Source organism: Oryctolagus cuniculus, chromosome X (genome assembly GCF_964237555.1).
Source record: "Oryctolagus cuniculus chromosome X, mOryCun1.1, whole genome shotgun sequence".
Lineage (NCBI taxonomy): Eukaryota > Metazoa > Chordata > Mammalia > Lagomorpha > Leporidae > Oryctolagus > Oryctolagus cuniculus.
Window position 1 is genome coordinate 23,307,855 of NC_091453.1, and position 208,256 is coordinate 23,516,110.

The 208,256-nt window shown below is 40.5% G+C and overlaps 1 protein-coding gene and 3 pseudogenes across 9 annotated transcripts; all 4 read left to right on the plus strand.

Moving 5' to 3' along the window:
* The first annotated feature begins 32,885 nt into the window (after positions 1-32,885).
* On the plus strand, positions 32,886-43,360 carry LOC138847508 (EEF1A lysine methyltransferase 1 pseudogene; annotated as a pseudogene).
* A 4,520-nt stretch (positions 43,361-47,880) lies between these two features.
* PRRG1 (proline rich and Gla domain 1) lies at positions 47,881-160,000 on the plus strand. Of its 9 annotated transcripts, XR_011385350.1 has the most exons (5): positions 48,274-48,414; positions 97,813-97,863; positions 119,525-119,685; positions 155,622-157,176; positions 157,290-160,000. XR_011385350.1 is itself a non-coding variant. In XM_008272494.4 (4 exons), exons 2-4 carry the CDS (start codon positions 97,854-97,856, stop codon positions 156,105-156,107), a joined length of 657 nt encoding a protein of 218 aa, XP_008270716.1. In that variant the 5' UTR covers positions 47,881-48,102; positions 97,813-97,853; the 3' UTR covers positions 156,108-160,000. The 9 variants fall into 9 exon arrangements, 7 of the variants coding, with proteins under 7 accessions (XP_008270716.1, XP_017205406.1, XP_069922628.1 ...); XM_008272494.4 differs by lacking the exon at positions 48,274-48,414 and adding an exon at positions 47,881-48,102 and having other exon boundaries at positions 155,622-160,000; XM_017349917.3 differs by having other exon boundaries at positions 48,145-48,414; positions 155,622-160,000.
* On the plus strand, positions 123,038-124,160 carry LOC138847509 (heterogeneous nuclear ribonucleoproteins C1/C2-like; annotated as a pseudogene).
* A 5,695-nt stretch (positions 160,001-165,695) lies between the features above and the next one.
* LOC100338346 (ferritin heavy chain pseudogene) lies at positions 165,696-167,332 on the plus strand (annotated as a pseudogene).
* Positions 167,333-208,256: the final 40,924 nt, after the last annotated feature.

A 208,256-nucleotide genomic window follows, 5' to 3' on the forward strand; every position in this document is an offset into this window, starting at 1 on the left:
TGTGTTTTCACTTGGCTTCCTGGTGCTTCAAGCAACTTCTGTCATTATGTGAAAGGCTGGTTGAGAGGTCATGTTTTTCTTTTTGTTGAAATAAAATATTCAGGCACAATGTGAACATACTGTACTTTAATAAACATTTGAGCCTCATACCACGTCACCAGTCAATGCCCCTTGTACTTTAGGGATAAAAGTCCCAAACTAGGAAGAAAGGGTGTCATGTGCTCTCTACCGGCCCCTCTCCATTGGAATATACTGTACTTTAATAAACTTTGTTTTATTATCCTTACAGGGAGCCATGTGCTCTCTCCGCTGGCCCATTCCTGCCTTGGGACATATTTCAACAAACTTTGGCCTTACTATTCCTACATTTGTCTCTCTGAACTATAATTTATTACTCCATTGGCAAAAAGGAACTAAGGCAAGCTGGCCACAGTCAGTGACATTAATAGTTCTAGAACACTTCACCACTGACACCGTACTCAACAGACAACATTTCTGAGACCCCCAATGTGTTAGTTTTCCCCCATACTACCCAATTCTCTAACAGTATTGGGTAGCACATTTTAACTCAATTCTGACACTATGTACTTGGATAGTATTCAGATCTCACAGATTAAGGGCTCAATCCCACAATTTTGCTTTCTACTTCACACACCAATTGCCAGGTTACCTTGGCTACAAATTATTCCCACAACCCTCATCTCAAGTTCAATCATTTGCTAGATTTGTTTACAGAAATCAAGAAAACACTTTTATTTACATTTACTGGTTCATCATAAAGGATATTATAAAGAACACACATGCACGTCTGGATGAAGTGGTAAATACAGCCGAGTTTTGGGAACAGGGCATGGAGTAGCCATGCCTTCATCACCCTCCTAGCACCTTCATGTATTCATCAACCTGGAAGCTCTCCAAACCTAATAGCTCAGGGATTTGTGGTAAGCTTCATCCCATCAGCATAATCAATTATGAACTCAATCTCCAGTCCTTCTCCCCTTCCTAGAGGACCAAAAGTTGGGGTGAAAATTCCAAGTGTCTAATTATGACTTGATATTTCTGGTAACCAGCCCTCATCCAGGAACCCACCAAAAGTCACCTTATTAGAATGAAAGATACTCCAATAAAGCCAGGAAATTCAAAGGTATTAGAACCTCTGGGCTAGGAACTAGGGTCCAAGACTAAATATCAGAAGAAAAAAATGTACCTATCACTCTTTTCAGTCAGGAAATTACAAGGGTTTTTATGAGCTTTGTGCCAGGAACTGGGACACAGACAAAATATATATTTCTTATTATATCACAACATCACAAAATCCCTGCAAGGATCACTTGTAGTCGAGAATGTGGGAGTCAGCATGGTAAGCTATTTTACTCTTCATTTATAATACCAACCTATTTTTAGCTTTGATTCATGTTTCATCTTGACTCTTGACAATTGTCAGTGAGCTTTAGCTGTCTATTCACAGCATGGCACAGTGGACAACAGGGGACCTTCACATATGGGATAAAAGAGGAGATACATGTGTCAGGGCCGGTGAGGCTAGTACCTCTGTTTTATCCATGTGCACAAGACACTGGTCTCACTGCTTCCACCCTGGCCCCCACAGTCTAGTCTCAATACAAGAGCCACAGGGATCCTGGTGAAACCATTATCAGACATTATCACTCCATTGATTCACACCTTCTCTTGGGTTCTCATTTCACTCAGAGCAAAGGAAAAAGTCTTCACAGTGGCCTACAAAGCCACCCTTGATCTAACTCACACCTTCCTCTTACCTATAACACACCAGACACATTCCCTCCTCAGGTCTTTTGAATTTGCTCTACCTCAGCCTGTAACTCTCTTCCTCCAGATTTCTTTAGGTTGTTCCCCCTCATTCTCTACAAGCCTCTGCTCAAAAGTGATCATCTCACTGAGCCTTCCCCTGACGACCACATTTTGATTTGCAGCCCCTCATAAATATAGTTATATTCTTTTTTCCCCTTCATAATTATATAACTGTATAACATTATATACTGTTTTATTTTTCATTAGTTGGGTATTGCTTTTCTTCCCGAGTAGAATGTAACTACCAACAGAGCACTGATTTTTGCCTTATCTGTGCTGTCCACTGGTCAAACCCAAGCCCCTAGATTATCAATATAGAATATAGCCAAGATAAGAACTCTTACTGGTATGCCAGGACAATTCCAGTTATTCCTGTTGTCCTGGCATGCTTATTAATGGCACACCTTTCACTATCCACGGTGTTGGATGATAATTTATAGACACCGTACACAAAAGGAATGCTCTGTAAATATTTTTAACTTGAGAAGCTATTCCTTCAGGGGTAGAATCTTCTCCAGCATGGGTCAAGATAAGAGTTAGTCCTGGGACAGAGACAGAAAACTCACCTATATGAAACAGACAAAGGTAAGAGATGATAGTAAGAAAAAGCAGTAGATGTCTGGAAGGTCCATCACTCTCTAATATTCAGGATCAGAGTTCCAATTCTCAACAAAGAGCACAGTAGAGTCACACTGTTCCTAAAAAAGACTTGAGAACTAGAAGGTTGCCCAGAGCAGAAATAAAGATAGCATCCAAATCAGAAATCCAAATTATAAAACTGGGGCTAAAGAGGGCAGCAGACAGATAATCACAAGTTCAGTTAAATGCCCAATACAAAAGGGATTCTTAGTGCTTTCTTATCTTGAACAAACACTCCAAACTCTTTATATACTCAAAATCATCCTCTTATTAACAAATATTGTGGCTCTTGGTGAGGTTCAAGATATGTCACCCCAAAGTAAATCACCCTGGCATATGAGGAAACAGCAGAAGCAGGTCACAAAAACCTGAAAGAATTTTCTTCGCCCTTGTCCTCTGGATTGGGCCATAAGACCTGGTGGACTGTTCCCAGAAAATAAGTCATATGGCTCATTCCAGAGAGGCCTTGCCCTATGCTAAGAGGAAAGGAATATCACATAGGAATGCCAAAAAAAAAAAATCTGAACAAACAGGTTTTGCTAGCTTGTCCCCCAACCACAACATACACACCCAGTTTTTTGAATAATTCTTATTTATATAAGGGGAACAAATTTCATGTATTTAATATATACAGATTTAGGAACATAATGATAATTTCCATCTTACCCTCTCTCCCACCTATGCTCACATCCCCCCTCCTCCTTCCTTTCTTATTCTTTCTTTTAATTTTTACAGTGATATACTTTCAGTTTATTTTAAAATCATAAGCTTAACACTTCACTAAGTAAAGAATTCAACAAATAATAAGAAAAAAGAAAACACTGTTCCTCAACAAGAGAGACAAGGGCTGTAGAAAATTATCACATCTCAAAATGTCAATTTCACTCACACATATTACGTTTTTTAAGGTTTATTTATTTATTTACTTGAAAGGCAGAGTTACAGAAAGAGAGAGGGAGAGACACAGAGAGAGACCTTCTATCTGCTGGTTGACTCCCCAGATGGCCACAATGGCTAGGGCTGGGCCAGGCCAAAGCAAGAGCTTCTTTTGAGTCTGCTATGTGGGTACAGGGGCCCAAACACTTGGGCTATCCTCTGCTGCTTTCCAGTGCCATTAGCAGGGAGCTGGATTGGAAGTAGAGTGACTGAGAGTCTCGAACCGGTGCCCATATGGGATGCCAGTGCTGCAGGCAGCAGTTTAACCTGCTACGTACGCCACAACACCAGCCCCTACTTTGGTTTCTGTTCACCCCTCTGTCAGTTTTCTTCTGCTAACCTAGCAAATTACCACAAACATGACAGGTTTATATAACACAAATTTGCCATCTCACAGTTCTTTTTTTAAAAAAAAGATTTATTTATTTATTTATTCGGGAGGTAGAGTTACAGACAGTGAGAGGGAGAGACAGAGAGAGAGGTCTTCCTTCCGTTTGTTCACCCCCCAAATGGCCAATACTGCCAGAGTTGCGCCGATCGGAAGCCAGGAGCCTCTTCCTGGTCTTCCACGTGGATGCAGGGGCCCAAGCACTTGGGCCATCTTCTACTGCTTTCTCAGGCCACAGCAGAGAGCTGGACTGGAAGAGGAGCAGCCGGGACTAGAACCCGGAGCCCATATGGGATGCCGGCACCGTAGGAGGAGAATTAACCTACTGTGCCATGGCACCGGCCCCATCTCACAGTTCTTTAAGTCAAAAGTATGGGTTGCTCATTACTGGACTTCATTTCATACTTGTCTGTCCTTCATAGTGCCCTCTACTTTTAAAGGGTTTATATGTTGAAAAACTGCTGTGGCCTTTTATGAACTGTATATAATGTAGAATAAAAAAAAAAAAAAGTATGGGTTGGAGACCGACATTGTGGTGTAGTAGGTTAAGCCGCCACTTGCAATGCTGCCATCCCATTTCAGTGCCAGTTTGAGGACAGCTCTGGGTTCTGATCCAGCTCCCTGCTGATGTGCCTGGTCCCTGCCACTCAAGCAGGAAACCCAGATGGAGTTCCTGGCTTTGGCCTGGCCCAGTCTCAGCCTTGTGGTCATTTGGGGAGTGAATCAGCAGAAGGAATAGTTTCTCTCTCTCTCTCTCTCCCCTCTCCGCACCCCCCCCATCTTCCTCTGTTCCCCCTCTCTTTTTAAAAGATATATTTATGTATTTACTTTTATTTGAAAGACAGACTCACAGAGAGAGGTAGAGAGAGAGGTCGGTCTTCCATCTGCTGGTTCACTCTCCAGATGACTGTAACAGCCAGAGCTGAGCCGATCTGAAGCCAGGAGCCAGGAGCTTCTTCTGAGTCTCCCACGTGGGTGCAGGGGCCCAAGCACTTGGGCCATTCTCTGCTGTTTTCCCAGGTGCATTAGCAGAGTGCGGGATCAGAAGTGGAGCTAGCACCCATGTGGGATGCCAGCATTGCAGGCCAGGGCTTTAACCTGCTGCACCACAGCGCCGGCTCCCCCGTCTCCTTTCTCCCTCTCTTCTTCTCCGTTGCTTTGCCTTTCAACCAAATCAATAGATCTTTTTTTTTTTTTTTTTTTAAGTATGGCTTGGATTAGCCTATTTTTCTGCTCTGGGTCCCAGAAGGCTGAAATCAAGGTATTGGCAGTTTGGATGCTTACCTGGAGGCTCTGGGATTTATTCTCCTGCTGGGTCATTCAGCCTGTCAGCAGAATTCAGTTCCGTGTTGTTGTAGGACTGAGGGCCCTGTTCTCAGGGACTGGCTCCCAGCTTCTAGTGACTGCCCACATTCCTGGGCTCGTGACCCCCTTCGTCTTCAAACCGGCAACAAGGAGTCATGTACCTCCTAAGGTTTTGACTCTCCCGGGCCCTCTTCTGTCACATCTCTCCTCAGCTCTCCCTTTCTACTGCATTTCTTTAATTTTCTGCCTCCTCTTTGGCTTTTCCAGGTTCATTTAATTACCTGGAACCCACACAGTTAATCCAGAATATGCTCCCTATTTTAAAGTTACCTTGATTCGTGTTTGATTGAATAATCAGAAAAAGGGATCTGCAGAGGAGGAAACATTCGAAATTCTGTGTACCACACTTACCCTGGTTTTGAAAGTATATGATTTTCAGAATGTTTATTATTAGCCACTTGAAATTTCTTTGCTTGTGAGTATGCAGGCTTCCCTGCTTGTAGCTCTCAGATTATGCCTGCAAAGGTGGTAAAATGGATGGAGAGAATCTTGAGTTACAACTAAAGAATAAAAAGAACCAGTAAGATCCATATGATAGAACTGAGGTGTGAGAGTTCCCAGCTTTTGGCTGGTTATCACTTCCATCATTCCTTCCTATTAGCAGGATATTAGTAAACAGTAAAATCATACAAGTAAAAATAAATGTCCAAGTTTCTTATTTCCAAGGCAGGGTGGATACATATGAAGATACACACCATACTCAGGAAATCCCAGGCAAGAGCATAATATCAAAATGGTGTACCTTGGAAATGGAAGTGGGAAGATTCTAAAAAACAGACCTAATGAATGTGAACTACAACAAGATACATATGGGTGATGATGCTGAAACTGGTACAGTAACTCTTGCCTGGAGCTAGGCTAGGTCAAAGGCAGCAGTTCTGGTTCTCCAACTGTGGTGGCTGAACCACCATTACCAGCATCACCTGGGAACTTGTTAGAACTTCTAAGGCACTATCCCAGACCTGTTGAATGAGAAACCCCGGGGATAACCCCACCCCCACCCCTGCCATACAGTGTGCATTTTATCTGCCCTCTAGATGAGTCTAATGCAGGCTAAAGGGATACAAAAAGTGAATTCAAAGTAATTTCCCTTTTTAAAAAAAGCTACCCTCAAGATAGTGAAGAGAAAGGAAACACAAGTTTGATCTCTGGTGGGGTACCCTCTGTTAGGCCACCACATTACACAATAAACTAAAAGAGACATTGTATCTGAATGAGGGAATGGTGTAGATTCTGAATCTGTAACACCATGTTAATGATTTTCTAAGAGCTGAGCACAGAATTTTAAAGACACAGTAAAAACAATAAAAAGAAGGAAAAAAAAGAGACACAGTTCCCCAACACTAAATTTGACCATTTCTCCTAGAATAGAAAATCTTACAGCCTGGAATCTCTGGGGACATTTTTAAACTACAACAATTTAGGTTTATACTTAGTGCCCTTAGGCAGGAGTATTTATATCTTGAAAAATATCTCTGAAGACGTTCTGATTGATTTCATCATTTCTATTACCTTGCTGAATGCCACTGAGGAACAAATGTTAACTTCAGCATTGCACCCAAACTTCCAAATTGATTTGAATGTATCCCTAAAACATTTAACTGAAGCCCTTCAGATTCGTCAGTGTTTGGGTGCTAAATGACAAATGCATAATCAAATTGAGGCTCCAAAGAGCAACAGCAAACCCTGTTCCTCGAAACAGTGAACTTCTCCTTTGACTAAATTTGGATGTGAGGCTGGCAAGCTGCCCTCCAGCCCATCAGAGAGTGAACGGATTTATTGTGAGTGCAGCAAACAGAAGGAGTAAAAGGGGTCAACTCATATGTCAGCCAGGCCTCTAAAAAGACGAATGTAACATGTCTGAAGGAATTGAGGTTTTGTTCTCTTCACCCTTACTTGTTAAATAACGATCCATTCCTTTTTCACTGAGACTATGCTTTTGTGGGTTTTTATGTTTGTTTATAGGGGGCTAAGGGTTTGGGTTTTTTTTTTTTAAGTTAGTCTGGAAGTTCTAAGACCGCATGAATTGGCTTTCCTTCATGTTTTTACATGTAACTTTTGATTTGCTGAAGTAGCAACTCTTTGAGAGCTGCTTGCACCCAAACTCTGCCATTTCCAAGCTCTTTAAGCTTCGATAAGTCACTTAACATCTCAGTTCCTCATCTGAAAATGTAAATATAGTAGTTCTTACCTCACAGGGTTATCTTAAGGATTAAATTAGTTCACTAATGTCAAGCTCTTAGAACCTTGCTCTGTATAGTATAGGCCTATAAAATTAAAAAAGAAATTAGTGTTGCTGTTGTGATTGTTTTCCTTGCCTGGATCTTCCACTTGCTACATTTTCCACCCCTCACCCATACATACCACATGCCTGGTGAAGCTTGACCAGAGGAGAATGCAGAGGCTTTTGATTGATGGTGAAATAAATCCTGAGATGCCTCGGAATGCTGCACCCCGTCTGCATGCACATCACCTCCTGTCTTCTCTTGCACACCATAAGCTCATTAATGAAATTGTAGGAAAGTGAAGGCATCTTAAAAGTTACTTTACTGATCTGGAAATTTTCCCTTGGTCTCATTTAGAAACACAAATGGTAAAAACTAACAAAAACATATTTTAAGTCATTGCAAAATAAGGTACAGATGGTATCAGTCAAAATGGGAAAATTCTTGTGTAGTAATATGCCCAGCATTGTAACAGCATCTAATAAAAAGAATGTCTTTTTTAAAAATATACATTTACTTATTTAAAAGCAGAGTTACTGAGAGAAGAAGAGAGAGAGAGAGAAAGAGATCTTCCATCTACTGGTATACTCCCCAAGTGGCCACAACAGTCCAGTCAGGACTGGACCAGGCCAAAGCTAGGGTCCAGGAACTCCAATCGGGTCTCCCATGCGGGTGGCAGGAGCCCAAGCCCTGAAGCTATCTTCTACTGCTCTCCTAGGTGCATCAGCATGGAACTAGATCAGAAGTGGGCCAGCCGGAACTTAAAGCAGTACCCATACGTGATGCTGAGGTCATAGGTGGCAGCCCAACCTGCTGCACTACAACACCAGCCACTGAGCTTCCTTGCTTTCCTTCCTTATATGCAATTTGTATTTTCGATTAAGCATTGTAAGATTTTAAAAAAAGCTTAAAAACAAATTAACGAAACAAAGAGCAAATGGAAAACCACAAATATTATCTCAATATAGACAAACAAAATTATTTGACAATATGCAATGACCATTCATAATAGCAACTCTCAGAAAACTATGAACAAATGGAAAATTTCTCAATATGATAAAAGGCATCTTTGAAAAACCTAAAGCCAATATCATACTTAAGGATGAAAGTCTAAATGCTTCCCTCCTAAGTTTAAGAACAAAGCAAGAATATCCTCTCTCACCGGTTTTATTCAATGTTATGCTGCAAATGCGAATCAGTGCAATATGGCAATTAAGAGAAATAAAAGTATTCATATTGAAAAGAAAGACATAAAGCACTGGAATATTTATAAACTATTCTAACAACTACATGGATGGATTTATATTACTCCTGTTTGTATTCTGGCAGGGAAAGGTACCACCAGTGGGCAAACACCTACTGTCACGAATAGAGAAGTGACTCAATGACATCTAGCTTTAAAATTTCTTAGTTGATTGTGGGGAGCAACTCGGACTAGACTAAGTTACTGGAATTAAGACTTATTCTATGCATCTGCTCTCCCACAATATGGCGCTGGGAGAGGAGCAAACAGCTTCTACACAGCTGCCTCCAGTTCAACCAATAAGCAGCAGGACCTGCTCCTGATTGGAGGAGAGCAGCGTACTCAGCGTGTGGGTAGCAGAATTGGGATTGGTGGAAGAGGACTATAAAGGAGGAGAGAGACAACATGCACCAGGAACATCTAAGAGGAACACCTGGGCAGCCCCCGAGAGAGCCGACCGGCGGTGTGCCGCTCCCCCGCGGAAGTGGGGAAAGTGGCAGGGGGAACCGCCCTTCCACGGAGGTGGAAGGGACGGTAGCCAACCCAGGAAGAACCAGCAGCAAACCCGGGGAGGGCCGAGCAGACGAAAGAACAACGCAGAATCCTGTGTCGTTCCTCCACGAAGACGGGGAGCGACAGTTGATCTTTCTTCATTTGTGCAGTGCTTGTCACTACTGTGTGTTTGTTACGTGCTATTGAGTGTGTTCTTGATATTAATGGTCAGTACTCACAAGGAAATAACTATAAGGTTTGGATAATTTCATGCATCCTTGTCCTTTAGAGTCATGCAATTATCGCCACAATTTCTGTTAATTGTGCTATGGACAATTTGCTCATGGTGAGATTAAATTCTTTTATCATATGACTTTGAGGCCTTTTTTATTGCCTGCAAGTTCATGAACAGAGGAAAACTGAGAAGAGATCAGAGACACAGCACAGCAAAAGCCAAGATGAGTGCCAGTTCGAGTCCCGGCTGCTCCACTTCCAACACAGCTCCCTGGCTAAAGGCATTGGATGATGGCCCAAGTGATTGAACAGCTGGAGACCCAGATGGAATTCCAGGCTCCTGGCTTTGGCCTGGCCTAGCCCTGGCTATTGTGGCCATTTGCGGAGTGAACTAGTTGATGGAAATATAGAGGGGGAGGGCATTTTTTTTTACATCTTAAATCCAGAAGAAAAATATTTCCTTATATCTTTTTTTTAAGTTAAAGATATGTTTATTTATTTGGGAAGGCAAGGTTATAGAGAGAGAGGGAGAGACAGAGAAAGAGGATCCTCCATCTGCTGGTTCACTCCCCAGATGGCCACAATGATCAAGCCGAAGCCAGGAGCCAAGAGCCAGGAGCTCTGGGTCTCCCACATGGGTGGCAGTGGCCCAAACACATGGGCCATCTTCTGCTGCTTTTCCCAGGCCACTATCAGGGAGCTGGATTGGAATTGGAGCAGCTGGGACTCAAACCAGCATCCACATGGGATGCTTGCATCACAGGCAGCAGCTTTACCCTCCATGCCACAATGCCAGCCCCTCCTTAAGCCTTGAAAATGGCCTTTTTCTGTGTAAAAACATCCCAGTATTCTTGCCTATATAGTTAGTAAACTTTGTTTCATGCCTTTAATTAAAACTGTTGCAAGTTGAAATAATTAAGATAAGTAAATTACATCAGTGCTATGTTATCCTAACTTAATTTTGTGTTTTGGTGGTAGAAAATATTTGTGGTGGGAATGGTACTGTAGGCCTCTGCCTGAGGTGCTGGCATCCCATATGAGCACCAGTTCATGTCCTGGCTGCACCTCTTATGTCCAGCTCTCTGCTTATGGCCTGGGAAAGCAGTAGAATATGGCCCAAGTGCTTGGGCCCCTGCACTCACTTTGGAGACCCAGAAGAAGCTCTTGGCTCCTGGCTCCTGACTCCTGGCTTCGGATTGGCCCAGTTTGGGCTGTTGCGGCCATTTGGGGAGTGAACCAGTGGCTGGAAGACCTTTTTCTGTCTTTCCCTCTCTCTGTCTGTAACTCTGCTTCTCAAGTAAATAAATGAATATTTTTAAAAAGACAAGAAAATATTCATGGTGAAAATTAAGTTCTTGATTATGCAGTGTCCTTTTATCTCAATATTATACATTCAGCCTGGGCCCTACTGTGGGGACAAAATGGAAAACAACACCAATCTTCTCACATTTACTTTATGTACCAATTTTTTTGTAAATTCAAATGATATTTTCATTTAATAAGTTGGCTTTTTTATTTATTTATTTATTTATTTATTGACAGGCAGAGTAGACAGTGAGAGAGACAGAGAGAAAGGTCTTCCTTTTCCGTTGGTTCACCCCCCCAAGTAGCTGCTATGGCCGGCGCGTCATGGCCCTCGCACTGCGCTGATCTGAAGCCAGGAGCCAGGTGCTTCTCCTGGTCTCCCATGCGGGTGCAGGGCCCAAGCACTTGGGCCATCCTCCACTACATTCCTGGGCCACAGCAGAGAGCTGGACAGGAAGAGGAGCAACCAGACAGAACCGGCGCCCTGACTGGGACTAGAACCCATTGTGCCGGTGCCCCAGGTGGAGGATTAGCCTATTGAGCCGCGGCGCTGGCCAATAAGTTTGCTTTTAAAAGAAATCCAGTGAAAAATATTAATGCTATCTATAGTCTACTTAATTTATATTTTGGAAAAAAGCAATTCATAAATTAGATATGATTAAACTACAGTGTGCCTGTTGCACAGGCAGAAAAGGGAAATATCACTTTCCTGCCCATCACAAAAGATCACTGCTGACCCCCTTGTAATGAAAGCTACATAAAGAGAAAAGTGTGACAGATTTATCTGATATGGTTTTACTTGACACAGTATTGAAGGCACAAACATTCAGGATGCAATATCTATTTTTATATTTAGGTTTAATGAAGCAGGGACAGCCATGTGGAAATACAATTGGACAAAAACTGTATGATCTAATAGCAGACTGGGGGAAAATCCAGCACGGCCTGTTGATTCAGAATCTTCTTGGTTCCTTAGTTGTAGCATTTTTCTCCAGCCTATGAGACAAAACCCCTTTGGAATAAGGGTCTCAATTTCTTATGGCCTACTGTTACGGGGGGGGGGGGGGGAGTTCCACTTTATGTATTATATAACTTCACATTTTTCAGTCTTTATTATTTATGACTAATATAGTTTACCAAAACCATAATCACAAGAGAATGATCTAATACTTAGATATTTCAGTTGTCTAAGAGAGAGCTGCATAAAAAGATCTAGCTCGTTCCCTCTTTCGGACATTAGAAAGATAAAGAGAATTTTGTTCTGAGTTATTTGTGTTATCTTAAATTCATAGACACATACTTCCTAAAGTATATTTTTCTATAATGTCTTTGTCTCTGGTGTTCAATGTGTGCGATATTGCTTTAATCAAAAACAACTACTCAGAAATGTACTTTCACTAGAAAGACTATTTTTGAGAAAGCATATCAAGATTACTAGGTTGTAAACATGGACTATAGGTTTTTTTAAAAAAATTAACATCACCAATACCAGCTAAACAATACAATGTTTGCATTTAAAGCCAACTCTGAATCGTGTACGTTCATATGAAAAAACAATGACCAGGGGCTGGCGCTATAGTACAGTGGGTTAACGCACTGGCCTGAAGCACTGGCATCCCATATGGGCACTGGTTCGAGACCCGGCTGCTCCACTTCCCATCCAGCTCTCTGCTATGGCCTGGGAAAGCAGTAGAAGATGGCCCAAGTCCTTGGGCCCCTGCACCCATGTGGGAGACTTGAAAGAAGCTCCTGGCTCCTGGCTTTGGATTGGTCCAGCTCTGGCCATTGCAGCCAATTGGGGAGTGAACCAGCGGATGGAAGACTCTCTCTCTCTCTTTCTCTCTCTCTCTCTCTCTTTCTCTCTCTCCTCTCTCTGTGTAACTCTGATTTTCAAATAAATAAATACATCTTTTTAAAAAAAAAGGCACTTGGATTTAGTAAATTTACTAGAGTCTAGTAAAAGACAAAATGTAAACACTTGTTTGTGTCATGAGCTGTAACATGAGTTCTTCATAAAAAATGATCATTAAAGTAATATTACCTCAAATTCACCGTGCAGAGGCTGCACTGTGCACTTTATCTAATTTCATAATGCTTGCAATGTTCAGAAGGGAGAGCTACTGTTTCCCTTCATTTTACATACTTGGAGGTTGAGAATGGGTTAACTGACATCCAGGGTGACAGGTACAAAGTGGCTTGGGGAGCACTCAGTTTCCCTGGCACCAAGATATGTGCTTCCTGATACTACAATGTGCCCAGTCTCTGATCAAGCCCCACAGGGTGAAATAGGACAATTTTCCTTATCCAACTGAACTCATCCACATGGAAACCTTAAATAAATGAAATGAAGGAGGGCTACTTAGGGCCATAAAAATACATCCCAATGAAGTAAGAGTAGGTATAACTTGCCTAAAAGGGTCACTTATCATTTACTCACTAGAATGAGGCCTGTCCAGATTCATTTTGACTCCTTGGTTGTAGCATTTTCCTCCTCTAATAAGGGTCTTGATTTCTTTATGTTCAGCTATTAGAGAGGTAGGAGAAAGAGCAATACTTAAAAAAAAAAAGATTTATTTTTTTATTTGAAAGGCAGAGTTACAGAGAAGCAGAGAGAGAGAGAGAGAGAGAGAGAGAGGTCTTCCATCTGATTGTTCATTCCCCAGATGTCTGCAATGGCCAGAGCTGGGCCAATCCGAAGCCAGAAGCTTCTTCTGGGTCTCCCATGTGGGTGCAGGGGCCCAAGGACTTGGGCCATCCTCCACTACTTTCCCAGGCCACAGCAGAGAGCTGGCTCAGAAGTGGAGCAGCTGGAACTCAAACTGGCGCCCATATGGGATGCCAGCACTGCAGCCGACAGCTTTACCCACTTGGCCATAGCACCAGCCCCCAAGAGGAATACTTTAAATAACTTCACTGACAGCATTTAAGTAGTGAGTAACAGGCTTTCATAGTTTAAAAGAATGAGGAATGGCTGTGTTTAAAGATAAATTGCTTAGTTTTTTTAATTTTTTTTTTTACTAGCAGTTAACATTTACTAGAGCAAAAGGATGGGATGCAAAATTAGTAAAGGAAAAAGGCTCATGGGGCAAAGTTCAAAGGAAATTAGATACAGGCATCGAAGAGTCATTCAGCAACAAATTGTGACAACTCAAGAGAAGCGTTCTACTAGGAAAACTCATTAGTAACTCAGTATCCAAGGTTACTGTTGGGGTTGGTCATATAGACACCCTCCACCTGTCACGTACCACAGTTCCAGATTCCCAGAAGTAGGTATTCAGCAAAAATACCATTTGTGCAAAGCTTTTAAGTATAGTAAAGCCACTCTTATCATTTGTGGAAAGTTTTATACCAATGTAGGCAACCAGCCAAGTTACCAGATATAATTCTCACTAAGAATAGTAGACTCGGGCCTACTGTATTAATTCTTTTCTGCACAGATATATTCCTAGATGTAACTATGTATGGAATCCTTATTTTTCCTCTCTTATATTGGATTTTTTATGGGGAATCAAAATACATTACCTTTTAAAAATTGATTTGATACTAGCAACTTTTAAACAATTTTATATATTTATTTATATAAATAACAGATTTCATGTATTGGATTTATATAATTTTAAGCCCATAACTATACTTCCATCCACTCTCCCTCCTTCCTCCTCCCCTCCTTTCTTTCTTTTTTTCCTTTTAATTTTTTTAACATACTTTCAATTTACTTTTTTTTTGACAGGCAGAGTTAGACAGTGAGAGAGAGAGACAGAGAGAAAGGTCTTCCTTTTTCCATTGGTTCACCCCCCAAACGGCCGCTGTGGCTGACACACTGCACCGATCCGAAGCCAGGAGCCAGGTGCTTCCTCCTGGTCTCCCATGCGGGTGCAGGGCCCAAGCACTTGGGTCATCCTTCACTACCTTCTGGGGCCACAGCAGAGAGCTGGACTGGAAGAGGGGTAACCAGGACAGAATCTGATGCCTCAACTGGGACTAGAACCCGGGGTGCTGCCGCCACAGGCGGAGGATTAGACTAGTGAGCCGTGGCGCCGGCCCTCAATTTACTTTATAATCATCATAGGCTTAATTTTCCACTAAATACAGAATTCAACAAATCGAAGGTAGAAAGAACACTGTTCCACAGGAATATAGACAGGGGCTGCAAACAATAATCAAATATCAAAATGTCAATTTCATTCATATGTTACCTTTTTTGTACTCTATGTATTAGCTACAAATCAAAGAAAACAGATTATATTTATTTTGAGGACTGGCTTATTTCACTAAGCATAATGGTCTCCAGTTGCCTCCATTTTGTTGCAAAAGAAAAAGGATTTCATTCTTTTTATGGCTGAGTAATTTTCCATTGTGTATCTGTACCACATTTTCATTATCCAGTCATCAGGTGATGACATCTGGGTTGATTCTGTATCTTAGCTGTTGTGAATTGAGCTGCTGTAAACATGGGGGGTATAGATACTTTTTCATATGATGGTTTCATTTCCTTTGGGTAAATTCCCAGGAGTGGTATGGCTGAGTCATATGGTATATCTATTTTCAGATTTCTGAGGTGTCTCCATACTGCCTTCCATATTGATTGTACCAGTTTACATTTCCACCAACAGTGTGGTGGGGTACCTTTCTCCACATCTTCACCAGCATTTGTTATGTTTTGATTTTTGGATGATAACCACTCTAACAGGAATGAGGTAAAACCTCATTGTGGGTTTGATGTGCATTTCTCTGACAGATAGTGATCCTGAGCAGTTTTTCATATGTTCTCACATTCTATTGATTTCCTCTTCACTTTGTTGAGTGTCTCCTTTGCTGTGCAGAATCTTCTTAGCTTGATGTAATCCCATTTGTCTGTTTTTGCTTTTTTTTGCCTGAGTTCCTGGGATCTTATCCAAGAAGTCATTGCCTCGGACAATATCTTGTAGTGTTTTCCCATGTTTTCATCTAGTAACTGAATAGCTTCAGGTCATAGGTTTAGATCCCTGATCCCTTGTAAGTTGATTTTTGTATGGAGTGTCAGGTAGGGGTCTTGTTTCATATGTCTGCATGCAGAGATCCAATTTTCCCAACACAGATTGTTGAAAAGACTGTTCTTTCTCCAGGGAGTAATTTTTAAATTGTTTATCAAAGATTAGTTGGTTGTAGATGCATGGATTAATTTTGAGGGTTTCTAATCTGTTCCTTTGTTCTACATGTCTATTTTTGTGCCAATACCAGGCTGTTTTGATTATAAATGCCCTGTAATATCTGGTATTGTGATGCCTCCAACTTTGTTTTTATTGCTTAAGATTGCTTTAGCTATTTATGGTCTCTTGTGTTTCCATATGAAATTTTGGGTCATTTTTTCTAGATCTGGGAAGACTCTCCATGTATATTCATTGAGATTGCATTGAATCTGTAAATTATTTTGGATAAAATGCACATTTTGATATTAATTCTTCTCAATCCATGAACATAATAGCCTTTTCCATTTTTTGTTTTTTGGTGACTTCTTTTTTTCTTTAATATTTTTAAATTTTCATTGTAGAGAAACTTTCATGTCCTTGGTTAAATTTATCCTAAGGTACTTAAATTTTTTGTAGCTATTGTGAATGGGACTGGTCTTACAGGTGCTTCCTCAGCTGTGGCATTGTACATGTATACAAATGCTATTGATTCTTGTATAGTAATTTTATATCCTGCCACTTTGCCAAACTCTCTTGTGGATTCCAGTAGTCTCTTAGTGGAGAGTTTTGGTTTGCTTATATATAGGATCATGTCATCTTCAAACAGGTATAATTTGACTTCCTCTTTTCCAATCTATATCCCTTCAATTTCTTTTTCTTGCCTAATGCCTTGGGTTTAAAGTTTCAGAACTGTACTGAATAGTAATGGTGAGAATAGGATCCTTGTCTGGTTCTGTTTAGTGGGATGCATCTAGCTTTTTCTCATTCAATATGATGCTGCTGTAGGGTTGTCATATGTTGCCTTGATTGTATTGAAGTACGTTCCTTCTATAACCATTTTGCTTAAGGGTTTGTCATTAAAAGATGTTGTATTTTAACAAATGCTGTCTCTGCATCTATTGAGATAATCATATGGCTTTTATTCTTCAATTTGTTAATGTGATGTATCACATTTGTTGATCTGCACATATTGAACCAACCCTACATCCCTGGGATGAATCCCTCTTGGTCAAAGTGAATTACCTTTTTGATGTATTGTTCAACTCAATTACCTAGTATTTTCTTGAGAAATTTTGCATCCATTTTCATCAGGGATATTGGTCTATAGTTCTCATTCTTTGTTGTGTCTTTCCCTGGTTTTGGAATTAAGGTGATGTTAGCCTCAAAAAACTAAATTTTAAGAACTTGCCCATATATTTCTCTTAGATAGTCCAAATAAATAAAATAATCATTATCTACAAATACAGTTTCATTTCTTCATTTCAATTATTTCACCACACTTTTATATATCTTATAAGTAGCTGAATTATTTTTGTGTGTGTCTGTGTTTGTGTGTAATTTTTATTTTTGTGGCAATCCTCTAGCGCTTTAAAATTTTTTACTTTCAATTAGTTTTTAATGGAGTCAATGTACTTTGTAGATACTATTCTAAGAACATAATGATATTCCCCTCCTCTCCCCCTCCCTCCATCCTTCTCTCTCCCTCCCATCCTGCTTCCTTCTACCTTTTGTATTTTCGTTAGTTTTTGAGATATTTTAATTTTTTTAAGATTTATTTACTTTTTTGTTTGAGCTAGAGAGAGAGAATCTTCCATCCACTGGTTCACACCCCAAATGGCTGTGACAGTCAGAGATGGGCCAGTCCAAAGCCAGGAACCAGGAGCTTCTTTTCAGATTTCCCACATGGGTGCATGTGCCCAAGCACTAGCTCATCCTCTGCTGTTTCCCAAGGCACGTTATCAGGGAGGTGGAGCAGAAATGGAGCAGCCAGGACATGAACTGGCACCCATATGGGATGCCGATGCCCCAGACAGTGGCTTTATCTGCTATGCCACAGTGCCAGCCCCATCATATTTTAAAATTACATTACAATAAAAAGGCTTAATACTCCACCAAATAAGAAATTTAACAAATAAAAAGCAAAAAGACCCTAACTTAGTGGGAATATAAACAACAGCTATAAATACTAATTAAATGAAAAGATAGCCATTTCATCCACATACAGTAAATTTTAAGGTAATCACACATCATTAAAACAATAGTAGTATAATACTCTTGCCCATTGATCTGAAAGAATTATAAAGCAAAGGTTTTTTGTTTGTTGGTTTTTTTTAAGATTTATTTATTTATTTGAAAGGCAGAGCTACAGAGAGGCAGAGGCAGAGAGAGAGAGCATTCTTTCATCTGCTGGTTCACTCCCCAGATGGCCACAATGGCTGCAGCTGTGCCAATCCAAAGTCAGGAGCCAGGAACAACTCTGAGTCTCCCATGTGGATGCAGGGGCCCAAGCAGTTGGGCCGTCATCTGCTGCTTTCCCAGGTGCATTAGCAAGGAGCTGGATTACAAGTAGAACAGCCGGGACTCGAACTGGCACCCATACGGGATGCTGGCACTGCAGATGGTGGCTTTACCTGCTACACCACAGCGCTGGCCCCAAAGCAACGTTTTATAGAACTATATTTGCTTCAATACTGATACACACAGACATTTCTTTCTTTTTTCTTTTTTGCAGTTTTGTTTTAAATTTTAGCTCCCACATATAAGGGAGAACATACAGTATTCATCTTTCTGGGTCCGCCTTATTTCTCTCAAACTGATGTCCTCCAGTTGCATCCATTTTGATGTAAATGGTAAATTTCAGTCTTTTATATAGCTGAATAATATTCCATTTGTGTGTGTGTGTGTGTGTGTGTGTGGCACATTTTCTTCATTCATTCATCTTATGATGTACACTTTGATTGATTCCAAATTTTGACTATCATGAACAGTGCTGCTATGAACATGGTGGTGAAGATATCTCTTTGACACATTATGTTCAAGTCTTTTGGGTATACAGCCAGTAATGGGATTGCTGGATCATATGACAAGTCTATTTCTAGTTTTTTTTAAAGAAATCCCTACACTATCTTCCACAGTGGCTGCAGTAATTTATATTCCCACCAACAATGTAGAAGCATTCCCTTTTGTCCACATCCTCGCCAGAATTTGTTACTCTCTGTGGTTTGGATTTTTTAGCCATTCTGTCAGAGTTGAGGTGATATCTCATTGTGGTTTTCATTTGCATATCCCTGATGGCTAGTGATTTTTTCATATATTTGTTGGCCATTTGTATTTCTTCTTTTGAGAACTGTCTATTGAAGTTCTTTACCGTCCAGGAGACATTACAACTGACACCACTGAAATACAAAGAATCCTAAGAAACTACTCTGAAGATCTATGTGCTAATAAACTGGAAAACCTCAAAGAAATGGATAAATTCCTGGATTCATATAGCATACCGAGATTAACTCAGAAGGTATAGATAACCTAAACAGACAAATAATAAGCAATGCGATTGAAGTAGTAATCCAAGGTCTTCCATCAAGTAGAAGTCCAGGACTTGATGGCTTTACTACTGAATTCTACAAAACATTCAAAGAGGAATTAACTCCAATATTCTGCAAACTATTCCAAAATAGTGAACAGGATGAAATTCTGCCAAACTCTTTTTATGAGGCTAGCATTTCTTTGATACCAAAAGCAAAGGCACACATGAAAAAGAAAAAGAAAAAAAACTTACAAACCTATATCCTTAATGAACATAGATGCAAAGATTCTCAACAAAATACTAGCAAATCAAATCTAAAACCACATCAAAAATCATACATCACAATCAAGTGGGATTTCTTCCAGAAATGCACGGATGGTTTAACACTTGCAAATCAATTAAAGTCATAAGTCACATCAATAGAATGAAGAACAAAAAATGGAAATCTCAATAAATGCAGAGAAAGTATTTGTAAGATTCAATACCCTTTCAGCCCCTGAATCGTTAATGTTAAATTAGAAATATGAAAAAGAATAATCAAGTTAAACTACTATGTGTATCAAAGGATTCTTTGCTAAAAATAGAGGTGAGCAACAAAGATTATTTAGAAGCTTTAATTCCACTATTAAAAAGTGAACTTCTGAGCCTGTCATAATATTTACAGTAGCCAAAGTATCAAAATAAGCTTTTAGTTTTCACTACAGTCAGAGAATAATTACATTTTAACTCCAAATAATTCTAACATCTTGTTAATTGAATACCATGACAAGCTGGCTGATGAGACCATTGACAGTGGAATGTAAGATCAATGGCCTTTCAGTTATGTTAACTTTATAAAGAAAGGCTGATAAATTACAAGGGAAAATTGATGTGCATAACCAGAAGGAGAAATTGTTGTCACAATAAATTTGTTGAAGTAGGTAGCCTACAGTATAAAAGTCATTTATTTGTAGGTAAACTGTGAGCATTCAAGAACTTTATATTTGCAAAATCTTGGTTAGCCAGCCACTGTGTAGAAGAGTTAAGATACCAAGCCCGAAAGTGTTATTCTGAAAGCTGCCTGGGAAATTGGATTTCAGGAAGGTTCCTACCATTCCCAGAACAGATTGAAGTGACTCAAGGTGCCTAAACTGTCATGTACATGTGGTTTAGGTTGAATTCCTGTTTTCCTTCTGGGAGTATGGAATTTTGGTACTTGGTAGGCAGAAGATTCCTACATGAGCAGCCTCCCCCTACCTCCCCGTAACCCGCCCCCCCAACAAAAACCTTGTGTACTTAGTCTCCAATGGGCTTCCATGGGCAGAAACACCTCACACATGTTGCTGCAATTTGAGTACATTCTGTATGACTTCACAGGGGAGGAAGTTCGTATAAAGAGACCTACACATGCATTCCTCTAGTCTACCTGTGTCTTTTCCCCCTTGTGATCTGGCTGTTTGTACTTACTACATCTCTGTAATAAATCTTAGCCATATGTCCCATGAGTCCTCCTGAATCTCTGAATGTGGGGGAGGGCCTGGAGACTCTCAACAAGTCACTTTCCTTAGGCATAGTTCTTCCGCAGACTTCAATTTAAAAAGCAGTGCAGATTTAATTGTGTTTCATTAGAAAGTTGGCCAAGTTCACACTTGACGCACCTGTACTGGTAAGATAAATAAAACTCGAAATAAATTTGCAACCTGTGATTTCAGTACATTAGTTTGCAGCAAACAATTTACACAGTGAGAAACTCTGGAAGGAAATCAGGAATGCAGTGAATGCACACAGCAGAAACAATAGTGCACTTTTAAAGAAAAATAAGCACAAGTGTCATTGTTGCTTTAGCCTCAGGGCACAATTATTCTTTGTTATGAGAATTGTGAGGGGGAAAAATGCTAAAACGCTGTGCAAAGCTCTCCTGTGGACTTTGAAAAATATCAGCTGAGGAAAGACGTGAGCATAACTACTGAGGGACCTTGTAATTAATGAATGCCATATTCCAAACTTACAAAAACATTACCTTTGCTACCATGTCAGTGTGTATTCTGTCTGCTCTTATTTTTAGCTGCTGGAGAGCTATTGAATATTTGTGGACAATGGAAGGAAAAACATTCACACCATGTGTTTTGAAATGGAATTGAAAACAACAGAAAAGAAAAAAGTAGGTTATTTATAGAGATCATCACCTTAAAAGGAATTATCCCTGCCATCAGACTGAATTAAAATGTCAGTTCCATAATAAATATGTCACCAGCAGCTATTGTAACACAATATGTTTTGGAATACAGTAACATCATGTACATCATTCTAAACATCATTGCAATTTTTTCTCATCATTTTAAAGCAAACTTATTTTTATAATGAATAAAATGCAAAGCTGTAACACTCTTGAACACATTTCATGTAGTTTCAGAGTGTTTCCAAAAAATTAGTAGTGACTTTTAAGAAAGGGATTTGATTGAGAGTATTGCTCCAAATTCTCTAAGATTCCCATGGCATTTGTGCATCCTTGGCATATGTCACCCTTATCTTTCCATTTACCACCCACTCTTTTATAATTACCCTTATTTTTTCTTTTAAATTGGGTATCTATTTATTTACTTATTTGAAAAGCAGAAAGACAGGGATCTCCCATCCACTGATTCACTCCCCAGATCTCTCAACATCTAGGGCTGAGACAGGCTCTAATTAATCTCCTCACCAGAAGCCAGGAACTCCATCCAGGTCTCCCAAGTGGCTGACTGGAACTCAAGTATCTGAGCCATCATCTGCTGCCTGAGTATCCATTAGCAGGAAGCTGGAGTCTGTAGCAGACTTAGGGCTCAAACTCTGGCAGATAAATATGATGTGGGCATTCAAGGCTGTATCAACCTTTGCACCAAACACCTGCCTCTTAATCTTAATTTTTTTCCCTACAAGCGAAATGGTTCTAAATAGAAAAGATTGACCTTAAGGGGTACTGGGTTTTGAAAGAATGTTGCAAGAAGATAGGATTCAAAGAAGAAAAATACTGAGAAGGATGAATGGTTTAAGGACTATAGATTTTTACCACTAGCATAATGTTACTGTAATTGTAATGGTAAGCTCACCAAAATATTTCATTAGAGCAAAAGTTATCTAGTGGATAATTATGTGTACAAAATAATTTTAGCATTGTCATAAAATGATTTTTTCTTATATTCTCAGTCCCTTTAGAATATATAAATCACTTATAACACAGATATTTTCTTTTCTGCTTCACTCCTCATAGTAAAAATGGGTGGGTTTGGTACCACAAAATTCATTCTAAAACTTTAACTTCTTTAGGGAAGATAACTGAATCAATCACTCCTTACTTTTACTTTTTTTGTATAACCTGAGATTCTTCTAATAATTTGAAATGTTATAAAAGTACCTGTTAGGAAACTGGGGCAGTTTTAGCCAGGTGGCTGCATGGCCCAGCTACCTGAGCTAGGCTCCACCCCCATCCTAATGGGACTCGCTGCTCCTGCTTCCCTGCCTGCCCTCAGGCAAAGTTTTAAAAGGGCCTGTCCCTGCACTGGTGCTCTCTTGGCCCTTCTCCCTTGGTTCTTCTCTCTTGGCTTTCTTAGCTCTCCCCTCCTGCTCTCTGCTCTCCTCTCCTCTCCTCCTCTCTTCTCTGCTCTATCTTCTCTCCTCACTAGCTCCTCTCCTCTCTGTTTCTCTCTTATATTCTCTTTCTCTCTCTTTCCCTTCGCCGCCCCTTCACTCCGGTCTGTTGGGTGTTCCCCAATAAACCCTTTCCCTTACTCCAGTGTTCGCTGTGTTTTGCGACAGCTAACATTAATTTATAACAATACCTTCACTCAATTCCAAGGGAATGTGTTGTATTTTCCATTTTTATTGTAAGTCTAACAAGTATATCCCCCAACAATACAATCTTTCATTAAAGTAGAAATTATGTAGCTACATCATGATATTTTACTTTTTAATTAAAAGTTGAAAGGTAGTCTACTACATTGTATTTTCAATGCTGGAATTTCCATTGTTCTTTTGTATAGTCCCCATTTCTTCACTGAGATTCCCTCTCCTTATACTCATTGTGAGGGCAGTTTTATTTACTCCCCTGAGCTTAGACAAAATAGCTCCTTCAATAACTCTGCTTAATAATGTAGGCAATTGTATCATCTTAGGGCTGATCTCTGTTGATTGTGTTTTTACCTCAAGAGAGGCCCATATTTTCCTGTTTTCTTGAGGAATTTTCTATTTTAACCTGAATATTGTAAAAGAGAACTCATTATGTTGTGGGGACTCGGGATTCTTTTTATGTTTTCTAAAAGAGTCCATTTTGAGTTTTGAGTGTTGTTTCCTTGTTGGTTAGCCAGGTCAATCGGTTGCTAGATCTCCAACTGAACAGTGTGAATATTCTGAGGTGGTAATATTTCAAGTTTTACTTCTTTTAGAATTAGGTGTGCTAATTTGAGCCAACCTGGCAATCTGTGTGTTAGGGAGCAACCACAGAATTGAAGGAATTCTTGCTAGAAATTTCACACTCCTTTTCAGTGTCACTCCTTATGTTCCACTCTTGCAGTTCCTTTGGACTCTGTCCTCTAAGTCTTCAGGCCAGGATTACTACAGGTTTTCCATCTAAGTGTTAGCCATTCTGTGTAAGCCTTTTTTTAGTCTGTCCTCTGGCTCAAAGTGACCCTGTGCCCTTTGGCTTTTTCCAAGTTTCAAGTCTCCTCCAGAATCTACCTGTTTTTATTTATTCTCCACACCTCCAAGTCACTGTTTTGGATTTTTTTTTAGAAATTGAATTGTTTTCTGTTATATTTGTATCTGATAGAGCTATTTGGCTATAATAATAACCAAATTTTAGAGCTGTATATGATTTAAATTATTACAATTGTAAAAGACATTTTGGGACCAAGAAAGTGACTAGGTTTTTTTTTTTGTTGGTTTTTTTTTTTTTTTTTTTTGCTAGGAGTATAACAAAAATTTCATATAATATAGCTGACAAAAGTGAGCCTATCAAAGATAGCCTTTCTTGAAGCTATCTCTTAAAAGATCATAAAATAAAACAGGGGCAAATAAAAACATAATTACCTGGCAATTTGTATTACAAATAATGGATATTTGAAAGAATAAGTGACAATAAACCATAAAAAGCCTGTGACCTTGATGCTAAATCATTATAACTGAACACATTAGATATCAGTACACATTTTCTCCCTCCAAGTCTTACATGGGTTGGCTGGGGTCTCCTCCATTTGATGATTCAGAGATCCAGCCACTCACCACCTTGGTATGTTGCCATGTAAATGTGTAGTTGCAAAACTTTTGCTACAGGGAAATCAAGAACAAAAGAGTTTCAGGCAGCTTTGCTATAGCCACACCTGGAAATGGCATGCAAACTTTGCCTACTTCTCATTGGCTAGAACTCAGTGCAATGGTCCTAAGCCATTTGTAAGGGAGGTCAGGAATGTTATCTTTCTCTGTGTCCAGGAAAAGAAAACAATGGGGTGAATACATGGTGTTGGATGTTTCTCATTCTCCTTTTAATCAATGATAGCAGAAGAAAAAAAGACATTTTACTCCACATTTTTTCTTCTAAAAGGAGAGATATTACTTTCTTTCTGCAGTTGCTACTTTTTATGTAACATTACCAAGAATATTGACAGGACAAAGATTATCTCAGAAAGTACTTATAGAGTTGGTCCAAATGGAGCAAACAAATGAAAAGTACTAATTTTTTTAAACGAAAATAATATCCGAGTAGTTCTTATGGTTTTAGAAATGTCATTTGGGGAGCTGTAATTGTGGCACAGAGCATTAAGCTGCCAGCTGCAATGCCATCATTCATATGAGTGCTGGTTTGAGTCTTTGTTGCTTTGTTTCTGACCCAGCTCCCAGCTAATGCACCTGGGAAAGCAGTGGAAGATGCCCCAAGTGCTTGGGCCCCTGCCACCCATGTGGGAGACCCGGATGGAATTCCTGGCTCCTGGCCTCAGCCTGATTCAGTCTTGACTGTTGTTGTCATTTGGGAAGTAAACCAGAGAATGCAAGATTATATTATTCATATTCATTCTCTCTCTCTCTCTCTGCCTTTCAAATAAATCCTTTTTTAAAATATGCATATATAATTTCTAGTCTCTTAGTATTCTTCTCAGCAATCTGTTCTGTATTATAACAGCACTATATAGCATTGTGGTTGCGGTATAATAATGTTATGGGAAAATAGTGGCAGAGAAATTCTTATTACCTCAATTCTTTGTCTCACATGGAAGAAGAATTTACAAGCAGACAAGGCAAAGAAAAAAAGCTAGACTTAAAGGTTAAAAAGCAAGACTTATTAGAGTCAAAGACCTCCAGCCAGAGTGGCTTGGAGGGATCTGTAAGAGAAGCAAAACCCAAAGGACCCTGTGGCACTGGGGCTTTTAAGTGCAATTTTGATTGACATTCAGTTACAAGGAGGGGACAAAACCCATCAAAAGACCTGATTTACAATCCTTTATCCTATCTGCCTTGCTCAAGATAAAACAAAAAGCCATCCAGAAGGATGGGATAGGTAACTTGTTTTCCCAATAAACTGTGAGCTTAGGAGGATGAAATCACTCCCTTGCTATTCTCATGGTAAATTTGGAGATTCCTAAGGTAGGCGGGTGGACACTTTGTTCTTGCTAAAGATAACTTTTGGGGGGTGAGGGAGCAAGCACTCCACATCCTGAATTCCACTGGGACCACCCTGTCTGCCTATTAACCCATAAGAGTTACAGCAGCTGCAGTTTCTGTATAAAAGAAAATAATCTATAGCCTATGTGGAATGGAAGAGTAATGGGGACCAGCCACTGAGAGTTGATGCAGCTGGGTTGTCTTCATACTGAATGGCCTTTATCTCCGGGAACTCCTTGGATGAGCTTCTACCTTTCTTAGCACTCTGTCTACTATCATGTGGGAGAGACTTACATGTATATATCCAGAAACCTTAAAACCTGCAAAGTTCTCCACTGATTACTGTTTATTCCTTTAAAAGTATTCCATTCAATCAATTTTGGGTTGTTTTATTGTTATAGTTGGGCTTAAATAATTTTTTAAAGATTGTATTTATTTATTTGAGAGGTAAAGTTACAGACAGTGAGTGGGAAAGACAGAGAGAAAGGTCTTCTTTCCGTTGGTTCACCCCCCAAATGGCCACAACAGCGGGAGCTGCACCAATCCAAAGCCAGGAGCCAGGTGCCTCTTCCCAGTTCCCATGCAGGTGCAGGGGCCCAAGTACTTGGGCCATCTTGTATGCTTTCCCAGGCCATAGCAGAGAACTGGATTGGAAGAGGAGCAACTGGGATTCGAACTGGCACCCATATGGGATGCCGGCACCACAGGCGGAGGATTAACCCACTGCACCAGGGCACCAGCCCCTTAAATAATTTTAAACCTGGAATATATTAGCTGATCTTTCACAGAGGTTTATCTAGTGAGTTTGGTTTTTGTAACTATCTAATTTAAACTTGTTCTTCAATTTTATTTATAAATCCTTAATATATTTAGTTTTCAAAAAGCTCCTCTAGTATACATATAGAGGGAAGGAAAAAAGTAGAGAAAGAAGCTGAAAGATATAGGCAATATAGCATGTTTGTGCATAGATTATGAAAGAGTATTTTATTATTTCAAGTATAGTATAGTCTTTTCTACTATAGAATTTATGTCATCTAAATACATTAAAATATCTCAAAACATCAAAAGTGAAGCAAAAATAACTCACTGTCCCATTGAAATCAGAAAGGGCCCCCTAAAATCTACACTAAAATGTGGCCCCTTAAGTTTCCCAGAAGTGCCATCTGGGGTGCCACATGTGCTACCGGAATTTGGGGTGCCATACGATTTCACCACGGGCTTATTACAAAATCCCCAATATTAATAAGCCTGAGAGGGTTCTGGCCTAGTATTTAGAGAAGAATTCTAAATACTGGCACAGATAAACGAGGCAGCATGGTACATTTTAAGCTTTTATTTTTTTTTTCTTTTTCCACATCTTTTTTTTTTTTTTTACAGACAGAGTGGACAGTGAGAGAGAGTGTCGCTCCCCCTCTTCGTGGAGGAGCAACACAGGACCCTGCGCTGTTCTTTCTTCTGCTGCTCGGCCCTCCCCGGGTTTGCTGCTGGTTCTTCCTGGGTTGGCTACTATCCCTCCCACCTCCGTGGAAGGGCAGTTCCCCCTGGCCACATTCCCCACTTCCGCAGGGGAGCGGCACACCGCCGGCCGGCTCTCTCGGGGGCTGCACAGGTGTTCCTTCAGATGTTCCCCTTAGATGTTCCTGGTGCATGTTGTCTCTCTCCTCCTTTATAGTCCTCTCCACCAATCCCAACTCGGCTGCCCACACGCCGAGCACGCCGCTCTCCTCCAATCAGGAGCAGCTCCTGCAGCTTGTCAAGTTGGTGAGAGGCAGCTGGGTAGAAGCTGTTTACTTCTCTCCCAGCGCCATATTGTGGGAGAGCAGATGCATAGAATAAGTCTTAATTCCAGTAACTCAGTCTAGTCCGGGCTGCTCCCCACAGAGAGAGACAGAGAGAAAGGTCTTCCTTTGCCGTTGGTTCACCCTCCAATGGCCGCCACAGCCGGCGCGCTGCGGCCGGCGCACTGCGCTGATCAGAAGGCAGGAGCCAGGAGCCAGGTGCTTTTCCTGGTCTGGCCCAAGCACCTGGGCCATCCTCCACTGCACTCCTGGGCCACATCAGAGAGCTGGCCTGGAAGAGGGGCAACCGGGACAGAATCCAGCGCCCCAACCGGGACTAGAACCCCGTGTGCCGGCGCCGCTAGGCGGAGGATTAGCCTAGTGAGCCACGGCGCCGGCCATTTTAAGCTTTTATTTAGTGAGAAATATGCATAGGAGAGTGAGAGCTTTATTTAAGAGAGAGGTAAACAGGGGTTCATACAGAGCACCAGGAACCAGCCATGTGGAAGAGCATCTAGGCCTGTATCTGGACCAGGAAGCCTAGAGCCCATGGCCCAAAGGCCATGCGCCCTGGAGGCACAGGGCTACAGCAAGCCCCCTCCTGATAAGAGGCCAAGGAAGAGGGTCGGGCCACACCTGTGTCCTGGCTTTTAACCCACTTCCAAAGGGGAGTAGTTAATTAACCTGATTGGCTGGTGGGCACCCAGGTATGGCCAGGTAGGGGGATGAGGCCACACAGGGGCGTGGTAAAGGTATTAGGGCGTGAAGTCACACAGGGGCGTGGCAAAGGCGTGGTCTTCCAGTTCACAAATCTAACAATTTTAGCCTGTATGTCTGCCTACTTCACCATCATTCAATCACTGTTTTAAATTTAGAAAATAAATGATGTTTCTATATGGGCAGAGAGCAAATCCACTAAAAATGAGCTGGTTAGCTGAGAAGGTGGAGAGTATAAATAGAGTGGGAGATTTGAGACATTGGCATTAGAAGAACATAAAGCTACTAAATGACTTAGGGTAAAAATGTTATGAAGGCAAAGTTTTAAAAATTTTAATGAGAAATAATAAGTACCAAACCACAAGCAAAATTTTTTAGATCAACAAAAACTCATCCTGTTAATACTCAACAGAAAAGCTTAGAGATAGTTTACTGGCTTCCAATATAGAATAAATGATGCCACCCCAAAACCAGATAACATTAGCCCTAAGAGCCCTGAGAGATTTCAGAGTAGCCAAAGTGAGTCAGAGAATTCTTCCTAACAGAAATAAATAGCATGAGGAAAAAGTAATCTAATTTTTTGGTTCAAATTGGGGAAGTTTCCTCACTGGATGCAAGAAAAATGAATGAATGAACAGATTATTCTGTTTGTTTTGATAACATATATGTACATCTAATTATTTTCAAATAAGTACTACTCTTCTAATTAAGATTGATAATAGAGAAAAATGCACATTCAGTGTCTGTTTTATTATTGAGTTCAAACTTGAATAAGAAATGACTGTAAAAGCCCAACAGTTTACGTAGAATCATTAATTCATTTTTTAGGATTTTTTTTTTTGAAGGGGAGAGAGAGAGAGAGAAAGAGAACTTCAATCTGCTCCTTCACTCCCCCAAATACCTACACCAAGCAGACTGGGCCAGGTGGAAGCCAGAAGCTAGCAACTCAATGTTTTTCTCCAACGTGGGTGGCAGGGATCAAAGTACAAAAGCTACCACTTGCTGCCTCAGTAGCTGGGCACTGAACAGTGAAGCAGGGACTGGAACCTAAGGCCTCTGATATGGGATGTGGGCATCCCATGGGTGGGTTCCACAATGCCTACCTGGAATAGGTAACTTACAGGAGTGCATTCTTGAGAGAAGGAAAGGAAGGATGCAAAAGCAAAGGAGGAAAAGAGGAAAGGGTATTCTTTTGGTTAAGTTTTAAATTGTTTTTCAAATAAAATGAGCAATGTAGGCTATAAGTTCACAAATTCAATTTGAAAATCTCCATTACTAAAGTTCTTAAATTGCTTTCAAAAGAAATTACTGTTGAATGTTTTACAGTTTAGCATTCTAGGAATTCCTGCTTAAAATAGCAACCTGATTAGTTTTTCAGTTTACTTGGATGGAAACTAGGTCGGGGGCTGGCTCTGTGGTGCAGCAGGTTAAAGTCTTGGCCTGAGGCTCCAGCATCCCATATGGGTGCCAGTTCTAGTCCCAGCTGCTCCTCTTCCGATCCGGCTCTCTGCTATAGCCTGGGAAGGTGGTGGAGGATGGCCCGAGTGCTTGGGCCCCTGCACCCATGTGGGAGACCCGGAGGAGGCTCCTGGCTCCTGGCTCCTGGCTCCTGGCTCCTGGCTTCAGATGGGCTCAGCTCTTGCCAATGTGGCCATCTGGGGAGTAAACCAACGGGTGGAAGACCTCTCTGTCTCTTCCTCTCTCTGTAACTCTGTCTAGTCCCTCAAATTTATTAATAAATGATCTAAAATGATAAAAGGAATTCTGCAGATATGATTAAGTATCATGAGATGGGAATATTGTTCTGGATTATTCCCAGTGGACCTCAAATATAATCATAAGGATTCAAATAAGAGGGGAAAATATTGGGATTTGTCAATAGAAAACGTGACAATGGAAGCAAGGAGTTGGAGTTGTAAAGCCGCCACAAAACACACCAGGAAAGGTTTATTGTTGGGTGGGGGAAGCCGGACAGGTCCTGGGGAGAGGGCAAGAGAGTAAAAGCGGGTAAGAGAGAGAGATCAAGAAAGCACGTGTTCAGGAACAGCTCCTGTTAAACCTTTGCCAGGGTGGGCATGGGAGACAGGGAAGTAGGAGCAGCGAATCCCATTAGAGTAGGGGTGGAACTGACACCTGTGGTTGGGCCATGTGGTCACCTGGCTTCCAGTAATGACGGGGTGGGGGGAGGGTTGGCAGGGGCTAGAGGCTAGGATGGTGTCGGGGGCATAGATCGCACCACAGATAAGACTGCGATATTTTACTACAGAGGAGTGATGTGAGAAAAAGTATGAAGGAAACCATTAGCCAATTAATAGGGGTGACCTCCAGAAGTAGGAAAAGGCAATGAAACAGATTCCCTGGAGAAGCCTCCAGAAAGAACACAACTTTGCCAATTGGTAAAGTTAGACATTTTGGGGATTTTAGATAATTCTAACCTCCAGAACTTTAAGAGAGTAAATATATGTTTTAAGTCACTAAGTTTGCAGCAATTTATAATAGCAACAATGGTAAAATAATGAAGCAGATCAGTTTGAATAGATCTGAAAGGTAAAATAGGCCGTATATGTACTCTGTAGATTCACTGTGTGTGTGTGTGTGTGTGTGAAATGTTCCACTTTTAATAAAAATGGAAAATGAAACACATTGCCCTGGAATCATGTTCTGAGGAGTCAAAGGGGTTTAATAAGGCAGTTTGGAAATTGAGGGTGGAAAATGTTCCCCCAAAAAATTATCCTTAGCAAGGTCAGAAGTGCCTGCCTGCCCACTCCTTGGGAGCTTCCAAGGGAGTGGTGACTCTATCCTTCTGAGCTCCCAGTTTATTGTGAAAACAAATTAGGTATATCCCATTCTGTGGTGGCTCCTTTGTTTTATCATGAGCAAGCCAGGCAGGGTAAAGAATTGTAAATCAGGTCTTTCCTTGGAGTTGTCACACCTTATTGATTGGCAGTTTTGTCCACAAAATTGCACTTAAAAGCCCCAGTGCCACAGGGCCCTTTGGGTTTTGCTTCTCTTGCAGCCCATCCATGCCACTCTGGTTGAAGTCTCTGACTCTTATAAATCTTGCTTTTAAACCTTTAAATCTCGCTTTTTCCTTTACCTTGTCTGCTTGGAAATTCTTCTTCCATGTGAGACAAAGAACCAAGATAATGTTAATAATTTCTCTGCTGCTGTTTTCTCTAACAATCTGAAGATACTTTTTGCAATATTCACCATCACTGTACCCATTTGTGATAGTGGTAAAACACCAATGAAATTTAGATATGGCAGAGGCACACTTAATTGACTCTTCTTAAAGGAGGTGTGAATTAATTGATGACCTCCATTTTGACTGTACAACACAGTGACTGATGTCCACAGCACATTGAATACGCTTTGGCAATAAAACTCATGCCTACTTCTGATTCCACCAATTAAGCGCCCTGCTCTGAAAATGGGTTATATTTGTTCCCAAATCTATTTATTTCAACTGTACATCAGTAATTTGATCAAATACTTCAATTTGGCTTCAATTTACATAAATTGTAGTATTTCACAAAGTGCAGAAACATAAATGGGAAAGAAATCTGTGGTTTGCATGAAAACTCTTTGGAAATAATTTTTTAAGATTTATTTTTTGAAAGGCAGTTATAGGCCAGTGCCACGGCTCAATAGGCTAATCTTCTGCCTGCGGCGCCAGCACACCAGGTTCTAGTCCCAGTCCGGGTGCCGGATTCTGTCCTGGTTGCCCCTCTTCCAGTCCAGCTCTCTGCTGTGGCCCGGGAGTGCAGTGGAGGATGGCCCAGGTGCTTGGGCCCTGCACCCGCATGGGAGACCAGGAGAAGCACCTGGCTCCTGGCTTCGGATCAGCGCATGGTGCTGGCCGCAGCGACCATTGGAGGGTGAACCAACGGTAAATGAAGACCTTTCTCTCTGTTTCTCTGTCTCTCTCACTGTCCACTCTGCCTATAAAAAAAAAAAAAAAAAAAAAAAGAAAGAAAGGCAGTTACAGTGAGACAGAGAAAGATTCAATGCTAATGAATAGCTAATAGAAATTGTTATTAAAGCAGGTATGTGGGAGAAAAGGTATAAGTTAAAAAAATCTAACAGAATTCTATACTTAAGTTGTTTCATGGATGTCTTTAGCTTCTTAAAAGCCCTTCTCTAAAGCCATCCAGAAATGAAAATCAGAGATGATTTTGTTCTGGTTAAGAAAGTAAACTTGGGGGCCAGACAATCTATACTTTATCCTTATCTGCCATTTACTAAATGTATGATCTTACATGAGTTTCTTAACTTCATATGTAAAATGAGGAATAATAACAGTTGCTACCTCCATGAGATATTGGGAGAATTAACATTAGCTGGTGCATAGTAAGTGCTTAGCTATTATTATTAATACTATTACTGTTACTAATTATGTGGTTTATTCCAAGAATGACTACTTGGAAAACTCATTGGTGGAGCCATATTCAAAGAAGGGGCTGGGTTTTTATGTCAAAATATTTATAAATAATTAGGCATGTTGCTTAATGTTAAAATAATTTCCCCCTCCCACTGCCACAGGCTCACCAGGGCAACTTGTGCACACATGGCTGATTCTAGAACACAATTTGTGAAACGAGTGGCTTGGAAATGATCATGCTCCTCAATTTTCTTCCCACAGCTGAACAGCACTCCAGGAATTTTATGCAGAGAGGAAGCCACGAGCTGACCCAGGTGCGGATGATAAATATAACATTGGAATAAGAAAAGAATGGCAAGTAAGTCAGTTTGGTTATAGTTAGGAAGCTGTTTCATCACTCTCACAGGAAGCAACTATAGCTGCTGGAAAAGTCTGTGTGAGTCACCCAGTGTTTACCAGAAACTCAGGGAGCTGTACAGAGAATATTTTTCTATATACATCTTGCAGTATGACGAACAATTTACACATATGCAGAGGAATTTATCATCCATGATTACAATAACCCGTTGAATTTATGCCCCCAAAATTGATGCACAGTTTTAACATCATAATAGCAAATCCTCCCTTTCTTTCCGAGAAATGTCTCAAAAAATCAGAAACCATCAAATACCTGACTTAGGGCTAGAGTCTACTGTGCATAGGTGTCACCATGAAAGACCAGGCAGCAAAACTCATGGGAGTGAAGACGTACAAGTTGAATCCACAATGCACCTGAAAGTTCAAAAAATGGTGTCACTGTTATGTGAATTATGATTCTGGGCTGAACTGTGGAATCTAACCATAGATTGTTACATAATAAAGCAATAGGCCCTTGGTGACATTAGTGTTTTCCCCTTTTTATTTTGTTAGTTAATTCTACAATTATAACCTCCTCTTTTTTCCCCAAACTGAGGCTATCTCATGCCTAAGTTTCAAAATAGAAGATACAATCTTTCATAATTTTTCCTTTATGAGGGCATGTCTGGAGTTCAGGATTCTTTAGCCAACTTGAATCCATGGAATGAAGACTGGAAAGAAATCTTAGAACTTGTGTAACCCACTCTCCTCATTTAACAGATGTAAAAAACAGAAGAAACAGTGACCTGCCGAAGGCCTCCTGAATTAGACAGAAACCTGGCCTCTGCCTTGAGCCAAAAATACCCTTAAAACAGGCTCCTTCCCACTGCGAGCTTCCCAGCAGCTGTCTTTGAGCATCCTGTGACTTGGACTTGTGAGGGGCCCTGTCCTGCTCCAGCCCCCCAACCCCAAGGAGACATGACTTGCCTCTATGAAATAAATTGTTAATCTAAGGAACCAGTGTTGAGTGCCTCTTGGTTTTCTTCTCTTCCCAGTGCTGGGAAGGATAACAGGAATGGAGCCAAGGATAACAGGAATGGAGCCATTCCCAACCACCTGAGAAAAAGTAAGCACCACCTGTGAAACAATCACCATGGCCAAAAAAGAGCTGGGGAGTGTGCTCCAGTCTCTGTTCAAAAAATATTCATCATGCACCTGTACAACAGACAACTACACAGCAATCAAAAGGAACAAACTATTTATACATGTAACTTGTATGGATCTCAATGGTATCATACTCAGTTTAAAAAAAAAGCCAACCCTCAGAGGTCACATACTGTATGTTTCTAGTTATATAATAACATTCTCCAGAGGAGAACAAATTGGGTCAAGATAGGGGCAGGATAAAACGGGATCAGTGTGGCCACAAAGATGAGTTTTCTGTAGTGCTATGATCCTCTGTCTTGCCTGTGGGTTGAATGGGGTCTGGTTTGCAAAAATGTCAGTTTTCTTATTTTACATGTATTGATATTCATTTTTAAATGATTATTTATTTATTTATTTATTCATTCATTCATTTATTTGAAAGGCAGAGTGATAGAGAGAGAGAGCGCTTTCATCAGCTTGTTCATTCCCCCAAATGGCCACAACAGCCAGGGCTGGGCCAGGCTAAAGCCAGGAGCCAGAAATTCTATCTGAGTCTGCCACTTGGGTGGCAGGAGCCCAAATACTTGGGCCATCATTCACTGTATCATTCACAGATACATTAGCAGGGAGCTGGATCAGAAGTGGAGCAGCTGGACCTCAAACCGATATGGGATGCTGGTGTCGCAAGGTCACAAGCAGCAGGTTAACCCACTACCACAATGACAGCCCCACAGTGTCAGTTTTCTGCTTGTGACATTGTACTATGATTGCATACATGTTACCATCAGGGACTACTGGGCAAAGGGTGCACAGACCTCTTGTAGTATTTTTTGCTATTTCTTTAGAATTTATAATCATTTCAAAATAATAACTTCCAAAAAAGTAATGCCCTCTTTCTGGGAAAGAATTATACTTCCCCACCTCATATGACTCTTTGGCTAACAAAATGTGAAAGGAAGTGACACATGTCACTTACAATCAGAGCTTTATTTCCCTCTGACACAGTGAGCGGCACTACTCCAGATACAAGCTGTTCTGGCTGTGCAGTCCTTGAGTGTGGCAGGGCCACAGCTGTGCTGCAGAGGACACAGGGGAAGTGAAAAATGAATTTTTGTGGTTGAACATCAGAAATTGTGGGCTTGTTGCTCACTGGAGCCAAACACAGCCTAGCCTTATTTATTCAGAGAGCAGGGGCCACGCACACAGAGGCCCATGCTCAGGAAATCCAAGGAAGACCTACTCTTTTCATGTGTCACATCCCCGCTGTCATACTTCTGGGCAGTTTTTAATTTACTTCAAAGTCACTATGAAATTTTATGAGACATTGATATTTTTGTCAGTGTGTCAGCACTCAACACAGGTTAAGTATTCCATAATAATTTTTCATTTAAAATAGTAGTTTTAAATTCTCCATTTTAGACAACTTTACCAATTAACAGGCCAATTCCAATCTTAATTGCTTGAGATGAAAGATTCTTCTATAGGTTGGTTTAAATTTCTATAAATTACTGGCTGAAAAATAAATATATAAGACCCAGTTTCTATGAAAATTCAAAGTTCCTGTGACATACTCTACCAAGTCTTTTCTTCTTGATCACAAATTTTAAAAGATGAAGAGTCTAAAATAATGGAATAATCTGCCTGTAGCCAATGAAATGATAGCCTGTTCTACTCTCACTCTGCTCTTCTCAGTGTACCACTCACCTTATTTAAGGGTCAAGGTCCTCTCAAGCTGACACTGCCTTCTGTAGCTGTTCAGAAGGATTCCCTTTGTGTCTGCCATCAAACAGTTCAATGTCCTTGTATCTCTGTTATTAATCTCTGTTATTAATCTACCTTTCAAACGCATATTGAAGTAGCTGGAGTTAGAACTCTCCTGAGACCTAGCCTATTGTATTGCCCTGGGTTATCCAGAGGGGCCTACTGACCAAAAGTGAGGAAAATGAATCACTAGCTCCCAACAAAATAAGCAGAAATTCCACTTTCTTCCTCAGAATCATAATAACTACTTTGAGTTCAATGCTAAAAAGCAGAAGTAAAAAAAGGTAGTGGGATCCCAGACTGCTGCTGATAGAAATGTCTCAAAGTTTTATTCGTTAGGAATTAATGTTTTATTTTGGAAATTTGTAATTATTTGGTGACACAATGTTTCCCCAGTTTTTGTATTGTGTTGGGGAAAAATAGCATAATGTCTATAGCCATTTATAAAAAGGGAAAACTGATACAAAGGAAGAAAATATTAGCCAAAAACATTTGTTAAGTTTAGATATCAAAAGGCTTCTTTCCAGGGATAACAGGAGACTTGACGCCCCTTCTCCCAGAGCTTATAGATTTAAGGAAATCAGTTCTGATTGTGAGGAAATGAAAGATACATTAGAAATAAAGACATAATGACCAACATTCATTCATATTAAGTAGATAACAAATAAAAAATTACTAAATGTTGCTCATATTTATTTTTCTGCTCTGAAAATTAGATGTTTGACTAAAAAATAGGATTAAGAAACATGGGAGGGAGAGGGTAGGAGGGAGGAAGGGAATATCATTATGTTCTTAGAATTGTGTCGACAAATCACATTGAATCTGTTAAAAACTAATTTAATATGAAAAGAAAAAAGCATAGCTTTTAGCACTAAAAGGCATACTGATGGTTTAGAAACAAAAGCACAAAGTGAGATGTCAGAAAGCCTAGATTATAGTAGCAGCCTCTCATGTATTAAGGTGAGACTGGTGAAGACTAAGCCTCTCAGAGATGAGTGAATTGGGACCACTTACTGGGTTCTGATTTATAACCTTGTGCACAGTGCTTGACCTTTCCTATCCTTGGAGTCACTATTTGTAAAATAGGGATAGTAATAGAGTAAAATGATTAGGAAGTGAGGATTAGAATATTAGATAGTAATAGAGTAAAATGATTAGAAGTGAGGATTTTACAGAATAATTATGTTTTATAATTATATAAAATAGAAGTTACCAACATTTGACTAGTAATGGAATAATTAATGAATATTTAATAGATTATAAGAATATAAAGCACATACTACTCTACCTGCCATAAAATAGCTCAACAAATATTAGCTATAATTTATTCATTTGTTAGTGAGGTGGTTAGAGAGACTGGCAGGAAGAAATAAGTGTCAGATTGCTAGTGTTAGTTGATTAAAGGGGAGCTGCTTTAAAAAGTGATTACCTACCATAATTTCAGTCTCTAAAGAAATGTTAGTACCTTAGGGAAAATCCCCAGGTGATCATGCTCTAGTCAATTATATTTCTGTTCACATATCTTGCTCTTCTATATGAAGGACCTGTATTTGTGAATAGTTTTTGTGTACTATGCGATCTAATTTTAAATTAAGCAATTAACCTTGGAATAAAAGAATATACATAAACACAATTTATATTTGTGGTAATTATTTTAGTTTTGTTACAATATTATGAATACTGGGGCTGGCACTGTGGTGCAGCGGGTTAACGCCCTGGCATGAAATGCCGGCATTCCGTATGGACGCCGGTTTGAGACCTGGCTGCTCCACTTCCAATCCAGCTCTCTGCTATGGCCTGGGAAAGCGGTAGAAGATGGCCCAAGTCCTTGGGCCCCTGCACCCATGTGGGAGACCCGGAAGAAGCTCCTGGCTCCTGACTTTGGATCGGCATGGCTCCGGCCATGGTGGCCATCTGGGGAGTAAATCATTAGATGGAAGACCTCTCTCTCTCTCTCTCTCTCTCTCTCTCTGCCTCTCCTCTCTCTGTGTAACTCTGATTTTCAAAGAAATAAATCTTTAAAAAATATTATGAATACTGTGATATTGTAATATTAATATTGGATACTTTTCCCAACCATTCGAAACTCTTTAGCACCAAGAGGTTCACCCAAATTCAGTAAGATTAGTATTTAGTGTGCCATTCTGGATCCTTTAGGAAGCAAACACAGAGACTGTTAGAATTAGGAGAGGTTTGGGGGAAAAGTGGAGAAATAACATCTGTGAACGGTAAATTGGAGAGGAAGCAGAGAACTGGACAGAGAACGCCTAAGATACTGATTTGACACCTTTGAAAGGAATGTGATAAGTAAGACCAGTGAGTGCAAATAATAATTGATAGAATTAAAAAGGAGACAATGATCCTACATGGGAAGCAGGATACACAGCAGACTCATAGAATGGCAAATGTCCTAAACAGCACTCTGGCCTCAGAATCAGCCCTTAAGGCATTTGGATCTGGCTAAAAAGCCCATGAGAGTTTCGCAGGCATGGCAAGTCAAGACACTGTGGCCAAAAAAAGAAAAAATGACCTAAATGAAAGATCTCTGTGAGTGGTCCCAGCGGAAAGAAAGGGCCATCAAAGAAGGAGGTACCTTTCTCTGAAGGGAGGAAAGAACTTCCACTTTGACTATGGCCTTATTGGTGAACTAAAGAGGTTTCCATAGCCTTGGCAGCTCATGACAAGAGCCTCGGGTGATTACTGACATCATAAATAAGAGTGTCAATTATTAAATCAACAACAGGAGTCACTGTGCATCTGCTCCCCATGTAGGATCATTGTCCTTAATGTGTTGTACTATGCGAATTAACGGCAAAACTACTACTCAAACAGTACTCCATACTTTGTGTGTCTATGTGGGTGCAGTCTGTTGAAATCTTAGTATATACTAAATTGATCTTCTGTTTATAAAGCTAATCCTCTGCCTGCAGCGCCGGTACTCTGGGTTCTAGTCCCGGTTGGGGTGCCGGATTCTGTCCCGGTTGCTCCCCTTCCAGTCCAGCTCTCTCTGCTGTGGCCCAGGAAGGCAGTGGAGGATGGCCCAAGTGTTGGGGCCCTGCACCCACGTGGGAGATCAGGAAGAAGCACCTGGTTCCTGGCTTCAGATAGACGCAGCACGCTGGCTGTAGCAGCCATTTCGGGGGTGAATCAATGGAAGAAAGACCTTTCTCTCTGTCTCTCTCTCTCAATGTCTGACTCTGCCTGTCAAAAAAGAAAAAAGAAAATGAATCTTGATATGAATGAGATGGGAGAGGGAGTGGGAGATGGGATGGTTGCAGGTGGAAGGGAGGTTATGGGGGGGAAAGCTGCTATAATTCAAAAGTTTTAGTTTCAAAATTTCTATTTATTAAATAAAAGTTGAAAAAAGGAGAAAGGAATATGAGAAGGGCCAGCATGTGGATAAAGCAGGCATCCCATATTGGCGTGCTTCAAGTCCTGACTGCTCCATTTCCAATCCAGCTCCCTGCTAATGGCCTTGAAAAAATAACGAGGAATGTCCTGAGCATTTGGGTATCTACTACCCATGTGGGAGACAGGGATGAAGCTTCTGGCTCCTGGCTGCAGCCTGGCTCAGCACTGGCCATTACAGCCACCTGGGGAGTGAACCAGTGGATGAAAGATCGCTCTTTCTCTCCCACTCCCTCCATCTCTAGTTGTAACTCTGCCTTTCAAATAAAATAAATAAATCTTTTAAAAAGGAATTTATTTATTTATTTTTAAAAAGATTTATTTATTTATTTGAAAGGCAGGGTTACATAGAGAGAGAAGGAGGCAGAGAGAGAGAGAGAGAGGGAGAGGTCTTCCATTCGACAGTTCACTCCCCAGATGGCCACTATGGCTGGAGCTGCGCCAATCCAAAGCCAGGAGCCAGGAGCCAGGAGCTTCTTCCGGGTCTCCCACATGGGTGCAGGGGCCCAAGGACTTGGGCCATCTTCTACTGCCTTCCCAGGCCATAGCAGAGAGCTGGGTCAGAAGTGGAGCAACTGGGAGTTGAACCACATCCATAGGGGATGCCAGCACTGCAGGTGGCGGCTTTGCCTGCTAAGCCACAGCGTCAGCCCCAATAAATAAATCTTCTAGAAAAAGAAACAAAGGAAAGTGGGGAAGAAACACATCCAAGGGGATGGGAGAAACTTCAAACCAAGATGTAGATCTGATAGTCTCAGTCAACCCAAAAGGGATCTCTAGAGCAAAGATTGTTCTTATAAGAGAAGTGCAATGGGCAGAAATGGCCAGGCGTGAGTTCCCCATGGTGCCCAATCACTTTGTGAGGGTTGCCCATGAAGTATGCCATCATTCTAAAAGTGATATATTTGGAGGCTGCTAGCTCATTCTACTCCTTGTAGCGGAACAATTTTTCTTTCTTTAAAGAAGATCTGAGTGGTACATGTAAATAGGTATGAAAGAGAGTTTCACATAATACACACACTGAAGATATTAGGATTTTACTAAGATAAGAGTTTTTCCAGTTTCATGCCTGACATAATTTAAAATTTTCTAATTTAAAGCTTTCATCTTTTCTGGTATATGTTTCACCAAATTCTTGAGTTGTTAATTTTCAATAACAAATTACAAACAGAAAGTTTTCAAATACATTTTTAAAAATTTGATTTACTTTATTTTTAAGGCAACTAAGTAAAAAATTTATTCCTAGATTCCCAAACATGACAGTAAAATTGACATTTAAAATGCTGGCCCATTATATGTTAAGTTAACAGTAACATTTCACTTATATTTTGCATTTAATTATTATTTTAGAACCATATTATTGTTATTTTAAGCACATATTAGATGCAAAAACTACATTCTGTATTAGTTTTCCAGTTCTTTGAGGATAGAATTTGTAACTGTATTGACAAGTATGTTCCAAAAGTTTCTTCCCTAATTGTAATGAACAAAGAATCACTTCACATTTCCAGAAGTGATGAAGGATTATTTTAAATGTACCTTTCACACCAGTGAAATATGTAAATAATTTATTTAAATTATTTTCCCAAGTTAAGCATGTAACCTATGGCTTTGGAATACTCTGAGATATAATGAAAGTTGTAATCAAAATGAGCCAGCTATGAGCAGTAAAAACGAAAAGCCATGCTCCAATTATTCATCATAGCAGCAAACCAGGGATATTTTCTCATGTATATTTTTACAGAGACATATGGACAGACAGATTGAACGCTATAGATATGTACTGGAATTTCAAATTCACTTTAAGACATTTAAGAAATGTGAATATTGGTTGCCTGAATAATCTAACTGTTGAAGAAATGTAAGCTCTACATAAATGATAATAATATTTCTTATGCAACTTCTGTATTTTGTAGACAAAAGAAATTCTCTATATTCTGATAAGACTCAGTAAATATGGATAGCAAAAAACTCATTCATTTAGCATTTTATATGTATATAACAGTTTACTATTTCCCCAACATTTTACTAAAAAAATTTTAAACAGAAACACAGAAAAGTGGGAAGAGAATTGTATGGCGAACAATCCTCACTAAGATTCCACAAATAATATTTAGCTTCACTTGCTTTATCACATTCATCTGGCCATTTATCTGTTTATATATGCTTGCACAGTGTGAATTATTTTAATGTGTTGAAAGTAGATTAAACACACAAGAATATTTCCCCTAAAATACATTATATATAACTAAAGGTTAATATTTGTTTGTGGTGTTTTGTTTTTGAGGTAAAATTTCCATACAGTATGATGCAAATATCTTGAGTATACCATTCAATGAATTCCATAAATGCACAGATTTGTGTGACCAGAATACAGAATATCAATATTACCCTATGAAGTTATTTCATGGCCTCATACAACTTCCCAACACTCCACATGAAAATACCATTATCTTCCTCCCCACCCCTGCCCCACCATCCATGAGTTTTGCCTGCTGTAGAAATTCATCTATACATACATTTTCCTATAAGACTATTCAATCAACATATTTTTATTGAATGCTTGCAAATATTCTGCATGTATACTGATACCAGTATTTTTTCAGATGTATATTTTGCAATTTCTTCCCAGCCTGAGGATTCTCTATTAATTTTTGTGGTAATACCTTTTGATGAGCAAATGTTTTAAATTTTTATGAAGTCTAACATTATTTCTCATTTATAGTTATTGCACTTTTTGTTCTGTCTAGGAAACTGACCCATCCTCAAGCTACAAAGGTATGCTGTTTCTATGTAAAAGATTTATAGTTTTACTTTTTACATTTCATTCTATGTTCCATTTCAAAGTATTTTTTGTTTATGATATAAGGTATGAATTCAGTTTCATTTATTTGCATGTGGATAGCCAATTGTCACTATTTGTAGAAAAGGCTTTCCTATCTACAATGAATTGCTTTGGCTTCTCTGTCAAAAAATCAAATGGTCTTATAAAGAGAGGGACATCTCTGGTCTCTGTATACAATTCTATTGACATACTTGTTGATCTTTACGTCACAATGTCTTGATTACTATCATAACAGATCTTAAAAGTTAGCTTTTGTAAGTCCTTCAAGTTTGTTCTTTGTCAAAATTACTTTGTAGAATCTAAATTTTTTATTTGTATTTCCATATGCCTTTGCTTGTATTTTCTTACATATTGTATACAGTTTGTTTATTTCTTTAAAAGTCTTCTGGCATTGTGACTGAGAGTGATTTGACTCTAAAATAAATGATGAAAGAAATGATATTTTAACAATATTGGGTTTTCCAATCCATGAACATGGCACATCCTTCCATTAGTTAGGTCTTGATAAATAATCAATAAATTTTGTACTTTATAATAAAGAGATCTTACATGCATTTTGTTAAGTTTATTCTTAACCATTTTGTAGTTTCTGAGTCTATTACAAATCAAAATATTTTTAAATTTTATACGCTAGTTATGTGATAATATATAAAATCAAGTGATTTTACATTTGTTGTCTTCCAAATACATGGAGTTTTTCTGGATGTCACACTAATATGAATTTCTAATTTAGTTTCAAATTTCTCAGAGCATATACTCCATATGAATTCAGTCCTTTCAAATGTATCAACCTTGGAGACTGATGGGTGAATCAGGTTAAGCCACCTGCAAGATTGGCATCCCATATCAGAATGACAGTTGAGTCCTGGTTGCTCTGCTTCTGATCCTGCTCTCTGCTAATGCATCTGGGAAGGTAACTAATGCACCTGGGAAGGCAACAGAAGATAGCCAAAGTACTTGGACCCCTACCACCCATGGACAAGATCCAGATGGATTTCCTGTCTCCTGGCTTCAGCCTGGCCCCGCACCGACCTTCATAGTCCTTTGGGGTATGAACAAACAAAAAGATGTTCTCTCTGTCTTTCCCTCTCTGTCATTTTGTCTTTCAAGTAGTTAAAGTAAATCTTTAAGAATAAATAAATTCATCAATCCTGGTTTTAAAGCTCATCATATGAACTTTCATGCTACACGTATGTTTACCAAGATTTTATGAGATTATACAAATAAAATATAAAAAGTAAACCTTGCTTTCTTGCAGTTTATTAATCACATAGGAGTAAAAAATACAAACATGTGGAACAATATGACAAAGATAACAAATGCTAAAATTACATATTCAGTATGAACTAAACACATTGATAAAAATCTGCAAAGGAAAGAATTTATCAGGGTAGAAACTCAATGAATTGAACAATCCTTTGCTGCTTCTGGATATGAGTGATTGAGTCAATTATGGAGGTATTAGATTGGAAGTTGATGAAATGATCAGTAACACAAGAATTGGCAAGTCATGAGTTAAAGATGACGTGAAATTTCCTTAATTTCCTTTGTTCTTTTTCTGTTTTACAAGATTTTTTTTCTAACCTAGTGTGAGTGTACTTGATACTTTCAAAAGGTCAGGGAAAGTGGAATTTTGAAGTCTATGCATAGTTTTTCCATAATACAGGTTTCCCATTAACTTTTTGAAGACCCTTCATATATGTGGATTTCAAAAATTTTTGCAACAAAATAAAATTATCTTTTAATTCTATTTTCACAACATCTGGAAGTACTTGCATATGTTTCATGCTTTGTGTTTGATGCTACAGTTACACTCTTGTATCTCCATTTAAAGATCTCTCAGTGAGGAGGAAAATGAAGACACAAATCCATTGAGTCATAAGACTTAAGAAGAGAGATGCAAATACTGGCAGAGCAAGGGGGAATGACAATAGCCTTGCCTAAAGTGGCACAGGGAAGCCCTCATATAGTTCATGTCTTTTGATTTAGATCTCTAAGAGTGCAATTGCTAAAGAGAGAATGGAAAATTCTTTACAGCAGGAAAATACAAGGCAAATACAGATAGCAGCTTAAGGTAGATATGAGGGGTGGGCAGACGGATTTGAAAAGGTGTGATTGAGCCAGTAATTAGATTTACTTAAGGAGTTTGTAGTTTATGTTAAAATGAGAGTCATGAAATGTTTTTAAGCAGTACAGTAGCTTCATCATGTTTGTGTTCATAAAGATACCTGACAGAATTGGGAAGGGTGGGTCAGATCTGGGATCTGACAAAGATAGGGAAAATAGTTTGTAGACTATGTTATGTATCAGGTGATTAATGATAAGTCTGAAAGGAGGGAGGAAGTGGAATTAACATGTGAAACATGTAGGAGGTAAAATGAATGGACAACTGAAGCTAGACAAAAAAGTGATCATGAGTGCTTTACTACTACTAATGTGTCTTTTGAGCACATTGTGGTTTCATTAATAAGGAAAGAAAATGCATGATGTAAGGCAGATTTTGGAAGAAAAACTGAGTTTAATTTCTTATGCCTCAAAGAGAAATAATTCATTATCTTGTTGTAACAATTTCAGAGAGAGATTAGGGCTAGACATTTTATTTTCAAGTCACTAATATTGACTTGACATCAGTCAGAGAACTGACCCTACACTTGATTGGTGTGAATAAGAGAGACTGGACTATTAGATGAGAATTAGGCTGAGATAATTATTTTTGAGACCCTTTCCAGACTGTTGAGTAACTTCTAAGGGAAAGAGCAGTGGACAAATACGGAATAACTCAGATAGGGTGCTGGTGGAGATTTGGAATATCAACAGTTTCATTCTTAAACCTGCTTTATTTTTTTAAAGATTTTATTTATTTATTTGAAAGTCAGAGTCACACACAGAAATGAGAGGCAGAGAGAGAGAGAGAGAGAGAGAGAGAGAGAGAAAGTCTTCCATGCACTGGTTCACTCCCCAATTGGCCACAATAGCCAGAGCTGAGCCGATCTGAAGCCAGAGAGCCAGGTGGGTGCAGGGGCCCATCCTCCACTGCTTTCGTAGACCATACAGAGAGCTGGATCAGAAGTGGAGCAGCCGGGTCTCGAATCAGCACCCATATGGGATGCCAGCACTGCAGGCGGCGGCTTTACCTGCTACACCACAGCGCCAGCCCCAAATCTGCTTTATTTTTTAAAAAGGCATATCAGAGCAAAGTAACTGGAAAGAAATTCAGCTCAAATTTATCAATTAGAACATTCTTGGGGGTTGGCATTGTAGCATAGCAGGTTAAACCACTGAGATGCCTGCATGCCATTTGAGCTCTGGTTCAAGCTTGGGCCCCTGTCACCCATGTGGGAGACTGGGATGGAATTCTGGAATCCTGGCTTTCACTTGGTCCAGACTTGGCTGTTATGGCCGTTTGGGGAATGAATAAGTGATGGAGGATTGATCTCTCTCTCTCTCTCTCTCTCTCTCTCCCACACACACACACACACTCTCCTCCTCTCTCTATAATTCTGCCTTTCAAAGCATAAATAAATACTTTTTATAAGAAAAGGAACATTTTGGAGCTTATGTAAGGAAACTAATTTGGGTTAACTGCAATAAAATAGGTGGCTTTTTAGCCAGCGCTGTGGCTCACTAGGCTAATCCTTTGCCTTGCGGCGCCGGCACACCGGGTTCTAGTCCCGGGCGGGGTGCCGGATTCTGTCCCGGTTGCCTCTCTCCCAGGCCAGCTCTTTGCTGTGGCCAGGGAGTGCAATGGAGGATGGCCCAAGTGCTTGGGCCCTGCACCCGCATGGGAGACCAGGAGAAGCAACTGGCTCCTGCTTTCTGATCAGCGCGATGCGCCGGCCTCAGTGCACCGGCCGCAGTGCGCCGGCCGTGGCGGCCATTGGAGGGTGAACCAACGGCAAAAAAAGGAAGACCTTTCTCTCTGTCTCTCTCTCTCACTGTCCACTCTGCCTGTCAAAAAACAAACCAAAAACAAACAAACAAACAAAAAACCACAAACATAAAAAAAAAAAACTGCAAGGGAGGGAAGAGAGACAGCTGTCTGGTAGCAAGTTGGTAGGTGTGAGCACACAGTTTGTCCGAGGTCGCGGTTCTAAGCTGGCAGAACATGACTTTGAGAGGTTCTGAAAAATGACCCTGTTTGAAAGAGGCAGGATTGAGAGCCTGAGCTGGAATTCGAAGCATTCCAGTTTCTGGTTCCATTTATTCCTAAGGCAATCACAGACTTACCCTTTCATAACTTGGGTTACACAATAACTTTCTCTTTTTGCTTGTTATGTTAGTTTTTGGCATTCCAAAATATCCTGAACACAATCAAGTAAAAAATAATGAACATAATAATCAAATGAAACATTTTTAAAATACATATATGCATCTGTTAATGATGCACGAATTACTTTTATTGACCAGGGTGCTTTTTTTATTTTTAAAGATTTATTTATTTATTTGAAAGGCAGAGTTACAGAGAGGCAGAGGGGGAGAGAGAGAGAGGTCTTCCATCCGCTAGTTCACTCCCCAGATGGCTGCAATGGCCAGAGCTGTGCTGATCCGAAGCCAAGAGCCAAGAGCTTCCTCTGGGTCTCCCACGTGGGTGTAGGGGCCCAAGGACTTGGGCGATCCTCCAGTGCCCTCCCAAGCCACAGCAGAGAGCTGGATTGGAAGTGGAGCAGCTGAGACTCGAACTGGTGCCCACACGGGATGCTGACCCTGAAGAAGGCAGCTCCACCTGCTACGCCACAGCGCCTGCCCCGACCAGGGTGCTTTTTAACTGCCTTTTGTATATGAAACATTTTACTAGTGAAATGAGTAGGATAAGGTTCTACTTCCAGGCACTTAACAGATTTTTTTTCAGTCTACAAAATCTGTCTGCGTTTACTCATATACCTTTATGTAATAAGTCCTTCCTGCAATTCCCTAGACTTGTTTGACAAAATGAATTCAAGAAAGTCTGCTTTGTAAAATACACACATGGAAGAACTAGAAATGTTAATGCGAACAATTTCAGAATATTCAGATTTCTAAGGGCAAGTATCGGACTCTCCCATAAATTGCTCCTGTCACAATCAAAATACTTGCTGAAAAAGACTATTAGTGTGGTCTTGTGGTGATTCTTTTATTGTTAAAAAGATCAAATGTTTCTTAATTTCATCGTAACCAGAGTAAAAACAAGAGGAAATTAGTTTGGAGTGAATTTCAGGCTCACAGCCCAATCCCTTTTGGATTCACACAGGTGTGTGTTTATTTTAATAGCTGATCTGAAAGCATGTGAGATGCCACAGCTGACCAGATTCTAAACAAAAAAGCATAGAACTTAAAACTAAGCATGCATGCAGCATGGAATAATAATTAGGTTAGGCTCCTCAAAATGCTACAATGCCAAAACAAAACAAAACAAAACAAAAAAACAAAACCTCCAACCATTAGGTCACAGTCTATATACAACAGCATGGGCATTATATTCTCAGTCTAAGAGAGGGTTTTGGAATTACAAGGTTCAAATTCTGTCAGCCACCAAAAAATCAGGGTCCAAGATGGGTCTTATTTGACAATCTGCATCCTTCTCAAGATAAGCGATCAGGCTTGTTCAAAATTCTTTTAAGAAAGCGCAGATTGTTGTCACCAAAAGCTGTTCAGAAATAGTGGCAAGAGACTTTGTCCTAGTGGAAAGGGCAATTCCCTGAGCTGTAACCGTGGGCAATGTTTGGATAGTCACCAACCAACCACGATCGGGGCTTGCACACAGAACGAGGAATGTTAACTAGGATGCCCTGCATAGGCGGTTTCTTTATGAGAAATCTCCATGGCCCTCACTTCCCGAGGGCCGAGGACTGCGCGTGATCAGGAAAAATGACGAGGGAACAGAATAACATGTGGTGAGACAGGCATGCAAAAGGGGGAAAGGCTGTCAGGGATCTGGGGTTGCTCAAGGCAGAGACGTGGCAGCCCCGAGGGCTGGCTGCTAGGCTCCGCGCCAACCCAGGCTTCCTCGAGGGTGAGTGTGGGGGTGCACGGAGGGACCGTGACGACTTTTCCGTGGGTGTTATAAACAGATCCCAAGAGGGAAGAGCTCTAGTAGGATGTCCTGCGAGCTTGGTCTTCTTGGGGGACGCTCCGCCCTTCGTTTCCCACCCACTCATAGCCCCTCCCCTTCTCTCCAAGCCCCGCCCCGGCCTGGCCCTTGCCGCTTCCCACCGCCCTTTCCGTAGTCTCCTGGCTCCTGGCTCCTCTTAGGCTCGGCAGTATTGGAAGCGCGCAGGCGCGGCTTGGGGCTCCCAGAACGCGGAGTAGCGGAGCGGGACGCGCGGTAAGTGTGGCGCTCGTGCATGGATCCCAGCTGAGGAACGTGGTCCACCGCGTGTCCCAGGAGGGACCAGGGCATATGGGAGTGACTTTAATCTGGTGAGGAGAACCTGGTCAGAGGCGCGGCAGCGCCGGTGGAGGCGCTGCCTGAGGTTGTCCGGCCCAGCCCGCGTGGGGTACGGAGTGCGTGGTGGCAGGAGTGGGTGAGGGTGTGTATGAGTAGTAATATTGAAGGAAGGGGGTCCAGAGTCTGAAAGTCCGTACTCTGGCTTGTCAGGTTCAGCAGGCTCGCCAAGGGCGCTGGAGGGTGTCCCAACTTCGGTTCCCCCGCTTGCTTGGTGCCCCTGAGCTGCTTCCCGTGTTCATCCCTTCCCCCAGCGCTGCCTTCCCTGGGCGCGGAGTTGCCAAGAACGTTCCCCGTTGCGGGGGCGAGGACTTGGGGGAGGTGGGCTCTTGCCTAGGCTAGTTCCAAGGAGGGCGTGGCATTCGTGTGACTTTCCTTTACCCCGCCCCCGGTAATGTGTCCCTCTTCTGGTCCATTGTGCTCCTGGACATTTTAACAAAGGCTATGACTGTTTTGTAGGCAGTGGCGGGTGACATCGGGGGCGGGTAGAGGGAGGGTGCTTGCGAGGTCGTGGTGCGGCCCTGGGGGAAGGGGGAGCTAGGGGGCCCATAGTGGGGAGTGGAAGGAAGGGAACAGCCTTCCTGCTTCAGCCTTTTCCTTCTTCCTGGTCCGCTGATTTTGATAAGTGGTAGGAATAGCCCTAAGGAGCATATGACTGGAAATTAGTGTGTATTCAGACTCTGACTGCAACCATCGATTTGGTAATTGTGCTTTGTGTATTTGCTACAAACCCCTTCAGGACAAAAGCGAAACTAATGGAATTCGAGAGGAAATGATTGAATGAAAGGGTGAAGAGGAGCAGTGAAAGACTTAGAGCTAAATTACTTTCCTTTGGTAGTCATAGTGTAAAACCAGAATTTTGAAGGATGTGAAGGTGCACTAGAGAGGGTAAGTGAAATGTTGGTTAGGATACTGTTGATTGTTTCCATCAAGAGTGGATTATTAGGGGTGTATGTGTACCATCAAGTTTTGGGGCAGACTCAATTTAGAATCTTTGAAACTGGTATTAGCGAATACAAAACATAGGACAAATAATGTAATATTGGGTAAGGTCCCATAACTTTCATTTTCAAACTTAGTATTTTTTTATGAAAGATAGCATATGTGTTCCCAAGCATAGATGTTGATATTTTTACTTGTTTAACTTGATACCACAAAACAAACTGAACTTCCTCCTCCTCCTTTCCCTTGATTGTGAACCCTGTTTTATAAACATTTACTTTCAGATCTGAACTGATTCAAGACACAATTCCTCCCCTCTCAGGGCATGAAGTGAGCAAGATTTCTACTTGTTCATTTGTAATTTTCTCTTTTACATTTTCATGTTATTTGAAGTATTATGCTGCTAGCATTACCAAACGTGGGACAAGGTATATTAGGGATGCCTTTTCATTTTTTCCACTGCTGGGTGAAAGCCTATTCATCCTTCCAGACTCAGCCCAATTTATTTCTTGGACAAATTAGCCACCTCCCTCAGAATAAATTAATTGTCCCCTTTTCTGTTAAATTGTTATCACTGGATTTGTCTCTTGCTACTAAAACCTCAGTCCTCTGTGTTATTCTGTACACAGGACTGCCTGAGATGTGGTAAATGACTGATAAACTAACTTGTAATTCAATGTTAATTAATGTTGTAGAAACATTCTTTTTACATAAAGTTCATGGACTAACAGAACTTCAGAGTGCTGAAATTGTATTTAATATTTGAGCAGAATTATTGGGAATATAAGTAAAGGGTGAGTATAGAAATATATTCCCATGTATTAGACATAATTTATCCTTCTAAAAGAAGTGCAAAAACTCAGCAGATAAAGAGGACATAGTGATCGAGAAAAGGCCGATTTCCTAAAAAGGCCAACATTTGAGAAGAAACCAGTAAAATATCAACGTGTAACAGAAAATTAATCATTTGTGGAAGGATGCAAAGAGAGCACTGCTGGCATTTAGGAAGTTTTACAAATGAATCAAAATTGCCAGATGCCATCCTTTAAAGGCTAATATAACTAAAGAAAGCTCCAATCTAATAAGTGGTATTATGCACTTCCTAAATCTTTAGGTGGTTTGAGCTTTTAGCTAATGGATGTCTTCACATTATAGTGTTCCCTGATAGGCTTAATATAATCATTTCTGCCAACTTGTCTTTAACATTTCTTTTAACTCCACCAGCATCACCAGCCTTCCAGTCGCTGCCCCTCTCCCCCATCCTTGATGATATATCCATTCAATCTCATTATCCCTACTCCCAGTCTTCATTACTTGAATGGATTTATCAGTTGGAGAGAAGATCATAGGCAATTATCGCTCACTATGTAAGAGAATGGAATTGATCCTTTAGTTTAAAAATGAGCCAAATTTGGCTACTTGTCTAGTCCAGGTTTCTGTGCCTGCAAAGAAGAGAACCTATGCTAGCCACTAGTAACCTCTTTTTCTTCCCTGCTTTCATTTCCTCCATATCCACCCATAAAAGCACCTTTTGCTCATGTCATTTAAAAAATAATATTAACCGTGTTCCCCTCAAAACACTTCAAGTTGGTGCTTAAATTTTATGTGTAAAATTGGAATTCCAGAGGATGAGTGGAATCCATGATACTTTTTCTGAGATCTATAGACCCATTTAATAAAAAAAATACTCTAAACCAAACCACTGTGATTATACCTTCCTTCTTAAAACTCCTCATCTAGATTTGCCCCTTGTATTTTTCCCTCTGATTCTTTGACCAGTCAACCTCAGTCAGCTCCGTTTAGTCCTCATGTTAGAATTCTGTTCAAAATTTTTTCTAACTATATGCAGAATACAATAATAGGATGATCAAGGTAATGGAAATGGGAGGCAAGACAAGATGTTAAACTTTTCTCTCTGAGCATTAGTTTTCTCATCTGGGGAAATGATAATTATAATACTTTTATGTAACTTAAGTGAAATCAAGTATTTTAGCACGTTATCACAATGTCAAGTACATACGAATGTATTTGTATTTTTATTTGTTTCTGGTGATATAATTTCATTAGTGATTGACTTTGGAATGTGGATACATTGGTATCTTCCATCCTGATCCAGCTCTGGTTCTGGATTTGTAGATTCCTCCCAAGTATCTCAAACAGGTTGTTTAGCATAATGGTTCTCCATCTTCAGTATGCACAATAATCACAGGATTGGACAGATTTCTGGGTTCCATCCCTAGAATTTCTGATGTGAAGGACAGGGTTTAAAAATTTCCATTTAGCAAGGTTCCAAATGATGGTGCTACTTCTGTGAAAACACTGAGTGGCACTTATCTTGATAGCATTCAGACAAATTGGTACGGAGAAAAGGAAAGAAACCAAAAGACCAAAAATTTATACAAGAGCAGAGTGCACTTACAGCTGTTTGCTATGATTTGAATATTTGTCCTCTTGAACTCAAGCAGGAGTTTAGACCCTAACTCTTAAGTTAATGGCACTAAGAGTGGAAACAATCTGACTGCAGTGTTTAAAGATAGGGCCTTTACAAGTAATTAGAATGGTTTAGGTTGTTAGGATGTCTCTTTATAGAGTTAGAGAGATCACATAGACATAGATGTAGACATAGACAGACGCATGCTCTCCCTACTATGATTGATGCAGTTCAGGGGAGTCCTCATAAGAGCCTGCCTTATACTGTTTGGTGAATGTACGTGCAGAACCTTGAGCCATAATATACATGTTTTCTTTTTTAAAGATTTTTTTTTATTTATTTGAAAGGAAGAGTTATAGAGGCAGAGGAAGAGAGTGAGAGTGAGAAAGAGAGAGAGAGAGAGAGAGATCTTTCATCCATTGGTTCACTCTCCAGATGGCCGCAATGGCTGGACCTGGGCTGATCCTGAGCCAGGAGCCAGGAGCTTCTTCCAGGTCTCCTACTTGGGTGCAGGGGCCCAAGGACTTGGGCCATCTTCCACTGCTTTCCCAGGCCATAGCAGAGAGCTGGATCAGAAGCGGAGCAGCCGGGTTTTGAACCTGTGCCTATAAGGGCTGCTGACACTGCAGGCGGCAGCTTTATTCTCTATGACACAGCACTGGCCCCAAACCTGTTTTCTTTATAAAGTGGCCTGCCTTAGGTATTTTGTTATAGTAATGAAAAGCTGACCAATATACTATTATTGTCAGAGGGTAGAGAGCATAATGCTAAGATTCTTGGATTTGATGACCTGGAGGTTTCCTCTTTTCTTTGGTGTAGAGGGTTGATTTCTCAGTTGGTGGGATATTAACGTTATTATGACCAGAAAAACATCACAGGTATTTGAAGTAGTGATTCTTAATCTGATGTGTACATCAGACTGTCCTGTGGAGTTGTTTCAACCACCATATATTTAGTGTCCCTACCCCCAGCCTAAGTCCATCAAATCTATATTTCAGGTTGTGGAACCTGGTCATGAAATACTTTCAAGAGATTTTTATTTGCATCCTGGTTAAAAAACACTTGAGTGGTGATGGTCAGGATGTGGAGGCTGTAAAATTGAAACTACTTTTCTTGGCAAATTGTTGGTGAAAGAGAAGGAAAGAAAGAGACTGGAATTTGAAGATTTTAATGGATCATAAAGAAATGTGAAAACCTTGTCAGAGCAAGAGAGTGATTGAAGGAGGATATAATTGATGATCTAGAATACTGAAACAAGAGAATCACAGAGAATGGAATTAGTGGCACCAAGAGAGGAGAAAAGAATGAATGGGAAAAAATTAAAAGTATAGGTAGAAGTAAAAGCTGAAGGAACTCTCTTTAAAGGAGGTTTGCACAGTACTGTTCTTCAGTGAAACTTAGTATGCTCTAATTAGAATTGATTTTTTTTCAAGTTTAATGATGCTAGCAAGTTAGTAATTTCAGCTATTCCATCTACCTCTAATGGTTATACAATTGTGTTTTTCCATAACCTTTTTCATTTAGAAGATTTTTTGAAAGTCTAAATATACTGTGTTGTAATGCTATTGCCTCAGTCCTTGCCATACTACTGCCATGCCATAAGTTTTTATATGGTTTTCATTCAGTCATTTAACAAATTTGTGTTCCTACCAATTACCACACATTATTCTGAAGATACAAAGTGAATTAAAAAAGTTGTATTTTACTGAAAATTTATGTACCACAAGAAGCTCACAGCTTGAGTGAGACATATGATAAAATAACTAAGATATGTGTGTGTATGTGTGAACAAATACATACATTTACATATATATTAAGTCATGTAGTATCGTATTCATTGGAGAAATACAAAACAGGAAAGACACTGTAGGTGAATGGGGTGTGTTGGAGATTGATCAGGGCAGACTTTGCTGTCAGTAAAGATACATGAGAGAACCATTTGTTTGGAGGAAGACATAAAGAATAACAAGTTGAAAGATCTTGAATTGGGGCCTTTTTGAGACTGTTTTATTAGGGATAGCCAAAGGATCCTTGTGGCTAGAGTAGCAGGAGTGGGAAGTGATAAATAATAAGGCACAGGGTCAGTTAGACAAGGAGTGTGAGAAGGTAGTAAGATCATGTAGAACTATTCAGATTATGGGTGCACTCTATAGAGTGAGAAGGAAAACTGTTAGTTTTCAAAAAGAGGCAAGGTCCAATCTCATTTCTGCCTTACAAGGATTTATTTTGGTACTGTGTGGCGAATAGCTTGCCAGGAGGCAAGAACAGAAGAGAAACCCATTAGAAGAGACGGTATGGTGGCTTGGACTGAGGTAGTATAAGGCTGGAGGTGATGATAGTGATCAGATTTCCTGATGATTTGGAAGTGCAATGTAACAGAAGATGAGAGTCTTGAATGATGCCAAGGATTTTTTTTTTTTTTTTTTACAGGCAGAGTGGACAGTGAGAGAGAGAGACAGAGAGAAAGGTCTTCCTTTTTTTGCCGTTGGTTCACCCTCCAATGGCCGCCGCGGCCGGCGCGCCGCGGCTGGCGCATCGCACTGATCCGAAGCCAGGAGCCAGGTGCTTCTCCTGGTCTCCCATGGGGTGCAGGGCCCAAGCACTTGGGCCATCCTCCACTGCACTCCCGGGCCATAGCAGAGAGCCGGCCTGGAAGAGGGGCAACCGGGACAGAATCCGGCACCGCGACCGGGACTAGAACCCGGTGTGCTGGTGCCGCAAGGCAGAGGATTAGCCTATTGAGCCGCGGTGCCGGCCATAATATATATAGTTCTATTCATATTATCTATGAAGGTATTTCAAAAGCTTGTGGAAAATGGAATTAAATATAAGTTTATTTTGGTGAAAATATTTCTGAAATTATGTATGGGAATCTTCAAAAATTCATTGAATATGTGTCTCATCAAGAAAATATACATGGAATCCAAAATATTGTTGCATCAAAATAAACTTATCCTTTAACTCCATCTTCCCATGGACTTCTTTTAAGTTATTTATCCATTTGAAAGGCAGAGTTATAGAGAGAGGGAGAGACAAAGAGAGATCTTCCATCTGCTGGCTCACTCCCCAAATGGCCGCAATGACTGGGATTGGATCAGGCTGAAGCCAAGAGCCAGGAGTTTCACCTGGGTCTCCTATATAGGTGGCAGAGGTCCAAGCACTTGGGCAATCTTCCACTGCTTTCCCAGGTGCATTAGCAGGTAGCTGGATTGGAAGCAGAGCAGCCAGACTGGAACTGGAGCTCATATGGGATACCAGCCTCACAGGCAGCAGTTTAACCTGCTGGGCCACAACACGGGCCCCTCTGATGAAATTTTTCAATGAAATACCCTTGTATCTCTTCTTGTGGATTTTGGGAGATTGTATCGCTCACTTGACCATCAGTCCATTTGTTCTAGGTTATCAAATTTGCACACATAAAATTGTTTTTAATACTGGTGTGTTACCTTTAATATCCAATGATAATAATTTTTGTCTTCTTTAAATTAACCAGGATAGTGGCTGATACAATTTATTGATTTTAAAAATATTAATTAATTAATTTTGAAGGCATAGAAATAGAGGGAGTGAGAGACACAGAGAAAGATCTGCTGATTCATTCCCCAAATGCCTGCAATGGCTCAGGCGAGGCCAACCCAAAGAAAGGAGCCAAATCTTGGTCTCCTACATGGGTGGCAGTAGCCCAAGCAGTTGGGCTATACTCTACTGCCTTTCCAGTCGTATTAGCTGCCAGCTGGATCAGAAGTGGAGCATCCAGTACTTGAACCAACACTCCAAATATAGTATGCCAGCATTTCAAACAGCAGCTTAACTTGTTGCAACCACAACACTGCCCCATTTATCTTTTAGAGAACCAGTTTTTAGTTTCATTGATTTTCTCTATTAATTTCCTATTTTGAATTTCACTAATTCCTGATATGATTTTCTTTTACTTAGGATTGAATTTTCTCTTCTTTTTCTAGTTTCCTCAAATAGAAACTTACTTATTTGAAAGGCAGAGCTACAGGGCAAGGAGAGGGGCCCACATGCAGAGAGAAAGAGAGAGAGAGAGAGGTTTTCCATTCACTGGTTTACTCCCCAGATGGCCACAACTGCCAGGGCTTGGCCAGGTTGAAGCCAAGACCTTCATCTGGGTCTCCCACATGGGTGGCAGGTGCCCAAGTATTGGGCCATCTTACACTGCTTTCCCAGGTGGAAGTCCATCTGGTTCTCCCACATGGATAGTAGGAGCCCAAGGACTTGGCCATTGTCTGCTTCTTTTCCCAGGTGCATTATCACAGAGCTTTATTGGAACCAGCACTCCTATGGAATGCTAGTGTCGCAGGCAGTGCCTTAACCTGCTGTGCCACAATACTGGCCCCCAAGTCCATTTTTAAATAATACTGTACCTCTGCTGTGGTTTGGATATTGTTTGAAAGTGTCCCCAAGTGTTCATGGGCTGGAAGCGTGGTCTTTAAAATTTGGTTTAGTAATTTCAGAGGTGGTGGAATCTTTAAGAGGTGGAGCTTAATGCAAGGTAATTAGGTCATTGTGGGCACTGCTCTGTAAATGGATAAATGCTGGACTCTAAGAGTTAGTTCTTGAAAGAGTAGCCATTATTAAGAAGTGATCCGAGCCAGTGCCGCGGCTCACTAGGCTAATCCTCCACCTTGAGGCACCGGCACACCGGGTTCTAGTCCCTGTCGGGGCGCCGGATTCTGTCCCGGTTGCCCCTCTTCCAAGCCAGCTCTCTGCTGTGGCCCGGGAGTGCAGTGGAGGATGGCCAAAGTCCTTGGGCCCTGTACCCCATGGGAGACCAGGAGAAGCACCTGGCTTCTGCCATCGGATCAGCGCAGTGCGCCGGCCGCAGCGGCCATTGGAGGGTGAACCAACGGTAAAGGAAGACCTTTCTCTCTCTGTCTCTCTCTCTCTCACTGTCCACTCTGCCTGTCAAAAAACAAAATTTAAAAAAAATAAAAATAAAAAAAGAAGTGATTCAGACCCTCGATCTGACTTCTTGTCTTGCCTTGAGATCTGTCCCTTTTACATGTGTTTCCAAAATGATGCTATCCACTGTGTTGTAACACAGCCAATGATGTCCTCACTAGATTCTAAATAGATAAGATCACCTGATCTTGGTCCTTTAGCCTCAAAAATATGAGATGAATCATCCTCCTTTTTTTTTTAATAAAGTATCCAGCTTCAGATATTTTGTTGTAGCAACTGAAAACAGACTAATCCATTTTATGGGCAGTGCAAAACCTTGAAATTAAATATTCCTCATTCTACGTCCTATCCTGTGTATCACTGCTATTGTACATTTCATACACACACAAACATACACACTCATGTGCACACTTCAAAAGGTATGTTGAAGAAAATTAGCATATATATACATATAAAAATACATATATATGTATGTATGTATGTATATATATGGCCACACTGGAAACTCAGTCTCCTTTTGTTTCTCAAGATTTTTATCATAATTAATTCTAAATATTAATCTTGCCTGTTTTGAGCTTTATATAAATGGAACATGAATATATACCTTCTTGTTTTGCTCACTATTACTAAATTTGTGGTATATATGCATTAGTTGGATGCTTTTCAAACATTGGTGAGTATATGACTCTCTTGGGAATCTTGTTAAAATGCAGATTCTGATTCAAGATATCTGAGGTGAAACCTGAGATTCTGCCTTTCTAGCAATCTCACATGTGATGCTAATGTTATTGTCTCACAGATGATGCTTAAAGTAAGAATAAGCCCTTAGTTCATTCCATTTTTAAACTGCTTAATATGCTCTGAATACCTTTAGTAATGTACTGTATAGATGTTCTCCTAGAGGAGGAAAGTACTGGGAAGCTGTTCTTTAGTTGTTTATCAAGTATTTTTTTTCCAGAATTAGGAACTAAGAATAAGTGGATTATTACCCATATTAAAATGGTCATCATCAGTAAGATAGAAACAATTTAATAAAAGATTAGGGATATAGCTCTTGAACATTTCACACATTGCCTCTTGAAACTGAGTCCCTGTATCTAAGGCCTTTGATGTAAATTGTATCAGGCCCTAGTCTCCCATAGTCTTTAAGTCTCCCTCCCTTAGCTTAAAGTTTCTTTGCAAGTCAACCTCTTACTAAATGAACTCACTAAATTGAGGAAGTGGTACAGCTGGACCCCCAGAGTCCCCGATCACAAGACTTATGAGGTCATGTATTTCCTGTAGATATAATCTTGATGTTCAATCTTATCTCTAGGATTTTCTCAGGAACCCCAGGTACTGAGCAAGAAATAACTACCACTTGTCAGAAGCCCACTTTGCCATAATCAGAATTTCCAAAAGAACACAATACCCCTGACCAATCAAAGGGCCACAAGCAGTCTGGCCCGACCAGTGATGTACTTGCACACGAGTTGAACATGCACATCTTAACCCAATTTGAATCTATAACAACCTCCATCTCCTTTGGTAGCTCAGAAATTAAGCAACAGCTGCCCCAGCTCCTTGCTCTGTGCTTTGCAAATAATTATTGACTTTCTTCCACCATCCTGATGTTTGTGATTGGCTTGCTACACATTGGGTGAACAGAGCCAGGTTTTGGAGGTTCTATAACACCTTTTTAGTTGTAGACAAAGTTTTAGCAACTTTATTCTGTACTGGTTATTTTGAAATAAGGCAAAATTAAAAAGGACAAATCAGTACACTCGTGCACAATTGTGTGCTCATATATATGGGACTAACACACAAGATATAAATCTTCTTTTAGGTCCTTTACAGGAAATACTACTTCCTGGTCTTTTTTTTTCCTGTTCAGGAATTTGAAGACAACCTCTTTGTATCATAATATCTCTCTTACAATGGCAAAGAGATTTGATTACCTCTAAAAGCTGGGACACCATAGAAATAATATTGTCATTGCAAATTGACTTTTTTTTTTTTTGACAGGCAGAGTGGACAGTGAGAGAGACAGAGAGAAAGGTCTTCCTTTGCCGTTGGTTCACCCTCCAATGGCCGCCGCGGCCGGCACGCTGCAGCTGGCGCATCTTGCTGATCCGAAGCCAGGAGCCAGGTGCTTCTCCTGGTCTCCCATGGGGTGCAGGGCCCAAGCACCTGGGCCATCCTCCACTGCACCCCCCGGGCCACAGCAGAGAGCTGGACTGGAAGAGGGGCAACCGGGACAGAATCCGGTGCCCTGACCAGGACTAGAACCTGGTGTGCTGGCGCTGCAAGGCAGAGGATTAGCCCATTGAGCAATGGCGCCAGCCGCAAATTGACTTTTAAAGCCTTATAAGGAAATGGCTTTATATATCTCATGTTTCAATTCAGCATTTATTGAATACCTTTGATGTATGAGGTATGTATATTAGTTTACCCTTTGTAAACTAGGAACATAAGTACTTTTAAGGATGAAGTAAGAATCAAGAGTTCCATAGCACTAGAGTAATCAAAGCTCTTAAAAATGCCCAAGAGTGGGGCAGGCATTTGGTGCACTGGGTAAGTGAACACTTGGGATGCTTGCATTCCATATCAGAGTGTCTAATTGGCTCTGACTCCAATTCCAGTTTCCTGCTAATGTACACCCTGGGAGGTAGCAAATGATGGCTTAAGTACTTAGATCCCTGCCACCCATGTGGGAGACCATATCAAGTTCTAGCTTCTTGTGTCTGCCTGGTCCAGCCCCAGCTGTTGTGGACATTTGGGGAGTGAATCAGCAGGTGGAAGATCTCTCTCCATCTGTCCCTCTGTCTCTCTCCATTTCAAATAAAATGAAAATAAATACAATTTAAAAAAACAATTATACTGTGACAATCTTAAAATAAATCTGTATTTGCTTTCCTTTCTCCATTATTGTGTGGTAGTAATTAGTATGTTATTTTCAAGCTCATTCAGGTACTGAAGATGCATTTTTTGATAGCACTCATTATCTACTTGAAAGGGTTGGCATTTAAATGGACCAGAATTTAATTACATTTTAAAATCCTAGGTACATTTTTTACTGCCTCAGAATTTAGAACCTAGGTTTTCTTTACAAAAATGTGTGATATTTTAAATCCTTGACTTGAAGTAAGTTTCCTGCATTCTATTTCTTCCTTTGTTCAAAACTGTGTCTTAACTATTATTTTCTACAGTCCTCCTTAATCAGATGCCTACTTTTTCAGTGACTGACGAAGCCTTGTTATGCAAAACACTTAGGCTGTGAATGTCCTCCAATCTATCTCCAGTGTGCCAATTTTTGTGGTTTGGTTTCTGGTATTTTGCATTTCAATTTTATTAAAAATTCTATGTGAGTAACTTGCCACAGTAATCCATGCTGACATGTATGCTTTAGGGAAAGCAAGAAAAGTCAGGAACGTAAGTTTAGTTTTAAAATTTGCTGTCACTGCAAAAAAAGATAGAAAGTTAATGAAATGTAGTCCAAGTTTCTTTTCCTGTGTTAGTATTACTTATGGCACCAGAATAATTGTTTTGGCAAGGATACGTTTACTTTCCTATGTAATTTTATTCTGCTTTGGTATCTCACTCATTTTTCCTTGAATTTATCAAGAAGAAGTTAAAAAAGTTTATTTCTTTTGGTTTATAAAGTCTGAAAATGCAAATATTTTTCTTGCATTCAATATGGAACTACATTGTATAGATAACTGTTTTTTGAATTTTAAACTTCCCTTAATTTAAAAATCAAATGCTAGATTTTAATATTTATTAGTACTTTATATATTTCATTCTTTAAACTACAAACATTAACTAGTTTATACAATTCACCTTAGCCAAGTTTTCAGTAGTCCATTTCTATTGCTGTTGTCTTAGTTCAGGGTTCACTACTTCTTTCCCAATACTATTGTCTTTTTTTTTTAAAGATTATTTTATTTGAAAGTCGGAGTTACACAGAGAGAGAAAGAGGCAGAGAGGGAGAGAGAGAGGTCTTCCATCTGCTGGTTCACTCCGCAATTGGGAGCAATGGCTGGAGCTGCGCCGATCCGGAGCCAGGAGCCAGGAGCTTCTTCTGGGTCTCCCACGTGGGTGCAGGGGCCCTAGGACTTGGGCCATCTTCCTCTGCTTTTCCAGGCCATAGCAGAGAACTGGATTGGAAGTGGAGCAGCCAGGCCGGCGCTGTGGCTCAATAGGCTAATCCTCCACCTTGCGGCGCTGGCACACCGGGTTCTAGTCCCGGATGGGGCGCCGGATTCTGTCCCGGTTGCCCCTCTTCCAGGCCAGCTCTCTGCTATGGCCAGGGAGTGCAGTGGAGGATGGCCCAGGTGCTTGGGCCCTGCACCGCATGGGAGACCAGGAAAAGCACCTGGATCCTGGCTCCTGCCATTGGATCAGCGCGGTGCGCCGGCTGCAGCGGCGGCCATTGGAGGGTGAACCAACGGCAAAGGAAGACCTTTCTCTCTGTCTCTCTCTCACTGTCCACTCTGCCTGTCAAAAAAAAAAAAAAAGGAAGTGGAGCAGCCGAGACTCAAACCAGCACCCATAAGGGATGCTTGCACTGCAGGCAGCGGCGTTACCCGCTATGCCACAGCGCCTGCCCCAAACAACACTATTGTCTCATACTTTAAACCAGTTTCCTAAGTAGTTTTTTGCCTGTCCTTAACCCAAATCTGCCTATCCACAGATACTCACAGCCCCCAGCTTGCAGGTACCACCCTTCACGGTATTCCTAGAAATTCCAGTGCAACAGATGAAATTGATCGCTTTTCAAAGATTGCATGTGCCTAATCTTTCTGAGTTTTATATATATGAAACATTCTTGCTGTTAGGGTTCTTTATTTGCATTTCAGTTCTTATCTACTTGTCTACTTACCTCTGTCTGGCTTCCATCACTAGGGATTAGGCTTCTAAATATCCCTAGAATTCTTCCCATTGAAATGAGTGGAACCTAATCTACTTTACCAGGCTGACGAGGAAAAGGATACCAGAGTCCTCAGTATATTAGAAAGGGGTCTGGAGCAAATAGTGTGTAGAATGGGATTTTGTTCTTTTCCTTTGGGACCCAAACCCACTCCTAACAGCTTTGTCATCACAGTAGTATAGCAATCATTCATTATTCAGAAAATTGCTCAAGTTATTTTTTCTTCTCATCTCTTGAGCAACTCTTGGCCATGTATATTAGCATCTTTAGTAATAACAGCAAGAATAATCTATGTTGCATCAGATATTTTATTTTTAATATTGTTTTATTACCCTGTAGAATATATGACATTTATTTCCACTTTATAGAGAAGACACTGCAATTCAAAGGTATTTCCACATTCAAGACTAGGGCAGGCCTTTGGCATAGTGCTTGATGCTGCTTAGGGATCCTGCATCCCATTTTGGAGTATCTTTATTGTAGGGATTCGGTAGGGGTCCCCAGCTAGACTTATTCCCTGGTTGTTGTCTTGGTGTAAGAGATGAATTGAAAGCAGAGACACTGGTAAAGTGCAGGAATGGGAGCAGGACTTATATAAAGAGATTAAAGGGTACACACTGAGAAGTGAATGTAGGCAACCTCATGGGGAGAATTGCACCCCACCCAAGTTCAGTCCCCCCCTTTGTTGAGTAGACTGTGGTGCATTAATTAAATATACAGTTGGATAGAGTTCGGATGGGATTCAGTGCATGTGGTAATCTCTGGGAAGATTACCATGCATCTCCACATGGAGCTCAGCATGTATGTGTCTTCTGCATGATGGAGGAGGCTTAGATGCATCATGGGGAAGTGGGTGGGCTGAGTTGTCCTGGAAGGGGGCAGTTTTTAGTGGTAGAGGGCTGTAGCACAGAGACTGCTACAAGTCTCCCAGCTCCTTTTCACTCACTAACTGCCTGCCTAGCCCCCATCAGTTTTAACCCTGGCTCTGCTTCTGATTCTAGCTTCCTGCGAATATGCATCCTGGGAGGCAGCAGGTGTTGGCTCAAGTACTTGGGTCCCTGCCACCCATGTAAAGCATCCAGATTGAGTTCAGTGCTCCTGACTTCAGCCTGGCCCAGCCCTGGCTATTGCAGGCATTTGAGAAGTCTCTGTCTCGCTTGCTCTTTGTGTGTGTGTGTGTGTGTGTGTGTGTGTGTGTGTGTTTGTGTGTGTGTCTGCCTTTCAAATTCACAATGAAATTAAATAATGGAATTTTTAAAAAAATAATAAAATTCAAGGTTATTGTGGTTGTATGTGGTGGAACTGGAATTTTCCAATCTAGGTTCCTCTGATACCAAAAGCTTGGAGGCATCAGGAGGCCTCATTTTATGAAAAATAACTTTGGGCTGTAAAACTGTGTTTATAAAGACAAAATTTATATTGCATACTTACTATGAATGCATTTCAAGCATCTAGCATGTGTTTAGTGCTTAAAGGATGTTGAATGAATGAGAAGATATTATGTAAATTAGTTGCAAAGTAAACTCTCTGTGCTTAACACAGTGGTAGGCATATGGTAAGATGATCAAAACTACTTGTTGAATTGATGAAATATGTACTCAGATATTATTGAATTAATGATATTATCCACTGTACTTTTTTATTGAAACAGATGATGAAAATAAGTATTTTAATCATGGATCCAGTCTTCTAGTGAAGAAAAAGATCAATTTTAATGAATATTTTTTTCCTTGGGATTTCTGAAAGTGTACTTGATATTGTATAATGGGCTCTATTTCCAAAAGAGGGCTGCCATTTTTACCTGCTTCATCTTATTTGACCTCTAATGCATGCAATCCCTAAAACTCCTTCCTTGACTTCTTCCCCTTCCCTGGATAATGCCATCAATTCCTGTGATGTAAGCTATGTCCTACACACTGACAATTCTTACATCTATATCCAGTATTTCCTTGAAGCAGGGCCATATACATGACTGCCTAACCTAAACTAAAATGTGTAAAACAAAACTGCCCTTTTCTACTACCCCATCTAAATGTTGACTTTTTCTTCTTAGTTTCCTATATTGTTAAATGGAAAGGAGGCTGTGTATTCTGGATGAAGACTTCTGTATTATGGATTAAGCAACCTAGGGGACTGGCATTGTGGTATAGCAAGTTAAGCCACCACTTGCAATGTTGGCATTCCATATTAGATTGCTAGTTCAAGTCTCAGCTGCTCTGCTTCTGATCCAGCTTCCTACTAATGCACTTGAGAAAGAATCACATGATGGCATTGTACTTGGGACCCTGCCACCGACATGGAAGACCAACATGAAGTTTCTGGCTCCTGATTCCTGGCTTTGGCCTGGCCCAGACCTAGTAATTGTGACCATTTGGGGAGTGAACTTGAACCAGCAGATAGAAGAGCTCCCTCTCTTCTGTTTCTCCCTCTCTGTCATTCTGCCCTTCAAATATATACATACACATATACATAAATCTCAAAGAAGCAGCAGCCTCGGTATAAGCATGAATGTGACCACGTGGGGTTCCCTTAGCCACTCTTTTGGAGGGGTAAGACCCCTAAATTAAGGATCTGGCAATAATCTGCATCACCCCCTCCAAAGAAGTCTCTGCCTTCCAGTGCTTTTCTGTGTCAGTTAACCTTCTCCTCCTCCTTGTTGGTACAAGCAGGGATGGTAATAGAGTGAGCCCTCTTTCTCATAACTTCCTTTTCCTGAACATAATGTATGAGAGAACATACTCTGATTATCATTTATATAGGTATTGTTCCAACATCTTTAAAATGCAATTCTTGAGATTAAAATGATTTTATTTTTCACCTAACACTTAATTGACTGCAGTAATCAAATGATTTAGTAAATTACTTGGAGAGGTTATATTGCATTGTAGATTTGACATATCCCACCATCTATCTGCAGCCCTCAGTTTACTGAAGATAGTTCTGTTCACTTGAATTTTCACTCTAGTTTTACATCCATAGAATTCTTTGAAGGTTTATGTGGATTTTTCTCCCATTGCCCATTTCTTTTCTAGCTGGATAATAGGCTGTGAGTTGTGAACTCTTTTTCTTATTGCATACAGTTCTTATAGAGGGTTTGCCCAGCCATACCATGCAGTTAACTCTTTTTTTTAATTAATTAATTTATTTATTCGAAAGGCAGAGTTACAAAGAGGCAGAGGCAGAGGCAGAGAGTGAGTGGTCTTCCATCCGCTGGTTGACTCCCCAGATGGCCACAATAGCTGGAGCTGTGCTGACCTGAAGCCAGGAGCCAGGAGCCTCTTCCATGTCTGCAGTGTGGGTGCAGGGGCCCAAGGACTTGGGCCATCTTCTGTTTTCCCAAGCCGTAGCAGAGAGCTGGATTGGAAGTGGATCAGCTGGGACTCGAACCAGTGCCCATATGGGGTGATGGCACTGCAGGTGGCAGCTTTACCCACTATGCCACAGCGCCATTCCCTGCAGTTAACTCTTACCTTCTTTATGGGCTTATCCATGATTTTTCTTCCATGTAGCATAATTACTGAACTTCAGCTCATAACGTCAGGTTTCTCCTGTTACACTGCTACTATGTTATGTGGCTTCGTTTTTGTTTTTCCCTTCATCAAACTTGGGTGGGACAGGTTTGTCTAAAACAGTATATAAATTGCCTCCAAAGAGCCTTAATGAAGGAAGATGTTGTCTCTGTACAATGATGGAAAAGAAATCTTAAGCATTTGCTTTCTACATTTAATCATATAAAATATAACTTCATAAGTGGCATTGTATTCTTTTTATTCAAAAAACTGTTTAACATAGCTCCTTATGTAGTATTGATGGAAGCTATGAAATCTAAGAATGCTAAAAGTTAATGTACTTCTAGACTCTTTTCTGGCATAGGTAAATCTTAATTGTCTGTCTCTCCGTATCTGTACTTAAAGAAATGTGATTCAAACTCATTTTGTTGGAAGTTCTCCAGTCACTCAGGGCTAAAGCACACTGTATCAGAGAGCTCTGACTTGGGGCTTGTTTTGAAGCCTTGGGTTCTAGCCATGTGTTGGGTAGATGTTTCAGATTGTTTTGCACTGGTGGTTTTAGCCTTTGATTTGGCTTTACTCCATTTGACCAGTAAGAACAGCATTAATTCCAAGGAGTATTACCACACATTAAGAGTATCCTTCCATGAGACCAAGAGTGAATGATTAGGAAAGTCAGATAGCTGGTACAAGGGCTTCCTTCACTGTATACAGTCCAAAGCTCTCACAATTTACTTCACCTCCTCCCCCCATTTAAAGCTTGACTCCTTTTGGAGTAGCTTATTGCATTACCCATTTCTGGATAGGTGACAGAAGATTTTGTATTAAAAATTTCGTACTTACCCTGTTGTCATTTTTACAAAAACTAATTCAGGGCCCATATGAAACACTGTGTCTCCTCTTAGTAAATGCCTCAAAAGTCTTGGAACTGAATATCATTCTATTCATTGTGGTTCACAGAGAAGCAGATAAATTCTGCATATTATAGCACAATAAAGAACATCCAGCTGATGTATTTATTCCTTGAGTCTTACGCTTGTCTCTTGGCAGAATGCAGCTCCCAGTTTGGTAGATGGACAGAGACCAGGGCTTTTTATTGAAATTACTATATAGATTGCTTTTCCTACATTGTCAGACCCAGGAAAATATCCAGACCTGCTTTGTACAAAATCTTATTTAAAAAATTGGAAGGATCATACCAATTTTGAAGCTACACACACACACACACACACGTACACACATCTGAGAAGGATGACAGTATTTGGGACTACTCAGAATGGTGCACTTTAAACATTTTTTTTAAATTTATTTATTTGACAGAGTTACAGACAGTGAGAAAGAGAGGTAAAGAGAAAGGTCTTCCTTCCATTGGTTCACTCTCCAAATGGCCGCAACAGCTGGAGCTGCGCCAATCTGAAGCCAGGAGCCAGGAGTTTCTTTCTGGTCTTCCATGTCGGTTCAGGGGCTCAAGCACTTGGGCCATCCTCCATTGCCATCCCAGGCCACAGCAGAGAGCTGGACTGGAAGAGGAGCAACTGGGACTAGAACCCGGCACCCACATGGGATGCCGGTGTGCAGGCAGAGGATTAACCTAGTACGCCATAGCGCCAGCCCCAGAATGGTGCACTTTAAATGGTGCTGTCTCCCTACTAACCAATTGTGTGATCTCTTTAGTCTATGGTATTTGGGGTTTCAAAGAAACAAATGTTTCACTATACAAGCATCTGCAAAATATTTCTAATCTAGCATTATGTCTAGGGAAAATAGAGGACAACATGGAGGATAATTTCTAAATTATACATTTTTGAAAACTTTCCTTCAATAGTTGATTTTGCGTTATGCTTTTTAAAAATATTTATTTATTTACTTGAAAGTCAGAGTTACACAGAGACAAGTAGAGGCAGAGAGAGAGAGAGAGGTCTTTCATCCACTTGTTCACTCCCCGATGGCTGCAATGGCCAGAGCTACGCCTCTTCAAAGCCAGGAGCCAAGAGCTTCCTCCGGGTCTCCCACACAGGTGCCCTTGGGCCATCTGCTGCTGCTTTCCCAGGCCATAGCAGAGAGCTGCATTGGAAGAGGAGCAGCCAGGACTCGAACCGGGGCCCATATGGGATGCCGGCACTGCAGGCAGTGGCTTTACCTGCTATGCCACAGTGGCAGCCCCATGTTACTTTTTTTCTATTATAGGCATTTAAGAGTTTACATTTTCTTCTAAGGACTACTTTAACTACATTTTAACGAAGTTTTTATTTAATGAATGCATTTTTTCATAGATACAACTTTAGGAATATAGTGGTTCTTCCCCCCATACCTACTCTCCCACCCCGACTCCCATCCCACCTCCCTCTCCCTCTCCCTCTCCCATCTCCTTCTTCATTATGGTTCATTTTTATTAACTGCATTTTAGAAATTGATGTTGTATTTTCCTTTACTCTTATTCAAATTTTAATTTCTTTCATAATACTTCAGATAAATGATTATTTAAAATTGTGTTTCTTACTACATTTTGTGGTTTTCATATTGATATTTGTAAAAAAAATATCAACACAGCAGACCTGGTTGCTAACTCATTGATGTTTGCAAGGGAACTTGGAACCATGATTGACTGACTCTTGGCTAACTCCTGGGAATGTGGCTCTCTGCATGTTTTTTATGTTAATGGTTGATATTTTTACCTGGAGCAATGAACCATACCACATGTACCTGTGTGTCAGAATTTCTTTGTACAAATGTCAAGATTGATGATGTGTACCTGGTTTCTGAGTTTTGGTTACCATGTATGGTCACATAGCAGAATATGCCTACATGACCAGTCCTCAAAAAAAGCCATAGCTATATTTAAAAATATAATTTTCTTGTTTATATTTATTTCTGTGCTGAAACTTCCTATTTCTCTGAGATTTTCATGAATTAATAATACCAACATCTCTGCCATAATTGAATCTGATTCTGATGCTGTGTCTCATCAAACTATATTTTACTTTTTAGTATGTCTTGTAATTTTTGATTGAAAGGTAGACATGATATACTTGATAAAAGGAACTGAGGTAAATAGACTGAGGTTTTGTTTGGTTGGCTAGGAATTGGATTGTGTTTAGTGTTTCCTGTAAATATATATATGAAAAGATTTCCTCTGGTGTATTTGGTTTTTACTTCCTTGTTATCTTGAATTCCCCTAGAGACTTGTTCTTCAATAATGTCTAAACATGGCAGTTCTTTCAGTTTTGTCTCCTTGTTATTATACAGGAGCAATATTTGTATGATAGTAATATGTGTGGAGAAAGGAGTATTTTGTAGTCCTATGACTGGGTCTCGGTCCTTTAATGAGTCTGTGCTCCTAGGCTGTGACCTTCACAAGTGGTTCTGTTTTGTTTTTCTCATTTTCCCCACCTTAGGTGAAACAGGAAATTTAGATGGGGATTGGAATTGGCTGTTTCTGTTCCCTAGTGTGGGAGGTGAGTGGGGTTTAAGTTTGAGTCTTTCCTTTTCTTCCAGGTCAATGAGGCGCTTCTAAAACCTAGATTTTTTTTTTTAAGGTTCTGGTAATGGTTTTCTTGAGGGTGGGTCTTCTTAAGAAGAAAATGCTCTTGAGCATGTCATAAAAATGCCTATTTTCCCCTCCTCTTGCTGGAAGTCCAAGGAAATTTTTCTCTGTTCTTTGCTGTGAGAACTTGGTAGGAATTCTGGAGATAAAACTCAAAGAAGTAATTGTCTGGGAAACTAATATTGGGCCTCCATAGAGACTGTAATTCTCGAACTACAGTTTAAGTTTTACTATTCTGGTACTAGTTCTGGAGTTTTCTCCTGGTCTTCTGCTTCAAAAAGTTGGATTTTTTTCTATCTGCCCCTCTTTATAAAGTTTTTGAGCAGTGGTTTGCCTTGTGACCTAAACTATCTGCTGGATTAAGAGTTGTTGATTTTCAGTTCATTCAGCATTTTTCTTGTGGGGATGAGTGTGATGATTTCTAAACTCCTTACCTGCTAAACCAGAAAACAAGTCAGGCTTTCATGAGCTGAAAACATGTCTCCTTTGTATTCCTTGATGATAGCCATGTTAAAATTCTCATTTGTTAATTTCATCTGGTACATCATGGAGTTGAACTAGATTGATTTTCTTTTCTCTTTACAATGTGTTCTATTTTCTTGATTGTTTGTATGCTGGGTACTTTGGGATTATATCTTAGTTGTTATGAAAGTTAAATTAAGGAGTTTGCGCATTATATTATTTTCATCCAAAATGTATTGTTTCCTTTGTGTTCACAACTAGTATTTTTTTTAAAACTAGGTTCCAACTGCTAGCTCTGCTTCTTGTACATTGGGTCTTAACTTTGTTCAGATCTCTTCTTTTTGAATGGACTAAAAGTCAGTGTAAGTATGGTTCCAGAGCTTAGTCAGAGATATGAATAGATAGGGTATTGTAAGGCTGTACTTGTTGGCTCTTTCTGTTCAATGTCCATGGTTTCCTAGATTCTTTTTATAACGATTTCCAGTGCTGAGTGACTGGGTTTTTCATGTGTCCACTTTTGTTGTGCATGTGTTGCATCTAGTTCCATATCAAAAGGCATAACTGTCTCCTCTCCACCAAATAAATGCACATACATCCACACCACTCTGTTTCTCTTCATTCACCAGTATCTTCTGCATGGCAGGTCTAGTCTTTATTCAAAATTATTCTTTTTGTTTTGTATCTGTTTCACACATAGTTCAAAGTTCAGTTAAGGATGTGGATTGATAGAGTTTTGGAATTACCTGTCTCTTTTCCTTCTGGGATTTCCTTATTCTTTTCAAGCATTTCCCAACTTGGCTTTTCTGGTTCTCTAGCAAGAAAAATGAGTTTTTTCATGTGGCCTTCTCTTCTACTGGCTACTGTTTACCATAAGCGCTCTAAAAGCCAACGTGATAAAAATTTACTTGTATACTTCTGTCTCCATTCCTCTTAGCAATTTTGTGTTCCTTGTCTAGTACTTTGTCTAATATCTTCAGTTTCTTTTTCTGTTATATGCAAGTCTTGTAGTATTCAAGTCTTGTAGTTGGTTTCTGTATATGCATGCTGAAGAGTGAGGGAATCCTATAGGTTCTGAGTTCATCATACCCAGAAGTGTAAAGTTTTGAAGAATATGTCCTTGAGGTTAAAAAAAATCTGCTTTATAAAATAATCTCTTAGAAACCTGGACCATATAATCTTTCAGTGTCAGATGGAAAGGTGAAATCTTATTTTGCATACAACAGAGAGTAATGGAGGGAGGATATGAGCAACCAAATGAGGGTGCCTCAGAAAGTTAATGGAAAAAATGGAATTAAAAGATAAGCTTACTTTGTAAAACATTTTTGAAATCCATGCAAAATTTTTTAAGTAATACACATTTCCGTAAACTTTTTGAAGTACCCTTGATTAATTCCAGCTCCCTAAATTGTGCTGAAATTGGAATAACTTCACAGAATCGAGATATTACTTTTTAAAATATATTTTGGCTATTTTGAGACAAATGCTGACTTCTGAACTTAATAAAATGTCTGTAATAAAGTATTCAGTAGATGTTCATTGAAAAGGATGGATTCACCATGATTGCTCACCATTAATAAATTAGCTAAATGTAAACATATTTATTAGAAACATGAAAATATTAGTATATTTTTCTTCTTGTATTCATGTAGATAACACAGACAATACATTCTGAGCCATTTTAAATAAAATATTAATCTGTCAATAATATACTTTGTTACTTGGTGTTATATAAATGAATTATTTTGAGGGAAAGTATCTATAATGATATTTTCTACTCCTATCTAATGCATTTATTGAAGGACTATAAGAAGAGTGAGCTAGATAATTAAATTCTGTAGTTTCTGTCTCATGCAACAGCCAAAATGATATTATTAACAAATAAATTATATTATTAACAAATACCTTAAAGATGCATGTAGAAATTAGGAGACTTATAGAAATTATCAAGGATTGAGTATAGAATAGTGAAGAATGAAAAATTTCTTTAAGATTGAAATTAAAAGGTTCTGGAGAACTTGTCTACACACATGTAAAGTTATAAAATCCATCAAAATATAATTTATAATTTGCAACACTAGACTTTTGGCTTGTTATCCTCTTAATAGTACATGTGTAAGAAATTATGTGTGGACTTGATATCATTGTGGTAGATTACAGACTATAGTGTAGGTGCTATTCAGTATCAAGTGGGAATGAGATCAAAGTATCTTCATTGATCTTTCACTAAATCTGGGGGTTTGGCATTGGCTTGTCAGTGTGCTTATTGTAGCTGAGATGTAGTATGGAATTGTTTCCTGAGATTAATCCAAGTATTTAGCGTCATAACTGAGAAAACTCTCTTTACTTTTCTGCATTAGATACCCATTTTATAAGTGACATAAGCAGAATGGGAAGCTGTGAGAGGCTTAGGTTTTCTTAGTTCATTAAGGGACTGTGGTAGCTCATCTTGCTGCTGGCCCTTGTGACCCACAGCTATAGATCAACTTGCATACAGCCTTTTTCTCCCTCAGTACCCTGGGTTTAAATCCAGTGCTGCAAGTTGCTTTGAGTCTAATTGCATGAATGAGCACTGAAAATGTGAAAAACAATTTTAAACCAGAATAACAAGGTAAGTAAGGCCAAAGAATGTTTTTTATGGATATTCATGTGTGCTTGCCAGCAGGACTCAATATTTTTTCCAGATGATTCTGAAAGGTTCATTTATAATGTAATGGATTTTTGTTTCACTCTTCTGAGTACTCAGTTGCATTCCTCTTGATTGTGTACCAGACAACATTAATTGCTACCCTATGTCTTATTCTCACATATCTGAGGTAGATGCATGCTTCAATTCAATGGGAGGGAAGGAGCTGTATTTTCAAGGGACTTTCTTCACATTTCACATTGTGTTATAAGAAGAACAGGGAGAAGATATGCTTTAGAATTAGCAGCAGGAGGTATTAGTTTATATAAAGTTTGGTTAAATGCTTGACCAAACAGATTATTTACCTCCAATTAGTAACTAAATTGGTATGTGGGAGGAGCCTTCCGTAAGTTTGACTTTCTTTGGTAGTTAAAGCTGCACTTAGATATTTCAGAAGTGGTTTCCAAGGAGGTGAATAGATGGTGAGGTAATATTCTTAAGTACTTGGATCCTGATTGTCTCAAGAGGTTCGAAGCTCCAAGTTAGACAATAGGCTGATTTGATCTTCTGGGATATTTGCCAGGTTTATAATTGCACTGAGATCTTTAATGATCACCAATGACAACGTGATGTCCTTCTCTTTATTTCACTAGTGACGTAATTCCTATATGATAAGGAACAAGAGTTGTCTTCAGCTTGGGAACTTGGAAAATGAGACTTCTTTTAGGTCAGGCATGGCAGAATATCTGAAGCATAATTGTACGGCCACTGAATTGTGGCTACTTGGTTGTTGAGATAACTTTGAAAATGTCCGTTAGACCATAAGCAGCATGAGGGCAGATTTTATACCCTTGTGGTAATCAGTGAGTCCTGGCACAATAGTTGTCTGTGGTAAATCCTTATTAATTTATGCGGAGAGAATGGGAATAATATTATATCACATTGTCCTAGGTTTCCTTTCTTTAGCACAGGAATAGAAGCAGAAATATTGGCTGGGAGGCAGGGTAAGGTTTCTTTCCCTTCCGTTCGTTCCTAGCAACCAACTCTATTTTCCAAGACTCTCAAGTGTTGCATTATCTGTGAAGTCTCCATATCTTTTCTGAGGCAGTTGACCCAACTGCTATTCCCTTAATGTATCCTTCACTTCTCTCATAGCACTTAGGATGTCTTTATTGCATTTTTGATATGTATCTGCTTCTTTCTACAACAGTAGATAGCTCAATTATTATTCATCTGTCCCTGGTATAGTTGTAGGAAAATGCCTGGCTGAAAATAACAAGGAATGCAATAACAGGGAATTAGGTAATAGTGTCATTATCTCACAGAACAAGTTTAGAGGAAGACACTTCAGGGTGAGTGTCTTCAACAATGTGTATCTTTCTGTTTTCTCATTCCATCAAGTTTAGCATGTGGTTCTCATACTTGTGATTACACAATGGCTATGCTGCAAGCCTCACATCTGTATCCCAGAAAGGGAACATAGAGGTGTGTTCTCTTGAAAAAAAAAAAAAAAAGACCTTTTTTCTTACAACACATTGGATAGAACTGGGCCATATAACCTTCCTTAGTTCCAAGGTACTCTGAGAGCTTTTCCAGCCTCTATACTGGAGAAAGGCAGGGGATGAAGACAATGTAGATAATGTTTCTTTAGGTAATCTGTGGTATCATGTTCATGATGAGGCTTCCCTCAAAAAAGTCCTGACCCATGTTCAATCAATTATGTCATACATTTAACATATTAGCAATAGACTCATCATCTTTGTTTTAAAGAAATATATTTATTTATTTGCAACACAGACTGAGGGAAGAGAGAGATCTTCCATCCTCTGGTTTATTCCCCTAATGCATGCAACAGCTGAGTCCCCAGATTGGATCTTTCAGGTGGGTGGTATGGACCTAAATACTTGAGCCATCAGCTGCTGCCTCCCAGGACGCACATTAGTAGGGCTGTGGTGCTGGGATTCAAATCCAGGCCCTCCAATGTGGGATACTGGCATCCCAAGTGGTGTCTTAACCACTGTGCCAAATGCCTGCCTCGCAACCATACTTTTTTTTTTTAAAGATTTATTAATTTACTTTAAAGAGTTACACACAGAGAAGAAGGAGAGGCAGAGAGAGAGAAAGGTCTTCCATCCACTGGTTCACTCCCAAATTGGTCGCAACGGCTGGAGCTGGAGCTGGAGCTGTGCCGATCAGAAGCTAGGAGCCAGGAGCTTCTTCTGGGTCTCCCACGTGGGTGCAGGAGCCCAAGGACTTGGGCCACCTTCTACTGCTTTCCCAGGCCATAGCAGAGAGCTGGATGGGAAGTGGGATGCTGGCACTGCAGGTGGCAGCTTTACCCAGTAAGCCACAGCTCTGCCCCCGACAGCCATACTTTTTAAAGGATAATTTTTGTAGTTAATAGTGACATATCAGGTAATGGCTCATATTTTGTGTTACAAATCTGCCCATTTTGCTTACGGGTACATGGATGTTAGCAGGATCATCACTGGCATTGAAGAGAAGAAAGAACGTGGATGTGTATGTATTTGTCACTCTCACTTGCAGTGTTTGCCAAGGGGGCCTCCTGATGATTGGCTTTTCATCTTTCAACAGAGACTGAATGAAAATGTAGAGTAGTACCTCAAGAAGGCTATCAGTTATGTTCTTCACATTAACTAGGGCTTCTGTCGATTACTGTAGTGCTTACTCTACAAAGCTGTTGCCAGTCAAGTACTAAAAATGAGATAAATTTTGGTTGATGATGAGTTATTGTAGGACAGTCCCTCTCTTTTCCTAAAATTTCAGGAATTTTATATTTCCCTAATTAACCCCAGTGGTTCTTACTGTTGTTTTTCTTACCTTAGTATTCCTGCTAGACTCACCATCTTAAGTCTAAAGGACAGAAAATTTGTTATTTCTTCACATTTGTTAAAAGTGAGGCTTTCATGGCTCATGGTTTCAAATTAAGCTTACTTTAGCTATTTCCAAGAAGACAGGATATGATCAGAGTTGGAAATAAGTAATAGTACCAGAGACTATGGTTTTAAGAATGTGGCCCCAGCAGTATGGAAACCATTTAACAAAGTAAGTGATGAACTCTGTAGTGGCCCTAGCAGTATGGAAAACATTTGAATCTGTAAACGATTAGCCCTATAAATAATCTGCCTGCTTTCTAGGATTCTGTGGTTTCTAGGTGCCCATAATAATTATTCCTTCCATTCCTTCTTCCTTATGTGAGTTGAATTTAATAGAGGAGAGGCAATAGCATTCAATGGATCCCCCTGTTTTTAGTGTGAATTTAATTTTTGTGTCGGTTGAGCCCCTTGTTATCTGTGAGATTTTCTTTTGAAGCTTCTTGGAGTAAAGCCGAGGATGGCTGGGAACTCCTAGGCCCCTCTCATGTGTAATGCTGCTCCAAGCTGTTCTCCTCCATTGCTTTCTTAGGGTCCTCCTGCCTGTGATTCATGAGATTACATGTGTCTAGGTGACTGTACATTTTAATGTCTTTTTCTTTATCTGAGTACAGAGCATTTGTTTTCGGTCACAGGTTCCCTTGTCCTTACTACAGCAACAGGAAGTACTGCAATGATATTTGTAGTTCACTTTCCTCAGGGACCAAGCTTGCCTCCACAGCTCTTCTATCCGATTGTTCTTAGAAAGGAAGGAGCTGTTGTGAGGGCCTCTCTGTTTTTGAATTGCTTTTTTTTTTTCCAGAAATTTGTGTCCCGTTTGGTACTATTTCCCCTTAGAGGGCCACATTTGTGAGGAAGAAGAGCTCAAATAAGGGACACACATGTAAAGATCTTACTAAGAGGATAGTTTATTTTTGAGGAAAAATACTTTTGCATGCTTTTAAAATTAAGAGGCCGGCGCCGCGGCTCACTAGGCTAATCCTCCGCCTAGCGGCGCCGGCACACTGGGTTCTAGTCCCGGTCGGGGCGCCGGATTCTGTCCCGGTCGCCCCTCTTCCAGGCCAGCTCTCTGCTGTGGCCCGGGAGTGCAGTGGAGGATGGCCCAAGTGCTTGGGCCCTGCACCCCATGGGAGACCAGGAGAAGCACCTGGCTCCTGCCATCGGATCAGCGCGGTGCGCCGGCCGCAGCGCGCTGGCCGCGGCGGCCATTGGAGGGTGAACCAACGGCAAAGGAAGACCTTTCTCTCTGTCTCTCTCTCTCACTGTCCACTCTGCCTGTCAAAAAAAAAAAAAAGAAGAACAGTTTGTGTACTCCCATAAAGAACAGAGAGTGCACAGTTTAAAACAAAGGCTATAAAAGAAGAAAGGGCTAGCCCATAGTATACATTATGTATTACATATCCACCCTTATTAAGATAACAAGATACCATCTTTAACTTACTGAGTTCACTAAGTTGAAAAACAAAATGCAAAGATTTATTGTTGACAAATATGGGGAATATGAAACCTTTAAAAAGTTTGTTTTTAAGTATAAAAGATCAGCATGCCAAAAAATAGAAGCCAGTGTAATGAAAACTTCTGTGTCTACCATTTTACTTCATATGTGTTTTTAAGACCTCAATCCATAATCTGGTTTTTTCCCCATTCTTTTACAGTCAGCCCTCCTACTCACCCCCCCTCCACACACACAACTGCCAACTAGAGGCAACTACTCTCTGTTAGCAAGCATTTTTTTTTAAAGATCTGTTTATTTATTTGAAAGGCAGAGTTACAGAGAGGCAGAGGCAGAGGCAGAGAGAGAGAGAGAGGTCTTCCATCCACTGGTTCACTCCCCAAATGGCCGTCCGCTACAGCCGGAGCTGGGCCGAGCCAGGAGTTTCTTCTGAGTCTTCCACCCAGGTGCAGGGGCCCAAGAACTTGGGACATCTTCTGCTTTCCCAGGCCATAGCAGAGAACTGAATCGGAAGTGGAACAGCCAGGACTTGAACCAGCGCCTATATGGGATGCTGGCACTGCAGGCGGCGGCTTTATGCCCTATGCCACACCGCCGACCCCCAGCAAGCACTTCTATACATGCGTGGCAAAAATGAAACTGGTACAGACTTCCTGGATGGGAAGTTAACAATAATCAATTACCCTAGGTATTTAATTTCAGAAAATAAGAGATAGACATCATGGTCTATCTTGGGACACCCACATCCTATATGGGAGTCCTGATTCAAGTCTAAATGACAAAAAAGCTGCTTTGATCCAGCTTCCTTGTAATGTATCCCAGGAGGCAGCATATGATGGCTGTCACCCACATGGGAGTTTTAAATGGAATTCCGGACCATGGCTTCAACTTGGCCCAGCCCTGACTGTTTCAGGCACTTGGGGGATGAACCAGCAGATGGAAGATATTCTCTTTCTCTCTCTCTTCCTATTGCTTTGCATTTTAAGTAGGTGAAAATAAACATTTTATAAAAAATAAAGAGATTTGCATGTGTTGAAAATTGCACTGTATCACTTAAAAATGTACAAGTATCACATTAATCTAAAATTTTAAAATAAATTTAAAAAACACAAAATACCCTACTGCCAGCAAATGTATTTGTAAGTGCATTTATCAGCATTATTTCTAATGAGGAAATGGAACTATCTTAATTGAACACCAATAGAGACTGGTTAAATAAATGATAAGTGTTTGTATGTTGGATTATTAAGCAACAGTTAAAGCTTATGCATTTTTCAAGTTAACTGCCTTAAATGCATGAGTTTGTTGAATAGAAAATAAATATTCCTCATACATAGCATACTATAATTTCCATTTAATTCAGTGTTAAAACATGTAATTTTGTTTTGCGTTATGAATAAAGTAGAAAAAGAAGGGTAAGAGGGAAAATGGGAAAATAAAAGATTTTTCAAATTTACAGTGAAAGAAGGGTAGCTTATTTAGGCTGTTTAGGGGATTTGGTGTCTTAATCATCAGTCACTGAACATTTTCCTTGTGCCAGCTGGGTGCTGGATGCTGGATCAGTGCAGAGAGGCCAAGTCATGGCCTGATCCTCAAGCATCTTATAATCTGAGGAAAATAATACAGAGAAAATTGGTGAGCAAATAAGAATGAAGACTACAGGCTTGAATGCTGTATAAAATTCAGGGAACAGAGATTCTGTCCCCCTTGGCTAGTGGAGATATTTTTCTAAGGAGGAGGATAATTATGCTGTTATTAGTAATGACATTAGGATCTATGTAAGCCAAAAAGTAAGATATATCATATTTAAATTCATGAGAATGGTGTGAACAAAGGCTTAAAAGTGGGAAATATATAGTTTTTGAGAGAGCTAGGGTGACTCAGTTGGCGGAATTCCTGTTGCAGTCGAAGAGGAAATATAATCGGAAAGAACTCTCTTTTTTTCTTTTTTAAAATTTTTATTTGAGTTATACAAGTTTCATGTATTTCTTATATACACATTTAGGAACATAGTGACACTTCCCCCCGCCCTCCCGCTCGCCCACGCTCCAACTCTTCCTCCTCCTTCCTCTCACATTCCCACTGTTAATTTTTACAAAGTTCTATTTTCAGTTTACTTAAGAGCCTTGTCTTAGGACATCTGTTTCACGTTTGCATGCCATTTTATTTGTTGCTTTTAATTGCTGGTCACAAAAATGACCATTTTGCTATTAGAAAATCCATTCTAAGATGGATGAAATTAAGCTGAGAGCTGAGAATTTTCCATTCTTGGTTCAACACTGTAGTAAGAATCGGACTTAGGAGGTGGCTCAGAGCAAGCCAAGTCTCAGTTTCTTTATTTGCAATGATAATGCTGTTATTTACCTTTCTGGATTCACAAGATTCTAAATGTGCAGATCAGGTAAAATGTTATAAATGTTCTTAGTGATGCAGAGTTGGGGGAACTAAAAAAACTGATGGAACCCCTTCTTGTACCCACTGTTCCCTCACTTCATCTCTGATGAAAAGGTATGTAACTGGGGGAAAGAGTTTACAAAGGACTTTGAACCCACTTGAAAATGAAGTACTAAAGTGACCAGTAATTCAGACCAAAACCTTAATTACATTATGCCCAGACAGTTGAACTCTAGTATTGGAATTTGGAGTTACTTTTTAATTATAACGATATAATCACAAACATCCGGCTTTGTTTGGGCCATACTAATTCAGTAAATCAGTTTGACAAAACTTTGTCAATCTTGGCAAGCTTGGCAGTCTGCTTCTGGTGAATAGTAAATCTTTTTTTTTTATTTTTTAAAGATTATTTATTTATTTATTTGAGAGGTAGAGTTACAGACAGGGAGAGACAAAGATCTTTCATCCGCTGGTTTCACTCCCCAGATGGGTGCAGTCTGAAGCCAGGAGCCAGGAGCCTCTTCCCATCTCCCACAGTGGGTGCTGGGGCCCAAGAACTTGGGCCATCCTCCACTGCTTTCCCAGGCCATAGCAGAGAGCTGGATCGAAAGATCGGAAGAGGAGCAGCCAGTACTAGAACTGGCACTGTCCCTCAAATAGTAATTACTAAAGACCCAAGGATACCCCCAAGTGAACTATATATAATCCTTTGCCTGTAATTATTTAGAGTAGAATGCTATTCTGAATACTCTTGGCCTTGGCCTATAAGGTTACTTATCAGCGTTTCTTTCTTTTTTCTTTTTTTTTTTAAGATTTATTTATTTATTTGAAAGTCAGAGTTACACAGAGAGAGGAGAGGCAGAGAGAGAGAGAAGTCCTCCATCCGATGGTTCGCTCTTCAATTAGCCACAACGGCCAGAGCCGCGCCGATCCGGAGCCAGCAGCTTCTTCCAGGTCTCCCACATGGGTGCAGGGACCCCAGGACTTGGGGCAATCTTCTACTGCTTTTCCAGGCCATAGCAGAGAGCTGGATGTGAAGTGGAGCAGCCGGGTCTCAAACCGGCGCCCGTATGGGATGCCAGTGCTGCAGGCCAGGGTGTTAACCCACTGCCCATAGCACTGGCCCCCTTATCAGTATTTCTTTCAGAACGTTTTTTTCCTCTTTCTTTCTTCCTCCCTCCCTCCCTTCTCCCTCCCACCCTCCCTCTCTCTTTCTCTATCTTCTTTCAGAAAGGACAGTAGAGTGAGTCAGATCTTTTAGGTTTTGTTTATAGAATGGCTTTCAGACACTGGTCTGGATCAGCCAGGTGCATTTTGGCATAACATTATACTGGGTGTGTTTTTGATTGTGTCTGGGATGTTTTAGGAAGTCATTTCTAAATATACAAATATAGAATATACTGCTCTGTGCTATTTTGCCAGTGGTCTACTTATAAGAAAAAAGCTGTAAGAAATGATACTATAAAATATAGTATTATGCATGCTGAAGATGTTGTTCATTAACATTTATTCTTTTGAGGACACAATGGATAATTTTTCTCTCTAATCTCAAAATCATGAGTAGTGAAGCTTCTGGACAGCTGGTTTGTTTTCATCTTAGGGACACCATGGCTCATGTAACTAATTTGGATTTCTTGGCATTGGCTAATAGGCGGTTTGTTTCTTTTTTGATCAAAGTTGCAGAACACTTCAGAAAACTTGGTGTATACAATCCTGAGTCCTATCTTTGTCTTTTCTGTTCTCTCTTTTTCCCTTTGTCGTGTTTTCCTTAAATGCTTTTTACTTTTATACTTTATCTTCTATTATATAATTTCAAAGAAATCATCCTTAATACTTTCCAGAACAAGTTAGAATATGAGAAAATAATGCGAATTTGGTCTGAAATATTATGTTTCTAATATGTTGATTTGGCATACTTTTCCATCTTTTATCATGATTTAGTGATACTCTACTAATCAAGTGATATCCAGAAATATGTAACAACTTAGCTTTTAGATAAGATAATTTTGAGAGGTAAAGCAGCAACTGATCATATGCATTCAGTAACCCTTGAAATGAATCCCCCATGGTGTGTACAGATTATATTTGGCCCTTCCTTCTCAGGCCTTCCCAAGTCTGTGTGTTTTTCTCCTAGGAAGCCTTTTCTAGGAGAATAGGCAGATTCCCAGAAATATCTCATAACTAATAAAGGAGCAGAACAGATTGACCCTGTATAATATTGCCTGAGCAGGATCAATTGTCTCCCACCCACCCTCTGTGATCCAACTCTTCATGGCCAGACCCTCTCTAATTCCCCAAGGGAAAACTCCAGTTTTTATAATCTGTTTCTGCTAGTTGTTAAGAAGCGAAATGATGGAATTAATTTACATATGTGTGAACTTTTACTAATAACCTTGCTCTATCTCCAGATGTCAAAATCCAGGTTCTCACATTCATCTGTCCCAAAGAAATAATCAGAAATGAGAATAACAATTTATATTTTAAATATATACTTTGCTGTATTATGACAGCAAAAAAGTAATTATTAATGGCTACATTTTATAGCACTCTGGCCTCAGAATCAGTTCTTAAGGCATTCGGATCTGGCTGAAGAGCCCATGAGAGTATTTTAGGCATGGAAAGCCAAGACACTCTGAGAAAAAAAAAAAAAAGAAGACCTAAATGAAAGATCTCTGTGAGTGAGATCCCAGTGGAAAGAATGGGGCCATCAAAGAAGGAGGTACCTTTCTCTGAAGGGAGGAGGGAACTTCCACTTTGACTAAGACCCTGTGTGAATAAGATCAAAGTCAGCAAACTCAAATGGCTTCCATAGCCTCCTTGGCAACTCATGACTAGAGCCTAGGGAGATTACTGATGCCATAAACCAGAGTGTCAAATTGTTAAGTCAACAACAGGAGTCACTGTGTACTTACTCCTCATGTGGGATCTGTCCTTAATGTGTTGTCCAATGTGAAGTAATGCTATAACTAGTACTGAAACAGTATTTTACACTCTGTGTTTCTATGTGGGTGCAAACTGATGGAATCTTTACTTGATATATACTAAATCAATCTTCTGTATATAAAGATAATTGAAAATGAATCTTGATGTGAATGGAATGGGAGAGGGAGCGGGAGATGCGAGGAGTGCGAGTGGGAGGGAAGTTATAGGGGGGAGAAAGCCATTGTAATCCATAAACTGTACTTTGGAAATTTATATTTACTAAATAAAAGTTAAAAAAAAAGAAAAAAATACTAAAAAAATGGCTACATTTTAAATATGTGGATGTAGCAAGGTTTATTTCCTAATTGCAAAATATTTAGGGAATGGTTAAATTATGATACATGAATATAATTCAGCCATTAAGATTCATGTTTTTGAAGTGTTTAATTTCATAGAGAGAGTCTTATATGTATAGGTGAAAAAAGTAGATCACAAAATATAATACCATATTAGCAAAATTTGTTAAAATATCTTTTTATTTAATAAATTTAGCATTTTTACTATGTCAAGTATAGTGTTGAGCATGAGGATATAGCATATATATATAAGCAAGATATACATAATTCATGCCAACTATAAACAAAATAAGATGTCATTATGAAATTAAATCTCCCTTTGGAAATTGGTGATTTCTAGTCAAATGTAATTTATCTCATTTTCTAGTTTGTGGATTCTCCAGGACCTATGTTTCATTTCTCTTCTGCTTTTGTCTGGGAAGTCATAGCAGCTCTTTGGTTCAATTAGACTGATCAGAGGAATATAAAAATAAAAATGAAAGCAACAGACAATTCAAGCCTGGCATTTCTCCATCATATTTAGATATTTTCCCCTATGTGGTTAGTGTAATCCAAAAACCTCAGCTTGTCTCACGAATCCATCCTTGTTGTTTTGTCTGGGCTGCTTCTGCAGGAGAAGTTATTAGTTTTCAAAGGATAAAAAGTCTAGTTCTCTGTTTAGGCCAGCTCACACTCATGGGTAAATGTATATTTGTTCCCTCACTGTTGAATAACACTCTTCGTGTTTGCACATACACACAAGTGTGGGATGGATGGTGGACATGGTGATTAAAATGGCCCTTGGGACACCCACGTTCCATATTGGAATGACTAGGTTCCAGTCTTGGCCCTGCTTCTTATTCTAACTTTCTACTAATGTATACCCTGGGAGGCAGCAGGTGATGGCTCCAATATTTGGCTCCCTGCGAGTCATGTGGGAGACCCAGATTGAGTTCTAGGCTCTGTTACAGCCTGGTCCAGCCCTGTCTGTTGCAGGCATTTGGGGCATGAGTTGATAGATGGAAAGTCTCCCTCAGTCTGTCTCTTTTTCAAGTAAAATTTAAAAAACTAATTCTGCAAGAGCCTTTTAATTTTACTTTACAAGCAAACGCACACTTACATATTTATAGGATGTAATTCTTATTCTTATGCAGCATTTTCAGTTCCTTTTTTTTCTTGAAACGAATTTCCTTTAAGAATTTTTTGAAGATTCTTACAAGAAACGGACCTGAGAAACAGGTGTTTGGCCTAGTGATTAAAACACCTATGTCCCACATTGGAGTCCTAAGTTCAATTCCTGCCTCCAACTCCTAACTCTAGCTTCCTGCTAATGAAGACCTCGAGGAGCAGTGGTCTGGCTGATGTAATTGGGTCCTTTACACCCATGTGGAAGACCTGGATTGCATTCTTGGCTTCAAATTTGGGCCCTGGCCCAGCCCTGGCTTTTGTAGGCATTTGGGAAATGAAGCAGCAGATCAGAGATCTTTCTTGTTGATGTGTGTGTGTATGTGTGTGTGTGTGTGTGTGTGTGTCTGCCTTTTAGATAAATACATTTTTTTTACAAAAAATAAATGAACCTTTACTCAAAAATAATCTTTATTGAAGGTGTAATTGTTTTAGAGCTTAATCCTGGGGCCACCCTGTAATGCCAGCATCCCACATGAACACTGATTCAAGTCCCAGCTGCTCCACTTCCAATCCAACTGCCTGCTAATGTGCCTGGGAAAACGGTGGAAGATAGCCCAAGTACTAGGGCCTCTGCCACCCGTGTGGGAGATCCAGATGGAGTTCTGAGCTCCTCGCTTTGGCCTGGCCCAGCCCCTGCTATTATGACCATTTGTGGAGTGAACCAGCAGATGGAAGAACTCTCTCTGTCTCTCTTTCTCATATCTCTCTAATCCTGCCTTTCAAATAAATAGTAAAATAAATCTCTGAAAAAAAACTTCACTCTGCAAAAATATGCAGTCTTAATTGTGTCAAACCATTAAATTTTGGTTCTCCCAGTAGCTGTAATGTTATATCCTTAAACATATTCACTGCAGTGACATGATTTATTAGTGATGCAACAGTATTATATGCCACAGAAAGAACTCTTTCCTTTGGAAGCCTCAGAGGCATATCAAATTTGTCTCATGTGCTATTTGCAATGATTTTTCAATGTCATTTTTTGTGACATACATACCAAGTAGGACAGTGTGGGAATTTAAAATGTGAGAAGATATTTCTTTCTGGTTGAGTTGTATATGTTGAGCTCTTAAAGTTATTTTGTATATTTGACCTTACTTATTTAAAAATATTGGAATATCTGAACTTATGTGTTTACATTTAAAATGCCAATTTTTTATATTTAATGCTAAAATTCTGTGCTGTGGTATGCCTAAGATAATACAACCAAAACCATATTGTTTATTCTTCTACTTTTTCATTTATACATGATATCCATTAAGCATTGATCTTGTCTAGCAGTATCAACTTTCTTTAACTGATTGTTCTGCTGTCTGAAGAATCATTAAAATTTAATCAGTAAACTAAAAATAAGCAGCCAATGCCACAGGACATTCTGGTAACTCATAAAAAAAAAGACCTAATGTAGGCTTGTGAGGTTAAAGGAAGGTTAGGATATGTATATTGGCTATTCAAGGATATATACAAATGACCATTTTTCCTCTCTTAACAACTGTGATGTAATGGACCACACTTATAGGTGACAGATTTTTTCATTTTCAGAATATTCACTGTTTTGACTACAAGCACAGAACTGCCCTGAATAATATAGCACTATATAATAGGGGCAGTGCCCATCCATGCTTCTTTTCCTCAGAAAAAACTTTCTGAACAGTAACTAAGACTAATGTGATTCTCAAGCTATTTCCTGTGTGTGTTTTGCTTCCCACCTACCAAAAAGAAGCAAATATTGCCCACATGCATTGTTTTCATAATGCCCTCTCCCTTTTTCATCTATTCTCTACTTTAAGGTTCCTTCTACCTTAATGTTTTTCTTATTTTTTCTGTTCAGAACATTTCTGGAATTAGATATGGCACCAAACCACATTCCTATTAGTTCTAAATTAGTTCTTTCTTTTTTTTTTAATGGCTGGTCTCTTGCTCAAATATATTTGCTCAAAGATATTTTTACAATACCACAGAGAACTCATTTGTTTAGAAAATTATGACCTTTTGCTGATCTCAAAGGTAACACCTGCTTAAATGGACAAAAGACTTGAAGCAAGCACTTCACAAAGATGTTCAAAGGTCCAATTAACATACCAAATGGTGTTCAACTTTCTCATTCATCAGAAAAATGCACACTGCATACTACTTCCCCAGCAGAATAGCAAGCAGAAAAGGGACAATACCAAAATTCTGATAGACTACAAAGCAAACTCTTGTTTGTTACTGGAAATATAAATTGGTGCAACTACATTGGGAATCTGTTTAGTTGCAGAGTAGACCTGAGTATATGTATACTTGGGTTTCAGTAATTTCACTTCTAGCCATATACCCAACAGAAACAGATATACAGGTTCATCAAAAGACATGTATAAGAATGTGTACAACACTATTTGTAATAAATCTAAACTTAAAACAACCAAAATATCCATCACTAGTAGAATGAATATGTAAATGAGGATATGCTCTGCCTCTCTGTAACTCTGCCTTTCAAATAAGTAAATAAATCTTAAAAAAAAATAAGGAAATCAGGTTTGCTGGCTACCCTTGTTGAAAGGTAGTGATTGGAGAGGATGGGAGGAGGGCTTCTGAGGTGCTAGTAATGTTTTGTTCAGTGTCTTGATTTGGGTTAATTAGAGTGTGCTTATTTTGTGAAAATTCAGTAAGGTATATACTTAGGATTTGTGCAGAGAGAGAGAGAGAGACAGTCTGGCACCTCATTTACTGGTTCACTCCCCAAATGCCTGCAACATCCTGGGAGGCCAAAGCAGGGAGCTTGGAAGACGATCTAGGTCTCCCACAAGGGTGGCAGGAACACAACTACCTGGGTCATCACTACTGCCTCCCAGGATCTGCATTAGCAGGAAGCTGGAATTGGGAGCCAAAACTGGGGATCCAACTCAATGTGTACTCTGATGTGGGACATGGGCATCCTAACCTGTGTCTTGACTGCTAGACAAATGCCCACCTTCCTTCCCCTCCCCCTCCCCCTTCATTCACACTTCATTCACAAATGGCCCTTTAGTTTGAATCCATTTGTTTCCTGCTGGCCTAGCCCTTTATCCCAAGTCCCAGTGACTTTTTCCTTCATCCCAAAGGAGGAAAGTATGGGTAAGTCAGATTAGAGGGGAACCCTCTTCTCAACTATTTCTTTAAATCATTTTATGCTTGATAGAACATCTCTCATTTCCCCAAGTGCCTTAGAAGACAGAAAAACTTAATTTTTTTTCTTTTTCTGACCTAAGCTTGATTTAATTTGAAGCACTGAACACAGAATGGCTTAGCTACTTGTGGGGGAGATGCTAGGTGAGGGAAAAAAGTAGAGAGGAAAGGTAGAGAAGGAAAAAAGTGAATTCTTGGGAGAAGCAAAACTTTAGTGATATGTTGATATACTATTTAACATCTTAAAGTGTCATTGCACAACACTTAGATAATGCAGGTAGCATTAATGTAATTATGGAATGTAGAGAAGCAAAAGATAGATGTGGTAGAAAACATATTTGGCTTAGATCTTTGATATTTCAAGTGATAACAACATATCCATGTATGGATTTCTGTGAGGCATTTGGAATTGTGGAATTTGGTAGAAAAGTCAAGGCTGCATATATAAATTTGTGTCTTATTGGAATGGAAGTGATAATTGAAACATCACTGTGGATGAAATAAACTTAGAGAACACAGTTGAGTTCATCAAATGCTTTATAGGGCATCTAGGTTGTTTGATGTAGTTTGCAGTGACTTCTTTTTATCCACTGAGGTGTTGTAAGACTTAGCATGATTTATTTAGGTGGTTATACCATTATCTTTAATACTTTATTTTGTACCAGAAATATAAGTACCACTGTCATATAAAATTAATGTGTCACTTGAAAGTTATTAGAAAAATTTGTAACTGTTATTGGTGGTATTGGATCTTTGTATTTCAATAATACTTATGCTAGTCTTTCTTAATTATTTTGACTTTTTGATTTATAAAAATTTATAAAGAATTCAGTTAACCATTTGGTTATCTGCATCAGGGATTAGCAGTTAATGGCCTGCTGCCTGTTTTTCTATGGCTCTAAACCAAGAATAGTTTTTACATTTTTAAATGGTTTAAAACATTTGAAAGAATAATTCATGACACATAAAGATTATGTAAAATTCAAATTTTAGTGTGCATAAATAAAGGATAATTTAAAAAGCCACACATAAATTCTTTTCTGTGCTTATTTTAGTGCTATGACTGCAGAATCGGGAATTTGCAACAGAAAACATACGGTCCTCAAAGCTTTCTGGCCTTTTGTAGAAAGCCTCTGAACCCAGGAAAAGTCTGCTGAAAAACTGCTATTATTAGTAAAGCTAGTAAAAGACAATTTTTAAGAGAAAAATCAAAACAAAACAGAGGCACTTGCCTTAAACCAATAATCATTATTTTAATAATTCCTATCCTTTCCTTTTCTACTTCATTTCATTTTCTTCTTGGTATGCACCACTATCTACCCACTAATCATGAAAACACTATACATTTTGCTTGTTTAAATAAACAGGTACAGGTTTGTTATGTCTTTCCCTGGAGATTGTAACTTTCATTAGGGCAGAGATTTTTGTCTGATTTGTTTCCTTCTATATCCTTTGGCACTTACACATACAGTAGACACACAGTGTATACTTGAGTAGTGTGCATCTGTTGAATTTAAAAGGTGACTGTGATAAATTTGTTTCATCTTACTATACACAGACTTGCAAATGACTGTGCACTGAAACAAAGTGTCCTTTCTTTATTTGCATGACTTGCCTAGCCTTGTTCTACAGATTCTAGGAGGTAAATATCCTCCAAATTTAGCAATGTTTGACAGCATTTTGTATTGCTGCCTGGTGGGGAATAGCATGTGTAAATATTTATGTGTTACATGTTAATTTTTAAAAGTATTTTCTAATGTATTTACATTTATAATCTATTAATTTTATAAATAATTATATTAATGAATAATATTTATATATATCACATGTATTCATATATCAAGCTTTTATATCAGTTATTGTTTTTATATATTTGAGATCATGGACCTGATGAACTGAATGGCCCATAGGAAGTATTTAAAAGTCAAAGTAACTGGGGAATTAAGCAAGCTTCTAGGCAGTAGGTTGTTTTATGAACATAGGGGTATTGCTCAGTGGTTTTCCTCTACATTCAGCCAGTAAAGCCTTATATGACTTAACTGTTCCAACCTTCTCTCTTCCTTGAACTTTTAAGAATTCCTCTAAAACCTTAAGTTCCTTTATTTGCGTTAAAAATAGACACTCAGCTCTATTAGGGCAGAATCATATCTGTCTTATTTGCTGTTAGCTCCACAGTATTTTTGCAAAATTACTAAAATGTAATAAGCCATCAGTAAATATTAGTTGAATGACTACACACACACACACACACACACACATATGAATGAATGATAGAGCACTGGACTTGGTGTAAGAAACCCCAGGTTACTTAGTACATACTAAATTGATCTTCTGTATATGAAGCTAATTGAAAATGAATCTTGATGTAAATGGAATGGGAGAGGGAGTGGGAGATGGGAGAGTTGCCAGTGGGAGGGAGGTTATGGCGGGGGGATAGCTTATGTAATCCAAAAGTTGTACTTTGGAAATTTATATTTATTAAATAAAAGTTAAAAAAATAAACTGACAAAAATAAAATGTTAAAAAAAAAGAAACCTGAGGTTAAAAAATCCTGGATGTGAATCTTCATCTGTATACCAATTATACTGGTGTGTTTGAAAAGTTGTAGAGTTTTAATGTTAGCATTTTTATGTCAATACATTGACAAGTTAAAAATCATAGAATGCTCCTTCATACTAACTGTGTGAACATGAGTAAGTTGATTTTCTGAAATTTAGTTTTATCATCTATCAGTCGCTATTATTATACCTACCTTACAGGGCTAGCGCAAGTACTGGTAAGATAACATGAGTGAAACAGCCTTATTACAATAGATATATGATGAATTCAGATTTAATTTTTGTTATTCGAAGGATGTAGAAGTGGGAAAGGTACAGAAGGTAAAGCTCTCAGATGCTTAGTATAATAAACTTTTCACTTACAGAAGAGCCCTCAGGCAGCTGAAGACATCTGTAGCTTTAAGGGACACCACAGCGTGGGAATGGGCTCTAGGGAGCACCTCATCTCCTCTAGCGTAAGCCACAGGGCCATGAGACCCTTTCCTCCTTAAATCAGAAAGACCTTGGGGCCTGGGGAAGAGCAGGACACTAGGACTGGTATTGACTCAAGTAGGGTGGCCAGAGGTTAATGTAATGGTGCATTCAGGCACTATATAGGATGGTGAAGTGATTTACCTCTCTAACCAGGCTCAAGAGAGCCATGTGGCTGAAAAGTCAAGTCAGCATCGGAGTGCTTCTCTACGAACTAGAATGTAGCCTGCAATATTTCAAAACTAATAACGAGCTAGATGTAATTGACTCTCAGAGGATTACCAGAAGAAGTATAACTACCAGAAATAGGAGTTTCCAGGTTATCATTGTCAAAAGAAAGGCTGAGAAAAGAGAGACAAGCACACTTAACAGACCTCAGAAATGGTAAGGGAAGCTTTTAAAGAACTTGGTTTGGGTTATGCATGCCAAACTTTTTTTTTTTTTTTTTTTTGACAGGCAGAGTGGACAGTGAGAGGGAGAGACAGAGAGAAAGGTCTTCCTTTGCCGTTGGTTCACCCTCCAATGGCCGCCGCGGCCAGCGCGCTGCGGCCGGCGCACCACGCTGATCCGATGGCAGGAGCCAGGTGCTTCTCCTGGTCTCCCATGGGGTGCAGGGCCCAAGCACTTGGGCCATCCTCCACTGCACTCCCTGGCCACAGCAGAGAGCTAGCCTGGAAGAGGGGCAACCGGGACAGAATCTGGCGCTCTGACTGGGACTAGAACCCAGTGTGCCGGCGCCGCTAGGCAGAGGATTAGTCTAGTGAGCCACGGCACCGGCCCGATGCATGCCAAACTTAAACACTAAAGCTTAAACTAAAACATTGAAGAAGGGTTGGAGTATGGGCAGGAGGGAAGGTAGGGTGGGAACTATCTTTATGTTCCTAAACCTGTATATATGAAATACATGAAACTTGTATAACTTACAATTTTAAAAAATCAAATTTTAATTTAAAAATTCAGCTCACAAAGTATATATTATACTACCCTCTGTCTCAAGCATTCAATAGTTCTACTTACTGTATTGAACCTGATTTATCAATTAGAAAATAAACCACAAGAACTAAATTGAACCAAGACATTTGGGAATGGAATGAACAACTGAAGTCTTTCTTATCATTCTCACAGGTCCTGCTTACTATTATCAAGGACTATTTTAACTGATCTCTTTTAATCCTACCTCAAAGCCTATGAGATTAGGACTGTCATTAATGGTTGAAGAAGCCAAGGCTTAAAGAAGTTAAATAATTTGCCCAAGGTCACAGAGCTAGTAATTGGCAGGCCAGACCTCAAAACCAGGAATGTGTGGTGGCAAAGCCCATGCTCTGACCTATTGTTAGAACTCATCAGGATGTGTACAACCTGTTATTACTTAAGCAGTCATGCTTCACAGAAAGACAAATACTGCCTGTTCTCTCTCAGATGGAGAAGCTAAATTAAATTGATCTCACAGAAGTAGAGAGTAGAATAATGGTTACCAGAGTCTAAGAATGGGAGGGAAGAGAAGGAGATAGAGGTTAGTGATTAGGTACCAAATGTCTAGTTAGATAGGAGGAATGAGTTATACTGTTCTATGGTACAGTGGATTAACTATGGTTAACAATAACTTATTATATATTTCAAAATAGTTACAAGAAAGGATTTTGAATATTCATAACATAAATAAATGGTAAATATTTGAGATGATAAATATGCTAATTACCCTGATTTGATAATTACACATTGCAAGCATGTATTAAAATAGCACACTATACTTTAGAAATATGTATAATTATTGTGTCAATTAAAAATAATTTTAAACGCTATGCTTAACTCTAATCACCATCTGTGTATCTATTAAGTATATCAAAACACTCTATTGTATACCTTAAACAGGTACAATTAAAACAAACTATAGTAAAAATTCAGAGACTGAAAAATAAACAGAAAAAAAATGTAGTTCTCAAAAAAAGATATACTTGCCAAAAAGAAGACAAAGTATGATGCAGGCTGTATTGTTATTGTACCAAAATTCAGAAAGTTTTAGTTCACTAAATAAGTAATATGTGAAGAAGCCTACACTTTGCCCAGTATGTTATTCCATGGTAATTATTCAATCAGCGTTCAAACCACTGAGTGTTGCACAATGGTATTTTGTTTGGTATTTGCTGAACTGAAATGATAGTAGCTCCCAGGACATTGATATAAGGTTGTTCTGGATCTCTATCTAAACTATAGGGTCCACTTTTATAACACTTGACCTGTAGTTTGGGATACATGTGTCTGTTTATATTTTAGTTCTTGGGTAGTTTTAGTGACACTTGGCTCTTAATAATGTTAGCATGCTCTACTTAAGTACTGTACTGAACAATATATTTCTGCATTTTCAAGTTATTTATAAATTATATGAGCCCACCAGAAATTTTAAAAAAAAGCCTAAGTCACAATAAAAATAGGTCATGGTACTAGAAATCTACTTAGTGCCAGCATAACTCTCTATATAAGAAATGTACACAGAGAAGATATCCTGAGAACTTTAGACTGCAGAATCTCACCTGTTATTCTGAAAGAGAGTATCATCTGTAACGTTCTGTCACTGGATTGTAGGCTCCATCAAAGCAGAGAATCTGTCTCTCTTGTTTGCAGTTGTTGGTATATAGTAGGATTTCCGAACCTTGAGAGTATTGACATTTTGGACTAGATAATTCTCTGTTGTGGGAAACTGCTCTGTACATTGTAGGATATTTAGGACTATCTTGGGCTTCAACACACCAGATTCTAGTAGCACCCTCCCCAGTCAGGATAAACAAAAATATCTGTAGACAATGCCAAATGTCCCATGTGAGGGAAATTGTCCACAGTTGAGAACCGCTGCCCTGAAGAACAGAGCAGTCCCTGGCAAGTAAAAGACACTCACTAATTATTTTTGGATTGACTGAAGATAGGAATGAACAGTGTTCCACAAAGTGCCCTGCTTTCAACGTACTTTGCATACCTAGGTGCAACCTGGAAAAATTCCAGAATCTTAGTAGTTAGCATGTTATATGCATTAAAAAAATATGTAAAATATGTAACACATTGAACCCATGATTTTGCATTTTATAGAACAAAGGTAAAGTGTATACTGAAGTAACAAGTGATTTAATTGAAAGAACCATTAAGTAAATGTAAACAATAAATGTATTTAGCAAAAAAAATTGATTAAAGAGATATGCAAACATGGAACATTGATTTATATTAAGGGAAACTGGTTGGCGCCGCAGCTCACTAGGCTAATCCTCCACCTGCGGCGCTGGCACTCAGGGTTCTAGTCCCAGTTGGGGCGCCGAATTCTGTCCTGGTTGCTCCTCTTCCAGTCCAGCTCTCTGCTTTGGCCCAGGAGGGTAGTGGAGGATGGGCCAGGTTCTTGGGCCCTGCATCCTCATGGGAGACCAGGAGGAAGCACCTGGCTCCTGGCTTCGGATCGGCACAGCGTGCCGGCTGCAGCATGCCGGCCGTAGGGGCCACTTGGGGGGTGAACCAATGAAAAAAGGAAGACCTTTCTCTCTCTCTCTCTCTCTCTCTCTCTCTCTCTCTCACTAACTCTGGCTGTCAAAAAAATTATATTAAGGGAAACTTAAGCCAGCACGGTGCTTAAACGTGTTTGGCATAAGAGCTTCTCCTAAGTCTGGTTCATGTAGACCACTAGAACCCTCACTGGGAATGACTCATGCCCTTCATGGACTGGACACAGATCAAGGCAAGTTACTTACCCTTTGAGAATTAGATAGGCTAATAGATACTATATGATATACATATCTCTATGAGGTAGCACCTTAAGCTACCTATTATGTGTATATTATATGAGACTTCAAAGGAAAAAATATATTATTTCCTGCTCAGGTAATGCTTCAGTGTTGATATTGTAAGGTAAACAGAGTTTTTGTAGGAGCCAAAATAGCAGAAGAAGTGAGTGGAGTCATAGAATTGGGACAATTCAAAGAATATTTGGGGGATGCGTATGGAGGTCAGTTTGGCTGGAGTGTAATCTCTTTCTGAAGCTTTACTTATTTATTTGAAAGATAGAGCTACAGAGAGATGGGGGTGGGGAATGGATGTTCACTCCCTAAATGGCTGCAATGGCCAGGGCCATGATGGGCCAAAGCCAGAAGCTTCTTCCAGGTCTCCCATGTGGGTGCAGGGGCCCAAGCACTTGGGGCCATCCTCTGCTGCTTTCCCAGGAAGACTAGCAGGGAGCTGGGTTGAAGTGGAGCAGCCAGGGCACGAACCAGTGCCAGTATGGGATGCTGGTGTTGAAGGTAATGACCCAACCTGCTATGCCACAATGCCAGTCTCTGAAGTACAGTCTTAAGGAAGGTGGAATCTGCTTGTAGAGGATGCTTAATGCTAGGCTGGATAAATCCATGGAACAGTGATTATTTTATTCAACTTTCCTAATGTCTAGCTAAAAGCTGCTTTGTTGTTCTTAAGTGTGTTGTGATTACTTTAGATGTAATGTTTAGTTTGGGATAGGGACCTGGCTGAGAATCAAGATTGAGGAACATTCCTACTTAGAGATGTATAAAATCTCTCTCTCTCTCCCTCATACACACACAATCACTCACTCACTCACTCGCCAGCTGTTGGAAAGAAGAGACTAGAGAAAGCAGCAGGCAATCAAAGTGAAAAGAGGAGCCTAAACCAAGACAACAGAAGACAAAACAGGGAGGTAACCTGGGAGTGGGGGAGTTTGAAGTTTGGAGTGATATGGGAAGCAGGCCTTGAACTTCACATCTCTGTAAGGAAAATTCTTCTTTAAAACAAGATTCTGATCTTGGAGGTTTAAGGCCAGGCGCGGTGGCTGACAGGTGGTATTGATTTTTGCCTCCTTGGTTTCATCTTCCTGTGGAAAATAGCTGCCTCCAAGAGTGGCTCTTTTCTCCACCATGCTGACCTCTGGGGACGCAATTCCTCTTTCCAAACGCTGGCTCCTGCTTCACAGACAGCCCTTTCCTTTGTGGTTCCCCCAACACAACTAAAATGGACTTGATTCTTTTCAGAAGGACTTTATTAAATATTAAAGAATAAACAGAAATAAAATACAAGACGTCCTGCCAGATTTAGCTAGCATCTCTGATATCACTGTCCCTGATCAAGTTACTCCCATCCCTCAAATATCCTCTGCCTTCTGCTGGCCAGAGGTACCGTCTTGACATCCAAATTTAGCCATATCATTTTCTGCTGAATTTTTTTGTCACTTCTCATTTGTACATTGATTATAATTTAATATCTAACTCTCTTAGGATTTTTTCTGGAGTGAGAAAAATTTTATGATTCTATTTACATAATGATCATTTTATTTATCTTATGTGGGGTTACAGTTAAACTTGAGGTGATGCTTGAGAAAAGTGAAGGAACTTCCTGTGAGTATATGTAAGAGTTCAGTCTTTCCTAAAGCCTTCTCAGAATTGCTTCCTCTGATAGGTCAGGGGTCATTGGATTTCAAGCCCTAATTCCTATGGTGCTAGGTTTCTCATAAGGTATATCCAGGCTGCCTCACAGAGAAAGTCCACTGCATGGAACAGGCAGACCTCTACCCCAATTCAAACCCAGAGTTCTGCCCTAACCCATTTTATATATTAATGTTCTGTGTAAGATGTTTTTGAGAGCTGTCTGCTACTTTCAGAAAAGGTAGGATGATGAGAAATTAAATGATTTCTCAAGTTCATTTCAGGGGCCAGCATTTTGGTGCAACAAGTTAAGCCAATGCTTGCAATGCCTGCACCCCATGTCAGTGTGACGGTTTGAGTCCTAGGATTCCACTTCTGATCCAGCTCCCTGCTAAGTCATCTGGGAAGGCAGCAGATGATTATAACCCATTGCTTGGGCCCTTGCCACCCATGTGAGAGACCAGGATGGAGTTCTTGGCTCCTGGTTTTGGCCTGACCCAGCCTTCTTTGTTGCAGCCATTTTGGGGGAGTGAACAAGGACATGGAAGTTTGCTCTCTTGTTGTCACTCTTGCTGTCTGTCTCTGCCTGTTGTCTGAGGCTGTGCCTTGCAAGTTAATAATATATATTTAAAAAAATAAAGTTCAGGGGCCAGCGCTGTGGTGTAGCAGGTGAAGCTGCTGCCTGAGGAGCCAGCATCCCATATGGGCGCCGGTTTGAGTCCCAGCTGCTCTACTTCTGATCTAGTTCTCTACTACTGTGCCTGGGAACACAATGGAAGATAGCTTAAGTTCTTGGGCCCCATATGCATGTAAGAGACCCAGAAGAAGCTCCTGGCTCCTGGCTTCAGAATGGTCTAGCTCCCACCATTTCAGCCATTTGGGAAGTGAACCAGTAGATGGAAGATCTCTCTCTCTCTGGCTGTCTCTCCCTCTCTTTCTCCCTGTAACTCTGCTTTTCAAATAAATAAATAAATAAATAAATCTTTAGAAATAAATAAGTAAAGTTATTTTCAGTTCCAAAATTCTCTGAGAATCTAGCCTCTTTGACTTCTTTCTTAATTCACTTTATGTTAATTTGGGTTCATATAGTTAGTAGCTTATTAGAAAACAATAGAATTCCAAAGCTGTAAGAGGTTTTAGAAGTTATTTCCTCTAGTTTCCCAAATGACCTTCAAAGAATAGGGTCCCGGAGAAACACTGATTACTTTCAAAACAAACTACGCAGACAAGCATGTTGAGACTGTGCTTTTGTCACATTGCTCATTGGCGTTTCAAAGGTTCCGAAAAGTCTTGTAATTAAAAAAAAATTGTTTAACCTTAAATCAACTTTTCCTACATTTCATTTGATAAGATATTTTTGAAAAACACACCTTTTGGCATTCTGTGGATAGTAATTTGGGAAATACTCATATAGTTTAACCCCTCCTTTAGTAAAGAATTTGAGGTAGAAAATGATTTGTCCAGTGTCACACAGATCTCAGTGTTCGATATTTATTCCTCAGCAGTCTCTGTTTAACTTCATGTAGGTTATTAATTGCTTTATGGATTGATAGATGATATCTTGTAGCTTTACCTCTCAGGTGCTTAACTCCAGACTGGGAACATGACAGTGAGTAATACATGTTTGGTATCTCTATAACTGAACTTTATAAGGAAATGAAGTGTTATAGTATGAATCAGTTTTTGTGTACAGTTGGCCCTCTGTATCTGCTGATTTCACATCCACAGATTCAACCAACCACAGGCTGGAAATACTAGAAAACGAAAGATTATGTCTGTAGTGGACAAAGACAGGCTTTCTCTTTTTGTCATTATTCCCTAAATAGTCGAACAATTATTTACATAGCATTTACACTGTATTAGGTATTGTAAGTAATCTAGAGATAATTTTTAAAAACTTATTTATTTGAAATTCAGAATTACACAGAGAGAGGCAGATTTACCAAGAGAGAGAAATAGAGAAGTAGAGAGAGAGAGAGAGAGGTCTTTCATCCCTTGGTTCACTCCTAAAGTGGCCGAAACGGCCAGGGAGCCAGGAGCCAGGAGCTTCTGCTGATTCTCCCACATGAGTGGCAGGGGCCCAAGCGCTTGGGCCATCTCCTCTGCTTTTCCCAGGCCTTTAGCAGGGAACTTGCTCAGAAGAAGAGCTGTTAGACAGGAACCTGCACCACCAGCCACTAGAGATGATTTTAAGTATGCAGGAGGATGTGCATAGGTTACATGCAAATGCTATACCATTCATTCATTCATTCATTCATTTATTTGAAAGGCTGAGAGAGAGAGAGATCTTACATATGTTGGTTCACTTCCCAAATTGCTGAAATGGCCAGGGCTAGGCCAGGCCCAAGCCAGGAGCCAGGAGCTTCATCTGAGTCTCCCACATGGGTGACAGGCCCAAGCACTTGTGTCACTTTCCACTGCTGCCCAGGCACATTAGCAGGGAGCTGGATCAGAAGTAGAGCAGCCGGGACTCAAACTGGTGTGCACATGGGATGCTGGTGTTACGGGAGGAGGCTTTTAAAACCAGAATTGCTATTCTCCTGTGAATACTTTCTCTGTGCAATTGCAATACGTGGCTTTTTTGTTTTTGTTTTTGTTTTCCCTGAAGTTTCTGTTGTTGGTAGTTCATGGACATTGATTCATACTGTTTAAAGGAAAAACTGTGGGCTGTTTTGCCTCAGGGATAATTTGATTAGAGGTACTGCTGTTTGACACTATTCAGGAAAATGTTACACTGTTGAGGGTATTGGATTTGTCACAGAAAGATATTGCAGCGAATATATGGACAGGTAAACTAATAACATGCCAGCCTGGTTATTAACACTAGGCCCTTTGGTATTTTTGTCCACCATTTTTTTGTTGATATCACTGCTTTCTTAACAGATAAGCGTGTGACCAATTTATGATTTTATTTGGCAAGGGCAGAAACTAATACCAGATAAAGAAGGTCAAAGATGACAGAAAGTCCATGCTTCCAGAATAGTGTTTCTGTCCTCTGAGATTAGATATCTGTCTGTGATGGAGACAACATTTCTGTAAGGGAGCAGGATTGGAATGCACTGAAGTGAAATGCTCACATTGACCGCATCAGCGTATTGCAGCTTATCTGATGTAGTGACTCAGCCACTGTGAATCTGATTGTGTGTATGTGCTCTTTTTTTTGTACAGGGAATCATCAGCCAGGGACGTGCCAGAGACCACAAGAAAACATGGGGAGGGGTAAGTTTCTATTCTTTTTCAATTTTGACTCTCTACATATATTTAATCCGCTGTAGACAGGAAGTTAAATGTTTAACTAACTCAATGTATTTTTTGGACATATAAATTGTATGTCTCGTCAAAGTTAGAAAATTTTTGTCTGGAGTGGGACTTTGCAGAGAAAGACCAACGTATCCCGTGTTGCTTACTGGTATTCTATTTTCTTTTGGTGTTTTAGGGAGAGATAGCTCAAACTTGATACTATATGGATCTGCCTGAATCCCAGTTTCTTTACAACTTTAGCACAGTTATACATATGCTTCTGATGGTTGCTAAATTTTGTTGATAGTAGCATACACAAACAAGACAATGATTCTACTATGCAACCAATGATAGTAGTAAGAAAAATTGCTGAATTGATTTGTAAATGGTTTTGTTTTCCCTTAAAATGTTAAAGCTCAACATTTAGAACCATTAGATGAATTGTGTTTATTTTTGATTTCTCATAAGGCTATTTGTAGTCAATAGACAGTAGACAAACTTAAGGTAATTTCATTGTCAATATTAATAAGGCACCACTGTGACTTCATAAATAGTTCTGATCAAAGTAGATCATAAAGTCAAAGTGCTATAAAGGACCTCAGAAGAAGATTTGGTGTTATTTAGTATAGTGCAAAGAGTACTGGACCCAGTCAGAAGGCCTGAATTCGAGTTCTGCTGCTACCTTGATCAAATCTTTGAGCCTCCCCCTAAACTTGTTTGTTCATCTGTGAGGTGGGATTAATACATTCTGCACTTCTAGTCCCAAGAAGTTGTGATTAAAAGTATGTGTGAAAGTGCATTGAGAACTGTGGAGTATAATGGAATAAAATGGTAACTTCTGCTCATTGCCATCTTTATTGGGTAAATGTATAGTTATTGGTTCTTTCAGGAGTTATAATGATGTTATTTGGTGATACTTCTGTCGGCATTAATGCTGGGACTAGGGTCATGCAAGTAACTAAGAGTTTCTCCTTATGTTGCACTGTGCTTACCTCACCATTTTGGGGACTCTGTAGGTAGGAAATTAATGATTCTTAGGGATTCTCTTTTTATCCAAACCTTTACAAATCGTGAAAATCTCAGAAACTTTAAAAGTAAACAAAAATTTAAAAAAACAACTAGTCCAAATTTTGGGACTAATCCATGCTATCGCACTGCTTCCAAGTCAGCTGTCAATGGAAGCTTCCAGAGTAGCACATTGTGGTTTGGTCTTCATTCAATTCCAAAGGCTTCTGGCACGTTTGGAGAATGTTCTGGTTCTCAGATATCATGATAGCCATATGGAAAAGATAATTGTACTGAGACAAGGCATTCCATTCTTGTTTCCTCTTTTTCTTTTCATTCTGATCTTCAGTCTCTAGCAAAGAATCATTAAGTACTTACTTTAAAAGATTTCTCAGCAAGTATTTGTTCAAATGATCAGGCAATTAATAGAGTTCTTGTTAAAGAACAGGGCATGGTAATGTAATTTGCAGAGAGGGCATGTTTCCAACCTGGAGATGAGATTAGGAGAGTGCTTCAAAGAGTGCTGCTTTGTTGCTTTGACCAATAGGGAAGCCTGTGACAGCAGCATTTGGATTGTGTTGGCCAGTTTAAAAGCATCAGTAGCGTCCTGAATCTCAGAGACTATCCTTTATTCTGGCAAGCTGTGCCTAGTTTGCCTGATTACATTTGTTAATTACCAACATGACTCCTGAAAAAATACTACTGTGTGCTCATCTTTCTTATTTCTGGTGATGTACAATGAAGGTTTGACCGGATTTGACAGTTTTCACAAATGTAGCTCAATTTATCATACAAAGGTACACAAATTAAAATATAAAACTATGTCATTGACCTTGTTAAATGAATTAAGGATCCATGAAAACAGGGAACACAGCTATGTAGCTGTTCAGTGTAGGTGAAAATATAAAATTGAATTAAAATTGAAATGAATCTCTTTTAGTATTCTTTGTTATTGAATGAAAAAATTATTTGTGAATATGTGTTTAAAGTACGATCCTTTATTTTATATGACATGAAAGGCTATCCATAAAATCTAAGTCTTAACAGAAGGGGAGGATAAGAACAGACTTACATACTTAATTCCTTATTATGCCACCACCAGTGTCTATAGTGTATGACATTGAAATTTCATTTGCTATATATTAATTCATAGCTAGGGCTTAATATTTTGGACGCAAGATTTTGTAATTATTTTGATATTAACAAGTGCCTGCATAGCACTTTATAACTCACAGATATTTCCTCTGCATTATCTTATTTGAGTGGTAAGACACCCTACAACGTACATAGGGATTATTATCCTCATTTTATATACAAGTGTTATAAAGCTGAGGCTTATAAGAGGAAGTCTTATACATAGTTCAGAGCCTATAAATGGAGAGCCAGAATGCATAACTAGGTCTTCTTATGTCATATCCAGTTTTTATTTTCTTATAATAAAGCATGTTCTGAATATCACATCATTGTGAGTAGTATGTAGAGTTAATTAGAAATTAATATCTGCTGCTGAGACAGATATGGGTGAAATTAGTTTCTTAAGATCTATGATGATGTTTATATGTTTCCTAGGGGACTGGACAGATAGGTTAAAGGAAATGGCTCAGTCTCCATCACTGTTCAAGGGAACAACAGAAACACATGGGTATCAGATACTGTAGTGCTTCAAATAATAAAGATTCTAAAAGAGCATCGCATTTAGCCTGGAGGTTTGGATGCCTGCATCCCACATCAGAGTACCTGGGTCCAATTCTTGGCTCCGGCTCCTGACTCCAGCTTCCTCTTAATGCAGACTCTGGGAGACAGTGGTGGCAGCTCAAATAATTGGGTTTATGCCACCTACAGAAGATCTGGGTTGAGTTTTCAGCTCCCGGCTTCTACCCTAGCCTGTCCTAGTCCCTGCTGTTCCAGGCATTTTGAGTGAACCAGAGAATGGGAGATCTCTGTCTCTGTCTCTGTCTCTTACTGTCTGACTATTGCTCACTCAAATTCTATTAAAAATATTCTTGGAACAGCAGAGGTCCATGGCTGCAGTAATTGAAAAGGCAGCAACACTGAATGGCAGTAACCATAGCAGATAACAAGAAAATTTAATTCTGAGGCTCACTCTGTACAACCCACAAGGGGGAAGGTAGCCAAAGTAAAGGGCCTGATGCTGTTTACGTGGCCTGTGTGAAAGTCACCCCTTTCGACTGGCAGGTGCTTATCTTTGTGGCTTTTCTGATGCAAAGAATATAATACACGCACATGGAATACCAGAATAGTATGAGATGACTAGGTGAGATGCTGGAACAAAAAAGAAAAACTTATATAACTAAAATTATGTCTAAAATTCTAGTAAAGAATTAACATTTTCACAAGAAAGGTAAAGTGAGGATTTTAGAAATGGGTAAATGCTCACAGTATATTCTTTGCATAATGTTAGAGTATCTTTAATCATCTTAAGTGGAAATTAAAGCTTTATTCCACCTTTTCATTCTTCTCCTGAGCTACTGGTATATTCATGGCAAAATGATACAAGGCTGAGCACTTCCAGTAAGTACCCAAAAGCGACTTCTTGGGAGTGTTCTTGCTAGAGAAATTCTGGGATTGTTGTTTTATTACAATGTTGAAGCAGAATTTGATTTCTTTAACTATATCTGCTTCCCACCTAATTTTCTCTATCTTGGAATACACTTATGGTATTGCATCTTCTAAGTGCAAAAGCAGCAATTTGTGGTAGCAGCTTAATATGCAGTCATTGATGGCTAATTTTTCCATCTTTACTGAGGAATAGCACTTCCATCTCATAACAGCAAACCGCAAGATGCTCTACCCATCCTTTACAAAATAGCAATAATAGCCTTGAGTCTCAAAATAATTAAATTTTCTTTGTTGTATAGAAAACAAAATATTTGGAATAACTTAATGATTGCAAGCATGCAGGTCTTATAAGTGGAGAAGAATTAGAATAAAATGTGATGATAACTTGCCATTTATTCTGTTTCTTATTTTCCAGTATTTAGTGTTTGGAATTCTCTCTTACTTGTCTTATGTCTATAAAGCCTTAATCTGAAAAGTTAGTTCCCATCTTCACATTCCGTACCTAATGCTAGCATGTTTTGATGTTTTGGTATAAATGAGTATATGTCGTGTTATTTGGAAACAATGTCACTGCTGCCAGTTACAGTCTTTTTTTTTCTTATTTGAAAATAGCTGCATGATTGCTTCAGATTCTTGGATGTGATTGGCTCCTTTAGTCCAAAGAACCCAGCCATGTCCCTTTGCTGATCAAGGCTTAGTGGAAGGAAAGATGGTTTATAGCTACCACAGTAAATTCCCAAGTTCTTTGAGTCACCACTGAAGTACTTTTCAGTTAATGCCAGTTCTAAACTAACTCTGGGCATACAGCTCCATATTTTCATACACAGAATGAACTTTCAGGCTGACAAGCTTTGTAAACTGACAATCTTATAATGTAGTGCCTAATATTATTTTGCAGCTCTTTGCTTTATAGTTCAAGTGAAGGCATATATTTAAAGTCAATTAATTATTTGATTTTCTGGCCTATAATAGATCTGAGAGTCTCTTTATTGTGGTGACATATTCATGCTTCTGTAGTGTAGATGATGTCACAAATGTATCAAAAACTCTCCTCTTGATAATTTTATAACAATAATACAGATCTGCCAGGGACTGATAACTGCTATCATTTTTCCCTGGAAAGGCTTTCCTGCCAGAAAAATGGGCTATTTAAGGGTCAGGCTACTTTTTTTAAAAAAGTCATAGTGCTTCATGCTTTCATTGATGCAATCCTCTCTCCCTTTTACTTACTTAAGAAAAAAAAGTAACCTTTCGCACAATAAGTTTAGAATGTTTTCATGTGGGCTTGTTCTGTGAGGCCCACACTGTCAGGATGGTGGGGCAATGGCGTTTTTCGACAAGAATCACCAGAGACAGTTTCAGCGAACATGTCCGTGCATTAGCAGTTACACACAAGCTTTTATGGTGCAGACAAAGGGGAGTAGCTAGCTCAGGGTAGCAACACTAATCCTATAGGATAAAGCCAGCGCTATGCTTCTCCAATCAGTTTGAAGGTCGCGTAGCCTAATATAGCCTTCCAGGTGGTCTTTTGGGCCTGGGCCACACCTGGGAGCTATTTACCTAGTTGACAATTACAAGGCCCATCAACAGTAAGTGGGGGTGGGGGAAATGTGCCTGGGGCCCATGCTGCCTGCCAACAGTCAGGTCATATGTGGGCCTCAGTGTGCTGAGTCCTCAGCCAGGGTTTTTCCTGGGGGGTATGGTGTGTCATGCCCTCTTAACCTCCTGCATGGGCTAGGCAGGCAGTCTCCCAGCCAGGCACAGGATTACCCACAGTTTCACAACTTCAGAACTAGTGACATTTTTTAATTGAAGCAAAATTCATACAATATAGGGGCTGGCGCTGTGGCGCTGTGGTGCAGCTGCTTAATGCCCTGGCCTGAAGCACCGGCATCCCATATGGGTGCTGGTTCAAGACCCGCCTGTTCCACTTCCTATCCAGCTCTCTGCTACCGCCTGGGAAAGCAGTGGAAGATGGCCCAAGTCCTTGGGCCCCTGCACCCATGTGGGAGACCCAGAGGAGGCTCCTGGCTCCTGGCTTTGGATTTGGATTGGCGCAGCTCCAGCCATTGCGACCAACTGGGGAGTGAACCAGCAGATGGAAGACTCTCTCTTTCTCTCTCTCTCTCTGCCTCTCCTCTCTCTGTGTAACTCTGACTTTAAAATGAATAAACAAATCTTTAAAAAATTCATACAATATAGACTTGATCATTTTAAAGTACAGTTCAGTAGACTTTAGGACATTGCAGTGTTGTTCAACCATGTAAAATATTTTCATCACTTCAAAAGGAGACCCCATACCCACTAGTCACTTTGTATTCCTTCCTTTTTCTAGGGCTTAGGAATTTATTTTCTTTTTTTAAAAAAAGATTTATTTATTTATTTGAATGTCAGAGTTACAGAGAGAATGAGATCTTTCATCCACTGGTTCACTCCTCACATGGCCACAATGGCGGGAGCTGAGCCTGGCTGAAGCCCCATTTGGGATGCCAGTGTCACAGGCAGCGGTTTTACCCACCACACCACACTCTGGTGGGATCTGAGAATTGCCTAGTCTGGATATTTCAGATAAATGAAATAATATAATATGTTACCATTTTGTCACATAATATTGTGCACTTATGTATCTTGGTCTTCCTACTTAGCATAATGTTTTTGAGGTTTACTCATGTTGTATTGGTATCAATATCTCATTCCATTTTACAACCAAATAATGTTTGTATCCAGTTGTATGAATATATCATATTTTGGTTTTCCATTCAGTTGATGGGCATTTGACTGTTTCCCAGCATTTGGCTATTAGCAGTGAGTGCTGCTATGAACATTAATGTACTAGTTTTTGTTTTGAATATCTGTTTTCAATTTTTTTAGTTGTATACTTGTGTATGGATATTATCATTTTTGGCTAGATAACTCTTTGTTGTGGAGAGCTGTCCTATGCATTGTGGGATGTTTATCAGCATCCTTGGCCTTTCCCCACAGAAGCCAGTAGCATTCCCCACCATTATAGCTGTGACAAAGGGAAATGTATTTAGACATTTCCACATGTCCCCTGGGGAGCAATATCACCCAAGGTTGTGAACCACTGATTTAGAATAAAAGAAAAGAAATCTTTAGAGATATGGCCTACTTTACATCTCATGAATTTTATTATTACCACTTTAAAATAGTATTTATTTATTAGAGAAGTTTTAGGTTCACAGCAAAACTAACAGAAGGTACAGAAATGTTCAATATAATTCCTACTCTCCACATATGCATAGCCCCCCTCATTATCAACATCCCTTATCAGCTTGGAACATTTGTTATAATCAGTAAACCTACACTGACACATCATTATCACCCAGAGTCCATGGTTCACATTAGAGTTTACTCTTGGTAGTCTGCATTCTATGAATTTTGACAAGTGTAATTACATGGGTCCATCATTATAGTATAATCCAGAATAGTTTCACTGCCCTAAAAATTCCCTGTGCTCTGCCTGTTCATCCCTCCCTATCACTCAATCCCTGGAAACAACTGCTGTTTTTATAATCTCTATAGTTTTGCCTTTTCCAGACTGTCATGTAGCTGGAATTATACAATATATAACCTTTTCAGATAGGTTTCTTTCACTTAGTAGTATTCATTTAAGTCTCCTCCATGTCTTCATAGCTTGCTAGCAATTTTCTTAAGATGAATAATATTCCTTTGTCTATAGTTTGCTACAGCTTGTTTATCCATTAACCTTTTGAAAGATACCTTGATTGATTCCAAGTTTTGGCAATTATGAATAGAGCTTCTGTAAATATCCATGTTCAGGTTTTTTTTATGTGGCAGGTTTTTATGTGGATATATATTTTCAATTACTTTGATTAAAAATTAAATCAAGTTCATCAGTTGATAAATCATAATATAAGAGTATGTTTAGTTTTATAATAAACCACCAAACTATCCTCCAAATTGAGTGTACCATTTTACATTCCCACTAGCAATGAATAAGAGTTCCTGTTGCTCCACATACTTGCCAGCATTTGGTGTTCTCAGAGCTCTATATTTTGACCATTTTAATAGGTGCGTAGTGCTATTGCATTATTGTTTTAACTTATACTTCCCTGATGACATTATGTGGAGCTTCTTTGCATGCTTATATTTGCCATCTGTATATCTTCTTTGGTGTGGTGTTTGTTAAGATCTTTTGCCCAGTTTTTTTAATCTGGTTGTTTGCTTTCTTACTCTTAAGAGTTCTGTGTACACTTTGGATAGAAGTCCTTTATCAGATATGTCTTTTACAAATATGTTATCTCACTCTGTGGTTTATTACTTCATTATATTGGTATTGTTCTTTTAATAGAAATAAATTGGATTTAAAGGAGAGTATGTATGATTTTGAAGACCAGAGTACTGTCCAGTCCTATAATCAAGCAACTGTGTCCTTGAGTCACTTAACCCATACATTTTAGTTTTCTAGTTAGTAAAATGAAGATACTGAGATAGATCATTGGTTACCAGTATTTTCAGTAGAACTCCAGGTTTTCTAAAGGGGCCCCTATGGGGCTACCATGAGGCTAGGGAAGAAAAGGAAGTACTCTTGGTATGTAACACTTTTCCTTCAGACAGAATAATTCTGTTTTGTGTTTTATCTGTTTTTAACTTCTCTGTAGGTTGGATTTTCAAAGGATTCTATGGAAAATAAAATTTAGAAAGTCATCAAATTAATTGAATCTCAAAGATGCTTTTCAGCTCTGAGGTCATCTGACAGATAAACATTAATTATCACCCACAATTTGAAGCTGTATTAATGTGTAAAGGAAAAGTGAAAGAAGAACTGGCAGAATAGCTAATACGTGCTTTTGTGTTTCATGAAAAGTCATTTACTTCCCCATTTTATGGTTTTGAAGCTTATTATTCTTAAAATGTTTCCACTGTGGCCTCATACTCAGAATATATTAGATTTACCCATCTGATGTGGCTGAAAGTCACGATCTTGGCTTTAAAAAACTAATTTCATATGATTTGAGCAATATAAACACAGTATGCTGATGCATCCTGGGAGGCAGTAGATGATGGCCCAAAGGCTTGGAACCCTGCTATTCCCATGAGAACCTCAGATGGTGTTCTGGGCGCCTGGGCCTTGCTCTGGCCCAGGTTTGTCTGTTCAGGGGATTTGGAGAGTGAACCAGTAGATGGAGGATCCATATCTCTCTGTCTCTGTCTCTCTGTCACTCTCTCTCTGCCTTTCAAGTAGATGTAAATAAATTAATAGACATTAAAAAGAAGACACACTTGTTATACAAAAAGGTACTCAGAAAGTTCATGGAAATAGAATTCAAAGATAAGTTCAGTGCAAAAAAATTTGAAATCCATGGATAGAAAAAAATAAACATTTATTCTTGAACTTTTGCAGACCAATCATATAAACTATTATATGAAATCTCACTTCTTTCCCCTTTTAGTTCTTCCTACAATACTTTAGATAGGAAGTTCCTCTGAAATATTTAAGCAGTGGTATTTAGTTAACCCATCTAGTTATATTAAAACAATCAAGAATCTTTCAAACCAGACGCTATCCTTAGGGCCTTTTAGGAGTCAAGTTTTGAATACCGTTCCTAAGGGTACACACTGCAGGACTTCAGATTTTTAAACTGTGTTCAGGCCAAACTTTGAATGATACTATCATTTCTAGAGCAAATTCACATATAAAAGCAGCATTGATTTCATTACTGAAAAGTAATTTCTGAAATCCATATGGTAATTAACAAAGCACTAGTTTGTCAGTGAAACTCCAGTTTCTTATATCCATTATGTTCTGTTGTGTGCTGAAGAGAAAGATAGCGAAGTGCTTTTGCGGCAGTCACATTTGGCATGTAGTTTTTGGTCAAATGTAGTATGTGTCCTAATAGGACAATTATCCAGTCCTAGAGTCAAGATTACAGCTATCACATAGAATTCATATATCATACTGACCATGCTAATGAGTTGTAAAGATATCATTGTAACATAAACATATGGATTAAAACTAAATGAGTATTTCTACTCAATGAGCTCCACCTGCCTTTTATACCATATAGTAATTGTTAGTCATATTTATATCTATATTCTTTTTTAAAAAGATTAGAAAGTCAGAGTTACAGAGAGAGAGAAAGAGAAAGAGGCAGAGAGAGAAGGGGGGGGGTCTTTCATCCACTGGTTCACTCCCCAATTGACTGCAACGGCTGGAGCTGTGCTGATCCAAAGCCAGGAGCCAGGAGATTCTTTGCATCTCCCATGTGGGTATAGAGGCCCAAGGACTTGAGCCATCCTCTGCTGCTTTCCCAGGCCATAGCAGAGAGCTGGATCAGAAGTGGGGCAGCCAGAACTTGAACTGGCACCTATAGGGCATGCTGGCACTGCAGGCAGTGGCTTTACCTGCTACGCCACAGCACCAGCCCCTATATCTATATTCTTACATATGGGACAGAATGTATAATCAGTACAGATAGGATCCACAAACTAAAAGGGAAATTTTAGGGTTGCAAAAACTATAAGCATTAAGACTACTAATATTTTTGCTGTAATTGATGTACTAGTAATTGGAGAAATAGCTATCTCTGGAAATTTCCTATTTTGATTATTTCAACTGATTGTGTGCTTAACTATGCCAAAGTAGATGGTTCATTAATTCCATATTTGTTTCTAGTAGGGAAGGCATTGTCCCTAGTTCAGAAGTACCACATTAGAATATCCTTTAAAGTCAGTCAGTGTAATTGCTGGTAATTTTTTATTGCCGTCATCTGCTATTTCTTGAATTATTTTTGATAAGAAGGTTTTAAGATTTAAAAACCCTTCAAAGAAAAGTTGGCTCTTTATCTTCCTTTGTGGGAGAAGCTATTAGGCCATTTCTCTGTATCTCATTTTTCCTTCTGAAGCATAAAATCATTAGAAAAGATACATCTGAATATATAACCTAAATTTAGCTTTTAAGAAAACCATATTGAAGTAGTTAGTATCACTTTGGGAGAACCATGTTTGTTTTGTTTTTAAACAATATTGACTTTATAGACATACTTTACCTTTTTTGTCATTTCTCTTACAGAAATCCATTTCTGGCATATTATCCACAATTACTCCAGGAAACCTCCTTGTTATCATCTGGCATTTCATTGTATGCCTCCGGTAGTACAAAGATATTTTTAAAATTTTTTAAATAATGATCATAACCTCCACATTGTCCTTAGGAAGCAGGCTTGGGGTAGTAGAGATATTAATAACAATTGTTTCTTTTCAAACTTTTAATATTCCCACTCTGACTAGATCAATCCTGCAACTTCAAATTATTTTTTAAATATCTGAGCTCTTCTTTTTTTTTTTTTTAAAAAAGACTTACTTATTTATTTGAAAGGCAGAGTTACAGAGAGAGAGACAGAGCTCTTCCGTCTACTGGTTCACTCGCCAAGTGGCTGCAATGGCCAGAGCTGCACTGATCTGAAGCCAGGAGCAAGGAGCTTCTTCCAGGCCTCCCACATGGGTGCAGGAGCCCAAGTACTTGAGCCATCTTGCACTGTTCTCCCAGGAGCATTAGGAGGCAGCTGGAGTGGAAGTGGAACAGCTGGGACTTGAATCAGACCCCTTATGGGATGCTGGCACTGTAGGCCGTGGCTTTATCCACTATGCCACAGCGCCAACCCCTGAGCTCTTCTTAAAATGATTTATTTGTTTATTTGAAAGGCACATTGACAGTGGAGGAAGGAGGGAAAGACAGAGGGAGGGAGAGCAAGAGATCATCCACTGTTTCACTCCCTAAAATGGCTGCAAAAGCCAGGTTTGAGCCAGGCTGAAGGCAGGAGCCAGGAATTCCATCCTGGTCTCCCACATGGGTGGCAGGGGTCCAGGTATTTGGGCTGTCATACGCTGCCTGCTCAGGCGCATTAGCAGGGAGCTGAATCTGAATCAGTGAATCTGGGACTCAAATATGGGGACTCTGATATGGGATTCTGGATGTAGCTTAACCTATTGCACCACAACACCTGCCCCAATAGCTGATCTCCTGAGTGGATTTATGCTTTCTAGTTCCTGCCTAAACAAATACTACATGCCAATATAACTAAGCTATAAATTTGTGACAACTTGTTGGGCACATGAGCCCCACTGTACAATAAATTCTAAATACTAGCTGTGAAAAAGTTAACCATTATTTCCCACAAGTTATTATGGTAAAATGAAATTGAAGAATATTCTATTTTTCCATATTCCTGAGTTAGGATAAGAGGATGATCCAAATAGCAGATAGGATCCATAAACTAAAAGGGAAGTTTGATAAATTTCCTTTCATGGAATCACTGCCACAATGATAATGATAAGGCGTGGTACTATTTACTCAATATTTATTCTTTGTTTGATAAGCCCTGAGAAAAACTTTGTATATTACTTTATTTATAACTATGAGATTGGTGCTGTTATTCCAACTTTACAGGTAAAGAAGTTATGCTTAGGTCTTTTTCTTTGCATAGCTGTTTTCTCTGAAACCTTTTTCCTTACTGATGTGCACCACTTTAACAAGCTTGGAATATCAGTGAGATCACATTTGTGTCCTAAGTTAAACAACCTGAAGCTCTTCATATTGCAGCAATACATTTCTTCCTTCTCTGACAAGTTTTGTTCCCATGGAAATTCAAAGATATTCAGGGTTACACATTAGGTCTTAGAAGAGTTGTTCCTGACTCTCTCACTGAAGAAAAGATAATAGGGCCGGCACCGCAGCTCAATAGGCTAATCCTCTGCCTGCGGCGCTGGCACACTGGGTTCTAGTCCCAGTCGGGGCACCGGATTCTTTCCCAGTTGCCCCTCTTCCAGTACAGCTTTCTGCTGTGGCCCGGGAGTGCAGTGGAGGATGACCCAAGTCTTTGGCCCTGCACCCGCATGAGAGACCAGGAGAGGCACCTGGCTCCTGCCTTCGGATCAGCGCAGTGCTCCGGCCGCAGTGGCCATTGGTGGGGGTGAACCAATGGCAAAGGAAGACCTTTCTCTCTGTCTCTCCCTCTTTCACTGTTCACTCTGCCTGTCAAAAAAAAAAAAAAAAAAAAAAGATAATAGACTGCTAGGATCGTCTGTGGAAAGCCTACACTTTCTTTTGATGTTGTTGCTACTGTTGGTGATGAACAGTCTTACATCAAAAATAAGGCAACCGAACTAGGTACCACATGTCGCTAGAAGGACACTATAGTAACTGAGGCAAAGGTTGCCTTGGCTGGGCTGGTAGTAAGTTCCAACAGTGCTGAGAGGACGCCTTTCAAGCCAGCATTTCACTCACCTGTGCTCACTCCGCAATAGGCTTGCTGTCTCAACTATTTCAGCCATTTAGTGAACCTGCTATTTCAGTGTGCATACTCCTTATGTCCTCCCTAGGCAAGTTCATAGGCCCAAGGTGGCTGAGGAAGTACTAGTTTAAGATAATGTACAACTGGGTAATCTGGCTTGATCATGTAGAGTACTGCACAATATTTTCCTGTTAGCTGTAACTCTTATCAGGACCACAGTAGCCCATCAGGTTTCTATGACACACAGAAGGAACTTCCTAGCTTACTCAAGTTTGGTGTGCCAGAGGGACTTGGGAGAGGAGTAGTAAACTTGCTCAGTTTATTGTTCCCTTAGTTTTCATAGTGATTTGTTTTTTCATTGAAGCCATAGGTCAAAAAAATCTAGGAATTCCTTTAATTAAGTAATTAGGGTTAAGCAATTAGTCAGTATTTATATCCTGACAACATAGTAGCTACTAAAAATCATATACATAAGTTGAAATAACGTTTCATTTTTATTTCAGTCTTACATAACCATACAATTACATATGAATCGATGTATATGTCTGTTGGGCCCTGCATATGTTCTCAAATCTTGGGATCAAATTGGATACTGTCACTGCCATTTCGTATTCCACCTTGATGGTTCACATGACACTTTTTTATCACAGCCAAACCTCCAGCCTCACAAACAAAAAGTGTAGGACTATCTAATAATGAAATTGAAATACCTCAAACTATTTGTTTATATGGCATCTGAAAGATGCTGAGTATCACTGCATTTACTTCAAAAATGTAAAAAATTCTACATGCATCTCAGAACGTTTTGCTGCACACTTGGGGACCAATGTGTTCCTTGGCAAGCCAAAAAGCATCTGGCTATGCTCTCTTCCCAGAGAAGAAGTAGATAGCCAACTGCTCTACATTTCTGTAACTGCTAGAGGAGGATTTTATACAACATAAATGTCTACTCCAAAGAAAGCACAAATAGTATTCTACAGATTGCAGAAGGCATTTTTTCTCCCACTATGAAAAGGATACACAAGTGCCCTCTCCTGGAAATGTTGTTGTCAATATATTTTATATAGTATAAAATATATTTCACAGTGGTACATTAATTTTGCAGTGATGCTTCATAATTATAGACATGGCACATGGCCTCCAAGATTCTAGTCATTCAGCCTCCAAGTCTCTCATTATACCTTTTTGTTTATTACACACTTGCTGAATCCTGTCCTGTACCAACTTCTTTACCAACTGCTGTGAAAAACAGACATTGGATCAATGTATTAACAATACCTGGGCATTGCCCTCAAGAAACCAGATAGTCTTATCAAAATTATAATAAAATTTAATTAATTGCTGTAATCAAAGTATGCATCAACACTGAAAGTCCATAGCAACCCTGTCTAATGATGTAAGGAGTCAAGTCTGAGAAGGTTTTCAGAGGATATTCTATCTGAATGGAAACAGTTCATGAGGCAGAGGAAGACTTAGGTGCAAAATTATGGAGGATAAAAGAAACAATTTATACACTGATGAGATTTGGTTTGCCTGAGAAGAAGGTGCCTGGTGGGTGAAGTGACCAAAGATATTACCCAATGCCCCTATGTTTTATGTTTGTTTCCATGCCTGTTGCCACCACTCTAAAACATAATCTGATTCTTGAATAACTTGATCTACTGTTAATTAACTGTTTGCCAGGCATTTTACCTTCCATTTTCCCTTCATTCTGCTCCCAAATTTGTTGTAAACACACACACACACACACACACACACAGTTTCCTAAGTTATTCTCCTCAAAGTAGTGGTTTGAAACATTATATGACTACCAAATATGAGGGCACTTCAAAAAGTTAATGGAAAATGGAATTAAAAGAGAAGCTTGAGGCAGATGTTTGGTGTAGTGGTTAGGACACAAATTAGGATGCTTTTGTTCCGTATCACAATTCCTGAGTTTGATTCCCACCTCTGGCTCCTGATTCTAGCTTCCGGCTAATTTACATCCTAGGAGGCAGCAGTGATGTCTCAAGTAATTGGGTTCCTGTCACCCACGTGGGTGATGCTGATTGAGTTTTAGAATCCCAGCTAAGAGCAGATCCAGCCCTAGCTTGAGTTTTCATAATACTCATTTCCATGAACTTTTTGAGAAACCTTTGCGTACATAGATTTAAAAAAATAAATTCGAACCAAAAACTTACTGTTAATTCAATTTTCCATGAACTTTCTGAAGTTCTTTTGTAGTTCAGATATCTTAGTGTAGCATTAGGTGCCTCCATGATATGGCAATGGGCCAGTTTTTGGCTTTATTTCCTTCCCTCTTGTCCTGTTTTGAATCTTCTACTCTAGCTCTACTGACTAGCTCACTGTACCTGATTTATGTCCCTTATTTTTACTCAATTCCAAGTCATCTTCTCTCTTTCATTTTCCTGGGGTCTTTTTTTTATCTTTCTGTGCTATCTTTGCTTGCCCCAATACTGTGAATCCTTAAAAAATCAGCTCAGGCCAGCGCCGTGGCTCAATAGGCTAATCCTCCACCTAGCAGCGCCGGCACACCGGGTTCTAGTCCCGGTCAAGGTGCCGGATTCTGTCCCGGTTGTCCCTCTTCCAGGCCAGCTCTCTGCTGTGGCCCGGGAGTGCAGTGGAGGATGGCCCAAATGCTTGGGCCCTGCACCCGCATGGAAGACCAGGAGAAGCTCCTGGCTCCTGGCTCCTGGATCAGCGCGATGCGCTGGCCACAGCGTGCCGGCCGCGGTGGCCATTGGAGGGTGAACCAATGGCAAAAGGAAGACCTTTCTCTCTGTCTCTCTCTCTCACTGTCCACTCTGCCTGTCAAAGATAAAAAAAATTAAAAATCAGCTCAAATATACTTTCTGGATGTTATTCTCTAGGTCGCTCCCTCAACTCCAAATACACATATCTAATAGAAATGTGCCACCCTTCTGACCTCAAAGAGAACCCTTCATGATTAATCTAACAGTAGAGCCCTCTATGTACCTCTTTTGTTCTTTGTTACCTCTTGTACTGAAGAACCTTGAGAGCAGAGGTCATCAGCTATTCATCCATGTGGCTGGCATGTTATCATGATATACATAATATGTGTCTAGTAAGTATGTTCTAAGAAAAATAATTTTGTTCAATTAAAATAAAAGCAAACATTTGCAGCTTTAAACAGTAGCTGTTCTAATGAAATCAGGCTCTAGTTGAGATAATTGATTAGATAAATGCAATAGAAATTTCTCTAAGTGGGCTATTAAATTTCAGATCTTATCCTTTGTTGTTTTTCAGCAAATTTATTAACATAATTTCACTTGGCTAAAGATTTTTGTGCTAAAATGTCAATTTTGGTAACCTACAGTGCATTAAATATCATAAATTTATTATACTACTGAGTATTTTTATTTAACTCAATAATTTAGGAAGTTGCCTGAGAAGTTTTATAAATTATTTATGTTTTCTTTTGAACAGAAAACATAAGTAAAGCTTATTTATTTTTGAAATTATGAATAAGTAGTTATATTTTTAATAAATACAGTTATTTTGGGGCCATATATGTGTCTTTCAGTCTTAGATTTGATTTTTGTTTTTTGGTATGGGTGTTTCCTAACTGAATCTGAATTAAAAGGCTTAGGTTTTTCTTTATTTCCTTTAGTGGGAAAACTAACTGTTTAATATAACACCTAAGTGTTGTATTCTCAAAGCACATGTATATTCTGTATACTTAACAAATCATGTAATCACTGACTGAGGTGTGTACTTGGTTCCTGACAGCTGTGGGTTAATTCATACAATTAAAAATCTAATTCTGGTGTCATCATGTTGTGTCCACATGATTTTCGCATTACTTTTCTGAGGACTGACAAATACTCTGCCACTACTTCCTGTGCCCTTATATAAGGCAGACATAACTAATCTATAACAGTAACTTTCCTACTGTGGTTAGATTAACTCTAAGTGCTATCTTCTAATTCACCAGATTTGGCAAGTAAGATAAAATCTACTTGCCAGCTTAGTCCATCTAGAGTTCTCAGTTTTAAATTACCTTGCTTCCCAGTACAAGAAATACATAGATGTTTATGGAATGCTCTTGGTAATTTGATTAGGCTAGGATTAGAGGATATATGTCCTGTAACATTACCTTCTAGTTGCTTATCCTTCTAAATTAATCTGCTTTCTGGTGTTTGCTACTTTCATTGACTCCCCTTTTCCATTCAGATAGTACGTAAAAATTATTTTCTTTTTGGAGTACTTAGATTTTTTCTCTTAAAAGCTCAAAATATATTATTATGGATTGGTTTATCTTCAGGCAAAATGATCCATGATCCATGACCCAAAAGATATTTTAGACTGCATTAACATATGTATTGGGTGTAAAAACAAACAAGCTTACAGTCCTGATCAAATTTGCACATGTCAGATGACACACAGAATATTGTACTTGATGTAGGGCACTGCATTTTATCAGAGAAAGATGGTACAGAGACTCATATCTATTTTATATAACAAACAGATTAAGAAGCAAGACATGTTTATCCATAAATATGAAGAGAACCCCAAAGGGAACCAGTTACTTTCTTCATGAATTAGTTGGCCTATTATATAGAAGAGAATTGTACATCAGTTCAGAAGATATAAATAAGGACAATGGCTAGGAAGTTGTAATTCACTGAAATGTTACTTGAAAAAGACCACTTTGTCAAATAAATATGATAAATACACGTACCATGCACCTTATGAGAAGATTTATAAGCATTTTCTCAGAACTAGAAAAAATGATGCTAAAATTCCTATGAAAGCACAAGAGACCCTGAATAGCTAAAGCAATCCTAAACAGCAAAAATGAAGCCAGAGGCATGACAATACCAGATTTCAAGACATACTACAGGGCAGTTATAATCAAAACAGCCTGGTACTGGCACAGAAATAGACATGAAGACCAAAGGAACAGAATAGAAACTCCAGAAATTAATCCATGTATCTACAACCAACTAATCTTTGTCAAAGGAACTAAAACCAATCCCTGGAGAATGGACAGTCTCTTCAACAAATAGTGCTGGGAAAATTGGATCTCTGCATGCAGAACTATGAAACAAGACCCCTACCTTACACCTTATACAAAAATCAACTCAAAATGAATCAAGGATCTAAATCTATGACCCAATACCATTAAATTATTAGAGGAGAACATTAGGGAAACTCTGCAAGATATTGGCATAGGCAAAGACTTTCTGGAAGACTCCAGAAGCACAGGCAATAAAAGCAAATATAGACAAATGAGATTACATAAAGCTAAGAAACTTCTACACTGCAAAAGAAACAGTCAACAAAGTGAAGAGGCAACTGACAGAATGGGAGAAAATAATTTCAAACCATTTCAACTGATAAAGGATTAATATCCAGTATCTATAAAGAGCTTAAGAAACTCAACAACAATAAAACAAGCAATCCAGTTAAGAAATGGGCAAAGGACTCAAACAGACATTTTTTTTAAAGAGGAAATTCAGATGGCCAACAGACATATGAAACAATGCTCAGGATTACTAGCCATCAGGGAAATGCAAATCAGAACCACAATGAGGTTTCACCTCACCACAGTAAGAATGGCTCTCATACAGAAATCAACAAACAATAAATGCTGGTGAGGATGTGGGGAGAAAGGTACCCTACTACATTGTTGTTGGGAATGTAAACTAGTATAGTCATTGTGGAAGACAGTTTTGAGATTCCTAAGAAAGCTAAAAATAGATTTACCATATGACCCAGCCATCCCACTCCTGGGAATTTATTCATATAAAATAATAATCAGCATATGAAAGAGTCATCAGTACCCCCATCTTTATTGCAGCTCAATTCACAGTAGCTAAGAAATGGAATCAACCTAGATGTCCTTCAGCTGATAACTGGATAAAGAAAATATGGTATAAATACATTTTGGTATACTACTCAGCCATAAAAAAGAATGAAATCCTGCCTTTTACAGCAAAATGGGTGCAACTGGAAATCATTATACTTGTGAAATAATCCATTCCCAAAAAAACAAATGCCATAAGTTTTCCATGGTATGTGGTAACTAATAGAGTACAAAAAAATGTAATGTATATGAGCTAAATTGACATTTTGAGATTTGATTATTTTTACAACCCTTGCCTCTACTGTTGAGGAACAGTGTTTTTATTCTTACTATTTGTTGAATTCTTAGTGTAGGGTTAATCTTAGGAGTATAAAGTAAATTGAAAGTAGATCATTGTAAAAATTGAGAGGGAATAAGAGAGGAAGGAGGAGGAAGGGTGGGAGCATGGGTAAGAGGCAGGGTAGGGTAGGGAGTATCATTATGTTCCTAAATATAGGAAATTTGTTTACTTTATTTAAAATGAAATAACAAAATAAAATAAATTATTATCCAAGAAAATAAACTGAAAGTATGTCTGTAAAAATTAAAATAAATAATAAGGAAGGAGGAGAGAGGGTAGAAGCATGGATGTGATGGAAGGTAGAGTGTGAAATGTCACTATACTCCTAAATCTGTATAAATATGAAATACATGAAATTTATTCTTCTTATATAAATAAAAATTATATAAAAACAAATGTATGTTAAGGGCTCTGAAAGAACCACACAGTAAAAGATCTCTTTAAATTTGTTAATCTCAGCATTGTATAAATACCTACCTCAGAACTGGTATTAGGAACTTGCATTAGGGTAGTGATTCTCAACATGTGATAATGAGACATGGAATATCAGAGTTATCTGAAACTGATTGCAAATGCACTTTCTTTTTTTTTTTAAGATTTATTTATTTATTTGAAAGTCAGAGTTACGCAGAGAGAGAAGGAGAAGCAGAGAGAGAGAGAGATATTCTGTCTGCTGGTTCACTCCCCAACTGGCCACAACAGCCAGAGCTGTGCCATCTTGTACTGCCTTCTCAGGCTATAGCAGAGAACTGGATTGGAAGTGGAGCATCCAGGACTCGAACTGGTGCCCATATGCTGGCACTACAAGTGGTGGCTTTACCTGCTACACTACAGCGCTGGCCCCATCAAATGCAGTTTCTTGTCCTGCCCCAGGCCTATAGATTTGAAACTCTGGGGTGGGCCCAACAATTTCTGTAGTCAGTCCTCTTGAGACTTCTGATGCTGCTGAAATTTGAAAAGCACTGCTAGAAAATTCCACTATTATTCTCCAACTCAACAGCACCCGTCTGGCTTCCTTTATAATATTTACTATAATATTTATGATTTTTAAGCATTTATTTGAAAATTACTTATAGTAAGAGACAGAGAAAGATAAAGACAGAGCTAGATAGATAGAGATCTTTCACCCACTGGTTCATTCCCAAAATGGCCACAATGGTCAGGGCTAGGCCAGTCCAAAGCCAGGAGCCAGGAGCTTTATCAGGATCTCCCATGTGGGGACCAAGGGCCCAGATACTTTGTTCATCTTCTATTGCTTTTCCCAGGCACATTATCAGGGAGCTGGATTGGAAGTAGAGATGCCAGGACTGGAACTGGTGCCCAAACAGGGTGCTGGTGTTGCAGGTGGCAACTTAACCACTATGCCATAATGCTGGCACCGTGATTTTTATGTTTCAAGGTTTGTTCTAATGTCATTCTATAGCTATGATTCATTTTATATAAATGGGGTCCCTTGTGAGGTACAGAGGAAGGAAAATGTTATTGAAAGCCTGCCATGATTTTCACCCTAGTGTAGGTGCCATCTAGCTGGGATCAATTTGGTACTTTAAAGAATCTTAAATAATGAATCCATATCTTATATAAAGTGAAATACACATTTCTGCAATGAGGCAAAAGTTGAATTAATTGCTATGACCATTTTTAAAAGAATATTTATTTTTTATTATTTACTTCAAAATGTTCTTTGACAAATGTATACCTTTTCTAGTATCTTGAAACAATCAGCAATATGCCTTCTCCCATGTTAGAAATGTATAACATTAGAAAAGTCTCTATACCTTTTTCTTTGGTGAAGATTAAAATTCTGGTGGTATTAAATTTATGCCTCTAAAAATACTTTCCGAGGAACATAATTAAAGTAGAACTTAAATATGTTTGTATATAAAAAGAAAAAGCATTCCCAAAAGTGTACACATAACTATCACCTTATTTATCTTACTGGGTTGCAAGATGCATTTTGAATGTGTATATGAGATTCCTCTACAGATCATGCAAAATAATTTTCATTTTTGAAGGGCAATGAAGTGTCATACTATATTTAACTTAACTGCATTTAGGACAAAATTATTATTAGTATTTTCTTGGAATGTATTATGGCCAAATTCATAATCCTGTTTTGTTGCCTCTTTTTCATTCAAGCCAGTATTCTCTGGTTTTATATTATTAGGTCAATTGAGGTTTTATTTATTTTTAGCTAGATGAACAAATACTGATAGTCTAGAGATTGGATTTTGATTTGGTTGCTGCTTTCCAACAGTAGAATGCCTTGGGGGTATCCACTTACATTAATGAATTTAACTAGTGCTATCATTATTACTATATTTAAACATCCAGGGCTGGCAGGAATGTGCTAAAGTCTGAATATAGCATAGTTAATTATGTCACTGTCCCTGCTCAGGGCAACTGCTACTGAAAGGGCATACCCACATGATGAAGAATATACCAGATACAGTAGTTTGGAGCTGTTATCTTCACTGCTGAGTCACCGAAAGAGGTCTATGATGTTGGCTGTGTTTTCTAAAGAGCACCTAGCTGTTTCCATTTTATATATTAACTTCCCGGATGGGATTTTTATTATATTTTTGTACTTATTATTATATATCTCTTTAGTTTTCCTCACAGGAGAAAAAGCCAATTCAGTATTAAAGCGCTACCCAAGAGCTAATGGACTTTTTGAAGAAATAAGACAGGGCAACATTGAGCGTGAGTGCAAAGAAGAAGTCTGCACATTCGAGGAAGCTAGAGAAGCTTTTGAAAATAATGAAAAAACTGTAAGTATATTGGGATTTTTAAAATGCTCACATATTTGCCTACCTGTTTGATATATTGTATGTGTATATATATATGTGTGGGGTGTGGGGTGTGTGTGTGTGTGTGTGTGTATTTGAAATCTGCATTCCCAAAATGTATGGATTCCTATCAGTTAAAAGTTATCTCTGTGAAGAATTCTGAAAGTGGCGTGTAACTAATTATATTCTGTGTGTAGGAGTTAGGTTCATTTCCTATGTGCTGATCTGTCTTTGAGAGCCCTATTCCCATGGACTCTTCTGAGCTAGGATTTATCATCTCAGCAAAAATCAAACAATTAGATTGCACAGTGCTATGTTCTGGAAAGTTATTACTAAGTTTAATTACCTTGCCATGCCTAATCAGAGAGAAAGGTTGGAGGAAGCTAATGGATGCTGATGCTGTTTTTAAATGTTTTACTTCTCATACAGAAAAAAAGGCACAGCCGTACTTCCCTGTCCACTCCCTGTGAATCCTCCTGTTGAGCGCTCTTCCCTGTACATGCTATTCAAGGAGAGCAGGAGCAGGAAAGCACAAGGCAGGGCTATCAGTCCTATGGAACTGCTCCATTGCTGGAAATTGCGTTACCGAAGGTAGCATTGTATGAAGATCCAGTTCAGTGCAACACAAAAATAACAGTAGATACTAAACTTATGATGTCAGATGTGCTAGAGGGACATCAAGTATGTATCCAGAGCAGAAGAATTTTAAAGAAAGAGAATTTTATTTTTCATGAGGTAGAAAAGGGTCCAGGAGCCGGTGCTGTGGCGCAGTGGGTTAACTCCCTGGCCTGAAGCGCCAGCATCCCATATGGACACTGATTCGAGTCCTGGCTGCTCCACTTCCAACCCAGCTCTCTGCTATGGCCTGGGAAAGCAGTGGAAGATGGCCCAAGTCCTTGGGCCCCTGCACCCACGTGGGAGACCTGGAAGAAGCTCCTGGCTCCTGGCTTCGGATCGGTGTAGCTCCGGCCATTGTGGCCAATTGGGGAATGAACCAGCGAATGGAAGACCTCTCTCTCCCTGCCTCTCCTTCTCTCTCTGTGTAACTCTGACTTTCAAATAAATAAATAAATAAATCTTTAAAAAGAAAAGAAAAGTGTCCAGGGATAAGAGAAAGGAGTTCAAGGAAGGAGGCTCACAGAATCATCATGGCTAGATTCCAACTTGTACAGCAAGAGAAAAATCATTTTTTAAATTGATAAACTGTGAGCCTAATTGTTATAAAATATTTTTTAAATCATCTGGTTAAAAACAGAGAAAAGAATATATAGTCCATAAGGTTTTATTTATTTGTAAGGAAGAGTGACACGGAGAGATGGAAAGACAAAGAAAGATCTTCTATCCTCTGCTTCACTCCCCAAATGCCTGCAACATCTGGGGCTGGGCCAGGCTGAGGCTGGAAGCCATAAACTCCATCTAGATCTCCCAAGTGAGTGGCAGGAACCCAAGTATTTGGGCCATCCAGTCACATTAGCAGGAATCTAGGTTGGAAGCCATGTAGCTGGGTCTCACACTGGTATGGGATACAAGTGTCCTAAGCAGCAACTTAATCCCCTGTGCCGTAGTGCCGGCCTCTGAAATTTCTTGGTCTAAAATATATTAGACTACTGAATAGCATTTTTTATTCATTTAATGCCATATGGGGTTTATTTTTTAACATTTTTATTTATTAATATAAAGAGAACAGATTTCTTGTATTTCATAGATACAATTCTAAGAATATAATGATACTTTCCTCCTTCCTTCCTCCCTCCTCCTAAGTTGCTTTTTTAATTTTAATTTTTGTGATAACATACTTTCAATTTGATTTATAATCAGAGGCTGAATACTCCTCTAAATAAAGAGGTCTACAAGAAAAAGCAGAAAGACCTCTGGTCCACAAAAATATAGGCAAGGGTTATAAACAGTAATCAAATAACAAGATAATCAAGCCAGATGTCCATCAAATGATAACTAGATTTAAAAATGTGATATAAATACATGATGGAATGCTACTCAGCCATAAAAATAATGAAATGCTGTCTTTTGCAACAAAATGGATGCAACTGATGAAATAAGCCAGACCCTAAAAGACAAATGTGATTCTCTGATTTGTGGTAGCTAATATGTAGAGTACAAAAAAATCTTAATATATATGAGTGAATAACATTCTTTCTTAAAAATCACTTTATTGAGGTATGATTGACATATACAAAGCTGTAAATTTACTTAATATACATATTTTTATGAGTGTGGAGATAAATGTATAGCTGTGAAACTGTTGCCATCATTAAGGCCACAAATACATCACCTTCCAAACCTTTTCCTTCCCTCTTTATCATTATTGATAGTTTGCATGTGTGTGGTGTATGATGAGAGCATTTAACTTATGATCTATAATCTTAGCAAAATGTACATACTCAATACAGTATTGTTAGCTGTAGGCACTATGCTAAACAATCATTGTCTAGAGTGGGTTTGTCTTGCATAACTTTAACGACATACACTTTGACCATCTCTTCTCCATTTTCCCTTCTCCCCAGATTCTGGAAGCCACCATTCTCCAATCTGCCTCTATGAGTTCAAATATTTTAGATTCCATATATGAATGAAATCATGAAGTATTTGTCTTTCTGTGCCTCACTTACTTCATTTAAAATAATTTCCTCTAGGCCTATCCATGTTGTTGTAAATGACCAGATTTACTTCCTTCTTAAGGATGAATAATATTCAGTTGCATATTTATACAACATTTTCTTTATACATTCATCTACAATGGACATTTATTACTTTTAGTTGAAAATGATATTTAGAAACCAAAATCTGGTAACTATGGTGTGCTCATTGCTACCAAGATGTTATGAATTCTGGGCCTTTCTAGACTTTTTTGTGCAAAGACAGAGATTGAGCTGTTGAGGCCTTGATACCAACCTTGAGCACTTGACTTCTCCATATAGAACCTGGGTGTAGGAGATTCAAAATCGAATCTCTTCCCCCTTTACATCCTGCTTACAAATCACTTAAAATGTATAATAAAAAAAAAAATGAATGGGGAAGTGTGAAGAGTTAGATGGGCTAATGAGCAGTTAGGCCAGTTGGAAGATAAGCCAGTTGGAAGGCAGAGCTAGGAAGGATTATAATTCCTGCCTTCTGATTAGCTCCTCCCAGTTGGTAAAATCTAGGTTTGATTTTCAGAAAGGACCCAATCAGAGAGAACCACTTTGTACTTTAAAAGGGCAACTCCTACAGGTTTAACTGGCAACTCCTCACTTGGAGCCCCTCTCCTAACTGCTGCAACCAGAAGTTTCTCACTTTCAATAAATCTTGCTTTGCTCACTGTCCCTGTCCACTTGGAAATTCTTCGATGTGAGACAAGAACCGAGATTGCCCTTGTCCTCATCCTCCTGCAACAATAAATTAATGTAACTTGACTGGAGTGAGAATTTTTTATCTTCAGCTATATTTTTCAACTTTATGAGGAACCTTATCATCAAACGCCATGGCTAGTAATGTTACCAACAAGACAGATCCTCCCTCTATGAACTCCCATATATTCTTTGGGAATCTCAACACTCTTCTGGTCAAGAAGTCTGAATCTTTTTGAAGTATGGTAAAATTCTGGGTTGCTCCATTCATAAGGGATTTGCCTTCATTCAATATGTTAATGAGAAAATGCCCAGACTGCTGTAGCAGGAGAGGATGAGAGAATGATTGCTGGCCAGGTTTCAGGTATTAATCCGGTTGCAGAGCCAAAAGTGAACCGAAGAAAACAGGTATGAAATGATCTGTAACAGAGATGTACAGCTCCTCTTTTGACTTGTACATGATTTTTATGATAAAATGTACAGTTACACAGCACATGTTCTTCCGCCCCTTCCAATTGCTTAGGCTGTAGTACCCTCTAAATGCCAGGGAACGACTCACAAAAGAGCAAACTGTCTTCAATTCCAAGACTAGACAGCAGGGATCTTCTTCTTCCAAGTCTGATGGCTTGAAAGTAACTAACCTTCAGGCCATTAAGAAGGAGTTAACCCAGGTAAAGAAAAAAGTGGATTCTGTACTAGAAATCCTGGGAAAAAACTGAAAAGGAATTAAGTGAACAAAGAGTAGAGATGAAGAAAGCCAAGTCCGAAGAAGAGCAGAACAGAAGTTCCCTGAAGAACGACTAATGTAAAGATGTAGTCTGAGGAAGCACACAGGACTCAGCTGAGAGGAGCCTACTGGGTGTTGGTAGTAATGATCAGAGGATGACCAGCTTATGTGGATCAAGGATGATGAAAAAGAGGCTCAGGAAGGAGAGGATGCCAGAGATAGCACCAATGGCAAGGATGACTCAAGAACATAGTGAGGTTTAGGAATCTTATCCCATTATGTCTCTAAGATCAGCATCTCCACCAGTTCCTCTCCCCTAGGATCCTCAGCACATGTTCACTGTTTTCTCCATTGTGTCCTTCCCATGTTCAGTAATTCATATTGTTCTGTGCCTAGTCCCATTTTCACTTCCTTTGATGTTCCCAGGAGTTAAGTTTTGCCCTGTAATTTTTGCTTTTAATTTTGATACTTCTTTATGACTTGACAATACAAAGGATGTATGGCTTTTATCAAATGTCTACAAAACAACTTCTTGTTAATGCATAGTTGAGTTCTTCCCATCCATCCATGAGTTCAGTAGTTGCATCCTTAACTGCTAAGGCCATCTCATTTAGTTGAGCAGCACCTAAAAGCAGGCTTGAGTTAGAGTTGTGTGTGTTCTCTTTGTTTTTAAGATTTTATTATTTATTTGAAAGGCAGAGTTACAGACAGAGAGAGGGAGAGACAGAGAGAAAGGTCTTCCATCCACTGGTTCACTCCCCAGATGGCCGGAATGGTCGGAGCTTGGCTAGGCCAAGACCGGGAGCCAGGAGCTTCTTGCAAGACTTCAGGTGGGTGCAGGGGTCCAAGCACTTGTGCCATCTTCCACTATCTGCCCAGTTCATAGCAGAGAGCTGAATCAGAAGAGGAGCAGCTGGGATGCAAACCAGCACCCTTATGCAATGCTGGCGCTTCAGGCAGAAGCCTAACCTATTACACCACAGTGCCAGCCCCAGCTGTGTGTGTCCTGACACACCTGAGAGTGCTGTGTGAGGCTATTCAATGCAACTGTAAAATAATGTATTTTGTGAAAGAGTTGGCATGTCAAATATATCTTCTAGAAAGAAAATAGTGTAACAGTCTTAATATTTGTTTTCTAAGATTGATACTATGGTTTACTTTTGTGAAAAGCTTGATGTTAGGATCTTTTTTCTCAAAATAAATAAATCACTTCTAAACCATGAATTTGGATAAAAATGATTCTGGGCCTTTCTAAAACAGACCTAGGAAAAAATCACACACACATATACATGTACGTGCATACAAGGGGTCTTCAGAAAGTGTTATTATAAAAACACTATGTATGGATTTCAGTTTTTTTAAAAGATGTATTTATTTGAAAGTCAGAGTTAGAGAGAGAGAGAGAGAGAGGTCTTCCATCCGCTGATTCACTCCCCAGTTGGCTGCAATGGCCAGAGCTGTGCCGATCCAAAGCCAGGAGCCAAGAGCTTCCTCCAGGTCCTTCCCATACTGGTGCAGTGGCCTAAGGACTTGTGCCATCTTCTACTGCTTTCCCAGGCCATAATAGAGAGCCAAATCAGAAGTGGAGCATGCGGGACTTGAACTGGTACCCATATGGGATGCCTGTACTGCAGGTGGCAGCTTTACCCACTATGCCACAGTGCCGGCCCCAGATTTCAATTTTTTATTTTTTAAAAACTTTTTAATAAATATAAATTTTGAAAGTACAACTTTTGAATTATAGCAGCTTTTCCCCCTATAACCTTCCTCCCACCCGCAACCATCCCATCTCCCACTCCCTTTACCATCCCATTCTTCATCAAGATTCATTTTCTTTTTTCTTTTTTTTTATTTTTTTGATAGGCAGAGTGGACAGTGAGAGAGAGACACAGAGAAAGGTCTTCCTTTGCCGTTGGTTCACCCTCCAATGGCTGCCGTGGCCGGCGCGCTGCGGCCGGCGCACCGCACTGATCCAAAGCCAGGAGCCAGGTGCTTCTCCTGGTCTTCCATGGGGTGCAGGGCCCAAGCTCTTGGGCCATCCTCCACTGCACTCCCTGGCCACAGCAGAGAGCTGGCCTGGAAGAGGGGCAACCGGGACAGAATCTGGCGCCCCGACCGGGACTAGAACCCGGTGTGCCGGCGCCGCAGGCGGAGGATTAGCCTATTGAGCCGCAGTGCCGATCAAGATTCATTTTCAATTACCTTTATATACAGAAGATCAACTTGGTATATACTAAGTAAAGATTTCAACAGTTTGCACCCACACAGACATACAAAGTATACAGTACTGTTTGAGTAGTAGTTTTACCATTAATTCGCACAGCACGACACATTAAGGACAGAGATCCTACATGGGGAGCAAGTGTACAGTGACTCCCATTGTTGATTTAACAATTGACACTCTTTATTATGATGTCAGTAATCACCCGAGGCTCTTGTCATGAGCTGCCAAGGCTATGGAAGCCTCTTGAGTTGACAACCTCCGACCTTATTTAGACAAGGCCATATGAAAGTGGAAGTTCTCTCCTCCCTTCAGAGAAAGGTACCTCCTTCATTTTTAATACAAAAATAAACTTATCTTTTAATTCTATTTTTCCATGAACTTTTTGACGTTTCCACATATCAATAACAATATATGTGCATATATATGCATATGTATATGAAATAAAACATGTATCCTGTTCTTACCCAATTTCCACCCAACCCCTAAGAGTTCTTCCAACAATTCTGTATATGTAGGTGAGTTGTAGGTGTTCTTGCACAATGAGAACTCCAGCTTCCAGTAACATCAATACGTTGACTCGTTTGTTCACTCCTATAATAAACGCACCATGGTTTCAGATTTGCAATAGTTATACCATAATAGCTTAGGGGAAACTTTTCTGTTTCTTCATTTACCCATCCATCTATCTATCCATCTATCCAACAATTCACTCCATATTTATTCACAATTATTATCCTATTTTTTAAGTAGTATAGTACTTCCTTTTATGATTTAGTCAACCAAATTTCTGCATTTGGGTTTTAAGTAGTTTGAGTGTTTTTGCAATGGCATAAATGCTTCAGGAAATAACTTTGTGCATATGAATTTTGTGTTATTGGAAGTGTATGTCTGAGGGTAAATTCTGACAAGTGGGATTGCTAATCAAAGGGTTAATGTATGTCGTTTTATTAGATATTGCCAGTGTACCCAACATAAGTATTGTAGTGTTTTGCATTTCTTAATATATAAAGGACCCTACTTAACAATCTCACCAGCAGAAGAGTTTGACATTTTTGTCAGTCTTTTGGATGAGACATGATATCTTGATGTTGTTTTAATTTGTTTTTCTTTTATGAGTGAAGTTATATATTTTGTGACATATTTATAGGCCATTTTATATCTATATTATAAATTACAAATTTATGAACATAGTGATACTTCCTACCTTACCCTCCCTCCCAGCCACACTCCAACCCTTCCTCCTTTGCCTATTCCCACTCTTAATTTTTACAAAGATCTGCTTTCAGTTTACTTAATGATAATGAGGTTAAACACTAAGTTAAGAGTTTGACAAATCGTATGAAGAAAAAAACACTGTTCCTCAATAGAAGAGGCAAAGGCTGTAAACAGTCATCAAATCTCAAAATGTCCATTTCGCTCCAAAACATTACTTTTTAGTTACTCTATTAGTTACCCCAGATGAGGGAAAAATTGATATCTGTCGTTTTTGGGACTGGCTTATTTCACTAAGCACAGTGGTTTCCAATTGCATCCATTTTGTTGCAAAAGACAGGATTTAATTTTTTACAGCTGACCAGTACTCCATAGTGTATATGTTTCACATTTTCTTTATACAGTTATAAGTTGCTGGACATCTGGGTTGATTCCATATCTTAGCTATTGTGAATTTAGCTGCAAGGAACATGGGGGTATAGATAACTCTTTCACATACAGATTTCATTTCCTTTGGGTAAATTCCCAGGAGTGGGATGGCTGGGTCGTATGGTAGGTCTATATTCAGATTTCTGAGGTACAGCTGTACTTTCTTCTACAGTGGCTACACCCATTTACATTCCCACCTACAGTGGGTTAGGGGTACCTTTTTCACACATCCTCACCAGCATTTGTTGATTTCTATATGAGAGCCATTTTAACTAGAATGAGTTGAAACTTCATTGTGGTTTTTGTTTGCATTTCCCTGATGGCTAGTGATCCTGAGCATTTCTTCAAGTGGCTATTGGCCATTTGATGTTCCCCTCTTAAAAAGTACCTGTTCAAGTCCTTTGCCCATTTCTATACTGCATTACTTGCTTTATTGTTGTTGAATTTCTTGAGCTCTTTATAGATTTTCTTTGTTTGGAGGTTCTTTATTTGTGATTCATTCTCCATCTGGAATTTTGGTCTGATTAGGTGTTTTATGCCTTTATGAGTCAATTTTCATGGATTGTATGTGTCAGGAATCTATCCATTTCTCCTAGGTTTCCCAATTTGTTGGCATATAACTCTTTGTAGTAATTCCTGATGATTACTTTTACTTCTGTGGTATCTGTTGTTACATTTCCTTTTTCAGCTCTGATTTTATTGATTTAGGTCTTCTCCCTCTTATTTGGGGGGGGAGAGGTTAATTGGGTCAAGAGTTTACCAATTTTGTTAATTTTTTCAAAAAACCAGCTCTTTATTTCACTGATCTTTTATTTTTCTTGGTTTCTGTTTTCTTTATTTCTTCTCTAATTTTAATTATTTCTTTCCTGCTCCTAATTTTGCATTTGGTTTATTTTTGTAGGTCCTTGAGGTGCATTGATAGCTCATTTATTTGGTACCTTTCCAATTTCTTTATATAGGCACCAATTGCTATAACATTCCCACTTTACACTGCTTTTGCTGAAGCCCAAAAGATTTGATATGACATATTGTCGCCTTCATTCATTTCCAGAAATTTTTTGATTTCTTTTTTGATTTTTTCTTTGACCCACTGTTCATTCAGAAGCATGTTGTTTGTTCAGTCTCCATGTGTTTGCAAATGATTTAGAGATTTTTAGTTGTTGATTTCCAACTTGATTGCATTGTGGTCAGAGAAGATGCATGGAATGAGTTTGATTTTTTTCAGATTTGCTGAGACTTACTTTATTGCATAGCATATGATCTATCCTAAAGAGTTCCATGCACTGCTGAGAAGAATGTGTATTCTGCAACTGTGGGGTTAAAAGTTCTGTAGATGTCTATTAGGTCCATTTGGTTCATAGTGTCAATTAGCTCTGTTGTTTCTTTGATGATTTTCTGTCTACTTGATATATCCATTGATGAAATTGGGGTGAAGTCCCCCGTTACCATTGTGTTGAAGTCTATGTCTTTCTTTATATCCATTAACATTTGTTTGAAATAGCCAGGTGCCCTGTACTTGGGTGCATATACATTTATTATAATCACATCTTCCTGTTGAATTGATCTATTAATCATTAGAAAGTTACCTTCTTCATCTCTTAACCGTTTCTCTGTTTAAGTCTATTTTGTCTGATATTATGGTGGCTACACCTGCCCTCTGCTGTTTTCTGTTAGCATGGAATATCTTTTTCCATCCTTTCATTTTTGTCTGTGTATATATTTGTTGATTAAATGATTTTTTGTTGGCAACAAATAGATGTGTCTTGTTTTTTAATACATTCAGCAAGTGTGTATCTTTTAACTCAAGAGTTTAGGCCATTTACATTCAAGGTACTATCGATACATAATGACGTGGCCCCTGCCATTTTCCCATAAATATTCCTATTGTTTACTTTGGATTTCCTTTACACTTTTATTGGGAGATTTTCTGCCTTTACCTTCTTTTGTAGTTTTAACCATGTTTCTGTGTATAGCACATCCTTAAGCATCTTTTGTAAGGCTAGACGAGTGGTGACAAATTCTTTCAATTTCTGTTTATTATTGAAGGTCTCTATTTCACCTTAATGCATAAATGAGAGCTTTGCAAGGTACGCTATTCTAGGTTGACAGTTTTTTTCTCTTAAGATTTGGACTATGTCTCTCCAGTCCCTCCTAGCCTATAGAATTTCTGGTGAGAAGTCAGCTGTGAGTCTAATTGGAGATCCTCTGAAAGTAATGTGGTGTTTCTATAATACACATTTTAGAATCTTTTCTTTATGTTTTACTGTGGAGAGTTTGACTTTAATGTGTCGTGGTGAAGATTTTTTTCTGGTCATATCTATTAGGAGTTCTATATGCTTCCTGTATTTGGACATCCCTTTATTTCAAAAAATTGGGGAAATTTTCTGTAATTATTTCACTAAATAGGCCTTCTAGTACATTCTCTCTTTCCACACCTCAGGAACTCCTAAGACCTTTATGTTGAAGTAGTCACTAGGACCTCTGTCCCTATTGTATTATGTGAGAATTGACTGCAAATTCTCTCCCCAAACTCTACTCTCCCCAAACTGTTGTGTGTGGGCATGGGGCAAATTGTTGAAATCTATGATTAGCATAGAGTTGGTCTTCTGTGTATAAAGTCATACTAAAAATAATCCATAATGAAGAAGGGGATGGGAGAGGGAATGAGAGGTGGGATGGGAGCGGAGTGGGGGTATGGAGGAAAGAGCCACTATATTCCTGAAGTTGTATCTATGTAAAAATGCATTCATTAAATAAAAAAGACATATGTTGAGTCATTTGATAGTATCCTAGAAGTATCCAACACTGTTTTTAATTTTTCTAATTTCTTCTTCTTCTTCTTCTTTTTTTTTTTTTTTTTTTGGTCTGACTGAAAAATTTCTAATGATTTGTCTTCTAGCTCTGATATAATTTCTTCTGCCTCATCAAGTCTGTTGTTAAGGCTTTCTACCACATTTTTTATTTGATCTATTGATTTTTTCTTTCTAATATTTCATTTTGATATCTCTTTAAAATCTCAATTTCATGGGAAAAATTTTCACTGATATCATGTATGGATTGCTGTAATTTGTGAATTTGCTTCTGATTTCTTTTGAGTAATCCTATGATTAATCTTTTGTATTCTGCTTCTGGCATTTCCTCAATCTCCTCATCTGTACATTCTAATATTGAAATTTTGTTGTATTCCTTTGAAGGGGTCATGATGTCTTCCTTATTCTTGTTTCTTGAATTTCTGCATTTATTTTTAAGTATTTGTGGAGGTACTTGTTTTTTTCCTCTGATTGCTTTTATCTATGAACTATGCCTCTGTCACTGAGTGGAATGCTTGCACTTTCAGTTAATACCTAGAGGTGTGGGCAGGAAGCTCTGGTCAGTGCTCCAGGGTGGGGCAGATATACAGAGTAACACCCAAGTTAGGCGTGGTAGATCTCCTCTTGTTAACAGAATCAGGGAAATGGTCACCTCTGTTGGTGTGATCATACCCTCACCTCCTTCCCTCCAAGGTAATCAGTGCCCAGGTGTTAGCCCCCAATGGGTGCCATACTCATCTGGGCCACCATATGAACCACACAAATGATCTGCACAGTCCTTAAACCAAGAACGGATCCTGCTGCAATGATCTGACCCAGGCAACCAAAGAGCTTCAAGTGTGTGGAGCCATATACAATGATTGCATAGAGACCCAGGTACACCCTATACCTTCTTGTTCAGCCAGAGAGTCCCCACCGTCTCAGTACACAAGGCTCCCATAATCACTGGGTGCAGAGGGTCTAATCTGTGCCACCAGCCTGTCCTGTCCACAGAGAGGCAGACTTTCCCCAAGCCAGCTGTCTGTGGGTGCTCTACCTAGGCAACCTGAGCCCAAGTGCCTTGAGATGATGGGAGGCTGGGGGCGCCTCACAGTCTTACATGAGTGCCTAGCCCTTGTCCATCCTTCCAGCCAGGCTGAAAGTCAGTGGGGACCATGGATTTTTCCCTCTGCTAGAATCTCTGATCACACGACATAAGAGCCACTGGCCAAATGTTGCCCTTTCCCAACCACTGCCACCAGTACTGCTGAGAATATTGTGTTCTGTCTCAGCCCATTGTTGTGCACACACACAAGGGCTTCCACAGCTGTCACTTAAACCCAAAATGGCGCCTGCCTTCTCTCATCTGGACATTGGGCTCCATTGTGGGGAAGATGGGGTGCGAAAAACGTGCCACTTTTACTTTCACTGGGTTCACAAGTATGTGCTATCCCATAGAGCTCCAGGCTGGACTAATGCCATGCTCTCCTTCCAGCTGTATCTCCATGGGTTGCCGCAGTCTGATCCCACCTCCATCTCCAAGCTGCTGTCGCTCTGGCTCTCAGCTGCTGGAGTTGTGTTTGTGTCTGTTTCTGTGCTGTGCACCTTCCACACAGGTCCATAATGTTCCTCTTCCTTCCATAGAATTTCCACTGCAATTTTCTCTCTAATTCTCCCCTGAGAGTGCACTTCTTAAACTTTTCTTTTTTTTTTTTTTTTAACTATTTAACCCTAGCCTAGCACAGTACATCATTCCCTATTCCACCATCTTGGAATCCCCTCTTTATTAGTTTTTAAAAATTATGCTAGAAGTACTAGCCTTTACTAGATACATATACTCATATTACAAATATTTGCTTGCAATTGGCATGTACATTTTTACTTTGCTTATGGTGTTTTCCAAGGCATTTTTTCATTTTATTGTCAGAGATTTAATAAATATTTTATTGAATCTTGATGTAGTATCACATAAAAGCTTCCTTTAAACCCATTACAATGGAATTCACAGTTTTTTTCTAATCTCAGTTTTAAATTTAGATTGCTGATTCTCTTGGAATTTATCATTGGTTATAAGGAGATTTATGGATCTGATCTTTCCACATAGCTACCAAGCTGTCTAAACAGCATTTTATAAAAGATCCTCTTTATGCCAGTGATTTTAGTTATCCTTTTCAGGTGCCTGATTGCCATATATATATTTAGTCTAATTCAGTATTTTCTGTACTAGTTCATTGGTCCATTGTGCTGCTCAAATGCTAGGATCCCACTATTTTCTTTATACTACAGAAGATTTGTAGAATGTTTTGGTATAAATTAGGGCTAGTTCCTCCTTTTATTTTATTTTATTTTATTTTATTTGAATTTATTTGACAGAATTAGACAGTGGGAGAGACAGAAAGGTCTTCCTTCCGTTGGTTCACCCCCCAAATGGCCACCACGACTGGAACTACGCCGATCCAAAGCCAGGAGCCAGGTGCTTCCTCCTGGTCTCCCATGTGGGTGCAGGGCCCAAGCACTTGGGCCATCCTCCACTGCACTCCCGGGCCATAGCAGAGAGCTGGAGTTGAAGAGAAGCAACTGGGACTAGAACTTGGCGCCGCTAGTTCCTCCTTATGTGATCTTCTTTTTCAGTGGTTTGTGAGCCATTCTTGTGTGCCTATATTTCCATATAAATTCTAGTATTAACTTGTCTAGCTCCAGAAAAAATAATCTATCAGTTATTTTTATTGGTATTTGAGTTTGCACCCTTTCCCCCTGAAAAACTGCTCTTACCACAACCTTTCTGATTTCAGTAAGCAGTAATTCCATCTGTTTACTAACCCCAAAACTTATTGCCATCCCTGATTCTTCCTTTCACATCTCACATCCCATCTGCCCATAGTTCTAATGTGAACATATACTCATTGCACCATGTTATATCCAAGCTACCACCCTCATCTCATCTGTCTGATTTCTTGGACTCCTCCTCATTAGTGATTCTCCAAAACAGCAAGCTAAAGCAATGCTTTAAAGTCTTTTCACTGCAATGGCTTCCCACCTCAGTAAAATGCAAAATGCTCAAAATCACTCCCACGACACTGCACAGTCAATCAATCCCTATGCATCTCCATGCTACACCATTCCATCATATCTACCTATTTCTTTCTTTACTACATCTCCTGTGCCACCCACCACTTTTCACATTGCTATGCCTTTCTTGTGTATCCTCCCTCCCTGTCTCTCTCTCTCTCTCTCTCTCTCTCTCTCTCTCTCTGACACACACACACACACACACACACACACAGCACACGATCTGCCTCCTGGTTCTGGAAATTACTCTTCTTCCAGATTGATGTGTCTGAGCTCCCTCAGTGATCTCAGGTCTTTGCTCTAATTCACTTTCTCAGTGAGGAAATATCCTACCTTAAATTGCAACCTCGTCTTTTCTTGGAATTATTTTTCTTCCCAGCACTTATCATCATCTAATATCTATTTATTATATGCTAATTGTTGCCTTCCCATAAAGACTATTAATTACCTATGTGACAGCAGCATTCCTTGTCATTTTTGTTCATCACCACGATCTCTAGCATATAAAGCAGTGCTGGCAAACAAGAGGGGCAAAATAAATATTTGAAGAAGTGAATGAATGGTTTTCCATACTATAAAGTACATTCAGTGCACAGGAAGAAGCGATTTAAAATTGTTCACAAGTTGGCTCATGGATGTGGACTTTAAAATTGATGTTTACTATGTTGGTGCTATGTTTATCCCCTTTTTTTCTTTTCTTTTTTCTTCTTTTTCTTTTTTTTTGACAGGCAGAGTGGACAGTGAGAGAGAGAGAGAGACATTTATAGTTCAAGTGTGCCATTCAGGTTGCCTTGTGCCATTAAAAATCACAATATTTACAATAAGGTATGCTAAAAGGGAGGTTTTGGTCTAATAAATGTAGTAGAATTGGCAATCTCATCTTTGATCTATTTCAGAAAAACTATTTTAGAATAGTGCTTGTTATATATTAGGAATGGTATGGCATTACACAACACAGTTCACCTTAAGCTTGTAAGTGAAGCAAATGGTTGCCTTTTGAGATTTGCTGGCATATTTTCATGATCTTCAGTGGTGGACTTTGTGAACTTAGATGTCTGCTTTCAGTAGAATACTTACCTGTGATTCCTTACCTTATTTGGAATACAAGTCCAATTATACAATGGAAGGAAGTACATTGTACTTCAGCTTCCTCATTTGCACCATGTAGAAATTGAGTCAGATTTATTCAGATGTTATTTTCTGAATGCCTACTACATCACAAACATGGAGCATACAATGAATTAGCTGCCCATCCCTCATGGCATTTGAGATCTAGTAAAGACAGTAACCATATACAGAAAGGCTCATATAAGCATACTGTACACTTTAAATACATACAGTTCTTATTTGTCAATTATATCTCAATAAAGGTAAGAGTGCAAAAGAGTATTTATCAGAATGCCAAGCAAAAATTCTCCCTCTGCTTTGAGAATTTGTTGTCTCAGCTATGCCACCCACTGATGGCACTGCTTTGTGCAAACACTTTGCCTTTCATAAGCCTTAAATTTTGTATCTTTTAAATTATACCTATAGCATTAGGTATGAGGCTTATAACTGGCATACTGGGTGGTAGAAAGAAAACCTTCGACAGATATATTTTATTCTAGTTTTTAAATGCTTAATTAAAGCTAAATTCTTTAGGAATAATTCCTTGATCTTCACCATTTTTTCCTTTCTTCTTCTATGGGACCATGAGTGTTCTCAGCATTTTGGAAATTACAGTCTAAAGTTAACATTAAGAAAATTGTCATAATTTTTAAATTATTTTATTTTTTGTAAAGGCAGAGAGAGAGAATATCTTCCCTCTGCTGGTGTACTTCCCAAATGGCCACAGAGGCTGGGGCTGGGCCTGGAACTCCATCCAGGTCTCCCATGTAGAAGACAGGAGTCCAAGTACTTTTATTGCTTTCCCAGGTACATTAGCAGGGAGCTGGTTAGGAACTGGAGCAGCCAGAATGCGAACAGGTACTCATTTGGGATGCCAATATCATAGGTGGCCACTTAACCTCTGTGCTGCAATGCCAGCCCTGAACCTATTCAATATTAATAAATTAATGCTTGCTTGAGTGGGAATGTCTCATACTCATGCGAATAGTTTGCTAACTTTGACCTCAAGTTACCTCAACAGGTATCCTTTTCTAGTGCCAATTAACCAATTTTAGACCATTTCACTAGGACTAGGTACTAGTGGGACTAACAGGTCCATTTGTTATCACTTGTAGAATAATCTACACTGTGACTTTAAATCTATACCATGACTTTCATGTAATTCTGTGTGTTACACACAGTATTGTCTAGTTAGTGACATTCTGTTTAGCCTCCCAATGTGCTGCTATTCAGCCCTGATTCACCTGAAGGTACATTCAGAATTTTAGAACTCATCAGTATTTCTCATTACAATTTGCCAGAAGGAATTTTTTCTCATCAATCTGGTGGAAACCTAAGGATCCCATGCCAATACTGTCCCTTACATCAGACCTAAGGTTGCATAATCATGATTCAGCTATCTGAAAAGAATCCTGCCTTGGGTAGCTACTTTAATTTGACAGTCTAAACTTTTGGTGATTAGAAACTAGTAGATCTCATACCTTTCCAGATACTTTTAGATATAAAAATGGCTATATATATCCATTTAAAACTTTAATGTTCAATCTATGCTAACATCTTTCTCCAGCATTCCTCCAGCTGCTGCTAAGCTTTGATGTTAAGATCATGGTGTGGGGAGAGGGGGCTGTTCTTTAACTCTTACCCCTCCAACTGCTGTCTCCTCTGGTATTTTGAGGACTGGGAAGAAGGAAAGGAAAAGGAAGTAAATGTCTCTAACTTAACTGTTATGGTTGTAGTGCTTTCTTGACTGTCACTAATTCTTTGGTGGGCCAAGCTGGGAGTTGGGTAGAAGATGCACAGTGTTCATTAGGGGGCCTGGAAGAGGCTTTCCTATAACACAGTTCCTAGAATGAGGAAGTATGGCTCTATGTTGTCTTCTTTTGCACCTTCCCCAACCGGATTCTGTCCTGCTATACATACTTCACTTCCTTTGTGTTGGTGTCGTTTGTCTGGCAAGTGGTCTTTGGAGCACAGTAGCAGCCACAGACACAGGCTTTCCACAATATATCAAAACATACATCTAGCCTATGGAAAATCTCTACACACAATTCTAAATGGAAAGACTCTACTCCATTACTGACCCTGTTTTCTACCTTGCTTTCTCCTGAAATCCACCCTGCCTTTCAAAAGGGCATATGAGACAGGAGTGGAGCAGATCATCCAGCCTACTATTTGAGATGTCTACATGGGAAATGATATGTCAGTGTTTTCTTTTTGCAGGTACCCAACAACTGGCTTTATTAGAGCTCCCCTCAGTAGTATAAAGAGTTAAAATAGTAATCTTTGAATCTATATAGGTGTGGCAAGCCAACCTGGCTCTACAGTCCTGACCTTGTGGCCCTCTCATCCACCATGCTGTTGCCTTGGAATGATTGACTGGTCGTGGTTAGGAAATGACTCATGTATTCAACAGTGAGCTGTATCCATTCAGGGAAGCTCACTGAACTGATGGAATTAAAACCCTCACACTCAAACTGGGACTTGAGTAGAGCCTAAAGGCATCAACTTTGCTGGATTTATGTTTATGGCGTCTGTTATTCCATCTGAAAAATGATGTCCTGTCTATAGCCGTACCACCCTGAATGTGTCTGATCGCATCTGAAAGATGATGTAACATGCCTCTCATAGCATGCTGGAAGAGGTTAGCTATGAATTCAGAGAATAAGGTTCTCCCTGTTACCCAAAGAATTACATCCTTTAGCCTGTACACTAACCTCTCCCTCCAATAACAGAAAAGAGAGGCAAGTCCAGTCATTCTGTGATGAGCCCAAGGTGTGAAATGACCTAACAGCGAGAAGAAAATACCATTATTTTTCTCTTCTGGTGGTTTCTATCTTTGTACACAATGATGTAGACTATTACTTGGGGCCACAAATTACCAAAATTTATAAATAATTATCAATAGTGAAAAATATATCTGTGCTGATAAATGTATTCAGACAAGTGATGATGAAACCTAATAAATATTTCATTGACTTTTTCTCAGTCATTAATTCACATTTTAACTTCTGAAATTGAGGAGCATTTTAGAAATAATGACAAATCATAGATTAATTGAAAGCAGTATTCTTTCTTTTTTTAATACATGAAAATTATATGTTTTCAATTCATAATGTATTTCATAAAGTAAAGCAGTCAGTCACCACCACTGCCCACTACTTAGAAATTCTGATCTGAATGGCACTACTATAAATCAATTCTGTTACAGTTGCTGCGATTTCTTTAATACTCGGGCTTGTCACTGGTTCTTCCCCTGGTGTTAAGGCACAGTTCTCTTAGAGCAGAACATCTGACCATGGCTCTCATAGTTGGAATATCAGTAATTATAGGAATGATATTTAGTGTAGCCACTTCCAAAGTACAGTAGAATTAGTTGAAAAGGAGTTTGGAACTTTGGTATAGCCCTATGTTGTTAGCCCAGGTCTGGGATACCACCAAGCTGAAACTTGGAATCTGTCCTCAACTACACACACAGCAAACAGTAGATCCAAAGAGGGCTCCAGCTTTTTTTGATTTGTATATTTTAGAGGGTTACACTAATGCCATAACTTAAAATGGGATTATTATTTTAGCATCAAGAATAGCATCCAATTCCTGAAACTAATATTTGATACTCATTATAAATAGTCTGAAGGCTGCTTTTTTCATTCCATTCCATTGTTAAAGAAAAACTCATGAAATAGGCTGCACTCATTTTCTGAGTCTACAAAATTCAGATTAGTTAAGCATTTCATTTCGCAAATTAGATCATAGACCCAGACAAAGTTGTTGATTTGCTCATTTTCCCATCACAAGATACTGTTGCAACCCAAAATAGGACCAAGATCCCAGGTATCCTAATTCTGTGTCGTCTTCATTTCTGTCCTTCCTCCTTTTCAGTGAACATATTGTCCTTTCTAATTTAATTTTATGGTTATGCCAGGAGCTTTACAATGCAACAAGTTAGATTCAGGTTTCCTATGCTAGCCCTTACTAGGCCATTAGTAAAGGCACATCACATAATACTTATTCAATCTCAGATATAATAGAAACAGGAAAAGGAGTGGCTGAAACCTACTCATAGCTTCATTTTTATTTTTACTGCTTTAACATGCTCTAGGACAACACTCGTTAGGATGGGTAGGAGGTGATACACTTTCTACTTTTATATCAGTACTGTTAACCCCCAAAAGACCAATGAAACTCCTGAGTTCTGACTGGAATTGGAACTCATAGCTTTTATTCTTAATCTAGTACTCATCAACAGTATACCATATAGCTGACAATTTTGAAGTACAACACAGAATGTCTTGAGATGGAACCTGATAGAACTTGCAATACAATTGGACCAATCTGGAAGAAATAAAGGGCAAAAATGAGGTTTCATATTATCTGAGAAGTAGCAAAATGTACTGTTAGACAAATTTGAACTTATTTGGTGTGATGGTCAAATCATTTTCATGAGAGCTATATTTACGTTAAATAAACTGATGAGGTTTCATCCTAGTTCTAGAGTAATGATCGAAGTAGTATAGGAGATGCTAAAGAAGTAGTTCTATCTAAAGTTGTTGAAATGTTTCAATTCTATGGAAACTTTTCTAGGATAAAAAAGTAGATGCTATCCTATTGGTTAATTCAGAAACATTAAAACATTTGCAGTAGAAAACTGGAGCACATTCAGAGAAACTTCAGTAACAGTCAACAAAATGCAAGTACAGCAGAGGGGCAAGCTGTGTTACTAATCTGAGAGCACTATCTGCCCCTGCCCTGCTTTGCCCCTCTCACTCCTGCTTACACTGGGATGAAACATTCGTGGTATTTTACCTCCTTTTATCTCCTAAAGCTACACTCAAAGGCAGTGAATTATATGACCAGGATGAGAACAGAGGTTGAAAAAAACTGCAAAACTGCACCATAGATGTGGAATTGCTTCCAAACAGAAATGCAAATGTAGCCAGAAGGGAAATGTCGTTATCTGGGGATGACTCCTAACCCTCCTGAAAACTCCATACTATGTATCCCCAAAGCAGAAGACCACTTCCTAATTGGCACACCTGCCCTCCATTCCGGTGACCAGCCTATATGTGAAAGGGACAATACCTCAGTGGATCAGACCCATACTGATCACCTAGAATATTCCACGAAGTGTTTTGTAAATAGGAATGAGCAAAGGTTCGACCCATGTCTGAGCAAAGTAAAGAGGGGATCATGATGAACAGATAAAACTAATTCTGGAGGGCAAAATATAACAGAAAATTACCACAGAATTCATGTTCTCAACATTTTCAAAAATGGTTTATAAAATGAGAATAAACATGTAACCAGGGAGAACAAATAGAGGATCTGAGAAAGCCTTTGGACACGAGAAATTTTGCCAAAAAATTAAAAACTCAGAAAAGAACAAACAATTAAGTATCACTGTGGAGGAAGGCAGCAGGAGTATCACTTCCGGCCCGACCAACCGTTGACTATTGACATTCTCCACCCCACCCCCCACCTCACCTCACCCCCCCCCCCCGCGCGCCAGATCTCGCCCACCCAGTACCACTTCCGGTTCCCTCGCCAACAGCCAACGGACGCCCAACTCAGTCTGAAACTCAGCCTCTGCCAGCTGCCTGATCGCCCACAATGGGATTTCCCAGAGGACCACGGCACCACAAACGCTGCCGCCGTCCACTTCGGGAACCACGTGTCGGCTCTACCTTACCCATCATGGTCACCGCGCCCCCACCACCTCCACTCCCGCCGCCCTCACAAGTGCGCCAGAACTACCACCCTGAATGTGAGGCCGCTGTCAACGACCACATCCACCTGCAGCTCTACGCCTCCTACGTGGCCCAGTCCATGGCTTTCTACTTCGACCACGACGAGGTGGCGCTGAAGGGCTTCGCCCGCTACTTCCTGAAGCTCGCCCTGATTGAGAGGGATCAAGCTGAGAAAATGGTGAGGATGCAGAACCAGCGGGGAGGCCGCATGGTCTTTCGCGACATCCGTAAGCCTGAGCGCGACAGCTGGGAGGGCGGCCTCCAGGCCATGGAGAATGCCTTGTACCTGGCCAAGAGCATCAACGAGAGCCTCCTGGAGCTGTATGACCTGGGCGCTTTGAAGGGCGATGCCCACCTCTGCTACTTCTTGAAGATCAACTACCTGGACCAGCAAGTCCAAGTCATTGAGGAGCTGGCATGCCACCTGACCAACCTGCGCAGCTTGGGGGCCCCAGACGTCAACATGGCGGAGTACCTCTTCGATAAGCTCACCCTGGGCCAGGGCGACAAAGAGAACTGAGCAGACTGTCCCCACTGCCACGGGGTGACGCCCCCAGGACTGATAGGTCCTTTGTGCCTTTTGCACAGTTACTTCATTCCTTCATTCAGTTTAAGCATTGTTTACAATAAAGTTTTGTGGTTCTTAAAGAAATAAATTTGTCTGGTTGAATCATATACAAATCCCTTAGCTATAGAAATAGGGCAAATCCCCAGGCAGGTACAAAACTGGTGTCACTGAATCTCCTTCACCCTTCCTTCCTCCCCTCCTAACATGTCCCATTTGCATGTAACTTAGGATCCCCACTGGTGGAGGGAAAAAAGGTTCCATGGGCTCCTGGAGAACACACTGATTTTCCTTTATAAACTAGGTGGGTTTGTGGGGGCTGGGTGAGGTGGGTGAGGTGCTGTGTGTGGTCTGGGGCCACCATGTCTCTGAAGTTGCAAATGTAAACATGGTGTTCTGGGAGGGGAAGTGAGGGTGATGGGATAGGGGTTAAAATAAAGTGAGGCTTAACTTTATCTGAAAAGATTAGGTTCACTAAAATATACAAATGTTGAAGTTTGTTAATTCTAGGTAGCAAGAAGGGGTCCCAGAAGATGAAAGGGCAGCATGCCTCTTTGAAAAGCTCACCCTGGGCCACAGTGACAAGGGGACTGGGCCATAGCCTGTCTTCCACTCAGAAGGGCTGTGATTTTTAGCATTTTGCCCTTTCAAAATCTCCACTTGGAGTTTTCTCCTCAACTGTACCATCTCTTCCAATAAAGTCACATGTTTTAAAAAAAATTCAGTCATGCAATACAGAAGGAGAGTTTGGTCAGTGATGGGGCACCTATACAACAGTGTGGCCTAGTGACACTGTAGTTGTTTGGTTTGTGTGAGTATACCTTACTAATTCACACAATGACAGAATCAACTATGGACACAGTTCTCAGAACATATGCCCCTGCCATTCAGCTATACACAGCTGTGCCTCAATAGAAGGGCTGAAAAAAATAAGGCCAAGGCTAAAGGTCAAATTGGTAATGTTAAATATTAAATATAATAAGTCCTCTTGAATGTTAAATGAGTGACTCTGCTTTGCAGAGTGTGGGGAGATAGATTAGGAGAGAGTTGAATCTGGAGACCAGTTAGAGCCATTTTATGCTGTCCAGATGAGAAACTAGTGTGGCTTGAATGCGATGGCGGCTGAGGAACTGAAGACATGTAAACAAATTCCAGAAGGAGTTCAGACAGATGGACAAGATTTTGCTTGTGGGCAGGAGGTGAGGAATGTGATAAAAGAAAATAGTGTAGGTTTTGGGCTTTGGACTTGGGCACCTGAGTGGATGGTGTTGCTAATTTCTAACCTCATGTTCTTTGCAGCAGGGATACTTGGGATGGTGGGATGAGGAAGGCAAGTCCTGTAAAATCTGAGACAGCTGTTAGACTTTTAATTCAAAATGTCATGCAGGTATCTAGGGAAAAGAACAACTCCTCCTCCTCTTCCCTGTGATCACAGGGGCTGTTTAGTTTTTTATCTTTTTTTCAGATTTATTTATTTGAAAGGCGGAGAGAGAGAATCTTCCATCCACTCGTTCTCTCCCCAAATGGCCACAACCTTACAGACTACCATCTAGTAACTAGATGAAGCTCACCAGGAGAGTATATATAGAGTATGGCACAACTTGCCCCAAGCCTAAGACACCTAACATTGAGAGTATTGTACCATTACCTTGTTCCAGACTGGCTTCTGGTGTCCACCCACAGTGCAACCCCACGTCAGTCTGTCCTAATGTCATTGTGGCCCCTGGTTTCTCCTTTCAAGATGCGGAGAAGAGTTAGCATTTTATTTTGTCTCTTGGCTATAGGTAGAAACAAATTATTTCCCAGTAAAAGGAAAATTCCTTAGGAAAAATGGTAATTATGTATGTCTATGTTTTTCCCCCTTCTCCTTTCAAAACTCTGCCTTCTCTCTGTCCTCTGCAGATAAAATTTGTATGCAAACCCTGAAATTTTCCACTTCTGTGAAAAAATTCAAAACATTTTGTTTCTTTGCTAAATTGCTGATTTAAAATAAAAGATAAAACAGATAGATTTTTGTCTGAAGCAGTCAAAATTTCAAAAGTAGCTGGAGGCCGGCACCGCGGCTCACTAGGCTAATCCTCTGCCTTGCAGCGCCGGCACAACGGGTTCTAGTCCCGGTTGAGGCACTGGATTCTGTCCCGGTTGCCCCTCTTCCAGGCCAGCTCTCTGCTGTGGCCAGGGAGTTCAGTGGAGGATGGCCCAAGTCCTTGGGCCCTGAACCCCATGGGAGACCAGGATAAGTACCTGGCTCCTGCCATCGGATCAGAGTGGTGCGCCGGCCACAGCGCGCCGGCCGCGGTGGCCATTGGAGGGTGAACCAACGGCAAAGGAAGACCTTTCTCTCTCTCTCTCTCTCTCTCTCTCTCCCTGTCCACTCTGCCTGTCAAAAAAAAAAGTAGCTGGAGTCCTTTTATTTCTAACTGATTGGTTTGAACATTCAGTAAAATATAAACAGGTTTTGCTATGTGGTAATTAAATTTTATATTTCATGACTGTACTTTAACACTTTCTTAAAAGTGAAGATTATGGGGCTGGCTTTGTGGCATAGCAGGTTAATCTGTGATTTGTAATGCTGGCATCCCATATCACAGTGCTGGTTAAAGTTCCAGTTGCTCCACTTATGATCCAGTTCCTTGCTAATGTGCCTCAGAAAACAACAGAATGTAACTCAAGTGCTTAGGCCCCTCACATCCATGTGGGAGGCCCAAATGGAGTTCCTGGCTCCTGGCTTCAGCCTGGCTCAGCTGTGGCTGTTGCAGCTATTTGGGGGGGGCGGTGGTGAAGGGGGTGAGCTAGTGGATGGAAGTGGAAGATTGTTCTCTCTCTCTCTCTCTCTCTCTCTCTCTCTCACACACACACACACACACTGCCTTTCAAATAAAATACTTTTTTTTTAAAGTGAGGATTCACCACTAACCGTAATATTAGTTCAATAAGTAAAACGTAGAGAGACCATTGTTCCACAGAAATATAGACAAGGACTATAAACAATAATCAAATCATAAGGTGTCAGCTTCATTCTTATACATTTTTTTGTATTCTCTATTAACTACCACATGTCAGTGAAACATATGACATTTGTTTTTTGGGGACTGGTTACACTTAGCATAATAGTCTCCACTTACATCCATTTTGTTGCAAAGGAGATTATAAAGTATATATAAATTATGTTATTGAAAAAATTAAAGGAAAAAAGAAAGGAAATGGGGGCACTGAGGGAGGTAGGGAGGGAAGGAAGTATGGTTATCTTAGAATTGTATCTATGAAATGCATGAAATCCATTCTCTTTATATGAATAAAAATTTTAAAATAAGTATTAATCATGTTATAAAGAAATTTTGGCTAAAATAAAATATTATCCTATCTTTAAAAATGTGAGAATTATGGTCCTTTGAGTTAAGGTTCCAGAAAGTGTTTTTGTTCATTTACTACTCTTAGTCTAACTACTTTGCTTGTCTGTTTCACTGTATGTCTTTCCTGCTTGCTTTGGGGACCTCTCCTCTCTGTTTGACCCAGATCTTATATAGTCAAACATTGCTTAATGACAAGGATACACTCTGAGAAACTCATCCTTCAGTGACTTACTCACTTAAGGTACATCACTGTGTATACTTACAAAAGTAAATACATACTTACACAAGATGTACCTAGATGGCAACATAATAACTAGGCAGTATCATTTTGTGGATCCACAATCATATATGTGGTCCATCGTTGACTGAGATATCATTTCATGGTGGGTGACTATATGAGTTTATGTGTACACTGTTCTTTGTTAGATACAAAGAGCAAGATGAGCATGGGGTAGGTATTTAAAAGGTTTATAGAAAATGTATATTATAAGAAAACTGGATGTCAAAAAACTCCTGTAGCAAAATAAACTTTTAACTCCATTTTTTTCCTCAAAAATTTAAAATCACCCTCATATTTCTAAGTGTCTGAAACTATCAGTTCACTAGGGATCTTCCTTACTTTCCTGTTTTAGAAAGGCAGTTTGCTATAGTGGTTTGTTAACCTCAGATTGCCTGGATTTAATCTCAATTTAGCCAATCATCTTAGATGAAATTGGGCAAATTATCTAACAGTTTTTCTGTGTTAATGTCTTCATATGTGACACAGAGATAATAAAAACATCACCCCATTGCATTATTGATGTTAAATGAATTAATGTGTGTAAATCACCTTGAACAGTACCTAACACATGTAAGTATAGCTATATTTGTAATCATCATTGTCACCATTATCAATATCCAATTATCTCTTTTTCTTCGTGTTGTTTATGGTTTGAGGAAGAGTTCACGTCTATACTTTGCCACTGGAGGTCTCTCTTGCATTTCTACCAAGCATGTCACCTGCATGCTAGTAGAGAAGGTAAAAGCCTGCCCAGCTGCTTAGGTTGTCAGGTGCCGCCAGGACTCAGCAGAGTAGATTGCAGTTGTCACTGTCCCCAGCTCAGGGCCACACTGGAGGGGAGTCTTGCTGTGACAGCTTTTCCTGGTCATCTCCACCCATCCTGTCTCAACCAGCTTTTCTTTGAAATCACCCCCTCAAACACTTTGTGCTTGTTCTTCCCAAATGCAGTGGCCTGAGCTTTCTGTTTCCATTCCTGCACTTCCTCCCAGATTTCAGAGATGGACAGAAACCAGAGGAGGAAGTGCCAACACTATTCACACTGTCATCTGGCTGTTTGCACATAAATAAGAGAGGCATGGGTGCGTGGATGAGAAAAAGGGACCACCTGAGAGCTAATGCTAGCAGGGGAACGGAAATGGCCAAGTCCTAGGAGCTTCAGCATGGAGGCTCTCCAGGTTGGCTGCACGTTAGAATCACCTGCAGAGCCTTTCAGTCTCTCAAGGCCCAGGCCCATCCCCCAGCACATACTCAGTCTCCAGGACAGGACTGGGGCATCCCTGGATTGAGAACCGGGGCTAGCTTCTTGCTGCTCACAGTGTGGTCTGTGGACCAGCAGCATCCATGATCTTACTTGAGAACTTGTTAGAAATTCAAAATCTCAAGCCCCACCCCAGACCTGCTGAATCAGAATCTGCATTTTAACAAGTCCCCAGGTGATGTGTATGCTACATGGAAGTTTGAGAAGCAAACTGTACCTTGGGTTAACCTGGGATACTGAAAAACAATACTGATGCTTGAACTTATTCAGTCATCTCCTCATGCACATCTGGACCAAACACTAAAAACTTACTGTAAAATCTTTACTTTTTAAATATTTGTTTATTTGTTGTTATTTGAAAGGCAGAGCAACAGAGAAAGAGAAGGAGGAACACACACAGAGTGCTTCTGTCCACTGGTTTACTCCCCAAATGGCTGCATCGGTGGTAACTGAGCCAGGCCAAAGACAGGAGCCTGGAACTCCATCTGGGTCGCCCACATGGGTGGCAAAGGCCCAAATTGTTGGGCCATCTTCTGCTGCTTTCCCAGGCACTTTATCAGGAAGCTGGATCAGAAGCAGAGCACTCAGATATGGGATGCAAGCATCCCAAGCAGTGATTTAACCTGCTGTGCCATAATGCTGGCCCCTTTACTATAAATTTAACAATTATTTAATAGAAAGATACACAAAGAGTCTTGGAAACTTTTGCTTGTTTCCATTTTTGTTTCACACAGACAAATATAAAGATGTAGACATACATGAATACTTTTAAAAATATTTGTTTTGGGGCCAGCACTGTGGCATAGCAGGTTGGGCCACCACCTGCAGAGCCAGCAACCCATATGGGTGCTGGTTCAAGTTCCAACTACTCCATTTCTGACCCAGCTTCCTGCTAATGCGCCTGGGAAAATAGCAGAAAATGGCCCAGGTGCTTGGGCCCCTGCACCTACGTGGGAGACCCAGAGGAGGCTCCTGACTCCTAGCTTCAGCCTGGCCCAGCCCTGGCCATTGTGGCCAATTGGGGAGTGAACCAGCAGATGGAAGATCTCTCTTTATTTCTGTCTCTTCCCCCTCTCTCTGTGATTCTGACTTTCGAGTGAATTAATAAATCTTTAAAAAATATATTTGTTTTATTTTGTTTGAAAGGCAAAGACACAGAGATCTCCCATCCAATAGTTCACCCCTCAAATTCCTGCAGTAGCCAGGGCTGGGCCAGGTTGAAGCCAGGAGCTAGGAACTCAATCCAGGTCTTCTACATGGTATCAGGGACCTAAATACTTAAGCTATCACCTGCTTCCTCCCAGGGTATGCATTAGCAGGGAGCTGGAATCAGGAGCAGAGCTAGGACTCAATCCCAAGTATTCCAGTAATGGGAGTGGGCATTCCAAATAGTGTTTTTTTTTTTTTTTACAGGCAGAGTGGACAGTGAGATAGAGAGACAGAGAGAAAGGTCTTCCTTTGCCGTTGGTTCACCCTCCAGTGGCTGCCGCAGCCAGCGTGCTGCAGCTGGCACACCGCGCTGATCCGATGGCAGGAGCCAGGTGCTTCTCCTGGTCTTCCATGGGGTGCAGGGCCCAAGGACTTGAGCCATCCTCCACTGCCTTCCCGGGCCACAGCAGAGAGCTGGCCTGGAAGAGGGGCAACCGGGACAGAATCCGGCTTCCCGACCGGGACTAGAACCTGGTGTGCCGGTGCCGCTAGGCGGAGGATTAGCCTATTGAGCCGCAGCGCTGGCTCCAAATAGTGTCTTAACCACTACACCAAATTGCCTGCCCAACACATGCACACTTTTAATCATTGTATTTCATAAGTAACTTGGCAACCTCGTTTTATCAGAAACATGAGCTGAAAAATATGGCTTAGACCCAAATCAAACCTACTATCTGTTCTTATAAATGAAGTTTAATTAGAACAGATGCACAGCCATTTATTTATATGTTGCTTGTTGTTGAGTTCATACAACATTACAAAATAAACATGTTAGGTAAGACGTATACCTTATTTCCTACAATGTTTAAAATACCTACTGTGTAGCTCTTTACAAAAAATGTTTGCTGACTACTTTTTTATAGTCCCAAGGCCCTAAGACTGCTAAATATTTTTTAAATTTTCAACTATCTTTATACTGCCAAAAGGCTCATAGAAATCTGGTCATCAGTTTCCCTACCACAGACACCTTCTGGCAGAAGGGAATGCAATATACTGTATTACTTTTATCTAGGTCTTTTTTTTAAGATTTTATCTATTTTATTTGAGAGTTAGAGTTACACACAATGAGAGGGAGAGACAGAAACAAAGGTCTTCCTTCTGTTGGTTCATTCTCCAAATGGCTGCAATGGCCAAAGCTGTGCCAATCCAAAGCCAGGAGCCAGGAGCTTCTTCTGGGTCTCCTACGTGGGTGCAGGGGCCCAAGGTCTTGGGCCATCTTCTACTGCTTTCCCAGGCCATAGCAGAGAGCCGGACTGGAAGTGGAACAGCCAGGACTAGAACCAGCACCCAGATGGGATGCCAGTGCCACAGGCGGAGGATTAACCTACTGCACCACAGCACCGGCTATCTAGGTCTTTGATTTAATATAGAATCTCCAGCTAAGAGAAGAATTACAGGTACTTGTAACCAATTAAAGTTAATTACTTGAACAGCCATTTTATTCCTTCTTCCTTGCCCAGGCAGCACTAATTCTTGAGGAACATGACAATGTGTCCAGTTCTTAATGATAAATTACAATTGATCTATTCCAGTAATGGCAATCACATTACCCTTTCAAAATACTTGCATTACTAGTCTTTCCTGCTGTTTGGATGGCTCTGTGATAAAGTTCTGGCATAAGATCAGGCATTGAACAGTCGGAATCTCAAACTGGCTGCTGTCTTAACCTTTAATTCATAGCTAGAATTTTAGAAAGGGTTACCCATAGTGTTAACTTCCCTGAAAGAATGAACCTCTTTGTCTTAAGTTTTAAACGAAGTAATAATGTATCAACAAGGTTCATGAGAGAAACATAAGATGATTTGTTACGATGTCTTCATCCTGTCTCTGTCCCTAGGCTCTCAAGTGCCCCACAAATACCATCAAAAGGTAACCAAACTTCCTTAATAGTTTCCTGCATATTCTTAGATCCATTCGTTCTTACATAGATATATAACCTCAACTTTACCCACAAAGTAATCTAATATACAGGCTCCTGAACTTTGATCTTTTTCTCCTCAATAATATGAAAGATGAGTTTTTAACAGTTTCACATACTGGACACTAGTGATGTGTGATGTTTTGGGACTCGGGATTCCTCCTTTTTCTTCTTATACTAGGCCAGCTGCCCAATCTCCTCCTTGATTGGTTTTAAATGTCCTGAAACCAAACCTTAAAAGATTTCACATAATTACAACTAAATTAAAGAGTTTTTCATTTATGAAATGGTGTTTCACATTGCAAAAAATTTAGTCTCCAAAATTCATCTAAAAAAGGTGCAGCGACCCTTTCCCTTCGTCTTCCTCCCCCAGCTGTTTCTTCTTTGTGATAAGTAAAGTCATTTGGTTCATTTTCAAAGAAAGGTGTTCAGTAAAAAATTACTAACATCCAGCTAACTTAACAGCTTGCAGATGTGTGGAAAGCCACACGTAGCTAGCTAGCGTATCAACTAGGTAAAGTCCCAAAGCTAACAGGGCATTCAGCAAATAGAATGTTAGGGGTGGTTAACTTAGCAAAACGAAAACAGATGGAGATAATAGGCCACACACAGTAAGACTGTAACCTCCTAGTACTCACCCAGTGATGAACTAGGGAAGGGACCTGCATGCTAGGGAGTAAAAGCTTGTGTGTGCGCGTGTGTGTGTGTGTGCGCGTGTGTGTGTGTGTGTGTGTGTGTGTGACAGGCAGAGTTAAACAGTGAGAGAGAGAGGGAGAGAGAAAGGTTTTCCTTTTCTGTTGGTTCACCCCCTCCAAATGGCCTTCACGGCCGGCGCGCTGCACCTATCCGAAGCCAGGAGCCAGGCGCTTCCTCCTGGTCTCCCATGGGGTGCAGGGCCCAAGCAGTTGGGCCATCCTCCACTGCACTCCTGGGCCACAGCAGAGAGCTGGACTGGAAGAGGAGCAACCGGGACAGAATCCGGCACCCAAACCAGAACTAGAACCCGGGGTGCTGGCACCACAGGCGGAGGATTAGCCTAGTGAGCCGCGGCGCCGGCCAAGGAGTAGTAGCTTGTTGTAAACCACCCCAGGTATGCCTGCCTCCCTTCCAGACACCCGATCTTGCAAGACTGTTAATAAAGTCTCTCTTGCATTGCACTTACCAAGTGCGAGTCCATCTTTTGAATAGACAAGTGGGGATATTTCACATTCTTCAGATGGCAGTAAAAGAAACTGATTTGCACAAGGCTGGCGCTGTGGGTTAAAGCCCCGGCCTGCAGCCCTGGCTGCTTCACTTCTGATCCAGCTCTCTGCTATGACCTGGGAAAGCAGTAGAGGATGGCCCAAGTCCTTGGGCCCCTGCACCCACGTGGGAGACCCAGAAGAAGCTCCTGACTCCTGGCTTTGGATCAGCTCAGTTCTGGCCATCTGGGGAGTGAATCAGGATGGAAGACTTCTCTCTGGCTCTACCTCTCTCTGTAACTCTTTCAAATAAATAAAATAACTCTTAAAAAAAAAAAAAGAAAGAAACCAAGTTGCTCAAAATATTGTTTCCCAGCTTCACTACCCCCTAGAGATAGTTTTCAAGATAATGTCTCACATTTTGTATCAATTTACACCTGTTCTTTCATTTGCTCAGAAGTTAAATACATGGATTACTTCCTTATAGACAAAGAAATGAACACAAAGATGGTAAGTAAAAAGGTTTTTAAAAAGATGATAAGCGACTCATGTGTATGCCCAGCCATTTTCCCTAGAAATCTCTCTTGACAAGAAATCTTAAAAATGTTGGACAACCTCCTGGTCAACCTTGCCAGCTTGCAGGCCTTTCTATTTTCTACTCTCAACAATGCAGCTTTTGGAGTTAGGATCGGTTTTTAGTTCCTCTTCTGCCAGTCTTTCCTCTCGGGCAAGAGAAGAAGCCATGTGAGCACTGTATGTCAATGCCGCTGCACCCTCCTCAGCAGTACAATTCGCTGAAAAACCACCCACTTCCGCACTTTCTGAGGCAGGTTCTGAGCTGATCCATTGAAGATGGTAGAATATACTCAGCTTTGCTGTTCCCAATTATGAACAGAGTCCTTTAGGCCTTGAGTTACTCACATAGTATACATAAATGGCAATGAGAAAATTCAAGAGTAAAGTACACATTTTATAAAAGGGGAAATGTACTTTGCTAGAATTCTGAACCTACTGAATATTGTTCTGCAACTTATCCACCACAGTGAAGTATCTACTGTGTGGGGACCTTCCCTCTGAAATGGATATCAGGTCTTTCTGGCAGCTACAGATTGTGATTATTATTTGTTTAATTTTAGCCTGCTTTAAGACTGTAGGTTCCCTTTAATGACTCTTTCCCTCATTAAACAAACCTTTTACATTCTATTTAATATTTTTTTTTTAATTTTTATTTTTTTTGACAGGCAGAGTGGACAGTGAGAGAGAGAGACAGAGAGAAAGGTCTTCCTTTGCCGTTGGTTCACCCTCCAATGGCCGCCACGGCCGGCGCGCTGCGGCCGGCGCACCGCGCTGATCCGATGGCAGGAGCCAGGAGCCAGGTGCTTTTCCTGGTCTCCCATGGGGTGCAGGGCCCAAGCACCTGGGCCATCCTCCACTGCACTCCCTGGCCACAGCAGAGGGCTGGCCTGGAAGAGGGGCAACCAGGACAGAATCCGGCGCCCCGACCGGGACTAGAACCCGGTGTGCCGGCGCCGCTAGGCGGAGGATTAGCCTAGTGAGCCGCGGCGCCGGCCAACATTCTATTTAATATTGATGTAAAATACTATTTAGTTACTCTAGAAGTTCTTTTTTAGACACAAAGAAACATGTGACACTGTCAGTGTAATTGTCAGCTACTAATTTTCGTTCCTTTAAAGTACTGCTCAACCAAATCCTGAAATTATTTGCTCTTCTTAAATATCTTTTGGCTGCTTTTACCAAGATAAAGGAGTACATAGTACATAGCTTACAGGGACATTAACTGACCTTACGTATCTGGATGACAATTATTAGTCTTAATGTTGATTTCAAGTGACTTTCCATCTGATCTGGCCTCGAGGACAAATAAGTCTATTTCCTAAATAAATAAGTCCATCAGTATCTTTTCATTCAGGACATTATTGCCTTAATTGAAATTATTTTATCTGTGAAATGAGTTCACTTTTGACTACTTACTTAACACGTTGAGAAGACTGAATTATTTTAAGATTTTTTTTAAAAAAAGATTTAGTTATTTGTCGCTCCCCCTCTTCGTGGAAGAACGACACAGGACCCTGCGCTGTTCTTTTGTCTGCTCGGCCCTCCCCGGGTTTGCTGCTGGTTCTTCCCGGGTTGGCTACCAACCCTTCCACCCCTGTGGAAGGGCGGTGCCCCCTGCCACTTTCCCCACTTCCGCGGAGGAGCAGCACACCGCCGGCCGGCTCTCGGGGGCTGCTCAGGTGTTCCTTCAGATAGATGTTCCCCTTAGATGTTCCTGGTGCATGTTGTCTCTCTCCTCCTTTATAGTCCTCTTCCACCAATCCCAACTCTGCTACCCACACGCCGAGCACGCTGCTCTCCTCCAATCAGGAGCAGGATCAGCTCCTGCAGCTCATCACTCAAGTTGGCGAGAGGCAGCTGCGTAGAAGCTGTTTACTCCTCTCCCAGCGCCGTATTGTGGGAGAGCAGATGCATAGAATAAGTCTTAATTCGAGTAACTTAGTCTAGTCCGAGTTGCTCCCCACAGTTATTTATTTGAAAGGCAGAGTTACAGAGAGGCAGAGAGAGGGAGAAGAGGGAGAGATCTTCCATCTGCTGGTTTACTCCCCAACTGGCCACAACGGCCAGAGCTGTGCCGATCCAAAGCCAGGAGCCAGGAGCTTCTTCTAGGTCTCCCACGTGGGTGCAGGGACCCAAGGACTTGGGCCATCTTCTACTGCTTTCCCAGGCCATAGCAGAGAGCTAGATCACAGTGGAGCACCAGTACTCGAACCAGCGCCCATTTGGGGTGCCAGCACTGCAGGCGGCAACTTTACCTGCTATGCCACAGCACCGGCCACTGATTTATTTATTTGGAAGGCAGAGTAGCAGAGAAAGAGAGAGAGAGAGAGTGAGTGAGAGAGATCTTGTATTCGCTGGTTCATTCCCCAAACGGCTGCGAGGACCAGGGCTGGGCTAGGCTGACGCCAGGGACCAGGAGCTTCTACCGGGTCTCCCATGTGGGTATCAGAAGCTCAAGGACCCGCGCCATCTTTCACTGTTTTCCCAGCTACATTAGCAGGGAGTTGGATTGGAAATGGAGAAGCCAGGACTCCCAAGAGGCACCCATATAGGATGCTGGTGCTGCAGGCATATCTTAACCCATTGTGCCATAGCACTAGCCCTGGGAAGACTAAATTTTCTAGGAACATTGCCATATGGTTTTAAATATCTTATACATCAAGCTACATTGCTTTTTGGATTGCTCTGATAGCAGTCCTCTTAGGTTCAAACCCTAGCTGCAAAGTTTACGTGTTAAATGAGTTTGTTTTTATTATTATGTAACCACTTTGGGCCTCTATTTCCTCATCTGCAAGATGGGAATGATAATAGTACCTGCATTATTTGGTATAATGAGGATTATTTGAGTTACTGCATGTAAAATAAAACACTGATTTTTGCTTGGGCTTTGTGTTTATACCTTCTAAATGAAAACATGACTATGTTTTTAAAACTTTCCTGAAAAGAAACAAAAGAATATTCATCTATACATTTTTTATTTCCCACAATACCAAAGAACCCAGAGAAATTAAATTATTCAACTAAAGCATGCAAAAGCCTGATATTTATTTTATTTGAAAGGCAGAGTTACACAGGGAGAGGGAAAGAGAAACAGGGAGATCTTCCATCTTCTGGTTTGCTCCCCAAATGGACTCAACAGCCAGGGCTGAGCCAGATCGAAGCCAGGAGCCTGGAACTCCATCTTGGTCTCCCCTGTGGGTGGTAGGAGCCCCAGCACTTGGACCATCTTTCACTGCTTTCCCAGGTGCATTAAACAGGCATCTGGATCCAAAGTGAAGCAGCCAGGGCTGGAACTGGCACCTGTATGGGATGCTGGAGTTGCAGGTTTAATCCACTGTGCCACAATGCCAGCCCCTCGTGTGCATTATTAATATCTGATCATCCCAAAGTAAAATGGACAATATAAAAGAGCCTCTTTTACTGAATTTACCTAAGTTAGCATTACATAATTATTCAAAATCACAATTATTAATTGAAATTCATAGGTAAGATGATGTGGAGGAAAAGGTGGTGATCTGAGACAATAGAAATAGAGAAGGTAAATTCTCAGCTACAGATAAAATAAAATTGGCCATGGATAAGAAATTTGATAAATATCAAGTGGATGATTAGCAGTTTTATTACAATTAGTGCAGTTTGCTTCCAGATTTTTAAGGAGTGTGCATTTGTATAGGTGTGCAACTGTAGTTATTAAAAGCATGGTAGAAAGAATATAATATTTTCTATTTTTTAAGATTTATTTTTGAAGCAGTCTAGAACTCCATCTGGTTTTCCTACATTGGCAACAGGGGCCACCTTCCACTGCTTTCTTCTGTGCATTAGCAGGGAGCTCCATCCGATGTGGAATAGCCAGCATTTGAACCAGAGCTGATGTGGAATACAGGAAGTGCAGGCGGTAGCTTAACCTGCTATGCAGGCCCATAAAATATTTTCTAAATGATGTAAACCAAAAGGTTAATAGTTCTTATATCTTTATGTTGGAATTGCAAGTGCTTTGTTTTCTTTAGTTTCTACATTACTGGTTTTATATAATAAAAATGCAATTTTAGTTTTTTTTTCAAAGATTTATTTATTTATTTGAAAGGCAGAGTTAGAGAGGCAGAAGCAGAGAGAAAAAGAGAGGGGTTGGGGGGAGAGGTCACCTATCCGCTGGTTCACTCCCTAATTGGCCACAATGGCTGGAGCTCTGCCATCCAAAGCCAGGAGCCAGGAGCTTCTTCCAGGTCTCCCATGTGGGTGCAGAAGCCCAAGGACTTGGGCCATCTTCTGCTGTTTTCCCAGGCCATAGCAGAGAGCTGGATCAGAAGTGGAGCAGCTGGATCTTGAACTGGCGCCCATATGGGATGCCAACACTGCAGGCGGTGGTTTCACCCACTAGGCCATAGTGCTGACCTTGCATTTTTACTTTTAAAATTAGTTTACATAATTAAAATTTCAAATAATCACAAATAATTAAAATTGTAAATCCTAAAATTGACAAACACACCAAAAGTTAATAGTAAATAATTTTGAAAGCACATTTATCTAAAAAGCTTCAAGCTTCATACTTCATTATTTTTCACCTGTGATTTAATTTTTAATAATAGCAAAGCAAATGAGTCATTTATGATTTTAGGGTTTTGGTATTGTCCTGAAACAACATTTCTTATAACTTTCCCCAGTTCTTCTAAGAATCGCAAAATGTTGGAGTAATAATGGAATTTTAGAGGAGATCTAGTTCTGGAGTGGGTTTATTGGGATGTAACCCTATTGTAAGTTGAACATCATCCATATAAAATTTCTTGCCATAAAAAATATAAGCTGTTGGTCAGTTTTTTGAACTGACAAATCTGATTTTTTGTTTGTTTAGTGTGTCCATTGAACCCAGACATCTGTGCGTTTAATATTTCCTATGTTTGATCATACTGATTTTTTATTTGTCTTATATTTGCAGAAGGAGTTTTGGAGCACCTACACGAAAGCACAGCAAGGAGAGAGTAACAGAGGAAGTGACTGGTTTCAATTTTACCTTACCTTTCCATTAATTTTTGGTCTCTTCATTATCCTTCTTGTCATTTTCTTAATCTGGAGATGCTTCCTAAGAAACAAAACTCGTAGACAGACAGTGACTGAAGGCCACATTCCTTTCCCTCAGCACCTCAATATCATCACTCCACCTCCCCCACCTGATGAAGTGTTTGACAGCAGTGGATTGTCTCCAGGCTTTCTAGAATATGTGGTTGGTCGTTCAGATTCTGTCTCCACTCGCCTATCCAACTGTGACCCCCCACCTACCTATGAGGAAGCTACTGGCCAGATGAACCTGCGGAGAAGTGAAACAGAACCTCATTTAGACCCACCCCCGGAGTATGAGGACATAGTCAACTCCAACTCAGCCAGTGCCATTGCTATGGTGCCTGTGGTCAACACCATCAAATGAAGCTGTAAACTTCTTTTTACTCTAATTGTTTTTAAATTACTAATGAAAGGACTTTCTAGCACTTTACCACTACATAAATGTGCATTGACTTATTGCATTGGATTCCTACAGCATACCACTTCATAATTTCTAGTTCGATTTTCTTTAATTCTGTTTCCTGTTAAAAATCATTATCTGTGCTCATTGTTGCCAAAGGAAATATGTGAAGAGAGAAAAACATACCAATGGGGGGTCTTCATGTGCTATGATGAGATACATACATACATACATACATATATATACATGAGTATGTATGTGTATATATACGTGTGTGTATCAACACAGTATGTGTGCAATTGTCTTGAAAATCCATTAACATCTTAAATCACCAGTAAAGAGAATACTCATGAAAATTGGACAAAAGGGACACCCAGGTGGTGTAAGATAGCCATCAATTTGCTGTAGACTCTTGCAAAAAGGATTTAACTAGTATGTTTTATGATTCTTACTGGCTTCTGTTAGCATTTTTTTCCTTCATCTATCTTAAAATGGAAAATTCATGGAGTCATTCTTAATTTTAGAAACATCTCAGAAAGTGAGAGAGAGTGTGTACAAGATAAGCAATAATTTGTTTGCAATGTATAGCAAGAAAATACTTGGTTGTTAGTAGTATTTGACTCATTTTATACTAAGGATTGTTTTGTTGTTGACCACCATCCTCCAAATTAAACAATTTACTTAGCATCTTTGAAAGTTTCATGGTATTAATAACTTTGTGTGGAGGATTTCCTGGCAACAAAATTTGTAAAGTGGACATATGCTAACGACAGACACTAGATACCAGTTAATTACCCCTTTGCTGATGAGTGGCAATAATTATTTTCTTCTTGCTGTGCACTCTTTTATTCTGTGTACTCTCTCCTACCACTGCAGAATCTTCAAGCACCTAAGAGTTAAGTTTTTTGAAATGATTTTCATGATGTTTTTGTACAGGCTGAAGTCTTTGCCTCAGGCTTATTAGGAGGCAGTTTTCCACTAAATTATGAACTGTGATTTTTATATTTTTCTCCAATTGGTGGAAGATTGCAAGGTATGTGTTGTAACAAGTGCATACTGAATCTAATTATAGCCCTGCATAGATTTCATTATTCTTGCTACTTTGTTTTGTAGTTTCATTAGGTTTTTTTTTTTTTTCTACTGCAGGCTTTTTACTTCTCCCTTGGAGAAGAGGAATAGGCTGTGGATAAACTGCCAACCTAAACTGTCTGAGTAGTTGCTTTATAAAGTTCCATTATCTATGCAGTGATGGTAAATTCATTAGATTGGTTCACGGAAATATCTTTCTACTACCAAGTCTTGTCTGTGTTGGACAGAATGGCGGATACAGAGGTGGACATTGTTGGTGCAGCAGGTTAAGCCACTGCTTGGTACACCTGTATCCCATATGGGAGTGCTGGTTCCAGTCCCTGCTACGTGCTTCCAATCTAGCTTCATTCTAATGCACCTGGGAGGTAGCAGATGATGGCTCAAGTACTTGGGTCACTGCCACTCACATTTGGCCTGGTTCAGCCCTGGCTGTTTCAGGCATTTGGGGAGTGACCCAGCAGATAGAAGATCACTTACTCTCTCTCTCTCTCTCTCTCTCTCTCTCTTTCTCTCTCTGTTATTCTTCATTTCGACTAATATTTAAAAATAAAACAAAACCACTCCATCCCCACTGACTCCTCCCTCAATTCTGCCCCAGAATCAAAGGAAGGAGGGAAAACTGCAAGGAATCCTGAACTAGGAGTCAGATAGCCTAACTTTTAACCCCCTTCTGCCACATACTTGCCATGGTACCTTGGACGAGACCCCTATTTGACCCTCAGACTCCTCAACCTGAAAACAGGGATAGTATCATTTGTCCTGCTCTTCTCTGGGGGCTTTAAAAGGATCAAATGAGATGGTGTGTGTCGAAGTAGTTTCTAAAATGTGAAGACTTATCTAGATAGAAGATCCTAGCATCAGTACTGTGCTTCAAAGAGAAGGTTCTTCCTCTCTTTCTCTAAAGGTTATCAGAGCGTTCACATAGTGAGAAATAGAGCAGGGTGTTCTATAAATGACTAGCATAGTCCTAGTCTAAGTGTGTGGAATTTTAGTTAAACCCTGCCGTACTCTATTCTATACCAAAGCTGTGCCAACTTAAAGATAATGGCTAACTCAGTACAAACCAGGTTTAAGCAAATGTTGGAAAGGGAACCGAAGTATTTTTAATTAATAGGTTGTAGCTTCCTTGAACTAAAACTGATTATATCTTGACACTGATCTCAGAAATGACAATATTGTTTTGAGTGTTGCCATGAGTACATGGCAATCTTTGATTTCTAGTTAAAGCTGAAGGTAGGAGTGTTTGATACAATGACGTATTTGTGAGGTTTTTTGGGGTTTATTTTTAAATAAAAGTTAGGGCTCCCTTTTTTTAAGGTTCCTTTTGCACTGACTTTTCTTTTAGTCATTAATGTCAGTCCCTGGGGTACCTTGAGAACGTTTCAGAGGATTTGTAAGATCAAAATATTTTCATAGTAATATGAAGACATCATTTGTCTTTTCATTCTGGATCTCTCAAAAAGAGTTGAAAATGTAAAACCATGCCACATTCCCGCACATCTTTTTTCTGTTTTAGAAAATATAGATATTTTCATAAAAATATTATTTATTTATGTTAGCATGTAATGGATTTGTTGTTTTTAAATGAATTAATACAGTATTTTTTCATTTTATTTTCTAATATGATAAATATTGAGACATAAATCTCATAAACAAAAACTCTTTGACTTCCAGATCCCCATTTTAAGACTATAATGGGGTCTGGAGACCAAAAGTTTGAGAACTACAGGATTAGACAACAGAAAAGGATATTCAATTACTAAATATATATTCTTGAAAATTTATTTTTACATTTTAAATTCCTGATATTGGATTGAATGCTGTCTCTCAGAGATACCTGAATTAAACTCTAAGGATAAATGTTGATCCCTGATGAAAAAGGCAAAATGTTTAAACCAATCAGTGACCACAGCTTTTTAGACAGTTTGTCAAAAACACACACACACACACACACACACACACACACACCAGTGTTACTCCATAGTAAAAGCTCCATCAGCTACAGATCTCATCATGGCTTTCATGTGATAACAGAATAAGCAAAATACCACTTTATTCAAGAAACATCATCTGAGGATTGCTCATTTTGTTTGAATGTGGTTTGGGTTTTATATTTTTAAAATACTTTTTGCTACCCCATCTGGTTTTATAAACTGAGTTTCCTAACATTTATTATAATTAAGGGGTTTGTCTGGAATAATATGTATTTTTATGCTTTTATCTTTCCTACCTGACTGATATTATATTCACCTTTGGTAATTTTTAATAAAGGTTTATTTTTGCAGAATATATTTAGTATCTTTATTAAGCAGTAACTAAATCGAATCAATGGGTTTGCATGTAAATAAAAGAATAGGCTCCAGTCTTCCAGTAGAATGATTTCTAAGCTTCCACATACAGTGGTTGTATCTTGAATCCTAGAACTGACAATTTTGCTTCCATGCTCTAAATGTCTCAATAAATTGTATGCGTTTAAAGTAAATAAAATGATTTATCCTTTCCCTATTGACCAATACAAATAGAGATGTTGTGTTTTTTTTCATTGCTAATAATGACCTTTTCAAGTTTGATGATCAGATCCAGTTAACTATGGAGGTAGCTTTAACTTGGTTCTATAAAAATAGCATGTATTTTATTATAATATTTCACAATTTAAATGCTTGGTTTACATTAAATTATAGTATTTAACTTTTATGTTTATACTAGGTATGGTTTTTCTTGTGTTCCTGTGTTTTTGGTATGCTAAATAAAGCTATTTTTAAATCCAAGAGGTGTGTTATGTGTTTAGTTATATTTTGGTTAGGTGATAAATATGCTACCTAAGCTCTTTGTTTTATGTTCTTTCGTTGAAAGGCAGAGACAGAGAGACAAAGAGCTCCAATCTGTTGGTTCACCCCACAAATGCCAGCAAAATCTATGACTGGGCCAGGCTGAAGCTGGGAGACAAGTGTTCAATCCAGGTCTTCCATGTGGGTGGCAGGGACCCAACTACTTGAGCTATCGCCACTGCTTCCCAGATGTGGATTAGCAGGAAGCTGGAATTGAGAGCAAAGCTGAGACTCCAAACCAAGCAATATGATATGTTATCTAAACACCACAAACGGCAGCGAAACTGCTGTACCAAATACCCTATAAGTTTTTTAAAATTTATGTTAGTTCCAATAAGGTAAAATGATTACATAATTTCTCTATTATTTATTTTTTACAAATTTAGGAACTATCAATTCACTCAACAAAAAGTCAGAAGTCATCTGGTGAAAACCTCAGGGTGTTCTTAATGTAAAAAAGGACTCTGTTTTGAATGACCCTTGAATGAAACAAAATGAAAACATTTTCTTCAAAGGAATAGATTAAGCTCCCTGTAGTAGTATAGTTTGTCAAGTCCTGGGAATGATGTTGTCTACTGGCACAAAGGAGCTGAGTTTAAGGAAGAACACAGCAGATCATTTCATACAAACATAGTTTCAATACATGGTATGTCAAAAAGTTCATGGAAAGTGGAATTGAAAGATAAGTTTAGTGCAAAAACTAAAACCCATGCACAGTTTTTTTTTTTTTAAATCTCTATAAGCTTTTTGAAGGTTCTTCGTGCTATAAATCATTCTCATCAGAACACAGCAACAAACTTGAAATCTCACAATATTCAACGTGGTTGCTTCTGCCAGCAGCTAGGGCCCAATGCCAATGGAGGCTTGTGTGTATGAAGCACACACCTCAGAAATGTGTCTTCAATGGCAAAGAAGCTGGACTGTTTAAATGACACCGTTCCCTACTTTTTGAAGGTTGCTCCTGGCCAGCACTTCTGACCTGCCAGGTATGGATTGCACTAACTCCTGAGAATAAAAATATCCTCAGGCAGAGAGTACAAGAGCGAACTTCTGCTGACGCCAGATGGATGGGAAACTGCTAGCAACAAATTTTTTAATAAGTTTGCATTTTTCAATCAAAACAGCATCTACAAACTTATAAGAAAAACAGTTCAGGGCCAGGCATTTGCCCTCGTGGTTAGGATGCCTGCATCTCATAGTGCCTGGGTTTGATATCTGACTCAAGCTCTGGACTTCAGCTTCTTGCTAATACAGATCCTAGGACACAGTAGTGAGTGTTCAAAGTACTTGGGCTCATGCCACCCATATGGGAAACCTAGACTGAGTTCCTGGTGCCTGGCTTTGGCTTTGGCCCACCCTAGCCTTGCAAGAATTTGGGGAGTAAGCCAGTAGATGGGGGCTTTCTCTCTCTCTCTTTCTCTCCCCCACTCTCAATCTCAAGTAAATAATTTTTAAAAAAACAAGCAGTTAATTGTGAGCCACTATTCAGCCTTCACACAAAGCTCAGTGAAACTGGATTTACAGGCTACTTAGAATAACTGAAACTGCCCTGCTGCCCATATCCATTCTCTACCAAGGACTACAGTGCAAAGATTGGGAAACATTCCCTGCACAATTTGGGAACCAAGTGTTGCAATGCTTTTCTCACTAAGATTTGTATTGCAGGGGATGGTGTTGTGATGTAGTGGGTAAAGCATCCCATGTGGGTGCCAGTTCACCTCCTGGCTACTCCACTTCCAATCCAGCTCCCTGCTATTGCACCTGGGAGGGCAGCAGAGAAGGGCCCAGGTGCTTGGGCCCCTGCTCTCAAGTGTGAGACATGGAGGAAGCTACTGGCTCCTAGCTTCAGCCTGGTACAACCCTGGCCTTTGTGGCCATTTGGTGAGCAAACCAACAAATAGAAGATTTCTGTCTCTCTCTCTCTCTCTCTGTAACTCTGACTTGAAAAACATTGTAATGCACACTTATGTCTTTGGAGAATACCTTTGTTGCCTCAAACATTTTTGTGAACAATCCCTGACATAGAGGATGTAAGCTATTGCACCTTTATGGATGGCAACACACACCACCAAGGCTTCTGCTACCCACCTCCTCCTGCAGTTGTTCTTCCACACTCTTCACAATTGAAACCCATGATGTGACAAGCAGTAAAGTGGCACTGGGGCCACTGCTTGACCAGCACTCTCCACAACGGAGTCATGACAAGTGACAGGAATCAATCTGAAATCCATCCAGGATAAAAAGTGCAAGCTAGGTATTAGTTTCTTGCACTACATTTTGTTCAATCATAAATAACTGTCGGGGGGCAGGCACCGTGGCTCACTTGGTTAATCCTCCACATGCAGTGCCAGCATCACATATGGGCACCAGGTTCTAGTCCAGGTTGCTCTTCTTCCAGTCCAGCTCTCTGCTGTGGCCCGGGAGGGCAGTGGAGGATGGCCCAAGTGCTTGTGCCCCTGCACCCACATGGGAGACCAGGAAGAAGCACCTGGCTCCTGGCTTCGGATCAGCGTGGTGCGCCGGCCGCAGCGCGCCAACCGCAGTGGCCATTGGAGGGTGAACCAACAGCAAAGGAAGACCTTTCTCTCTGTCTCTCTTTCTCACTGTCCACTCTGCCTGTCAAAAAAAAAAAAAAAGGAAAAAAAAGGGCTGGCGCCTCGGCTCACTAGGCTAATCCTCCACCTAGTGGCGCCGGCACACCGGGTTCTAGTCCAGTTGGGGCACCGGATTCTGTCCCGGTTGCCCCTCTTCCGGACCAGCTCTCTGCTGTGGCCAGGGAGTGCAGTGGAGGATGGTCCAAGTGCTTGGGCCCTGCACCCGCATGGGAGACCAGGAGAAGCCCCTGGCTCCTGCCTTTGGATCAGCGCGGTGCGCCGGCCGCAGCTTGCCAGCCGTGGCGGCCATTGGAGGGTGAACCAATGGCAAAAAGGAAGACCTTTCTCTCTGTCTCTCTCTCTCACTGTCCACTCTGCCTGTCAAAAAAAAAAAAAAAAAAAAAAAAGAAGCAGAAGGAAGGTAACCTTAATGAGAACTCACAAAATCACAGTCTAGTTCAAATTAATCAAATACACATAACAAGTTATTTAGAGAATCGATCTAGGAACACTAGTTTGGGATGGATTCTAAATAGTTTCTTATTAAACTTATTTTAATCCTATTATGAAAAGTCATCCAAGTATTAGCTCTAACTCAATGAAGAAATATTGATTATCCCCAGTGATGAAGTTTGGAAAACGACCACTGTATGGGGAAATGGTACCTGTATTGTAGGGCCCTAGTGTGTAAATGAAACAGTATCCAACAGAAAGAGAGGTTAGATAAAACATTCAGAGAAGTTATAAAGAACCTAACTCACTCATCTCCACTACAGCAGCCCACAGAAGAAGAGATTTATTCAATCTCATTGTATAACTGTCTATTTATTTTTACAATATACTTAAACTTATTTCCCTGTAGAAATTTAACCAGGAATATCTGTTGTGTGAAATAGGCTGAGATAAAGAAATTTGGCCTCACAAAATGATAGGGCTGTCCCACGAGGCCAGGGTGGGATTGACTATGGTGCTATAGAATCATAGCAGCTAAATGGTGCTGCTGTCTATAATTCTTCATTCTCAAATCACTACCAATAGGGGCCAGCATTGTGGCATAGCAGATGAAGCCTCCGCCTTTAATGCCAACATTGCATATGGATGCTGGTTCGAGACTCAGTTGCTCCACTTCCAGTCCAGCTCCCTGCTAATGTGCCTGGGAAAGCAGCAGAAGATAGTCCAAGTGCTTGGGCCCCTGCACCCACGTGGGAGACCTGGAAAAGCTCAGGGATACTGACTTTGGTATGGCCCAGCCCTGCTGATGCAGCCATTTGGGGGGTGAACCAGCAAGTGGAAAATATTCTCTCTCTCTCTCTCTCTCTCTCTCTCTCTCTCTCTCTCTCTCTTCTCCTCTCTCTGTAACTCTACCTTTCAAATAAATAAAAGAAATCTTTTTAAAAATTACTGTGTATATACAGTTTTACTGAAGAGGTGACTGTGGTCCCAAGATTGTAGCTGAACACCAGATCTGATTTTGAATCTAGTTTCCTTATCAACTTGTGCAAGTAATTTATATTAAAGACCCCAGTTTCTTCTCTGTATGATGATGAAAAGACAATTTCAACTTTACAAAATTTGTGAAGATTAGCAAGAATGTAGGAAGCCATCTGGTATGGTAAAGATATATTAAATCAAACATTTCTTATCTGGTAACAACACTGACACAGGCTCCCCTATTCAACTTTATTGGCTGATGCTCAGTGTGACCAGGCTCTGCATCCTGACATCATGGAAAACACTGCCAGGAAACATTGACAAAATGCATCTCATGACTGCCCTTGAGAGTTAAAGTCATTTACCATTCCCCATAAGTGTCTCAGCTTGTGATTTTGCTTTCTGAGCTCACTCCTGTTGCTCCTTCTCTCTAAATTCTTTTCCAAAGGTGATGAATGTACTAAGTATCTAGCATGGATATGAAGTACAGGAGATACAAAGAAATCGTGTAACTCACACTAACATTGAGGAGCTCCTGGTTCAGCAGAGAAAACTAAAATGGTATTATCTAGTGTACCATCTGTTTACCATCCCACCAGTTCTGCAAATATCACTCCTTCACTTCCAGGAAATAGCTCCACACAAACATATACTCCAATAATACAGTTTTAGGGGGTGCTTCTATGTCCTTACATGACTCACCTCCCTCACCACAGCTGACTGGCTCAGGGGTCAATCATGGCCCTGCCCGTTATGGTTTATTTTGTTGGTTTAAAGTTAGGCCACTAAGAATCAACCTGATTTTATTCCCCAGCACTGAGGAAGAATGAAGAGTTTGGCCCTTACACTTCATGTTCATGAGATATTTTTCATTCCACCCTCTAATAAAGGGTAAAAGGGAGCAGAGATTTTATATATAAATAGTGAATTTAGCAAAAGAAAGAGAGTATAATGATTCAGTTTTGGCTACACTTTTCTTTTCTTTTTTTTTTTTTTTTTTAGCTCTGCATTTCCACCAAGAGAAAATGCCATAACCTTATGATTATCTAGCATTTTCTTTGGGTAATTACTCAGGGGTGGCTATCTGTTGTAACAAATATTCCAAATATCTTTACATTGTTAATGAGGTTTTTTTTTTTTTTGGTCCTTATCAAGCTCCAGTGAAGGTTGGAGGTGGTGGTGATGGGAAAATATACTCAATAAATCATTCAAAGTCCCAGGATAGGTGTACACAGTGACTGTGAAATATTCCACTGTTTTTCCTCTTTGGCATTAATGCAAAAGACTGCATGGGGAATTTGTTATAAAGTGGGTGTAATTATTGAGTATGTCACTTCTTCCAATATTCCATTAGCCATACAAAGTAAATGACCACACCAAATTGCAAATTACTTGCAAAAATATACTCAAATTGTGTGATCTAGAGGAAAAGAAAATGTGGCTTGATGGTGCTTACTCTGTCACAATATGTTCTTATAATTGGGAGATTTGAAAAATATTAGTAAGTCCATTTAGCTACAGACCTAAGCCTATTTTTTATTAGCTGACTGCTTGGCCTATTAGTTTTAAATTCAGAAGGGAAAACACATGATTTATATTTTCAGAACCCTGAAACATGAACACTGAGGACTGTTCAAATTGGCATTGTGACCCTCTGGATGTTGCGAATCACATTCCGAAACAAGTGGAGGAATCTTCTTTACACAGAGAATCAAGCGTCAAAGCACCGCAGAAATCCCAGGACACCAAAACTGAAGCACACTTCTAGCTAGACGGGAGATCCACTGAAGACTTCCAGCATCGGAGAATGCCATGATTTTCGTCATCTTGGATAGTTCCTAACCCATATACAGGTTCCAAACCATGTATCTCAAAAGCAGACCACGCCCTAATGAGCACACATGCCCTCTATTAACGGGAGAAGCCTGTAGCTGAAAGAGACATCACCTCTGCGTACCATACTAAACAGTAGTCTAATCCAAGGAGGCTTTTACTCCAAGTAAGAATGGAAAAGAGGTTGACCCTCATTTGAGGAAAGTGAGGAGGAGATCATGATAAACAAGTAGAACTAATTCTGCAGGGCAAACAGATATGATAAAGGAAACAGAAGAGAATTTTCCCACAAAATTCATTTTCTCAGATTTTTAAGAAAAATAATAGCTTTATAAAGTGTCAACAGGCTGGTCCTGGAGGACCGAATAGAAGAGCTGAGAAAATCCTTGGATATTGGAAACGTTTTACCAAATTAAAATCTCATGCGACCAACCAATTCAGTGTTACCCGCACGGAAGGCGGGGGGGGGGGGGGGGGGGGACACGCCACTTCCGGCCCATCCAACTACCTTCTGACGTCCCGCCTAATCCCGCCTTCTCAGAACAGCCCCCACAGCCACTTCGCCACAGCCCACTTCCGGCTCCCTTGCAAACCGGACGGCCGACAACTACGCCGAACTCCCGGTCACCCCAGGGACTCCCCCCAAGGGCAGCAAAGCCGCTGCTGCCTGCTCCTCAGCCTACCAGCCCTCAGCGCCTTCAGCTTCCGGCTCGCTGTGCCCGGCTCGCTATGGCTGCCCCTGAGCCCTCACAAGTGCGTCACAACTACGACTCCATCTGTGAGGCCGCTCTCAACAACCACATCCACCTGCAGCTCTACGCCTCCTACGTGGCCCTGTCCATGGCCTTCTACTTCAACCGCGACGACGTGGCGCTGAAGGGCTTCACCCGCTACTTCCTGCAGCGCTCACAGATCGAGAGGGAGCGCGCGGAGAAGTTGCTGAAGCTGCAGAACCAGCGCGGAGGCCGCATCGCCATCCGTGATGTCCAGGAGCCTGACCGCGACGACTGGGAGGGCGGCCTCCAGGCCATGGAGAGCGCCTTCTACCTGGCCAAGAGCATCAACCAGAGCCTGCTGGAGCTGCACCAGCTGGCCACCGCCAGGGGCGACGCCCACCTCTGCCACTTGCTGGAGACCAACTACCTGGACCAGCAGGTCCAGGCCATTGAGGAGCTGGCGTGCCACCTGACCAACCTGCGCGGCTTGGGGGCCCCAGACGTCAACATGGCGGAGTACCTCTTCGACAAGCTCACCCTGGGCCAGGGCGACAAAGAGAACTGAGCAGACTGTCCCCACTGCCACGGGGTGACGCCCCCAGGCCGGATCGGCGGATGGAGCTTCCCGCAGTTCCCCTCAGTTTCTTCCCTTCAGTTTGAGCATTGTTGACAATAAAGTTTTGCGTTTCTTGAAGAAATACAGGTGTCCGTTGATTCTTGTATGCAGAGCAACAGCACCAACCCCTAGTCAGATTTAAATCGGGGGTCCAAGAATCTCTTCCTTTCCCGCCATCCCCTCCCCCACTCACAGGGAGACTGGCTTTGTCTGGTTTCCCCTCAGCCGTTGGGTGTTTTCTTATATATTGCCTTTACAAAATCTGCCCTTGGGTTTTTTCCCCTTAATTGTACCATTTATCCAAGAGAGTAACATAGTAAAAAAAAAAATTACAGAGAGTCTGAGGGGACCGCCGTTGTGGTGTAGAAGGCTAAGCTTCTGCCTGCGGCGCCAGTATCCCAAATGGTCGCCAGTTCAAGTCCCCAGTGCTGGTCTGCCGATCCAGCTCCCTGCTATGGCCTGGAAAAGCAGTAGAAGATGACCCAAGTCCTTGGGCCCCTGCACCCACGTGGCAGACACAGAGGAAGCTCCGGGCTCCTGGCTTCTGATCTGCACAGCTCCCGCCAGCCGCCAGCCAGGCACTGCTGTGGCCATTTGGGGAGTGAACCAGCCGATGGAAGATCTTTGTCACTTCCTCTGCCTGTAACTGCCTCTCAAATAAATAACATCTTTTTAAAAAAACACTGAAAAATATAAAGCTATTGACAAGTGTTCCATTTTATAATATTGAATCTAAAGCATTATAATAAATCCCCCTGAATGTTAAGTCAGTGACTGGTTGCTTGAACAATATAGGTGGTGGCAGATAAATTGAAACTGGAGACCAGTTAGAAACACTATATCCCCAGCCGGCGCCGTGGCTCAGTAGGTAATCCTCCGCCTGCAGTGCTGGCATCCCATATGCGCACTGATTCTAGTCCCGGGAGCTCCGCTTCCAATCCAGCTCTCTGCTATGGCATGGGAAAGCAGCAGAAGGTGGCACAAGTCCTTGGGTCCCTGCACCCACGTGGGAGACCCGGAGGAAGCTCCTGGCTCCTGGCTTTGGATGGGTGCAGCTCTGGCTGTTGCAGCCATTTGGGGAGCGGACCATCAGATGGAAGACCTTTCTCTCTGTCTCTCCCTCTCACTATCTATAACTCTCTCAAATAAATAAATAAATTTTTTTAAAAAGAAACATTGTATCCCACCCAGGTGGGAGACTAGTAGGCTTGACTGCCATGCCTGAGGTACTGGAGAGACATAAATTCCAGATGATTTTTGGATAAATCTACAAAATTAGCTCATGGAAAGGATCTGAGTAATGTGACATGGGGAAAATTACACGGGTTCTGGAATTTGAACTTGAGTGCCTGGGTTGATGATGGTTCAAGTTTAAAATCTGGGAAACCTGGGGTAGATGGGTGAGAAAAGCATGTGATGTTAAATATAATTCTTATTAGACATCCAAGTTGAAATATCATGCTGGTAGCTGCAAACAATGTTTTTGAAAATATGAGAGGTCTTCATAAAGATCATAGAAAATACATACAGAAAAACTATGCATGGATTTCAAACTTTCCTCAAAAAAATGAAGCTACCTTTTAGTCCCATTTTCCACAAACTTTTGATGAAGCCTGGTATGTATATTGGTGACATCATTGAAATCATGTGACTAAATAAGCTCACCAGAAAGAGTGTAGGAGAGTATGGCAAACCCAGCATGAAGCTCAGAGCAGCAAATGTTAAGAGGTTGGTTGAGGTGTCTGAACACCCAGAAGGCTGCTGGTCCCACCTTGACCATTTCCTTATCCCTGACCTGCCTGATGTCTGCCCCTAGTTGGTGCCAAAATCAGCCCATTCCTTGCAGGCTCAATGTAGCCTCTGGTTTTCTCCTTTCGGGATATAATGTTAGCATGATACTTTGTTTTCATGGCCATTTTAGGAACAAATTATTTCCCAGTAAACAGAAGACTTCTTAAGGAAGTGGTGGGCCTGTACCTATGCCTATTTTTTTTTCCTTTTCAAACTCTTGATTTTTCTCAATCTACTTTCTACTTATTTATTTATTTATTTATTAAGATTTTTTTTATTTATTTGAAAGTCAGAGTTACAGAGAGAGAGAGAAGGAGAGGCAGAGAGAGAGAGAGAGAGTCTCTTCCATCCACTGGTTCACTCCCTAATTGGCCGCAACGGCTGGAGCTACACCGATCTGAAGCCAGCAGCCAGGAGCCTCTTCCGGGTCTCCCACATGGGTGCAGGGGCCCAAGGACTTGGGCCATCTTCTACTGCTTTCCCAGCAAGTGAAACTACCAGGACTCGAACCAGCACCTACATGGGATGCCGGCACTGCATACGGGATGCTGGTGTCACAAGCTGCAGCTTTATAGCTATGCCACAATGCCAGCCCCCTGTAATTTCATTAACTAAGTTTTATTTTAAATCCTCCAAGTACAAATTTAATTTTTTTCTATTTTAACAAAGAAAACAATTGTATTGGTTTGTAGACTTTTGACTTCTGAGCATGCCAAAGAAATGAAATTTAGTTATACAAGCAATAAATTGGCAATGGATGACATACGCAGTCATCATGACCTACACAGAAATTCATGATTAAGAATACAGTTCCATGGACATGTGATTGGCACTGCAGATAGAACCCATTTGAGATGGCACATCCCATTTCAGAGTACCTGATTTGAGTTTCAGCTCTGGTTCCTGATTCCAGTTTCCCATTAATGTTCACCCTGCAAGATATCAGGTGATGGCCCAAGTTGCTAGATTCCCGCACCCATGTGAAAGACCTAGATTGAGTTCCAGGCTCCTGGCTTTAGCCTGGCCCAGTCCTAGCTGTTGTAAGCATTTGGGGAGTGAATTAACAGATGGGAGATTCTTTCTCTCTCTCTCTCTCTCTCTCACACACACACACACACACACACACATAAAATAAAAAATAAATTGAATTTCAAAAAATGTGCAAGTTATACCACGATGCTGGTCCCCTGTAATTTCATTTCTAACTAAGCTTTGTTTTCAAGCCTCTAAGTACAAATCTAACTTTTTTCTATTTTAGCAAAGAAAATAATTGTGTTGGTTTGTAGACTTTTGACTTCTGTGCATGCCAAAGAAATGAAATTTAGTTACACAAGCAAGCATGCAAAATATTAATCAAATCAACTTCATATGGTTTGGTTGCAAATTTGCAAAGTATCTCTATGCGACAGTGCCCAGCTAGGAGTTGGTATAAGCACAGAAAAAAGGATAGGAGTCAAATGTTTCTAAAATTATGTAACTCAAAATGAAAATGGTGATTATGTTTTTTGAAGGAGTTAAAAGTAACTTGTTGGGGTTGGCATTGTGGCACAGAAGGTTAAGCTACCACCTATGATGCCAGCATCTCATATGAGTGCCAATTTGAGCCCCAGCTGTTCTGATCCAGCTCCATGCTGATGTGCCTGGGAAAGCAGCAGAAGATGGCCCATATATTTGGTCCCCTTACACCTACACAGGAGACCCAGATTGAGTTCCTAGATCCTTGCTTTGGCCTGACCTAACCCTGGCTGTTGCTGCCATTTAGGGAGTGAACCAGCAAATGGAAGATCAATCTCTCTCTCTCTCTCTGTGTCTCTCTCTCCCCCTCTCTGTGGGTGACTCTACCTTTCAAATAAAAATATAAATAAATCTTTTTAAAAACTGACTTGTTTTCATATAGTTCCACATTGGAAATGTTTTATATAATTAATATGTATTACATAAAATCAGAAAAATGGAGTTGATAATTCTAAAAGTGACAATGATGCAAAATTCCAGTCATACACATTTAAAATTTCTTTTTTTAAGAAAAATAGCCTCATCAATCTGTATTTCAAGAGCTTTCATCTGTGATTAATTTTTAATAATAGTTAAACAAGTGAGTCATTTGAGGGGTTTCAGGTTTCTGTTATGGTTCTGAAATCAATGCTTTATTTGGGGTATACTTTTTTACTTTTGGTTTTATACTGACCTTTTCATATTTTCATCTCTTTTAGATACAATTCGTTGTGAACATGAACACAACTTTTAGCAAATCATGCAATATTTCTTATAACATGTCCCAGTTCACCTCAGGATGTTGAAGTAAGACTACATCTCCTGGAAGATCTGGTCTCTGATTTAGGGTCCAAGTTATGTCCAGAGTACTTTAAAAGGCAATATGACCCAATAAATAAAATACAACAGGACTTCACAAAATTCATAAAACAAGAAATTCAAAAATTAACTATTTGGTGCAGAATGTGTTGAAAGTTTTTTCTCATACATAATAAGCATTCTCCACTAGCTTTATGAAGATCTCTCATATAGGGTTATAAAACAAGCAGTTTTGGTGCCCAGAGTCTTACTTTGGACCCAATGTGGCTCAGGTTTTCTTTTTATCTTTTAAAGATTTGCTCCCCTCCCTGATCCCCTATACACAAACATTAAAGACTTGAACTACTAGACCACGTGTCTTTGGGGATTAAAGTTTAAGTTTGAAAATAACCGAGAACAGTTTCTTCACTAGGTCAAGGTGTGTCCTGGGAACAATATGTACTTTCAACCTTCAGTCAGAATCTCAGTACTAAACTTTAGGGGTGGAGAGGGAGTTGAGGAAGAATGTCTGCTGCAAGGATTCCCAGACAGAATCATTAGAAATCGAAGTGCTGATCTTTGGAGTGTTTGTGTACTGAAAACCTACAATACGCCAAACAAGAACATTCTGTTAGTGATAGTGGGACCCTGCTGATGAGACCCTCTTAGCTGGATTTAGAGAGTGATATTTGACTTACATTTTAAAGGGTAAATTTTTTGGTGTAATCCAGGGAAAGAAAAACTCTCATTCTATATTTCCCTCCTAAAAAACTATAGTTAGAAATGTAGGTAACTATAAATCTTGGGAAATATTAATGAGTTCTGACTGACTATATTGGAGAAGATCCAAATATATATACAAAAATATATGCAAAATATATTTGCAGTTTCTTGTCACTCAAAACTTTAAGCTACAAAGTATTTGTACTAACAAATCTGGTTTTGGGTTTTTGTTTATTGAACCCAGATATTTGTTCATCTGCTTTTTCTCATGTTTTGATCATATCGATTTTCAATTTACTTGTTTTGTATCTTCAGAAGGAATACTGGAGCATCTACACAAAAGTGCACGAGAGAGAGAGAGAGAGAGAGAGAGAGAGCGAGCGAGCAATTAATCAAGGAAGATTGCAACGTATGTCTTTTGCCAGGTGCACACTAAATCTAGTTATAGTTCCACATAAATCTGATGACTGTTGCTATTTTGTTTTGTATTTTCATCAGATTTTACCTGTGGAGTTTTACTGTTCTCTTGGAGTGAAGGGGAAAATGTGTGATTGAACTAGTTACATAACTTGGCTCAGCAAAAAAAAATTAGTTATTTTATATGAGGCTCCAGGCAGAAGGAGTAGAGTGCCTGGTTTGTCCATCCCCCCTTGACTTGCTCCTCTGTGTGGCACTCTCCTTTGTCTCCACAAGGCTCAGCAGCGTGTGGTTTTCATAGCCAGTGGCCCCATCAGCCAGTAATCTCCATTTATGCGAGAACCAGGCCCAGCTGTACCTTGGAAAGCACATCTCAGCACCGGGAGTCAGAGAGGGATCCAGAGGGGCTGCCCTACACCACATGCTGTGTGAAGCAGCCATTTACAAGAGGACTCAATCCTTACAAAATCCAAAGATGGAAGGCCTTGTAGTACCCCATTGACACATCAGAAAATCTGCTTAGGGAAAAGAGATGAAGGCCAAAGACCACATGGCCAGAAAGTAGTGAACTGGGATCTTGAACCCAGGCCATCTGATCCAATTTCAGGTATGTCATTCCCTCCCTGTTGGCTCTATTTCCACTCCCACCCACCCCTCCCTCAATCCTGCCCTGGAACCAAAAGGAGGAAAACTGCAGGGAATCCTGAACTAGGAGTCAGATGAACTAAATTCTAATTCCTTTCTGCCACATGCTTGCCAATGCTTCCTTGCTCAATACTCACATCCGACCCTCAGACTCCTAAACTCTAAAATGGATATTATATCATTTGCCCTGCCCTTCTGCGGCAGTTATAAAAAGTCAGATAAACTAGGGTGTATGTGTGTGCAAGTAATTAGTAAAATGTGAAGAAGTATCTAAGTGTAAGATCCAATAATTATAATTGTGCTTCAAGGAGAATTTTCTCCTTCTGTTTCCATAAAATACATCAGAACTTTCACATAGTGGGAAATACAGCAGGCTGCTCCATAAATGGCTAACGTGTTCCCAAACTGATGTGGCAGTTAAGAGCCTACTTGAGATGCCTGCATTCCATATCAGATTGCTTGAGTTCAAATGCTAGCTCCATTCTCACTTCTCTTCTCTCTCTCTCTCTCTCTCTCTCTCTCTGTTGCTTGATTGTTGAAACTATGACCAAACTAAAATTTTTCTGATAACACATTAGTGCTGTTCCTCAAAATAGTCAGAGAAACACTGCCAGGACTCTGATAAGTAGAAACATATCATGGACAGTGAGAACACTGACAAATCTATGTGAACTTCCCATGCAGCATAGAATTTCTCAAATGTTTAGAGTAATGTTTTTCCCTTTTCAACTTTTAGCTAGCGAATGTTGAGCATGCACCTCTTTTGATTTGACAGTTTTCCCATGTAACTTCTTAATAGTGACATAGCAGGAACGGCGCTGTGGCGCAGCGGGTTGACGCCCTGGCCTGAAGCGCTGGCATCCCATGTGGGCACCAGTTGGAGACCCAGCTGCTCCACTTCTGATCCAGTTCTCTGCTATTGCCTGGGAAAGAAGTAGAAAATGGCCCAAGTCCTTGGGCCCCTGCACCCACGTGGGAGACTTGGAAGAAGCTCCTGGCTGCTGGCTTCAGATCAGCGTAGCTCCAGCCGTTGCGGCCAATTGGGGGTGAACCATCAGATGGAACACCTCAATCTCTCTCTTTCACTCTCTCTCTTTCTGTTTCTCTCTGCCTCTCCTCTCTGTGTAACTCTGACTTGCAAATAAATAAATAAATCTTAAAAAAATAGTGACAAAACATAACCTAAATATTTCTAGGTCATCCCTCTCATAAAGTGAAAAAACAACCTACCCATCCAAGAGGATCTCTGAGAAATCTCAGAGACAGAATTACATGCAAAATATATTGTGAAATTTATATTTTATTTCATTTTTAATTGGGGGTTCAATTTTGGGAAGGCAAAAAACAGTTATGAAATTTGAGCACGTAAGACCATCAGTGTCTGAGTATGAAATCAAACCCCCACCCTTGTTGCCTTTGGTATAAGCTTTTTATCAGGCCACAGTATCTCTTCTTTACTTTGATGTTCCTCTGTAAATATTAGCTCATTAATTTAAGGTAGCGCCACGAGGGTAAAGCCAGAGCCAAGACCCTGAATCATAAATACTTGAATTGCCCCATAGTTAGCATCTCAATGCTCGCCTTTATTCTAGGAGTTTTGCAGGAACTAACAAACTCTAATAAAAGTAATAAGCAATCTACAATCAGAACCAGACACTCTGGAGGTCATTTTACCATTCCAAAGAAAACATGCTAGTCCATATCACTGAACAATCAAAGAAGGCTTTGTGCATTCTGGACCAAGCAGAGGCCCAATAGGAGCTGATCATGCATTGCTCACGCACAAGTTTAAACGATAGTAGTTATTGCCTGTAGTCCCTCAGAAAATCTGGGAAATGAGCATTCGCTGCCTGACTGTTTGCCCCGCACTTGGAAATAAACTACCTTTTCAGCCACCCTGGTGTCAATAATTGGTTTTGCACATTTTTTTTTAACTTTTATTTAATGAATATAAATTTCCAAAGTACGACTTATGGATTACAATGGCTTCCCCCCCATACCGTCCCTCCCACCCACAACCCTCCCATTTCCCACTCCCTCTCCCCTTCCATTCACATCAAGATTCATTTTCAATTATCTTAATATACAGAAGATCAGCTTAGTATACATTAAGTAAGGATTTCAACAGTTTGCTCCCACACAGAAACATAAAGTGAAAAATAATAGATGATTTTTTTAAATGATGATGAAATCAGATCAGACCTATTGTCATGTTTAATCCCAGTGAGAGTCAAGTTGGGAATTGATAATTTATTTATTTTTTTTACAGAAGATCAGTTTAGTATGCAATAAGTAAAGATTTCAACAGTTTGCACCCCCATAGAAACACAAAGTGACATATATTGTTTGAGTACTCGTTATAGCATTAAATCTCAATGCACAGCACATTAAGGACAGAGATCCTACATGAGGAGTAAGTGCACAGTGACTCCTGTTGTTGACTTTACCAATTGACACTCCTGTCTATGGCATCAGTAATCTCCCTATGCTCCAGTCATGAGTTTCCAAGGCTATGGAAGCCCTCTGAGTTCTCCAACTCTTATCTTGTTTAGACAAGGTCATAGTCAAAGTGGAGGTTCTCTCCTCCCTTCAGAGAAAGGTACCTCCTTCTTTGATGACCTGTTCTTTCCACTGGGATCTCACTCACAGAGATCTTTTTGCCAGAGTCTCTTGGCTTTCCATGCCTGAAATACTCTCATGGGCTTTTCAGCCAGCTCCGAATGCCTTTAGGGCTGATTCTGAGGCCAGAGTGCTATTTAGGACATCTGCCATTCTATGAGTCTGCTGAGTATCTCACTTCCCATGTTGGATCACTCTCCACTTTATTTATTCTATCGGTTAGTGTTAGCAGGTACTAGACTTGTTTATGTGCTCCCTTTGACTCTTAGTCCTTTCATTATGATCAATTGTGAACTGAAATTGATCACTTGGAATAGTGAGATGGCATTGGTACATGCCACCTTGATGGGATTGAATTGGAATCCCCTGGTATGTTTCTAACTCTACCATTTGGGGCAAGTCCCAAATTATACATCTCTTCCCTCTCTTATTCCCACTCTTATGTTTAACAGGGATCACATTTCAGTTAATTTTCAACACTTAAGAATAACTGTGTGATAATTACAGAATGAAACCAGTCATATTAAGTAGAACAGACAAAAAAAAAATACTAAGAGGGATAATGTATTAAGTTGTTCATTAACAGTCAGGGCTATGCTGATCAAGTCACCGTTTCTCATAGTGTCCATTTCACTTCAACAGGTTTCCTTTTTGGTGTTCAGTCAGTTGTCACCGATCAGGGAGAACATATGGTATTTGTCCCTTTGGGACTGGCTTACTTCACTCAGCATGATGTGTTCCAGATTCCTCCATTTTGTTGCAAATGACTGGATTTCGTTGTTTCTTACTGCGGTATAGTATTCTAAAGAATACATATCCCATAATTTCTTTATCCAGTCTACCGTTGATGGGCATTTAGGTTGGTTCCAGGTCTTGGCTATTGTGAATTGTGCTGCGATAAACATTAGGGTGCAGACCGCTTTTTTGTTTGCCAATTTAAACTCCTTTGGGTAAATTCCAAGGAGTGGGATGGCTGGGTCGAACGGTAGGGTTATCTTCAGGTTTCTGAGGAATCTCCAGACTGACTTCCATAGTGGCTTGACCAGTTTGCATTCCCACCAACAGTGGGTTAGTGTCCCTTTTTCCCCACATCCTCGCCAGCATCTGTTGTTGGTAGATTTCTGTATGTGAGCCATTCTAACCGGGGTGAGGTGACACCTCATTGTGCTTTTGATTTGCATTTCCCTGATTGCTAATGACCTTGAACATTTTTTCATGTGCCTGTTGGCCATTTGGACGTCCTCTTTTGAAAAATGTCTATTGAGGTCCTTGGCCCATCTCTTAAGTGGGTTGTTGGTTTTGTTTTTGTGGAGTTTCTTGATTTCTTTGTAGATTCTGGTTATTAACCCTTTATCTGTTGCATAGTTTGCAAATATTTTTTCCCATTCTGTCGGTTGTCTCTTCACTCTCCTGACTGTTTCTTTTGCAGTACAGAAACTTCTCAATTTGATGCAATCCCAATAGTTGATTTTGGCTTTGACTGCCTGTGCCTCCCAGGTCTTTTCCAGAAATTCTTTGCCTGTGCCAATATCTTGAAGGGTTTCTCCAGTGTTCTCTAATAACTTGATGGTGTCAGGACGTAGATTTAGGTCTTTAATCCACGTTGAGTGGATTTTTGTGTAAGGTGTAAGGTAGGGGTCTTGCTTCATGCTTCTGCACATGGAAATCCAGTTTTCCCAGCACCATTTATTGAATAGACTGTCCTTGCTCCAGGAATTGGTTTTAGATCCTTGGTCAAATATAAGTTGGCTGTAGATGTTTGGGTTGATTTCTGGTGTTTCAATTCTGTACCATTGGTCTATCCATCTGTTTCTGTACCAGTACCATGTTGTTTTGATTACAACTGCCCTGTAGTATGTCCTGAAATCTGGTATTGTGATGCCTCTGGCTTTGTTTTTGTTGTACAAGATTGCTTTAGCTATTCGAGGTCTCTTGTGCCTCCATATAAATTTCAGCACCATTTTTTCCAGATCTGAGAAGAATGTCTTTGGTATCTTGATTGGGATTGCATTGAATCTATAAATTGCTTTTGGGAGAATGGACATTTTGATGATGTTGATTCTTCCAATCCATGAGCATGGAAGATTTTTCCATTTTTTGGTATCCTCTTCTATTTCTTTCTTTAAGATTTTGTAATTCTCATCGTAGAGATCTTTAACGTCCTTGGTTAAGTTTATTCCAAGGTATTTGATTGTTTTTGTAGCTATTGTGAATGGGATTGATGTTAGCAGTTCTTTCTCAGTCATGGCATTGCTTGTGTATACAAAGGCTGTTGATTTTTGTGCATTGATTTTATATCCTGCCACTTTGCCAAACTCCTCTATGAGTTCCAATAGTCTCTTAGTAGAGTTCTTTGGATCCTCTAAGTAAAGAATCATATCGTCTGCAAAGAGGGATAGTTTGACTTCTTCCTTCTCGATTTGTATTCCTTTGATTTCTTTTTCTTGTCTGATGGCTCTGGCTAAAACTTCCAGAACTATGTTAAATAGCAGTGGTGAGAGTGGGCATCCCTGTCTGGTACCAGATTTCAGTGGAAATGCTTCCAACTTTTCCCCATTCAATAGGATGCTGGCTGTGGGTTTTTTATAAATTGCTTTGATTATATTGAGGAATGTTCCTTCTATACCCAATTTGCTTAGAGTTTTCATCATGAAAGGTTGTTGAATTTTATCAAATGCTTTCTCTGCATCAATTGAGATAATCATATGGTTTTTCTTTTGCAGTCTGTTAATGTGGTGAATCACATTGATTGATTTGCGAATGTTGAACCATCCCTGCATACCAGGGATGAATCCCACTTGGTCTGGGTGGATGATTTTCCTGATGTGTTGTTGTACTCTATTGGCCAGAATTTTATTGAGGATTTTTGCGTCTATGTTCATCAGGGATATTGGTCTGTAATTTTCTTTCAGTGCTGCATCTTTCTCTGGCTTAGGGATTAAGGTGATGCTGGCTTCATAGAAAGAATTTGGGAGGATTCCCTCTTTTTCGATTGTTCTGAATAGTTTGAGAAGAAATAGGATTAGTTCTTCTTTAAATGTCTGGTAGAATTCAGCAGTGAATCCATCTGGTCCTGGGCTTTTCTTTGTTGGGAGGGCCTTTATTACTGTTTCAATTTCTGTTTCAGTTATGGGTCTATTTAGGTTTTCTATGTCTTCATGGTTCAATTTTGGTAGATTGCATGTGTCCAGGAATCTATCCATTTCTGATAGGTTTTCCTGTTTGCTGGCGTACAGGTCCTTGTAGTAATTTCTGATGATTCTTTTTATTTCTGTGGTGTCTGTTGTTACGTTTCCTTTTTCATCTCTGATTTTATTGATTTGGGTCTTTTCTCTTCTTTTTTTAGTTAGTTGGGCCAATGGGGTGTCAATTTTGTTTATTTTTTCAAAAAACCAGCTTCTCGCTTGGCTGATTTTTTGTAATGTTTTTTTGGATTCAATCCTGTTAATTTCTTCTCTGGTTTTAATTATTTCTCTTCTCCTACTATATTTGGGTTTGGTTTGCTGCAGTTTTTCTAGGTCCTTGAGATGCGCTGAAAGCTCATTTATTTGGTACCTTTCCAATTTCTTGATATAGGCACCTATTGCTATAAATTTGCCTCTCAATACTGCTTTTGCTGTATTCCATAAGTTTTGATATGTTGTGTTGTTGTCTTCATTTACTTCCAGAAAGTTTTTGATTTCTCTTTTGATTTCTTGAATGACCCAGTGTTCATTCAGGAGCATGTTGTTCAGTCTCCATGTGTTTGCATACTTTCTGGGGTTTCCTGAGTTGCTAATTTCCAGCTTCATCCCGCTGTGGTCTGAGAAGCTGCATGGTATGATTCTAATTCTTTTAAATTTGCTGAGACTTGCTTTATGGCCTAGTATGTGATCAATCCTAGAGAAGGTTCCATGCACTGCTGAGAAGAATGTGAAGTCTGTAGATGTAGGGTTGAAAGTTCTGTAGATATCTGTTAGATCCATTTGGGCAATAGTGTCAATTAAATCTGCTGTTTCCTTGTTGATCTTCTGTCCAGATGATCTGTCTATTTCTGAGAGTGGAGTATTGAAGTCCCCCAGTACTATTGTATTGGAATCTAAATCTCCCTTTAAGTTCCTTAACATATCTTTTAAATAGATCGGTGCCCTGTAATTAGGTGCATATACATTTATAGTAGTTACATCTTCCTGTTGAATTGAACCCTTAATCATTATATAGTGTCCCTCTTTGTCTCTCTTAACAGTTTTTGTATTAAAGTTTATTTTGTCTGATATTAATATGGCTACACCTACTTTTTTTTTGTTTCTGTTGGCATGGAATATCTTTTTCCAACCTTTCACTTTCAGTCTGCATGCCTCTTTGTTGGAGAGATGTGTTTCTTGTAGGCAACAAATAGTTGGGTTGTGTTCTGTGAGCCAGTCAGCCAAATGGTGTCTTTTAACTGAAGAATTCAGACCATTAATGTTCAATGTGACTATTGATACGTAGTGACTTTGCCCTGCCATTTTCCCGGAGATATTTTCTAGTATATGCTTTGAGCTTCCCATGCTCTTTTACTGGTAGGTGTTCTTCCTTTCCCTTCTTTCATATTGATGGCCGTGTTTCTGTGTTTCTGAGTGTAGCACATCTTTAAGTATCTTTTGCAGGGCCGGACGAGTGGCCACAAAGTCTTTCAATTTCTGTTTGCTATGAAAGGTCTTTATTTCACCTTCATTCACAAATGAGAGCTTGGCCGGATATAATATTCTGGGCAATTTTTCTCTCTTAGCACCTGTGCTATGTCTCGCCATTCCCTCCTAGCCTGTAGTGTTTCTGATGAGAAGTCTGCTGTGAGTCTGATTGGAGATCCTCTGAGAGTAATCTGACGTTTCTCTCTTGCACATTTTAAGATCTTTTCTTTATGTTTCACTGTGGTAAGTTTAATTACCACGTGTCGTGGTGAGGATCTCTTTTGGTCATGTTTATTGGGGGTTCTATGAGCTTCCTGTAGTAGGATGTCTCTGTCCTTCTCCAAACCTGGAAAGTTCTCTGCTAGTATCTCACTAAAAAGGCCTTCTAATCCTTTCTCTCTCTCCATGCCTTCAGGAACTCCTAGAACTCGAATGTTGGTTTTTTTTAATAGTATCCTGTAGATTCCCAACAATATTTTTTAGATTTCTAATTTCCTCTTCTTTTCTTTGGTTTGACTGTATGTTTTCCTGTGCTCTATCTTCTAAGTCTGATATTCTCTCTTCTGCTTCACCCATTCTGTTTTTAAGGCTTTCTAATGTGTTTGTCATTTGATCTATTGAGCTCTTCATTTCATTTTGATTTCTCTTCACTATCACACTTTCCTGTTCTACTAGTTTCTGAGTTTCATTTTGATTCTTCCTTAAAATTTCATTTTCACGAGAGAGATTTTCAATCCTGTCCAATAAGGATTTCTGTAGTTCAAGGATTTGCTTTTGAAAACTTCTAAATGTTCTTATCATAAATTTTTTGAAATCCGTATCTTGCATTTCTTCTATCTCATCATCTTCATAATCTAGGTTTGGGGTGTTTTGTTTATTTGGAGGCATCATAGTGTCATCGTTGATCTTGTTCCCTCAATTTCTGTGTTTGTTGCTTGGCATAGTTAATTCTTCTTTCGTCACTGTGCGTTTTTTTTTTTAATTTTTTTTTATTTTTTATTTTATACTATGTCCGTGTTAAGTGGACTGCCTGCTGTTGGAGGAGCCTTGGAGGCTTGAGATGGGTGCGGCCTGAGAGCTCTGCTTGGTTCTTCCTGGTTAAGGGTGTGCAAAGGTGACACCCTCAGGTTATGCGTGGTAAATCTCTCTCTTTTTATTTATTTATTTTATTTATTCAGGGGGTAAGTAACACCGCACGGCACGGCTGTGCAGAATTGATGGTATTTGGCTTCCAGTCTCTGGCTTCTACCCAAAGGGTCTGTTTAGGCTCCTCTGGACTCCCACTGGGTTGCCTAGGCTACTGAATTGTAGTGACTCAGTTCCTTAGCTCTCCCCTGTTGATATGTAAATCCAGAGAGGGGGCCTGCTCTTTGTCTCTTGCGAATTCTTCAAGCCTTGCAGCCTTGCAACCTTTGAAAGGTTAGGGGAGAGACCCCCAAGCTTTTTTTTTTTTTTTTCCTTCTTTCCGGTAGTGAGTTTGCTGCACTTTCCGGCCCCCCTCTAGATTCTGACCCCCGTTTCCCCGCCAATGTCTCGGGTTATTGAGCTCACCTCCCCTTCCAGCGCCGATGTGTGGACTCGGAGCCCTGGACATCGCAACTCTCCCCGCTGTTGTCTGTGTGACATGCACTCCCCTTCCCGCACTGGCGCGCAGACCCTGCGGCTTCCGCGGCACCCGCGGCTCCCGCGGCTCTGCTTCCACGCGGTGGGCGACCTTGTTCTCCCAGTAGGTCCTCCGATTCACAGCCACTTGATCCAGAAGTGTTTCCTCTGCAATATTTTCCTGGTTCTTTTTTCTGAGGTTACCATAACTCCCCTTTTATTAAACTAAATTTTCCCGGACTATTGGTGTGCACCCTCACTATTCCGCCATCTTGGTTTTGCGCATTTGACAGGGCTGCATAGGAACTCCTACAACCAGTTTTTTTTTTTGGGGGGGGGTGGTGTTATATAATAAACAGTGATCACGGAGAGACTGAGAGACTGGAGTCCCAAGTGGATGTTCTACCTGTAGTATACCAGCCCCTGCCCAGCAGGCATCCTGGCGATCTGGCCTGCAATCCACTGAGTGTTTTTAGACTCAGGGCCAATCTCCTAGTGGCTGACTGCTAACCAGATGTCATTGGTCTAAGGCATCTTTTGGCTAGAAAAGGATTTGGCTTAGATTTAGCTTGGAATTTGGAGACAGCTTTGGCCTTTCATAGCAATCCATGCATGATGATGTGAGGTAATATCTGTTGTGCTGATTTAGACATTCCCTTTCATATCTAAAATGAGATAAATAGGGGCCGGCGCCATGGCTCACTTGGTTAATCCTCTGCCTGCGGTGCCAGCATCCCATATGGGCGCTGGGTTCTAGTCCCGGCTGCTCCTCTTCCAGTCCAGCTCTCTACTGTGGCCCAGGAGGGCAGTGGAGGATGGCCCAAGTGCTTGGGCCCCTGCACCCGCTTGGGAGACCAGGAGGAAGCGCCTGGCTCCTGGCTTCAGATCAGTACAGCGTGCCAGCTGTAGCGGCCATTTGGGGGGGGTGAACCAGTGGAAGGAAGAGCTTTCTATCTCTCTCACTGTCTGTAACTCTACCTGTCAAATAAATAAATAAATAAATAAATAGAGATAGATAGATTCCTGCCTTAAGAAATTGTCGTGTAACTTCACCAACGTGTTTTGTTAACTTGGTTAAATTTTTGGGTGAATAATGTCATGAAAAGAATTTTGTCTCCCTCCTTGCCTGTCTAGTGATTATGGGCATCTGTGTTTTAATTTCTATTCCACTTATCTCACAGCAAGATAAGAATTCTCAGTAGACATCTATAAAGGTATACAAAGTTAGAACAAGATTTATTTAAAAGTTAAGAAAGTGACTATACATTCATGTGTGAGTGCGGGCCACCCTACAAGAAGAAATACCAATCATAATATTCAACCTAATTTCCTATACAAACTTACATATAAGGTAACTGAAATCTCTGAAACGTTCTATTTATTGTTACATACATTAGGGAAACATGTTAAATGAAAAACAGAGCAGGAGAATATGTTAAGCAACACCACAAGGATTCAATAAGCAAAATCTAGACACTAGACAAATAGGTGGAACAATTAATCAAGTTTATTTATGATTTATTTATTTTACTTGAAAGTCACAGTTACACAGAGAGAGAAGGAGAGGCAGAGAGAGGGAAAGAGGTCTTCTATGCTGGTTCACTACCCAACCGGCCACAATGGCCAGAGCTGCACCAATCTGAAGCCAGGAGTCAGAAGCCTCCCCAGGGTCTCAAGCGCAGGCGCTGAGGCCCAAGGTCCCAAACACTTGGGCCACCCTCCACTGCTTTCCCAGGCCACAGCAGAGAGCTGGATCGGAAGTGGAGCAACTGAATCTCGAACTGGCACCCATATGGGATACCAGCACTGCAGGCTGCGGCTTAACCCGCTAAATCAAGTTTATTTAACAGATAATTGATAGAGGAAAAAACTCAAAGAGGGAAGGAAAAACTAGAGATTTAAAAAAAAAACTTAAGAGAAATATTAACAAACTGGGAAACAATATGTATAAATGCTTTGGGTACGCTGTATGCTTCAAAGTAGCTCCAGTTCTTACTCCAACAATTGATGTGTTAACCATTTTCCATGCAGGTAGGTATAATCTAACAGGCAGATCCTTGTCTTGTGGATCACACAGGTGTCACATTTCCTGCCCAGAGGCATCTCTGATCCTAAAGTACGGACAGACAACTCATAGGCCATTAGACACTCAGGTGTTTGTGAACTGGGAATGTGCACAATTAAAGCATATGGGATTATCTTGACTAATAAAGGATTCAAGAAGTTGGATCTATCCTTCCTTTTTACATTCCTCAAGCAGATAGTTCTGAAATGTATTTCCTAAGGGAATTCAGAATGTCCCCAAGATCATATGCCTGTTAGCCTTAGCAATGGCCAAGTTATGTTGGAACCATTTTATTCCCTATATCTCCTCCTTTACACCCCTATGCACATCATTCCTGCTCCCTGGAATCATCTCCCAAATGAACTACCTCACAGAGATTTTGCCTTTTTTTGAATGGAAGCTAAGCTAAGACATGAACAATGAGAATTTATGCCATAACTGCACATTTGATGATATGACAGAATTGTTAGTACTTTTATGTTTCATGATGGTATTGTGGTGGTAGTAGATAGTTTCCAAAGATGATCCCAGCGATCCTCACCTGCCGCATCCAGGTCCCTGTGTAGTCCTTCCCATACAGAATCTGTACTGAATCTGTGAATTTAACCAACAGAATGTTGTAGAAGTAATGCTATGTTAACTCAGTGTCTAGGCTATATGAAGGCCTGGAGGTTTCCACTTTCACACTTTGGGAAGTTCTGACTTGTCTTGTAAAAAGTCTAGCTACCCCTCTCTCTCACTATCCACTCTGCCTGTCAAAAAAAAAAAAAAGTCTAGCTACCCTATTGGAGATATAACTTGCAGAGATTCCATGGAGAAGCCACTTAGAGTTTAACACATTCTTAGATTCCATAGAAAGATGGGGAGGCAGTCCTCCCAGCATCCAGTAAGAGCCCTGCCCTCCAGCCAGACCTGCCAAGGTGACAACAATGAATGAACCAGTTTCAACATTCTAGCCTTCTTAGATCTTCAATGATTTCAGTTCCAGATGATACCAGATGGAGCAGAGACAAGCTGTTCCTGATATGTCTTGTCCAAATTCTTGACCATAGACTTGTTAGAAATAAGGTAACCATTGTTTTAAGGTTAGAAATTTGGGGCTTAGTTTATTATGTAGAAATAGATCACCAAAATAGTGGTCATATTTGAATTTTAGTTTTATCTTTTAAAAATATGTGTTAAAATTTTTTGATAGAAAACTTTACAGGCCATATGATTCACACACATGAGGATAACTGATCGTCTATCTTAGTGATTAATCAGCCTGGACTTCACACAATGATACGGTGATCTAGGCTAGGGTTTTAATATGGGTGAGAAACCTGCCCTTCACTTCTCCCTTTGTTCAGCTCACAACACTCATCAGATTTGGAATTCAAAACCAGGCCTGCTGATTCTAAGAATGTGCTTTCATAAACTTCTAAGCTATTCTGCCACAGCACGACTTTATAAATGTCTTTATGCAACTGTGGATAGAAGGAAATACAATGATAATAAGGTGAACTCATGTTTTTGTCTCAGTTCAGAATATTTAAGATACTCCTCATGGAGCAGAGGGGCTGGGGATAACTTTTCTTCCAATCAGGCAAGTTTCTTATTAAGGGAAGATATTTACATCCCTCAGAGAATCAGGTCAGAAGGTAATTTCTCTTTATTCTTGGATTGCATTTAATTTCTGGACTTTATGTCAACCACTAACCATGGCATTTTCAAAGGATTTTATGAGACTAGGACCTTCTGAACTCCCTGCTCTCACAAAGGCTTTCTTCTCATTCCCTTAGTGATGAGTCAAACCCTTTTCAGGCCTTTAATTCTTTTTGCTTTCAGCAGTTTCTCTTGGGAGAATGTCTCACAAGTGAAGATTTTGTTTAATTTTTTCCATTAATGTTATTTAACATGTGATGTTATTTCTAAGCAATGAAATTGTTACTTTTGTAATTATCTTTACTTTTCCATCTACCCTCAAAAAGAGTTTGGCTGCAACATTTCCGTAAGTAAGAATATTTTAAAAATTTCTTAAATACTATAAATCTCAGGGTCAGTGCTATGATGAAGTGGGTTAAAACCCCAGCCTGCAGAGCCAGCATCCCATATGGGCGCCGGTTTGAGCCCCACCTGCTCCACTTCTGATCCAGCTCTCTGCTAATGCTCCTGGGAAAACAGTTGAGGATGGCTCAAGTGCTTGGGCTCCTGCACCCACATGGGAGATGCAGAAGAAGCTTCTGGCTCCTGGCTTTGACCTAGCCCAGCCCTGGTCGTTGCGGCCATTTGGGGAATGAACCAGCAGAAGGAAGACCTCTTTCTGTCTCAACCTCTTTCTTTCTTTTTAAAGATTTTATTATGTATTTGAAAGTCAGAGTTACATAGAAAGAGAAGGAGAGGCAGAGAGAGAGAGAGAGAGAGAGAGAGAGAGAGAGATCGTCCATCCACTGTTTCACTCCCCAAATGGCTGCAATGGCTGGAGTTGGGTAGATCCAAAGCCAGGAGCCAGGAGCTTCTTCCAGGTCTCCCACATGGAGGCAGGGACCCAAGGACTTGGGCCATCTTCTACTGCTTTCCCAGGCCATAGCAGATAGCTAGATTGGAAGTGGAGCAGCTGGGACTCGAACTGGTGGCCATATGGGATGCTGGAACTGCAGGTGGCAGTTTTACCCGCTATGCTACAGCTTGACCTCTTTCTGTAACTTTGCCTTTCACATAAATAACAATAAATCTTCAAAAAATAAAATAAAAATACCAAAAACCTCTTTTAAATAAAAATAGTGTTAATAGAGAATAGAATTTTAGAATAAGTATGCTTAATGTTCCCAAGGAGTACAATGATACTGCATCCACAAAAATAATAAACTCAAGATCATGAAATTAAAATATTGATTGTTGGATTTAAAAATTTTCAATAAATGAATGAACAGAATGGGCATTGCTGAATAGCAAATTAATGAGCTAGAATATTAAGCAAAGTAATCCTCCCACAATACATACAATAAGATCAAAAGTTGACAAACATTGCAAACTACAAACTGCTAATATGTTTTTTAAAAAGTAAACAAAAGAATAGAGTATAAAAAATTCTCAAAGTAACATGTAGAAAATATATGAGAAACTGGGGCTGGCGCTGTGGTGCAGTAGGTTAATCCTCTGCCTGCGGCGCTACCATTCCATATGGGCACCATTTCTAGTCCCAGCTGCTCCTCTTCAAATTAAGCTCTCTCCTATGGCCTGGGAAAACAGTAGAAGATGGCCCAAGTTCTTGGGCCCCTGCACTCATATGGGAGAACAGGAAGAAGCTCCTGGCTCCTGGCTTTGGATCGGCACAGCTCTGGCCGTTGCAGCCATTTGGGCAGTGAACCAGCTGATGGAAGACCTTTCTCTCTGTCTCTCCCTCTCATTCTCTGTAACTCTTCCTCTCAAATAAATAAATAAAATCTTAAAAAAAGAAAATATATGAGGAAAAAAGAAATAATAAAGAATGCAGCTGATGAAAAGTTTTCAAAAATGATCAATATGTGAGTGCTTTTCTTGGCTTTTTTCTTTAGAAAGCAGTCTAAGGCTTGTTTTAAGTGCTGTTAAAATGCTGATTTTAGGAGCTTGTATTTAGCCCAGAAATTAAGAGGTCCATGTTCCACATCAGAGTATCTAGGTTCAGTTGCCATTTCTGGCTGCTGACTCTTGACTCCAGCTTCCTAACAATGCACACCCTGGGAGAAAACAATGGCTCAACTACTTGGGTCCCTACCACCCATGTGGGAGATCTGGACTGAGTTTCTGGCTCCCAACTTCAGCCTGGCCGAGTCCCAGGCATTTCAGGTACTTGAGGAGTGAACTAGTAGATGAGAGTTTCTCTCTCTCTCTCTCTCCTTTACAAATAAATTTAAAAAAACAAAACATATTTTGATTTTTAGTTACAAAGTGCAAACCCAAAGCAATGAGGATGAAGGAAAAAGGAACATTAGGAGAGGCAAAGCATGAAGAAAGGTGTTACGATGTGCTTTCTTGCTGGCTACTTCACAATGAACATGGACTTAGTTGATCATTCACTGAGCAGGCACAATAGGCTTGTCTAGAGATTTGAAGGCAAAACACATCTCAGGTCAAGTTGGCAATGAGTAAGTGGCAGAAGGAGGACTGTCTCTCCTGCTTCACACTTTTTCTTGGTCAAGGTTCATCCTATGGAAGCTTGGCTGACACAAAGATGCATTATTCGACCCCTTATTAGTCCCTTAGGGGGCCGTATTCTACAACTTGTGGTGTGACCATTTCACTTGAGTTAAGAAATGGAAGGATGACTGAGACTATTTAAGGTAGATCCCACTAGGTTTTTGACATTCTCATCCTCAACACCCACTGCTTCACCAAGCAGAAAGATGGAGATGGTCAAGAAATCTATGAAGGTGCCCACTGTACAATGCAGCCCATGTAGTAAAAAGGTCTACTGAGGTCAGTACTGAGTAGGATAATCTTTAAAGCGTTTTTAACTCAGAGTCAGAATGCAATACGTATTTCCAATAACCAGGACTTCTAGAAGATGGCCCAAAGGTTTGGGCCCCTGCACCCACGTGGGAGACCTGGAAGAAGCTCCTGGCTCCTGGCTTTGGATCTGTGCATCTCAGGCCATCGCACCTATCTGGGGAGTGAACCATCGGATGGAAGACCTCTCTTTCTCTGCCTCTCCCCTCTCTGTGTAACCCTGACTTTCAAATAAATACATAAATTTTTTTTTCCACAGGCAGAGTGGACAGTGAGAGAGAGAGACAGAGAGAAAGGTCTTCCTTTGCCATTGGTTCACCCTCCAATGGCTGCCGCAGCCGGCACACTGTGGCCGGCACACTGCGGCCGGCGCACCGCGCTGATCTGAAGCCAGGAGCCAGGTGCTTATCCTGGTCTCCCATGGGGTGCAGGGCCCAAGCACTTGGGCCATCCTCCACTGTACTCCCTGGCCACAGCAGAGAGCTGGCCTGGAAGAGGAGCAACCGGAACAGAATCCGGCACCCCGACCGGGACTAGAACCCGTTGTGCCAGAGCTGCAAGGTAGAGGACTAGCCTATTGAGCTGCGGCGCCAGCTTATATACATAAATCTTAAAAAAAAATAAGAACTAAAAACCTTCATAGAGGAAAAGGAATACCTACAAATGATTTCCAAAACCTATCCCTTCAGGTATGAGGAGAAACTAATGATAATCTCAGGTAGATAACATTGAGATCTTCCATTAAATACTGCCTGACATATAACCAAGGCATATAAAATTGTAGATATATCAAGATAAGAATCAGTCCTGTGACACACTGGAATAATTTGATAATGGAAGAGAAACAAGGTGTCAAAAATGTAAACTCTCTTCTGTCAATAAAAATTGCAATGAAGTTTGCACAACTATAAACACAGAATGTAATTTTTGTTTTTTGGCAGGAAGAGTATAAATTAGAATTGGCTGGAATGCCTGACTTTGTTGGACATAGACCTAATCATAGAACTACAGATAGAAAAATGCATCTGGATATGAGGGAGATACATATTTTATGCACTCAATTATCAGGAGTAAGAAATTTCAATCACACATGCTAGAGAGAAGTGCAATAACAATCAAGGCTCTCCTGGCAGGTAAAAATCCCTTTTAAGTAGAAAACAAAAGTCCTTCATGAGTTTTTCACAAAGACCAGAAATACCTTACCACGGAATATATTTGCTTTTGCTTCGTTACAAGAAAAGAAAGTACAAAAATAAGAGAAATATCCAGAATTCTACTTTCTGCTAAACATCACAAGGAGGCAAACTCTGGCCATTTCTCTAGCAGCCCAGATATTAATAAAATATAGTCATTATTGTATCTCCTTCATGCTAGATCAAAAGATAATGGTGCTAGCATTTTTGATGCAAAGTTTCCTAAGAGGTTAGGAGCCAAAGATAACCACACAGAGAAGGAGCAGCCAAGAAACATTAAGGTAATTTAATTCTACTTAAGTTTGGGAGATGGAGGAACATTAGGTCAAGCTCTAAATAAGAATACTTAAAAGTTAATAAGAAAAATATCTACCTCATTCTTTCATTTTTAATGATTATATCCCTTTCTCTAAAGTGTGTATCTTATGTGAATACAGTTTCCTTCACCTTTATTTCAGTTACTTAAATGAAGAAAATAAAAAGAATAAAACTGAACATGAATGTCAGCTACATGCCTTTCAACTGGGTTAATCCTGTTGGTGGAAGTCCAGCTGCACAAACCAGACACATGCATCCAGGTGGTGGCATCACCATTCACTTGATGGTCCCACTATACACTGGCTGCACTGCTGGGGAGTTCTTGACCCACTGTTTCTCTCAGGGAACTTAGTTTCAAACAATACTCAGCTGACTTGGATTAGCTCTATGCAGACATAACTCATAGAAAAGGTATACAATTCCATAAAGAATTGATTGGAAGGCTGGAGAAACAGGAATATTCAAGAGGAAAGAACAGAGAGAAACTGGGATGCCAGAAAGCCAAGGTGATGTCAAGGAAACATCTGGGTAGAAATAAACACTGACAGTACAATGAATTGTAAACTCGTCTAATTCTTTCCATCATCACCACCGGTTATAAACTCCTGGAAGCATCTCATGTTTGCACTCTTGTTCCAGCTGTCTTGGATCAAAGAGATTAAATATTTCATCTTTTCTTCTTCAGACACAGTGGTGGATTCCTCAAGTATAAAAAGGGGTTTTGCACTCTGACCTCAGAATCAGCCCTTAAGGCGTCCTGATCTGACTGAAAGGCCCATGGGAGCATTCCAGGCATAGAAAGCCAAGATACTGTGGCAAAAAATGTTCTACATGAGGGATCCCTGTGAGAGAGACCCCAGTGGAAAGAAGTGGCCATCAAAGAAGGATGTACTTTTCTCTAAAGGGAGGTGAGAACTTCCTCTTTGCTTATGGCCTTGTTCAAATACTGATGGAGTTTGTGGATTCAAAAGGCTTCTATAGCCTAGACAGCTCATTTCAAGAGCCTTGGGTGATCACTGACATCATATATGAGTGCTAATTGTTAAATTAACAAGAGTCACCTCCCCATGAAGGGCCTCTGTCCTCAATGGGTTGTACTGAGAGTTAACTGTAAAACCAGTTCTCAAACAATTTGTGTGTGTGTTTGTGTGTGTGTGTACAAATCGTTGAAATCTTTACTCAGTGTTGACTTGGTCTTTTGTGTACAAAGTTAATTGAAAATGAATCTTAATGGATTGGGACGAGGAAAGGGAGGAGGGGAGGGCAGTTATGGTGGGAAGAATAACTATTTTCCTGAAGTTGTAGTTATGAAATTTGTATTCCTTAAAAAATAAATTTAAAAAAACCACATTTATAAAAGGGGTTTTGCAGGCTGGTCAGCTAAGGACTGACACATTCCCAGAGCATCACTCATGAAGAAAAAGTACTAGAGTTTTAGCCGGCGCCGCGGCTCCCTAGGCTAATCCTCCACCTTGCGGCGCCGGCACACTGGGTTCTAGTCCCGGTCGGGGCGCCGGATTCTGTCCCGGTTGCCCCTCTTCCAGGCCAGCTCTCTGCTGTGGCCAGGGAGTGCAGTGGAGGATGGCCCAAGTGCTTGGGCCCTGCACCCCATGAGAGACCAGGATAAGTACCTGGCTCCTGCCTTCAGATCAGCGCGGTGCGCCGGCCGCAGTGCGCCAGCTGCGGCAGCCATTGGAGGGTGAACCAGTGGCAAAGGAAGACCTTTCTCTCTGTCTCTCTCTCTCACTGTCCACTCTGCCTGTCAAAAAAATTAAAATAAAAATAAAAGAAAAAGTATTAGAGTTTTGCTCACATGCACCCACATATGTCTTTTCCAATTAAGACAGTTTATAGAAATATTTCTGTAGAAATTTGTGCATCCACTGGATATAGAAGAATGGGAAATTGAATTCCTTATTTCCAGAAATTCCACTACCTTACCTGCCTTCTCTCAGCACTCAAACCCCTTGGGCAGTATAACTGCCCTTCTTACTAAGGTTGAAAGAAGATTAGAGTTCAGTAATGAAATACAAAGAGCATATACAGGGGAGTGCTAGTAAATATTTAACACGTGACCCCTGGGTTTGGGGAGGCAGCTCCGATTTGTAGTAGAGTGATTGAGCCTGCTAAAGACCAGAAGAACTGCTCACACAACCCACAGCCCCAGGAGCAATAATAGATGATTAGTATTTCCAATCACGGCCTTTTGAAATAATTTTTATGCAATATTTTTGTAGAATATGATAAATATGTCTAGCTCCCAAGCTTGTTTCTGCTATTTTTTTCTCCAAAACCTGCTTAAGTGAATTCCCTTAACCAAAACTGTGGGTTTCTTTCTGTTCATTTCATGGAATTCTCTCCATTTATTTCAGGGTGCTTGTTTGTCTCTTGGTTGTTTCTGAGAACTAATCAGTTGATGGGCTTGACATTGCTTTTGAATTTGCTAATTTGCTTCTTTCCTACTTGCTAACTTCCTAAGTGCCTCTCTTTTCTTTTCCAAATTAATATATGTATTTCAGTAAGAATTAGGTGGACACAGTCACAGGAGAGTGCAGCAGACAGGAAGAAGCCAGGGACAAACACTTTTCAAGGACCTTGGGTTACAGGACAGCAGAAGAGGAGGAGCTGGAGATGGAGCAGAGGAGAAGCAGGCCAAGAAGAGAATGCAAACCTGGAACTGTGGAGTATAGCAGCACTGGGGTCCCAGGTACCAGTCACGTGACGCCAAGAGTGTAAGTACAACACGGGTTGATAAATGACCCCTGTTGTAGGCAATAGGAGGTCAATAATGACCTCAGCAAGGGATTTCACTAGAGAATGAGAAGGTAATGTGCTATTACCCTGGATTCATGTAATTATTACTTTCCTTTTAATTTTTATACCTACAGGTGCATCACTAAGTCAGGGAGTTTAAAGATAGATTTATTTATTTATTTGAACTAGAGTGACAGAGAAAGAGACAGAATCTTCCATCTGCTTGTTCACACCCCAAATGCCCAAAACAGCCAGGCTGGGTCAGGATGAATCTTGGAGTCAGCCCCTCTATCTGGGTCTTCCTTGTGAGTGCTACAATCCAAGTACTTGGGTAATCATCGGCTGCTTGTTAGACACATTAGCAGGGAACTGGATTAGAAGCAGGGCAGCTGGGACTCAAATTGGCACTCTAATATCGAATGTCGACATCCCAAGTAGCAACTTAACCTACTGTGTTGCAACACACATCCCAGGCTTGAAGTTTAATTTTGTCCTTATAAAATTGTATATAAATCAAATCATAAAGTAGACATTTTTCTTGTTTCTTATGTTCAACATGTTAGTAAGATTCATCCATGTTGTTGTATGTGGCTATGATTCATCCACTTTTTGGTAGCACATGAAATATTCTATTTGCATAAACATGTTATATTTTATTAATCTCTTGGCCATTTGCGTTATGCCCAGTGTTTGGCCATTACAAATGCCCTCCTCTAGAAAAAAAAAAAGTTCCTACTTTCTTTCCTGGAGAGAAGCATACTAATATCAATTTACAAATATTTTTGACCATTTGTGACCCAGTGCACCCTTAACTGTACAGAACCAAAACATGCGGCTCAGTACACTCTTAACTGTATAAAAACAAAACAAAAGTTCTCCCAAACATAAAAATTCTCCCGAAGAATACTTAACTAACTCAGTGTGTGTGACGTTCTGTGATATTTACCTTTGGACCCAATTCTAGCCTAATTTCTTTGTAAATAAATTCTGGTTGGGACGCACTAAATTGACGTGGAATCAATGAATGATTCCTAACTACAGGTGGAGGAACTGTAGAACACAAGTGACAAGACTCCCGATGCTGGGCTAGTGGGGCCCTTCCAGAAGAAGCCTGCGGCAGTTTCCATGGCTACGCATCTTTCAGGCCAATAAAGCCAACCATGCGGTGAAGCGAAACCCTCAAGGCGATCTGCTCGGCTCTCTGCCTCCCAGCGGGGAACGCAGCGCACAGGGACACAGCGCACAGGGACGGCAGGCAGCAGGCACGTGGCCTCTGTCGACAGGGCGCTCACAGGGAGACTAGGCCAGTCCTTGCAGGCCGCCCCTGCCCCAGGAATGGCTTCTCCTTGTGCCTCGCCCGGGGTTCCTTGTGAGCTGGCTGAGCCGCCACCCAGAGGAGCGTGCCCTCGTTCTGCGCTGGGAGAACTGGCCCTTCCCCGCGGAGGGAAACCCTGCTGCCTCAGAGCAGCCACACCCCGGCTCTGAATCTGGACAGGCGCCTCCAAACCCCCTTCCCGTTTCCCCAGACGCTGCCAGCCCACCAGGCTCGTGGGCTCTGCAGGTGGTGGCGGCTCGCTCCCACAGGCCTCTGCCCCCGGGGCTCACCCGCCCATGTGGGTGCAGGGGGGCCCTGGCCCCGCGCTCGGGAGAGGGGACCCCAGCCTTTCCCCGCGCTCGGGAGAGGGGACCCCAGCCTTTCCCGTGTGCCACATCCAGTTGCCAGCTGTGCTTTCTCCGCACACCCGTGGGCTGGGGGTGGCCAGGGAGTGAGCTCTGGGACTTGTGAGTGAGGCCGGGCCTGGCGGGGATGGCACCGCTCCTCTCTGAGCTGCTGAAGAACATGCGATGGCTTCCAGGACCTCGAGGGAGTGAGAGGCTCAGCGCAAGCCTTTGAAAGTCAGGCGGCCTTGACTCAGTCCCGGCTCTCCCCCTTCCGGGCTCCACGACCTTGGACAGCTTCTTAACCCAAGCAGGGCAGCCCACGCGTATTACTGGTCCCTCTCAGCTGGTCTGGAGGCTGCGAGAGACCATGATGTGAGGCACGGGACACCTGGCTGGCGGCAGGGGCTCAGGAGCTGTTATGCGTCCTGGTTGCTGTTCCCAGCTCGGGAAGGGGAGCTGGGGAGAGGCCTAGGCAGGGGCCTCTGGATGCAGCGAAGTGCAGGCAGGCCGGACACCTGGGACCTGAGCCCAGAACACCTGACCCTGCCACGGGACCTTCTGGGAAAGGCCAGCGCGGCTGGTCTGGCTCTCCGGTTGGCCACAGCCTGTGGACGGCGGTGCTGGCAGGAACTGGAGCCAGGACAGGACATGGTGCGGTGACAGTCACGGCACCTCCCTGGCCTGCCAGGGATTGCAGTGGAGAGCGCTGGCAGGCCGCTGAGAATTTCCCTTTCCTCCACTTTAGTTTCACATTTAGTGGTCCAGTCTTTAGTTTTCCCGGCTTTGCAAGGTGGATCCTGTCGCCATTGCTGATAGGCGAAGTTCTACAAGGCACACATCTGAGGTGGTGGTTAAACGCCCGATAGAGGTGGGACAGGCAGTAGAGAGGAAGATAACTGAGGGAAAGAAACAGCAAGCCACAGAGTAAGGGAAAAGGGTGGACAATTGAAACTTGATCCTCTTCCAAAACAGGGCTAAGGCAGGGTCAAGCCTCTGAACCTGGCCTAGCACACATCGCCACCTGCTGGCCATGCAGAATATGACGACCCAGGGATCTGAAAACCACATTTGAAATGTAAATTATTGCTATAACTAGTACTCAAACAGTACTTTACACTTTGTGTTTCTATGTGGGTGCAAACTGTTGAAATCTTTACTTAATATGCACTAAATTGATCTTCTGTACACAAAGATAATTGAAAATGAATCTTGATGTGAATGGAATGGGAGAGGGAACGGGAGATGGGAGGGTTGTGGGTGGGAGGGAAGTTATGGGGGGGGAAGCCACTGTACTCCAAAACCTGTACTTTGGAAATTTATATTTATTAAATAAAAGTTAAATATATATGTATATATATAAAGAAAACCACATTTGAAAAAGGAGTGAACTGAGAGAAAGTTTAATTTTTTAAACTCTTAAAAAATCATGCGTGTGTAAATGTGTCCTTGGGTATAATAACGATACAGCAGTAGAAATTTCATTAGAGGGTCAATGGGGGCCAAGCATCCTTTTTTTTTTACAGCTGACTTTTACAGCAGACACTGCAACTATGCCCTTATTGGCACTTGTGTAAATTTGCACAGAGAGGTCACTCTGCAAGGAACCAGGAGTGCTGGAAGTTCAACCCACGCAGATTAGCTGAGAGTACAATGCAGATATTTAGATTATAAAGGAAGCAAAAAGTTGAATATAAGTTTCAAAGGTTTGAGAAATAAACAACTAGGGAAAGGAGTCAAATTAACAAAGAAGATCTGGAGACAATGCTATGTTTTCCCGCGGGAAGGAATCCACAACTATTTACTGAGCGCCTACTATGTGTTCCCTACTGTGGTAGGCATTGTGGGAGCTGCAAACCCAATACAGGATATCGTCCCTGGCCTCGAGGAGATCACACACGAATAAAACACGTGTGGAGGAAGCCATCAGAAGGCAACACACAGCACTGCATCGGATATGTGAATTGTGCAGGGCTGGGGATTGGTGAGGAGCAGAAGGAATTTGGAGGCAGTAGCAGTGAGGCCATGGAGTCGGGGTGGCAGCACTTTTATATGAGCAACATTGGGTCTATGGAAGTGTGTGGAATTCTGGAAAAGAACGTGACCTCCACAGTAAGGATTAAATACTGTTGGGGAAGGGGAGCTCTAATGATGGATAATAGACACAACTGTAATCCCTCCCCCCGCCTCGCCCATTTATTTCCCTTTAAATACTGCACTGCAGCTCCTTCCAAGAGGTGCATCAGTAGCCATTCTCCCAGGCCACCCACCTCAAAAAAGCTTTCTTGAAGCTGCTTGTCTTTTGTCTCCCTGGAGGGGAAGCCTGGAGGGAGCAGAGGGGGCAGGGCCACCCAGCCCGAGAAAAGAGATCAGTGCAGAGCAGACGCTGCAGCCCAGCTCCATTCCAGTCCCTGGCTGGCATCTGGCAGCTGTGTGTCTTTGGGTGCGGTCCTTCACCTCTCTGCACCTGCTTCCTCATCTGGTCGTGGCCCAGATGAATTCATGTAATGCAGGCAGTCAATGGTTTCTGTAGTGGGAGGACGAGTGGCCATCCCATCCCGAAATGCGAGAGAATGAACGTTTCCCTTTCCCGTTTGCCGCCCTGCTCCTCCTCACCCGGAGGCATCACCAGCCGGGGGTGGGGGGACACAGGGATGCCATTTGGGCTTCAGAGGGGAAGAGGAGGCCAAAGTGTTTCCATCGAGGTTGCAAAGCCAAGATTCTGTGTCTGAAAGCCAGGCTCTGTTGTGGGAGAACTGCTGTCCAAGTTCCTTGGGCTGCTCTGCCTGGCACAGCAAGATAGCCCTGGAGGGCGGCGGCACTCCGCCTGTGCCCTGAGAGAGGACTCTCCTTCAGCCTGGGATGCTGGGACAAGAGGCCTGTGCCCCAGACCAAGGAGGCTGGGAGAGGCAACGGGGCAGTGGCCCTTGGGCGTGTGGGAAGGGGTGTGCCCTGGGGTAGGGAGCCCGGCAGTGAGGCCCCTGGGCCCTGACCGCCTGGGAAGGGGTGTTCTAAATTGGCGGAGACGACACCACAGGTTTCAGAGTATTTGTGCCCCTGTGTGGCACCTTATTCCGGGACCCTGCTTGATCCATGTAGGAGGAGGCGGCAGTCAGACAGAAGGCAGGCGATGGCCCTTTGGCTTGGCTCTGCGGGATCCAGAAGCCCAGCCGTGCCCAGGGAGGGCAGGGTGTGATGCTGAGGGCCCAGAACCTTCCGCGGAGCCCCCAGGGGAGCAGCCCGAAGAAGAGAAGGGTCTGGCCCCGGCTCTGTACCTTGCTGGGAGCCAGCTGTGGCCCAGGACGTGTGCAGAGGACAGGCCTGACCAGGTGCAGAGCCGGGCAGCAGACTGCCGCAGACTGGAGGGGCTGGTGGGCACGCGCCGTGGCCTGACCCGGGCCAGGACCAGCCTCCGGCCTGAAGGCCCTGGTACCTCTGCGTGAGGTCGCAGACGGTTTCCATCCACACTCCTGCCTTCTTAGTAAAGGGAGAGGGCAGGGGAGGCGTCCCAGTGACTGGTGTTGTAGGTCAGAGTGTCCAGTTATTCCAAGAGACACTTCCGTTCAGCGCAGGTGGGGACATCAGGCTGGGGTTTGTCTTTTCTTGTCTTTTTTTTTTTTTAAAGATTTATTTATTTATTTGAAAGGCAGAGTTACAGAGAGGCAGGGGTAGAGAGACAGAGATCTTCTATCTGCTGGTTCACTCCCCATATGGCTGTAATGGCCGGAGCTGAGTCGATCCAAAGCCAGCATCCAAGATATTCTTCCAGGTCTCCCACATGGATGCAGGGGCCCAAGGACCTGGGCCATCTTCCACTGCTTTCCCAGGCCATAGCAGAGAGCTGGGTTGGAAGTGGAGCAGTCGGTACTCGAACCGGCGCCCATATGGGATGCCGGCATTCCAGGCAGCAGTGTTACCCGCTACACCACAGCGCCAGCCCTTTCTTTTCTTTTTTGTTGGAAGACAATGAGGGTGGGGAATTGCACAGAAGTCTAAATCCGTTCTAGAATATAAAGAAGCTACATTCCATGGGCCATGTGAGCACAGTGTGAGGAAATCAGTGATTGTGCTCCCTGAGACACCTACACGTGCGTCTGATGAATGTCCCCTGCCTGGGCCCCGGGCGCCTCCCTCTGCTCCTGAAGCAGGATGTCTGGGTCCCCTGAGGGCGCAGGCGCAGGCCCAGGTGCTCGGCCCCAGGCCCAGAGATGCTGATCGAGCTGTTCTGAGCTGTGGCCAGGCAGCAGCTTGCTTTAGGCCCTGGTGATTCCAGTGGGCGGCCAGGTTTGAGAGGCACTTTACTGACCAACATGCCCTGCTCTCAGGACACTCTGCCTGAATACAGAAGCCATCCACAGAGCGGGAGCGCCTGTTCTCACGGCAATGGTTTTCCTGACATGAGGAGGAAGATGCCACCCAAGGAGCAGACCTTGACTGATTGGGCATTTTGTGGTGGGCTGAGGCTTCTGCACGGAAAACAGGTCTTCAAGGTGCCTGCCAGACTTCCAAACGGAGGCCACCTGGGAAATTCTAAGGGTCCCAGTAGCCACGGTTAAAGAGAAAATAGAGGGAGCAGTAATTTTACAGTCTGTTTTACTTTGTGCACTATATCCAAAATGTTATTTATAATATGATTTTATGATGGCATTTCAAAATGTATCAAATATAAACATTATTAGTAAGATAGTTTCTTTTTCACTTTTGTATTAAGTATTTGAAATCAGAGTGTATTTTATACTTACAGCACATTTCAATTCTGAATGGCCACATTTCACGTGCTCAGTAGTCAGACATGGGTAGTGGCTGCCATGCTGGACAGTGCTGGCGTAGACTTCATAACACTCATTAGTATTTGATATTAAGCCTTTTAACATAAAATTTAGTTTTATTTTTGGAAACCGGTGAATGCTATCATAGCCCAGGGAGCATAACTTTTTTTTCCTCTTACAATCCCAGCTGTCCCTGTCAGGTCCCAAATTCTGCCTCAGTAGATGCAGAGATGTGATTCTGACCTTCCCTTGTATTCAATTCTTTGACAGGTAGAACACCTTCTACTGGGGTTAGTCATCTGGGGTTATGTGGGCTGCAAAGTCCAAAATTGCGCTCCAAAGCCCTCACTTTCTATTTGAGCAGAAGTAAACATTTAAGATTTAGCCCATTAAAAGGCTTTATTTCCAAAATAACAAAACTGAGGGCATATGAGTTGATGTCAGATCTTACAACTCCTCTTGCCAGCATTACTTCTGCTCTGTGGGAGAGCTATATTTCAAAACTGTTAGTGTAGATCCAAAACCCATTTTCTCCACTATACAACATTCCCTTCTCATGCTTACTTTTATTTTTTTTCTTTTTTCTTTCTTTCTTTCTTTTTTTTTTTTTGACAGGCAGAGTGGACAGTGAGAGAGAGAGACAGAGAGAAAGGTCTTCCTTTTGCCGTTGGTTCACCCTCCAGTGGCCGCCACGGCCAGCGCACAGCGGTCGGCGCACTGCGCTGATCCGATGGCAGGAGCCAGGTGCTTCTCCTGGTCTCCCATGGGGTGCAGGACCCAAGCACTTGGGCCATCCTCCACTGCACTCCCTGGCCACAGCAGAGAGCTGGCCTGGAAGAGGGGCAACCGGGACAGAATCTGGCGCCCTGACCGGGACTAGAACCCGGTGTGCTGGCGCCGCTAGGCGGAGGATTAGCCTAGTGAGCCGCGGCGCTGGCCTCATGCTTACTTTTATATACACTCGTGGAAGATTGCTGTAGTCAAACGTAGGAGGAGCAAAGAGACCAGGATGCTGCACGGTTGGACAGAAAGTGTCTGCTGTGTGTGTGCCTGGGCAGGCTTTCTCCATCCAGCATTCATAGCACGCACTAGGCACACTCACCAGCCATGAACCTAGAGATAGATGGATACACATTTTCATTCAACAAAAATTCTGCACCTACTTATGTGTGCAGAATTATAAATTCAATGGTGACCATGACAGGTAAGCTCCTTTCTCTTGCTGAACTTACAGTCTACTTTGAGAGACAAAAAAATGAAATGAACATGAAAAAACAAGCTAATCTGAAAGAAAAGAGTCAGGGGAGCCTTCTTGATATCTGGTGATTAGGGAATGCCTCTCTAAGGACATACACTGAAGCTTGGGAAAAATGGTTTGTCACTTTGTGCTGTGATTTTACTCTTACAGCACATTTCAATGCTGAGTGGCCACATTTCACATGCTCAGTAGTCACACGTGGACAGTGGCTGCTGGGCTACCATGCTGGAATAGACGTGGTAACATTCGTTACTTACTATTTGATGTTAAGCCATTGAAACATAAAATCTTAGTAGAACATTGTTACCACATGATTCTAAGAGTCAGTGCTTCCGGGTCAGCCTAGCTGGGCAGAATTTATGACCTGAAGCAGTATGCCTGGGTTGCCTGCAGCTCCCTCTGGTATCTGTAGGCAGCTGCAGGATATGACGGGATGGCTGACTGTCAGCTTGCTATGGTGCCTCAGTTCTCCATGTGGTCCCTTATCCTCCAGCAGTGCCTACCAGTACTGTCTCCTGGCAGCAGTGTTCAAGAGCAGCAATAGGCAGAACTCATAAGCACTTTTCATGCTTCTGCTGTTGCCATATTTGCTAAGACTCTATTAGTCAAAGCAAGTCACTTGGGTAAATCAAATTCAGTAAGTGTGGATTTATGACGTCACTTTAAAAGGATGTGGGTGCAGAGAATTGGAGAACACGACATTTTTACAATTTACCCTAGGATAGGGTATTAATACAAGAAGAGATTGAAGAGCTAGAGATGAAAATAAAGGTGATGGGAGGGAGGACCTGTTCTTGACATGCCAACATTGGGTTGACTGTGGGAAGGGGGCCAGGCTTGCAGTCACTGTACCATCCAATTCTAGGCAATCCAATCTATTTTACTGCAGAGTTCGCCAGGAACTAGAGGGACAGGCTTAGATATAGGCAAATAATCAAAAAGTTCATGTATTCTGAAAAAAAAAAAAAACTGTGTGTGGATTCCAAATTTCTCCTATGTAATTATATTTTTGTTTAATTCCACTTTTACATGAACTTTTACATTTGTTAATATTTTTTATTTTTTACTTATTTGAAAGGCACAGTTACAGAGAGAGGAGGAGAGAAACAAAGAGAGACCCTCCATCCGCTGGTTAATTCCCCAAATGGCCACAACAGCTGGGGCTGAGCCAGGCCAGGCCAAAGCCACAGGCCAGGAGCTTCCTCTGGGTCTCCCACGTGGGTGCAATGGTCCAAGCACTTGGGCCATTTTCCGCTGTTTTCTGAGGTGTGTTAGCAGGGAGCTGGATTGGAAGTGGAGCAGCATTTTCTGCTGGGTAACTCCTTAGCAAATGGCCACCTTTGTGTAATCCTGTATAAAAAGAGTCAGCCCTCGTGGGCTGCTGCTGCTGTGTTATGGTCACCTATGCTGCTGTTATTGCTGCTGCCTGAACAAGGAATGACCCACCTGCTTACAACCTCATTGAATATGCCTGTAGTTTACTATGGCATGCATTTCCCCATCGCAGTGCTCTGTTATTTCTCAAATAATTATCATTATTTTTTGCTCTCTCTCTCTCTCTCAATTGTTATTTTTTTTTTAATTTAGATTGACATAATGTTATACATCAATGAAAAAGAAAAAGTACAACTATATCTCAGTCACAGAATGTTGAACAAAAGAAATCAGATCCGAAAGAGTATATACTGCATAATTCTATTCGCATAAGCCTCAAAGGTTGGAAAAGGTACTCTCTGGTGTTATGTCAAGAGAATACTTACCTGAGGAGGTAATAAGTGAAAAGGTGTGCAAGGGTTTTCTGGGATATTGGTTCTGTTCTGTTTCTTGATCTGGGTGCTGGTTTCACAAGTATCTTAACTTTGTGAAAATTCACCCAATGAGCTTTTATGATTTATTAACTTTTATCTCTTTATGTCATATTTCAATGAAAATTTGCTACTTTTGTAACAATCTTCTAATAAGCCCTGGGCTTATGTGTGCACTAAAGATAGGTAGTAATGTTTCTCCATAACAAGACAACAATCTAGTATCATAAAGCATTGGTTTTAGTTCCAAAATTTAGCAGCAGCTACCAGAAGTAAGATTTATCATTTAAGAGTGAATTAAGTATGTTTATTTACCTCAGTGTTAAACAACAAATGGCACACTTGAGATGAAACACTTGGCTTTCCCAGTTACCACAGATGATATAATTTTCCAATTCAAGGTAGAATGACTTACCCAATCCACACCCAAAATTGACAGAAAATAACTTCATCCTGATCATTGACCTCAGGCTACTTAAAGTAAACTGAGACATTTGAAATGTTTGAAAATCCTCCAGGGATGTTCTGTCATCTAGTAGTTCTAGTTTTATAATCAAGAAAACTTAAATGCTATAAACTTGAGAAAGGTAGCAATATAATGAAATTTGGATGTAGCAGTAAAACTCAAGGATTTAATGCCTAATATTTCATTGTGTTTGAACATAATCACCTTCTAATTTGACTCAAAACTCCATTATTCGTGAAAGAACATTATTAGCAATAGATAAAATCAGTACTTTAAATTTCCAAGTGACATTTCACATGTAATTCTTGTCTCTTGGTGATCTCATTTTCACAGAGATGATAGAGGATGAGAAATGAGCATTAAACTTGTAAGCCAAGTTAGACCCCAATCATTGCCATACTCTGGCTGAGTCTTTCTGAAGACATTAATATCTTTGGATCCCTGCTTATTTATCTAGTTATAATCAATAATTAATATAGTTATCTATAAATTGACAGCATTGGACAACTCTGCAAGTTATTCCTTTTTCATGTGCAAATCTGGGTATAGACATCTCAGAATAGTACAATAGTTTTAGAAAAACAGGGTCCCAGGCGTGTCTTAGCATATTATTTCCCTTACAGGGTGTTGTCATCATCTAAATGGTTCACAATAGCCCACCACCTCCACATCTGCATTCGATCCAACAAATGAAGGATCGGGAAGGGGAGGGAACTTATTAGTTCTGCTCACATCTCATTAGTCAGAACTTAATTACCTGGTTCAAAGAGCTATAAGGGTAGCATGGGATACACATCTTTATGTTGGGTGGCTGCATGCCTAGCTAAACATTGTGACATCTATTAAGTAAAGAGAAGAAATGGAAAAAAAAATTGCAGGACAATTTGCGATGCTTAGCACAATGAAATAGACTGAGGTCTCACCTAGGACTACATTTTCTGTTCTAAATTGCCATTTTTGTTTTCCACTATATAGCCTTTGCAAGGTCTGCTTTTAGGAGTGTATTAACTCATTAGGAAATGAAGATATGCTATTATCAAATGAAAAGTTTTGTCTTATCTGCACACAACCAGATTTCCCATTGGTATTAGACTGAAACAATGTACCAGGCTTTCCCTCATATAGTCACTGATGCTGAGCCATATGAAACAGCCAATATTCAAACATTTTTATGAACAAAACAGGAACTCCATATAATTAAAACTTAGTATATTCATATACCTGTATTTCATATAGAAATAGTATGACAAATACATAAGGATACTTACTAAATATCATTACAAATTATCTTACTTAAGTTAGGTATGATCATTTCAAGAAAAATAACAAAGCTTAGTATTATTTTCCAAATCCCTAAATTTTTTTTTTTTTTTTGACAGGCAGAGTGGACTGTGAGAGAGAGAGACAGAGAGAAAGGTCTTCCTTTGCCGTTGGTTCACCCTCCAATGGCCGCCGTGGCCGGCACTCTGCGGCCGGCGCACCGCGCTGATCTGAAGCCAGGAGCCAGGTACTTATCCTGGTCTCCCATGGGGTGCAGAGCCCAAGGACTTGGGCCATCCTCCACTGCACTCCCTGGCCACAGCAGAGAGCTGGCCTGGAAGAGGGACAACCGGGACTAGAACCCGGTGGGCCGGCGCCACAAGGCAGAGGATTAGCCTAGTGAGCCGCGGCGCCGGCCCAAATCCCTAAATTTTTTAAAAGATTTATTTATTTATTTGAAAGAGTTACAGAGAGAGGAGAGGCAGAGAGAGAGAGAGAGACAGAGAGACAGAGAGAGAGGTTTTTCATCCACTGGTTCACTCCCAAATTGGCTACAACAGCCGAAGCTCTGCCGATCAGGAGCCAGGAGCCAGGAGCTTCCTCCAGGTCTCTCACGTGGGTGCAGGGGCCCAAGGTCTTGGGCCATCTTCTACTGCTTTCCCAGGCCATAGCAGAGAGCTGGATCAGAAGAGGAGCAGCCGGGACTAGAACCGGCGCCCATATGGGATGCCAGTGCTTCAGGCCAGGGCGTTAACCCGCTGCACCACAGCACCGGCCCCTCAAATCCCTAAATTTTAAGAATCACTCTGGGGGCCGGCACTGTAGAGGTAGAAGATGGCCCAAGTACTTGAGCCCCTGCACCAGTGTGGGAGACCTGGAAGAAGCTCCTGGCTTCTAGCTTCAGATCAGCTGAGCTCCACCCCTTGCAGCCATCTGAGGAGTGAATCAGCAGATGAAAGACCTCTCTCTCTGTCGCTACCTCTTTCTGTAACTCTGTCATTCAAATAAATAAATCTTAAAAAGAATCACTCTGATATAACTCTTTTGTACTTGGGGCACAATATGAAACTCTTTACGAAGCACTTTAGTACCTCCTTGTGTAATCCTGAAGTTTTATTTCCCCAGAGTTGAATGCATAGCGCATGACCTTTTGTTGATGGCAGCATGTGACTCTACAGAGCTGTATCTCATGTAACCACCAATTTACATGAAATGGTCTCTCTGCAACACTCACTCATCTGGGGCAAGGCACACATTCCTTCTGATAGCAACATGTTCTTATTTCAAAGTGATTATTTTGCCTTTCCAGTTATAAATAAAAAGCTTTAACAAGCACATTCATGTAATATTTTCTTTGACAAAGAGTTCTCATTTTTTAGAGTTACACACTAAAATATTAATGGCTGAAAAGATACAATGTCTTAGCCGGCACCTCGGCTCACTAGGCTAATCCTCCGCCTAGCGGCGCTGGCACACCGGGTTCTAATCCTGGTTGGGGCACCGGATTCTGTCCCGGTTGCCCCTCTTCCAGGCCAGCTCTCTGCTGTGGCCAGGGAGTGCAGTGGAGGATGGCCCAAGTGCCTGGGCCCTGCACCCCATGGGAGACCAGGATAAGTACCTGGCTCCTGGCTCCTGCCATCGGATCAGCGCGGTGCGCCGGCCGCAGCGCGCCAGCCGCGGCAGCCATTGGAGGGTGAACCAATGGCAAAGGAAGACCTTTCTCTCTGTCTCTCTCTCTCTCACTGTCCACTCTGCCTGTCAAAAAAAAAAAAAAGATACAATGTCTTGCAGTCTCTTCAAAATGGTAAGAAGTGGGAGGGAGAAATACCACCATAAGTTAAAAATTGCTGAAAGTGGCAGATGAGAACATGGGCATTTATTACAATACTGTGCCCACTTTTGTATACATTTAAAGTTATTCATAATTCATCCCTCTAAAAGCCATTTAGGTGGAACACAACATATTATTAAACATAGTTTTGTCACAAGGTATCACAAAAATATTAGCTGTAATTGTTTTAAATCTAGTTTTAAGTCTACACTACTGCACTGCTTTAATGTCAAAAAGTCTTGTTGATACTAATAAGCAAAATAACTTAAGAGTAAAATGTAGTTAGTTCTCCCTTACACTCATTGGTCTCATAATAAATGAATTTATACCATTTATACTGTTTTACAGTATATTCCAGAACCTTCCCTGATAACATTTTCTGATATTTAAATACTACCATTGCTGGGTAACTTAACTCTGAAAAACTATTGTTATGCTCCTAACAAAACAATAATATATAATTTTTATTGCACAAAAAATGCCATAAATATTTGAAGGAAATAGGAAAATGGGTAGTTTTGTTTCTATGTATGAGAAACACATGGCTATTCTTTTTTTAGAACTATTGATTGACAATATAAAAGATGACAATTTTAATTTCTGAAATTAACTTTATTCATAACAATTCCCTTTGGCAATCGAGACTTCAAAATCAGATAAGAGGCAATGAGTGGTTTGAGATCCCACTTACAAAATGTAGCTTTACAAGTTATTTCCTCAACCAACCCATGTAATATGTAGGTCATGGTCACTTAAACCACTTCTCAGTTCTACAAAGCAATGATTTTACTCAGCAAGATAAAAGAGTTAGCACTAAATTTGGAAACAATGAAATATGATTAGAAAATTATTTCCTAACAGAGAAGAATCTAGAAAAACGTGTTTTATTTCTCAACTGTAAAATATAATCTGGTAAAACGTGGACCGTGGCTTCAAACCTTAGAGGGCCATTTTCCCATGTGAAAAAATGTCTTCTCTCCCCAGAGACAATGTCACTCGCATCATTCATATTGCCCAGGGCTTTTCAGCCACCACCCCATCTCTTCCCTTGCATACAGACAGATACAGTTATGATGGTTTTCCTGTGCAACCTCAGACCAGAAGTTTGAATTCTATGGCACAGTTTGATGGTAATGTTTGAAAAGATGAGGAGCAATTAATACCAGGTATTTGGTATGTGACCCAATAATGTAACTCAGTTTAGCAACTGGAGCCACAGACTTAAAGCTACTATCAAAATGTCCTTAATTATGTGATCCTTTATGCATTGTTCATAGACTTTCATCACACCTGCCAAAAAGTGTGTATTGTGAATCACTTTCATCAAAATATAACAATATGATGTCCATATATGGCATTAATATCCTGATGGCATTGATGATACCAAATTGATGGGGTTTTTAAAGACTTATTCTATTTATTTGGAAGTCAGAGTGACAGAGGGAGAAACAGAGAAATAAAGAGACCTTACATTTACTGGTTCATTCTCCAAACGACCATGACCTGGTCAGGCCAAAGCCAGGACCAGAAACTCCATCCGTGGAGTGGCAGGAGTTCAGGTACTTGGGCCATCTTCTTCTGCTTTTTCCAGATGCATTAGCAGGGAGCTAGATCAGAAGCAGAGCAGCCAGGACCCAAACCAGAACTCGGATATGGGATGCCAGCATTGCAGGGGGTAGCTTAACCCTCTGCACCACTGTGCTGGCCCCACAAATGGATATTTTATCCTACTTAGTATTTTCTCTTTATTCATTTTAAAATCTAAGACCATCCCTGAAAACCACCCCCTTACTTATCTTACTGGTCTACCATCTTCTGCTTCTTCATCTAATATACCCATATATTTTGAGGCTATACACTCTGTTGTGGAAACACACCATTTACATATATTGTCTACCATGTAAATTATGAATTGCTGCCTTTAATTTGAATTGAACTATCTTTTTCAAGCTCTAAAGGACAACCTTTTATTCTAGACTGCATTTTTTTAAAGATTTATTTATTTTTTTATTTGAAAGGCAGAGTTACAGAGAGAGAGGGGCAGAGAAAGAGAGAGAGGGGTCTTACATCCGCTGGTTCACTCCCCAGATAGCCACAATGGATGGAGCTGTGCCAATCTGAAGCCCAGGAGTCCTCTCTGGGTCTCCCACATGGGTGCAGGGGCCCAAGGACTTGGGCCATCTTCTACTGCTTTCCCAGGCCATGGCAGAGAGCTGGATTGGAAGTGGAGCAGCCAGGACTCAAATCAGTGCCCCTATGGGATGCCAGCACTGCAGGCATCGGTTTTACCTGCTACAACACCATGCCGGGCCCCTTATTTTAGACTTTAAATAACAAGCAAATCAAAGCTAATTTTCTCTATACACATTCAAATTTTAGATTTCAATCTTATTCTCTTGTCATGGTCTGCCTTTAAAGAC

Excerpts from the sequence above, each read along its gene's own strand:
- PRRG1 (XM_070066526.1), top strand. The coding sequence starts at position 119,293 with ATGTCACTGTCCCTGCTCAGGGCAACTGCTACTGAAAGGGCATACCCA. Across the intron at positions 119,686-155,621 it reads TTGAAAATAATGAAAAAACT|AAGGAGTTTTGGAGCACCTA; the intron begins GTAAGTATATTG and ends TTATATTTGCAG.